The sequence below is a fragment of the Anabrus simplex genome, chromosome 4, assembly GCF_040414725.1.
Source record: "Anabrus simplex isolate iqAnaSimp1 chromosome 4, ASM4041472v1, whole genome shotgun sequence".
Lineage (NCBI taxonomy): Eukaryota > Metazoa > Arthropoda > Insecta > Orthoptera > Tettigoniidae > Anabrus > Anabrus simplex.
Window position 1 is genome coordinate 368,112,404 of NC_090268.1, and position 288,358 is coordinate 368,400,761.

The following is a 288,358-nucleotide window of genomic DNA, read 5'->3' on the forward strand; positions in this document are numbered from 1 at the left end:
TTTCTCTACCTGTTAATATCTTAGAGTGTACTAATTGATTGTAAAATGTGCTTTTTATGGTTTATAATATATATATTCATCAACTAAACATACATGGATTTTACGTGGTGTCAGTAGTTAAATAAGCCCAGTCTCCGAGACCGGTCTTACTCTAAGTGTTTTTTAGAGAGGTCGTTCGAGTAGAGAGTTAACCTTAAAATGGTTAATTCACATAGCACGGGGGCTGGATGTTTGTACTGTCCTCAGCATCCCAGCAACTCGCACACCACACCTAACACTACCATCCATTATAATAACATGCAGTTTCCCATACAAGGCAGATGCTGCCCACCGTCATTAGAGGGTCTGCCTTACAAGGGCCGCACCAGGCTAGCAATACCCACACAAAATTAAATTAAAATCCTATACTAGCACAGAAGTCCAGTAAATGCTTCCCACTCCTGTTAACTTTCATATCTTTTCCACATTTACCCATTATCTTGTCACATCTTTCTTCAGTTCTATTTCAAACTCTCATATTGAAATTGCCTATTAGCACTATCCTATTCTTCCTGTCACTCCGTGCTTCATAAGACTTGTCAAATTCATCCTCACGTGCATCCTCACACGGTGAATACACTGAAGCAATTCTCGTTCTAATTCCTCCAACGGCTAAATCTACTCATATAATTAGCTTATTTAATTGCCAAACAGGAAGTATGTTGCATGCGATAGTATTCCTGATGAACAGTCCTACCCCACTCTCTTAGCTCTTAAACCACGCATATTCCAGACTATTCTAGTACTAAGTTGTTGGATGAGGGTAGACTATATAAACCATACCCATACACTCTTAACTAATTTTAGTTCATTGTTTACTCAAGTTCCATGCAGCCAGTTACTGCACTACAGCATTCAGTTGGTGCAGAACATTTTGTTTTGTTGAAGTTTTAAAACTGTGTAGTACCAGATTCGCTCATCCACTGACAAACAAGTAAGCAAGCAAGAGGACTGACATCTGCCATGTTTACATCCTGAATTCTTTGTGAAAGAAAAAGAGAAGAACAAGATGCTAGGTAGGTAGCATTTTAAGACAGAAAAATGAGGCATTACTCAGCAAAACACTACATAGCAATTATTTCCAATGTAGTGTGAAGACTGAGCAATACAATTTTGAAAGGAAACAAGAATATAATCAGTCTACTAGGTCATGAATTTTTAATCTACTTTTCATGTGATATCGTAGAACAAAACAAAATCTCATTTCTTACAGATTGTTGTTTGGTCATTCCAGTGAGCTTTGCTTTATTTTGACTATCTGTGAACAGTATCAAATATATGAGTGGTGTCTGTTCAAAAGATGCATTACAGCAGTTGAATACTATCAAATGACATGAACAATCCAGACCAGAAAGATGTAATTCCTTAAAAGTTGTACCATACCCAATCATGGGTACGTTCCAAGTGCCTTTTTTATATGCTTCTTGCATTTTCCCAGAACCCTCTTATGAAGGAAATAGCACCTTTTGAACAGACACTCCTCATATGCACAAATACAAGCATTGTTATTAAAAACATGAGTAGGTAATGTATACTTATCAACTTTTATTGGAATGTTCACAATAGTTTGACATGTCAAAAACAATGTCTTCATAAAATAAATTCCTTTACAGAAATTTCTGTCTTAAATATGCTATTTTAAGCATCAAAATGCTCCACTCTCACAACTTCAAACCACTCTCTGGCCAGGGCTTCATTTCATGCCAAATGTAATCATTCTCGACCCAGTGCTAATATTGATCGACCAACAAAAAACAGTCTTAAACTGAGGTTTGGTCTGGACTGCAAATATTAAATAATGGCACATACTGATACTAGTTATAAATATAGAACAAATGTAAGGGGAATATTCTAATCTGTGAGTCAACACCATCCTACTAGTTAAAGAAAATTTCTGATAAGGGGGGCCTGAAAAATTTCACACTGTGACCATAATACGTTGCATGGACTATAACTATACACAAAATGAAAGGGAAGAAAACACACAATTCTTTTCAGCTTAGAAAATATGAACAACTGACTCAAAAGGGGAAGTTTTCAGGTTTAATATCACATCAAAAACCAGATTTTCAACGGGTTTCATTATCTCCTTAAAAAAAGTGAAGCAAACATTCTTTGTTTTAATTAAGAAAAGTATAAATATTTCAGAACTTCACTTATGATACCAATCCTTTGCGAGAGCTACCAGTGAAATAATTTGGATAGATTCATCAACTAAACTCATGTTACAATGCCCCTCCTCTAAATCCTTAACAATAATTTCATCAAATCTGGGATATGAAAGGAAGAGTTGGAATAATTCATAGTAAACAGTATAGTGGTATTTTAAATTCTTGGAAACATCAGGACAGGGAGATGGCAATGTTGTTTATGACTGTTAAGTTCTTTCTTTTGAAGAACAATAACTGTTAGAGGGATCAGTTCATTTGGGAAGACACATTTTTGTTTTGGAACTGTTAGTCATTGGACTTGTATGGAGACCTGAGAAAGCCATTCTGATGGGCTTTTAAAAAATTAGAAATCATGGAAAAGAACTTCATTCAAGATGCTAAGTAACTAAAGAGTATGATTTTTCATTTTATATATATATATATATATATATATATTAGCAATTTTGCTTCATTGCTATAAGGTAGCCTTACAGATTATATCTGTCTCAGTTTTAAAATCCAGTCTCAGACAACGTAGAATTTCAATATTACCATTAAATTTTTGAAACAAACAAAAATATGAAATAAACATAGATGAAATAAATTTTCCATAGATGAAATACACAAAGAAAAACTAAGTACTGGATGCAGTTTGAATGTAAGATACACCATCTTCACAAACTGGTCTGGGTCATCTTTAAAAGTTAATACATATATTATAAATTTCAACACGTAAAGAACCATAACATAAAATTCACAGGAAGGGCAACTGTATTAAGGAAGTTAAGGGAAAAATAGAAAGGAGGTACTATTTAACCACAGATCGAGATGTACATAAAAACTGCACGTACAGATATTTTTCTTCCAGACTTATTTTGGACTGATCTTGCACTGGTTAGTTATATCTCCTTTCTACTATAGTTCAAGGATTTGTAAATAATGTCCACGTTATAAATATCAAAGATGTCAGTGGATGATAGATATTTCATACAAAGTTCTAAAATACTTAAGAGGCAAGGTATGGATGCTTGTTACATTACTTGAGCTTTGTAAATTCTTATTTCCATTTGCTGAAACACAATATTTATGAAAGAACAGGATAAGAAAAACTTAAAATTAGAACATCTTCCATCCACAGGAACATAATTTAATATATAAAAATATAATATTCAATATGGTTCATGGGTTTATCGTAACTCACATAAAACATCATAAAAATGTCTAAGCCATTCACTGTTAAAAAAAACCATCAGTCTTCAACAATGAATATAACTCGACAGTACAAACAGCCATGCTTCACAGCACCATTCACTCCCAACATGCAACATATGTTGTATGGTACAATCCATACCTTGTACTTACAATTCATTTCACACTAGAACATCACATTAAGTTAAGTATAACAAATCAACACTACATGGCAGAAGATTTTAGCTTCTTTGATGCTTGTCTTCCAACTACATCCACACAATGAGTCCAGTGAATAAACTCTTACTAGTTTTACTTCACTCTTAGTTTTAAACACTTAACACATCTAAAGGTTGCACCTTCACTTTCAATGAAATTTCCGTGAATCTCTAAGCTGCCAAGTCATGGTCCCAAGATTCACTTTGTTTTGCATTTTTGGAAAGCAAATACTAAGTATATAGCTGAAAAATAAAATAAAAAGCGTGATAAGTGAAACCAGAAACATTTATTAATTTGGGAGGTAAATTTGGAATACAAACAGGAATATCAGAATTGAACACACTAGGATATAGAAGACAGCATCACAACCAACATTAACTGTATGTTAGGATATATTCATGGCATAGTTGTCCCCGAAAATCACGTAAAAATACTTAGTTCTTCAAACTGAAATATTCTCCAAATGATAGCACATACTGACGTAAAATTGACTATTCATACAGAGTTTCATGGGAAGTCAAATCTTAATTAAGAACTAGTATTAGGTTTAATGGTCCACCCAATCAATACATTGCAGGGGTGGACCATTAAACCTAATACTAGCTCTAAATTGAGTTGTATCAATACGGATCTATATGATGAAGTCTGTAAATTGCAACAAGTCAAATCTTACAGAATTTTATTAATAATAATCATATAGTCTCAGCTACTGTGTGCAAGTATTTTAATTTGATGCCATCTGGCTGCTTGCTTGTCAATTTTGCCATTCTGTTTTACTCTAGGCTTACTAGATGGAAGAGTGAACAGAATTTCTCTTGGGCGTCTATGGCCGAGACTTAATTTTGTCAGGTAAACACCAAATGGATCACAAGAGATTTTACACGCCAACATTGTACAACTGAGCGCTGAAATGACTTTTTTCCATCCTTCAAAAATCTGACTATCTCTGCCGGACCTGAATCATATCTGTGGGGCCAACCATAGATTCATACCTATTGTAATGGAAAGAATTAATACCAACTTATTTATTAAATGAATCAATAATATGAAAAACTCATCATCAGATGACTGAAAATAAGTACTGGTCTCTTAAACCACTTTACAGTAATTAACACCTACTTCTGATGAAGAAATTAGTTAATATATAACAATAGTATGTCCGAGTAAAATACTGTAATTAAAAATTTAATCTTGGGATCCAGAGGCAGACATCCTACCACTGATCCGCAGATGGAGTTACTGAATTCCATTAGCATGAGTGCTTTCTTTTTGTTAGAGATCATATTCATTCCTTCAGTAAGATGCAAAGAGGAAGGTTACTTTCAAAGTCTGACAAAATAGGATTTCATGATTTTCTGCAGAACTGATTGACTGACTGACAAACTGTGGCAGGTAGGCCTATAGGCCAATGAGGCTCTTAATCTGCCAAGATGACTGCTGTCCAGCCAGATTCTTCTTCTTGAGCGTTTGTCCCACCTGGTGGCAGGGTCCGCTGTGTGGATTCGTTGTCTCCATTTAATTCGGTCACGGGACATGTCAGGATGTAGTCTTACAGCTTTCAGGTCATTGTGCACTGTATCGATTCGTCGCTGTCTTGGTCGTCCCTTGGGCCTCTTTCCAGCGACTTCCAATGTATAAGCTGACTTTGCCAGTGTATTGTCTTCTGCACGGAACACATGTCCAAACCAGCGCAGACGGTTTTCCTGCATTTTCTTCTGGATCGGTGCAACGCCAAAGCGTTTCCTAATATTGTCATTTGAAATATGTTCCAGTCTAGTGATGCCAGCTGTCCACCTAAGCATCTTTGTCTCCATGACGCTTAGTCGACGTTCTACCTCCTTCGTAGCTGGCCAACACTCAGTGCTGTAGAGAGCGACGGAACGGTAACAGTCCGGTAGATCTTAGATTTCAGATGGTCCTTCATGCGGCGGTCGCAGGTGACTCCCGTTGTCATTCGCCACTTCAGACAGGCTGCGTGTATCTTTGTGTTGACCTCATCAGCAAGTCTGCCATTGTCAGAGAGTGTGGAGCCAAGATATTTAAATTTTTCTACTTGTGGTAAATCTTCACCATCCATGTGGATAGTTCCAACTTCTCGAGGATCTAATGTCATGTACTCTGCCTTTTTTTTTTTGTTGAGGCGCAGGCCATATTGCGCTAGTCTGTTGTTCCATTCTTCTGTTTGGCGCTGGAGATCAGACTTATTCTTAGCAGCCAACATGACATCATCAGCATAGAGAAGTGTCCATGGTACTGGCTTGTGCAGGTCTGATGTAACAGTGTCCATCACAAGAATGAACAGCAGTGGTGATAAGGCAGAGCCTTGATGTATTCCTACAGTGATGCAGAAATCATTGGACACTCCTGAGGCAGCTTGAACATAACTCCTTGGTTCTACATAGAGCATCTGTACCCACTTAACAAGGTGCTCTGGAATACTATGTTCTCGTAGCGCTAACCAGATTAGGTCATGTGGCACCCGATCAAAGGCTTTCTCAAGATCCAGAAAAGCGAGATGAAGAGGCTTATGTTTTTCATGGTGTCTCAACTAACAGCCGTGCAGCATGGATTGGATCTGTTGTGCCACAATTTTTCACGAATCTAGCTTGGTTCATTGTAAGTTTGGCTATCTGGCAAATCCTTTTGTCGAGAATAAATTAGAAGATCTTCATCGCGTGGCTCAGAAGTCTGATCGGGCAGTAATTAGAACAAACGGCAGGACTTCCCTTCTTCTTGAAGATTGGTACGGTAATGCTCCGTCGCCAATCTGATGGTATTTGACCTTCTTTGATGATCTAATTGAAAAGCTGTTAGCCATATTGCCGCATCCCACCGTTCAGAGCACCAGAACTATGCCGGAAGATCATCGGAGCCGGTGATACTTTCCCTGGTTTCATCTCCTTCAGAACAGCCTGAACTTTCGTGATGTCAATTTCCTTCACTGGGCCTTCAATAGCGGAGGTGGTTGGGATTGGTGGATGGGGAAATTCTTCGGTTGAAAGTTTCTCAAAATAGCTCTGCCAGAGTTCTCACGTTTTCTTCCAGTCGAGCAGCAGGTCACCTTTTTCGTCATTGATGCCATAAAAATGATGGATGTCATCCGTTTTGCGGTGCCTCGATTTGAGTAGCCGATAAATGTGTCGCTCACCTTCGCGCACGTCAAGTTTTGCACATAGGTCTGCATATCGGTTAGCTTTTGTTACAGCAATGACCTCCTTCGCCTCACTATGGGCTGTTTCGTAGGCATTCCAACGAGATGGTGTTTTATCTGAAAGAAACTCATGGTACAGCTGTTTCTTCTTCCGCACTGCATCTTTAACATCGTCATTCCAAAGCCATGTGTCTTTGTCAATCCTACATCGTCCTGGTTTAGTTGTTCCAAGAATAGAGCGTGCGGCTTCATGAACGGCGTCTTTCAGTTTAGTCCAGCTCTCTTCAACCATGGTGATTGGTGGCACTGTTATTTTTGTAACAATGTCGGCCTCCTTCTTGTAGCGCCACCATTTGATTCTTTTGGGCCCATTTCTGGGTAAGTATTCGGCTCTTGGCAACTTCATCCGTAGCTTACAGATGACAGGTCGGTGTTGCATTGCGACGGTTTTGTAAGGAACGACTTTTGTATCTAGAACATCTTTGAAATTCCGTCGTCTCACAAGGATGTAATCAATCTGAGTTGCATTGGAGCCACTGTAGTGCGTGATTAGATGAGTATCACGCTTTTTGAACCAGGTGTTCGTGATGATTAGATCATGAGTTTCTGCATAATCAAGAATTTGTTGGCCGTCGCTGTTCTTCTCTTCATATCCATGCCCACCATGGGCAGTGTAGTCTTCTTTCCTCTGTCCAACGAGTACATTCAGATCACCGGCAATGATACGGTAGTCTTCTGGTGGCACTTCAGCAGTCTTCTCATCAAGAAGTTCCCAGAAGGCATCTTTTGTTTCCGCGTCTAGGCCGGTTTGTGGAGCGTAGGCACTGAAAAAAAAAATGGATCTTCCTTCAATCCGCGACATACATGATTTTCATCAATTGATCATCGTAGCGTTGCACCTCAGAGACAGAACCATCAAATTTTGCAGATATAACAATGCCAACACCGTTAGTTGTTCTTCGGGTTCCGTTGTATATGAGTTTGTATCCACACTCAATGTCGCGTGACTTTTCTCCACTCCATCTTGTCTCCTGCACCGCGCAGATGTTTATATGCCTTCTTTCAAGTGCTGTGGCCAGTTCACTGCTACGACCAGACATAGTCCCGACGTTCAGTGATGCTATACAGAGTGCTGGGGCTTGCTTGTTTAGGTGTCGCGCCCGTGCGACGGTAACCCTTGCATACTTTTCGTGCTGGCTGGGCCCTGCCAACACACGTCGCTTTTAGTGGCGGACGCCCTAGCCGTGGCTCCGATTCCATGAGACAACATTTCCATAAAGATGTGACGGTATGTTTTTACGGCCGGCTTGTCGCCAAGCATTTTAGAGCTGCTGCCAGCAGGTAGTTAGGCTGCTCCTGACCTGGAGAAGAGACGCTTTTTGTAGCCACTCCTCTGGAGAACAAATGCTACGTTCCTCTCTGCATTAACTCCCAGAAAGATAAAGTGCCTCACCTGCCAACTACATCATACCGATGGTCTCCATCTCCGCCGAAGTTGCCATTAAGGACTTTGACACACTTCCATCACTGATGAAAGTTATTTCTAGTGTGGCCCGAAGACCACGAAAATACAACCAGGAGTTTGAGTCCTGGAGGCAGCTCTTCCACTCTCTCCGCTGTTGGGAATCTGAAACTCCTCTTCCATCTTTGAGACCGTTGGCCAGGTTTCACCTAGTAATCCTAGGCAGGGGCCCTTACAGGGTACTACCATCCGGAGCCAGATGGACCTAGGTTTTTTAACGAGGTGTTACTCCTCCCCCTCCTCCTTCCCCATCACTTGTGAGATGGGGCTCCGGACTTGGGACCGGCAATGGTGGAGCCAGATTGAGATTCCATTAAGCCCCTGACTATCATCAAAGGCTGCACGAAGGCTGGCTTTCTTGGAGTGAGGGTTTCAAACAGAGATTTGGTTCATTCTTAACTATAATCAAATTTGTATGGAATTTAATGTTGTATGGACTTCTTTTAACTGTCACTGAACACAGTTTATATATGAATTAAATTATCCCTCCAAATCTTTCTTTTTTTTAAGGTACTGCCTAGGGGCATGAGAATGATTTAACTTGTTCTGATAATCAAGACAACAGCGAGTCCAAGAAAGGGTCGAGAAATCAGTTTCTAGGAATATGTTTCTGTAGATGTTCTCATATCTTGCAGATACTGGAGACTGAATACACAGTAAACAATGGGACTGGTATAGACATCTCCATACGTGATGACCACAGATAATGATAGCAAACTAGAGCCAGATCTGCTGTGTCATCAGGTCCTAGAAGCTATTTGCTTGGTTCAGAAGACAAAATTTACAAACATTTGAATCATGTTGAAAAATAAGCTGTAGATATGTGTTCAATCAAGAAATAATGTGTAGTAGACCTATTTATAATTTTAATTTTTGAGAGTTTATGTACAGCAAATAATTTGCTGGGCATTTTATTTTTATGATTGCTGTAATGTACCTTGAGTTCGTGAAATGTTTTTTATTTTTTTACATTTGATACTGTGGTATCATGTTTGAAAACCTTCTCCTTTTACATTTTTGTCGTGGCCTATTGGCTGTTGAAACCTGTGCCCTATTATATTTATTTCCCATCTTGTCTTCTACAAATTACTTTTCTAAGTCATTCGAAGTCACATTTTAATTTATATCTTCCTCACCCCGAGCGCCAGCTCCTACATTTTGATTCTTAAAGCATGCACAGTCCCTGCTGTGTGCTGTTATCTTCTACTAAGGGTCGCACTACGAGATTCTGCCTCCGACCAATCAGAGCTCTCAGCCATTTTTTGCTCTGGCTTCTCCTTCTAGCGGGCATGTTACGATATTATGGTTTTGCTGCTTGACGGTGATGGATCGAAGTCGTGCTTGGTGTCCTCTACGGGACCGGATTTCAGCTTACACCATGGACACTGGTTAATTCATCTGTGTGCGAGGGTTCTTTAATGTCCTCAGATAACTCCCACTTCAACTTTCTAGAAAACGTCCCCAAACTGTAAGGAAATATGTATTTTTTTTTAAAGTTGTAATGTGTCGAAACCGGTCCCAATAAACAAGTTGTGACTTCTTTTTAGTTCAACTTACAACGAAGTATTGAAAGGTGGATCCTTCTAATATTGTACATCATCTTAAATATGTATTTGTCGGATAATAAAATTAACTAATCTCATTTTGCTCCTATTGAAGATACAAATATTTGTATTGAAAAGGTGGACACAATAATTTTAATCTTGAAAGAGTTTACTTAATAAAATTAACGTGAGTATTGTGTACCAACGCTAATGTGTCTCTGCAAGCTTCGTGGAATCTGTAAGTTCATGTTTTTAATTAAGAATGGTCTTCAGTAACTGCATTGGTAAGTTAGGAAATATCTGCTACTACGGACTTTTGGTGTGTTAAAGGTCTCCTAAAATGTTCCATTGTCTTGCCTCGGCTTTTTATTGGTTGAATCTTTTACCATATTCGGGTTTCTTTTGTAAAACTAAGTTATATATATCTATATTAAATGTACTGTATGTGTACCAAACCTTATCATGTTACATTTACTTAGGATGAAACAATTATTATTATTATTATTATTTATTATTATTATGTTGGGGTGATAAACTGTAATTTCCTTGGTGGTTCCTATGAAATTATCCCTATGGAGGGTTTTTAGGACCACATGAGTTTTCACCAAGGTGTCAGAAATTTGTTTCGATTCTCCTTTTTTAAAAATTCTACCTTTGTTCTTTCCTTATTCTATTTATTACTTGAACTTGTGTTTTTGCCCTCTGCTAACGACCATTGTTATGTTTAGTTCTGATTGGTCATTGCCTATGTTCACGGCGTGTGTTTGCTGCCATGATGATTTGGGTTGCGTTGGTGATAATGATTGTTTTGGGTTTTTGACCAAGTATGGTTGTAGTTCAATTATGCTCTGACGGTTATGCCCTTGCTCTTGTGGAATTTTGGGCATGTTATTCGACCTTTTATGTTAACTTATGATATTTTCTTCACTCTTTGAGTTGGATTTATCTGTCGTCGTGACAGTACATATTTCATTTAATGCTGATGTGTGGAATTGGTATTCAATTCCCTTGGAGAGAACTCTGTGGATCATGCTGTCCTTATGCTGCGTAACTAAAGTATAATTAAAAAAGAATAAGTGAAGAAATCTTTCCATTCCAAATCGAATTAAGAAAACACTAGGCTAATCTAATATCGCTAAGATTGTTTGGTTACTGGAAGCATAAGATTATTTAATTATTTGTTATTTTCTTCTTAAGTTGGCCGGCCACAGCAGGGTAATTTTAAACTTTCTGCTTTATCAGTTGATTTAATTAAAATAGACTATTTATTTACCTATTTAGGAGGGCATTTTCTTTGTTAGTTTTCAATTTAATCTTGTTTTCCTGAAATAAAAGGTCTTCATTGTTTTTCCTCAAGGTAATAAGTTTTCTTCTTTTAATCTAAGTACTCTGATATCATGTACAGTTTTTTAGGTAGAGTATCCATGGTTTGTCACACATCTCCATGTGTTAAAGGTAAGTCCTTGGTTTGTTATTTCTCTTATGATGTTTGAAAGGTGCTTTGTTCCGCACTTCCCAATTTATGTTGTGTTAGAACTGGCTTATTAGCAGTAACGGCTGGTTCAAATTGTCCTACAGTTAGCGCTGTTATCTGTGTTGATTGCGCTACCTGGTCAATTAGTGGTAGCTAGAGCTTGGTTAATTTTTTGGAGTACCGTCTGCTTGTAACTACCCGTAGGTCTGTTGCTTCCCTCTTTGCTTTATTGTTCACTGTACGGTATCAGAGTGTTAAAGGGTTGAAAGAAGAACATAATAGTCAAAAGGCGTTAGATATTACTGTAAAAGAAGTGCATTTATCTTATCTAATCCTTTCATTAATTATTTTGTGTAATATTCATCATGACGAATCCCGTCCTCCACCCTCATAATCTCCACAAGTCATAATTGCAGTACGAATTGACCATCCGCGGCTTTGAACCTGCGGGCACTGTTTCTGAGTGTGCTGCGTTACTTTCTACTCACCTTCAGGTTCCAATTAATTTATCCCATCTTGAGTCCTCCAACATTGGAGAGTCATTGAATTCAATTAATAGTGCTTTATCAGAAATTAATATAATAAAACATGAGTTCACTGATCAAACTCCAACAAAAGCTCAAATCCATCGCCACAAAGCTAGAGTGTACCACCTTTCTAGGCGTATCCAAGATATCTTATCTTTGAAACTGGATGCTGAATTTATTAGTGAGAGTACTAGACTATTTAACTCTTTCTTCAAGCATGTCTGCTGATCTAAACCCAATTGTTGCCGGTAGAGAATTGGAGAATATGTCAATTGGCGAGAGGGGAAACTACTCGAGTTCTAGGCCTAATGATAATCCGAACCATGCGAGCAATCAAAACTCATGTTGTTTAACTACTCTTGTGGTTGAAAGTTTGTTATCCCGGTTGAGTAATGCTCCTTCACATAACTCCTTGAAAGAGCTTTTCCAGGGACAAAAGAAGTTTTCAATTAACTCCATCGAAGAAAGCATTCAATTCTTATGATTCCTAACAGAAATGACCGAAACTGGCAGCGTGTATTCTGTGGACGACTTAGGTATCTTCAGGGCCCTGTTTCCTCATTGTGAGGGAATCCTAAAAAGAGAGATTTCAGAAGTGATCTTGAAAAACTTATCGATAAATGACTGTCACGAACTTGTCCTATCCAAATTTATTCCTTCTCTTGCTCTCCTAAAGCAATAGGACTCAGGTCCTGCATGAAAACCTGCTTGCCTATGTCTTGGACCTCAGAATTTTCTGAAGGGTGTTTAAAATTTCAGTACCTGAGGAGGAGATGGTTGCAAGGATTTTAAAAGGGGTTTCCCCTTTGTACAGGTCTTACTTATCATTGACAAGGTGCCCTACTAATTTCGAGGAACTAGAAACTCCTTGTTCTTTTGCGGAAGACATAAAACAGGGCGACGCATCCAGACCAATCTAGCATCCTCCCCCTTCTAGTCATGTGTGTACCGTTCCCTCTCTGCAATCTAAAAATTTAAACATTAAAAAATGTTTCAATAGGGAACGTGAATGATCCGGGGTTTTAATTAAAAGTGTGCTAAACTGATTCAAAATTTCATGCAGAATTCAGGAATGTGGTCAGAAGTTAGAAATAATAACTCCAAATACGATAAAAATCCAAATTAAAGTACGAAAATGTCACGTGACGCAAGTACGCGATCTCACTGGTCTGACGTCATCGTACAGGTTGGCCGTATTAGCAGACGAAATAACACATAGTATACTGTGAGAAACACGATACACTTCACGTATTTCTACTTTATGCTAGTGTCTGGTATAGTAAAAATCGATGTCTATGCATTGTATAATAATGTAAGTGTTATAATTTGGACTTCAAAAGAATCTTGCGCAGACAGTGAGGCAGAAAATTTATAAATGGTGTATAATTCCGATGTGCACTAATACATCGCATACCACCGCGAAAATATATATTAATGTGGTAAAGAGTTGTAAAACACAGAAGAAATGGATTTTGGCAAGCCAGAGAAAAGTCGGTGATATATCGGAAAAGTATATTCATTCCTGTGAAGGTCATTTTAATGAAAGGTGAATTTGTTTGAACCTACAATCACATTTCCATGAGTGCTGCTCCAATGGTACAAGTTTAAAGTTAAATATATGATGCTTTAATTAAATGCATCTATTACATCTTAGAATCTGGAAGTAATAAAAAGTGCATACGTTAATGCTGATTATTAAAGTATTCTCCAAACCTAACCCAAGTTTTGGGTGATCCATATCAAAATACTCGTAATAAATCAAAGGGTTTATGATCCAAATTGACGGCTTTAATTATACACGTTTATCTTGGCATGCGACAGTTATTATTTTATTTCTTTATTGAAGAGCTTACATTTGTAAACAAATTTAGGCTACAGCTAAATACGTTATACCGAGCTCGATAGCTGCAGTCACTTAAGTGCAGCCAGTATCCAGTAATCGGGAGATAGTGGGTTCGAACCCCACTGTCAGCAGCCCTGAGGATGGTTTCCGTGGTTTCCCATTTTCACACCACGCAAATGCTGGGGCTGTACCTTAATTAAGGCCACGGCCGCTTACTTCCGACTCCGACAAAACGCTGGTTAATAGAGCAAATGCCTGAAATGCCTTACATCTGTTCTGTTCCTGTCCCTTTCCTCTCCCTTTGTCGCCATAAGACTTATCTGTATCCGTGCGACGTAAAGCAACTTGTAAAATAAACTCTATAATATAACAAAAGGTAGCTGTGTACATCCTGAAAGAAAACGTGAAATTAACAAATGCATATCTCTACAAAACCAATTCTTGTCCGCTGGGGTGGTCTCAGTCTTATACGCTAACAATGCTCAGTGATAATTATAATAATATTAATTAAATAAATAACACAACTGCATAATTGCACACTGCAGTGAAAATACATTACTGGTACTACACATAGTAGTGATGTTGGTGTTTAAAATATTGTCCAAATTTAGCCTAAGTTTTAGGTTATACATGCCAAATCAATAAACCAAAGGGTAAAATTCACAGCACCCGAAGACATTCCTATACTGAGTGAATAAAATTTCACCAAGACAGTGTTCTTGCTTGATATGCTCAGCTTATGGAAAACTAAATGCAATTCATGTTATTGGCTTTACGTCCCACTAACTATTTTTACGCTTTTCGGAGATGCCAAGGTGCCGGAATGTAGTCCGCAGGATTATCGACAGGAGGCTGAAATATTTCAGGGCCTTCAAATACCACCGAACTGAGCCAGGATCGAACTTGCCAAGTTGGGGTCAGAAGGCCAGCGCCTCAACCGTCTGAGCCACTCAGCCCAGCTTGTGAAAAACTGGATGAAGTCAAAATCTTTATCATATTTAAGTTTTTCTCCCAAAGGGTCACTCATTAGCAAAAGACTTTAAAAGTTTGTAGGCCTAGATGTAATATTTGCTAAGTTTATTTACTCAACAGAGGATGCAGCACAGTCTACATGCTATGCAGCACTGTTCCTCATCCAGAATTAATGTGACTGTATATTTTTTAATAATAATAATAATAATAATAATAATAATAATAATAATAATAATAATAATAATAATAATTCTATTTGCTTTATGTCCCACTAACTACTCTTTTACGGTTTTCAGAGACGCCGAGGTGCCGGAATTTAGTCCCGCAGGAGTTCTTTTATGTGCCAGTAAATCTACCGACATGAGGCTGACGTATTTGAGCACCTTCAAATACCGCCGGACTGAGCCAGGATCGAACCTGCCAAGTTGGGGTCAGAAGGCCAGCGCCTCAACCGTCTGAGCCACTCAGCCCGGCAATTTATATTTTTTAGATCTGACCTTGTGCTCAGGACATATTTTGCATTTTACTATGCATTTTCCACTTCATCGCTTCACTTGAACATAACCTAAAGCACGGTCACCATAATTTTATCTGCCATCACTCTAACGTGAATATAGGCTGGTGTATTGTTCAATATATGTGTAGAAAAATGAACTAGACATTTAATGTTTCTTTTTCATGGGTCTCGGAAGTGGGAGGCCAGTTGCCCCAACCATAAATCTATATTTTTCAGGAATGATAGGTTATAGAACTATAATACTGCAATGCTAGCTATATTTTTATGTTAGTGCTGAAGTCCGATTTGTTACTTAAGTAATGGTGAAAGCCTGAAAATGTAATGTTATTCTCTAATATGGGAATCAATCTAGAAGTAAATGGCAAAGGTGATTTAAGTGATTTCTCTCCATGTTCATTGTTGTCCCAATACCATGAGTTACAGTACATTGCACGTACATACAAGATGTAATTTACCAATCTGCTTTTGATCCACGTATTTCTACAACCACAAAACAGTCACCATTTTTCAAGAATGATGGCATTTACACCTGGTAGCTTGTCTGACTAAGCTTTTTTTGAACCCTTCTTATGTCATTTTGAAGTTATTCACAATCACGAATAATAAACATTCGGCTTTTAGTAACAGCTGATGCACAATGGCTGGTAGAGCTGGATGCGGTACTGGATTGTGATGTCACAGCCAGCCGCTTACGTCAGAGGACGTTTTACTCACCTTGCGGAAAGAGACTTTTAAATATTTTATTTCTGGTAGAGAACAAGGCAACTTACCACAATATAATATGTTTACATACTATTTCATTGGTGTACTTTTCAAAAATGAATATTTTGAAAATTACGCATGTTCCCTATTGTGGTTCAAGGGAGCATCTGAGAAATACTTGCCCCTCTGTAAAATGCAATTCTTACGTTTGTTGCTACCTCTGGGCTCTAGACACCACCTTATGAACTGCAAAGAAAGTGAATCTCATAAAGCTATTTCCCCCGATGATTTCAATAATATGCCCATTACAGTGTAATAACGAGTTGGTATTATTTGAAGAAATGTGTTGGTAAACCGCTTTTGTGTTTATTTTGACCTCACTAGGTGAACTTTCATTTCGGTGAGCAATTAATTTTGTTTTCTGTGTATTATTTGATTATTCATGTTGCGTGTGAAGTTCATTTGGTGAACATAACTATTATTGATGCCCTAAAGTCTAGCAATATCGTGTAATTTTATCTGTCTTGGCGTTAATGTATGGGTTCTTAAACTGGATATTATCTGAAGTTCTGGCATTATGATTCAGTAGTGTACTTGATCAATTACAATTTGATCATCTTCTGTTAGTAATATTTTCTTTTGTGTTGGAACTGGTGGTAAACATAGTGAGGAACTTAACCTAAACTTATGATATGTCCAATTTGTATCGTTTAAGAATGAAGGTGATGTGGTATTGATGTGTACGGCAAAGCTTGACTGACTGCCACTGTTTACTATCTGAAACCTTAAGGTATTTTATTAATTTGATAATCTCTTGGGGGTTGTGTTCCCTGTTTTTGCCTCTTTGATCTGGGTTTGTGGGTTTAAAATTATCAACCTTTGACCTAACCGGTACTATTTCATGCCAGTAACCGTTTCTTCAAAATGGTGACAACCTGATAGATAGGTGTTATTTAATGTAGTTATGAATTTATGTAGGCTGTGTATTTTGGTAAGTTGTTATGTTTTGAAAATCTTGAAATCTGGTAGGCTATTCTGGCATATAAATCTTGTTAATTCTGGTAATATCAATGACCAGGTTGCTTTGATACCCTACTTATTAAGGTTGAAATATTTTTCCTACTGTAGTTAGGGTGCTATTCTTTTAGTGCTTATTGCTTCTGTTCTGAGACCTACGAGTGGGGATGTAATTCGATCACTGTAGTGTGACTGCATGTCTGTGCTGGTGGTGGAATAGTGTGTGCGTTCCTGCATGAATGGTTTGCCATTTTTGACCTGTTCTCATCACTAGTGTGAGGGTGTGTAAGTTGCTGTGCAGTCGTTAAAGTTGCTTTCTCTGTGCCATCTTCATTGGGTAATATTGGTTATTGAGGAGTGCTATAGATTGGTGTTGGAAAGGGATACCTACTTGCCTCGTGCATAGACCTTGTGTCTTTACTGTGTGTCATCATCTACTATTAATTGTGTAGACTTCTCAGTTTTCAATTAGTCTTCATGCCCTCCTTTGATTTTATATGTCACCTTCATGTTGTTTATACTGCCTTGTAAAGGCCTATTACTAGTCTCACCTACTTCACAAGTTCTTTGTGGTGGAATTAAATCAGCCTAATCTATCCTATTTTACTTATTTACTTAGGGTGAAACAAAAATTATTATTATTATTATTATTGGAGCCTCTGTGGCTCAGACGGCAGCGCGTCGGCCTCTCACCGCTGGATACCGTGATTCAAATCCCGGTCATTCCATGTGAGATTCGTGCTGGACAAAGCGGAGGCGTGACAGGTTTTTCTCCGGGTACTCCGGTTTTCCCTGTCATCTTTCATTCCAGCAACACTCTCCATTCTCATTTCGTAGCATCTATCATTCATTAATATATCACTTTGGGAGTGGCGACCCCATCGTAATAACAGCCTATATATGATTCATTCATTACATCCCTGACCCGGTCAAAGACTGGAAAACAGGTTGTAGGTTTTCATTTTCATTATTATTATTATTATTATTATTATTATTATGTTGGGTTGATAAGCTGTAATTTCCTTGGTGGTTTCTATGAAATTACCCCTATGGAAAGTTTTTAGGACCATGTAAGTTTTCACCTTTTTTTTCTCCTTTTTTAAAATTATATTTTTGTTCTTTCCTTATTCTATTTATTACTTGTAACCTGTGATTTTTGCCCCTTTATAACGACCATTGTTATGTTTCGTTCTGATTGGCCTACGTTCATGGCGTGTGTTCGTTGCCATGACGATTTGGGTTGTGTTGACGGTGGTGATTGTTTTGGGCTGTTGACCAAGTTTGGTTGTAATTCAGTTATGCTTTGATGATTATGCCCTTGCTCTTGTGGAATTTTGGGATGCATGTTATTCAACCTTTTATGTTAATTTATGACGTTTTCTTCACTCTTTGAATTGGGTTTATCTGTCATTGTGATAGTACATATTTTATTTATTGCTGACATGTGGATTTGGTATCTGATTCCCTCCGTGGATAATGCTGTCCTTACGCTGTGTAACTTAATTATTTATTATTTTCTTCTTAAGGTGGCCAGCTACAGTTAGGGTAATTTAAAACCTTCTGCTTTATCAGTTGATTTAATTTAAATAGACTATTTATTTACCTTATTTAGGAGGACGTTTTCTTTGTTAACACTAGAACTGCGGGTCATTTGTAACCCAGCTGTTAGTTCTTTCTTCCCTATCTTCTTCGTGTCTCTACCTGGAGTGCTAGATTTTTATGACTTTTCATAAATAAGGTTCTTTAATAACCACACGTAAGTTCAGTTTTCGGGGGGGGACCCTTGTTTAAAAAATCCAGATTTACCTACAACAGCGGCTGGGTCAGATTTGACCCGTCATGTGTTAACATCTGTTCTTCCATTTAGCTCCTTATAATTTTAGTCCATTTGTCACCAGGATTCTCCAAGCATATATACTGTGCCCAAGCTGGCAACATCGCATTGGCTGTGGAGGAAGGGAGAGGAACAAAACCGTTTAGTTACATCTGAACAATCGTGCAGTAAGGACACTACTTACACTTTGTTGTGCAATAGGTTGTTAGTTTTGCAGTATCTGTGTGTAAATAGTGTGTGAATAGTTGACAATGGCCGCACGTCAACGACTTAATACTGAAAAAAAAATTATGGATGCCATGTATGTCGTTTCCGATGAGGATTCTGAAGGTGAACCCTTGGAATTTTTCGTCTGATGAAGGATCACAGCTCGTAACTTCAGATTTGTCATCAGAAGATGATGTCATGCCATTTGAAGCTGTAGCAAATCCTGATAGAGTGGGTATGCATTTCTAAACTTTATTTCATAATTTCTGGACTGTAATTTATGTTCTTTGCAAATTTGAGGCCTAAAACTATTTAGTTTACAGTTTCATCACTATGATATTTAGGTTCGGGTTATTAGGATTATATAGCTCGGTGCATTTTTACTTGCTGTAAATAATATTTTCGGATGGAAAAACTAAGATGAACTTTATCTTTGTATCTAATCAGGTCTTGCAATGCCAGGGACTTCTCGCGATCGTCAAAGGGGGCGTGGCCACGAGCACTGTTCAGTTCCTTCATTGGGAGAAAAGGCCATCCCTAACGGTAAAGGAACTGTACAATTTGACGACAAGAGAGTGGATGCGCCATCAATGAAACGAGGCAGGTTTTGTGTTGAGAGCCTGATTCAGCTTCCAGCAGGTACAGAAATTGTATCTCCAGATGGCACGACCTGGGAGGTTGGGGCAATTGGTGATGTTACAGCTGGTAGATGTGGAGCTCAAGATGTGTTCAGAGATCACGCTGGACCTACTGCACATGCTAAACGTAATGTGAATGAGACTTGCCTAAGTGCTTGGCGACTTATGATCAATGACAAGATTTTGAAACATACTGTGACATGTACTGAGACAGAAGCACATCGTGTACTGATGTCAGATGATTGGTGTCTAAAGATGGAGGAGATGGAAGCCTTTCTTGCTATACTGTACATTCGCGGTGCCATAGGAAAAAAGGCTTAGAACTCGACTCTCTGAGGTCAGAGAAGTGGTGCAATCCTATTGTAAAATCAAAAATGGCTCGTGATAGATTCAGATAAATAATGCATTTCTTGAGATTTGACGTTAAATTTACAAGGTCAGAAAGACTAAAAGAAGATAAATTTGCATTGGTATCAGAAATCTGGTCCACCCTCATTGCAAATACCCAATGTAGCTATATACCTAGAGCATATATAACTGTTGACGAGCAGCTCTTCCCTTCTAAATGCAGCTGTAAATTCACGCAGTTTATGGCTTTGAAACCAGATAAATATGGGCAGAAGAACTGGATGGCGGTAGACAAATACTCCAAATATGTCGTGAGCGCTTTCCTGTATCTCGGAAAAGATGATGCTAGGCCAAATAACAAGCACCTTGGTGATTCTGTAGTAAAGAAGTTGATGGAACCTTATATGAAGAAGGGAAGAAACATCACATGTGACAATTTCTTCACCCCCTTATCTTTCTACGAAACACTGAAATCAAATGCAACAAGTCTTGTCGGTACCTTGAACAAGGCTCGCAGGGAAGTACCAGATGTGTGAAAAAGGGCAAAACACAATTTGTACAGCACAGTGCTGCTGAAAAAACATGATACGTCTTTGACAATCTATCAGGGAAAGAGCAATAAAATGTTCTCGTTCTGAGCACTATGCACCCTAATGTGAAAATAGAGCCTGGTAACAAAAAGAAGCCAAAAACAGTAACATTTTACAACGGCACAAAATATGGGTAGATGTGGTCGATCAAATGGCTTGCAAATACTCAATTAAGGCACCAGTTCATATGTTCTACAACTTGCTGGATTTGGCAGGAATAACTGCGCGGGTAGTGTACAACGCACTGAACGAAAAGAAACTGAAACGCAGGGTCTTCATTCTACAGCTGGGTGAAGAGCTCACTGAGAAATATGCAGCAACTAGGATTGCAAATGCCAGCACCATTATTTCAGGTGAGATTGCTGAGAGACAGGAAAAGTGCACGTGTCGTCAGGTAAAGTCCATTTGCAATGGAAACAAATCATTTGTGAAGTGCCATTCCTGCAAAAAGACTCAGCAAGTGTACAGCCAAGGAGTATTATGTGTGCTCAACGTGTACCGTATGAAATGCCATTCCTGCAAAGAAACTATTTGCAGCATACTGTACATCATTAACATTCGTCAGTCAGTTGCACAATTGTCTAAATGTTCCTTATTTGTATTCTTAATATTCTAAATTTCAAATACATTATCTAGCACATGTACCGGTATATTCTTTAGTTACCAAATCCCCATCCATTCATTAATAATCAAAAAAAAAAGAGAGGTGGGTCATAAGTGACCCAGCCGCGGTTCTAGGGGGTATACAGATCGCCGTGGTTCTGATGTCAAAGTTTTCAATTTAATCTTGTTTTCCTGAAATAGAAGGTCCTTATTATTTTTCCTCAAGGTAATATGTTTTCTTCTTCTTTTAATCAAAGTACTCTGATACCATGTACAGTTTTTTGAGTAGAGTATTCACAGTTTAGTTGTGACACCTCTCTACTTGTTAAAAGGTAAGTCCTTGGTTTGTTATTTCTCTTATGGTGCTTGAAAGTTGTTTGGTTCCACGCTTCCCAATTTATGTTTGTTAGATCTGGCTTATTAGCAGTAATGGCTGGTTCAAATTGTATACTGCAGTTAGCTTTTATCTGTGTTGATTGCGCTACCTGGTCACATATATTATAATTCTCAGAATTTGTGCCAATTTTCCTTTCATATTATCTTTTATGATTTTTATTGCTATAATATACAGTAGTGGGCTTCACAACACAGTCCAGTATTAATATACATTTAAACTCTGTGGTTGTACAATTCACTTTATATACATTTCAACATCGAATTTAGTTGTTACAATGATGCAAAACATTTGGTGATTTTTTGTCTAAAATGCTCTCATCGTTAATTTCTGTTTTTTTTTTTTTTTTTTTGCCTATTCAATCTGAAGTTAAGCAAACCCAAAGCAGAGAGGGACGACCAGTGAACATCATGCTAGGAAACCATCAACTAGAAAGTGTGGAAAACTTTACATACCTCAGCAGTGTAATATCTCGAGATACACCAGCCACAAAAGAGGTGGCAAACAGAGTGCAGAAGAGCTCTCATTTTTACCAGCAAGTACGAACACTCCTCTGGGATCTCAAGTACCGACAAAATCAAAGCTGGTGATGTTCAATCAGTACTTCATACCAATCTTAACCTATCGTATTAAAAGCTGCACCCTCACTAAGAAAGACTCACAAAAGTTGCAGGCATCTGAGATGAAATTCCTTAGGTCCACAATTAAAAAAACATAAATGGACAAGTTAAGGAATCAAGGGTTATGAATTTCATGTTGTTGGTCCATATTGAACTGAGATGACATATAAATTATAAACAGAAAAGTTTTCCACCTATTCAATACATAGTTATATTTACAATGCATGTATTTACATTACATGGGACTAAATTCAACCCTACTCGTAGTCATCATCAGCCATATTTAAACAACACAATATTAGACAAAATGCTTAGTAACATGTTTTAGGATTTACATAAAATGAACTTCATTGTAAAGCCCGTATTGTCGTAAGTATACTTTGAAGGTTGAGTCAAATGTTCCACCTTTACAATACCAAGATTCTTTATTATTTACAAATAATTTTTAAAAATATAACGGGACATGTTTCGTCTAACTTGTAGACATCATCAGCCGCAAGAGTCTTTAAGAGAAAGCACTAGGACAAAGCAACACATTAAAATAATTCGGGTAACCGAATACGTCAATTAAAATGGTGAAAAGTGTTCAGGATTGTTCAGAGCACAACACTTAAAAATATATTGTTGGCATTAAAATTAAAATTGTCCATATGGGATGATTCAGTAAAACTTGGCATTAAAATCATTCTTTTTGAAGGTGCTGTGTTGACATACAATATTCTGTTGTGTCGGTGAAGGTTTGAGAATGTGGTGCACAATGTTAAATCCAGTAGCATAAAAACGATGTATAAGGAATCCAGTGAGCGGATGTTAAGGTCGTCTTATGTGCATGATGTTGACATTTCTTGCTGAGAAGTTAGGTGGAAAATTTGAACATGATAACGTGTGTGGAATGTGCAGTAAAGGGCCCTAGAATGAGAATGATAGCTATTTTTAGTGTTAAAAATAGGCAAGTTTTTGTATCTTGTGATATAAAGCAATAAATAAAAAATATAAAGAGTGCGGCACATCTGATTACTTACGTTCTCGCCTGTTCGAGAGTGACTAGTTCAACGTGGACGATTGTGGCTGACTGGGGGCGAACTATGGAGGTCAACCTTCAAAGTATATGTTTTAGGATTTCGTCTAATATTGTGTATTGTTTAAATATGGCTGATGATGACACCGAGTAGGGTTGAAACCAGTCCCATGCAATGTAAATACATGCATTGTAAATATAACTATGTATTGAATAGGTGGAAAACTTTTCTATTTATAATTTATATGGTAACGAATGATGTGGTTGGAAAGGAAGCTGGGATTGAGACATCATTGTTAGATTGGGTCAGCATGTCCTGATTAAAGTGGATGTAATGAAGATAGAGTCAACAAGTACAGCATATGTTAACTTGGAGAGACATGTGGCAGGAAAACGGGTAGTGGGTAGACCAAGAACCCACTGGAAGGACATCGTAAAGATGGACATTGCAGATCGGGGAAGGACACTAGAGGACGTCATAAAAAAACAGAATGTATCTCAAAAAGACAGAATGGAAGAGGCTCGCCAACAGTAAGCGGGAAACTGGAACTGTAAAATGATGATGATGAACATATCCTACCAACTTATGTTATGACTAGGGCCTGGATATTTTAAAAATGCATATGTGCATATGTAAATGCATATTTTGAACGTTAGTGCATATACAGGTACATTTTTCTCTTATGTGTGATCGATTATTTAAGATTTCTGAATGAAATGAAAAATCTAATGAATTTTATATGTTGTACATCCCTTGGCAACATGAGAAGCCTTTCCCTCATCAAGGAAAGGGCTTTCAGTGTCGCAATACAAGCAGGTAGACGGATTATGACCCATTTCACAACAGCTTTTTCCTTCTTTCTGACATTCCCTTCTCCTTACAGTAATCTACCAAGGTTTGCTTAAACAAGTGCGTTCATCTGTTTACTTGCTGGTCTATTGCAGTGTTTTACCCCATTAAAATGTAAAAATGCCTGAAGATAAGAGCTCTAGGTTTTTTAAAAATTAAACAGTGGATATCATGCAATAGTGACTATACAAGTGACGGTGATGTAATATACTGTCAAGTGTGCAACAAGAGTCTAAAATGTGATAAAAAATTTCAAATTAAACAGCATTTGAAAACAACTTCACATCTCAGATCAAAAGAGCAGAGTAAGAATACGCAACAGCTACTTTTAACCGATGTGGAAACACTGTGTGAAGTTAGTACATTTTCTGCTGATATTTGTAAAACTTTTGTATGCAGCAACATTCCACTGTATAAACTGAATAATCCACATCTACGCTCCTTTCTCGAAAAGTAATGTGGTCATCAAAGGATGCCAGATGAATCTACCCTTAGGAAGAACTATTTACTTTCACTGCACGCTTCTGTCGTTGATTCGATACGAACTGACATAGGAAGGAACTGTGTCTGGATATCGGTAGATGAAACAACCGAATCGTGTGGTCGATACATTGCGAACTTCATAGTGGGTAAATTATGTCCGGAAGAACCCGGCAAACCTCATTTACTTTCATGCAAAGTGTTAGGAAAAACCAACCATGCTACAATAGCAAGATTTGTTAACGATTCCTTGCGATTTCTGTTGCCTAGTAAATCGGAGAGCGATTGTTACAAAATGCGCCTTTTAGTCACAGATGCAGCTTTGTATATGTTGAAAGCTGGTCACTCTCTTCGAGTATTTTTTCTAAATCTCATCCATGTCACATGTTTGGCCCATGTATTGCATCGTATTGCAGAAAAGATACGTACCCTCTTTCCATCTGTCAAGAAAGTAATTTCAAGTGGGAAAAGACTGTTCCTAAAAGCACCGGCTTGTGTACAGTTGTACAAACCTCATTTGCCTCAGGTTTCTCTTCCGCCGGAACCTGTCCTCACAAGATGGAGAACTTGGTTATCCGCAATATCGTTCTACCAGGTTTTATTTGCTAGTGGCTTTTAAGTCGCATCGACAAAGGTAGGTCTTATGGTGACGATGGGATTGGAAAGGCCTAGGAGTAGGAAGGCTGTGGCCTTAATTAAGGTACAGCCTGGTGTGAAAATGGGAAACCACGTAAAACCATCTTCAGGGCTGCCGACAGTGGGATTCGAACCCACTATCTCCCTGATGCAAGCTCACAGCCACGTGCCCTTACCGCACCGCCAAATTTGACCGGGCGTTTTACCAGGAGAATTTTAACCAAGTGAAAGTTGTAGTTAAAAGTATTGATGATAGTCATACTGCGTGTGTTCGTGAAGCAAAGTGTGCATTTGAATCGGAAAATGTATATAAAGATTTCAGTTTCATCCATATGCATTATTCGTCACTTTCAACGGTGATTAAAGGCCTAGAAACTTGTGGTGCACTCCTACACGAATCCCTTCAAAACACCATATGCTCATTAAATTGTGTCTCTGGTGAAACTGGAGGAAAGGTTACATTCGTCACTTTCAACGGTGATTAAAGGCCTAGAAACTCGTGGTGCACTCCTACACGAATCCCTTCAAAACACCATATGCTCATTAAATTGTGTCCCTGGTGAAACTGGAGGAAAGGTTACAAGGAAACTCAGTGCGGTATTGGACTCAAACCCAGGACTGAAGAAGATTCAATCCATAAGCAACTATATAAGTGGAATCAGCAAGTCTTTGCCAGAAGAATGTTCGAAGCAGTCAGTGCCAGTGTACAAGTATTGCCCAGTTACGTCCGTCAAAGTAGAACAATCATTTCCAGCGTATAAATTAATTCTCTCCGACAACCGAAAGTCATTGACCCCAGAAAACATTGCAAAAATTAAGATAACCTACTGCCATACATCATTTTGCAAGGAATGAAACATGTTTGTCAGTTGAACACTGAGTTAAAATTAAATAATACGTTTGGTAAGTGTATTTTTTTTTATTTTTAGTCCATATTTTCAACATTTTTAGGGCATATGTGCAATGCATATTTTTGGAGTTTTTAATGCATATGAATCCGAGCCCTAGTTATGACCAAATTGGGGAGTTTGTGAAATCCAATAATAATACAATTAATCATTGCTAAGCTTAGCTGAAATTCAACAGACAGTCACTTTTGTTCAGAATCATCTACAGGCAAAGTAATCAAGGGTTATAGTACTACAACATACACAGCAATACATAAATATATAAAAAAATATATAAAAGGACTTACATGCTGCCTCCCAGTCAGATTTAGAGAGGGTTCCAACTTTTCTGTGTCCAGTTTTTTGTTGCATGTACTGTTGTACATGCTCATAATCATCTGGTAACTGACCCAATAAAGGAGCTTCATGAAAAGGAGGATAGGTCTGAAAATAAATTACAACATTATAAAAATAAATAATAAACTTTGCTTCTCTAATTCAGCAAACCAAGGTGATGGAAAGTGTAGCTAGCTTTCTGTACATATTTTCATGAGAATTATTGTAAATAATTTAGTCACAAACGTAAGGTATTTTACCTTGTTTAATTATATCATTACTCAACAAAAAAAGTAATTCAATAACATAGAAAAGCCACGAAAGCACAATAAACAAACAAATACACGAAATGATGAACTGTTGTTTATTCAAACTGAGTCAAATCAAACTACAATGTTTCAGTTATCACTGTCTTCACACTGTTTACATCCTGAGCACCTGAAACAGAGAACAGCTGGTTGGTGTGTGCTCCTCGCACAATGGTACAAGACAGTACACATAACGTGTTTTGGTGTAATGATTTTTCCTCCTGGGATACAAGGTACATTTTTCTATGGTACTTCGGAAGGCAAACCTACTTTCGGAGACGCCGAGGTGCCGGAATTTTGTCCCACAGGAGTTCTTTTACATACCAGTAAATCTACCGACATGAGGGTGATGTGTTTGAGCACTTTCAAATACCACCAGACTGAGCCAGGTTCAAACCTGTCAAGTTGGGGTTAGAAGGCCAGCACCTCAATAGTCTGAGCCACTTGGCCTGGCCGATTTTAGAGACTCTTCAACCCATCCAAGCAGTCTACAGCACCCTTCTTTCTCTTACTGTATCATATCTCATTGGACAATGTCAGCTGTCATCAGGGTGATGTGATTCTTGTTCCCAGCATGTCAGAGAAGAGTGGGGAGTACCGAGTCAAGACTATTCTTGTAGAGCCAGATCTAGAAATGGATTGAACAAATGGTTCACAACAGCATGTTCACTGTGGTTCTGAATGCAGAGTCCTTGCACCTGTTGTGTCCTCCGATAAATCTCCACTCTCATTGTGCAGTAGACATGTGCATCCACCAAGGGATATATTTTGATGCCGTACTTTGTTGGCTTATTGGGCATATAACATCAAAAGGAACATCTTCCCCTGAAAGACTCCAGCATTTCATCAACAGTTACATGCTCATGAGGTGTCCAGTAGGCCTAACATTTCACAATTCTTCAAATAATGTCCATACTGGAGTTAAATTGTCTTCTTTTCTTCTTTGTTGCCTCGTGTTTATGTCATCAAAGAGCAGAGCATGTACAATCATACAGAAGCATTAGTTGTTGTTGTTGTTGTTGTTTGAGTCATCAGTCCATAGACTGGTTTGATGCAGCTCTCCATTCCACCATATCCTGTGCTAACCTTTTCATTTCTACGTAACTATTGCATCCTACATCTGCTCTAATCTGCCTGTCATATTCATACCTTGGTCTACCCCTACCGTTCTTACCAACTACACTTCCTTCAAAAACCAACTGAACAAGTCCTGGGTGTCTTAAAAATTTATCCAAATCGGAGACATGAACAAATGGATAGTTTTGGGCCTACGTCTTTAGATTCAAATGAAAGCTCACCATACCCTATAATTGCAGCAAACCTAATAGAGCCAATATTTCTTCATAATCCGTATAGATGCTGGCAGCTAGCTGTGAACTTCCCCATCACACTCCACACTACTTCAGTGTACAACACTTGTGACTCTAAGAAGTACTGACATCATTAATGACCGATTGAATACACTCGTCACAGTGCAAGGCAGTGAGTTGCTGAAGTTATCAGCAATATTGTTATGAAACAAATAATACTACTAGCTTGAGGAGAGGGTGCTGTTTTGAATGGTATCATTATTTCTTTTGTAATCAACTTTGAATAATGCTTAAATATAAAAATATAAAAACACAAAGTTAAATCAGAAAATCGTGTATTGCAAATTGCAATAAGCAAGGATTGTATATCAGGAAACTGAGTCAATAATAGACACAATGTGGAAAAGGAGGGTTGCATTTTTCTGCCACATATCAAGACTACCAGAAACCAGGGTACTGAAACATCTTTTCAACTACTTTTAGAAAAGTAAAACCAAGAATAATTGGTTCAACGAAGTCCAAGATGATTAACAGACTGACAAGAGAAGAGGATCCTGAGAAACAGACTTAAACTAAAAACTTTTACACACAAACAGTACACCATAACTGACAAAGAAAGGGCAGCCAGGTCGGAAAGAATGAAGAAGTTCTGGGAGCAGAGGAAGAAACATAAAGCCAAATTTGTAGCTAATACTCTTAAGACATAAATGTGTATGGATTGATTAAAGTGCTCCAATGTGGGCAATAAAACAAAAATAAATAAATAAAAAGCAAGGATTGTTTTTTTGACCACAAAAAGTTTGTCATATAGGAAAATCCATGAAATCGTCTGAATTATTTCTTTTGCATGACACATTTTTAAATTGGTGTTCAGTTTAATCGGATATTTGCCATCCAAATATCTCTAACCGAGGCTGTTCACGCCTGCACAAGACACAGTATTTTCATAGCCTTTCATTAATCTGTATCGGTTTTATTAAAATATTGAATAAGATAATTTGCTTCCTCCTGTGCAAACGTATACACGTTACTCACTAGTTTCCTACTTTGTCCATGTAGCACTCTAACTCTGAGTTTAGAGAAAACACCAGCCATTTCATTAGCATTAGGTTAAACAACTAAATTAAACATGTAATCTCGCCTGTATCTGAAAACTTACTGTTGTGCGCGTCAATGTTCTTAGACAGACACGCATTCAGCATGGCCCCTGCACTCCCACTCAAATGACCAAGTACACAGCTAGCTGCCGGTATCTGTACTATGAATTCTCTTTCAAGTGTGACTGCTATATGTATTTCTGAGATTTGTATAATGCGAAATTTGTTTTGTGGTGTCTTCAGGGATAAATGAATGCTATGCTTCCACTGCCAAATTTGTATTTCATCCTTGTCCTCTGGCACCTGGTAGATGTCTCATGAGATTTTAATGCCTAGTTTTATATGTTGTGTTTCTGCAGTGTAGATCCCGCATGTAACTCTATCTTTCCCTGTGTATATGGGGTCTATTTCTCACTACTTGGTGAGAATTCATAACTTTAGGTTTCGCTTCAATTCCTTAAAACTCACTTTCACTATTTTATTAAATTTATTCAATGTTATCTACTTCATCATCACTGCAACAGTCAATTATATCACCTGAATCCTTGCCTGTTTCTTTCTTCCTGTTCATCTCGTTTTTCACTTCATCTATCCGTAACAACACTTTCTGGGCAGTCTCGCCATCAATAATTCAATATATTCACGTACAGTTAATATATTTACAGTATTCAACAATGCCACAAATAGTAACGTAATACGGTGCAAGCTGAGGGAAAATCTTGCCGAACTGCAAAGATGAAAACGATTCACTGCAAAAGAGAACAACGAACCTTCACCAACAAGCAGCAGCTGCAGACTGATGCAGAAAGCAGTGAACTTCGAATACCTAGAAGGACAGACACGAGCGCATAACCACTGTGCAGTGTGACATGATGACAGTAAAGAATGAGGGATTAGCTCACCATGCCCCCAGTGCCAACCCGCAAAACACAGCATGCCACTTCTACATTCAGAGTTTCAACTGTGGTAGTCCACCTTATTGCAACTCCCTCTCCTTCCAGTCAAATATGCTACAAATCATTAATGCAGGGTTATTCAGCTAAGATGTTCATTTCAAATAACTCGTGAAATGGGCTGATAATCAAATTTGAAGTACTTTCGCACGGTATCAATATCTGCTGAGATACCAGTACTTAGTTATTTTAAATGGAACTAAATTATTTCCTACCCTTAGCCTTAAAATTGGGGCTGATAATCAAATTTGTAGTACTTTTCCAGAGTATCGATATCTGCTGAGATACCAATACTAACTTGGTTTAAATGGAACTACATTATTTTCTACACTCAGCCTTAAAATGATATATATTACACATTCAAATTCAGTACTGTGATTTTGAAAATTGAACAAATAGTTCTCGAGAAAATGAAACGTATTCAAATGAGCTTCATTTGCCAGCCATGAGCCGCCGTGTCTGATTGAATCACAAACCAGACGACCAAAAAGCATGTTACACAATGAACTGTTGATATTCAGAGTACTTTCACCTTCTTCTGACGGTTATGTATTTGCTTTACTGTGTCCAAATACAAAGTCATTCCCGTACAGGCCATGAAGGCCCTTGGAGGGGTGGAAGGTAAAGGCTTCCACTATCCACAACCTCGGCATGGGATGGGGTGGAGTGGTTAGCTATATGCCTGGCCGCCTTTGCCCCCAGGAATTAACCTGGTACTCATTTTTGGTGTAGGCTGAGTGAACCTGAGGGCCATGTGCACCTCCGGCAGTGGAAATCTTGTTTCTTAAATTTTACGACTTCCTGACGGGTAAACGAACCCACGTTCTTCTGGGTGAACCGAGCATGCCTTTACCGCCTCGGCCCGGCAGCCCCTGCCCATAAGTACACTATGACAAATTGTATGATTTAACACCATTGGACTGTTGTAGATAAAAGTAAAAATGGTTATGCAACGGCTTCTAAGGGAAAACATGACTACCCAGATGTGACATAAAACCAGACAAGATCAAGCGAGCTTGCCATATGGTACAGGCCAAGTAGCTCTTAGCCTGCATTTAGGAGAATGAGGTTTTGAACCCCACCAATGGCAGCCCTGAAGATGGCTTTCTGCGCTTTTCAACTTTTACACCAGGCAAATGCTGGAGGTGTATCTTAATTAATGTGATGGCCGCATCCTTCCAAGTTCTACCCCTTTCCAATCTCATCACTGCCGAAAATCTGAGTAAGTGAGATGTTAAAACAATAGCAAAACACCCCATACAGGGTAGGGCATTCTGCCGTAAAACTCCACATGACACTGATCGCACCTGTGTCCCTCCCAAGGTGTGAGAAAAGTGGCAGAGAAAGAAGTAGAAACATGATTAAAGAACCAAAAAAGGCCTATTATGGGGGGATGGCAGTTAACATTATATTGAATGTTTGAAGAGGTGGTGGAAGTGATTATAGTTTAAAGAGGAAGTATAACTTAGCAACCAAACCAAATAGGAAAGCGTTAATCACTTTGAGAAATGCACAAAAGAAAGAATGGCTACGAAGGGCGTGAAAATTAAAGGACTCGCAAACTTAACACTGTTGTGGTTGGAAAAGAATAAGAGTGGACAGAAAAGGAAGCCCACTGCATATCTGTTTTTCCTTTATCCATTTCCTATGAGGATATTATAATGATGGGCTAACTGCAGAAACGATGCCTAGTTTTAAGCCTTACACAATATCAATCTAAACAACGTCTAAGTTAAGCATGATATTCCACTGCATAAACAATGTTCAGTCGGTGTTCAACTAGATGTCATTTTGGCTTCTATACTGGTTCAAAAATGGAAACAGAAGTATCTTCCATGCAACTCTTTGCTTGTCACAACCAATGAAATTCTTCGGTGCATGCGCCAGATGTTAGTCAGCTGTCATCTTCCTACACATTACACAAATATGGCTAAACATGAGCACGACTGGCTCACAGATAAGAATATTGCTTTTGGTGGTAATGAAATATTATATTATCAAGAGTACGGCGACATGCCACCGTATAAGACATTTGATTATAGTGTTCTTATGGCGAATGAAATCTAATTAGCACTGACGAAGGGAAGATGAAATTATAGTACTGTGTAACTGAATGAGTAGTATGGGCCATATAGATGTAGCTTAAATTCTGGAGATCGTAGGTTCGAAACACACCATCAGCAGCCCTGCAGATTGCTTTCTGTAGTTTACCAATTTTTACACCAGGTAAATACTGGGGCTGTTATTATGGTGACAGCTCTTTTCTCCCAGTCTTTGTCTTTTCCTATCTTACAGTTGCCGAAATCTTTTTTGAATTAGTGTAATGAATATCCGAGAAAAAAAAAAAACCCACATCCTACTTTGTAGTGTCACTATAATGTGTGCTTACTTAGCAATAATTATAAGACACACCGAACGAGTTGGCTGTGTGATTAGGGGTGCGTAGCTGTGAGCTTGCATTTGGAAGATACTGGGTTTGAACCCTGCTGTCGGCAGTCCTGAAGATGGTTTTGCGTGGTTTCCCATTTCCACACCAGGCAAATGCTGGGGCTGTACTTTAATTAAGGCCATGGCTGCTTCCTTCCTACTCCTACACTTTCCTATAGCATTGTTGCCATATGACATGTGTCAGTGCGACGTAAAGCAACTTGAAAAAAAAAAAAAAAAAAAAAATTAAAATCCCTCCAGGTTGATGTATGTGACTGCCCTCTAGTGATTGGGACAAGTTATTATGATATGTAGTCGATGTGACCTATTGCAGTATTCCATGGAAATTTTTCCAAGAAAAGTACAACATATTGGTATATCGGTTGCTAAGAATTGTAGTCAAGAATGGTAGAACACACAGAACACATTGCGTTTTGATAAGTAGGATTTTAAACTACACTGAAAAAAAAGTACACCCAACAGCACTTTGTATCTATGAGGGCTGGGGCAGAATTCATTGCAACCATTTTCTTTCTTGCAGATACCAGCCCGGTTGGAAAATGCAACATATACAGATGAAAGGACGAGGTGGGAACTAATGTGTGGATACTGAAGAAAATGTGAACCTTGTGCCTCAAATATTTATTACAGTAATGTACAGAACAATACTGGTTTCAAGGTGTAAATTAATTACAGCCCTGCACACCTCCTACATTACAGCATATATACAGCTGATATGACAAAACTGGGTCTTAAGGCCCTCAAAGTAGTCCCCGCAATGTTCTCCACATGCAGCCAGTGATGCGGGAGGCACTGAGTAACATCTGAGCTCACTGCTCTGCCATATGGAACGAAGTGGCACATAGTGACACCCGCGATGTCATATGCGATGTTTACCATCAATATAATGGGGGAAGGATTCTTACGGAACTTCTGCTGCCTTGGTGATATGGCACATCACCACCCCGCGGACTGACATCTTGAGTTCCGGTTCGTATACCTGGCCCAAAATTCATCGATGGTGATTATTCATAACAGAAAGTGGTTGTCATCCTGTTGTCAAAGTGCTAGGTGATCAGAGCATGTTGCATATCACATCCACCATTGAACTTCTGTCAGTGCATGCAGTACGCACCGCGATACGATTCTGTGCAGTTGCAGCTCTGTCTGCAATATCCCGTGGATGGCGCATTTCTTTACTTATTCTATTCCTTTCTCTATAATACTTCTACAGTTCAACATTGACATTTTTATGTCATCCCTACTTGACTTCCAGATCCTTGTACCCTTAATACCGCTCCCTAGACCACCCCGTTTCCTTGAACGTACCTCCCTATAACCCTCCTAAACAAACTGCGTAACTTATACATACCATTCCGGTTTAAGTGAAGGCCAGCTGAGTGCAGATCCCTGTTGCCTATCCACACATTAGAATCTAGAAATCTCACTCCCAGTTTCCCACATACCCACTCCTAGTCACATTTAACTTCCCAATCACCTTCCAGTCAGTATCCCTCCTACACAGCATTCCACTGATAAGAATCTTGCTTCCTTAAATTTCACCTGCGCTGCATTTACCAGATCCCACACATCCCCAACTATGCTGGTACATATACCTGCTTGTCTTACATTATTGATACCAACGTGAAATACTACCACCTTCTTTTCCTTCTCTTCTACTTTCCTCAACATCTGCTTCAACCTAATTCCTGGATAACATTCTACACTGGATCCCCTTCCTCCATACACTTTCCCCACAACCAAACCCACCTCAATAACCACACTTATTTAAAAAATTCACCCCTATTTGCACTACTTAATTTCTGAACAACATTCAACAGTTTTGCATTAGTGCTTAATAAATCCCACTGGAGGTTAGTCTGACTTAAATGTCAGGAATGTGGGTTAGGATATTCTTAGCTGTAGAAAATTCTCTGAATTTATGCAGCTTCTTGCCCCTTCAGACGTTTTCGTAGGATATCATTAAAAATATCGTACAATATACACTTCAGTTCAATTCATACATTACTCAATCAAATCGATAACATACATTTAGGGCCGAATTCATAATCAGCACTTATACGTAAGTGGAACCCTGAAGTAATAAGGGATCACTTATAATAAGTATTCACTTATGAGTTTACATTTCATAGACAGCACTTAAAAAGCACACTTATTGATACAGTATCACTGGAGATGTGGCAATGCTGTATATTATGCCCATGCTTCCTGGATCGTACAGTTCTGGCTACCGAATAGTGGAATGATGTATTGTGCTTTGTTTATCGGAGGACATCGCACGGCCGTGCGTGTAATATTTGAGGTTAAAGGATCGTCTATATTGTATTTGGTTATCAGAATGGATAACAAAACAGCGAGCTGAGATGACACCTGCAAGAACTTGCGCATAATATAGAACAAGCAGACCGACGCAATTTCTCATCAGAATATGAATGACGTGGGAAAAACTTGTTGTGGACAATGCAAACTACAAAAATGCCTAATTTTCTTCTTAACATGTTTATAGTTATCCAGGTACTCGAACCTATACAAATATTCATCAAAATGTAGAATATCTACATTTACAACGCTTTTGACGATTTGACAAGTATATTCGTAGCCATTATGTTGTAATAGGCCTAATTACTTCTCCAATAAAATGCAAATAGTATGTTTTGATGTGTGATGCGATAATTTCAGAAACTTTTGATATAATCCGGCAAACGATTCGTTGACTAACCTGATATAATTAGCACAGATCAACCTTAAAATCAATAGTGGTAGTGCAACACGTTCATTTTTCTTCTAACTCAGTACAGTTCTTTACTATTCCGTAGGCCTACAGTCTTGATAACTTATCAACTTGTAACACGTTTCCAATTAATTAAGCGAAATACCGGTAATGATGACGGTGATGATAATAACAATAATAATAATAATAACAATAACCTGAAATTAAGAGGTGGCATAAAATCTCAAAACAATATCTTCATTAATGATGAGATAGTGAGTCCTCTAGAGGTTATGTTCATTCTCTCAATCAAGGGAACAAGAATATTAAAAGCTCTCACTTTACTAAAACGAAACCTTCATTAAATTGTTGGTCACATAACATTTCGACAGGATTTTCCATCTCTACTGTGTGCACGGAAAGCATTCTGTGAATGAAATGCAACATATTCAGCAAAATCATAATCCTCCATCTTACTGCAACATAAGTGAGACACTTAAGTGTGTGGGGGAGGTCCACTTATAGCAATAAGTGGGACACTTAAGTAGGTAATATGAAATGAAACCTGGCTTATAAGGGGCACTTATATATAAGTGCTGTCTATGAATTCGGCCCTTAATCCCAAATACACAGCAACAATGACAGCAGCAACATTAATAATAGTAAAATAATAACAATAGTAATAATAACAAAAGAACAAATTATGAATAAAGTTCCATGAAAGCTGTTCACGTGAACTTAAATTATACAACGGAAAATTAAAAGAAAACTAGCCACTCAATTAGACGCTCATTAGGCAACCCCTAAATAGTGTTAAAAAATCAATTCAAATTACGATAGTATAATAATAACAACAATGAAAATGGTAGCTTAATATATAGACCAAGCAAAAAATAAATTTCCATGCCAGAATAAAATAAATAATAAAATGTAAAACCTGTTTGAACAAGAGTTGAAGTGAAAGTGACATAACAGAAAATTACCAGTACAGTGGAGGTGATTACCGTTTTAAGAGGAAGTACAACTAGGCAACCATCCTCTATATAACACTAATCAGAGAGAAAATAGAGAGGGGATCCAACACTTTGAAAAATGAAGGTATCGGCCACAGAAAGGCAAGGGCCATGAAGGGCGTGAAAATGAAAGACTCCCTAGCCCTCGCAAACCTAATAGCGTTGGGGTCAGAAAAGAACAAGAGTTGAAGAAGGAAGGTCGGATAGGATAGATAAATAGTGAGGAGCCTGGCACAAGTAAGTGGAAGCAATGCCAGGACTTGGCTAAGGGCACTGTGGTCACCAACTCACACTCCAAAGTTCAGAGCCCAAAAGACCCCTGTTAGTCTCACGACAGGCAGGGGATACCGTGGGTGTTATTCTACCGCCCCCACCCACACGGGGATTACCGTGTATAATAGGCAGCCTTTTAGATGCTCATTAAGAACCCTTGCATACATTACAAAAAAAATTATAAAACGAGGATGATAATAATATTAAAAATAATAACAATGATTGTGCTGGCAGCAGCAACAACAATAACAGGAGCACTAAAAATAAAGCACCTAAATAGTAAAAACACAGTGAGTCAATAACCTAACAAGGGAGGCGGCAAAAGGTCAACAGACTAGATAACTAGCTTGACTTGAGCCAAGGACAGAGTAACGGTTTATCAGCGCACTGAAGTCTATGCTTGGAAGGAGAGATAATCAATCAATCAATCAATCAATCAATCAATCAATCAATCAATCAATCAATCAATCAATCAATCAATCAATACTGATCTGCATTTAGGGCAGTCGCCCAGGTGGCAGATTTCCTATCTGTTGCTTTCCTAGCCTTTTTCGAAATGATTTCAAAGAAATTGGAAATTTATTGAACATCTCCCTTGGTAAGTTATTCCAATCCCTAACTCCCCTTCCTATAAATGAATATTAGCCCCAGTTTGTCCTCCTGAATTCCAACTTTATCTTCATATTGTGATCTTTCCTACTTTTATAGACGCCATTCAAACCTATTCGTCTACTAATGTCATTCCACGCCATCTCTCCGCTGACAGCTCGGAACATACCACTTAGTCGAGCAGCTCTTCTTCTTTCTCTCAATTCTTCCCAACCCAAACATTGCAACATTTTTGTAACGCTACTCTTTTGTCGGAAATCACCCAGAACAAATCGAGCTGCTTTTCTTTGGATTTTTTCCAGTTCTTGAATCAGGTAATCCTGGTGAGGGTCCCATACACTGGAACCATACTCTAGTTGGGGTCTTACCAGAGACTTATACGCACTCTCCTTTACATCCTTACTACAACCCCTAAACACCCTCATAACCATGTGCAGAGATCGGTACCCTTTATTTACAATCCCATTTATGTGATTACCCCAGTGAAGATCTTTCCTTATATTAACACCTAGATACTTACAATGATCCCCAAAAGGAACTTTCACCCCATCAACGCAGTAATTAAAACTGAGAGGACTTTTCCTATTTGTAAAACTCACAACCTGACTTTTAGCCCCGTTTATCAACATACCATTGCCTGCTGTCCATCTCACAATATTTTCGAGGTCACGTTGCAGTTGCTCACAATCTTGTAACTTATTTATCACTCTATAGAGAATAACATCATCCGCAAAAAGCCTTACCTCCGATTCCACTCCTTTACTCATATCATTTATATATATAAGAAAACATAAAGGTCCGATAACACTGCCCTGAGGAACTCCCCTCTCAACTATTAAAGGGTCAGACAAAGCTTCACCTACTCTAACTCTCTGAGATCTATTTTCTAGAAATATAGCAACCCATTCAGTCACTCTTTTGTCTAGTCCAATTGCACTCATTTTTGCCAGTAGTCTCCCATGATCCACCCTATCAAATGCTTTAGACATGTCAATCGTGATACAGTCCATTTGACCTCCAGAATCCAAGATATCTGCTATATCTTGCTGCAATCCTACAAGTTGAGCTTCAGTGGAATAACCTTTCCTAAAACCGAATTGCCTTCTATCGAACCAGTTATTAATTTCACAAACATGTCTAATATAATCAGAAAGAATGCCTTCCCAAAGCTTACATACAATGCATGTCAAACTTACTGGCCTGTAATTTTCAGCTTTATGTCTATCACCCTTTCCTTTATACACAGGGGCTACTATAGCAACTCTCCATTCATCTGGTATAGCTCCTTCGGCCAAACAATAATCAAATAAGTACTTCAGATATGGTACTATATCCCAACCCATTGTCTTTAGTATATCCCCAGAAATCTGATCAATTCCAGCAGCTTTTCTAGTTTTCAACTTTTGTATCTTATTGTAAATGTCATTGTTATCATACGTAAATTTTATTACTTCTTTGGCCTTAGTCTCTTCCTCTATCTCGACATTATCCTTGTAACCAACAATCTTTACATACTGCTGACTGAATACTTCTGCCTTTTGAAGATCCTCACATACACACTCCCCTTGTTCATTAATTATTCCTGGAATGTCCTTCTTGGAACCTGTTTCTGCCTTAAAATACCTGTACATACCCTTCCATTTTTTCACTAAAATTTGTATGACTGCCAATTATGCTTGCCATCATGTTATCCTTAGCTGCCTTCTTTGCTAGATTCAATTTTCTAGTAAGTTCCTTCAATTTCTCCTTACTTCCACAGCCATTTCTAACTCTATTTCTTTCCAGTCTGCACCTCCTTCTTAGTCTCTTTATTTCTCTATTATAATAAGGTGGGTCTTTACCATTCCTTACCACCCTTAAAGGTACAAACCTGTTTTCGCATTCCTCAACAATTTCTTTAAACCCATCCCAGAGTCTGTTTACATTTTTATTTACCGTTTTCCACCGATCATAGTTACTTTTTAGAAACTGCCTCATACCTGCTTTATCAGCCATATGGTACTGCCTAACAGTCCTACTTTTAAGACCTTCCTTTCTATCACATTTATTTTTAACTACCACAAAAACAGCTTCATGATCACTAATACCATCTATTACTTCAGTTTCCCTATAGAGCTCATCTGGTTTTATCAGCACCACATCCAAAATATTTTTCCCTCTGGTTGGTTCCATCACTTTCTGAATCAGCTGTCCTTCCCATATTAACTTATTTGCCATTTGTTGGTCATGCTTCCTGTCGTTCGCATTTCCTTCCCAATTGACATCTGGCAAATTCAGATCTCCCGCTACAATCACATTTCTTTCCATGTCGTTTCCCACATAGCTGACTATCCTATCAAATAATTCCGAATCCGCATCAGTGCTACCCTTTCCCGATCTGTACACTCCAAATATATCAAGTTGCCTATTATCTTTAGAAATGAGCCTTACACCTAGAATTTCATGTGTCTCATCTTTAACTTTTTCGTAGCTTACAAATTCTTCTTTCACCAGAATGAAAACTCCCCCTCCCACCTTTCCTATCCTATCTCTACGATACACACTCCAGTGCCGTGAGAAAATTTCTGCATCCATTATATCATTTCTCAGCCATGATTCAACTCCTATTACAATATCTGGTAAATATATATCTATTAAATTACTTAATTCTATTCCTTTCTTTACAATACTTCTACAGTTCAACACTAACAATTTTATGTCATCCCTACTTGATTTCCAGTTCCCTCTTCCCTTATCACCGCTCCCTAGGCCATCCCGTTTCCCTGAATGTACCTCCCTATTACCCTTCCAAACAAATTTCCTAACTTATACGTACCACTGCGGTTTAAATGAAGGCCATCCGAGCGCAGATCCCTTTCTCCTACCCACCCATTAGGATCTAGAAATTTCACTCCCAGTTTCCCACATACCCACTCCATAGTCTCATTTAAATCCCCAATCACCCTCCAGTCAGTATCCCTCCTACACAGTATTCCACTAATAACAATCTCCGCTTTCTTAAACTTCACCCGTGCTGCATTTACCAGATCCCACACATCTCCAACTATGTTGGTACTTATATCAGCTTGCCTTACGTTGTTGGTACCAACGTGAAACACTACCACCTTCTCCTTTCCCTCCTCCCTCTCTTCTACTTTCCTCAACATCTGCCTCAACCTAATTCCTGGATAACATTCTACCCTGGTTCCCTTTCCTCCACACACTTTCCCCACGTGTCTAACGATGGAATCCCCCATGACCAGAGCCTCAACCCTACCCACCTCATTTGATCCCCTCCCCTCCTGGTCAGCCCTATCTTTCCTGATAGCTGCAGAAGCTACTTCCTCCTCCCTTTTCTCCTTCCCATGACCCCCTTCCACCTGTCTTTTCCTATCCTCTACTCTACATTTCCCTTTCCTACCTTTTCCCTTCCTCCTACTTCCACGCATCTCAGCAACAGTTCCCTGTCCCTCATCTTCCCTCTGTTCTACCTTGAGTGACTCGTACCGATTTCGCACAGACACCTGTCCTGAATTCTGATCCTGAATAGAGCCCTTGGCCTGCAATCTCCTTCCCCTTAGAACATTAGACCACCTGTCTTCTACAACTCCTCCCTTTCCTTCCCCTCCCTCTTGTACACCTACTGTAACCTGTACATTGTTTGAGGGAGTCCTATCTTCCTTCCTGTCTTCTGTGAGAATCCTAATTATCTCCCTCAAACTTTCCAACTCCTCCCTCATACCCCTCAATGCCTCACCACACCCACAATAAGTACACTCGCGCTCCTTAGCCATTCTTTACGGGGGGAAAATTTTAAATTAAAAAAATAAAATAACTTATTTGCAAAAAAATAAATGAACGGAGGGATATATTGTCTGGGATAGTACACAACAATAAGGTAAAGAGGAATTCATTAAGATAAGTTCCTGATTTCAAGTATTTAAACAGAAATAAATATAAATGTTTAAATTTCTAAATATTTGAGTGTGATTTTGATAGAATCTGATGATGTTCTTTTAAGAATGAAACATGTCATTCTATTTTAATTTATTTCTTTTTAGGTATGATACTGTTACAATATGTTTTCTTTTTTGTACGTACAGTAAAACCTTGATGCATCATTTCTCAAGAGGAGGGGGAAAATGACGATGGATGCGGGAAAACAATAAATGTGCGTGACATAAAATAGGGGGAAAGCAAAATAATAAAATGGGGGCCGAAGGGGTAGTATGTGGTCCTGTGGGTTCACTTCTTGCTGGTGGAAGTGTACTAATAAAGCACAGGAAATGCCATTTATTCCTACCAAGTCCGATACATGCATGTCCACGACGTGGCCCCTGGGCAACAGGTACACTGCGTGTACACAGCTAAGTCACGTAAGGGTGAAAAAGCGAGTTCCCGACACTTCAAAATGGGGACCCACCAGCTAAGGGAGACAACCCCGAAAGAAAACATCGGCCCTCCAGGATTGCTGCGGGTTAGCGTTGGGCTGACAACCCAATCTGTAAAAAAAACTCTCGTTATGAAATCTGAAGAAGAAATAGCCGGCCTGACCTTTTTACGACGACCTCGAAACGTGTAAAGGACTTGAGAATTGGTTCGTGGAATGTTTTAACTCTTTACCAAGCTGGAAAGTTGCTCAATCAGCTGGATGAGTATCAACTAGATATTACTGCTATTCAAGAAGCGAGATGGATTGGTGAAGGAGTGATACAGAGAAAAAAAATCACATGGTGTTCTACTGGTTATATTGTCAATACGCAGTTAAAACATTTTATCATGGATTTTCGGGCAAAATCACAGATTGTTCAGACCTAGAATTAGAGGGAAGTAGTTCATTTACAGTCTTATCTGTGCACATGCTCCAACTGAAGAGAAGGATAGGTTAGAGATCCTGTCCCAAATGACACGGCTTGGACGATGTCACAGAGGTTAGAAATTCAACATGGCGGGCCTCGGACGATGTCACAACGGGCTAAGCGATGCTGTCAACTCAAGAATTAGTTTCAAGATCAGACTAGTCTGGCTTGGTTAGGTCTGGCTTGTAACAAGACAACAGGGCAGGGGGCAACAAAGTGGTCAACAGGCCTCTTGCATCCCACACACATCCCAAGGTACGACACGATTAATAACCCTGTGACTAATTAAAATGTACTCGGCGCATGCCGTGGCTATTTTAAACTGTGCGATTTTCTCATTTTCTACGAAGCTGGCAGCCCTAGCCAGCCAATAGCAACAAAGAAAATGGTGGCAAATTTTTGCGTTTTACAGTGCCTCCATTTTAATTCTTGTAAATAAGAGTACTTCTAGGGGCCAGTTAGTGGGTTGAGGGGAAGTGTTGGTGCCAGGAGGCTTGTAGTGAGGTTGCGCGTGAATAACTTGCGCACAGCACTCCAGCCCTACGAGATTCTTGTTCAAGACTAGCAACTCGTAATTGCTCATACATTCTCGCGTAACAGGTTGCCGCTATTGTATGCTCCAGAGTATTCAGCTGTCTCTTTAAATTCAAAAATCTTTTGCGTATATTTTTCTTACGTATGATCGATCCATGTGGGAAAATTGTGGCCGAGGACAGATATTTTTTGATGATTGATGCAATAAAATGATAGATGCGGGGAAATTACCACGGGTTTATATGGAACATTTCTGGGACGGAATGAATTGAACGATGGATACGGGAAAACTACAATTCCAGTTTAAAATTTATTATTGAAAATTAGTTTTGGTAGAGTGAAGAGCCTAACAGTTAAAAATTATTTAGGAGCTGTAAAATGTTTCATTTATAGCCTGTTTCTTTAGAAAGGGCCTAATGACCTTAATCTTGCCAGACGAAATAAATCTATTCTTTTAGATCACATGGTCTGAGGTCTACGCCATCCTCAACCAGGATACTTGAACAAGGGTCAATGCCATGCTGAAGAACTTCTTCTGTCACTCTGGTGTTCTGAGAGTGCTGTACAGCAACCAGGGCAGGCTCTTTGAGTGAGTCGACATTGATGAAGAAAGTTCTGCTAGACCCAAATGACACCTCTTCAGCCACAATCAGACAGCATGGTAAAGTGGTTCGTGAAGATGATCAAGGAGCATCCAAGGAAGGTTATGTTGGCACATCAGAGGGACTGGGATGAGAGGATGCCCTTCTTCCTGATGCCCTACAGTGGATCCACTCACAAGACAACAGGCATTACACCCGCCAACATGGTCTTCAAACGACAGCTTCTTCTGTCATGGTACTCAAATGTTCAGGACAGCTTCATAGCAACAACAATCGTCAACAGACTACACATGGGAGCTGATGGTGCTGTTTGAAGACATTAAAAGTTAACTAGCAACCAAATGCAAGTCCGGTATGATCTGCAGACAAACTTGACAGGATTCCAGAAAGGTGACCGAGTGGGGCAAAATTGGCCTGTATCAACAAAGGCAAAGTTGCTGAAGCTCCAGTCACCACAGGATGGTTTCTACAGTGTTATCACCAAGATTAATGATGTAGACTACAAGATTCAGCTGCCTCTCCAAGGGAAAACGATAGTCATCCTTCAATACTTATAAAGTCACAAAGTGTTTTCTTTGAACAAGTTTTAGGAAACATGATGCATGATTTAAATCTGATCCAAGAGTTTTATATTTTTATTTTGGGATGTACAAAGAAAGGTTTAGCCTGATAAGAGGCATGGTTTATACTGCATTTGTTTATAAAATAAAAATGCAAAATGAAAATGATTACTCACTTCCAGCGCTTGCATTTTTCCAAGAAGAGACCTCCCCTCCTCTTTCTGGCGGTCAAAGAATTCTTGAAAACGTTCACATGCTACAAGTTGGAGTCCAAACTTCTCAGCTAACCTATAATGAAGAAAATAAATTCTATTAAAAGGTAAGAAATCAAAAATTAAATTTTTCATGAGGAAAGTATCTTTTCTTTTTCACTGACTGAGAACATCAGTATTAAAGGATACAGGCTACTGAATCTAAAAATCATGTTTTGCTTCAGTGTGCTGGTCAGTTAGGCACGCACATTCAATGATACTGTCTTCCTGGTACATTGTCGCTTGAAATATGAACTTGCAGACGAACTGAATGAAGTACAAGCCAGTGTCTAAGAAATGTGTAGGTTTGTTACTCATCATTTTTGTTTATTTGATTATTCTCCCTCAAACTCTAGAGACTGCCGAAGATGACAGAGAATACTGATTACGGTCTCCATGACAGTAGGAAAAATAAATAAATATACAACTGATATCAGATACAGAAGTATACAGCTAATGTATAACAACAGAATGAATACTGCTGACAAGTCAATTGATGGAATAGAGGTAATATAGTAGGATGATTAGCTTTCTGTTACATGATGTAACAGCCATTAGGAGGAAGTTTCTAACAGAAGGAGCTGGAATACAATGGAACCTTGATTCTCCGTTTTTGGAGGGACCACGGAAAAAAAACGTACAACACAGGAAAACGGAAAATCCGGGAACGAATGAACCGTCAACAATTTGGCTAAACGTCACAAAAATGAAATATGTATACTTATAATCTTACAAATGCCCCTAAACCAAACCAGACTACAGACCCAATGGGCCTTCCGCCTATCAAGCGACCGCCCTCGGTCCGAAGGCCTGCAGATTACGGGATGACGCATGGTCAGCGTGACAAATCCTCTCGGCCATTATTCCTGGCTCTCTAGACTGGGGTGGCCATACATCACCATTAAAGAGCTCCTCAATTAAAGGTAATCGTAGAATGAATGAACCTGGAACCAGCCCTCATATCCAGGTAAAAATGCCTGACCTGGCCAGTAATCGAACCCGGGCCCTCCGGGTAGGCAGGCAAATTAGACCGCAGGGCTGGCTTGAAACGTTAATTACCGGTACGCGACTTTAAAAGTCTAGAAATTTTACATTCAGTTTTACTGGGGAAACTTCGTCAGTTTCCTCTAAAAACGTCATATTCCTTTGAAAACTTCTTTCAGTTCAGCAACTTTGATCAGCCAAACTTTTCAAAAAATCTAATACCCATAACGCCAAGCAACAATCGAGCACAAGTAGATTTTCATTCTCTAATCTAATCCACTTCTTTAAAAATCTTCCATTGTAATTTGGTCACCGGTATACTGTTCGTAGTCAGTTTATGGAAATCTTGTATCGCGTAAATTAGGCCTACGTCGACTTTTAAAGGTTATGTTGAACTTGAGAATATGGTTTCCAAAGTATCAATCCTCTATTTCTCGAATGCATTTTATATATTTTTGCCCGTCACTAATCACAATCAAATTGGAAAGAGAAAAAAATATCATTAACATTCCGAAATTACGACTATTCGCGACCTTGAGCTCAGTTGGAAAGCGGACTCGCTGTACAAGTCGGTACAGTATGAGTGCGAAATGATACGTTTTTAAATGTAACGTGCGCAAATCAAACGACTGTGGCTTTTATAAAATTTTAACACAAAAACGTGAAATTCCCAGTCTCAATACTACGACGAAAACAATAATAGGCAATCCCAAAACCTCCCATGGCTTTATGTACGGTATGTAAGGTGCAACATCTGTTCTGGTCTCGATAACATAATCGTCTACGATAATATTAAAACACTAACTTTATGTTACTTAAGAAGGAGTAGTTTCGATTCCTGCCTGAAAGCCCAGTGACTATATAGTGCCCTGAGGGAAATGCCGAAAACCTGTTCGGTGATACACTTGAAAAAAGTAAAAAAAAATAAACATCTAACCCTGGACATAATGTAGACGTTTTGCTAGTACGAACATTTGACAAAACTCGTTCCGTCTTCAAACAGAGCTGTCCAATCGTCGTGGACACTCTCTGCTTTATGATTTCCGAGGATTCTCTAAACAATACTACCCGAATGCGATGCTAAGATGATCCCTTATGAAAGTTCACCGCCGATCGCTTTTCCAGTACAGTACTTCCTCAAATTACCGCACTGATAGGATGTCAACACTAAGATCCGTAAGTATGATGTAGCCGTCCTTTCGTAAGATACAGTTTCTTGAAAAAAGTGTGATCGAGTATTTAACGTTGATCGGACTGAAATTTCTGGGCGGTTGATCCGGAAAATCGTTTCTTCGAGGAACGGATAATGTGGGATTTTCACAGCGTGATTTAATTAGGAGGCTCACGGGACCATGTAATTTGAACAAATAACATGGGAAAACGTAGTTTCCAGGAACGTATAATCGAGGTTCTACAGTAACTAGAATTTTAAAAATAAGAAAGGCTTATTGTGTAAATTTAAAATATTTTATTTAGATGACAAGTCTTGTATTTTAATTATATTTTATTTAAGAGTAATCTATTTAATACTTTATGTAGATGATAATTCTTGTATTTTTATTACAACTTATTTAGAGCATATTGTTAGGTTAGTTAACAAGTACACAAATTATTTGGTGGAATGTTTGGTCATTGATGCAGAAAATAAGTGAGATTCTCAGAACATGTATGACATTTTATTAATATAGATTAAATAGCTTTTTTAGTATTGGCAAGGCAGACATAGATATTTACCAGTGATTTTCAATGGTGTTATTACTCAGACATGAGTTATGCAACTGAGGACGGAAACAGAATTTTTAAGAGCAAACTAGGAATTGTACTTTGGATTCCGATCGTAATGTCTGATAAAACAATATTTCTCTCGGTAATAGGAAACAGTCTTGTTTGTAAATGCTGCATTTTTTGTTCTGGACTTCCATTGTCTGTTCCCTCTATTTACCCATCTGAAGGTTGTATCTATAATGGTGGCAGACACTGAGCCAGTTGTATGGCTATGATATTGATTCTTCTGTGCAATCCACTATCAGAAACACTATGTATCTCCTTGTGAGCCAGACAGTTTTACCCTAAGCTATCGTGGAATGCACCACATTATGCCTATTGTTTCTCACGGTATTGTGGAACGAACAGGCCCCCAAGGATGTGAGCAAGTGTTTCAATCTCACTGCCACAGTGGCAGTTGTCCTGAGACCTGCCTGGTACAGGTCTTCCTGAACATACATTTGCTGTCACTTTCAGTGCTTCCTTCCATTTGCTGCTACTAAGCGCTTCTTCTGATCGATGAACCCAGCTGTCACTGGGAATGAACTGTTTGAACAGCATCACATCTCTTTTCCTTTCGGAGGATAGTTTCCATTTTTATATTCACAATCTGGTTCATTTGATTGACTTTGTTTTGAACTTCCATAGGTATTCCTTCCTATATATGTCCAATGGACTTGGGACTACGCAAGTATTCAATCCCATCAATTATAGAATATTAATTGTTGCTTTATTTTGGGGGTTGGTGATTAATGTGTATGTAGACAGTGATCATTCATACATGAAAGTGTCTGAATATTAAAATAAATAAAGGTTAGACAAATATTCTGTGGTACACACTTTATGAATTTGTTCCTTCGTCACAGAATGAAGCTGAGGTGCTAAACTCACAAGAACATGAGATATTGACAAAGACAAGAGAAGAAACCGACTCCCACTCATGGTCATACACAATATAAACAAAACAGAAATATACTAACTTGATGAGTGTTGGGAAATGAACAAGAAATTCTGGACAGTCAACAACTCCCTCCAAATGAAAATTGTACTTTGCTCCAAACAAGGGAGGTGGTGACTGCATCTCTCCTACGAAATCCACCCCATAGAGATCATTTCCAAATGACTTTTTGCCAGCTTTCTGTAGACGACTCCTGAAAAATAAGTAATAAAGCCAATTTACACATTTGCAATTAAGAAACAAGGGGATTAATATATTTGTTATCAGCCCATCACTGCCCCTGCCACACAAAATAAATAAATAAATAAATAAATAAATAAATAAATAAATAAATAAATAAATAAATAAATAAATAAATAAATAAATAAATAAATAAATAAATAAATAAATAAATAAAATGGAAAGGAGGAGTCAAATTACTTCAAAAATAAGGTGGTCAAAATACACAAAATGAAATATTGTGGAAGGCAAAATGAGATGATGATGAATGGCTGGTTAAAGAGTCTCAGTGGAGATACTAATGCTAAGTAGGTGAGTCTGTTAAATGCTGGGAAATGATTAAGTTGGCAGTCTTACTTACAGTACTTATGCAATCAGCAAATCCTACCTCTTAGCGCACAGGTTTTCAACTGTTGTGCCATGTCGCAACTTTGGAGTTTTCCATATTAACAATGGAGAAAACACCTGTGTCAACTTACAAAGAAAATTGAAAAGAAAAAGTTTTTTTTGACTTTGTGAAAATGCCATATATTTGTATTTTCCCTCTTTAATTTTCTGTTCTTTCATCGGCTGCTCTCAAGGAACTGTCTGTGTATGGATCACGCGTGAGCTTCCCTCAGAAACCTGTGCAGACCTTCGGCAGTGTTTGGGTGGGCTTGGGCGATCCACTCCACCCCATCCCTGATGAATCGGCTAGCTGCTAGCGTACATAATGAACTGCATGGCAGCTTGATCTGTGACAGAGTGAAATCTTAGAGTGTGTAATACAACACATAAATTTTCAACTACTATACTTAACCCTAGAACCGGCAATGGTAAATCCTGTGGTGGCAGCCACATTTGGAAGCTTTTACTTGTTTAAATAAAATAAAAAAATAACCCCAAGATACAAAATAAGAAGTTTTATATATCTATGTAAAGCTAATACACCGGGGATTGTCATAGTGACAGAAAATTGCATTTCAGTACTTAGGTAGTGTTCTGCCTTCAGACATCAAGAGATTAGCAACAGAATACAGAAAGCTTCCACATTCTATTATGCTGTATGTCAAATATTTCAGGATGGAACATTTCTGTTAATATCCAAGATCAGCCTGTACGAAATATATCTGGTACCTATATTGCCATGGAAGCAGGAACACTTACTGGATCACCAAAGAATTCTTTTCAGGCAACAGAAATGTAGAAATGAAATTCCTCAGTTCTTGTACAGAAAATAAAAATGGTTAAAATAAGGAATGTAGATATCGGACAACAGCTTAGACTGGAAAGAAGCTTGCTGGAGAGCCTCAAAGTGAAGAGATTGTAATGGTATGCTGACATGAAAAGAATGGATCCTCATAGGACTCACTGAGCATATAAATCAGAGATGTAAACTGGCATCAAAAACATCTATGGATGGAAAAGAAAAACTGGAGGAGGCTCGTACACAACTGTACCCGGCTTGCTGGAGCAAAGAAACGATGATGATGATGATGATGATGTGGACAACTTCATGGTTGAAAATGAAACAGATTGGGCTCATTGTGTTGGTGTGCACCGATGATGGCCGTTCAATATCGGGTCGTTACAGTGGCCTACAAGCACTCATCCATGGCAAAGCTCCTAAAGCAGTTTGAACACACTGTATTATCCATAGAGAAGTACATGCTTCACAGCATTTGAGTGTTGATTGCCTTATTACATGGAGCATGCAAAGTGTCTGGAAAGAACTATGAACTAGTACTGTGGATGGAGAGAATATTGTGGGATTACCAAGCAGAATTTAGGAAAAACCACTCGAGACTGGACCAAATATTGACAGTGCGACACATATTGGAGAATCTCATGTTTGGGGTGTTCTGTATTGACTGTGTACTAAACGAAATTATACAACTAAAAGGTACATGTTTCGGCCCCTATGGGCCTTAATAATGCAAGGTGAAAACAAGCACATGATATACACTAGAGTCTCATTAATCCGAACTAATTGGGACCGGAGTCTGTTCGGATTACGAAATTTTCAGATTAACTGGAACATATTTTCTAATAATAATATTGTTGTATTTATGTCAGCTAACTACTTTTACGGTTTCTGGAGACGCCTAGGTGCCGGGATTTTCTTCCGCAGGAGATCTTTTAATTGCCAGTAAATCTACATACACGAGGCTGACTGATTTGAGCACCTTCAAATACCACAGGATCGAACCTGCCAAGTTGGGGTCAGAAAGCCAGCGCCTCAACCGTCTGAGGAAAATAGTTTCTAGAATACTGTACAGTACATACTGTAATTTGAAATGTCCATTCTTTAGTAGTTACATTAAAACACTGTATAAAATTACAGTAGGGTAGTTAAGAACCTGTAGAGGAGAAAGCGACAATGAAAATGACATTAGCGAGTGGATGGAAGCTGACCGTCATCAATTACAAACAGACCAAGAAATTGTAGCTATGGTGGAGAAAGAATCTGGAGTTGATGACGAACAGAGTGACAACGAAGAAGATCACAATGAACAACTAGTGTCACATTCAGATGCCGCGGCAGCCTTAGAACATGCCGTACGCTATGTTGAGCAACACTCCGCTGATACGCCCACTGGCGTAATGTTTATGAGACGCTGGTTTAACACTGCATCTTCGAGTAGGTTCCAATCACTGCGGCAAAAGAAACTATCAGACTTTGTAAAGATAAACGACCAGTGATTGATTGTTTATGATGTGCAATTATGTTCACATTAAGATATTCTAGTAAAATATAACTAATAAAATGCAAGTAAATCTCCATTCTATAATATGTTCTTTCATTTATTTATTTATTTACATTTTATGGCCTTCATTGGACCACTCTAGCCAACTTTATACACAGAATTTTTTAGTTTCCTGTCAGCCCAGTACTTCTTTATTCTCTCTGATCTTATCCTCCTTTCTTCATCGGAAATCACCCTTCCTATTGTCTGTCTGCTGATTCTGATTTTCAGTCTGGTTTGTTTGTCTGTGAGTTTCTTGATTTTGTCAGTTTTGTTTCTGAGGTCTTCCACTGTAATTTGTAGTTCATCCATATCTTCCTTGATTTCTGTAATCCACTTAATGTTGCACTTACTATTCCATAATTGTTCTTTCATTTCAATAAGGAGAATTTTTTAAAAAAAATTGAATATTTCAGTTCGGATTAACCAAATTTTTGGATTAACGGGACTCTAGTGTATATATATATATATATATATATATATGAAAAAAAGAGTTTTGTCTGTACATTGCCCAGAATTTTAAAAAGATGGTATTTCTGTATCAGTCATATCCACAGTAACAAGGAAATGCACTTTTTAATTTTCCGTGATTTCTGTCTGCCTGTATGCATGTACACGCATTACGAGAAAATGGCTGAAGAGAATTTAATGAAAATCAGTACGCAAAGTCGGGGAATAAGCCACTACAATCTAGGCCATAAATAATTTTATTAATAATAATAATGCTATTTGCTTTACGTCCCACTAACTACTTTTTCGGTCTTCGGAGACGCCGAGGTGCCGGAATTTAGTCCTGCAGGAGTTCTTTTACGTGCCAGTAAATCTACCGACACGAGACTGACGTATTTGAGCACCTTCAAATACCACCGGACTGAGCCAGGATCGAACCTGCCAAGTTGGGGTCAGAAGGCCAGCGCCTCAACCGTCTGAGCCACTCAGCCCGGCAATAATTTTATTCACGCTGAGTGAAATGGTATGCTATATCTTGATGAGGAGCATATAAACATACCTTTCACATCACAAATTTTCACTACTACGAGTATGATCACATTTCTCCTAGCCCTGAAAATTATATTTGTCATCCCTTGTGAAAGAAACGTGATTTACAACTCGGGTAAGAGCCATCGCCACAGTTGCGCGATTACGGAAAAAAGTGAGCCTATTTGAGCTTGTATTTCGCATTCCATTAAAAGATAAAAATTTATGTTGTGTTGAGTGGTACTGTGAAGTTTTGTCACATGATACGGCAATCTATATCTGGATTAGGAAGATAATTGCGTGAAATTGACTAGCGTGGTGCATATTACTCTTGAGATGGATATGGAAAAAGTCGTGAAATTCCTTACTAATGAAGACAAAATTAAAATCTTTCAGAAAGTGGACTGGCATCCGCATCTTTAAGTGAGCAGAGGTTGTGAATGTTGAACTCGCACCTTTGAGTTTCCACTCGATAATTCGACCATTCAACTATAGGTCGAAGTTTTCAAAATGGCGGTCAAAGTCAATCCTTCCTCCCAGTCGCACATGGACGAGTGTAACCTCCACTTTGACCGTCATTTTGAAAACACGAGAGAACAAATATGAAAACCTTTTCTGCTGGGGCTTATAAAATAACAAGTGCACTGAAAGGTTTGGAAAACACCAAACAACAAATATGAAAACATATGCATGGGGGCCAATGAAAATATCCAAATATTATTGCAGATCACATTCTTTCTAAAACAAATGTTAGTAGAAACCTTTTATTTAAGAGCAGTGGGTTATTAAGCATTATTTGCTGGTCGCACTCTCAGGTTGTCAATTGAAAAACTTATCATTTCCAGAACCTTACAGTATATTGAAATGCTACAAAACCAAAATATCAAAATTTTATTAACGAAGCCTGTCCTAAGCAAAATTAACGAAAAATTATGTATAGAATGATCATTCAGATCGATGTAACCAATAACTTCCCATCCCAAGATGCATTTTATCATTTTACTTAATTAAATATAATCAATAACTCATTTCCATTGTGATATGTACTCGTATATGAGCCTAATAGCATGATCAATGCAGATAATATGATCAAAGATGATTATTACTTACCAGAAGAACAAGCATTAATTAATTTCCAAACTTATTTTCACTATTTTACTTTCTTTTCATCTAGGTAATTATTATTTTCGCAATTAAATGATTTTAAGTTTTTTTTTTTTTTTTTTTTTTTTTTTGCAATTTGCTTTACATTGCACCGACACAGATAGGTCTTATGGCAACGATGGGATAGGAATTGCCTAGGAGTGGGAAGGAAGCGGCCATGGCCTTAATTAAGGTACAGCCCCAGCATTTGCCTGGTGTGAAAATGGGAAACGACAGAAAACCATCTTCAGGGCTGCCGACAGTGGGATTCGAACCCACTATCTCACGGATGCAAGCTCACAGCTGCGCGCCCCTAACTGAACGGCCAACTCGCCCAGTTAATTAAGGTTTATATGATGTGTTATTTGAAGTTTTCCATTATAATGAAGGTCAACTTAGATTTTAAGCCGTTGAATTATTGATTTTCTTGCAATTTCATGATACGTCAGATGGATCATAATTTATAAGTTTCATTTCCGTATTGATTGTAGCTACAACATAAGATTTATTTTGAAGCCTCCACCTTATCAATACATTTGTTTACATACTATCATTCACAGTACCGGTTTCGACTCTTCAAGGGTGAATGATAGTATGTAAACAAATGTATTGATAAGGTGGAGGCTTCAGAATAAATCTTATGTTGTTGTTACGTCAGATGGAGACGTCCATCAATACTGATGACAGATCTGTATAGCAAATGAGTGTTGTCTGGATCCCACGTTAAAAATATTTATGAAGATAGAAAGGATGAACCCTGAGATCTGGTCGGGATTTCTTTACGTCACCTATCCTGGATGCGGGAAGGGCGTATAAAAGAAAAATTGGCTCCCAAATGTGGGGCATAAAGAAAAATTGACACCCGAAGTTGGAGCAAAAAACAACGTACAGGCAAGAAGAAATATAAAGATCATTTGAAACGAACTGTAGAGCAAAAGATAATGTGGAAATAGAGATAATTTGGATCCCAATGTGGGAGCAGAAAGCAACCTTAAGGCAGAAAATAACATGGATAACAGATGTTAGATATGCATAAGAAGAGAAAGATTTGTTATAACAACAGTAGGTACACAAACACTGCAAAACTTTAGATGAATATGGTAGAATAAAGTATAAGTTTTATTAGCCTATAATAAAATGGTGGAAATTGTAATATAAAAATTTTGTAATGATCATATTGAAATGAGTTAAATCTTGATAAAATAATTAGGACAAGGATTGTTATAAGATCCCGAATGGTAGATGTCGTTCAGTAAGGATGATTCCGGACTGAACTCAATTATATAAGAAATACAAGCTTTAAATAATATTTAGTATATAAGATATACATAGATATAGGTATAAGTTATTAAAGTAAAAATAGGAATTAATAAAGGATTATAAACAATAATAATAGTAATAATAATAATAATAATAATAATAATAATTTTGTATGGCTATTTCTAGCCGAGTGCAGCCCTTGTAAGGCAGACCCCCCGATGAGGGTGGGCGGCATCTGTCATGTGTAGGTAAGTGCGTGTTATTGTGGTGGAGGATAGTGTTATGTTGGCTGTGAGAGTTGTAGGGATATTAGGGACAGCACAAACACCCAGCCCCAGAGCCAATGGAATTAACCAATGAAGGTTAAAATCCCCGACCTGGCCGGGAATCGAACCCAGGAACCACAGGACCAAAGGCCAGCATGCTAACAATTTAGCCATGGAGCCGGACATTATACACAATCTATATATATAAAATAAGAGTTTTGTCTGCACATTGCTCAGAATTTGAAAAGAATGGTATTTCTGTATCGGTCATGTCCACAGTAACACGAAAATGCATTTTTTACTTTTCCGTAATTTCTGTCTGTCTGTCTGTCTGTCTGTATGTATGTATGTACACACATCACGAGAAAACGGCTGAAGAGAATTTTATGAAAATCGGAATGTAGAGTCGGGTGATGAACCGCCACAATCTAGGCTATAAATTATTTTAATCATGCTGAGTGAAATGGTAGTTTAGGGGAAGGCCTGAAATTTAATTCTCAAATATTTATTTTATTAGTGGTCATATCTTCATGAAAATTGGTATGTAAAGTCGGGGAATAGGTCGCTATAATCTAGGCTATCAATAATGTTATTCGCACTGAGTGAAATGGTAGTTTAGGGGAAGGCCTGAAATGTAATCTATATATGAAATATGTGTTTTGCCTGTACATTGCTCAGAATTTGAAATGAATGGTATTTCTGTATCTGTCATGTCCACAGTAACAAGGAAATGCATTTTTTACTTTTCCGTAATTTCTGTCTGTACGTATGATTGTACACGCATCAATAGAAAACGGCTGAAGAGAATTTAATGAAAATCGGTATGTAATGGCGAGTGATGAACCACTGCAATCTAGGCTACGAATTATTTTATTCAGGCTGAGTGAAGTGGTAGTTTAGGGGAAGGTCTGAAATGTAATTCTCAAATAAGTTATTTATGTTATTAGTGGTCGTATCGATAAATACTACATAACTAACCTAACTTCAGTTATGTCGTAAGTTAGTAGTAGTTATGTAAGAAGTTATTAAATTTCCAATCACTTATGTCTTATACATTGTTACCGTACAGCATATAATCGGAGATATTCATGAATTTGGATTTTTGTTACCAGTCCATATCAGCGCCGAGTCACGAGAAAATGGATAAACAGAATTTAGTGAAAATCGGTATGTAAAGTCTGAGAATAAGGAACTACAGTCTACGATATAAATAATTTTGTAAGACACCCTAATATCACAGAGTCGAAAGAAAACTAATGTGAAGGCCTGCAATATAGAAAGCTCATAAACTTTATGAACAATAACTCTACAATGACCATTGTTTGTTGTGATGTGCCTTTTGTCTTCTGTTTCCTCTCATCCCCGATAGGTAGGATTACTGCAGCGTACCGAGGTTTTTTTAAATTTGCTTGACGTCGCACTGACACAGGTAGGTCTTATGGCGACGATGGGATAGGAAATGAATAGTGGTGTGAAGGAAGCGGCCTTGACTTTAAGGTACAGCTGGGTGTGACTGGTGTGAAAATGGGAAAACCACGGAATACCATCTTTTTTTTTTTTTTTTTGCTTAACGTCGCACCGACACAGATATGTCTTATGGTGACGATGGGATAGGAAAGGTCTAGGAAGTGGAAGGAAGCGGCCGTGACTTTAATTAAAGTACAGTCCCGGCATTTGCCTGGTGTGAAAATGGGAAACCACGGAAAACCATCGTCAGGGCTGCCGACAGTGGGGCTCGAACCCACCATCTCCCGAATACCATTGCCCTAGGAGTGGGAAGGAAGCGGCCATGGCCTTAATTAAGGTACAGCCCCAGCATTTGCCTGGTGTGAAAATGGGAAACGACAGGAAACCATCTTCAGGGCTGCCGACAGTGGGATTCGAACCCACTATCTCACGGATGCAAGCTCACAGCTGCGCGCCCCTAACCACACGGCCAACTCGCTTGGTCGTACCGACTGTAACAGCCTGCCTGTATATTGGTGGGAAGTAGCTGGGGTGTAAGATAACTTTCTTCTTTAGCATGCCATTCCTCTGGTTCATACATTTTATGATATATCTGGTACGTAACACACTGGTTCATCATAGTATTCGAGCTATACAATCCCTACTCTGAGCCATTGACTGGAATGGGTAGTGTGCATATTTAACGGAATAATGACAGAGGAGTGTTCACGGCAGTCTGCGACCTGGTTATTCCAGCTCTGGAACTTTGGACTCTTAGATCGGGACCGTAGTACTGTTCGTTGAAAGTGAGAAAGTGTGCGGTTTTTCATTTGATCGGGTATTTTATATGATAACATTGCTTTCAATCGCTACATTCCTACTGATGTTCTTGTAATGACCTATGTTGAATTCAGTTAGCAAAACCACCAAGTCAGTCTTTCTGAGAATCCCGTAGCGAAGCACGGGTACATCAGCTAGTTAGAGATAGTTACAAACCTAGAGATGGCGAATTTAAGTCAAATGAGGGTACAATTTGAAGAATATCAGAAGAATCAAGAAGAGAAACAACAAAAATAGGACGAAGCGATAAAGAACAACCAAGAAGAAATAGAAAAGACAAGGGAAGAACAAAGGGGAATACTGGAAATCCTGAAGGAGATGATAAAGAAACAGGTTGAAAAAAAACAAGAAATGATAAGGAAACAGGCTGAAAAACAACAGAAAATAATCAAAGAAATGAGAAAAGAAAGGTGAGAGGATCAGCAAAAACAAGAAAAAAATGATGGAAGAAAATAAAGAATTCCAGCAGAAGCAGGAAGAAATGATGAGAAATAAGGAAGAAAGGCAAAAAGAGACCGTGAGAACTGAAGTAGGGGAAATTAGGTCAGAAATCACAGAGAACAGATATAATAAATCTACGAAGTGAGACGACAGAAATATTGGAGAATAAGAATAAAGAAATTTATGAAGAAGTTAATAAAGTTAGTGAAGAATTATCACAAAATAGGAATTCTATACAGAGGCTGAAGAAAGAACAGATTAAGAAACTAACAGAGAATATGGAAGCATTGAAGATAAATTTTCAGTAGAAATAGGAAGAATGCCAAGAAAAAATAAAGGAAATAAATGAAGGAGTAGAAATCACAAAAAGATCAATGCAAGTAAATTTTATCGTAGTTCGAGACAAAATTCGTGATAAATTAGATATTATGAAAGAAGATATGGAAATAAAGATGAGGCCAATGAGAGAATCGATAAAACAGAAGAGGGCCTGCAACAAATACAGAAGGAAATTCAGGAGATAAGAAACGAAAATCAGGCAATAAATCAGTCATATCAAACTACAATGAAAGACAGAGGATAATAGAAATGCAAGTAAACGAAAGAGGGACAACACCTACAGATACAACTGAATCAAATCAGAACAACAACGAAGTGATGATGGGAAATGCTAACGGAAATCCCACGATAATAAACACACCAGTGTCCAAAAGTTCAGCGTAAGTTACGACTAAGCAGGGCAAGAGGAAACAGACTGTAAAGCACGACATATGCACTTACCAACCTTACGTGTTCGCTCCGTACAGGAAAGGAGTGTTCATTGCTCTGACTACTAGCGGCGTAACTGCAAGGTAAACACAGCCAGTGCCTGTGCCCCATATTCCTTTGGTCGTGTTTGCTCTGTTGTAGTGTGCGGAGTGTAGCCTCATGGTGAACGTGACAATATAATGCACAACAATGCCATTTGGACCCCGTTTTACAGTGTAGAATACTCAGCCGCCTGGAAGCAGGCCAGATACAGACTGAAGTCACCATAACCTTGAATGTGCCACAAGTGTCATTTCCAGGCTTTGGAGACGATTTCGAGACATGGATGATGTTAGTCATAGGCCAGTATCAGGTTGACCAAGGGTAACCACCCCACAGCAGGACCGATATTAGGCCTTAACCGCCCGACAAAATCGAAGCGCATCTGCAAGACAATTGTTGGCGTAGCTTGCAGCCGTCTCAGGGGTTGCCGTTTCCCGGCAAACTGTGTACCAGAGACTCAGAACAACAGGGCTGTTTGTCCGACGTCCAGCGGTGTGCGTCCCGCTCACTCCAGCACAGAGACTGTGTAGCCGTCAACATCAAAACTGGACCACGAATGAATGGAGGCATGTGCTGTTCACGGATGAATCCCGCTTCAGTTTGCAGGACGATTCTTGTCGCACATTAATCAGGAGAGAACCGGGTAGCCGATACAACCACAGGGACATCGTGGAACGGGACCAGTATGGTGGTGGTGGTGGCATCATGGTGTGGGGCGGCATCATGCTGAATGGCCGTACGGACCTGCACATCTTCATAGGTGGTCCGAGGAACACTGTTAACGCTCGGAGATGCAGGGATGAGGTACTGAGACCACATGCTCGACTCTTCAGAGGTGCTATTATTTATAAGTTTCATATTCCGTATTGATTGGATTCAATGTAGTAGACAAGAAAAATGTTCCACCGATCAATACATTTATTGTGAATGAATTATTGCACTAGTACTGGTTTCAGCCTATTATTATCATTATTATTATTATTATTATTATTAAAGCGTCTTTATTGTGGCGAAGTTAGGGCTCCCGGCCCTTTCTTACACTTAACCACTTCATGTATATACAATGTAATTTTTACATAAAATTTAAACATATGAAATTTTTACAACCTAAAGTATAACTAAAGCAACTAAAGTGGCACTAACTAAACTAAGGTGAGTAAAGTATAACTAAATTATATACAGGAACACATAGCAATAAACAACCATATTCACTCTCATTCATGCATCCCATTCACACTCAAGAAAGACTGGAAGTGCTTAAAAGATGACGCTGGCAAAGGATTTTAAATTTTGTCTTAGATTTAGCTTCTCTGATGTCATTGGCCATCATCAGCTAGCACACAAATTTGCAGTCATTAGACAAAATTACAAAGATGTTACGTTAGAGCATCCAGATGTCTAATGAAAAATGGAAGTAAAATATATTGCAGTATGTTGCGACATATCGGTACAAAACCTCCACAGCAACAACAATAACAACCATATAACGTGCATAGACGAGAGAGGTGTCACCACCAACTGCTCTAAAATTAAACCCTATCTTGCTGTATATATAAATCTTATCTGACTAGATCAACAGTTGAATTGCACAGTACTCAATTTTCAAATTTTAATGACAAGAGTTCTTATAACATACCAATACAAAGTATATCAGCCATAGAACATTCTCAATATTCACCTAATACAACTTAATCAACACAAGAACTACAAGAGGATTGAAGAATGAATGCAACACAACATGAACTCAAATTTTAATAGTCTGTCTGTTAGGTCATCAGCCCAGAGGCTGGTTGGATCCTCAAATAGCACCACCAAAGGTTATGCGGTTATGAGGAAACCGAAAAAACCAATGGCAGCACCAAAATGAGGCGTACTAGGCAAGACGAGGAGTGAGGTAGTTTGCCATTGCTTTCCTCACTGGGTCAGAAAGTGCTATTGCAGCACGACTGACCCTATGAGAAACACCTTTCATAACACTCAGATGCACTAGTCGTGCTCTGAATGGCATTACTCAGCACCACCCATACCCCAGCAGCTTCCATACTGTCACAGCCATGGATGAGACTGGGACTTCGGTGAAAGCTACACTTTACTCTGGCCTGTGCCAAGAGATGGCAAAAGTACTGTATCCATCAAGAAAGGGCAGCAGACAAATTTTAATAGACGTTTTTAAAATATACCATGTTTTAATGTGTTTAATGTGCTATATTTTTTAGTGTCTTATGATGTGGCATATATATTTTAATGTGTTTATGTACTCATGTCCATGCTCAATCAATAGGTTTTAGTTTATTATAACCATCACCACTTTTAATCAGAAATATTTTAACGCAAGATACTGCAATATATTTTACTTCCATTTTTCATTAGAGGATGCTCTAATGTAACATCTTTGTAATTTTGTCTAATGGCTGCAAATTTGTGTGCTAGCTGATGATGGCCAAGATAGGCCGAAACTGGTACTAGTGCAATAATTCATTCACAATAAATGTATTGATCGGTGGAACATTTTTCTTGTCTATTACACCTTCAGAGGTGCGGTTGGTCTAGACTTCCTCTTAATGGATGATTATGCCTGAACGCACTGCTCTGGTGGATGAATTTCTGGCTGGGGAAGACATTCATCGCATGGAGTGGCTAGTGAGGTCTGCAGACCTAAATCCTATAGAACATGCCTGGATGCAAACTGCATCCTGTCAGCCTCCACCAAGGACCCTCCAAGACCTTCGCATTGCCCTTTCGGAGGGATGGGATTAACTGCCAAAAGAGTTCTTGGACCATCTGACAGAGAGCATGCCACATTGCTGCGAAGCATGTGTGGCTGTTACGGGTAACCGTACACCCTATTAACGGCATATTTTGTTGTGGAAGACATTGCCAAGTTTTGTTAGTTGTTGTCAAAGGTGTACCTTAGCTATCAGAACCTTTATGACACTGTTTTTTGGACAAGTTGTGTGACATATGGTGTGTGAATCAGCTTCCGTTTGTTCAGCAATCGGTCTGACATTCCTATCAGGCGGTATGGCCTTGTTTAGTGATTATGCTTAAGTTTTGGACACTAGTGTATTATCAAAACATATGACGACAGACCAAAACATTTTGATAACACAGCAAGCATATCACCAAAACGATTTTTGAGAGAAATGAAAGAATATTTTAAAGAGAATAGGATTCCAGAGGATAAAAATTTACGAGTAGCAGGAAAACACTTGGACTTGAATCCTAATTTATGGTACCAAGCTTTCAAATATAGTTCTCATGATTACGATGAATTCAAAATGGCTTTCCTAAGAAGATTTTGGAATTTTGAATCATGGGAAGTAGGATCAGATGAATTAATGGAAGATATAACAGTTCCTAAAAAGAAACAACAATTTAATTTACCTATAATCATAAAACCAAACCAAACTCCATGGCGCAACAGCCCCGAAAGACCATGTCCTACCACGCGACCGCTGCTCCGCTTGAAGGCTTACAGATTACGAGGTGTTGTGTGATCAGCACGACAGATCCCCTCGGCCATTATTCTTGGCTTTCTAGACCGGGGCCGCTATCTTACCGTCACATAGCTCCTCAATTATAATCACGTAGGCTGAGTGGACCTTGTGACCAACCCTCAGATGCAGGTAAAAATCCCTGACCTGGCAGGCAATCGAACCCGGGGCCTCTGGGTAAGAGGCAGAGATGGTACCCCTACACTAGGGGGACGGCTAACTACAATCATAGTTAACGTAAATGGAATGAAAACACATTGCTTAGTAGATTCCTGGGCAAGCATCAGTGTTATATCCCAAACACTATTTCACGAGATTGAAAGAAAGATTAAGTTACCAACGATACCAGTATAAAGAATTAAAATAAGAGAAATCACACTGGATAAGTCGGTGGAACGTAAAATACAGACTTATTTAAGAATTGGAATCTGAAATATAAATTTTGAACACTCATTCATGGTGATGAATAAAATCAAGTACAATATTATACTAGGTATTCATTTCATGATAATCAAAGGAATGTATTACAGAACTATTTAAAATAATTATATCTGAATCCACCTTGTCAATACACAGACTAGTCAATACGAATCAAACAACCATATTGACCTATCATGGTTAAGTTTATCAACAAACACAGTGATGACAATCGACATGGAAAGACAAGAGATCCGATTTCCTACAAGTCAAAGTAAAGGCAAGGAAATAACGGAAAAAAATTAGCATAAAGGGAAACATAGATAATAATGAGCACATGAGAATACAAGGCCAAGCAATCAACAATAACGTGGAAGGATGCTTAGGTCAAAATAACATTCAGAAGGATACTGATATTATGGGACGAGAAATGTTATATAATAATGAGAATAACATGAGCACTGAAGAAGAATGTTCAGGTATATGGAAAAATATCACAGAAACCAAGATTTTGTCAATAGAAAAAACACATTTTTTTGAAATTTTTAAGCAGTATTCAATAATTTTTAAAAATAAACCAGGACAAATTCCGAATTTTAAATACAAGTTGTTGGTAAATGACTGGATTCCATTTAGAGGAGAGCTATAAGATATCCCGGAAAAATACTTTCAAGTACAAGAGCTTATCCAGGAAATGCTAGAATGATGGTATAATAATTAAAATGGCCACACCATATCTTAATCCGTTGGTGGTAGTAAGGAAAAGAAACGGAAGTCTGAGGATATTAATAATAAAATGTAAGAAATTTATTTAAACTTCAACCTATTCAATACAGTGCAAGATGTTAACGTATTAGTTAAACATCATTAAAATAGTTGAGACATGTTTCGCCCCTTATGTGGGGCATCATCAGTCATATCAATACATCAAAGTTCTACCAGACGTCTGGTTGGAAAATTTAAAAACATGTTGCATAAGTGAATAAATTTAAAAACTTTACAATATCTTATTATTAACAAAATATCAAATTGATTAAAAATATGTTGCACTGGTGAACACGGTTGTGAATTTTCACTTCAACATTGACTGTCGTATGTGTAATAAACGACAATAGTGATAGTCTAAAATCTTATGTGATGTCGAAGTTCGAAGACAAGTTTAAAATTTAAATACAAATATTGAGAATGAATGCAGAATACAAAACAATTATAAAATGCTATACACGTATTTTACATGTGAAAGGATGTGGAAAAGCATTCCAGATTTGTGCTAATTGCACTTAAATTTTATCTTGTGATATTACGTTCATGATGTGGTAAGTTTGTATATGGTTTTTGACCAGCTTATGTGAAACACGTTGCTTACGTCGTAATTCAACCTGGATGTCTAAGTTGCGTAATTATATTATAGACCCAAACAAGTTAGTTCACTGAAGTATCTTGAATGGAATTCATACCAAAGACACATCGCATACAAATTACAGAATGTGCTAGACAAAAAGCAAAAAACCATAAACCACAAGTTAACATGTCTAATAAAAGAGAAAGCTAAATCTTTAAACCAAAACAAAAACAGAAACTCCCACCTCCTCATGGAACAACACTCCAACCATGATCAACTTATCGAACACTACATTTTCAGACAATGAAATACATTTGTTCAACCAAGGCCTAAAATATAATTGGCCTAATCCACATAAAGTTGAGGACATAAATACCACAATAGCGGAAGTCGAATCAAACTCCCGTTGACAGACAGAACGACGTAATATGCGAGATAAAAAAGAAATTACCCACTCTTGTAAAGGAGGTGTCCAATATCAATAACTTCACCTCATTAAAACAAACCCAAGAATTAAGAAAAAAGGTAGACACCAATAATGTTATAGTAACGAAAGCCGACAAAGGCAATACCGTAGTCATAATGAATAAACATGACTACATCCAAAAAACAGAAGACTTCTTTTCCGACAAATCTTACTCAATAATCTCTAAAGATCCTACTTCAAAAACTCAACATAGTCTAAAAACACTCCTAAAAACTCACCTTTCATATTTAACGAACACGAATATCAAAAACTCATCAACATGAATCCCCAATTACCCACCATCAGATCGTTGCCAAAAATACACAAAAATGATGTCCAATTCGACCCATCGTAAATAGTCGAAATAGTCCGACATACAAAACTTTGAAATTCCTCCAGAAATTTCTTAAGAAACACTTTACATTCCACAGCAAACACCCTATAAAAACTCAATAGAACTATGCAAAACCTTAAATAAATTGAATTTACAACCTAACCATATAATAAGTTCTTTTGACATTACCAACATGTACTAGAACATTCCCGCTAAGGAAACTATAGAAATCATACGAAATAATCTTTCCAAACACAGCACTTTAAGTCTATTAGAAATAGAGGAGTGCTTAAAATTGCTAAACTTCATCCTCCATAATAATTATTTCACTAACAACAAGATATACAGACAGGAAGGTCTAGCCATGGGAGATGCCATCTTGGGAATAGTCGCCGAAATTTACATGGATAATCTCGAAATTAGTAAAATAACAAAAAGCATTAATGGATTGTGTCTTTGGCTACGCTATGTCAATTAGCAATAATGGACAAAAGTTGCAACAGTAGTGAAAACATACTAACCTACTTAGATAACCTAGACAACTGCATTAAGTTCACCAAAGAGGACGTGGACAATAGTCGAATCAATTTTCTCGACATTACAATTACTAGGACCCCTAACAATTTTGATTTTCAAATTCACCTAAAACCTGCATTCACCCCTACAACTATAAAACAAAATTCTCTTCACCCATGGTCACACAAACAAGCCTCATTTTACAGTTTGGTGTACAGAGCGCTAAAAATTCTGATGTCGACGGCTAACATGAAAAAAGAAATAGCTAGTTTCAATGGATAAAATCCCTCAATCATACATAAAATAATCAATTAAGTGAAGTTGAAATTGACCACGAACCTCTCCCCAATAAAAAAAAAAAAAAAAAAAAAATCAAAGTATGCAACCTTCACCTACATCAATCCCATCATACATCAAATTGCTACCCTTCTAAGGAAACATGACATTAAGATAGCCTTTAAGACCCAAAATTCAAATAAAAAATTATTCTTCAACCACAAGAAGATAAATTCGAATAACAATAAATATTCGGGTTTCCGCATTTACAGACTTAAATGTGCTGAGTGCAACAGTTTGTACATTGGTCAAACCGGAAGAAGTTTCACAACTAGATATGCTGCACATTTTAATGTCCATAAACACAACAAACACTCAGCAATGAGCATCCATATGAAGGACACAGGACACAGTTTCATTACAATCGAACAAGACCTTCAAATTTTAAAAAGAATAGATAAAGGCAGACTTATGACCGAGCTAAAAAATGTGTACATTTTCTTGGACCAAAAATACAACAGTAATAAAAAATTATATGATCCAATAGATAACTGAAGCCCTTTATATGAACAATTAATAATTTCGTAATCTATAATCTTCATTTCCGTATTGATGAACTAACCATTAGAAATAGGAAAGGATTTCCACCTATCAATACTTGTTTATTGCACTTATTATGCTACAGGACCGGTTTCGACCCTTTACATAAGGTCATCCTCAGCTGAACCATGCATACATATCTATGTGGTACTATCTTAATCATAGCTTCATCACATAGATATGTATGCATGGTTCAGCTGAGGATGACCTTATGTAAAGCGTCGAAACCGGTCTCGTAGCATAATAAGTGCAATAAACAAGTACTGATAGGTGGAAGTCCTTTCCTATTTCCAATTAATAATTTTGTTTAATAAGTTAAGTCTGAAAGACAAAAGACTTATTGATGCCCTCAACACACCCTCTTCAAGCACCCCCACTAAGCCGTTCAACTTATCACGCCCCTGTTCTCCCTCCAATACACACGCCTCCTCCCCAAGCGCCAATCACAAGCCCGCAGCCTCGCTTTCTCAAGTCCACTCCCCTCCATCAAGACGTCACGCGTACAACACAAGGAGTAAGACGTTAATGACAGCCAGTGCTTCAAAAACCTCTTAGCAATAAGTTAACAGCCCAATAACACTAAAGGTAAGCTTTAACTCCATATTCTCTAACACATTTCAGTCTTCGTTTTCCCCCCGTCATTTCAGTCAACTAATAACGGACTTATCCTTCTTTTCAGATTTTCACATACGTAAGATAGCTCAACATTTTGAATGTCACCCATTCAACTAATAATACCGACATCCCATACTCTGGCAACTGAAACACACCGTTAAAACTGCAAAATATTAGTAAAATGGAAAGACATTAACTGCCCTCATTCAAGCCATTATTTCAACTGTTTCAACTTAGGCTCAATTTGAATCAAATATCAACTGTTCTTTACATGCACTAGGCACTCCATCTCATAGAGAGTGTTCAACAGAGTTGAACAGCTTATGGATACTTCAGTGAACTAACTTGTTTGGGTCTAAAACATACTTACGCAACTTAAGACATCCAGGTTGAATTATGACGTAACCAACGTGTTCCACATGAGCTGGCAAAAAACCATATGCAAACTTTCCACATCTTTATGCTAATTCCATTAGACACATCATGAGCGTAATATTAAGATCAAATTTAAGTGAAATTAGCACAAATTTGGAATGCTTTTCCACATCTTTTCACATGTAAAATACGTGTACAGCATTGTATAATTGTTTTGTATTCTGCATTCATTCTCAATATTTGTATATAAGTTTTAAACTGTCTTCGAACTTCGACATCACATAAGATTTTAGACTATCACTATTGTCATTTATTACACATATGACAGCCAATGTTTAAGTGAAAATTCACAACAGTGTTCACCAGTGCAACATATTTTTAATCAATTTGATATTTTGTTAATAAGATATTGCAAAATTTTTAAATGTATTCGCTCATGCAACATGTTTTAATGTTTTCCAAACAGATGTCTGGTAGAACTTTGAGGTACTGATATGACTGATGATGCCCCACATAAGGGGCGAAACATGTCTCAACTATTTTAATGATGTTTAACTAATACGTTAACATCTTGCACTGTATTGAATAGGTTGAAGTTTAAATAAATTTCTTACATTTTATTATTAAGATTCTTTCAATATGGAAGAAATTATTTTCATTACTTGTAATTGTAAAATCTGAGGATATGTTAACACATTCACGCCCGTATCCGAGTTATTGCATATAGTGCGTGAGCATGCTGTGGACAGTATCCGAGTTAGCCCGGATAAGCGCAACCTTGAATTGCAGCCGTTCCTACGCAGCTGGGATCTATTTTGGCCACAAATATGTGTGAGAGAGATGAAGGTAATACCCTTATGAATGTTTCTACTCAACAGAAACCACATGGCCACTGCGATTTTCCCTCCCAATGCACTTTTTTTGTTTTGTTTCTGAAGGTAGCCTGGCGCTGGCCCAGCTGGCTGCGTAGTTGGTTTCTGATTGCACAAGCATGTGTATAGTCGCGTTCTGAAGTGCAACCATGGTGTGTAGGGACAATGTAAGTGTTGACGAAATTGCCGACATCCTTTTCAATGAAGACTCAGGCGATGAACTGATTCCTGAACTAAGTGAAATTGAAAGTGACAGTGACGACAGTGAAGACTATTCTCCCGGACACGTGACAGAAAACATAGTACCGGTATCTGAATGTTCGCCTTTATATCGCCCCCCTGTGATCCCATTTACTGCTAAACCAGGTATAAATACTGAAACAGAAAACACTAACGAGATGTCATTTGTAAATCTATTTCTCACAGCTGAATTTCTCGAATACCTATGTGAGCAAACAAATCTGTATGCGAGTCATGTAATCAGTGCTGCGCCGCGCCCCTTCTCTAAACACTCTCTTGCTCAAACGTGGAGTCTGGTGACTGTTTCAGAAATGAGACAGTTCCTGGGTTTGATGCTCACTACCGGGATTATTAGTAAACCATGTCTCAGAATGTACTGGACAGAAGATCCAATTTTCTCCACTCCTATTTTCTCAAAGACAATGTCACAAAATCGCTTCGAAAGTATCCTCTCATTTCTCCACTTTAGTGACAGCAGCGAATACGAGCACAGCACTGACAGATTGTATAAAATCAGACCTATTTTACAGAAACTTTCAGACAGATTTACAGAGCTTTATACCCCCACACAGAAAATTGCTCTGGACGAAGGAATGCTAGCCTGGAGAGGGTGCCTAAGATTCCGCATATATAACCCCGGTAAAATAATAAAATATGGCATTTTAGTGAGGATGGTTTGCGAGTCTAACACGGGGTACATCTGTAAACTCATGATATATGATGCAAGTGGTGCGAATTTACAAAGCACATTTTTCAGCTGCTTGAAAATTATCTTGGCCAGGGGTATACAGTCTATATGGACAATTATTACAATAGCGCTGGACTCGCGAAACAATTACGGGAACAGAACACTGCCGTATGTGGAACAACACGGTCAAATAGGGGTGTACCAAAAGATCTAAAGGAACACCAGGCAATTCTCAAACGGGGGGAAATGACTTTCAGGAGGGACGAGGATGTATTGCTTGTTTCTTGGAGAGACAAAAAGGTTATTACTATGGTGACTACCGTCCATTCAGCAGAAATGGTCGAAACAAAGAAATATGGAAAAATACAAATGAAACCAGAGTCTGTGACCGACTATAATCAACACATGCATGGTGTTGATACTGCAGACCAGTACTTGGCGCTCTATCCTTTCATGAGGAAAACTATAAAGTGGCCAAAAAAAGGTGTTTTTTTATTTACTGTACTGCTCACTTTTTAACGCATTTCGGCTCTTCCAGAACTCAAATCCTCAAAAATCAAAAACATTTCTGAATTTCATGCAGACAGTAGTTAGGAACTTGCTCCAGGAAAAAAACTGAACCCGACAAGTACAGTCACCTCTCTCCGACAACTCAGCTCCATCTACTTCATCAGCTCCAAGTCAACGTCCCGCGATTTTGCCTCCAAAAAGGGCACCGGCCAAGGATCCACCATTTAGGTTAGATGGGAAGAGAAAAGAGCATATTCTCTTCAAGTTTCCACCATCAAATAAAGTAAAGTTCCCTTCAAGAAGGTGCAAAGTGTGCTTCAAAAATAAAATTATTAGTGAAACACGCTATTTTTGTGGAAAGTGTGGTGTTCCCATTCACCCAGGAAAGTGTGACATTAGCTACCACAGCCTACAGAGATACTAGAGGACTTCATTAAGGTATGTGGAAAATTTTGTTTCCATATCTTGTTTAGTTTAGAACTTATTGTGAAAAGAATTCGTTGTTGTTTGCTCTGCCACTAACAGCTGAAATAGCTGGGCCAGCTCTTTAAATAGCCAGCTCAGATGATGGGCGTAAATGTGTTGAAGTGCTAAGCAAATGAATGAAAATCTAATTCCAGAATATGACCAAGTGCCAAGGATAAGACATAATAAAGAAATTTAGAAACATGCAATATTTTACAAGTATGGACTTTACATCGTCATTTCATCACATTCTTCTTGAAGAAAAGTCAAGGCCACTAACTGGATTTATGTTTGATAACCAAACATACACATACTGCAGGCTACCGTTTGGTCTTAAGAATAGATGCGCAGTACTGATAAGAGCTTTAGATAGAAATTTAACATCTAAAGTGAAAGAATTTGTAACGTGGTATGTTGCCGATTTGGTATCTGCAACAGAGGCATTCGAGGAACACTGTGAAAAATTAGTGAAGTTGCTAGAAAATTTAAAGAATACAGGTTTCAAGATAAACTAAGCAAAATCAAAATTCTGCCATGCACAAATACTATTTGTAGGGCATGTCATTGACCGTGAAGGGATATGACCTAATCCTGTAAAGATCAAAGCAATATGTGATTTCCCTCGCCCAATCGAAATCAAACAAATAAGGCAATTTTTAGGAATGACACATTTCTTTGCAGATCATTGCTGTGAATATGCTGAAACAGCAGCATCGTTACAAGAATTGTTGAAAGTAAATAATAGATGGAAATGGAACCATTCCATTTCTGGAAATGAAAAAGTTGATGCTCAATAGCATAAAATTGGGCTACCCAGATTATGAAAAAGAATTCATTATACAGTCAGACGCATCCAGCATAGGAATAGGTGCTTGGCTACATCAGGATGATAAGGATAATCCTAAAAGACGTGTATACTTAGCATTTACAAGTTGCCCACTCATTGGTTGAATGGTCAGCATACTGGCCTTCGGTTCAGAGGGTCCCGGGTTTGATTTCTGGCCGGGTCAGGGATTTTAACCTTCAATGGTTAATTCCAATGGCCCGGGGACTGGGTGTTTGTGTGCCGTCCCCAACATCCCTGCAACTCACACACCACACATAACACTATCCTCCACCACAATAACACGCAGTTACCTACACATGGCAGATGACGCCCACCCTCATCGAAAAGTCTGCCTTACTAGGACTGCACTTGGCTAGAATAACCACACAAAATTATTTACAAGTCGAAAGCTGAGGAGTCACGGATGACATTACAAGATGACAGAACAATAACGTTTGGTAACAGTTTACACCTTACAGCAATGGAGAAAAATAGTATATGGATATCCCATACACATAAGGACGGATCATAAAGCATTAATATTAGGATTAAAAGCTGCTATGACTAGTGAAAGAATCACAAGATGGATGTTGTCTACACAGCAATATCAGATAAAAATAGAGCACTGTAGTGGAAGAGTTAATGTGTTGGCAGATGCGTTAAGTAGAAATCCAACAGGAAGGGAAGAGATAATACAACATATAGTATTAATACAAAAAGATAAGGAATTACTAGAGCGATTACGAGACATAAGCATATTACAGAGGTCGGATGATAATCTAGCTCTAATAATAGGGAAATCAGAGGAAAACATCCCTGGCAATGTCAGAGGAACAGACTTAACACGGGCATATTCATTAAGGAATGGGATACTGACAAATAACGTAGATAAGAACAAAAATAAGACACGCATTGCGGTACCAGAAGAATTGAATAGAGAAATTATATGGCATACCCACAGGATAACTGGACATGGTGGCATTGATAAGGTCACACTTACAATACTGGAAAGGTTCACTTGGAAAGGATTAAGGAAGATGGTACAGAATATCATTGGGACATGTGACATTTGTCAAAGAACTAAGCACAACACATTTCTAACTAAATATCCACCTATTGCTATACTGCCAAACCACACCAAGGGAAATATATGCCGTAGATATTTTCGGTTAATTACCAACCGCAAAGAAAGGGCGAAAATATATCGTACTAATAATGGACATATTTTCCAAGTACATATCACTGCAACCAATCCAGAAAGCTAACTCAAAACAAGTCCTACAATGCATAATAAAGAACATGTTGCCAAAAATGGGTAAACCAAATAAAATTCTGACAGACTGAGGTACACAATTTACATCAACGGAATTTCAAGAAGCTATAAAAGAACAGGGTATTAAACATATATTATGTTCAGTCAGACACCCATCTTCTAATCTGGTGGAGAGATCAATGAAAGAAATATAAACATTTTATGGGATATATTGTGAAAATTGTCATTGGAAATGGATAAATGTCATTCAAATAATTGAAGAAAGTATAAACTCCACAATCCACAGCACAAATACCCAGTGTCGTACATAATAATAAATATCTGAGCAGACCATGGGATACAATCTTGGGAGAATCAGATGAGGAAAGACTAGATGCAGTAGAGTTAAATAAAATGGTCAGAGAGAGGATGGAAAAAAAGCCCAGAAGAATGAAAAGAATGGAACATAAAAAATTTCATCCACCACTGAAAGAGAATGACCTAGTAATGATACAGTCCGCAAGTTCCAACGTATCCGCTAAAATATTTTCCAAATTTGTACATTTTTATGACGGGCCTTATATTATACAAAGAGTATTCAGGAATAATGCTTATGAAATCGAGAACACGAACGGAACATACAGAAGTATCCATAATGCGGTAAACCTGAAATTGTATTATAAAGAGGATCAAGACCAGATACAAAATAACATACTAGAGATATGTGAAGAAACAGAGGAAAGTAATTCTGATCTTGAATATGAGATTGATAATAATAGTGAATCATGTTAAGCAAATGTAAACAAAGGCACGTGGTAACGTAAACATCATGATTCAGACACAAAGAATCAGAAGGTTAAGTACTTACATAATTTCATTCGCATCCGGCATTGTGCCAATGAAATATCCTCCAGGTTTCAAACACTCGCTGGCGTTCTGCAGCATACATTCTGCCTGAGGCAAACTCTCAAAGCAGTAGTGGAATGCAAACTGGCAACTCACTAGTTCCAATTGAATAGAAGGATCCTTATAACGCTCTCTTAAGCGTACCTATGAACAACATGGAAAATCTGATCAGATTTCAACTATTTTCATCAACAAAATAGGTTGAAAAATCTTACCTTCATACAAAAACACTTATTGGCACCAATCCTGCATGTGAATACACAAAATGGGGGCATTTTGATGTTTTAGAATGTCTTTTCTTTAAAATTCATTTTATTTATGTTTTTCTAATAGTAACACAGAAATAAGATCACTTCACTGAGTCAAACCTAACTGGATTATGACAACTGTTCATATCTGTAGGGGAAATTTTAATATTCACGAAAATTGAAAACATAGTAACTATTTTATATCCTTCCCATGAAGTGGAATATCAACTTTATTTTCCACAGCTTTTCCCTTAAGATTTCCTTCCAGCCACTTTACTTACATTTATTTTTTGTACAACAAAATATAGTTTAGGATACAAATACAAGATGGCCGTAAATATGCAAAACTCAATATCCTGATATTCTGTACAAAGCAAGACTACCTCTCCAACTTACTGAAACTTCGGAATTTTGTACGCACCTGGCTGTACTCTTACCTTTAAGAAGCTCTGATAGGTTTTAAGGGATGATTTATCTTGAAACAGTATCTCCCAAGGAATTTCACGAAATGGAGTATCAAGGAATAGGGTATTGCTGACAATGTAAATGGCTACCTTCTGAAATATGCTTTATTACTAGCAGAGGAGGTAGTTTTATATTGGACAGAGCCATGCTGGTAAAAATGGCATCATGTTTACTTTGGCAACTTTTTCAACTCTGCAAAACGGAAATTATTACTAACGCACAACACCTATACAGTTGTACCACAATGAGGGCAAATAGAAAAAGTTGGCCTAATCAGTTTAGGAAACCTGCACAGTTGAACTCAAGAGGGGAGAATGTAGGAAAATGCAAAATGAGGATGTAACACAACACAACAGTATGGCAAGATAAACGCACTGTTCTTAGGCTGTTAACAAACTCAGATTCTGTGAAAGATGGTACAGTGAAATGAAAAACTGGTCAAGGCAATGCAGAAATAGAAACTGTGTGTCCTTGTGTTGTAATAAATTACACGGAACATATGAGTGCACGTACAACAGTGACCAGAAAAGAGAATACAACGGAGTTGGGCAACTGCCTAAAAAATAGTGGAAATTTATTTTTTATCTTATGATCAATGTGTGCGCCATGAAACTTGAACAGTTTCGTTACTTATGAGTAACCGACCAGCTCTCACACTTCACGGAAACAAACAGCTGAACTTCTGATGCAATTTGGTGCTACAGCTCAATGGAAACTTCACGTCATGCAAATATACGGGCAGGAAACCGCTTTCTAATTTAATAAATGTAGGTTTTCATGGCTCACTGTACTGAAATTAAATACATCTGATAACTGGATTAAAGCCACTCATATTTTATTTTACAAGACTAACAAAGCGTAGCTTTCCGCCAAATTACTTGACTGTTCTGAAGGAACAATGGAAATATTGTAAAATAATTACTGATAAAAACAGTAATCATTGCAAATGCATTCAGAAGTATATTGGTTAAGCACAGGAATTGAAACATCGGCCCTGAGGTGTACTGGTATAGTGTGCCTGCCTCTTACCCGGAGGCCCCAGGTTCATTTTGCAGCCAGTACAGGGATTTTTACCTGTATCTGAGAGGTGGTTCGAGGTCCACTCAGCCTACATGATTATAATTGAGGAGCTATCTGACGGTGAGATTGCGGCCCCGATCTACAAAGTCAAGAATAACAGCCGAGAGGATTCGTTAAGCAAACCACACGACACCTCGTGATCTGCAGGCCTTCGGGCTGAACAGTGGTCGCTTGGTAGGCCACAACCCTTCGGAGCTATTGCACCATGGAGTTTAGTCTTACAAAAATTAAAACTAGAACTATGAGTTGTTAAATGCAAAAATGAAGAGACTGACTGTTCATACGTGGAGGAAAAATTCTGCTCTATTTTGGGCTATGTATTTATTCTGGTCCAAGTTGTAGTAATTATTGCTTTTATTTAGCAGCAGTAAGTTAATACTGAAACTACTGAATGGGTACTGAAAATATGAAGATAGTGTTGGAATTCAAGAGGACAGATTGGGGCAAATATTCATTTATAGGACGATGAGTAAGGGATTGGAATAAATTATTAACGGGAAATGTTCGACAAATTTACAACTTCTTTGAAAATATTTAAGAAGAAGGTAGGTAAACAATTATAAATAAATGTAAACATTAGGTAAACAATTGATAGGGAATCTGCTACCTAGGCAACCATCCTAAATGCAGATCATTGATGACTGACTGACTTCACACTGGCTGTTTTAAAGCGACCAGATAAGAGTGTATTTTTAAATGAAACATTTCAGCACGATTGTATTAAACAGTACTTGTATTCTCTGGATCTACATGTTGCTGAAAAAAGTTTTAAAACACCAATAAGCGTAAAAGAATTCTAAAAATCTTCAAGTGTGTGAAGTTGGTCATCTTGCAGTTACTGTACTGTAAGCATATATAAGCACAAGCATATACTGTACATTTATGAACAGCTTTCTTAATTAGAATGACAGCTTTGGTGTCATAATTCATTATCAGTATAGTAGCATTACAAGTAACGGGCTTTAATAGCTCAGTATAATAGTATGATGTGGCAATAGCACAAATTAAGCCAGACTAGAAAGCACTGTACATGGCTTACAGAAGCACTGCCCAGTGCGGTCTGACTTATGGTGTCACGCATCGCTTCAGTGAATAACAAAGCTTTGAAGAGAACTTAATGGTCCACTTATTCAATACACATTATGTTACAACATATCATTTATTCGGTACTAGTTTCGACGCTGGTGTGCGTCATCTTCAGTCGATCCTGGAAACGGGCAATCATACAAAAATTACATGTACACCATATAAAATACACGTTACATAGCACTATGACAATACTCTTAAAATGAAAAGTTCCTAAATAAATTGACAATAATGGCGAAGTTTATCTTCATATTTCAACAAGTAAGATCTTGAGAGTCGAATGTAACACATTGTGAACTGAACATCTTCCAAGTTGGGATCTTGGGAGTCCTGGGTTGACTTTTAGTCACAACTTGATATTGGATAAAAGTAAATTGTTCTATAAGAACTTGTTATGCTTTGTTCTGAATATAAGTAATGATTCTGTGAAAGATAAAAACAATCTTAAAAACACAGCTGTGAACAGTTGCGTGTGTCTATTTCCACTGGCTTAATGTTGTAACATTTCTGTGAGGTCCTTAACCCATACGCACCCACCGCCTTTTGCTCTGACATTGCTAGGAATCCGCCAACTTTTTAGCATGCAACCTGGGTGTTGCACGCTTTCGGTTAAAACAGTATGGTGGGTGATCGACTGTGCGTATTATCATGGGACCCGTTTTATATTATTGAGAAATTCCATGCTATTGCTCATAACACAAAAAACAGAACAATACAGAAATATAACACATAAAAAATCCCTTTGAAATCTTAAATTTTTCATTAACTTATCTCACCTCGGAAGTTCTTTAGTGTGTGTTATGGCCTTAATTATACGACGCGAGCCCTACATTTGCCTGATTTTGAAATAAGGAAATAACAGAAAACCAATACAACATGAGCCTAACATTTGCCTGATTTGGAAATAAGGAACTAATAGGAAACAAATCATGAGTAAGTGAATGATGAGATTCGAACCTATATCCCAAATACGAACTTACAGCCGCATGTCTCACTCAGTGTATTATTATTATTATTATTATTATTAAGATTCAGTCTGAGGATCAGTGGTAAAGTGTTCATATCCAGGTACCAAGATCGTAAGTTCAAATCCGGTAGTCGCAATCGGATCATGAGGGGCGGGAGAAAATTCATTCGGCATTCCATGTCGTACAATATTACTACGCGAAAGATCTCTGGTGAAATATTTCATGTTCATTCATGCACAGGATCACTAACAACTTCTTCCTCACTAACACTGCTGAAATCAGAGCCTAAAACATCCAATATGCTTTGAATTTCGCTATTACTGAGCATTTTGCGCGAGCAAGCAACTTCCTTCTCAGCCATTTCGTCAACAACAGAATACAGATTTCTCGATCGATATTTTAATCAATTCTCTTTGCCAAAGAAGCATACCAGAGCACTCTGGTGACATTTTGAGACACCAAGAACAGATTTCAATTAGAAATGTTTCCGGAAAAAGCCAACAGATGTCACAAATGTCTCCAATATGCGACCTTGCATCCCGGGGTACCAGTCCGCTTGTGGAGTCCTAGCCCAGCCGCTCGAGCGCGCATGAGTCCGCTTGCGCGTGCATAGGGGTTAAGATGTTAAACGAACAACATTTCCAGGTTCAATGCGGGACCTGTTGTATAAAGAACTTAGAAAAACATGTTTAGGGAGTGGATTGCTGAAGGAAAAAAAAATGTGTTGTGTTTATTAATCTAAGAGACTTACCTCGGACCACTGTTGAATGATCTGATGTATGGAAGGAACCGAGCGTTGTGGCTAGCTTGAGTCAAGGACATGCCGTGAGCCGAGGAAGATGGGGAGAGGGATGAGGGGCTGAGGGAAGGGATTGAGGGGCAACTGAGTAAGGGGAATCTGGAGGGCGTTGTGGGGGAAGTGCATAACGAGATAAAGTGTTGTGGGTGATGTGAAAAACTGAGCTATTATTTGGAACATTAATTTAAAAAAAAAAATCGAACAGTATTTTGGTTTTTCAGAAATATCGTTCATATTTAAATTTGAATCAAAATATTGGTCCAAATGTATGTAACAATATTCAGCAGCGTCAAGGAACGGACCCTTACTTACAAGACTCCATTATCTCAATATCCCGATCTATACCAGAAAAAGTGTGTTTAAGATCATCGATATGTTAGCCCACAGCAGAAAATCTGTTGTACCTTATAGCGTTAACATGGAAACGCCTAAACAGAAAAAGGGGAAATGTACTCATTCCGCGGAGAAGAAAATGATATACAATGTCGTGCAGTTTTGTAAGCAAGAGAAAAAAGAGAACAAAGTAATTATACCTCTTCAAAAAGCAATTTTAAGGGCGGCACATATGGTTGGTAAGTCCGAAAAAAACGTAAGAAATATTTTGAAAGACATTGAAAAGGCAGAGGAAACTGGCGAAAAGGTTACAACACCACGAAAAATACGGTCTGAAAGAAAAGTGATTTCTATAGATGACTGATAAATGTCCTATTCGTAGAAAATTCCTAGAGTATTATGAACAAAAGAAAGAAATTCCAACACTGCGGAAACAGCTTGTATTTGCAAAACATGAAATACAGTTTAAGGGCTGAAAGGAAACTTTCCGAAAAATTGTAAAAGAAATGGGTTTTTATTTCCGGAAGTGTAAAAATAAACGAACTATCCTCGCAGAAAGGTCAGACATTGTTGCTAGACATGCAGACTACTTACCAGTTATAGGAAATAACGCGAAGGGTCCAAAGAAACCAGCAGTGTACACGGATGAAACGTGGGTTCATAAACACTACACTGTAAATAAATGTTGGCAACGTGAAGATGTCGCAGGGGTTATGACGAATCACAGTCAAGGACAACGAGCTATTGTTGTCCATGCGGGAGGGAAAATGGGTTTCATGGAGGGAGCAGATTTAATTTATGACTCAAAATCCAAATCACAAGATTACCATGATGAAATGAATAGCTGCAATTATCAGAAATGGGTAGAAGATAAATGTATTCAAAATATTCCACCCGAGAGCATAGTTGTTAACGATAACGCGTCCTATCATGCTGTGCAAGTCAATAAAGCCCCCACTAATGCATCTCGTAAGGCTGAAATGGTAGACTGGCTTACTCAGCATAACATATATTGTGATCCCACTTGGAGATGAGATGAACTTTTGAAACTTGTAACACATAATAAGCCAAAACCGGCATATAGAGTGGATACAATGTTAGAACAAAAGGGGTTTACTGTCTTAAGGCTCCCTCCATACCAATGTGAACTTCATCCGATTGAACTTATTTGGAATTTGTTAAAACAAAAGATTGCTGCTAAAAATGTCTCTGCTATTAGATTAAAAACCCTAAAGGAACTGACCAACACTTCTTTACATGAAATCTCTTAACAGGAGTGGGCAAAAGCTTGCGAAAAACTACGAACAATTGAGGAAAGTTATTGGTACAGGGATGGGTTAATGGAGGAAGCCATATAAAATGTCATCATAAATGTTGGCCTTGACAGTGACGATAGTGATGATGAAAATACAAATGAAAATGAGTGTCGTGACAACACTGAACAAAGTGATAAGGATACTGATACTGAAAGTGAACCTGGTACGGACAATAGTGAGAATAGTGAGACCGACACAGCTGATGAAGAACCTGGTATCTATCCTTTGTGTGCAGGACCTTCATCGTCTAGTACAATTTTTGATGTAACTTCAAGCAGATTAGTGGTACTGTTCTCATTGTATGACTGTACGGGAGTTCCCCCTCTTGCCCCTCTCTCGTCTGATTACTTGCAATGCGGCAGCCTTACCGTGGCGAGCTGACGTAATGTTTACACAACAGCCCCACTCCATCTCTAGCGGTAACAATTCCCTGGTGGAGTAGTAATGATTCTGTGAAAGATAAAACAATCTTAAAAACACAACTGTGAACAGTTGCGTGTGTTTATTTCCACTGGCTTAATGTTGTAACATGTCTGTGAGGTCCTTAAGATCAGGACGAATAGAATAAGAAGTGTGATGACTCATCGAGTTCAGGCGTGCCCCACCAGGCAGCGCTAGAGTGTGGTAGCTCCACAAAACAATCAGCTAGTCTTAGGAATGGTGACACAGGAAACGTATTACTCCCTAACTGATAAGTATATACACTGTCTTTTATTAAAAAAATGAGAGATTACAATTAAAATACCATGGCAGAGAACAATGGAAAAATATCATACACGGAAATAAGAGCTACGACCTTCATCACATGTTGCGAAAAGCACGTTACTCGAGTGTACATACACATAAATAACACACAACTCCCAGCATATTAAAACAAATACCCATGAACTATTTAAAGGTAATACTCTACTTACCAACTCAGTTTGTCGGTTACTGGACTTTCGAAAGCTTGCGTGAAGATTTGGCGGATGTTTGAGATTGTAAATCTCGCTGGATTTCTTTCATTCTGAAGAAAAATCGGCACTTCAGATAATGATAAACAAGTCTGGGGATTATATCCATAACATGCTGAAGACAACAGCCAGCTCCTGAAGGATCAACTTAAATTTTGTCTATAGAATTGATACAATCAAAAAACATTTCGCCCCACATCGATTTTGAGTTCAGTTTTTCACTGGCCTGGAAAAGAATGTCACACATACTTTTCGAAGGGCGTGTTAAAAACACTTCATTATTGCTTGAACCGTAGTCTTTTATTTCGGAGAGAACTGAAAATGTACTTTGTTTATTATCACGTAGAGAATGGGCACAGGGCGAACACTTAATAAATTTAGAAGTGTGTTTAACAACATACCCAGCCAAATAGTACACTAAACACTTCTCAATCGAAGAGTTTCGAACTGTGCTATTAAATTCAGGTACAGAGCTTTCCCAGTCTTCAATATTTACTGCATCTTGGACCACAATTTTTTGTTTAATGGAAGTTTCCACTGATTGTTTCACTGTCTCATTATGCATTTCCACATTCCGGGCTAACATACGCATCTGATTAACATACGAGGTCAAGATTATCTCCCGTTTAGGTTCACAATTTCTTCCTACATTTAAAGCCTACTTTATAGGGACGTGAACACATTGAAGTATATGTAAATGAAGGAAATCTATTGTCGATGGATGATTATCTGAACTGAAAGAACGCATAATTCCGAAGTGCCGTTCCAAGGGATCCTGGGTGAGCTTTTCTGTTAACACATACTTCCGAAAGCCATTCACATATTTCCAAAGTACACTGTAGGGTTACCATAAGTGATTCCAAGGTTCTGTTGGAGGCAAAGGTGTTGTTAGTAGATCAGACAATTTGAAGAAAATTAACAAGAGCTGTATGAGAAAGTGAACCTCTACGAAGAGTCTGAGAAGGGATGAATGCATTTAGTGCATCAGCAACAATATTTATATCACTGGTAAATGTTTCAGTGTCTTCACTACCTTGTAATCCTGCCAGTCCCATTTCTCGATAAAATTTCATACCTTTGGCAACACTGTCACTAAAAAGTTGGAAGGCAAGCCTAGCATTCATTCTCTGGAACTATGATGGGTCTAAGTGAGCAACTGTCAGCTTGGGGCAGACTCTAAGCCCAGCATATCCTGATAGATCTTCTTTGAACAGTTCCCTATAGAAATTAAAATTAATGATTTTGTCGTTATAGTGAAGTTCTACTTTGTCATGAAAGTGGTTTCTTATGCATTTCAATGCATGCACGAAGTCGGAGAAGGCCCAGATCATTCTCTTAACATCTGCAGGATTAATGATGTGAGGTTGTAGAGAACTTGTCTTGCCACTGATTCCTAACGATTTCCAGGCCCTTTTATTCTTCTGACTACCATCACAAGTAAATCCAACCACACTCGCCCCAGCCTCTTCTAACAGCAAAATCAACTGTATTAGAATTTTTGCAAGAATGTCTCCTGGAGTAGCATTTCTGCATGCATAAACAGCAACTGGTTGCACCCAATTATGCATAAAAGGTACGAACATGGACACTAGTGCGTGACTTGCAAGCAAGTTCTTCAAGAGGTCTGGCGTGTGTTCACCTAAATCAACTAATCCATCTAATTTATGGGAAAAACTATTGAACTGGATTTCTTCACTTAGCTTAACTTTGTCAAAAATAACACCATAACGTGAATTATCATGTTCATCCTTAAGAAAATCTGAAATAGCATTTATGCTATGCATATATTAACTCCATAAGGGCACTTAAGCCCTTTACAAAGTTGTCTCAAGTAACTTTCTGAGGGCAGAGGCAAGAGGTCATGTCACCGACAATGACTGAATCCTTTCGGTGATTTTATTCTCAACAATAAACTCTCTAAAATGAATTCATTGCTGTACCTCATTCCATTAGAAGATTTCACCTGGCATTTCTTAAGCATGGTATCGATTACCATCCTGCTAAGGTGTTTGTTATCTCTATAATTAAATTCCTGTGTATTTCTAACCAGCTTCTCCAGTAAATTAATTCTCGATTCTGCAGTCTGGACTGGATATCTAGCTCGAATTAAATTTCGATTAGCATTTTTTAGGCGCCTTTTGAGCGATAATATTGTCTTTTCGACAACAGAAAGCACACTAGAAGAACCCAAATTTTGATCAACATTAGAGTGACCTTTTAATTCTCCATTCGCTGCTACACTCCCGTCTTCAGTCTTCTTTCTTCTTCTCCTAGTGGTGTCTACATTCTACTTCCTGTTGGGAGTTTCACGGGACTTAATCTCACTTGAAAGGTATTTCGGCAAATTGGGGAAAATACGAGGCACTGATCCTAGATGTAATTTCCATCTCACAAGAGGCATAACCACTTTTTCACCATTCACTATAAAATTATCTGATTTTACTATCAAATCACCAGAGAAATGAACTTGACAAATTCTACTATTATGCGTTAACACAGTATCCTTTCGTGGAATAGCTCTGGCCCATTTTTTCAAATTTATTTCTATCCTTCCATGGTGAAAAGAATCTTATATCATTAACAACTCTACCATAGACTGACTTACAGCCCGGTACAAAACAGTACATTTTGTTGAACTATTAATTTAATCAGGCCACATAACACACGTGCTTTAAGTGCACAACACACAATTAACTGAGTTTAGGAACTGAAAGCAAAGAAAATTCAACTTATTGACTTGAAATATCTTGCACAATAACATCTACCCAAACTTTCCTACACATGGTTTCCCGGTCTACTGAAGCACGTGTTGGACACCATCGCGTGCAGTGTTAAACTACCATGCTAGAACGGCTGAGTCATCATACTTCTTATTCTATTCGTCATGTTAAGATGTTAAACGAACATTTCCCAGTTCAATGCAGGACCTGTAGTATAAAGAAAAAAGAACTTAGAGAAATGTGTTTAGGGAGTGGATTGCTGAAGTAGAAGAAATGTGTCAAGCGTCTCCTATCTACGGCATCAGTAAGCTTATCTGTTTCTGTGTAGATCTTGATTTGGTTTATTAAATAACCGTAGACTACAGATGAAAAATACAATTTTCTGCCCTTAATTTGGTTAATTTTTTTTTACCTTGTACATTATAGAATCGTAAGAAAACAATAGTTTACACTAACCTTTGTACAATCAGCTGTGATGAACTCTGCAGTAAATACAGGAGCAAATCCTCTTTCATATCGACTTCGATTCAGGAGATCATGGTATCGATTTTGACACTGTTCCATGGAAGTAGCAGCCAGATCTGCACAGATGAGGTGGTTTATATTACCTCTCCGCCATTTGAGGAGATCTCCTCCTTTACCGCAACCAATGTCCAGCACACGTATGGTATTTGCTCTACTTTGCTTTATCTTAGTTAAATATTCATCTGGAAAATAAACAACAACATATAATCTTCGTAGCCTCCCACATTCAGTCACAGTATATGAATTAATCATAAAGCCAACACTTAATCAGCCAGTCAATACTAAAATAAATAGTATACTGGCTGATTAACAGATAGTTTAATTTAAGAAAGGAAAAATAATGCTGGAAGGTACACAACTGGAAACAGTAGACCAATATAAATATCTTGGGTGCATCATTTCAAGTGATAACAGAATACAGCATGAGATTAACAACCGCATTCAAAAATCAGCTCAGTTTTACCATCAAGTTCGGAACCTCCTCTGGAACGAACAAGTTCCCTTAAGATCAAAGCAGATTCTATTCCAATCATACTTCACCCCCATAATAGCATATGGCCTAGAAACCTGCACAACAACCCAACAAGTGGACAGCAAACTACAAGCCGCAGAAATTAAGTTCCTACGAACTACGGTACAGAAGACAAAAAGGGACAGGGTAAGGAATGAAAGAATAAGGGAGCAAGCTGGTGTGTACCCATCCCTGAATGAAAAAGTGACAAGGGCCCGTTTGAAATGGTTTGGCCATGTCAAACGAATGGACGATGGAAGGACAGCAAAACAATGGCTACACACAGTCGAGGCCGGAAAACGACCGGTAGGAAGACCTAGGAAGAGGTGGCTGGACCAAGTGAAAGAGGACATAGGAACAAGAGGAATCAGCTGGGATGTCGTCTTGAGAGAAGAGTGGTACATGGACAGACAGAAGTGGAGAGTGCTCGTAAACCACACCCGGGCAACTGGAGTGGAAAACTGATGATGATGATGATAAGTGGTGACTATGCCTTATTATAACTTTCTTCCTTCTGTAGCGTACATATTAAGAAAAAATCAATTTTCATTAAGCATTCAAAAGCATGAACAAATTTTCACCTTTATAATGTTGGCCGGCAAGGCAGAAGAAGTGGTGGTATACAATTTCTGGATTCAGTTCCAAATATCTCTGCAGTGTTCATGTCGAGTGAGGGCACATGGCGCTACTGATCATGATTCATCCACCGGATAGGGACGTTAAGCCTTGAGCGAACCCCTTTTGTGCTATTCGATCAGGAGTGGGCGATGTGCTGGCATCAGGTTTCACCCTCTCCCTTCCTACTATCATATGTCGCATCGTTAATTTCATCTCAAACTTTTCAGACGAAGTTGACATCAGGAAGGACATCCAGTTGTAAAAACTCGCTATGGAGATTCATCTCACTTCATACGTGACCACGTATAGAAATGGGACAAGAATTAGACATACATACAACATACAATCTAGCAATTCATTTATTGGAGAATTAACCTCAATTTCATGAATAACTATGGAATGATTGCTTTCAGGTATGGATTACTTGCTTCAATCGTATCTACAATATCCTAGTTTTGCATTTCTCTTCATTTCCTAATTCTAAAACAATGCCTTTAGTTATTCATCCTCTAGAAAATTAAATTATTTCCATGAATGAGTATAGAATGATTGCTTTCAGGTGCAGATTTCTTGCTTCAATCCTAAAATTTTACATTCCTTTTTGTTTCTTTTTAATTCTGAAACAATGCCTTTATTCTGCATTATTTTGATTCTGTTTGTGCCAACCTGTAGACACTTCGTTTCAAATGTACACTGCAGCAATTGGAAAGTCTGCCCTGAATCTTTGGTTTAACATCGTACAAACACGCTGAAAGTTTTCAGCTAAGCAAGGAGGGGAAAGGGCTAGGGTTGAGAAGGTACCAGCCATGGCCTTAATTAAGGTACAGCCCTAGCATTTATGTGGTGTAAAAATAGGAAACTGTGGAAAACCATCTTCTGGGCTGCACTCTGAATCATTCACCTCAACTTCATCGTTAGGGGGAAATTATAATTACAGGGTATAGAAAATTCTGCTTATCGGTAAATTACTCGGTAGTGGGACATAACATGTAATAAACTTCATGGTTGGTCCGTATTGAAAATTGTATATAAATTTGAAACAATTAAGTTTATTGAAGTTGTCAATCCATTCAATACAATACATTAGCGAGTATGTTTTTAACTTAAGCATGACTCGTAAATTGCGACATGTTTCGCCCTTGTTGTGGGCATCGTCAGCCTATCTCTCAGCCTCAAAATCAATTGACATCGGGATCCTGATACATTCATACATACATTCATAACATAACCACGTGGACGACACGTTTGTTATTTGATATAGATGTTGATTCCCATAGGGAATCTGAAATATTTGTCCTGAATGAGCAAATTTATAATACCAATATAAATGGTCCGTTATTGGACATTATAAATTTTCCAGCTAGCTCATTCTTGGTTGCCAGCGTTTCGCCCTCGTGTGCTAGGGTGGGCTCATCAGTTGGTACCTAGCACACCTACCAATACGCTGGCTAGTGCATACCGTGGAGGCCACTGCGTAGGCTAACTGGAGCCACCGGCAGTGCCAATGCACTAAGAGACTTTGTCTCATCACTAAAAATTGATGCCTGCTTGGCCATCAGATGATATAGATGTTGAATCCCATAGGGAATCTGAAATATTTGTCCTGAATGAGCAAATGGGAATCAACATCTATATCATCTGATGGCCAAGCAGGCATCAATTTTTAGTGATGAGACAAAGTCTCTTAGTGCATTGGCACTGCCGGTGGCTCCAGTTAGCCTACGCAGTGGCCTCCACGGTATGCACTAGCCAGCGTATTGGTAGGTGTGCTAGGTACCAACTGATGAGCCCACCCTAGCACACGAGGGCGAAACGCTGGCAACCAAGAATGAGCTAGCTGGAAAATTTATAATGTCCAATAACGGACCATTTATATTGGTATTACGTTTGTTATTATCGATAACGAAATAAACAATAGTGATAAACTTAGAATTCCTCAATACTCTTGACAATCATATAAAATTTACAAAAGAAGACGAGAGTAGCAGTTCATTGAACTTCTTAGACATAACTACAACACGCTCAAATACAAGGGTTGGGGCAAAAGTCATGGCAACTATTTTTTTCTTGAAGATACCAGTCCAGTTGAAAAATGTTACATATTAAGACGAAAGTACAAGGTGTTAACTACATGTGTGGACAATGAATAGCACTGAAATATCGTAACACACTAATTTATTACGGTAGTATACAGGGCAATATGGCCTTCCCGGTGCAAAACACAGTACACATAAACTTGACATGACAAACCTGGGCCTAAAGACCCTCAAAGTAGTCCCCTGCTACTGACTCCACACGCTGCCAACGATGTGGGAGGTGCTGAATACCATCTGCCTCAGCATTCGCCGCACCATGTGTGAATCGGGTCATCTGTTGGCGCACAGCATTAGCAATGTCCTCTCGTGTTGCAAACTGCCTACCACGTAGTGGTTCCGTAATCTTTCGAATGAGATCAAAGTCACAGGCCAAAATGTCGGGAGAGTACAGTGGGTGCTCCAATTCTTCCCATCCCCAACGTCGCAGTAGCTGCCCTACACACATTGCTTTATGTGGTTTTGCATTGTCGTGCAGGATTATTGCACCGTCCACAAGATCTGGACGTTTCACCCGAACGCCACGTCGTACCTGTCGCACCAGGATGTCCCTATAGTACTGTGCGGTCACTGTTCTGCCATGTGGAACAAAGTGGCAAACAATGACACCTCTGATGTCATACGGACGGTCCCGAATGTTGCTCATCACTGGTTGACACACGTCCTTGCTGAAACTTTCCTACCCACCGTGCTACTGTATGGTACGGTAGGGCATTATTCCCAAGGGCTTCCACTAATTCACGGTGACATTCAATCGCATTTCTCCCTTGTAGAACGGCTATTTTGATGTAAGCGCGCTGCTAAACACGGGTTACTTCCATCTCGCACGACACTCACCAACTGACTGATTTCACAGCCCTTGCGGCGCTACTACCAGCTATTACAGAGCCATCTGCTGTTTTGCATACACACTATGCCTGCAGAACTTCCACACGACACATATATGTTTGTGATCCGTTCACATATCTACAAGAAAAAAATAGTTGCCATGACTTTTGCACCAATCCTCGTAATAGTTTCAGTTTTCAAATCTACAGAAAACTTACTAATTCCCCCATGACAATTAAAAATGATTTGCTGCACCTGACATAAAAAAAACAGGCCGCATACTACAACTTAGATTTATAATGTCCAATAACGGACCATTATATTGGTATTACAACTTAGCCTATCGAGCATTCAAGATTCCCCTGTCACCAGAAAGCCAAAAGAATAAATTAGAATACTTTAGAAATTTGACCAAATTTAATGGTTACAACACTGTATTGATTAACAAGATCATTAATAAAGTAAAAGCTTGATAAACCAGATAAGTCTAATTACGTATCTTTCACATACAATAATTCACGCACCCACCATGTTTCTAACCCCCTTAAAAAACAAAATATTACAATAACATACAAAACTCAGAACAATAATTACAGTAAATTTTTTAATCACAGCACTAAAGCAAAACAACGACCCTTTCACAAGCTCAGGAATTTACAGACCATCATGTGGACAATGTTTTTGTTTGTATATTGGTCAAACAGGCTGTAGCTTCTACACTAGATACCAGGAGCATTATATTGCAAGTAAACATAATAAATTTTCTGCAATGAGCATCCATATGAGAGATGAAGGCCATCAGTTTACAACCATAAATCAAGATCTTACAATCCTCAAGAAATTAAACAAAGGAAGGTTAATTAATGAATATGAGAATATTTACATTTTTCTAGATCAGCACTTTAATAAAGACTGTAATTTAAACAACTTTTCAGATACCAAGAATTCCACTTACGAAACTTTACCTAAATTACTGCAATTATTAAATATAAAGGGTTGCACGGTCAAGAATATCTTTAAACTTCCCCCTTCAAATCTATATATTTAAAATAAGAGTTCTGTCTGTACACTGCTCAGAATTTGAAAAGAATGGTATTTCTGCATCGGTCATGTCCACAGTAACAAGGAAATGCACTTTTTACTTTTCGGTAATTTCTGTCTGTCTGTATGTATGTATGTATGTACACGCATCACGAGAAAACGACTGAAGTGAATTTAATGAAAATTGGTATGTAAAGTCGGATGATGAACCGCTACAATCTAGGCTATAAATTATTTTATTCACGCTGAGTGAAATGGTAGTTTAGGGGAAGGCCTGGAGTTTAATTCTCAAATATTTACGTTCTTAGTGGTTGTATCTTAATGAACATTGGTATGCAAAGTCAGGGAATAAGTCGCTATAATCTAGGCCATCAATAATTTTATTCACGCTGAGTGAAATGGTAGTTTAGGGGAAGGCCTAAAATGTAATTCTCAAATATTTGTTGTTAGTGTCCTATCGATAAATACTACATAATTAACATTTTAGTTATGTAGTAAGTTAGTAGTAGTTCCGTAGAAAGTTATTACATTTACGATCAATTATGTCTTATACATTGTTACCGTATCGCCTATAATCACAGAGATATTCATGAATTTGGATTTTTGTTACTAAGTCCATATCAGCGCTGAGTCACGAGAAAATGGGTAAACAGAATTTAATGAAAATCGGTGTGTAAAGTGTGAGAATAAGGAACTACAGTCTACGATAAATAATTTTATAAGACGCCCTAATATCACAAAGCCGAAAGAAAACTAATGTGAAGGCCTACAGTATAGAAAGCTCATAAAATTAATCAACAATAATATTACATTGACCATTGTTTGTTGTGATGTGTTTTGTGTCTTCTTTTTCCACTCATCTCCGATAGATAGGATTACTGCTGCGTACCGAGTATTTTTTAAAAAATTTGCTTTACGTCGGACCGACACAGGTAGGTTTTATGGCGACGATGGGATAGGAAAGGGCTGGGGGTGTGAAGTAAGGGGCCTTTGCCTTAATTAATGTACATCCCCAGCACTTACCTTATGGGAAACCACCGAATACCAACTTCAGGGCTGCTGGCAGTGGGGTTCGAATCCACTATTTCCCGGATGCAAGCTCACAGCTGTGCGGATCTAACCACACGGCCAACTCGCCCGGTCGTACCGAGTGTAACAGCCTGCCTGAATACTGGCGGGAAGTAGCTGGGTGGTTAGATAACTTTCTTCTTTAGCATGCCATTCCTCTGGTTCATAAATTTTTTGATACTACTGGTACGTAACACACTGGTTCATCATAGCATTCGAGCTATTCAGTCCCTACTCTGAGGCACTGATTGGAACGAGCAGTGTGCAAATTTAACGGAATAATGGCAGAGGAGTGTTCCCGGCAGTCTGCGACATGGTCATTCCAGCTCTGGAACTTTGTACTGTTAGACTGGCACTGTAGTACTATTCGTTGAAAGTTAGAAAGTGTGCGGTTTTTCATTTGATCGAGTATTTTATATCATAACATTGCTCTCAATCGCTACATTCCTACTGACGTTTTTGTAATGACCTATGTTAAATTCAGTTAGGAAAACCACAAAGTCAATCTTTCTGACAATTCCGTAGCGAAGCACAGGTACATCAGATAGTGCTCCTATAGATTCCAATACCCTAACTTCCTGTGGTTGCCCCACACTAACATGCCCCCACTGATCAACCAGACACGTGAACACTTCGCCCACCCCTCCTACCACCTAAGACATCACACCGCTACAACACACGAAGTACGAGAGCAGTAACTGTCAGTCGAGCTGGCAACAAGAATGACACCATCTTGCCATATACAACAGAAGGAGGTAACCAAAAAGCTCCATAACTTAGCTCTTTAAGCGATTAATAACACCATCTCTTCTATAAAACATTTTCAATTTTGTTACAGACATTCTAACAACTTCATTTCCTCAGTGGATATCATTCTTCCGTCTAAAAAGTTGGTATTTCGTGAGCTTCCCATTTCAACCAACATCAAGACAGTGCCCGACACCACACTTCCAACACTTTGGAACTATCGTTGATCTACCTATCCTTATTATTCGTTAATTCTCTAAACCATTACAGCGTGCAAATTAGGTCGCCAGTCAACAATAGACCGTTTTTTAAAATAGCTTGAACCAAGGGTCTGGCTACAGTATAACTCACAGCTGTTTCAATTCCACAATCTGTTGATGTGCCTTTGGAAAGAAGACTTCAACTTAGAAAAATACGACTACGATTATAGAAACGTCAAGATGTTTTATAACATCCTTTGAGTATGATTAATAGATATTATCAGACACCAAACATTGTAATTAGCATACAATCATAGAGTGTATCGGTGTAAGATGATAATGATGCCTATTTGCTCTTGTTGCTTCACTATGTCAAGAGAGTGCTGCACTGATCAGTCCAATACTTCCATGAGTCAGTGTCTCGAGCGGCAAGTGCTCAAATCAGCTGTGACGGGCACTTTTCGCCTTTATGAGCCTAAAATCGGTGGTGGGTATTAAAATTTACGCTGTAAAATATTTGCAGATGTATTTCAAAACAATCATAGTAATTTCTATACCCCTGTACCAGTTGTAACTATGTGTGTATCATGTACTGTATATCTTGAAGTGTATGTGTGTCAAGTTACTACCTGCTTGCTGTCATATCAGATCACATATTTCAACTGGCATCTCACCCCGATCCCTGGGAAAGAGGCCACATTTTCCTCGGGGTAAGATGGACACTCATAATAACTTAACATATATATATTTATTTTGTAGACAATGCCTATAAATGATGTAAGAACACAAACAGAGGTCAGTGGAGTGAAAAAAGTCTCCATTGAGCAATGGAACATATTGAACCTTGTGGCATGAACTGGTTCCGAGCTTCTCAAGAGTATGACATTCAACATCGGACCTTGAAAAGACGGACAGAGAAAAAAGAATGACAAAAAACGAGGAATGAGACCTCAAAGTAAGACATTTAAACATATCATTTAATTGAGTTTCAAACCATAAATAAGTAGGCAAATAAATAAAAATACATAATAAAATAAAAAGTCAGAATTTATGATAATAGTAATCAATTACAATTACGATAAAACAGTATTACTTTTAGTAATAAATATTGGTGTTTTGTTTCGTAGGTTGCCTTGGAGCAAAAAATGAGAAACAAATTGTACTCTACATTAAGAGACTACAGGCTTCCGGATTTTCTGCTACTGGAGAAGGTTTGCAAAAATTAGCATTTCAATTTGCCGAAGCGAATAATATGCTTCACTTCAACAAGAATGCTTGCACGGCAGGTTGGGATTGGTTGCAGTCATTTTTAGACGTTTTCCTGATCTTGTGAAGAGAAATCCTCAAGGTTTTTCCATCGAAAGGGCAATGAGATCCAACAGAGAAGACACTGGAAACTATTTCAAGTTGTTAGAGGATGTTCTCTTGTAGAATAATGGCTCTCAACAGCCTGCTGGGGAATTGCAACCAGTACAAGTGTTGCAGTGAAACCACGAACCTCGTTTGAAAAGATTGCACCGATAGAAATTTTGGAACCACTAGAAAAAGGAAGTAAGAAAACTGCATCTGTGTTGACAAATCAGGAAGACCTAAAATGTTTGAAAGAAGCACAACACAGAAGGACCAGCACGAAAAAAACCCTCCTACCAGCAAACAAGAGAGAAAAGGAAAATCGAGTGCTGAAGTCAATGACTGTGTTGTGTGCAAAATAAACTATTACGGAAGAAACGAACCACATTCACTGCAAGAAATGGCTTCATGAAACATGCACAGATGAAAGAGATATATGTAACGACTGTGCTGAAAAACGGTAAACATCAACCGTAGAAGGTTGGTAATTAAAATGTATTATGGTTATTTTGTATTATTTGACAATAAATTACATACTAGAATTGGTAACATTCATATATTTGTATCAAATTTATTTTGCCATCTTAACCCCAGTCTTTAAGGTGAGATGCCTAGTACGCTAACCTGTAAAAACTATCATACTGTAGCATACAGATACTATGCTTTTAACATGTACAGTGGTTTTCAGTTTGAAAAAACCTTGCCAAACATGTGTGATAAACCTCGTTTTGAAAATCTCAATTTCCCATCCTAATTTCATGTAGAATCAAAAAGTATGGCATCTTATCCCGATGTACTCTAATCATCATCAATGTTTCTTATAACATCCTTTGAGTATGATTAATAGATGTTATCAGACATCAAACATTGTAATTAGCATCCAGACAATCATAATCATCATCAATGTCCCACTCCAGTCACCTGGATATGGTTAAAAAGCCTCCTTCACTCCTTTCTGTCCTTCCACTTTTCCTGCTCCATTACTTCTGCCACATCCAATCCAGCTTCTCTAATGTCTTTCCAAATCTGATCCATCCACCTTCTTCTCGGTCTTCGAACTAGTCTCTTTCCCTTAACTGCTCTTTCCAATTCCCTTCTTGCTACCTGTTCCTTTCCCATTCTTTCTAGATGTCTGAACCATCTCAGTCTTGCTATCTGTATCTTCTGTACTAACGGTTCTATATTTAGCTCTTCTCTGATTTTAATATTTTGAATTTTATCTCTTCTTGTCTTTTTAACCAATGTTCTTAAAAATGTCATTTCTACTGCTTGGATTTTACTATCTTGTCTCTTATTAGTAACCAGCGTTTCTAGTCTGTATGTTACAACTGGTATGAAATACTGTTTATATAATGTTAATTTCACTCTCTTGGGTACTTTGTCATCCCATAAAAGTTCTCTGACTTGATGATAAAATGTTGTATCTTTACTTAGTCTGCTATTAACTTCAGGGTTGATTTCATTACTTCCATTAATAATGCTACTCAGATATGTAAATTGTTCTACATTCTCTAACTGTTCTCCATCTATGTTCAGTTGGCTTCTCTTTTTCTCTTTTCCACAGTGCATAACTACAGTTTTCTTTTTACTGATTACCATTCCAAATTCCTTCAGATTTTCATTACAAATGTCCAGTCTCCTTTGTACTTCCTTTTCTTCCTTTCCCCATATCACCACATCATCTGCAAATACCAAAGGATTCACTTCACTACTGATACTCTGTTTTACACGTTTTATGATTTCATCCATCAATATAATAAACAATAATGGTGACAGTACACTTCCTTGCTTGAGACCTTTATATGTATAAAATTTTTCAGAGTCATGCACCAACAAATGAAAAAGATATTAAGGATACATTTTATGAAGATTTATCAGAATTATGGAATTGAGTGCCGCACCATGATGTTAAGATAATATTGGGTGACTTCAATGCAAAAATAAGAAAAGAGAATTTCCACTATTGGTGCAGAAAGCCTGCATAATGAAAGTAATGAAAATGCAGTGTGGCAGATAAATTTTGCTGTATCAGCTAACATGATCATCAGCAGTACTATTTTTCCTCACAAACTGATACATAAAGAAACTTGGTATTCCTATGATGCCCAAACAGCAAATCAGATCAACCACTTTCTTATAGATATGCTATATATTGGGACCTTTCCCACCGTCACCCATGACTCATGGGACCATGTGACAACAAACCAACCCTTTCGGGTCACGAACACATGGGACCATGCTCCACGGAAGTCGATAGTCAAGGGATCTTTTTGGTCTGTGCCGATTTCTCCTCATTGGGATTGTATACTTAATCCACTCACATGAAGAGTTATCGACCATTCGACGCAGCTAGATCAAAGCTACTCTCCCGTTCCTGAGGTCTGAACACGGACTCCTCAGGGCCGAAGAACGTTCGCGGCAAATAGAGGCTATCAACATAAACTACCTTAAAGGCCTACAATGAATGGAAGAGGATTTTTGGATGCTCGTTTTTCGGCAAAGAATAAGCACAAATAAGTTTTCCAAATTTACTAAGGCGCTCGTTGAAATATACACATACACTATGACATCCTTGGTAAATTAATATACATTGACAAGTTGAATACAAATATTTAGCAACGGTAAAATCCGTGCAACCATCCATCAGTTAAACTTCATCCACATTCCATAAGAATCTTTATGCGGATGACCACAGTTCCTAAGGATATTTCAAATGCAAGAATACTTCCATCCGAACTAACAAGCTGATGGACACCTGATTTGACATACACAGAAAAATATACATCCCCGAGGGATGACCAATCTCGTTGACATACTACGTTCATACCATCGGTTTTGTCTGTCTATCTCCCGTTGGATATCAAAACTGTTGAGTGTTACACAAACAAAATATAACACAGATTACCTATTTACAGTTACAATTCGAACCATTTTCCTCCAAATATCAGTATTCCCTGGGACCGAATCCCATATCATGAAGTTAAAAGTTACTTACACTAATTCAACTACCCCGGAGTGGTCATTTTATCTTATATCTACCGCCACCAAATATCTATACGTGAATAAAAAGTATACTGGAGAAATAAACATATGTTTACGTAAACCATGGAAAAGACAATAATATTGCGCGTCTCCAACAATTGGAAGACAAATGAAATAAAAATCACACGAACACAGGCTCGACAACGAACCCGTCACTTCCAACAACTACCAGTGAAATTTCACGAAGTCTAAACTCGCCCAGAACAGTACATAACATAAAACAAGATCACACTCTGAAAAGGAACACACATTATATAACAACACGAAGTATAAATGGCTGTATTTCATCTCGTAGCGCCCGTTACTTGAGCGAGCTATCGGTCCCTTCTGTGCTCTATTGAGGTTCGAACCTGAGACTCTGGTCGTCTCCATCAAGGGTCCTGTAATCAAGCCCTAATTAGTCTAATCATGTAGAGGACAGTCATAAATTCCTACATTGCCTTTAGATCATGGCTGGTGGATCGTGTGAGGTAATTACGTAAATATTCCGTCTTTATTCTCACAGAAGACTGCACCGTCTTAAAAAGAAACACTTCTCGGCCAAGCGACTACCCTCATCTGCCCTCTCACAAGGACCTTCCCATTCTGGGGCCATAAATCACTCATTGTGAATGTTCCCTTCGCACAGCGGCGAGAGAGCATTTAACGCACTCAATATCAGCAGTAACCGACTCAACAAAATCATACAATTGAGCTAATGCAGGGTACACCTGCTCGAACCAGCTCATATTATCATTATGTCCAAGAATCATTTCTCAAATTAAGCCGCTATCTTATACCAAAAATCCCGTCAACTCTCCAAGAGTCTGGGGTTCAACCATACATTTCTTCCGTCGTACGTTTTTTTACCACAGTTACGTCAGCCTTTAACCCAAAGAACAATGTCCCCTAATCTCTCCCCATTGAGGCGAGATTGTGTACCTGTCATGTACTACCCTATTGCTCGAGATATATCGGTATCAAATCACCGATCAAAATACTTTAAGAAAGTAATAATAATAATAATAATAATAATAATAATAATAATCCACTCATCTGTTGCTTAAAATGTATCAGTATAAAAACACTGATCAAGTTACATTAAGAAAATAATAATAATAATAATAATAATAATAATAATAATAATAATAATAATAATAATAATAATAATAATAATAATAATTGTAATAATAATAATACTCTGACATGATCAAACTCAACTAGAAAAATCTCTACTTTATTAGCCTAGCTAATGTGTAGGGTGGGCCAGGTTTGAACCTCCGCACATATCTTCTCGAACGTCTTCAGTTACAGCCAAACTTATACACTAGCATGCAAAAACAAACTACTGTCTCTACTTTTATGAATTTAGTGCTGTCACTATCCCACATCAACTTCTGTATAGGCACATGTTAATGATACTGACACCTACTAATCCCTGCTCGTATTATGCAGTCACGCAGATGAAATTATGACATTAACCTGGCCAAATTTCTATTCATTTTCCCCCTCAAATCTTTCTCAGCACTCATGACAAAAAAATATATAATATAGCATGCGCATGCAGCTTCTAAAAGGGGTCCCAAACTCTATACATCCTTCCTGGTTCACTTCCTTCCCATATCTACTTACAAAAAACAAATTAAACAAGGGTCATCCGACCACTCCAGGTAATTAACCTATCAATTACCTCATCATTAACCCTATCTTTACAGTAACTCTATTTACAAGGGGAAATACTAACATTGGAAGAAAAGAGCTCAATACTCAACAGTTTCTGATGTTTTTCTGGCCCCCGCCCGAAGTTTTCAGGGGCCTGCCATCGGTGCTCACTCCATGTCGCTGGCTCGTGCAGTCCTTGGTTCTAGGAGTGTGATGACTTTGCTGGAGTAATCCATCTTACTGGTAAACAAATCACTGCAATTATATTTACACAATCTTGCACACTTGTTGGTCACTCGACACCATCCAACTTCCCCTCTATCGTTCTAGACCGATGCTAGTTACGTGATGCAAATTATATGGATATCTCAGCTAGTCTATTTCGTTAAATCAGGCGAACTGTAAATTCACGGTTTCCTCCTTCCCAAGTCTATCGCCTCCTACGTCCGTGACTTATATCAACCGTCCTTTTCTTACTTTCTTGTCTCGATGAAATCAGATCCTGTACTTATCATTCCCCTTTACTTGGTGTTATAATCTGTTCCGGAAATCCTGCTCTCAATGTTACATGGATTTAAACTGATAGTATTTCTTCACACGACCTGATTTTCTTTTGAAACAAAGTTTACCAAATCCCAAAGTTAGACTGCTCGAAAATGAGCCCCCTTACTGCTATAGTCATCAACCTCGCGATGAGCGTTCTCCGTCTAGAGTTCGTTCCCCCACGACGTACTCAACCTTTCGCAGTCACTACCTACGACATACTAACAAATATTCAGAGTTTACTTCGCGATCGGATGTCGCACAAATACCTTTGTCATATAGTTACATTTCCTATTATCACTGCACACTGGAAAACACTTTTAAAACTTCACTCCCGTTTCTTTGTGTCAGTTATTCAGACAAAGAAGAGGTAGACCTTGCTCGCGGACCGCACGTAGTTCCACCTTCTGAAGCTCGTTCTCGACTACTCCTCCCCCGAGAAACTGCAACAACTTATAGCCAAACCGGGAATAGGGGTGGCTAGCGTGTCCTTCCCCCACTCTGATTGTGGCCTTTCCTGGATAAACCAGCCTGTCGAAATTAGCAATACGCTAGACTGTGTGACTTGGTTATGCACAAGTACGCTATGATATGCGGAGTTGAATATGTTCGGCGGATCTGCCGTAATTAATTTATCGGCTCGGAGGGGAAATAGGGAATCCCCGAAGGCATCTGGTTTTTCACTAGGCGTCAGTACGCGACCAGAGTTATATAAGTTGTTTACCAACGCCTTTCGCTTGGAGAGTATTTTCTACCAGAACTCTTGACTTTATAATTCCACCAAAATTCAGCACACTCCTCTAACAGGTGCAGTTTTGTTAATCAAGCCTTATTTACGCCGAAAACACATTAAATTTGGCCCGATCGCTCTGGCATCGCTGTACGCTGGCATATGTTTTCCAATATGGAGTCGCTAAATAGTGTTCTTCTCCTGCTTCTTCTATGACGTGTGCCTGGTTCGGGGATTCCTTAAGCCACCCAGTGGGCGGGTGAAGGCGCCTCTCTGGCGGGCTTCGTATTGCACAACTTGATGATATCCCCAGCATCCACACAAAGAAAGCTTGCTGCCAGCTTCCTTACCAAGCATATCACTTGAAATAAATACTAATTGTGCCGGTACGGTCACAATATATATATCATATAACTTGAAAACAATATTCTCTCATCCATGGGTGAATAATACAAGTATTGAGCTCGAATTATTATTATCATCTTACAATTATTATTACTTGTATGTATAGCTATGAAGTGTAACATCCATTTAGTATCAGTATTATTATTACATTACGTATATACGATATGATCGCGTTGTTCGTGAGGTTATGTCACGAAACAAGTGCTGCACATAAATATTAATATGAGTTCAGTTAATGTAAATACCTGTAAATTAATATTAATTTATTCTTACCTGTATATATAACTTGTAATCAATAATTGTGAAACACACTGTAACTTCCAGAATGGTAATAGGCACTAGAACGATGGAGAATATTCTGTACATTATAATCTATGTATTAGGCACTCTAGAATACTCAAGAAGATACTTTTTTGTAATGTATATTTCTGGAAGCCTGGCCATATATGAGACGATCTTGATGGTGACAAGGGAGTTATTGGTTGACGAGTGATTGGTAAGAGAGTTACTGGTTATGACGAGTTGTTGTTTAGTAGAGTTATGGAGTAGCAAGGTTATTGACGTCCGAAACGGGGGAGGAGCTTACGGTCAGCTGTTTCCAATATGGCGGCGAGATAGTGACGGGAAGTAAACATGACAGTGATCGGGTGTGCGTCTGTAGGATTTATTAAGTATTCAAAATGTCTTTGGTGTCGTATACGCAACTGTTGAGAGTTGTCGGACATTTCACGCGTCCATTGGTGGAAGGGGAAGAAATATTCGAGCGTAATTACTTGATATGTGTAGGTAAAAAGTTTGAAACCGAAGATGAAACTGGTGTTGTAGCGTTGTGTTTACAATCATCCCACATCGATTCAAAACCGCACAAATTTAATGTCGTCTTGAACAAGGGGGTGAAAATGTGAAGTGCAACTGTATATGTAAAGCGGGTTTGTCAGAGAAATGTTACCGTTGACACGCTAATTCACCTTAACAGTTAAGCTACTGTAATTTTCCACTATTAGAGGTTATGGAGTAATTTCTTGTTGATTTGGTCCATGCCAAAGCCTTAGCCAGGTGACGGGGGAGTTACCTGTTTTGTAAACTGTAATCTTGGGGAAGAAAGAAAATAATAATTCTACTAAGTAAATGTTGTAAAGCAAATAAATCCTAGGCTTTATACAGGCTTGTGTTGGAAGAGCCCACATCATAATCTCAATATTCTTCCATTATTACCATCAGCACAAAATTTAGAACTTGGAATCGACAATAATAAGTATAAAAATTATAACTACCTACAGAATATGCAGACCAAAGTTGGAAAATTATAATTTAAGAATACTATAACCTCTACAGTCACAGCTGTTTGGGGTTGAAGAATACTTGGTTTGTCCAATTCTACCAAATAATTAGGTTATGGCTTCTAATTTGAGATGACCGGGCGAGTTGGCCGTGCGGTTAGGATCGTGAAGCTGTGAGCTCGCATCCGGGAGATAGTGGGTTCGAACCCCAGTGGTTTTCCGTGGTTTCCCATTTTCACACCAGGCAAATGCTGGGGCTGTACCTTAATTAAGGCCACGGCCGCTTCCTTCCCATTCCTAGACCTTTCCTTTCCCATCGTCGCCATAAGACCTATCTGTGTCGGTGTGACGTAAAACAAATAGCAAGAAAAGTTAATTTATGATGGAAAAATACTACATATTTTCTTTCATTGTTAGAAGTATTTTATAGGCATTTTTAATGCAGCGCTTAATTACTACCAGTTAAAGATATTACTCACATGTAGATAGTTAATTTACTGTCTGCTGTTACACATATGAAGAAGTTTACAAAGAGCGGATTACATTCTATGTGCGGCACAGGAGTATTAGGCTACAAGTTTATTAGTATTTTTGATGTAGCTAAATCTTTGTGAATACAAATTAGAGACAATAACTATCAATGAGTACAATGAACAGTACCGGTACCTACGCTGTGGAAAGAAGTCGTCTTCACGAGAATGCAGACTGCACACTGTCATGTATCGCGTAACGCGTTTTCCAATTAACAGCGCGGAAGCCCATCTTTCTCTCTGAACTTTTTGTACAGGAAAGTAGTGAAGAGATTTCGCATCCGTTTTATACGATTTGCAACCGTATACAGAGCAGTACCTCCTCAAATTTGACAATTTTCTTTCTGTTTCCATCACGACGTCAATGCTTCGCCATGTAAATAAATCTCACCAGTCACTATGTTGCAGCTTCAATATTCTACCGCGTGGCTGCGCCATCCAACTTTTCTGACGTCAATACTTGTGACCACGTGTTGTGATATGCTTTTAAGCAGTCAACTGTTTCAACCAAAGAGAATGGGTTTCTTTTTTTTTTTTTTTGCTAGGGGCTTTACGTCGCACCGACACAGATAGGTCTTATGGCGACGATGGGATAGGAAAGGCCTAGGAATTGGAAGGAAGCGGCCGTGGCCTTAATTAAGGTACAGCCCCAGCATTTGCCTGGTGTGAAAATGGGAAACCACGGAAAACCATCTTCAGGGCTGCCGATAGTGGGATTCGAACCTACTATCTCCCGGATGCAAGCTCACAGCCGCGCGCCTCTACGCGCACAGCCAACTCGCCCGGTTGAGAGAGAGAATGGGTTTCAACTGTGTGTTAAGGTTGCAATCTCCATGTGCAGCGATTGGCATTTTTTTAAATGGCGGCTTTGCGATGTGAGTGTTTTGTTTATGGCAGCAGCGTTTAAGGTTGTATGTGTGTTAATTTGTAAATAGATGTGAATAAAATAATTGTATCCACTAACAGCATCTCGTGTGCGTCTTTCTGGATATGTTAAGGTAGTAAACAGTATTAAACATCTGAAAAATAAAGCTTTGGGTAATGGTAACATCCCAGCTGAACTAATTAAATCTGGAGGAGAAGTACTATACAAATATATATTCCAACTTATCCTAAGGATTTGTCAGGAAGAAGTTATGCCTGTAGAGTGGAAAGAATCTCTCATAGTGCCGCTACATAAAAAAGGAGACAAAGAAAATATTCAAAATTACCGTGTTAGTACATCTTATAAAATTTTATCTTTTTTTCTACTAAATCGCCTGAAACCATATGCAGAGGACATCATTAGTGATTACCAAAATGGATTTCGCAGCAATAGATCCAAGACTGATCTATTCACTATTTGTTAAGCATATGACTCATTAAATAGAGACAGTCTGTGGAATGTCATGACAGAATTTGCCTTCCCTTTTAAACTCATTAACCCGTGTAGACTATGTATGGATGGCCATACAAGTAGAATTCTCCTGAACGAGAAAAGATCTGACCCTTTCCAAAACAGAACCGGTTTAAGACAAAGCAATGCTTTATCACCTCTTCTTTTCAATATGGCTCTTGAAAAAGTTGTTAGATCACTGAAATTAGTTCTGGCGAGAATACATCTCGGACAGTATCATCAAGTGCTTGCGTACACAGATGATATTGTACTCATAGGGAGAAATGAGATTGAAATATGAAAATTGTTCATTGAACTTGAGGAGAAAGCGTTAAAATTAGGCCTCAGAATTAACGACCAAAAGACTCGGTATGTGATACTTTTAAACGAGTTGAGCTTTTCAAGTTCCTAGGAGTTATGATTAGTGAACAGAATCAAAGAGAAGTGGAAATCAAAGTTTGAATACAGAATGCTAACAAGGTGTGCTACTCTTAACAGCTTCCATTGGGATTAAAATTTTTGATGAGAAATACAAAACTGAAAATATACAAAACTATCATCAGGCCAGTTCTAACTCATGGTTCAGAATCATGAAGTTTAAAAAAATCAGTTGCAGGTTTTTGAAAATGAAGTTCACAGGAAAATTTTTGGACCGTACTTTGATTCTATATCTCAAACCTGGAAATAAGAGATCAAATAAAGAAATACACTCACTATCAGAGCAAGCACCAATAATCAACTCTAGAAAACTTCAATGGGCTGGTAATCTTCTAAAGATGGAAAATGATAGGATAGTCTTATGAATCTTTAAAGAACTAACACGAAAAAGACCAGTGGGAAGACCACGTAGCTCCTGGAAAAACAAAATCTTCAAGCTATGTAGACGTCTGATTGTGAACAACTGGCAAGAACTCAAATAAAACAGAGTTCAGTGGAGGCAATTTGTGAGATCAGCGCAAGATCTTCATGTCCCATAGAAGCCTGCTGAGTGAGTATGAAATAAAGTATGAATGGAACTTGAAGGTGTATTTTTATCACAAGATAAATAGTCCTTATTACACTAGATGGTATTAATTTCATGGCAAAATATTAACAGATAATTCAATGTTAAACAGAAAGAAAAATGTGAATCGTCATATGCTATTGGATGTTAGAATAATAGTTAATACACTGTGTCAAATGAGTATTGAATATGATAATGATAATAATAATAATAATAATAATAATAATAATAATAATAATAATAATAATGTTATTTGTTTTACGTCCCACTAGCGACTTTTTAAGGTCTTCGGAGACGCCGAGGTGCTGGAATTTAGTCCCGCAGGAGTTCTTTTACGTGCCAGTAAATCTACCGACACAGGGCTGTCGTATTTGAGCACCTTCAAATACTACCGGACTGAGCCAGGATCGAACCTGCCAAGTTGGGGTTAGAAGGCCAGCGCCTTAACCGTCTGAGCCACTCAGCCTGGCAGTATTGAATATGAAAAATACCCCTATCAACATGATTCTGTTATGGAAATGCTCAGTTTTATTTATTATTTGAACTAGTCTTCAGGTTCTATTCACAATAAAAGGTGACATTTAGGGTATAACAGTCTGCATTGTAAAATGATTACTCATACTTACTAATGAGCATACTCTTGACCCAATTATTGAAATTACGAAGGTAGATTATCCGACTTTTCATACGTTCCTCTAATCCTTTCTCTTCAAGCGTATTGTAATGTGCTGCAACAACAGAGCCATGTCCCTGTGCCTCATCATCACGTGATTTTGTCGACAAATCTGAAGGGGCAAGTGTGCTGTTTGAGCCATCTCCAGTTCCTGGCTAAAACAAGACAGAAAATTCCAGATAAATGTTTATTCAAAATATTTTTATAATTGAATAGTTTCAAGAGGATCACCAAAATCAGAAAACTACGAGCTGAAATCAAAATGTTTATTCAATGACATTTAATGCTGTTGACTCACAGAAATATGAGACAATAATTTATTCATGTACTTAAGATTCTATCCATGCAGTATTAATCCCGATTCCTGAAATTGCTAACCAGGCCTCTGCTCACAAATGAATGAGCAACTGGCCAAAAGAATCAAGCAGTTAGAATTTAGCATAAGAGCACATTGGCTGCCATAGATTTGAAGAATCTTAAAATTTGGTCAGAAGTATCCTTTATGTGTAAAACCAGCCTTTGCATCCATGATATTCTTCTTCTTGGGGTGCTTATCTATTCTGGATGTTGGCAACCAGCATTAACACATCCTTTATTTGTAACTGATCTGAAAAGTCACTCCGAACTGGTGAGGATAATTTAACATATGAATTTCTTAATTTAAGTCCCTCTCAACATGTAAACAGAACTGTATGGACCCTTGTCCATTTAGTTCTGTAATGTGCTCTGCATGTATGGCTGTATCCCCTCCCCTTCTTGGTATGGCTGAGCGGATGCGGATGGCCTTGGTGAGTGTTGCGGGTAGCCACGTTGGTAGTTTTTGCCTGATCTTTCTACGAGACAGACGTGCCATGTAGTCTTCTGTATTTTTTTCCGGGGTTTATCCCGGTTTCCACCCTCTTTTGGGGAATTTGGTTATGATGTATTTATTTTACTGTTATTAACCTACCTGGTATGTAAATTTAATCCTTTTATGGTTTGATCTGCATTCCCCTCCAACCTCCCATCCTATTCCGGTATTCCGGTTAGTATATATCATATTCTAAGATGTGTTCTTTTCTTAATTTCATTACTGGCCCTTTTCTAAAACTCCTTTTCCTTCTGGTTTGTGGATTTAACATTTTACAAAGATCAGTAATTTTCTGTACGCCTTTCCGTTTAGGAGGCTTTCAAATTTGTACCTTACCATTGTAACTCTGCATCCTTTACTGCGCAGGTTTTAATTCTGCTTATGTCAGATACCACTCGTATTATATCATGCTTTATGGGAAATCTCGCCCAATTTCTTAGATTGAATTATTTCACCTTCACTTTAAACACTGAAAGGGGTTTCATGTATTTTACCCATCAGTCGGGTAAGCTAACCGTGAAAATGACTATAATTTAATGTAAAGAAGTACCGGTATGTAAAGAGAAAAATGAAACAACCTTTATTGCAGTGATTTGTCACATGTTTTATGTTTTTTTTGGAGTCCCCTTGGTGACTACTGTTTGATTTTTTTTTTTTTTTTTTAAAGAAGTTTGGACTGATTGAATTTGGTGGTGTGACATGTAGGTCTCGATTTCATGTGAGATCTACCCTGCATATTCTGGTTTGATATTTAATTACCTGTTACTATTTTCATCCTAGTTTTGTTCCGGATTATCTACGATAATCTGTTATAAACTTTACCTTCTACGTATGAAAATATTGATTTAGGGAGTGTGCTCTACTCCCTGTGAACTTTGGCCTGGTGATTTTAAGGTGATACCATTGATATTGGATATCACCTCTCCGGTTGACCTTTTGTGTCAAGTCTTTGATTCTGCTGATTTTCAGATAATACGTAGTTTAGTAATTTGGAGTCTTCACTCCATTACATGACCTTGTGCTTAGGTGTCAATGGCTATATGATCAGTCCTAGTTTAATCATCGGATTTCTTTAATTAGTTTAGGGAATTCTGCCCTCTCTTCCTGGTACGGATTTCAGCTCCTGTGATACTTTAAGGTATTTACTCCGTACTAAGGTTCTGGTTTCATTTCTCTCCTTATTTCCCTGTTAATTTTACCTATTACTTGTTGCTTTCCTAATCTAATATTTTTCAAAAAGACAACACAGATCATTTAACCTTGTAACCTTCATATTCTTTTATTAAATTTTATGCTCCTAATACTGTGTTATCCTTTGAGACAACGTTGGTAATTATACTCTGAATTTGGTAAGTTGGTACTGATATAAAGGTCACGTTGCAAGATCCGCTCCTAGCTCGCTCTCCACTCATTTACCCATTGAGGTAAGTTGTTTTTGCATGTTAATTTTATACTGCCGTTTAAATTACCATGTGCTTGACGACACCACTGTGGAAATTATGTTGTGGGTGTAAGTGTATGGTGTGTCATTCTTAACCTGACCTGAAACTAGTACTGGGTACCTTATTTTTACTTACCTAGCCATCGTGATATCCTAATTTTAATTTTCTGGGGCTAGTGTGTTTGTGTTGTATTTTTAATTGAGTGATCCATATGTCACGGTGTTTTTAAGTTAACTTGCAACTCGGCACATCACAGGATTATGTAGTATTTATTATAACTCGCCCTTGTATAACAGTACGTCACAGTGCTCCTGTGGAGTGACTCTGTAAGATTGGGGGCTTGAATGATTCCTGTGCTCTGAGGCCCTTACTTCTACTTGAGTTATGTTTGTCACCCAGTTGGTCGTTGTGCCTTTATTTCATTATACTTATTGGGTGCCGGTCGTTACTACGCTACTGTGTCTTTACTTAATTGTGTCCCCTATGTGCTGCGGATTACTGCCATTATTTGATGTATTTATAAATCCCCATGTATAAATGTGTGCCACTTAGCACACAGGTATGTATTATTACTCCCCCAGTACAAGCACAGCATCAAAGTTTTGAATTTGATCCCATATTTTAAATAATAATCGACCGTCACTGTTTATCATTAACCTAACCTACCATAACTGTATCTTAACCAACCGTCACAAACTTCTACTGAACCAAGTTGTTATTGTTGTTGTTCTTCTTCTTCCTGGTCCTCTCCTTCTATCTTCCCCTGGAGAATCAATTAGAATTTACTTTTAAAAGAATCTCTTTCTGCTTTCCTATTCTTTCCAGAACAGTGTCATTGCTGATGTGGTCTGTCCAAGAAATCCAGAGAACCCAATGATACAACTAAATTTCACAGACTTCCAGTTTTTGACCTGATGTTTGCATCAAGGTCCATGACTTAACTGCATACAACAGTAATGGGTAGAGGTAACATCGCAACAGTCTTATTTTTACATTGCAGTGATAGATTGCAACACCGAAATAGCTTCAACATCTTCAGCCTTTCCTTTTCGGCACTCAATCTCTGATGACGGATCTCAATCTTTGTTATTTGATGTGCAGGGTATACACATTTTTGCACCCATTTTATTGGGTGATTTATTAATAAGGCCCGGAATTTTTAAACATGCAAAATACATATTTTGAATGTTCGTGCATATACAGATATATTTTTCTCATATGGGTTATGTAATATTTTTGAACAAAATGAAAAATCTTATCAACTCAATAAGTTGCACATCCTTTGGCAACAAGAGAAGTCTTCCCTGATCAAGGAAAGTGCTTTCAATGTCGTAATACAAGCTGGTAGACAGATAATGACTCTTTTCAACCAGCTATTTCCTTCTTTCTGACAGTCCTTTCTGCTTACAGTAGCCTCATTAGGTTCGCTTAAACATATGCGTTCATCTGTTAACTTGCTCTTCGTCTACTGCAGTGTTTTATCAGATAAAACTGTAAAAATGCCTAAAGATACGAACTCAAGGTCTTTTTTAATTAACCAGCAGATATCCGGCAATAGTGACTATACAAGTGGTGGTGATGTAGTGTACTGTCAAGTGTGCGACAAGAGTGTAAAACAGTTAAATTGAAATAATAAATATGGTAGTTCAACCTATTCAATACAAGTAAATAAGAGATGTAGAGATTACATTCTTATTTAATTAAAAGTTGAAATGGTACCGATTTCGACCCCAGTCTGGGTCATCATCAGCCGATTATAACTCGAAAAACAATGCATAAGTAAGATAAAAGTTAACGGTCAAGTCCACACAATATCAGTTGAAGAGGCGATATAAAAATGATGGGGGTAGGCACTGTAAATCTTTAAGAGTGTAAAATGAGATTTACAAAATTCAAATTGTAAAGCATTCGGAAACAACTTCACATCTCGCATCAAAGCAACAGAGTAAGATTACGCAACAACTATCACATCTACGCTCGTTTGTTGAAAAGTATTGTGCAAGTCAAACGATACCAGATGAATCTACCCTTAGGAGGAACTATTTACTTTCACTGCACGCTTCTGTAGTGGATTCGATATGGTGTCTCGATATCGGTAAATTGTTAACAATTTCCTGAGACTTCTGTGGCCTAGTGAATCGGAGAGTGATTGTTATAAAGTGCGCTTTGTCACAGATGCAGCTGCGTGTATGTTGAAAGCTGGTCAGTCTCTACGAGTATTTTTTTTCCAAATCTCATCCATACCTGTAGCACATGTTTGGCCCATGGATTGCATCGTATAGCACAAGAGATACGTATCCTCTTTCCATCTGTCAACAAAGTAATTTCAAGTGGCAAAAAATCTGTTCCTAAAAGATACCAGCTCGTGTACAGGTTTTTTCTTTTACAATTAGCTTTACGTCGCACCGACACAGATAGGTCTTATGGCGACGATGGGATAGGAAAGGGCTAGGAGTGGGAAGGAACCAGACGTGGCCTTAATTAAGGTACAGCCCTGCATTTGCCTGGTGTGAAAATGGGAAGCCAGCTTCAGTGGATCTCCCGGATGCAAGCTTAAAGCTCGTGTACAGTTGCACAAAACTCATCTGCTTCAGGTTTCTATTCCACCGGAACCTGTCAAAAGATGGGGAGGTTATCTGCAGTATCGTCCTACCAGGAGAACTTTAGTCAAGTGAAAGATGTAGTTATTAATGTTATTTACTTTACGTCCCACTATCTACTTTTACGGTTTTCAGAGATGACGAGGTGCAGGAATTTATTCCCGCAGCAGTTTTTACGAGCCAGTATCTACCAACATGTGACTGACATATTTGAGCACCTTCAAATGCTATCGGACTGGGCCAGGATTGAACCTGCCAAATTGGGGCCAGAAGGCCAGCGCCTCAAAAGTCTGAGCCACTCAGCCCTGCGAAAGATGTGGTTAAAAGTAGTGATGACAGTCATTCTGCATGTGTTCATGAAGCAAAGTGTGCATTTGAATCTGAAACTGTATATAAAGTTATCAGATTCATCCATGTGCAGTATTTGTCACTTTCGAAGGCGATTAAGGGACTAGAAACTCGCGGTGCACCCCTACACGAATCCTTTCAGTTAATTCAAAACACCATTAGTTCTTTAAGTGGTGTCCCTGGTGCAACTGGAAAAAAAGTTAAAAGGAAACTCAGTGCTGTGTTGGACTCAAACCCAGGACTGAAGAAGATTCAATCCATAAGCAACTACATAAGTGGAATCAGGCAGTCTTTGCCAGAAAAATATTCCGAGCGGCAGTGCCAGTGTGCAAGTATTTCCCAGTTACGTCCGTCGATGGAGAACAATCATTTTCAGTGTATAAATTAATTCTGTCCGACAAAGGAAAGTCATTGATGTCTGAAAACATTGAAAAACTGTTGATAACCTACTGCCATGCATCATTTTGCAAGGAATTAAACAATTTAACAGCGAGTTAAAATTAAATAATGTATTTGGTAAATATATTTTGTTTTATTTTTACCGTCTTACTAATAAAAAGTTGTTTAACTCTTGTATTGTTATACAGTGAATCTCTTCCTGCAGTTCACTGGCGTATTTCGCACGTTCACCGCCTTTATGATCGCTTCTGCTGGTTATCTACGAGCAAAACTTTCCGGAAAGTCGCACAGTGGCACGGCATATCGAAAAGGCGGTGGCAACACTAAGTGAGACAGCTGGAAATTGACTTATATTGATATCAACACCAAAAAAAGAAATGGAAAAGCTTAAGAAAATATCAGAAGCTCCTAACTGGGGTAGTACGGAAAACGTAAGCAACTGTAATTGAATCGGCGAGTTGAAAAGGGTACACATTCCAAAATCCTTACTTTTCAGGAGAAGGGAAAACTGTTTTGTAGTTTAGAAGAAAGGTTTGATCAAAAAAGTATGCTTCACCAGAGCAACAAAACTAGGTTTTGGGTATCGAACTCCTCCTCTGTCCTAATGCATAATCAGTTCCATTTAGCGGTGTCGATGCTCTAGGCAGTGAGATGTTGCTGACACAAATGTCACACTCCATCCTCTCTTCAACAACACGAACCTAGTACCCGCAAATTAGGATTTGATTTCCTGTTTCTAGTTTGGTTGGAATATTATCGTCTGGATATCTGAGGTGGTCCAAAATGTCTAAACATGAAGACGTTTTGTGATTGTCCGTCACAATTCTTATCACAAGGAATCCACTATCCTCCACGGCTTCAATCACCTTCTGGAAAAAATCCGCAGCCTGTTTCCAGTCATTCGACCGGGTCAGGGATGGATGGAATGAATGAAGCCTCCATCTAGCAGCGAGGATAGGAACTGTGTCGGCTGCCGAAGCCTGTCGCACCCCTCCGGGGCAATGATTAATGAATGACAGATGAAATGAAATGATATTCGAGAGTGTTGCTGGAATGAAATATGACAGGGAAAACCGGAGTATCCGCTTTGTCCAGCACAAATCTCACATGGAGTGACCGGGATTTGAACCACAGAACCCAGCGGCGAGAAGCCGGCGTGCTGCCGCCTGAGCCGCGGAGGCCCCATCACCTTCTGAAATAAGGTGTAAAGGCACAGATGCGAGAGTAATCTGAGGATATCCAATTACTTGCTTTATTAGGCCCTTGCCTAGATAAAGCCGACAGCCGCGTTTCTCTTAATGCCCTTCTAGACGGCATTTCAAGGAGTCGTACTTTTTCTGGCTGCGAACAACCTTGCCGAGATTGGCAAAACGGTACACAACAGTTGAATATTTCGGGGAAAGGATCTGAAATTTCAGTTCTACGAAAAATATACCTTGCACGAACGGAAAGAAACAAGTACCGTACTAACACCTTAAAATCACTTTTGAAATATCTATAAGCATAACATGATTAATTCATTTCACAGTTATATACAGAATATATATTGTACGAACGGAAGTGACCAGATACGTTTACTCATTGTACGAAATAACTCAGGTTTTCACACACTTTCATGCACCAATAACACAGTGCTACACCCACACTGACAGCGAAGATTCTGCGTCTACTGTTGCACTCTTACGGCGAGTTGGAGAAATATTGGTAGTCGTGCCTTCCTGTGTTAAACTAGTGGCATAGAGCAGGCAGTATAAGAGGATCGAGACGGCAGTGGTCCTGGACTGTATAAGCCACTGCCTGCTCGATCTGTATCCGATGGCTGCTTATACTGCCTGCTCATTCCATATTCAAACGTGTAACACGACTTACAAACAATCTGCCGCTAGATCGCAGCACCAGACGTACCCAGTTATCGCGTGAATACAGCTAGATAAGCATACAAGCAAAATTTAAAATCTGAAAGGAACAGAAAAATTAAAGAATTGTACGCATAAAGTGGTGCTCTAGGGAGTGCTAGCTTCAGGACTTTTCGAGAAAGAGATTTCGACGAACAAGAAAACCTGGAAACTTTGTCTATATGGTACTTCCCTATATGACCAGGCAGAGGTTTCACGAATTTGGCCACCACAGTTTCTGACACAAGTTCCTGGTGCTTACTGTTACTGAAACCCTTTAAAATCTTGCATTGACACAAAGAGGGTAGAACATAGTTTTTTATAGTCTGGAGCAGACGTGCAGATTTCTTGCAGTACGGTAGAGCCGCCTCAACAAATTTCTGTAGCCCCATAATTAGGCCAATAAATCGTTGCTGGGGATAGCGCAGTCCTCCTCTATCCGACTGTCTGATTAAGTTCATCAACGGGGAAACGTTACTCAAGCACGTGCTGCATTGTTTTTTCTTCGATTACACGCACTAAATAACCACACACTAATGAATGCATGGGAAGCAGTTTCCAAAGTGACACACACCGACTCAGGGGACTCACGAACATCTTTCAGCAAATTAAGTACATACTCAGCGGGCATCACTGGTTCTGTTTCGTCAAGTCCGGGAGAGGATACTGAGGCAGAAAAGTTTGTATTTTGCTTATGGATAACGTTAGCAACATCGGTGGACATTAAAATACCGGATTTCAGAATTCTCTTTATAGAATTCTGAGTAGCCCGGGAGTCAGTCATGTCATCGCACCCTCCTCCCATTCTTATAGAACTAAACATGGCTTCAACTGGATCTCCTGAAAAAGCCCGTGTCATGGAATGAAATACCACGGCATTCTGGTTTCCCTTTCTTTGATTTGCAGAATACGCAGCAGTACACCATTTTCACTGTAAACAAATACAGTACTACCCTATTTCCCGCTATTTCATTCCGACAGTTCAGGAGCCGGTTGGTGCTGCCACCTTCGGTGGGTATTTGTAAACGGAGTGTTTCATTTAGTGCCATGTTAAAATGTTGTAATGAGCAGGCAGTATAAGCAGCCATCGGATGCAGATCGAGCAGGCAGTGGTATAAGCAATTCAGTGAATAACTATAACAGATGTATACACAGGAGGCTTATACACGGTTTATTAGTAACGAATTTCGCGTAAACGGTGTATAAACCTTGTATAAAAGCTATACACCGTTTATTAGTAAGTCGGTTAGTGTATACTTTTGTGCATATTTTCAACATTTTTAGTACATATGTGCATGCATAGTTTTGGAGTTTTCAGTGCATATGAATCTGGGCCCTATTTATTAAACATCAGCTGTGCAGGATGATTATCTTTATTCTTGGAAACAATCATATTGTCTAATTTCCTGAGTAATAGACTACATGTTCACTGATTGTACAATGTAGTATTGTATCTGTAAAACTCTTTGCTAAATAAATAAATAAATAAATAAATACCCCATCCCACTGAGGATGGTTGCTCAGCTGTAGGCCTACTTCCTCTTAAAACAATAATCACCACTACCTCATTTCACCAATATCCATTATATCAGTTCCAAGCCTCAGAATTTCCTGGAAGGCATTTTGCATTTTTCCTGATCAAACACAGTCTTCATGTACATATCTTAATTCCTTTCCACTAAGTGGTGAAAATGTCTAATATAAAGTATAGGGTTTTCACATGCTGACAATCTGGGAGGCCCTATAATCTTCCCCTATTGGATCTTGGCGTCTAAAACCAAGCTCGGTAGTTGTTTCTTCATTATCTTTACTGTAGTGGTTTCCCCTTGCCTTCTGCATTTTCTTACTGTTCATCTGATTCATCTGCTCCCTTTAGGAACAATTTCTCCCTCTAACACAGTACTAGATCTATAGTGCTTCCTCCCATTTCTGCTATGTACATTAAATTACCTCTTCCATCTCCTGGTCACCACTGGTTCAAAATATACAGTTCTTTAGTCCCACATAGATCCAGTAATTTTTCACCACAATTATTATAACCTTTATCTTGACTTGTTCCTTAAAAAAAAAAAAAAAAAAAAAAAAAAAGAGAAGGTTTTTGGTCTATAAGCCTCGCATGGAAGTCTCCAATTGGTACAATACCTCTGTCCACATGCATATTCCTTCATCTATTTATTTCTATTGCTAATTCAGTGAAAAACCTATGTTTGTAAATGATGAGCCCTGAGAGGGATGTAGACAAAATGAAAGCATAAGTTTATATCTCCCTTCTGGTCCCCTGTGGGTGGGGGCGGTAGAATAACACCCACGGTATCCTCTGCCTGTCGTAAGAGGCGACTAAAAGGGGCCTCAGGGGCTCTGAACTTTGGAGCGTGGGTTGGCGACAACGGGGCCCTCAGCTGAGTCCTGGCATTGCTTCCACTTACTTGTGCCAGGCTCCTCACCTTCATCTATCCTATCCGACCTCCCTTGGTCAACTCTTGTTCTTTTCCGACCCCGACGCTATTAGGTTTGCGAGGGCTAGGGAATCTTTCATTTTCATGCCCTTCGTGGCCCTTGTCTTCCTTTGGCCGATATCTTCATTTTTCGAAGTGCCGGATCCCTTCCATTTTTCCCCTCTGATTAGTGTTATATAGAGGATGGTTGCCCAGTTGTACTTCCTCTTAAAACAATAATCACCACCACCTCTCCCTTCTGGTTCGTTTTTGACCCAAATGATTTCTATTTCTGTCCCGAGTTCAAATTTATCCCCTACCCAGTCTAGCCATAAATACTGTTACAAACTTTTGACACACACTGTACAACTGGTTCGGCAGGTACCGGTAAATCATGTTGCAAAAAATTGTTAGTAATTTGTTGCAGGTAAATCCCCCCCTCTCACAAGCTCTCTCTGCACTTGCCCGTGCCACTGACCTAAGGCTATCTGATACCGCTACATACCAGACCCGTATTCCTCATGCACTTGATCAGAATACTCCACAACCTTTTTTTTTCTATTATGATTCTTAGCTCTTCTTTTACACACACTCTTATCTCTTCCATTTCACTGTTCTGATCATGTATTAGCTCTCTTGTTTGATCAGCTTGACAAGCCTCTCTGACTATTTCCTTGACCTTTTCCAGTTCTTCCCAGCCAAGTGTTCCAGTGGGTCCTACACCACCCATCACAAGCAGTACTCCCACTACTGCTGCTGCCATCAGAGTTTCCTGCAGCCCAGTTTGTTGCAGGTGAATCCCCCCCTCACACGTTCTCTCTGCACTTGCCCGTGCCATCGACCTAACGCTATCTGATCCCGGCTACATACCAGACCCGTATTCCTCATGTAGTGCTCACACTACACTTGTAATAATGATAATAATAATAATAATAATAATAATAATAATAATAATAATAATAATAATAATAATAATAATAATTATTATTATTATATCTCTCCTTACCCAAATATCATTAATTCCTAACATATCCATAGTGTGGAGGCATTTAGATTTGACATCGGTTAGGCTGCCTGTGGATCAATATCATCGTTCTGTTTAAATCTACAAGATGGGAGAGTAAAATTGATCTCCATTGGGCAATCTATGGCTGAGCTTTTAGTAATTAATTAATTTCATTGGTTTAACGCCAAATGTGTCACCAAATATCTTTAACATGCCAACATGTACAACTGGAGTGTTGTATGGGCATTTTTCTGTCCTTCAAAAATTTGACTATCACTGCTGAGTTTCAACCTGCAATCTTGGAATCTGGAGGCCGACACTCTACCACTGATCCACCGAGAAGCTAAGAAAAGTGATGAATAGTACGGAATAATGAATATTCAAGACTTCTGAAAATATTCAGAATGTAACTCTCTTATTTTGTTAATATTATTATACAGTTAGGTGTCAAGTTTAAAGGGTCTGTCCGACACCGTGCTTAGCCAGTTCAAGTCCTGTTTGTCAAAAAAAATTCCACCTTTAGAATGTTGGTTGGCTGGGTTGGAGAGATGGGGTATACAATTTCTAATCACTAGATTGCGTGCCAAAAGCCTGGATTCTATTCCAAACCTCTCCGTAGTGTTCAAGTGGAGCGAGGGCATGTGACGCTGTTGATTAGTTCATCGGATGGGGACTCCTTGGTGCTATTTGAAAGGAATAGGCTATGTGCTGGCACTGGTTTGGACTCTTTCCTTTCCTACCATCATGTCATTCATTTAATCTCATTAACTCCTCTGATAAGGTTGATGTCAAGAAGGGCATCCTGTCATAAAAACTTGCTACGAAGATTCAGCTCGCTTCATATCTAACCCTGTACGAATCGGAACAAGGGTTGGATACACACATTGTACTTTTCTGGTTATCAATAAATATTTATATGATAACCAACCACAAAAATACATGTGTTCTTATAACTTTTTTGTAATTTATATATGACTATAATGACCCAAAAATAACCTGCACCTCTTAATATGAGCTGCTGCTTCTGTCCTCTGACCATGGTTGTCGTTTCACAGGCTTGACGTCATCCTCGGGTACCCTCCAGCCCTTGATTTTCTGTTTAAAGGTATTTCTGTCCAGTACATCTTGTTCCGATACCCTATGCAGGCTTAAATCTTCAGCCACGTCTTTCTGTCACATACGTTTGCCTTTGAGCTTCCAAACTTGTGTCATTATTCTCTTTGTCAGCTTGCTGTCATTCATGTGGAACACGTGACCAAAGAAAGTCAGTCTTCTTTTCGCGACGGCATCTATTATCTTTTTCACCTTGTTAAGCAGGTCATCATTCTTTCCGAGGTTCCATGTTCCTTGTGTGCTGATGGATTCTAAGTAAGATCATTCCCTCTTATCCCTCGTTCTAATTTTTTGACTTCTCAATTCTCAATCTGTGTTTCTGATGTGTATAGGAAACACCAGGTCTTAATGATCTGATAGTGCCATAATATGGCTCCACATTATAGTGCTTTCTTGCTGTAGGTCACAAGGGTCATCATATAAGCTGATTTCATTTTAGTTAGTCTCTCAGAAAATTTTAAACGCTGATGTTTGATCACTTTCCACGGCATCCATAAAGATGAAAGGGAACACTGAAAATTTCGTTCATACAGTTTCATTGCTATTATTAAAAGTGACAAGTTTCAAACAGTATGAGAGGAGCTGATTTTATCAGTTGCTATGAAATGTGTAGTATCATGATGGATAAATAAATTAACATGGTTTCTCTCTCAAATGAGAAAGTTAAAAGGAAAATCAATAAAATGTCTACAAAAGTCAAAGAATATAGCTTAAAGAGTGAAAGAGATCATTAATTTATTATTTCAGCTTTACAAAAGTATGAAAAATAAAATAAAAAACTATTAGCTTTCATTCATAATATTATGTCCTGAGTTATCTTGTGCAGACATTCTGATTTGATGCCATTTAAGCTGCTTGTGTGTCAATTTCTTTTTACAATTTGCTTTACGTTACACCAACAAAGATAGGTCTTAAGGTGATGATTGGATATTTCACTTTGGGATCCACAGGTTGACACTACCACTGATCTACAGATGATATGAACAAGGAATAAGTTTTCAATTACAAACAACATAGAGTTAATGTCATAATTATTCATACACCTGTGCTGACGAACGAGGTGTAGCATTGAGTCAGCTGCTATGTGATATTTCTTGGGGCTAGTGTAATAGAATTTATGGTATTACAAAACAATACATTTCTTTATTTTTATACATCTAAGATTTGAACAAAATGTGTATACAGTCTCTAGTATTAAAGATATAATATCTATAAACACAAACAGCTATTGTGTCATAAGTATTCATACAGACATGAAAGCATTCTGTAAATAGGGTTGTAAGCTCAGTTCCCATACAGCAAAAACTCCTCCGACAAGCAGTTGTTCAGTCCAAGGTCGACTGCAGCTGTGTTTGTATATGTGACAGTAAAGTAGTGTCAGTATGAGTCCCAAGGGAAAAGAAAACAATTAAGCAGAGCACAAACTTGTTATTAAACTTCACAATCAGTGTAAATCTTTACGGGAGATCTCAGTGCTTGTCGGGAGACCCCGATCGACGATGCAATCTATAATAGATCAGTATTGTGTGACTAACTCAGTGCAAAACATGCCAAAAAGCGGACATCCAGACTGACTGCCAGAGACAAGCCGTAAAGTGGTGAATCTGATTAAGAAAGATCCAAAATTAAGTTGCACAAAGATACAGTGGTCGAGTTGCTTGCAAGAAGTTTTATGTTTCTGAAGTGAATCGGAAGAAATGCCTTGCTTTCACCAAACAATACGTCGACGCACCACCTGTCTTTTGAAATAAAGTTATTTTCTCCGATGAAAGTAAATTTAATGTATTTGGGTCACATGGATGACAAATAGTATAGCGGAAAAAGAATACTGAGCTAGCACACACCTGTGTCCCACTGTGAAACACGGAGGTGGAAATGTGCTGGTTTGGGGATGCAAGAGTGCTGCTGGAGTAGGGAAGCTTCATATTATAGACAAATCGGGCTACCAGTACTGAACAAATGAACCTCCCCTCAAGTTAGCAGACCCTAGTTTTTTGAGAGTGCACCTATACATCTTTTATTAACTGCTGATATTTTTTGGCAAGTATTATTACCTGAGAAGGTACAAATCATGCCTAATGTGTTTGCCCGTAAAACTAAGCTGGATTGGATTCTCACTGGGCGTCTTCCTAAGAATGCTGTGACTATTAAACCCCAATGTCATTTCATTTCCGCTCAGGATCAATATAATCTGGAAAGATTTTGGAAATTGGAAGAATGTTCTTCAGATTGCCTCAACTCTGAGCAGGAGCAAGTTTTTGAACAACTTTATAAACAAACTACTTTTCGTAATTGTGATGGTACATTCATGGTCCAACTTCCTCATGTCTCCAATCCCCCTCTCTTAATTAATACTAAGCCCCGTGCTCTTAAGGCGCTGATAGCTACTGAATTGAAATTTAAGAATGATCCCTGTCTTAAACTTCAATATACTCAATTCATGGAGGAGTATGAAGCTTTAGACCATATGGAAGTAGTAAAGAAAATTGAAGACACTAGCTTTACAGATTTTGTCTATCTTAATCATCATCCCGTTTGAAAGAGTGAAAACGAAAAATCTAAGAAGATTCGAGTAGTATTCAACGGTTCAGCCCTGGATGATCAAGGAATTTCTTTAAATGATATTTTCTTGACTGGTCCTTCTATTCAAGTTGATTTACCTATTATCTTCTGATTGATCCTCAACGTGACCTGCAAAGGATTCTTTGGCGCGATGATCCTAAGAAACTACTAAAAGTCTTCAGGTTAAAAACTCTAACATGTGGATTGAAACCTTCCGCTTTTCTGGCGATCAGAACTCTTCACCATCTTGCTAAATTGGATGGTCATCTCTTTCCTCCTGAGGTAAGTCAGGCTCTAACTACATCCTTTTATGTGGACGATTTTTTGTTCTCTTTTTCTTCAGTCTCAGAGGCTACCCAGGTTGCTAAGGGTTGGGTTCAATTACTTGAAGGTGGTGGATTCGTCTTACACAAGTGGTGTTCCAATCACAACCAATTTCTAAATGCCTTTAAGGATAGAGATCTGATTAATGATTGCATATAATTGTTTAAGGAAGAAACTACCATCAAGGCTCTTGGTATATATTGGAGTCCTAAGCAGGACACATTTACTTATAAATTGACACTCTCCGCAGTCGCCTACCACTAAACGTCAAATCCTTTCAGAAATTGCAAAAATCTTTGACCCTTTGCAATATTTAGCTCCTATTATTGTCCTGACTGAACTTTTCATACAGGAGTTGTGGACATTGAAAACTACTTGGGATGAAATTGTGCCCTCTAGTTTTCTTCAAAAATGGATTAAATATAGAGACAGCCTTCTTGAAGTTTCTACTATTTTCATACCTAGAGTTCTCTTTAATCATCTCCTGCTGATATTCTGGAACTTCATTTGTTTTCTGATAGTTCCGAAAAGCCATACGGGTGCTGCGCTTACCTTGTCTCAAGAAACGAACTCCCCCCCCCCCAATCTTGTGTCTTCGAAATCCAAGGTGGCTCCTTTAAAAGTTGTATCGTTACCTCAGTTAGAACTCTGTGCCACCCTACTCGCTGTAGAATTGTCCGATAAATTACTTCAAAATTTAAAGGTCCATATTTCTCAAACTTTTTTCTGGACTGACTCTGCCATCGTCTTGTCTTGGCTCGCTAAGCCTTCATATCATTGGCAATCTTTTGTGCCTCACAGAGTTGCTAAAATTCAGGAACGAACTTCAGTGGACTCCTGGCGTTACGTTCCTACTCGCGAGAACCCTGCCGATGTGATTTTGAGAGGCTGTAGTCCTAAGTGTTTAGCTAACCTTGCTTTATATTGGCACAGTCCTCCTTGGCTTATTCAATCTACTTCACAATGGCCTAGCTATCCTAATTTAGAGTCTATTGAGCAAATTGAAGTTCGCAGAACTTCAATTTCTGCGCATGTTGTCATTACAACTTATCCATTACTTCAAAGATTTTCCACTTTCCACAAACTCGTAGGAGTCATGGCTTATGTTCTCAGATGGAAATTTTTTGTACTAGATCAACCTCTAAGGTCTCGAGAATTTCTAACTGCCTTGGAATTAAGGGCAGCCACTAATAAAATCTTGTTTTTAGTGCAACAAGAAACAATTCTGGAGGAGTTTCGATTACTCAGTAAAGGTATTCCCTTGAAAAAAAGAGTAGTAAACTTTTGTCGTTGTCCCCTTACCTTGATCACGATAATCTCTTACGAGTGGGTGGTCGGTTGTCTTCTATTTTATCAGAGGATAAGGAGCATCCCATCATCTTACCTTCTAAACACCACGTTACCAAACTGATTATCAGACAATTTCATTATCAGCCTTTGCATGCTGGTGCTCGCACTTTGTTATATCTTATTCGTGAACATTATTGGATCATTAACGGGATTCACGAGGTTAATTCTGTGATACGTAAATGTGTAAGATGTTTTTGTGCCAATCCCATGCCTTCATCTCAGCTTATGAGCGATCTACCCTCATTCAGATCTCAATCCTGTCGCCCTTTTGAGTTCAGCGGTGTTGGTTATGCTGGTCCATTTTCCTATAAAACTAATCCTCTTTGCCTCTAAGACTTTAGGTACGGCTTATGTTGTTCTGTTCATTTGCATGGTTAGTGGAGCTATTCACCTTGAACTTGTTACCAGAGCTTCTACTTCCTATTTTTTAGCTGCCTTCTCTCGATTCTCTTCTCGTAGAGGGGTGCCCTCAGAAGTTTTCTCTGACAATGCTAAAACATTTTGTGGAGCTTCGGAAGAATTAAAGGAGCTATTGCTTCTTCCTCAGCTCAGCAGGAAATTCAAAATTTTGACTATCTAAAAGGATTTAAGTGGAATTTTATCCCCCCATATGGGCCCCACCATGGAGACCGATGGGAATCTTGTGTCAAACTTCTTAAACATTTTAAAGAGAACTTTGAATTCATCTTTCCTTTCTTATTAAGAAGTTAATTCACTCCTTGTTTTGATTGAAGGTGTAATAAATTCTAGGCCACTTACCCCTTTATCTCAAGATCCTCAAGATCTTCTCCTCTTTACTCCTTCACATTTTTTGATAGAGCAATCCATGGCCTCATCTCCTCCGGAGACTTGATTTATCTTTGCCAATTTTATGGAAGAAGGTAGAGGCTGCTCGTGATAGATTCTGGCAGTGTTGGCGCCTGGAATACCTGGGGCAGCTTCAGGTAAGGAGTAAATGGAAATTTGAACAACCCAACATCAAAGAAGGCGACTTGGTTCTTCTGCGGGATCCGAGTCCTGCTTTAGTTTGGCCATTGGGTAGAGTTGTTCAAATTTTTCCTGGGCAGGATAAGAGGATTCAGGTGGTAAAGATCCGCACTAGTAATGGATTTTTTGTTAGATCCATTACGTCAGTATGCCCTCTCCCTATTGATATTTCTTGATTAATTTGTAAATTTTGTTACTGTAAGCCCCGAAAGAATATTTTTTCTTTTTTTCTTTCCGCCCTTCCCCCAGTATGGTTCATGCGTTCATGAACGTATGATTCGTTGGTAATTTTCGCTATTTTCGGTACCTCTCCTATTTGTTTGAATTTATGTTATATGTTGTTCTTACCTTAATTATTTCGGTTTGGTTACTGTTCACTGATTTATTAATAAGTTCCCTTCGACGTGCAATCATGTCACAGGTCATACGAACACTGCTTGCCTATTTTCTTTCTCTTCGTTGCTGCCTTACGTCATTTTTTCTTGCTTGCTGATTAGTTGCATCACCTTGACATGACTGTTTGCGTTACCGGCAACGTCCTTTCTAATTGGTACCGAGAATGTAGTCTTCCACGCTTTTCTATTTTTTCATTGGTCATTTCTGTTATTTGCCTTTAGTCTTTGTTATATTAATTAATTCATTGGACATTTTTAATATCCTTTCTGGACTCCCTTTCCCTCACTATTTTGTATTTTTTGTTAAGATTTTCATGTACTGGTTTGTAATTATTTCTGTTAGTCTTACAGCACTATATTGCCTCCTATCTGGAACCTTTTACAGCGCTATTTAAGGATCAAGTCTACAGGAATGCTTTCTTCACTCTCCGGGTCTTACCGGAATCACCGCCAGTACTCAACGGCAGCTCCTATGCTGCACTTTCATCCTGACAAGATACTTGTCCGCATGCATTGAGAATAGCGGCTTCTTGTCAACATGTACTTCACGACATTCTGCTCAAGGTCAATCACCTCGCCTTTTGCTCATGTGTTGAGCACTACAGCATGACTAGTCATTCAGCGTAGCTGCATTCGTTGTTGGCTTGGCTGACCTTTGTATATTTACTTCAGACATGAAATGAACGCCAGCCTAGGCTTTGGTTTTCTTCGTAGCGAGATACGCGCTAATCTACTGAGTTTCTATTGACTATTTTAACCAGTCGTGTCTAATACTTGGAAAGGACACATTTTATTTATATATCGGCTGGTTCGTCTGTGAAGGTTATTAATTGCAGCTCACTACCGGATAATGAAGTTGCTGGACTAAGGTCTTTTTCAATTTTCTTCAAACTTTTTACTCCCTGGCGGAGAACTGAGTGCTGTAAGATCCAACTTAAGAATTTCCGATCCAAATTGTAACTTTACTGTGTAAACCTTTTGTTATCAAAATTTTGTATATTCAACTTTGTTATACCTTTGATAACTTTAATATTTATCTAATTATTCATGTTATTTAGCTTCAATTATTGGTCTGGTTTTGACCAGCCTTCAGATTAATGTGATCACTCAGATATTCTGAATTTCTCGGGTGTCGTAAGACAACAGACTTACTTATATGAACATTTTTATATGCACAGCCGGTGGCTACCTTTTGCTCAAGGCCATGCGCTTAATATAATATTCAATCATTAATTATTGTCAAAGTCCCTCTAGTATTTATTGTTATCTTTACATTATTAATATAATAAATGTTGTAACTGCTGATTCCTTATTTCTTACTTCCCGAGAAACTTGGAAACCCACTCCGGTCATTCCTTGTTTTCTCCACCCCTACTGCATACTAAACATGCTCCATTAAACACACAAAAGCACAATTTTCAGTCAAACCATTAGAGTTGTAAAAAAAAAAAAAAAGCATCCAAAGATATTTACAGAAAGTTTAATTTTACTAAATCTTGCATGAAGGTTCCCCCTTTTTTCATAGGACTGAAAATTAATCCACTACTTTGTCTTTAACTGGAACGTGCATACACTAAAATACAGAAATTCTTTTCCCTAGGAAACTGCAAGGATAAGGAAGAAAATTAATATGGCTTTATTTTATAGAAAAATGACTAAGTACACATGGTGTGCTCTACACTGTAATAGAATTAACAGTTCAGGCAGCATATTCACTTTTAAGGTTCCTAGACGCACAATAGTTTTCAAGTTATTCTATGATTTTTTAAAAACTTTATACCCTGACCAAATGGTGACAGCTGGGTGAGGATCAACTTGACATTAAGGCACCAGAAAAGTAGTTGACAAATTCACCCCCTAATGGCTGGCTAAAGTAGGGTGAAGAATTTTAAAGGTAACATGAGGGAAGGGTCAGAAGACTGTTCTGGTCATACTGTAGTCATAATAAATAATAGTTAATGTTTTTCAGTTGTGGATGAAAAAGTAAAGTGATGCTAAATTACCAAACAGCATTAAATCTAGTATCTAGTAAGAAAGTAGGCCTGTTCACAGTACTTCGAGTGACTGTTGAGGAAATTTCTCTTGTGATGGAAATGATAGCCTTATCACCGGTCCAAGGATTGATAAAGATATTGATTTCTGCAAAGCTGTACGGGTGGTGGCACAAAAATCCTCACAGTGCAGGCAGGAGTGATGGTGATCTAGGGCAGGATTTCATGAATGACACCTATTTGGTGATCATCAACTAGACTATTAGGCTGTGGCTACATTTAAAGCAGTTGATAAAATGTTGGGATAATTTTCTATTTCAGTTGCCTCCTGATATGTGAGGAGAGTACTGGAAGGCGGTAATCACAAATTTAATTACGGTACCTGGTAAAATGTAAGTAAAACTACTGTAGAATTCTGTCTTGTTAACAAGAAGTGGTAATATGGATTTTTTTCTTGTGTAATTGTGTACAACTGGCTGAAGTGGTAATATGGATTTTTTGCTTGTGTAATTGTGTAGAACTGGTGAGCTATTTCTGCAGACCAATAATGATAGTTATGGTATATATAATGTGGCCGTTTGTCCTGTTTTTGGCAGGACAGTCCCGATTTTTGACCCAATGTCCCAGCCGCTCCCAAAACGTCTAACAGGACAGCCAAATGGCATGCTTTTGCGAAATTGTCCCAATTCGTCATAAAGAACAATGAAGTGAAAGAAATAACATGATTTTTGTCAAAGACTTGGCTCAATGCAAAATACTGCAACAACAAATCCCTAGATACAAATGGTAATTCCACATCCCACTCCTTGGAGTCATAGGCTGTTTCCCAAATGGTCAATGCGTCAAGCTAAATAACATATATGCTCTAATTTACAGTTCCACCTCTCCTGCATTAATGTATTCCTTTTACTGTTTGGAACGTGGGTTTTCATGCTTCTACCAGGCGAGTTGGCCGTGCGGTCAGGGGTGCACGGCTGTGAGCTTGCACCCAGGAGGTAGTGGGTTCGAATCCCACTGCTGGCAGCCCTGAAGATGGTTTTCTGTGGTTTCTCATTTTTACACCAGACAAATGCTGGGGCTATACCTTAATTAAAGCCACGGCCGCTTCCTTCCAACGCCTAGGCCTTTCCTATCCCCTCGTCGCCATAAGACCTATCTGTGTCGGTGCGACGTAAAGCCACTAGTAATTTTCATGCTTCTCACAGAGTTTTAGTTTTGCAAGTTATTACTACCGTAGCGTACATAAGAGATAGAGCCTGAGTTCAGCGACATATTTCTCAGTTAGAATTTTGCGTTATGAACTTCTGAAAAGTTGTATGCTTTTAAAATGAGTTAAACTCAGAGGAAGTGTATATTTAACATCAGACAGCAGACATTTTTCCATTCCTAACAACAAAAAGGCTCTTTTTTTAATATGACTGACATTTTATCTGTTATTTTGTCTTTAATCAGACTTTGCATGTGCCAAAATACAGAAATTCTTACCCTGGAAAAATGCTGGGATGTATCACTTAATTCTGAAAAAGATAAAAATTTTAAAGAGCAAAATCACAAGCTGAGTGACGCAAGTGTTTCATCAAGCAAAACTGTAAGTAGTTTCTTTAAGAACTTAAAAGTCTAGCAGGAAAGATCTTAAAATTGCAGCAGCTGAAGGTGTGTAGGTATATGATATGGTTTAAAAAAAAAATCATTTTCAATTCAACGACAGTTCTACTAAAATATTACAGACCAAGTGAGCAGCTGTGTCGTTTGGGTCATGTAGCTGTCAGCTTGCATTCAGGAAATAGTGGGTTCGAACTCCACTGTAGATAGAACTCATATGATGGACATACTGACAGAAGAGCTGAAAAATTATGTTCATAGATTCATCTAATCACAGTACTGAAAGCCGTTCCCAGTTGTCATTAGAATGTTTCTTCCTTATGAAGGCGTATTAGTAAAAATTTTGGAATTTAAATCCCAACTTGACACCTGATTTAATTGTCAAGTATCTGGTGGATGTAACTGAAATGCACATGCTCTAAAACAAAGTAGTTACAGTACCAACTGCAATTCTGATGGAGCATATTGAAGGAGTGAATAATATTTTTCACAAGTTGCAGAACTGTTTTGGGTCGAAAAATATTTGGCAATGGTTGTGCAGCACACATTGTCCACAATTCTATTCAAACTGCTTCGGATCACTTGCCAATAGATATTGAAGCAATGAGCTTAAAGAACGTTGTAAAGCAGCTGAGTTAGAATAACAAGCAGTTGTTAGGTTATAGCAAAACAAGATGGCTAGCAATGATACCAGCAGCTGCAAGAATTTTGAAAATCTTTCTAGCCTGAAGCAGTATTTTCAGTCTCAGATGAAATGTACAAATATTATAAAGATGTTGTTTGAAGATTCTAGGGCTGAACTCTGGCTCAACTCCATTCACTGCTAGGCAGCTAAATTTAGTATTGTGATAACAAAGATTGAGGGAGAGAACACATCAGTGATTGGTGTTCGTGATTTAAAAACAAACCTTAAATCCAAGAATAATAGCATGTTTGTGCCAACTCTCTCAGCTGAAAGACATTGTCGACAACAAAAAAATGAAATGGAGTATGGCTTTTAGTGCAAGGAGTGTCCGAGGAGAAGTTCGGCTCGCCAGATGCAGGTCTTTAATCTGACGCCCGGAGGCGATCTGCGCGTCATGATAAGGATGAAATGATGATGAAGACGACACATACACCCAGCCCCTGAGCCAGCAAAATTAACCACGTATGGTTAAAATTCCCGACCCTGCCGGGAATCGAAAGTCGACAACAAAGGAGATTACCACAGGAATTCTTGATTTTTGTGACAGCTGTATTCAGTATCTTAATGAATGTGTGCATCCTTTTCAGAACATGGCATATCAAGAATGGGCTTCACTTTACAGCAGTTCTGAGTGTCTGATTTGCAGAAATCTATGGACGTCATATCAGGCAGGGTTTTTTGATCCCAAATATGACACAGAACTCTGTGACTGATTTCTTTGTGCACAGAGTTACAAAGATGAACAGAAAGTGATTGAGTGGAGTAACAATGATGTAGCCAATGAACAGCACTGTGTAGAGAGGGTCTGTTGTTTCAAAAGTAAAGTTACACAGATGAACAGAAAGTGACTGGGTGGAATAACAATGTTGTACCCAGTGAACTGCATTGAGTACAGATATTCTGCCATTTCAAAAGTAAAAGTATTGAACATTCCCACCTTGCAGGAATTGTGCAGTATGTCCTTTTGTTTACCGGGTACGAATGCCGCATTGAACGAGTATTTTCACACGTGACCAACATTTGGACATTGGAAAAACTCACATTGTCAGTTCAAACTCTTAAGGCGATGCTTGTGATGAAAGTAAAATTTAATGCCATGTATAGATTTTTGCAAGTTTTTGGGCACTCACCCAGACATTTGGAAGAGAACTGTTTAATCCAAAATGTATCAAGGATCAACAACAGATATTATTGACCTTCACTAAACAAAAGTTGAGATATTGATATTCCTATGAGTGAAAAAGAAAGGAATGGATTATCTGTCATATAATTCATTTAATTAATAACACTGGTCTACAGTGATTTTGCTACAGAACTAAAACAAGTGTACCAACCCTAATATGAGTGTACTGATGTACATATCTGATGTCAGTTTTTTTTTTTTCTATGAAGTAACAACTTTATACTGTAGAGAGTAATAAATAAGTTACAATATTTAGGGGCCTATGACCTAGCTGTTAGGCCCCTTTAAACAGCAATCATCATCATCATCATCATCATCATCATCATCACCATCACCAGTTACAATACTGTGAGCGACTGCAAAAGGATCTTGATAATGTTGTGAGATGGACTGCAGATGGCAAACAAAGTGAAAAGCCAGGATCAGAGTTTCACAAAGAGGAAAAGTCCTTCCAGTTTTACTTACTCCATTGATGGGGTGAAAGTCCTCATGGGGATCGCTAAGTACCTAGGTGTTAACCTAAGGGAAGATCTTCATGGGGGTTATCACATAAACATGTTACAGGTTACAGATCTCTTCATATGGTTATAGAGGATTTAGTCGTCGTAGTAAGGATGTAAATAAAAATAGATTTTTGTGAGAGAAATGGGTTAATGGTAAGCAATATATGGCTCAGAAAGAAGAACAGCCAATAAATAACTAGAAATGGATTGGGATGAAGGAGAACAAAAGCAATGATCGATTTGATTTTAGCTGAGAGAGAGAGAGAGAAATGCTGACAATTGGAAGATGCAACAGCTATGAAGATTTCAAAGGATATCATAAAATTGTAGTAGCTAAACTGAGACTTGGTAAAATAGTAAAATTAAGAGAGACAAGAGAAAGAAAAATAAAGGCATGGACATTAAAGGAAAAGAGAGAACAAGAGAAGTTCCAAGAAGAATTGAAAAATTAATTCCTAAAGGAGAGGTTGGCAGTGTTGAAGAGGAATGGACTAAGTTCAAACAAGGAATAGTGAAATGTGCAGAAGATGAATGCAGTAGAGTATCAGGGAAAAAGAAGGAAAAGGAGACACCCTGGTGGAATAAAAAGTAAGGGATGCAGCGAAAGAAAAACAAAAAGCATGGAGGAGCTGGATAGGAGGCAAATGGAACGTAGGCAAAAGTATCATGAAGCAAAGAAAGCATGTCGGAATATTGTACAGGAAGAGAAACAGAAGTGCTGGGAAAACTTCACAGAAACCTTGCAAGAGGACGTTAAATGCAGTAAGAAAGTGTTGTATGGGTTGGTTAAAAGCAAAGCAAACAGGAGAGAAGACAAAATTTGTAACGACAGATACAAAACAAATTTTGACACAGAGAGAGGATACTCTCCAGTGATGGGAGGAGTATTTGCTAAATTATTTAATATCAAATTCAAAGAACTGAAGGAAGAGGGGGATCATAAAGAAGAAATGGTAGAAGAAAACCAAATGCAGATACAGGGACATTATTTTATCTATTGGAGAGATTCTCACTCGCCCGGTTACCTGTGTTGCGAGCCTGTCTCCCGCCGAGCATTTTGCGGTTATGCGCTTCTCGGAGCCACTACCTCCCCTCCTATGCAGTCTGCTGAGAACTTTATCAGCATAAGGTTCAGTTTAGTCAAGTGTTCATGTGTTTGGTGCTCAGTGTGTTTTTCCAATACCATTTTCATTATGTGAGCACGTGATTATACATCGTCGTCGGCCATTACTCGTATCCAAGTATACTTTTCCACTTGCAATTCATGTATAGTCCGTTTTGTGTAAATGATATTGATGACTCATCAGGCCAATTCTTGCATAGAACATGCGATCACACTTGGCACACCTGAGAGAAGGGGGTGGACGTGGTTGAGTTTGTCTGAGTTTTCTTCTAAGACGAGCCTCTGTTTGCAGTCTTCGATGCTCAATTTCAAACTGCAATACAGCAGTGGATGTGATCGCGCGCCAGCAAGGGCGATCTTCAGCAAGTGTGTGCCAATTACTGGGGGTCAATGTTTGTGCTTTACAAGGTTTTTTTGAGCTGATCCTTGTAGCGTTTCAGAGGCGCACCACATGGCCTCTTGTCAGAACTGAGTTCACTGTATAGTATCTGTTGGGGTAGCCTATTTTCATCCATGCGTTGGACATGACCAATCCATCTAAGCTGCTGACCTATGATGGAAGCTTCTATACTGTTCACCTGTGCACTTTCATGTACTACAACATTGGAGACATAATCCTCCCATTTGATATTCATAATGATCCTAAGCTTCTGCTGGTGAAAACGTTCCAATTTCTTGATGTCACAGCAGTATACAGTAGAGTCCATGTTTTACATCCATACAATAAAGTGGAGACAAGGACAGCTAGGTACACCAGCAGTTTAGTCTTTAGGTCTTTATTAGAAATGACTTGCAGGATAGACGCCCAAAAGCAAAATGAGCAGCTCGTATTCTATTTTCTACATCCATCTCCGAGGTACAACGAGACAAGAGAATACTCCCAAGGTAGGGAAAGAAGTCTACTTGTTTCAGAGATGTATCTGAGATGGTAATGTTGAAGTCTGGCAAACTAGTTCCTGGAGCAGGTTGTGCTAAAACCTAAGTTTTCTGAATGTTGATAGACAGGCCAAAATGCTCGTAAGAAGTCTTAAAGCAATCAACTGACAATTGGAAGTCCTCCGGAGAATGAGCTGGAGTAACATTGTCATCTGCAAATTGCAGTTCAGTAACCCAGGTGAGATGGGTAAATCTTTTAGAGCAGGGTCTTAACTGATTAAAAATCCCTCCATCAAGTCTGTAACTAATTTCTACACCTCCATTGTTGCCAGATGTCTCATCAAGCCTAGCTGTCAGATACAAGGCCAACAGTGTGATTATACATAATACCTTCATAAAGTACAGGAAATCTTATGCAAAAACACAATGCAAATTATTAGCGCCAATACAATACGAAATATAGCTAAAATGTTCAAACAGACAGGTTCAGTAAATACAAAGAAGGAGATGTTCTTACAGAAGATAAATTAGATGAGATTGGGGAAAGACTAGAGTACACCCTGCAGAAAAGTCTTAGGGATTTGGCGCAAGGAGGAGTTCCGCTAATAAAGCAATAAAATTACTTAAATTAAAGCCACACAGGATTCTGACAGTACAAGAGTTAAGGGAATATGACCCCAATAAGAAGCTAGACTTGTAATTGGATTATAGAGAAAGTTAATTCTGGAGAAATTGATCCAATATTAATTTTCTTTTCTGATGAAGCGTGGTATCATCTGCATGGGCACATGTTCTCAAAATAATAGGTATTATGGTCAGGAGAAACCAGATTTTGTACTCGAAACACCTTTCTACGGTGAAAAAAATTGGAGTCTGGTGTGCAATTAATAGACAAAGAATTATCGAGCCAATTTTTTTTTGGAGGGCATAATAAACAGTGAGCATTATGTGAACGAGATCCTTGATGAATTTCTTGACAAAATGACTTATGGAGAGCGCTTGTCAGCTTATTTTCAACAAGATTTCGTCATGGCTCACTGAATAAATAACAGCAAATTTCCACGTTTTTGATACTAATATTTGCTTTAAGGAAATCAATTAATCATTTACAGTACATGTTTCGTTCCATTTGGAACATCCTCAGCTATATTACAATGCTTAGGTGAAATTACCAAGTACATTATCTTCTTAAAAAGAACTTAATGAGTACCTTGTTTTGTTTAAAATCTATGCAAATTTAAAAAAATTAAAATAATTAAAATCAATGTGGATGGTTGAATGGGGCAGTGAAATGGGAAGGAAAAATGGATTTACTTAGTTTAACCTATATTAACACTATATCTATTCCTTTGAACAGATGTTAAAAATGTTTTTGTTCCCAGCACTTTTTCCACTATGATGTATGATTTTTAGTTGTCTACTGTACCGTTACACTATTCCATAATTGAAATTTCAATCAAGTCAGAGTAAACGCAATTATCCATGATGAAATTAAATAGAATGAATGAGTTCACAATGTCACAGAAGCCCAGATTGACACTAATGGCAAAATATGTATAATCATAATAGCAATGTAAAAGACAAAGACATGGGAGTTGGACTGTTTTAAAAAAGAAAGGACCCAACATTGTAGAGAATATCAAAATGGCTAATTATCACAACGAGAAGACGTAATGCAAGTAGAGAGTAAATTGAATCTAGTAAAAGTAATCAAGAAAGAAGAAAATTGAACATAAAAAGATTATCAGATACAATTATACGTTGTTCCACATTGAAACTCAGCCGACTGGAGATGCCAAGAACATAGATTCTACTAAGAAATCGAGGAACTAGGAAAACGCAACATCAATAGCGAATGTTTAACAGTCATAAATTTAATAATACCGCAAACATATTGGAGATCTGATATATAAAATAGAGACCAATAACTATTATATTACAAGGCTTCGAATGAACAAATATGTCTCAACTGATTGCATTTATCTTTTATATTCGTATAGTTGAGCAAGGAGAAATGACGTGCCTTTAGGAAGATGGAAGACTGACTGCTTGGGATAAATTGAGCTGAACGAGCGACGAATAACACCGCAGACAATGACTGCAGAGCCCACGTTGCTTTACAGAGAATGAAGAAAGCATGAACCATCCCAAAGCTATGAAGAAAGAGATAGGTTTCAATATTTAAACGTTTCATTTGGTAGATTCTATTTAGCTAGACCATATATAATTGAAATGTAGTAATGGTACCGTGTAGATCATCGAAACAACCCATATCAAGTTAGATTCTCGGGAGTGATTTCAATATAAGTGGATGAGAAAGGAGTTAGGCAGTCCTCTATCTAAATAAGCAAATCCCAGATAAAATTCATTCTTCACAACGGACTTGAAATCCAAGTAATATAATGTCATAGCTGATTGTCAGTTCTTTTTGAGAAGTATACCTTATGAAATTATAGAGATTCCGAGTGCTAGCTCGACATGTTTATGCAGATAATATAGATAGATATTATGAGTCGATGATACACCACAATAGAAGGGTCAGGGGAAAAAAGCAGGAGAGTCAATATTTGTACAACTTGAGAAAAAGCAACTTTTGTGCTTGACTTCCCTAGTTCTCTCCCCTAATAGCGAAACTTTGAGTGGTAATTTCTCCTGACTCGCCTACATTTTTTCCATTTCCGACCTCTCAATAGATGCGCATGATCACCCTGAAGCGGACTGTAACAATATCTCAATTTCTATGAAAAAGTGACTTACCTGGTTTTTTCCCCCGACCCTTCAATAGTAAAGAAGGTTACTGAAATGAGGAAATGTCAGCTGATATATGGAATGGCGTTATGATTTAGCAAGATGTGAAGCTTATGGAGAAACACGAGAGTTAAAATACTTATGCATAAGAGTGAAGTATAAGGTTAATAATGGAAAATAGTAAAAAGAGATATGAATTGAATTAAGTAATAAAGGAAATATGAAGATGATAAATGAAAGAAATATGACAGTAGTTAGAGATATGTGCTACATCGTAATGTAAACTAGAAATACTTGTATGGAATAAAATAATGTTGCATATGGTCAAGAATCCATGTAGAAGCATGAAGTGTAGAGTATCATGACCTTGTTAGAACACAATGTTAGAATGTAGTCACCGCAAAATATCCTCATGTGAACAAATAGGTGATATACTTGGAAATGTTAACTAGGATTTTCTTCTATTTAAGCGGCACTCTATGAAAATGAGCATGACATATGAATGGATGAAAACCATAACGGTGTGACATAAAAAAAAAAGTGCAAGATGTGAATCCTGTAGGATGTATCCTTTCACCAGCAAAGAGATACAAGTGATAGCGGTAATATTCTGCGCTCTAGTGATAGGTGGTATAATTACTTTGTACGAGTGTTAAGATGTTTAAATGCCTTTTTCTCTGAATGATCAAAATGCTACTTTAGTATTATGGTTTTCATCCCTTCATATATAGGTAGGTTATCTTAATGGATCATTTATTACCATCTATATTAAAGTAGGAATGAATTAATATCATACAGTACTTCAAATAAAATGTTCCCTAATGTGGTAATTGATTTATGTAAGGTTGCATAACCATGTTGTCATATTCGCTTAAGGTTGTAGATGTCATTCTAGTTTTGATGGCACCGAGCTTGATAGCTGCAGTCGCTTAAGTGCGGCCAGTATCCAGTATTCGGGAGATAGTAGGTTCGAACCCCACTGTCGGCAGCCCTGAAAATGGTTTTCCGTGGTTTCCCATTTTCACACCAGGCAAATGCTGGGGCTGTACCTTAATTAAGGCCACGGCCGCTTCCTTCCCACTCCTAGCCCTTCCCTGTCCCATCGTCACCATAAGACCTATCTGTGTCGGTGTGACGTAAAGCAACTAGAAAAAAAAAGTTTTGATGGCTGATGGTTGCTTATATATGCTGAAAAATGATTTCAAGATATGAATCTGAATGAAATAATAGTCACAGTTAATTTAGAGCAAGATTTTGCTAAGAAAGAGAAAACTTATCCCTTTGACCCAATGCTTATGATGGTGAAAAGGAAGCAGATTATGAAATAATCCAATAATCTTAACATGAGAATGAATTTTAACGAGCAATATTTTACTCAAATTTTTCACATGGACAGCTTGCAATTTTATAATTTCTATTCAGCAAAGATTGTAAATATTTTGAATATGTTATAGCACATCTCAATGTCAATGTGATAAGTCGAAATACAGGACGTGAGTGATAGGCAGGAATTTCAAACCGTTTGACTTTAATTAATTAATTGAATATAAATGTAATTTAATTATTCCAAATTTTCTCTTCCAAGTTTTTCATTTCTTTTAATAATAAATCATAGTTTTTAAAAATTTATTTTACGCCCACATTGGAGCACTGAAATCAATCTATACACAGCAAGTCTTATGAATATTGGTTACAAATTTGGATGATGTTTCTTCTTTTGTTCCCAGAAATGTTTCATTCTCTCTGACCTGGCTGCCCGTTCTTTGCCAGTTATGTTGTACTGTTTGCATGTATAGGTCTTCAGTTTAAGTCTCACGTCGTTATTTCTCAGGATCCTCTTCTCTGTTTTCAATTAGTTGAATTGTCAAGCCTAATTCATTTAAATCTTCTTGGACTTCTTTGAACCAGTGATTTTTAGTTTTACTTTTCCAAAAGTAGTTGAATAAATGTTTCAGTATCCTAGTCTCTGGTAGTTGTGATATGTAACAGAAAAAAGCAACTCTTCCTTTCCGCATTGTATCTATTATAGACTCAGTCTCCCGGTATACAACTTCATTAGGTAGTAATCGCCATTGTCCATCTGCAGTACTTGGTGTTCTTTGTTTAGAATTGTTCTAATGATTCGTCTATTTTCTGTAATTTATCTATAGTTGATTTCGTATTCAAACTGAATAAGGTTTCACTAGCATAGGTTGCTTCAGGCTTAATAACGGAGTTGTAGTGTTTAAATTTTGTATTTATCGAGAGAGATTTCATTTTGTAGGTTGGCCAAATAATGTGTTGTGCTTGTTTTAATTCGGTAATTCTATTTTCAACTGATATTTCCTCTTTTAAGTTCGAAGTTATAATCTCTCGAAGATATTAAAATTTATTAACCACCTTGATTTGTTTGTTATTAGTCAGTGTGACAGGTGATGTTTCCACTTTGAAGGACGGTATCATTTCTGTCTTTTGAAAGGAGATTTGTAATCCAATTTTGCTGCTATTTGTTCTAATTCTTCAATTTGGAGTTTAGCCTCTTCCACATTACTTGCAAGTAGTGCAAGGTCACATGCAAATGCTAGACAATTGAGTTTGATACTTTTGCCAATCTTGATGTTTGGCTGACATTTCTTAGACCATTCTTGCATGACTTTCCCCAATAGTTCAGACAACTCTCCTCAGAATTTAACTTTAGCTCTAGTGTTCTTGAGGGTAACAGCAACAAGATTAATGAGTTTCTGGTTTAACCCAAATTCTTTAAGGATTTTAAGTAATGACTCATGATGAATACTGTCATATGCTTTCTTGAAGTAAACAAAAGTGATAACTAGCTTTTTGTTTGTCATTCTTTGATGGTTCATAATCCACTTAAGAATAATGATTTGGTCAGGACAACTTCTTCCAGGTCAAAATCCCCCCTGATACTCTCCAAATTCTTGGTCTAGCTGTTCTTGAATTCTCATGAGGATAATTCTAGACAGGATCTTATATGTGATATCAAGTAGAGAGATCCCTCGGTAATTATTTGGATGCAGTCTATCCCCCTTCTTATGCATTGGATGAATTATAGCTGTATTCCATTCTGCAGGCAGTTTTTCAGAGTTCCATATGTCTATGATGTGTTTGTGTAGGTTTTGAAGTGTTTGGTTATTTGCATTCTTCCACAGCTCTGCAACCACTTGATTTTCTCCTGCAGCTTTATAATTCTAGAGCCAATTAATTGCTTGAAGTACCTCATGGAAATCTGGTGGAATAACCTTGTCTAAGCGTGTTTTATTTTTTGGATCAGGTGAAAATTGTAGGTATTCTTTTGGGTCTTCAGAATTTAGTAATTCTTTGAAGTGATCAGCTAGAATTTTGGCATTCTCCTGATTACTGTGTGCTAGTTGTTCTTGTTTATTTCTCATCATGAGTGTAGGTGGAGTATACCCTGATTGATATTGTTTAAATGTCCTGTAATAGTCTTGTGTCTTATGTTGTTTGAATGATTCCTCTATGTTAGCTAGGTTATCTTTTTGATGGTCTCTTTTGATTCTTTTAAGTTCTTTGGCCGTTTGTCTTCTAGCAATAGTTGGTTCATCTCGACATTGTGCCGTTTTCTTTTGTTGGTCATTTAGCCATGCTTTGTGTCTTTTCTGTATTGCAATATCACATTCCTCATTCCACCAGGCTTGTTTCTTTCTCCTTTTCATAGGAGCAATTTCTTCAGTAATATTTTTTAGTTTATCAATAATCGTTTCCAGTTTGTCGCTTAGAGGTATTTTGGATCTCTCTGTATACACAGCATTATTTATTAAGTAGATGGGGTCATATTTCCTCCTTCTAGTGAATTTAGATGGTTTGTGATGTTTTCTTGCGGTTAACTTGATTTTAATCTTTGAAATATAATGATCAGAATCGATGTCCACCCCACAAAGGACTTTGACATTATAAACTTCTCTATGGTATTTTTTATCCATTGCTACGGGGTCTATCTGAAACTCACCCAGTTTAACATTCGGGCATTTCCAGGTCATTAATGTGTGTGGTTTTCTCTTAAATCTTGTGGTTTCAAGAATAAGCCCATGGTCTGTGCAAAGCTCAATTAATCTTTGACCATTTCTATGTGTCAATTTGTGTGCTGGCCATTTACCTACCACTGTGTGATATTTTCTCTCTTGTCCAATTTTTGCGTTGAAGTCTCCAAGCATAATTTTAACATGGTAGTCAGGGATATTTGATATCAGTTGGTCAAGCTCCTCCCAAAACATTTCAGTTTCCTCTTTATTTGTCCTGTTTTTTTCATTTGTTGGGGCATGGACATTAATCAGTGTATATATTTAGTTCTCTACTCTAATCATTAAGGTTGCAGTTCTTGAGGAATTCGATGAGAAGTCCTCCACTGAATCTAATATGCTAATATGAACCAGGAATCTCATTCCAAATTGGGGAACATTTTTCATTTCTCTCTTTCCTGGAGGTCAATGATTAGACAATAAATCATAGTATTTAAGATATTTGTGCTGTTTTATTTATAGCTAGTTGTAATGATAGAAGGTATTAAATAGAACTAAGGTATTGACATATTTGATTACTCACATGCGCTATGAATACGTCGGATAGATATGTCCATTGATTTTAAATGATGAGGAAGTAATATAAGACTCCGCATATCAACTCTTTCTCTGATCTCACGTAAAAAAAAATATATAAAAGGTTATCACATACCCTGAGAAGCTGGCTGGGACTCTTCACCCCCAAGAAAGGCAAACTACTAATAGAAAGTTTTTGAAAATAATTTTTCTTTGTCACTGTTCTATTTTTTACAAGGATGTTCTCTTTATTAGCTCTTCCCAAGGCGAATGTTGTTTATTTTAATTTTATAAAAGTGTCCCTTGAATTCAGATAATGCAGGATCCCTGAAGCTGATTGCTGTCATACTATTATTAAAAGAGCTTTCCCGAAATCTTGTTGTTGACGACAAATCTACTGTGTCCTTAGAGGAGCGACGGCTGATACAGCCTTCTGTCTTGTGAAGTAATTACTGCATCACCCGTCGCTCCTCCAAGGACACAGTAGATTTGTCGTCAACAACAAGATTTCGGGAAAGCTCTTTTAATAATAGTATGACAGCAATCAGCTTCAGGGATCCTGTATTAACTGAATTCAAGAGACACTTTAATAAAATTAAAATAAACATCATTCACCTTGGATAGAGCTAATGAAGAGAACATCCTTGTAAAAAAATAGAACAGTAACAAAGAAAAATTAATTTTTGAAAACCTTTTATTAGTAGACAATTAAGAATTGTACATCATAGTGGAAAAAGTGCCGGTAACAAAAACATTTTTTTAAACATCTGTTCAAATGAATAAATATAATTTTAATATAGGTTAAAATAAGTAAATCCATTTTCCTTCCCATTTCACCACCCCACCCAACCATCCACATTGATTTTAATTATTTTAATTCACATAAATTTTAAGCAAAACAAGGTACTCATTAAGATGGTTTTAAGAAGATAATATACTTTGTAATTTCACCTAAGCGTTGTAATATAGCTGAGGATGATCCAAATGGAACAAAACATGTACTGTAAATGATTAATTGATATGCTTAAAGCAAATATAAGTATCAAAACAGTGGAAATTTACTGTTATTGATTCAAAGTAAGTAAGATTTGATACAGGAAATGAAGCTGATTTCTTGCAATGGCTCACACTGCCGAAGCATCCATGACAAAACTGAGTCGCATTTTCGGTACCATGACAGAATTGAGTCGCATTTTCAGTACGAGGATTATAAGTAGGAACCTGTGGCAGCCGTGAAACCCAGACTTATAAACATGCGACTTTTAATCTATGGGGAACTCTTAAAAATAGGGTGTATGCGAGAAACCCTCACACTCTACAGGAGCTTAGAGACTATATAAGAACTGAAATAGTCAGTGCTGAGGAACTTGTCAAAGTGAATGACAATTTCATAAGGAGGTGCCAATAATGTGCAGCAGTGAATGGCGAACATTTTCAGCACCAGCTGTGAACTGGGTAAGTATAAATTTCTATACTCACTGACTCTGTGCCGGGCAAATGCTGCGCGCTGGCCGCATTACAGCAAAGTGCTTAGCGAGAGACAGGCTCACAACACAGGCAGCTGGGCGAATGAGAATCTCCCCAACAGATAAAATAATGTCCCTGTATAACAACGTTGGAAATAGAAGGAGCTATAAAGAGGCTGAAAAGTGGCAAAGCATCAGATGTGGATGAGGTGGCTACAGAGATGATAAAAGGTAGCGGGACCAGCAGGGTTACATTGGATATACAGATTATTTTGAGTGATATGGAAGAAAGAAGTACAAGAACACTGAAGGGTCTTATAATCCCAGTATTCAAGAAGGATGATAAGAAAGAATGTAGCAACTATAGGAGAATGACCCTCATTTTACATGTAGCAAAGATCTTGGAGAGGATATTAGAGGGAGGACTGAGGATGAAAGGAGAAAAGGAAATGGAGGAAGAACAATATGGATTTAGAAGAGAGAACAATTTTTGAACAAATTTTTGCATTAGGGAACGTGGAGAAAAGATTTAACTTCAAGAAGAATTTAATGATTATATTTATAGATAATGTGAAGGCATATGACAGTGTACCGTGGCAACTGGTCCGGGCTGCACTGATAAAAAAATGAGTTAAGCAAAGCAAAAGTACTAATGATCAAAGCCATGTATGAAAAATGTTTAAGTAGTGTGAAGACTAAGATAGGACAAACAAACTGGTTAAATGTACAAATAGGACTTCGACAAGGAAGGGTCTACTCTTCATCACAGCCATGGATAAAATGGGAAGCAAAGAGACAAAGGCGGTACACTTTGCAAATGGCATAATAATATGGGGAGCAGTGGCGTATGCTATCAAGACTAGGGCTACCACTAGACTTAGGTTACCCCTTTTCAACAGTTTAGTGAACGTTAAGCCTTAAGCATTTTAAGCTGCAGCCGATAGCCAATGGAGAAGTCTGCTGTGTTGTCAAGGCTGCTTCACAACCTATTGCCCTGCCCTCTGCCACTGCCAATAATCAACACCTGATCAGTCAAGATGGTAGCCTAAGGTTTAGAAAATTGAAGTCCGGCTTTGTGGCTAAATGGATAGAACGCTTGTCTTTGGTCCGATGGCCCCGATTCAATTTTCAGCAACCCCGTCATACTGTTAATTCTCCTGGCTTGGGACGTCTTCGTCATTCATTTTATCTTCATTAGGTCACCACTAAGCCTATACAGATGCCATGCACCATTATTATTATTATTATTATTATTATTATTATTATCATCATCATCATCATTAAATAAAAATGTTGAATTTTACAGCGGTCATAACCATCGTTCACTAATTAATTGGCTTCCTCAGGAGATCAGTGGTGGTGTCCAACCCATGATCATGGGTTCGATTCCAACCAACAAAAGAGAACACTAAACCTGAAAGATTGCATTTCATTTTAGCAGATCTACCCATATAAAAATAAAACTATATTACTCCTATAACAGCAGCCCTGCAGTGTCTTCCTACAAAGACGTACAAGTAAACGGGAGTGAAATATCAGCACTCTGTTATCCATATAATTACGTCAGAAGGATGAGGTGAGGAAGTATATACGGTGAGTAACGCATGGTTGATAGTTAGCAGTGGCGATCTGACGGACCGAAGCCTAGCACACCTATCCTCCCCGGTCCCCGAGCCTATCAGGCATACAGCAGCAAGCCGCGTGCGGTGAGTCGAGGGGAGAGGGACGAGAGTCTGGGCTGCAGTATCAGTCTCCGAAGCCTTGTTCTCAGAAATACGTGCGGTGTTTTTTCTCATCGCTTTCAAGGTTTGTAAATGGAACAATGTGTCAGATGCTTACATTATAATTTGCTTCAGATTTCCACTGTTTACATTTGAGGTTTGGGCTTCACTGATAGCCTTGGTAGCCCTCAGTACACGCCACTGATGGGGAGAAGATGACATGGAAGTACAATAACAAGTTACCATATGGAATCGAGAGATAGAAGAATATGGAATGAAAATAAGTGTGGGGATGAGTAAGACAGCAGTAATGATAGGAAGTAATAGAGAAGGAACAGGGAATATTGAAGTAAATGGAAGACAATTAGAAGTTTTGAAAAGCTTCAAATATTTGAGGAGTATACTTGCAGAAGATGGGAAAATAAACTAAGAAATTGGAAAGAGAATCCAACAAACCAATGGGTTTTACCAATGTGTGAGAGAATTGTGTGGAACTGGGATGTCCCAGAGAAATGCAAGAAAATTCTGAACTCAACGTATTACACACCAATTTTTTTCTAGTGGCTTTACTTCGCACCGACACAAATAGGTCTTATGGCGATGATGGGACAGGAAAGTCTAGAGTTGGAAGGAAGCAGCCGTGGCCTTAATTAAGGTACAGCCCCAGCATTTGCCTGGTGTGAAAATGGGAAACCACGGAAAACCATCTTCAGGGCTGCCGACAGTGGGATTCAAACCCACTATCTCCCGGATGCAAGCTCACAGCCGCGCGCGCCTAACCACATGGCCAACTTGCCCGGTACACACAAATTTTGACATACACGGTGGGCACATGAACAACAACCAAACGTGATTAAAGCAGAAACCAAGCAGCTGAGATGAAATTCCTTAGAGGAATAATTGGGAAGACACGAAGGGATAAAATCAGAAACATAGAAATCAGAGAGAGATTTGGATTCCCTAAATTGCAAGATAAGACAGAGACCAGTAAGCTGAAATGGTATGGACATATGATGAAAATGGAAGAGGACTAAGTTCCAAAGTGAATTTTTATGGCACCAATGACACCTGAAAATCCACTTTCCCTGAAATGCTGCTCAACATTTATTTTCTAATCTTCTGTAGGCCAAGTGATCCACTTGTGGAGATAAGCTGTTAATGAAGACAGTCAATTGTTTGACAATTCTATGCAGAGAGCTCAAAGAAATGTCAAACCGAACTGCAACATCCCGGAAACTTGCAGTCTGATGCCCAATAAACCACCGGAAAATTTGAACCTAAATTGCAAAAGCAACACTTAATGATTATTATAATTATTATTACTGTCATTATTATTATTATTATTGCAGCTGCAGACAAACCTGACTCAGTGCAGAAAGTTTTCCATATTGGCCAGACTGATGTTTGTACTGGACACTTCCTTCATACCGTTCTGCAATATTTTCCATTATCTCCCTACTGCCGCGAAAATGATCCTTGAACGTTTCATTGTCATAGCGAGGTACTGTTTCTTCTACAGGCAGAAAGCGAGAGAGAAAGAGAATTTTGGTTATTAAATTATGAGTTACTCGTACATGTAGTGAAAATAAATATCATTTAAACATAATTGCAAACAAGTAAAAAACTTATAATCATCTGCCTAAATAATCTTCATTTTTCGCTTTTGGGATATTGTAATATATCCCCAGATCATCTTCACTGGAGTCCGAGTTCATAAGATCATCATCAGAATCGACTTCAAAATCGTCATGTATCATTCTCGTTTTTATCTTGTGCCTCTTACTTTATTAGTGAGTAGTCAAATATGACTTTTTAACTCTACAACTTTAACTTTTACTGTATAATTGTATAACAACGCTGTACTTCTATTTAAATCTACATGTAACATGCCGTCTGCTCGCGCCGGATGATACCTATCAGCTGTTCATGCTTCATCAAGCGACAGCTATGGACCACAATGCACAGCTCACACTTATTTTGGTGAACTGCGCATGTCACTGATGAACAGTTCTTGTTCTGGAGCACGAACTGCTTTGCCAGTCCGCAAACTGGTTCATGAACAGTCCACAGTCTGTTGGAACAACCTACTCCCAGTCCGCGTTTGAAGTTTGTTAGAATGCTCTTTCCTTACTGCGCATGCATCAGACAGTTTGCAAACTGTTCCCGTTCTTGTTGGAACAAACCTATTATAGTTGGAAAACTAACTGCTGACAAAACAACCAATGCTCATTGATTGCTTCAAAAGTTTTGGAAGCTGCCAATAACAAAACAATAACTTGCTCTGTGGATACATTTCTTTGTAAGTATTGTTTTCATTAAAATTATTGTTGAAATTTTCTTTAAAAAGCTGAGGCAGGCCTAATTATCAACATTCAGAAGGCAGTGGTTCTTTGGGGAGCCCTTTTCAATTTCATTTGAAGTTTTCAGGAATTATGTCATACTCGTATTATGGAAATGTAAGTGTAGCATATAGTGTTTTTATTAATATTTTGTTTTTATATTTATTTATTTAATGGTTAATTTTCTTATTCACTCAGGCATTCTGTGGGAGTACAGTGACCGCAACAATAGAGTATTACTTATGGTGACAGATGTTGCTCCCTACATGAAAAACACAGGAAGGAATCTAAGGGTATTTTACCCAAATATTATTCATGTAACCTATCTGGCACAAGAAGTACATCGAGTGGCAGAAGAAATTCGATCAGAATTCCCCAATGTAGACCAGCTCATCAGCCTGACTCAAAAGGTCTAATTTATAGCCCCATGCCGCATCAACAGCTACGGAGAGCGTACGGCGATGTTCCTCTATTACTACAACCAGACCTCACCAGATGAGGGATCTGCTGCTGTCAGCAGCTTTCTTTTATGTCAATCATTTCACTGACATTAAAAGAGTAAAGTAGCCACAGTTAAATAAATTAAAAAAAACCATTGTTGAAAATGTGTATACTAGTTTATTTATGCTTCCGTGCATCTAAATCTGCTAATAAAATACCGACTCATTTTAGATATTAAACTATTTTGTACATTCCAAACTGACATTTATTCCTTTATTCAAGCTTCTCATGTGTTTTAATATTTAATGGGTTCCTGGCAATATTTTTTTTGAAGTAATATGATTTCATAAATTCATTAAAATTTTTTAGTTGAGCATAAAACTGTTCACGAAGTGTGGTTAGCATGTGAATATACACTGTGAACGGTTATGTCACTTTATTTTAAGCTAGCTTTCACCATATGATGATCAATTTGTGCTTTAAAATCAGGTTAAATTTCCCAGACAATACAGAATTTTTTACAAAGCCCATTTAAAAAAAATTGTGGGCGACTGACAGCTTTGATTCAGAATCTGCCAACTGTGTCTTGCAAGCACTAAGACTTCACAGAAGAGAGAGTGCAAGATGAATTAGTTTTCATATAGGCTAATTCTGAGAAGCTGTCTCAGACTGTGGAGAAGATAGAAGGAAGCCACCTACCTCTGCACATCTCACTGCAGTATGTGGAACAAATGCAACAACACCTCAAAACAGCTCCTGGATCTGCATGAAAAATAGATAAGGTGTTGGAAAACTACAAATCATATTAAGTTTTACTCCAAATAAGAAATGTACTAGAATGTATCACGATATAAGTATGCTAAAAAAAAAAAAAAAAAAAAAAAAAAAAAAAACCACCCAACCACCCCGCTTTCATATTTTCCTGAATTTTTGCTCATACAAATACTATCTCAGTCATTAGACTCAGTTAAGGAATGGGTAATGGTGAACTCATCTCTGAAGTGGTCTTAATAAAGACAGCTCCAGCATTTGCCTGGTGTGAAATAGGATATCACAGAAAACCAACTTCAGAGCTTTACTCTTCGCTCTTCAATACAGATGAATGTATGGACATTCCAACATCACCTCAAACTGCAAACGATTGTTAGGTCAGCTAGTCATTCTATTCACATTCTCCTACTGCAGTACTGATTCACATTCTCCTAATGCAGTACTGTATAAGTAGTAAAATCAAGAGTGAGTAACCATAGCAAGTTTGTCTACCGAATGTTAGACTGTCCTTTGCAGTCATACCTGCCAACTCGTTTCCTACTATGCTCGTGCAGTTTGGTAGTAATAAGAAGTAATTGCAACATTGCTAGTACTTCATAAATATATGCGTGTTGTGGGAAATATGAACTGACTGAACTGATCTTAAAAAAAAAAAAAACCAGTGTATTTGTATTCACAGATTGTAGACTTTTCATGATGGTACCAAACTCTGAAATACAGGGTATTTCTAAATTCCCATTACAGACTTTGAGAACTTGCAGTGGGGACCAAGACGGTTAAGTTTATCATAGGAAACTGTGTCTGGAAACGTACCACCTTCCCGCTACCCGCAAAAAACCACCACAGCACATTTTCACAGCTCCTGCATTTTCGGCGCTCTGTCAGACTTCTGCTCCTTGTCGTCTGGGTCCAACTACAGGCTGGGCTTGATGTGACAACCACAGACACCAACACAGACATGGACGGTACCTACGTATTATGTTCTCGTACACACAATCATCAATACCTGGTCCTCCAACATCCGCCGCAGCCATAACCTGCGCCAGAAGATCTTCCTGAGATTCCACAGGGGTCTTGTAAATCAAGTTTTCATATGACCCCACAGGTAGTAGTCTAGCGGTGTCAAGTTGGGTGAACATGCAGGCCACGCAATCAGGCATATCCACTATTGCCCAAATCTTTGGTGCAGATGAACTACTGTTCGTACAGCTCACTGCTATGTACAAAGTAAAGAATTACTGCTGTACAGTAGTATGAACGAAAATCACAAGTACAACAGCAGGTACAACACGTCTCCATGCGGATCACACATCAACTGAATGGTATGGAATGTCAACAAACCTGTAGTGGTATGGGGCATCACGTGATCGTTCAATGACGTACATACTCTAGTCAGTGGTGCCAAAAATGCGGGAGATTTGAACGTGTGCTGTAGTGGTTTTTTACAGGTAGCAGAATATGGTACGTTTCCAGACACAAGTTCGTATGCTAAACTTAACCGTCTTGGTCCCCACTGCAAGCCCTCGAAGTCAGTAATGGGAATATAGAAACATTCTGTATACATGTCACATGGCTTCAGCAACAAAATCTTTACACTACTGTATCATCACTGATGGTAATAAAGAAACATCCCCAAAATTTTCATCAACCTCATAGATATCCACAAATACGTCTCACACACCTGTACACTAACAAATTTCTTTCCTGAACATTTTCCAATTATCAGGAGTCGACACTTACATGGATTGCATACAATTTCCAGAATATTCGTTTAATGTCAACCTAGTCAATACTTACAATACCACATTTTGTGGTTACATAATTATAAAAAATAGACAGATCGTGAACATGTTTCGCCCTTCCTAATGGGCATCATCAGCACAATGGATAACCTTAAAACAAATAATTACAATTAAGACTGTTTACAACTATTAGTCATATAAAATTGGAATGAGATGATGTGATATTAAAAGTTATTTTCGATATCATGATAAAAAAGTTTGATGTCAATATTACAAAAACGAGTTAAAACAATTGTAGTACAATCTTACAATACTGTCTAAAAAATATTTGTTAATATTGGTGAGAAGTTTGTCAATCGTCATTCGTCTGGAATTGAAATGGATCCTTTTCTTTCAACTTTTGGTGAAAGTCAATATTATAATCGTGTTCACCAGCAAGTAGAATTTGCAGAATAGAATATATAAAAAACATATGTCCTATGGTTGAAAATTAGGTCAGGAATGATCATTTGGTGTTTCTTCTTGAGTTAAATTGGTTAAAACAGTCTTAATTGTAATTATTTGTTTTAAGGTTATCCATTGTGCTGATGATGCCCATTAGGAAGGGCGAAACATGTTCACGATCTATTTTTTATAATTATTTAACCACAAAATGTGGTATTGTAAGTATTGACTAGGTTGACATTAAACGAATATTCTGGAAATTGTATGCATTCACTGTCGTCAATACGGACCAAAAAATGAGGTTAATGACCTGTAACTTACACTGATTACGTCCAGTTTTACGGCCAGATGGCCTTCCTGACACCAATCCTATGTGGATGGATGTATCACTATTGTGTGTTTCTCTGGAGGATAGTAGTATGATGTGTTGTAGGCAGAATGATGAAGATGTGTGTTATATGGTCAGAGACACCAAGCTCCCAATCATGAGGAATTAACCAAATGCAGTTAAGATTGGGAATCAAAACGAGGCCACTCTGGACCGAAGGCCAGTATGTTGAACATTCAGCAACGGAGCCAGACTCCCAGAGATTAATGTCTCCAATATGTAGAGACGTCCCTATTTATGCAGATCAGAAACATGGTGTAGTTTTAACTGTATTTCCAGCTGGTAGAAATTTCAATGGAAAGACTTAAGGTCTTGATGAAACAAGAACCTAAACCTTCATGTAATTGTTGGCATCAAGTCATGTAAGTGTATCACAAATGACTGTGTGGTTCTAAACCAGGTTTCATATCATGGACAATATTTGTATGCTGAAAAGGTATTAACAGCTCATCAATCATAATATGCAACACCTGATAACTACAGTACTGGCAGCTCTAGGTATCTGATATTAAGAGGTTAAACTCTCCATTCAAAGAGCAGGCTACCAATAAAGCTAGTTCCAAAAGAACTGTCTGCCATGCTGGCTGTACACCATGACTATTACGCACATTCAAGGCCTGACTGAACTCTTGTAACAGCACTGTTAAGTTACAGCAGAGGAAGACCTAGAAGCTTCTGTAAGTAGGAACTGATGAATAAGAGGTTGCTGTTTATTTTCAGTCAAAACGGAACCAAGGAATGTACAAATGTTAAACACAGACAAGATAACACTTTGCAAGAATGTACGATATGAGTGAATTTTTTGCAATAGCAATATTATGCAAAATGCTTGTAAAGGCTTGTACTTATGTATTTGATTTTTCATGACCTGTAAACCACTTTTTTAATGTGTTCTTAAATGTGATAAAATGTAGCATTAATAGTAAAATGTGATATAAGTGATAAACTGATGATTTTTCAAATAAAATCTCATTTATGTATTTTTATTCTTATCCTCCATTATTTTTAGTAAATCTAGTGCTAATTTTAACATTCTGTCCAAGTAAAACTTTCAGTGATTTTGAGGCAAAGAAATCTTTCAAGTGCTTTTTGATCAAGTTGAAATTATCAAATTAATTTCCACTTAACAGAGTTTTTAGAGACTGAAACAACAGAGGAAGTCAAGTTCCCCACTGAACTGGTAAGACACACTAATCCTTCAAATGTCTGCTGGAGATCACACAGATAATACCATGTCTTGCTTTGAGAAACACAACATACATTTGCAAGTTCTATTTTCCTTGAATACTGTGGTGTTATATCCCCAACTGGCTGCAGTGTACATTTGAATTCATTACCTGACTGTGCAATAATAGCCCAAATAGAAGAATGCTTTTGAAATTGCACTAGACAGGGCATAGGCCTATAACTTTCAGGAAAACCAATACATTCATTGGTAAATTTTGAGGAAAAACTCCCCACCATAAATCATTACTTTGAAAATGAATCGCACACATTTTATCTTTTATGACTTGCATTGTTTTGTGTTAATTACCAACCAGCCCGCTCCCCATAATATATTTACTGTTAAAACTAAATATAATACCATAAATTGTGCAACATTCTCCATACCACTTGCATCAATATCCACTACCATTGGCTGAAGTTTATGCTGTTAGGGTCAGAAAAGAACAAGATTTGACCACAGGAGGTGGGATAGAAAAGATGCGAGGAGTCTGACGCAAGTAAGTGGAAGCAATGTTAAACTCAACTAGGGGAACCATGTTCGCCAACCCATGCTCCCAAGTTGAAAGCCCTTGGTCCATCTTTTAATCGCCTCTTATAGCAAAGGCAATGCAGAGAGCTCACAGATGAAAATTTCCTTACACTGCTCTGTTTCCCAATCAATTCTGTTGTTCAAGAGTGAAAGCTTGGTGGATTCAGGGTATCTTATTCATAAGCTACTGGTAATAGATGTGAATGTAAACATAAGTGGGAGGATACTCACACTGAAGAAATAAAGGTTAGGTTATGAATAAACTCAATGAATGAAGCTGTGCATATGACTTCAGTAGTGGGAGTCATAAGAGTCTAACAGAATAGCTAGGAGAATAATGGATGTGGCTATGGAGGGTGAGGGAAGAATAGAGGTAGACCTAGAAGATAAAGTTAGGCTCAGATTTTAATGATTTCAAGGTAAGCCATAGCGGTAGCCTTAGCAAAGTATGCATGTGCTAATCAAGAACTTGGATAACGACAAAAAACAGAGGAAAGTGAAATCCACGCATTTGATAAATTCCTAAGAAGTATACTAGCAAAGACAAGAATTTAACACAGATGTCACTGCCAACTATGGCAGCCTGCCTGGTGGCCTGATCATTAAGGCATCAAGTCTTTAGGGTCTGACACTGTGGTTAGCTGGTTTGAGTCCTATTGGCAGAAGAAATTTTCACCATGAGAATGCTGGCTGGCAGGGCAGGAGAGGTGGGTATACAATTTCCAATCACTAGATTGTGTGCCAAAAGCCTAGATTCAATTCCAAATCTCTACGTGGTATTCAGATGGAGTATTTATTTATTGTATGATGGCTTTTGGTGATGGAAGTGTCCAAGGACATGTTTGGCTTGCCTAGTGCAGCCCTGGTAAGACAGACCCTCCAAAAAGGGTGGGCAGTATCTAGTGTGTATGGGAACTGTGTGTTTTTGTAGTGGAGGATAGTGGTTGCATGTTGTGTACGAGTTGCAATAATGTTGGGGTCAGTGCAAGCACCCAGTCCCCGAGCAAAAGGAAATAACTATTTAAGGTTAAAATCTCAGACCTGTCCGGGAATCAAATACAGGGTCCTTTGAGCTGAAGGCGAATACACTGATCATTCGGACAAGGAGCTGGACTTCAGAGGGAGTGGGGGCATATGATGCTGTTGATGGTGATTCGTTCGTAGGATAGGGACATTAAAGTCTTGAGCATACCCACTGGTGTTATTTGACAGGAGTAGGCTATGTGCCGACACGGGGTTTCACCCTCTCCCTGACTCCATCACACACACACACACACACACACACACACACACACACAGAGAGAGAGAGAGAGAGAGAGAGAGAGAGAGAGAGAGAGAGAGAGAGAGAGAATCTAAATCCTTATTGCACATAATACATTTCATATTAGAGCCTTTACTGTCCAAGTATCAACTTGTGAAAATTTAAATTTATAATTCCACCTTTACAATAGGCCTACTGTAATTGTCTTTATTGAAAAGACTATATCAGACTGTATTTGTGATACATGTTTTGTCCTCTTATGGCACATCCTCAGTCACACATACAAGCATTGAAAATAAGGTGAGGACACATTAAAATAAGTAAAAGAAAATTCTTTAAATCTTGTGACACGGCGTGTTGGCGTCTTGTCAATCTTGAATCTAAAAATGGTGCAGCATGAACATGATATGAATCATGAAGTCCAGTTAAAACACAGATTTAAATGTTGCTATATGCATAGAATTGCCCAATTATAAAACAACATGAGTGGCTATGCGAATAAAATTATGTGTACATTGCACATAACATAGTGTGATGATAATGCCACATTAAAATAGCTTCATTGATTATTATTATTATTATTATTTATTTATTTTCCACTAACTGTAGGTACAATTTAGGGATGGTGAATGGAGAAAGGGCATAGCACCACATACACAAAAGTGCCTTCATCACCACTTAAAATTACAATATTCAAATATACAATTACATTCTACATAGTGTGCTTATATACAGTTACCATACTTGCATAGACATACTGTATTTACATAATACTCACAAGACCTGTTCAATATTCAAGTAAAAAACACACACACACACACACACTCTCTCTCTCTCTCTCTCTCTAGAATCCCCACATATACTTTGGCTGGGCCGACTCACTCACACCCACATACAGTCTCACTCACTCGGGATCCCATAAACTTTTATCCGTCCTCCCACTCATACCGAACATTCGCACAATAGAAAAATTATGTTATGTACAGAAGGTTTCGTTATATATATATATCCATTTTACCTCTTTACAAAATTTTTCTGCAGGTAATAATGTGTGGTGGGAGTTCATTCCACAGCCTAGCAGAACGATTAAAGAAGCCACTCTGATAATGCTGTTCTTGCAAACGGGGGGGAAAAGGGACACACCTCGGCCTCTTTGAGCGGAATGATAATTCAGCTCCAAGTGGTTGAAAGGGTTTATATGAACGATGCCTGCGAGGGATTTTCTCAGGAAAGCAATATCTATTTGTTTACAAAGGGTTGTTATGGGAGGCAGTGACCTGGCTGTATTTAAATGACCGCGTTGAGTAATTAGTCGTTCTGCTCAGCGTTGAGCTCCCTCTAGTTTCATCATGTTCTCTACTGTAGTAGGGTGCCAGGAAGGAAGCCCGTACAACAGTATTGGCCGTACTAATGACAAATAGGCTGCCTGAACTGCTTTCTTCCTGGCTCCCAGTAGAGATCTATGGATGAATCCCAGGACTCTGTATGCTTTGCACCTTATTTCCGCAACAGGCTTGTTCCATTTTAAATTGCTGCAACCGTGAATGCCAAGCAATTTTATTGAGGTGCAAGGCATCAGGTTTTTACCACACAGTGAAATTTGGTGTTGTGACTGTGATCTTGCTCTAGTTAAGAGGATATATTTACATTTCCCTACATTTATAGACATTCTATTTATTTTGCACCACAGAACCACAGTATCCAGATCTGACTGTAACTTATTTACGTCGATCTCACTGCGAATGGCTGTGTAAGTGATGGTGTCATCAGCGTACTGTGCCATAGAAGATGATACACAACCTGGCAGATCCAGCGTAAATATCGTGTACAAAAGCGGCCCTACCACACTACCTTGAATCACACCTGAGGTGATTGGATGAAGGTGGAGTTATGTTGGTGATGCAAGTTGAACTTGATTGTGTGTTGACAATATGGGCCTAAAAAGGAAAAAAAAAAAAAAAATATATATATATATATATATATATATATGAGTGAACTAAGTAAAAAATTCAAATGAAATGTAAACTGAGTGAATATTGTGGAGCAGGTGGAGAGTGTCTTGTGACTGATGGTAGGCAAGAGGGCCTACCATTACAATAAAAAATTCCCTAACCCAGAACTCACATAAAAAAGACGTTTGGTGGCTTCCCTGCAGCGTTTCTAGGGTAACGTTAAGAGCTATGTAATTTATTACAATCTTTCTCGCCCGGGGGAGTCTCTGCAAACACCTTGAGACTCTGGCAAAAAAAGAAAAGGGTGATATGCGATTATAACAACTCAGCAAGAGAGTTCTCTTAGCCTCTGTCACCTCAATTCTCCAACTTCCTACTTACACGTGGTGCCCCTGTTAAGCCGAGCAACTCAGTGGAAGGTTGGGTAACCAACCCCAGCGGGAAACAATCGGTGAGCAGACAGGTTTTGGAGGTCAGAGGAAGGCAACGAGAAACCACCACTGAAATCGTTCCAAGAAGTTCATGGCAATGGACCTCTGTATAAAAGACTCCGGAGGTAAAACTTCCCCTCAATCGGATCTCCGGGAGCGGAATACATCGAGGTTTTCTAATAGAGATGAAGGAAGGATTAGTAAAAGCCCTAGAAAAAGTAAACAGATTTTGAGGACAGGTACATGGAATGTACAAACTTGACATACTAGGCATGAGTGAAGTGAGATGGGGAGGTAGTGGAAAACTGGATAGTGGAAGATATACACTATATTACTCAGGTGCTGAGCGTAGTGGACAACATGGAGTAGGAATACTAATTAAGAAAGATATAAAGCCAAAAGTGTTGAGGATAGAATATGTAAATGAGAGAATAATTATGCTAAGATTGAAAGGCGATCAGAAAGATTTAGTAATAATTCAAGTTTATATGCCCACCAGTTAACACCCAGAAGAGGAGGTAGAGGAATGTTATGACCAAATAGAAGAGATTAGTGGAAGAGAAATTAAGAATGCATGTGTGATGATAATGGGAGATTGGAATGCCATTCTTGGAGAAGGACGTGAAGACAAAATCGTTGGGAAATATGGACTCGGGAGTCAGAAATGAAAGATACCAAATAGACTATATTATGATACAACAAAGATATAGGAATGGCTTAAAAAATGCAAAATGTTATCCAAGAGCAGACATATGTTCTGATCACAACCTAGTTGTTGCAAAACTGTGCATTAAATTAAAAAGAGTTAGGATAAGTAAGAGCAATGAAGTGATATGCCTTGAAACTTTGAAAGAAAACAAAAATGTTGTAGAGTTAGAAGAGAGGCTTGTTGAAAGATTACAAACTGAGAATGAGGTCAACTGTGTAAATGAAAAATGGGAGAAGTTTAGAAACAATCTTAAAGAGACAGCAAAAGTTCTGGGAACAAAACGGAGGAGGAAAACAAGAAAAGAATGGGTAACTGAAGAAATGTTGGACAAAATGGAAGGAGAAAATGGAAAAATGTAAACACTCAAGAAGGAAGAAAGATGTACAGAAAATTAAATAATGAATTAAGATGGGAGACCGAACATGCTAAAGAAAAGTGGATCAGAGAAACCTGCAGCAAAATAGAATGGTTGGAAAGTGAAGGTAAATATGACATGATGTACAAAGAAGCTATGGAATTAACATTCAAGGATAAAAGGAATGGAAAGTGGAATGACTGAGATTAAAACATTGGATGGACAGTTAGTGAGCTTGAAAAAGTCAAGGAACAATAATGGAAAGAGTACATAGAATGGTTATATGATTGGAACAGCAGACCGGACAAGAGTAGTATAAATTTGGAGAAGGAAAATGAAATAAATGAAGATCAGATTGGGTTTAGTATATTAGAAGAGGAAATAGAGGCAACTACTGGGGAAATGAAGAATGGTAAAGCAGTTGGTGTAGATGAAATACCAGTTGAACTACTCAAAGTAAGCAGTTGGTGTAGATGAAATACCAGTTGAACTACTCAAAGTACTGCAGGGGAAAGGAAAAGATATATTTGTAAAACTTTGTGAAGAAATATACTTAAAAGGGAAATGGCCAAAAGATTTTCTGGAAAATATAATACCAATAGGAAAAAGGAAAAATAGTAAGAAATGTGAAGAACACAGGGCACTAAGTTTAATTTCTCATGCAGCTAAAATACTATTAAGAGCAATAAACAGAAGGATTTAGGCATGGAATAGGCACAAGGGATGCCATTGGTTTGTTGAAAGTCATAGGAGAAAGGTACATATAGAAGAATAGAAAAGTATACACAGTCTTTGTAGACTTAGAGAAGGCATTTGACTAAGTGAGGTGGGATAAGCTCTTGGAGATACTTAAAAAACATGGAGTGGAATGGAGAGAGAGAAGACTGATCAAGGAATTATATTACAACCAAACAGCAAGAGTGAGAATAAGAGGAGAATTAACAGAAGAAATCAGACTGGGAAAAGGTGTTAGGCAGGGTTGCTGCTTATCACCAACTTTGTTTAATATTTACTTGGAGGAAATTATTTGTGAATGCTTGGATGGTAAAAGAGGTGTCAACGTTGGAGGTAAGAGAACTGAATGTATAAGATTTGCTGATGATATGGCAATAATAGCTGAAAATATGAAGGACCTCTGCAAAATGGTGAGAGAATTAAACAAAAAGTGTGAAGAGTATGCAATGAGCATAAACAAAAAGAAAACCAAATTCATGATACTTGGAGGTAAAGGTGAAAAAGCAACAATCAAGATAGGGGAAGAAATTATTAAACAGGTGAATAAGTATAAGTATCTTGGAAGTATTGTGACTGAAGACCTTCACTCTACAACAGACATCAAAGCTCGAATTGCCTTCGCCAAGGAAAGCTTCAACAAGAAGAAAAAACTACTTTGTGGCCCGCTAGAGAAAGATCTGAGGAAGAGACTAGCAAGGTGTTACGTATGGAGTATAGCTCTGTATGGCGCTGAAACATGGACATTAAGGAAGGGAGAACAGAGAAGAATAGAGGCATTTCAGATGTGTGTGGATTTGGCAAAGAATTGAAGGAGGTAAAGTGGGAAGATAAAATATCAAATGAGGAAGTTCTGAAGAGAGCGAGAGAAGTGAGGAGGACCGTAATCCAAAATAGGAAGACAAATTGGATAGGGCATAATCTAAGACACAACACTTTACTACGAGTAGCAATTGAAGGGATGGTAAAAGGAAAACGAGGAAGGGGAAGGAGACGATACCAGTTATTAGACAGCATTAGAAAAAGAAAGGAAGATTATGGAGAAGCAAAGAAAAGGGCACAAGATCGAGAGATATGGAGGTCACAGCCATGACTGGACCTGCCGGATGGCAGAACAACCTGTGATGATGATGATGATGATGACGACTCGCAACGTGTACACTATCTAACCTGGAATTCTGTATAAATGTAGAATTCAGTAGCGAAGCACGGGTACATCAGCTAGTAGCATATAAGACTGTCGCTCAGGTAGTAGATTCCCTATAAGCTGTTTACCTAGTCTTCCCGTAAAAAAGAAATCAGAAACTATTCCATTCCCGAATTCTTCCTCCTATGAATGGATATTTACCCTGATTAGTTCTTCACATTATCTTCCATCCTTATCTTCATAAAGTTAAACATTAGAATGAAATGCATTATCAATAAATGGAAACATGTGGAACTAAACGAGGTCACACAGCTAGTTGCAAATAGAGAATCGTGGAATGCTCAAAGGCAATAAGCCCATAAGGAAGATGTGTGTGTATATACGTATATAGAAGAGCATGGAGAGAGTTAAGAACAACGGCAGGGAACAAAAATAAGTGTTTAAATGTAAATTAGAAAGATGAAGAGAACCTGTGTAGGCCTACCTTCTATTACGGAGTGAGCGACTTGACTACGAGAATACTTTCCAAAACGCTGCCTTACATGACAGGTGTAAGACTGGCATAAGAAAATGTAATCTCAAGATTTTAATCCTAATTAGGTATTGATTTTGAAGCTCATAGATTAAAATCACGAAAGCTTGACATAAATCGTTGTCCATAACTCTTAAGACTCCCCTTATTAGGCTTTCTGGTGATAATCAGCAGATGCAAGCACAGGAAAATAAGACAATTGAAATGAGCTTCATACATCTATCAATAGACAGCACCTCACTCGAAAGCGGGTAGTCGCTGAAAATCAGTCGAGCCAATCCTGTATATCGGTGTCTAGCTCCGGGTAGCTACCCAGCGCTTGCGCGGAGGTGGTTGCATGCAAGCCAAAGTACCAGCTGATGTACACCCCCAAGTAGTTTACCTCACGCGCAGCTGCCAGCCCGTTTACCAGCAGATGGTCAAACCGGCCCTTAAAGGAAAGGACTAACGGTAAATGGGAAAATAATCCACAGCAACCCACAGAAGCAAACTCTGAGAAGGAATTAAACAGAATGTTGACTGCTCTGTAGGATACACTGAAACATTACAAACTTAAAATCAATAGTAAGAAAACCAAAATTTTATTTGTGAGCAACGATGGTAGGGAAGTTAAATAATACAAACATAAGACTAGGAACCTCCTCTATGAACCATGTGACCTTGCCGCAGTGGGGAGGCTTGCGTGTCCCAACGACGCAGATAGCCGAGCCGCAGGTGCAACCATATCGGATGGGTATCTGTTGAGAGACCAGACTAACGAATGGTTCATCGAAAGGGGGGTAGCAGCCTTTCGGAAGTTGCAAGGGCGGCAGTCTGGATGATCGACTGATATGGCTTTGTAATAATACTCAACATGGCTTAGCTGTGTTGATATTGCTACACAGCTGAAAGCAACGGGAAACTACAGTCGTAACTAACTCCCGAGGACATGCAGCTCTCTCTGTATGAATGATGTACTGATGATGGCTTCCTCCCGGGTAAAATATTCCGGAGGTAAACTAGCCCCCCATTCGGATCTCCGGGTGGGGACTACACGAGAGGGGGCGATCATCAGGAAGATGGACACTGACATTCTGAGAGTCGGAGCGTGGAATGTTAGAAGTTTGAATCGTTGTGGTAGGTTAGAGAATCTGAAAATGGAGATGGATAGACTAAAGTTAGATGTAGTTGGTATAAGTGAAGTACGTTGGCAAGAAGAACAGGATATTTGGTCAGGTGACTACCGAATTATCAACATGAAATCAAACAAGGGAAAGGCAGGAGTTGGTTTAATAATGAATAAAAATAGGGCAGCGGGTAAGCTACTACAACCAGCATAGTGAAAGAATTATTGTTGTCAAGATAGACACCAAACCAATGCCAACCACAATAGTTCAGGTCTATATGCCTACTAGTTCAGCGGATGACGAGGAAATCGAAAGAATATATGAAGAGATAGAATATTTAATACAATATGTAAAAGGTGACAAGAATCTAATTGTGATGGGAGACTGGAATGCAGTGGTAGGCCGGAGGAGGAGGTAATACAGTAGGAGAATTCAGATTGGGACAAAGGAACGAAAGAGGAACTCGGCTGGTTGAATTCTGCACTGATCATAATTTAGTCCTTGCCAATACCTGGTTCAAACACCACAAACGACGGCTGTATACGTGGACAAGACCTCGAGACACTGGGAGGTATCAAATTGACTTCTTTATGATTAGGCAGAGATTCAGAAACAAGGTGTTGGATTGCAAAACTTTCCCAGGAGCAGACGTGGACTCTGACCACAACTTGGTCATGAAATGCCATCTGAAGTTGAAAAAATTGAAGAAAGGAAAGAACACAAAAAGATGGGATCTAGACAAGTTGAAAGAAAAGAGTGTGAGGGATTGTTTCAAGGAACATGTGGCACAAGAGCTAAATGAAAAGGCTGAAGGAAACACAATAGAGGAAGAGTGGATGGTCATGAAAAATGAAGTCAGTAGGGCTGCTGAAGAGATGTTAGGAAGGAAGAAAAGATCAACTAAGAATCAGTCGATAACTCAGGAGATACTAGACCTGATTGATGAACAACGAAAATACAAGAATGCTAGAAATGAAGAGGGCAGAAAAGAATACAGGCGATTAAAGAATGAAGTGGATAGAAAGTGCAAGGTAGCTAAGGAAGAATGGCTGAAGGAGACGTGCAAGGATGTCGAGGGTTGTATGGTCCTGGGAAAGGTAGATGCTGCATACAGGAAAATCACGGAAACCTTTGGAGAAAGGAAATCTAGGCTAAGAATATTAAGAGCTCAGATGAAAAGCCACTTCTAGGGAAAGACAACAAAGCAGAAAGATGACAAGAACATATCCAACAATTGTATTAAGGTAAAGATGTAGATAATTTGGTTCTGGAACAAGAGGCTGTTGATGCTGATGAAATGGGAGACCCAATTTTGAGGTCAGAGGTTGAGAGCTGTGAGAGACCTAAATAGGAACAAGGCACCTGGAATTGATGATATTCCTTCTGAATTACCGACTGCCTTAGGAGAAAGCAGCATGGCAAGGTTATTCCATTTAGCGTGTAAGGTATATGAGGCAGGAGAAGTCCCATCCGATTTTCGGCAGAATGTTGTTATACCTATTCCCAAGAAAGCCGGTGCTGACCGGTGTGAAAACTACCGCACCATTAGTTTAGTATCTCATGCCTGCAAAATTTTAACACGTATTATTTACAGAAGAATGGAAAAACAAGTTGAAGCTGAGTTGGGAGAAGATCAATTTGGCTTCAGAAGAAATGTAGGAACACGTGAAGCAATGCTGACTTTACGTCTGATCTTAGAGGATTGAATCAAGAAGGACAAGCCCACGTACATGGCATTCGTAGATCTAGAAAAAGGCATTTGATAATGTTGATTGGACCAAGCTATTTACGATTCTGAAGGTGATTGGGATCAGATACCGAGAACGAAGATTTTTCTACAATCTGTATAAAAATCAATCTGCAGTGATGAATCGAGGGCTTTGAAAAAGAAGCAGCAATCCAGAAAGGAGTGAGGCAAGGCTGCAGTTTGTCCCCCCTCCTCTTCAATGTTTATATAGAACAGGCAGTAAAGGAAATCAAAGAGGAATTTGGAAAGGGAATCACAATCCAAGGAGAGAAAATCAAAACCTTGAGATTTGCCGATGATGTTATTTTATCTGAGACTGCAAAGGACCTCGAGAAGCTGCTGAATGGTCTGGACGAAGTCTTGGGTAAGGAGTACAAGATGAAAATAAATAAGTCCAAAACAAAAGTAATGGAGTGCAGTCGAACGAAGGCAGGTGATGCAGGAAATATTAGATTTGGAAATGAAGTCATAAAGGAAGTAGATGAATATTGTTACTTGGGGAGTAAAATAACTAATGATGGCAGAAGTAATGACGACATAAGATGCAGACTAGCATAAGCAAGGAAGAGCTTTCTTAAGAAAAGAAATTTGCTCACTTCAAACATTGATATAGGAATTAGAAAGATGTTTTTGAAGACTTTCGTGTGGAGCGTGGCATTGTATGGAAGTGAAACATGTTCGATAACTAGCTCAGAAAGAAAAAGAATAGAAGCTTTTGAAATGTGGTGTTACAGAAGAATGCTGAAGGTGAGATGGATAGATCGAATCACGAATGAAGAGATACTGAATCGAATTGGTGAGAGGAAATCGATTTGGCTAAATTTACTTTACATAAAAACAATATATATACAATTCTCCACCTTATCAATACGAATTTATTTTACATTACAAATATTCAAGACTAGTTTCGACCCCTATGGGGTCATCCTCAGTTGACATGTATTGTAAATTGTTCATAAAAACATCACGTATAGTGGTAAAAGTTAGACTAGTTTAGGCTGATCATTAATGTTTGGTATGTCTAGTACATGACTAGTGTGCATTGTTCATAAAGACATATATTACCTTACTGCTACTACTGTCCAACTTTAAGTTATATAGTATGGAACACAGATATGTTTGTGTAACACAACAGTGACAAGTTCAAATATTTACAGAATTGGCTGTTGATTAGTCACATGATATTACAGAACACAGGCTTGAACATTTTTGATTTAAGTGTCAGTGCAACATCTTGCTTTTATACATACTAGAAGCTAAATTCATTTTGAAAAGTCATTACATTCTGATTGGAACTTAGTGTGAGGTTAAAGTTGAATAAAAATATATGCTAATGTGGACATTAAAATATTGTTAAAATGGGCATATAATCAAAAACAGTGGTATGTATGCCACACATGTCTAGTATAAAAACTCATTACATTGATTCTGTTAGTGTGCAGTACAGCATATACACTGATTTGGCATAAATGGATTTGTATATATATTGTTCCAACAAAATGGATCCATAAAAATATAAGATGTATAGGTAATTAGTATTGATCCACTGCAAATTAGGTAATGCTGTTGTTTATCTGAAGATCTGTTGGCAGCTACAGATATTAAAGTTATTAAAAATGTTAATGGAACATGTTTTCTTCCGTAGACGCGATGTTTAAGATGGGTGGCATTAGTCAAATATGATGAAAGTTATGCGTCTTGGTGCACGTTGGTTGGTTCTGGAAGCTTGTATGTAATGAGAAACCAAGGTGGAGTGTGTAAAGTGCTGGAGCCGTGCGTTCTTAGTAGCTGCCTGTTGGGATCTGATGCGCGGCTCCAGCACTTTACACACTCCACCTTGGTTTCTCATTACATACAAGCTTCCAGAACCAACCAACGTGCACCAAGACGCATAACTTTCATCATATTTGACTAATGCCACCCATCTTAAACATCGCGTCTACGGAAGAAAACATGTTCCATTAACATTTTTAATAACTTTAATATCTGTAGCTGCCAACAGATCTTCAGATAAACAACAGCATTACCTAATTTGCAGTGGATCAATACTAATTACCTATACATCTTATATTTTTATGGATCCATTTTGTTGGAACAATATATATACAAATCCATTTATGCCAAATCAGTGTATATGCTGTACTGCACACTAACAGAATCAATGTAATGAGTTTTTATACTAGACATGTGTGGCATACATACCACTGTTTTTGATTATATGCCCATTTTAACAATATTTTAATGTCCACATTAGCATATATTTTTATTCAACTTTAACCTCACACTAAGTTCCAATCAGAATGTAATGACTTTTCAAAATGAATTTAGCTTCTAGTATGTATAAAAGCAAGATGTTGCACTGACACTTAAATCAAAAATGTTCAAGCCTGTGTTCTGTAATATCATGTGACTAATCAACAGCCAATTCTGTAAATATTTGAACTTGTCACTGTTGTGTTACACAAACATATCTGTGTTCCATACTATATAACTTAAAGTTGGACAGTAGTAGCAGTAAGGTAATATATGTCTTTATGAACAATGCACACTAGTCATGTACTAGACATACCAAACATTAATGATCAGCCTAAACTAGTCTAACTTTTACCACTATACGTGATGTTTTTATGAACAATTTACAATACATGTCAACTGAGGATGACCCCATAGGGGTCGAAACTAGTCTTGAATATTTGTAATGTAAAATAAATTCGTATTGATAAGGTGGAGAATTGTATATATATTGTTTTTATGTAAAGTAATATCCATCAATACGGAAATGAAACTTATAAACAATAGTTGGCTAAATTTGACAAGCAGAAGAGATAGAATGATAGGACACATCTTAAGACACCCAGGACTTGTGCAGTTGGTTTTTGAAGGAAGTGTAGGTGGTAAGAACAGTAGGGGTAGACCAAGGTTTGAATATGACAAGCAGATTAGAGCAGATGTAGGATGCAGTAGTTACGTAGATATGAAAAGGTTAGCACAGGATAGGGTGGCATGGAGAGCTGCATCAAACCAGTCTATGGACTGATGACTCAAACAACAACAAGACTAGGAAATTCCAAAACAGAATAAGTGCAATATTTCTGTTACTTAGGAAGCATTACAACTGAAGACAACAGATAGGCTACATCAAGGAAATCAAAACGATAGCTCTTGTTAAACAGGCCTTTCAAAATAAAATGATTGATGCTTGTTGTTTAAAGGGGCCTAACATCTAGGTCATTGGCCCTCAAAATAAAATAAGACTTTTAAGAAATGCCCATATCTATATACTAGCAAGATACCCGTGCTTTGCTACGGTATTATACAGAAATTTATCATTGAATGCTTATTGTTTTAGGTATATAATCCACCAAAATTCGCGACCTGACTCGTTTTCTAATAGATTACGTCAAATTTCCTCCCATTTTTCAATCTTTCTTTCCAGCAATCGATTTCGTACTTCTCGGGCTAGGTCCAGGTATTCCACCCGGTCATTTACGTCCCTAAATCTTTGCCATGTTTTCCTATAAAAATTTGTAATATGGATCAAATCCTTCAGGAGATCCGACGTGGTGTCATCTTGGGTACCTTGGCGGTACTGAACCCGCGGCCGGACTGCATTCTTAGTCATTACCCGTCCAGCACCCGCTTCCAGCGCGGTCCGCACATTTGACAACGGTCCAGAACATTATTATTATTATTATTAGATGTTCTGGACCACACAGAAAGATGCAAGACCGCTACTTGGCGGTAAATTACATCTGCTGTCGTTGTCATTGTTGACAATGTGACCAGCACCATTGTCGCGCACAGGCAAGTGTGCGGGATTTCTGGCGATACGAATGACATACTTTCGTGCATTATTGACCTTATTAGAGAAGTGAACAATTTGACGGTCAATCTCATTCCTATCGTTTATTTCAAATGTGTTAAAATTTTTATTTATGTGACAAGAGAATCTACTGTAATCTAAGAACGTTCTCCGAAGGAAAAGATGGCTGTTGAAAACGAACCCAAGAAAGATTAAAAATGATAGGTTTATGATCAGAATAAGTACATCGAAAATCTACAGCCTGTTTCCAATCATTCGACAGGGTCAGGAATGGATTGAATAAAGCCCCGTCTAGCGGCCACAATAGGAATTGTGCCGGCTGCCGAAGCATTCCTCTGGGGCAATGATTGATGAAATGAAATATTGGAACGTGTTGCTGGAATGAATGAGGACAGGGAAAACCGGAGTATCCGGAGAAAAACCTGTTCCGCCTCCGTTTTGTCCAACATGAATGTCAATGGAGTGACCGGGATTTGAACCACGGAACCCAGCTGTGAGAGGCCGGCGCACTGCCGCCTGAGCAACGGAGGCTCCTTATAACTACATTATGAACAGTAAAATCAATTGGTCTCGCCTCCTTTTACACCCCACCGCCGTTAAGTTTATTTACACACACACACCCCCCCCACCAAAAAAATTAAAAGAAGGCGTGTTTCTTTATGTTTAAAGGAGATTCCAAACACCAATGTTCACGTCTATTACATTCAGTTTTGAGATATAAGTATCCCCATAAAAATAATTCACATTTTTTCACTTCCTTTCAATCCCCCCCCAAGTGAATTTTCCGGCAAAAAATACTTGTTTCATTAATAGTAAATGATCTTCTAAATACCAATTATCACGACTCTAACTTCTTCAGTTTTTGATTTATGTATCCTCATGAAAGGAATTCACCTCCTTTTCACTCCCGCCCCCCAAGATGGTTTCCCCCCGAAAACGCGTCTTTCTTTGTTTTTAACGGAGATCCAAATACCAATTTTCATGTCTGTAACAACTTTAGTTTCTATTAGATGTCTGTATTCTCATACAATCAACTCAATTTTTCAATTCTTTCACCCCCCCATTGGATTTTCCGAGAATACGAGTTTCTTTACTTTTAAAGCAGATTCCAAATATCAAATTTCACGTCTGTAACATCTTCATTTTTGAGATATCAGTAGCCTAATTAAAAGAATTCAACACCATTTTCAGTCACTTTTACCCCCCCCCCCCACTCCACCCAAGTGGTATTTCCGAGAACTAAAAATACACGTTTCTTTATTTTTAATAGAGATAAAAAATACCATTTTTCACTTCTGTAACATGTTAAGTTTTTGGGATATACTGTAGAAATTCTCATTTTAAAATTTCACCCCTTTTTAGTTCCCCTTAAGTGGAGTTTCCAAAAACAAATCACCTATGTTTCTTTACATTTACAGGAGATTCCAAATACCCACTTTTTACATCTGTAACATTTTACGTTTCTCAGATATTCTGTAGATATAGTCTTTCAAAAAATTCACCCCAATTTGTCACTCCTGTTTAACTGCCATTAATTGGATTTTCCAAAAACAAAAAAATACGTGTTTCTTTATTCTTAAAGGAGATCCATTATACACATTTTCAGTTCTGTAGTATCTTCAGTTTCTGTGGATGTACGTATCCTCATTAAAGGCATACACCCCTCCTATTGGGATTTACAGAAAACAAAAAAATATGTCTTCCTTCATTTTTAAAGGAGATTCTAAATACCAATTTTTACATCTGTAAACTTTTAAAGTTTTAAGATGTAGACACACTCATTTAAAAAATTCAGCCCCCTTTTCATCCCCCATTATTTGGATTTTCCAAAAACGAAAAAATACCTTTCTTTATTTTTAAAGTAGATCCCAAACACCAATTTTCAGGTCTGTAATATCTTCAGGTTCTAAATGTAAGTAGCCTCATTAAAGGCATTCAACCAATTTTTCACCCTTTTCCACCCTTCCTATTGGGATTTTCCGAAAACAAAAAAAATGTGTGTTTCTTTATTTTTAAAGAAGATTCTAAATACCTATTTTTACATCTATCAACTTTAAAAGTTTTGAGATATAGATACACTCATTTTAAAAATTCACCCCCTTTTTAACCCCCCATTAATTGTATTTTCTAAAAACAAAAAAATATGTGTTTCTTTATTTTTAAAGGAGATTCCAAACACCAATTTTAAGGTCTGTAATATTTTCAGTTTCTGAGATATAGGCTAAGTATCCTAATTAAAGGCATTCAACCCCCTTTCCACCCCTTTTCATCCCTCCTATAGGGATTTTCCGAAAACAAAAAATACATGTTCCTTTATTTTTAATGAAGATTCTAAATACCAATTTTTACATCTGTAAAATTTTAAAGTTTTGAGATATAGATGCACTAATTTAAAAAATTCAACCCCCCCCCCTTTTGACCCTCCCATTAATTGGATTTTCCAAAAATAAAAAATACGTGTTTATTTTTATAAGAGATCGAAAGTACCAATTTTCAGATCTGTAATATCTTCAGTTTCTGAGATATAAGTACCGGTATCCTGATTAAAGGCATTCAACCACTTTTTCACCCTTTTCCACCCCTCCTATTGGGATTTTCTGAAAACAAAAAAATACATGTTTCCTTATTTTTAAAGAAGATTCTAAATACCAATTTTTACATCTGTAAAATTTTAAAGTTTTGAGATATAGATACACTCATTTTAAAATTTCACCCCCCTTTTCACCCCCTTAGTGACGGAATATCCAAAAATCCTCTCTTAGCGAGCACCTACATCTTAATATGAATATATCCCCAAAATTTCATTTCTTTATGTGCAGTAGTTTTGGCTCGGCGATGATGAATCAGTCAGTCAGTCAGTCAGTCAGTCAGTCAGTCAGGACAAGTTATTTTATATATATATATATATATATAGATATAAGCCTCCCACAAGGCCAACCCCTCGCCCACGTCGTGGGAGGTGGGCAACGGCATGAAGTAGGGGATTGCCTGTAGGGGTGATGTACAGTGGGGACTGTGTGTGCCCCATGACCGCTACGGTAGCTGTGAAGGCCCTACAGGAATCCTGAAAAGTGATGGCTAACAGGGCTCTGGTGAAGACCTCAACGGCGGAGAAGGGGTCCTTTGGTACGGCGAAGCTGGCCGATGAGGCAACCCTTTTTCTTGGGGATAAATAAAGAAGAAATCACTGCCTTGTGGTAAAGAGGGATCTTTAAAGGCTAAGGGAGATAACTCCTACAGAAAAATCCTGCGGTCTAGCGCAGACAGGAGGCAGCCCCTCCACTGGACTTAGGGTGCTGTGGGCTAATAACTCGCACACCTGAATTAAACTTATTACAGAAACCAGACGAAATTTATACCGGCCGGATTTTATGGAGACGGCTTTTGCAATGAAATACAGAACACGAATGTTGAAACTATGTATGAAACTGGCGGACTGAGAGAAATAATGGCAGAAATGAAAAAGTATAAACTGGAGATACTTGGGTTGAGTGAAACAAGATGGACAGGCTACGGAGAGGTGAGGACAGAAGAGGGGGGTGCCTTCATTTACTCTGGAAGAGAAGAAAATGATCAGCATTCAAGTGGAGTAGGTGTCTTACTCACAAAGAAAGCAAAAAATAGCATACTGGAATGGACTCCTGTATCACACAGGATAATTACTGTACGAATAAGAACCAAAGTTAGAACTGTGACCATAGTACAGCGCTATGCGCCAAGAGAGGCAGCAGAAGAGGAAGAAAAGGAAGAGTTTAAGTTTAGGCTGACAACACTGGCAGGGATAAAGAAGAAGGACATTGTGGTGTTAATGGGAGATCTAAATGCAAAAATCGGTAATGAAAATGAAGGAAGAGAAATCATCATGGGTAGACATGGAATAGGAGAAGAAAATAATAATGGCCAGAGATTCATAGATCTATGCAGTAATTTTGGATTGGTTATAGGTGGATCATTGTTTCCACATAAGAACTGCCACAAGATCTCATGGGTGTCACCTGATCTCCGCACAGAAAACCAAATTGATCACTTGGTGATAAGTAAAAGATGGAGACATTCACTCTTAGATGTGAGGAATAAACGTGGAGCAGATGTAGGCAGCGACCATCACCTTATGATTGCTGATGTTAGATTGAAGGTGGCAGCACCAGTAAAACAGGCAGCAGTACGAATGAAACGTTTCAACTCCGAGAAATTTGGGAAACCTGAAGTGCAAAATGAATTTAAGGTACATTTGAAGAACAGGTTTGAAGCCCTTGCCGAACAACCGGATGAAGATGTAAATACCAAATGGAACACAGTCAAGGAACTCTTTCATGACATGTGAAGAGATAGTGGGCTACAGAGAGCCAGGGAGGAAAGAATGGATGTTGGATGAGAGTGCAAGGCACTTGTCAACTCCAGTAGAACAAGAAACCAGAAAGCAGCAGCAATGGAAAAATACAGGGAGGCCAACAAGGAGGTTAAGAAGAAAGTGAGGAGAGATAAACAAGTGTTTACAGACCAACTGGCAACACAAGCAGAAGAAGCAGCAAGAGTCGGCAACAGCAAAGAAGTATATGCCATTACGAGAAAGCTTTCGAGGAGGAACTTTTCAGGGCAGAAACCAGTCAGAGATGCGAACGGAGTAGCCTTGACATCTGAGACACAGCAATTGGAAAGATGGAGACATCACTTCATGGAAGTACTCAATAATCTTGGTGAGGAATCGAGAACTGAAGAAGTTGAAACCATTTTGGAGGATCCAGACATCTCGGTAGAACCACCAACACGACAAGAGATTGCACAAGCAGTGAAACAAATGAAGAGTGGCAAAGCACCTGGTGAAGATAACATTATCCCAGAAGCCCTAAAGGTAGATCCAGGTTTAACAGCGGAAATCATGGAGCCACTTCTAACACTAATATGGAACGAAGAACACCTTCCTGAGGAGTGGAAGAAGGGTTTCCTCATCAAAAATACCGAAGAAGGGCACGTTGCTCTCATATGGGGGAAAAGTGATGTCAAGAGTCATACTGAACAGAATAAGCACAGCCGTTGACAGGAGACTACGTCAAGAACAGGCAGGTTTCAGAGAAGGTCGGTCTACTGTGGATCAGATTAACACACTTAGGCTAATCATTGAACAATTTGCTGAGTATCAGACATCTCTGTACCGGTATATACTTTTCATTGATTTTGAAAAGGCCTTTGACTCTATCAACCAGAAGAAAATGTGGAAGGCTATGGAAAAGTTTGGAATTCCACAAAAGATAGTCCGTCTTACACAGGCAATGTATGATGGATATACTTGTCACGTAGAACATAAAAGGAAGCTGTCTGAACCTTTTGCTGTAAAATCTGGAGTAAGACAAGGATGTCTACTGTCGCCAATCTTGTTTATCATGACACTGGATTGTATGCTGAGAGAGGCAACGAATAGAAAGTGTGGCATTCAGTGGGGATTAAATAACCGATTGGAAGAACTGGATTATGCGGATGATCTCTGTCTTCTTGCAGAATGTTTTCGGGACATGGAAATCAAACTGAATGACTTAAAAATAGAAGCTAAAGAAGTAGGCTTAAAGACTAAAGAAATGCGCATAAACCATCGTAACAATTGCAGCTTGACTCTAGATGGAATGGATGTAGAAAGGGTCGAGGAATTTTGCTACTTAGGAAGCATGGTAAACCAGGATGGAGGTGCTTTTAGAGATGTGGTGAGTCGTATAAATAAAGCCAAAGGAGCTTTTGCACAGTTACGACCAATATGGAGATTCCCTCACATTCGTACAAAAACAAAGCTCCTATTCAACTCAAATGTTAAATCTGTGTTACTGTATGGAAGTGAGACCTGGAAAGTGACCAAAGACATTACCACAAGGTTACAGACTTTTATAAATCGGTGTTTGAGGTACATTATGAGAATATGGTGGCCAAAAACTATCTCAAACAAAGACCTTTGGGAGGCCACAAGTCAAAGTCCCGTACAGGAACAGATAATGAGAAGAAAATGGAAATGGATTGGGCACACCCTGAGAAGACCACAAGAGAGTATCACAAGGCAGGCATTGAGTGGGAATCCACAAGGCAGTCGCAGGCAAGGCAGACCGAGGATTACCTGGAAGAGAACCATAGATAAGGAGATTGCTGGAGTTAACAAGACATGGAGGGAGGTGAAAGCATTGGCGGCAGATAGAACAAGCTGGAGAAATTTCGTCGAGGCCCTATGTTCCACATGGAATTAAAGGAAATAAGTCAGTATAGATATAAAATAAGAGTTTTGTCTGTACATTGCTCAGAATTTAAGGGAGGCTGGGACTAAGTTTTTGGCGGAAAAAGTAAAAATTATCGATTTTTCAATTTGTGCATATTATTGTATGCCGGACTCCTGTGGATCATTTGGCGGTGGTATTTTTCGGGTTCTGCCATATTTAAAGTACTAGCATGACATTTGAATGTCTGGCTGAGTCCCCATCCACTAGCTTTTACTTACGAAAATTTTTTTTTCTTCATATATACATTTTCAGGTATTTAAAATGTTCCAGCTGAACCAATTTGGTTTCAAATTCCATAAGAATTTCATGGGTTGTTAACACCTGTATTGTCTTGATATTAACAGAAGGATTTTTTTATAATGTTGATACTTTAAAAGATAATAGCCTTCAAAGGGGGTATTTTTTAGCATAATTTGAGAAAAACATAAACACACAAAACACATTTTTTCCTCACATTCATGGACTACATATGCAGACTTTCTCTCTGTTAAAATTCTTTCCATACCTTGAAGTGCCTGTACACCAGTTTTCAATGTGATATTTGAAGTAACTGTTCAGCTGGAGCATTTTTTATGCTTACCGATTTTTAAAAATTTTAAATTGTAAGTGTTAATTTCTCAGAAAGTTCTGTTGTTATTTTCCTGAAAATTGGTAAATGGCCTTATTTCACCATTAAGAGACCACAAACCAAATTTCATTCAATTCTATCAATAATTACTATTTTTTTTATAAATTCAGTCCTAACTTCCCTTAAAAAGAATGATATTTCTGTATTGGTCATGTCCACAGCAACAAGGAAATGTACTTTTTACTTTTCCGTAATTCCTGTCTGTATGTACGTATGGAAAATGGCTGAAGAGAATTTAATGAAAATCGGTACGTAAAGTCAGGGAATGAGCCACTACAATCTATATATATAAACAAACAAACAAACAAACAAACAAACAAACAAGACTTTCGTCTGTACATCGATCAGAATTTAAAAAGAATGTTATTTCTGAATCAATTGTGTCCACAGTAAACAAGAAATGCACTTTTTAATTTTCCGTAATTTCTGTCTGTAGGTACGTACATACGCACATCACGAGAAAACAGCAGAAGAGAAAGTCACTACAATCTAAGACATAAATAATTTTATTCAAGCTGAGTGAAATGGCACAGTTTAGGGGAAGGCCTAAAATGTAGTTCTCAAATATTTATGTTATTAGTGGCCCTATCGATAAATACTACATAACTAAAGTTATACAGAATTAAATTTCCAATCATTTCTGTTTTACGCATTTTTACCATACCAGCTATGATAACAGAGATATTCATGAATTTGTATTTTTGTTACTAAGTACATATCAATGTCGAGCCACGTGAAAATGGGTAAATAGAATTTAATGAAAATCGGTATACAGAGTCGGGGAATAAGAAACTACAGTCTACACTATAGGCTAAACAATTTTATTCACCCTGAACAAAATGGTAGTTTAGGGGAAGGCACCTAAAATTTAATTTTTAAATTCCTACATTATTGATCCTATCAAAAAGCACTACATAACAAAAGTTATAGACAATACAATTTCCGATCATTTATGTTTTATTCACTTTTACCGCACCGACTATGATAAGAGTAGTATTTCAGAGTTGGAAGAAAACTAAATGTGAAGGTCATCAACAGTTCATAAAACTGATCAACAATAACATTACAATGACCATCGTTTGTTGTGATATTCTTTGTCTCATATGCTGCCACTCATCTCCAATAGATGGGATTACTGCTGCGTACTGAGTATAACAGCCTGCCTGAACATAGGAGGGAAACAGCTGGGGAGTTAGATAACTTTCTTCTTTAGCATGCCATTCCTCTGGTTCATACATTTTCTGATACTGCTGGTATGTAGCACATTGGTTTATCATAGTATTCAGTTATTCGATCCCTAGTCTGAGGCGCTGATTGGAATGAGCAGCGTCCACACTTAACAGAATAATAGCAGAGGAGTGTCCATGGCTCAAGGCTGTCTGCAGCCTGGTCATTCCAGCTCTGGTACGTTGGATTGTAAGATCGGCAGCATAGTACTACCAATATAAATGGTCCGTTATTGGACATTATAAATTTTCCAGCTAACTCATTCCCGGTTGCCAGTGTTTCGCCCCAGTGTGCTAAGTTGGGCTCATCAGTTGGTACTTAGCACACCCACCAAGATGCATGGCTAGTGTATACCGTGGAGGCCATTGCGTAGGCTACTGCTGCAGCATACCCACCAAGACGCATGGCTAGTGCACACCGTGGAGGCCATTGCGTAGGCTACTTGGAGCTACCTCACATGTTTTTATAATCGCAGGCAATGCACACCCATGGCACCACTCATATAGTAGTACTAATCACAGGCAACGCCCAAACCTGCGGTTTCCCTCGAAATGCAGATGCATGTCCACAACGAGATGCTGAAACATCCCAGTGAGGATAGCCTCTTTTTTTTTCTCCTTGGGGTGTTCCAACTGAAACCGGACAGAGGGAACCTCCGTCATAGTGGCAGATACTATACATGGGTACTGTAAATCCACAGTGATCCCCCCACAGATCCATGGTATTCCTCACATAGTGGTACTAATTGCAAAAAAAGTTGACTCATGGTGTTCCTCGTGTGATGGAACTAACCACAGGTAATCTCATGATTCAACATCCCTTGGTTGCTCCTTTTACTTGCCTCTTAGGACATGCGGGGGATACCGTGGGTGTATTCTTCGTATGCATCCTCCACCAAGAGGGGTTATATCATTTTTCTTCATTTTTCATATGAAAAATATGTACACGTGATATATGATAAGAAATAATGTTTACTATCGACTTCGTAATACTCATTATTTCAAGTGAAAATAATATTGTGAGAGATTACAAGCTTATTTCTCTCTTCTCTCAAGCCTTCTAATCTATCCCCTAATGTCTCAAACAAATTGCAAAATGTATTTCTATGGCTCCAATTACTCTTACCCTTAATTCAACTGTCCAGTTTAATGAAATTCCACCCAACCGTTTTTCCGCGACACTGTAACAGACAAAAATTAAAATGCACGAAACCCCAACCATTATTTGCCCCACCCAATAAAAAAAAAGAGGTACAGTTTAATATTAAAAATGTACTGTCATAAAGGTACTATTATATGTAAGAAACTTCATATTCAATCTGTATTGACACTGTTTTAGGAGAGTATGAGGGAAATCACACACCATTCAATACAATACTAAAATGAAATGACTATAAATGGCAAAATTTCTTGTTTATTTACCAGTTTCGACTTTCTCTCAACAACATGAAATGTTGTAATTTAGTCATTTCATTTTAGTTTTGTATTGAATGGCGGACGATTTCCTCTCCTTACTCTCGTAGAAAGGTACTGTTCCGAAAGTCACCAAATTTATCTAATTCCCGTGCATTGCTGACAGATGGTAAGGAAGAACTCCAAGACAAGAAATAATATATTAACTTTACTTAATCATAACCACAGCACCACTGACGATTATATTTAATATTTATAAAATACAGGTTCTTTGCAAATGAGACAGCAGATGGTGGTGATTTCATATTGGTTTACGTTTCTTATACTGTGTTCCAGAATTAGAAGTTTTGCTTCTATCTCCAGCATTTAGAAACGCTTTGATTTTTAGTTAGCAGTCCTTTTCGCAAGATCACAGTTCAATTAAGTCAACAATTACAATAAATGTTTCATATAGGCCTACTATAACAATTTTCCCTTTTTACGTTGCACCGACACAGATAGGTCTTATGGCGACGATGGGACAGGAAAGGCCTAGGAGTTGGAAGGAAGCAGCCATGGCCTTAATTAAGGTACAGCCCTAGCATGTGTGAAAACGGGATACCATGGAAAACCATCTTCAGGACTGCCGACAGTTTGATTCGAACCCACTATCTCCCGGATGCAAGCTCACAGCCGCGCACCCCGAACCGCACAGCCAACTTGCCCGGTATTATAACAATTAAGTAGCTGCCAAGGAGAAGAAACAAAGTAACTTAATCTTCTGTCATTTTATAAGAGAGCTAATTATAACAATGACTAAGTCAGTGATGATTTGACTGGCCCATGAAAGATCTTGTTTAGTACAGAAGAAATAAAAGAGCTGTTCCAGTACAGTACGCAAACCTTTTCTTTATACCTGAGCTCCTAGTGCTGAATCAGTAGACCTCGGTTATCTTCGAGATTCGTATTGGCAACCTTTGAAACACAAACTATGAATCGCTCATGTATTGCTGTGAGATACCTGGTGTACACTTTAAGTACTAGTACTGTTGTTGTTCACACAGCAAAGCCGAACTATAGAAATCATGCTAGGAACAAGTTTCGCATTGAGAAATGTTATATAATGTAGCTTACGTACGACACAGTTGTTGGCTTACGATAATAAAAGTTTAGTAAATTCATATTGATCGATTATATTATCGATTCAATTCAGATTTCATTTCCATTCAGTTGGCAGTATAACCGGAACTGGGAGAGCTTCCTCCTTACTCCTCACCCTCATAAAACTTGGTATCAAGAAAAGGTTCAGGTAGGTACTATAGGCTACTTGAGTTCAAGTATGTATAATGACGTAGTGGGAGTTCTTTGTTCTTTTAGTAGAGTGAACAGAATACAAAATACGTTTTTTCTCAATGACTCTTAACCAGGTGTGGGGAAAGATTCACAGTGAAACTCCTGTAACAAGATTTCCAAATTTGCTGCAGATTCTCTCATTTTGTGCTATTCTACCAGTAAACACACCATGAAGTCTGTCAAAAGAGACTCAAAATGGACTAGACTACAGAAAATTTTCACCGGAGACAAGGGATGACTTATTAAGGATTTCTATAAATGGATTCACTGACCTTGATTTCAAACGTACATGTATTTTCAGATTATTTCAGATAATATTTTAGCATGCCATTAATTTTTACATATCGTCACTTAAACAATAGTGCATTTCTGACAATGCTTTTCCTACCCACCATTTTCCTTAAGACTAGTCATGCCCCAAGCCACATATGGATATGCAGTTGATCACAATTTTCGTTATGTCCATTTTCCTATTCTGATGTGTAAAGGAAAATTATCCTTAAATACATTAGACTGTAGGAGTGTATAAATACGATATGCAAACATACATTCCTACAGTATGACACAATTAAGGTTAATTTTCTTTTACTTGTTACCGGGTATAGTGCGCGTTGGTATCATCCAAATATCACTATAAAATTTGTCACAAATGGAACATAATAATTGCTTTTACACATATCAAGTGAAAAATCTGCAGCAAATTAAGAAATATTTGATTTTTGGAGAATATTATGTATACGTACTTTACCACTTTACAAGTAGGCCTACATTTGGTGTTGCGCTCACAGTGACACACGTATGTCTTTTGTCTTACACTTTCAACAATTTCGTGTGTGATATCTGTGCTCACTGAAGTTCTTTACTTTCGTTTCATTGCTTCACTTGTCAATGACATCATTTCATGAATTGTATCGCGATATGCAATATTTAATAGGCGACAAAATGGTATAGCCAATGTACATAAGAAAAAATCAGTGGACTAGTGATTTATTCGTCCAGGGATCGAGCTACTTTCGTTCGAACAGAAATAAAAATATTTATTGGTCCAGGGATCATGCTATTTTTCTGTTGACCTCCATTTTGCTGTTTGAACTGGCCGCTCTAGTCATATGGACAAAGATAATGAGAATCTACAGACATAGCACTCCCATTCCACGGTGCTAGCCCTGGACCTGAAGAAAGTAACAAAAGACGGCACCAGCAGCAGAGTACGACATAAACCAGTCCTGTCTACAAGCCTTAAGTATGTTTTCATATTTCTCAAATAACGACGGTATTTCTTAATTTGCCGCAGATTTTTCACTTGATATTTGTAAAAGCAATTATTATGTTCCATTTGTGACAAATTTTATAGTGATATTTGGGTGATACCAATGCGCATCGTACCCCTTGTTACCATAGTAAAATGAACACAATGAAAATTGTTCTGATGGACTGTACATTACTCATACGCGGCTGGGAGGCATGACCAGATAGACGGGCAATAATGTATAGGAAGAGCGTTGTCAGATACGCAGTATCGCTTCTTAAGCAACGATATATTATTTGTTTTCATATTTTTCTTGTGTGGAAGGGAAAATATCTTGGAACTTTGATTATATTTGTGAGGAATAAACTTAGCAGTGACCAAAGTATTCAGAGCAGCTATGGCCTTCTGACTTCAAATTTAATGCCCTGATAATGACCATTCTTGAATATTCAGTTTACGTATGTATTCAATCCCTTATATCTGAATGCAAAGCCATCTCGTTAACGAACAAACTTACAAGTAGCCTACAGTACTGTAGAAAACTTTAAAGCCCAATAGAAGATTACCTAGGCCTAGTCTTTTTATAATATATTAATATTATAACATATGTGGTTAAACACTACCAGAAAATTTAACACTTCATAACATAAAAGTGGACTAATAGAAACAGTAACACAGGATGCTAAAGAATACCTGGAGTTTCACAGTGCTTGCAGACAAATTGAAAACACAATAGTAATATAATTATTATAATACATTTAAAATATGTGACTTCCCAAGAAATAAAGACTAGTGTATCATTATTCCTTCAAGCACTGTCATTATCAGCATACAAGCTCAGTCAGACTGGAAGACACATTGCACAATTCCAATCATTCATTTATTCTATTTTAACAATCTTTAAGACTCATGAAATCCTGCGCATGGCATTAAACCAGCATTATTTAATGTAAGGAGCTTTACAAACATACATAGGCTACAGGGACTGGACAATCTCAGACTAGTCTACGTAATTTATGAGCATAAAAAGCAGACTGTGGTTATGTGGTGTCTAAACCAGTGTGATATGTTACCTAATTAAATACGGATAGGACTATTGGGGGGGGGGAGTGGTCGACCAATGTTGGATACTCTCCAGTTATAGGTCATCCGAAACCTCTCAAGTGTTATGTGAATTCCGCGCAAGGATGAAAAGCAGTAACATGAATACAAATGTAAACCAGATTTTACAAATCTCGAATTTCACAAAAACAGGGCTGCTTAACGAAACTTACCACAGTTTGACGGCCTGAACTTGATCCTGCTGTACCAGAAATGCTACTCTCTTTCGAACCTCCACGCTGTTCACACGTTACACTGTTCATACTACCGCCGCTGTTTTCCATTTTATTTCAGTGCAGTAGTACAGAAAAAGAACCAGAGAACACTTCTGAATGTTACATTCTTCAATTCATCAGCGACGAATATATAGTGATAAAAACAACTGCAGCACTTCTCTTCTCTAGAATGAATGTTTGTTGCATTCCCGCTAATATTAGTCTTTATTGTTCACTCTGGACTATTTGCACGCACAAAACTTACTGACAATATATATAATCATATAGATACATAATAAATTAAAAAAAAATACCAACAAGCCCTTCAAAACTGTCACTGATGTTTAACTACGGTCGATTCTTTCAATACCGGTCTTTGCAAACCATTATTACAAAGAATACTTAATATGGAAGGACGCAAACTCTTTAAACTCTCAGGGATATTTCGCCGAGATGTTGTTCCACAATACTATTTTGAGAGTCACCAATATAAAAGAATTCCCGTGCACTGCGGAGAGATGGTAAGGAAGAATTCCAAGACAAAGATCGTTCGTTAATCTTTAATTTAAACATATTTGTAATTACTACAATTTAGTTTAGGGAATCCGTAAAAACCGTAACGTACAAAATAAGAATTTCAATCACTCTACGAGTTGCCGTTGACCGCCAAGCAGATGGCACTGCCAACACCTGAGGCCCTAGAGCGACGAGCGGTGGCATGTAGAACTTCAAGAACAAAGACGTCTTATAACCTGATATACGATACAGGACTTCAACAACGAAATATGTGAAAACAAAAAACAAAAAAAAAACAAGCCTTCAATCCAACGAACAATTTAACAAAAAAAAAAAAAAGAGAGACAAAAACACTGATTGAATATAGCAAAGAGTTAATTCACTAAAGTCAGTACCGGTACTCATTCGAATGTTCCTTATCATCCTTACTGTTATTACTATTGCCAGTTACGTAAGAAATGGATACGGGATATGAATGAAACTTTAATTGCAGCTAATGGCCATATAAATACATATTTTTTATTTAGAAGAATAGAACAAAATATGCATTTAATTCACTCCGAACAAAACTTCATATTTTGCTACAAAACTTTGCACGATATCTATCACAATCTTTGAGGCATAGTTTGCATTGACACTTTGGAGATGGCTTGTAAAAATCGATTCTCGTACACATTTTGTGGTGAAATCCGTGGACAGCAAACCGTGTAATTATATGCCTCAGCTCGTAGTTGGCGTTCGTCCATTCTTTCCATATCATGACATTTGTACAGTAAAAATCTGACCATATTAGGGATTTGTTTTGTTTAAGGTTGCACAAGAGGTTCTCAGTCTCCTTGGTAGATGACAGTTCCAACTCATGGCGTAGTTCTTCTATGTAAAAACTTTCTCTCTTTGGCTCGCAGTTTAAACGAAACGGTGTACTGTATATTTCGAGATGCATAGCACCTTTTTTTTCAGATATGAAGCCTTACAATTTTGTTAAACAAAACTTTGTCAGTGATTCATGTCTCTGTCTACAGGAAATGGCATTGTATCTTTCAACTCAGTCACTACTGATCTGTATTCAGGGCAGTCGCCCAGGTGGCAGATTCCCTATCTGTTGTTTCCCTAGCCTTTTCTTAAATGATTGCAAAGAAATAGGTAATTTACTGAACATCTCCCTTGGTAAGTTATTCCAATCCCTAACTCCCCTTCCTATAAATGAATATTTGCCCCAATTCGTCCTGAATTGAGGACCGTTTTTTCAAAACTCGCTCATTGCAAAAATGGGGTGAATTGAGTTATATACGGGACATGAATGTTAGGTCACTTGTCTTTCATGTCCTTAAACTGGTTTTAGCAAACGTTGTTCATCTCTAAGGATAATAGGAAACTTGATGTCTTTGGAGTGTACAGACCGGGAAAGGGTAGCGCTGACGCTGATTCAGAATTATTTGATAAGATAATCAGCTATGTTGGAAATGTTATGGAAAGGAATGTGATAGTAGCAGGTGATCTCAATTTACCAAATGTCAATTGGGAAGATAATGCGAACGACAGGAAGCATGAACAACAAATGGCAAATAAGTTAATATGGGAAGGGCAGCTGATTGAGAAAGTGATGGAACCAACTAGAGGGAAGAATATTTTGGATGCGATGCTGATAAAACAAGATGAGCTCTATAGAGAAACCGAAGTAATAGATGGTATTAGTGATCACGGAGCTGTTTGTGTCGTAGTTAAAAAATAATGTGAAAGAAAGGAAGGTATTAAAATTAGGAATAGTAGGCAGTACCATATGGCTGATAAAACAGGCATGAGGGAGTTTTTAAAAAGCAACTATGATCGCTGGAAAATGGTAAATAAGAATATAAACAGACTCTGGGATGAGTTTAAAGCAATTGTTGAGGAATGTGAAAATAGGTTTGTACCTTTAAAGGGGGTTGTTGTTGTTGTTTGAGTCATCAGTCCATTGACTGGGTTGATGCAGCGCTCAATGTCATCCTATCCTGTACTAACCTTTTCATTTTTAAATGTGGTAAAGAATGGTAAAGATCCACTATATTATAACAAAGCAGTAAAGAGACTAAGAAGGAGGTGCAGGTTGGAACGAAAAAGAGTTAGAAATGGTTATGGAAGTAAGGAGAAATTGAAGGTACTTATCAGGAAATTGAATCTAGCAAAGAAGTCAGCTAAGGATAACATGATGGCAAGCATAATTGGTAGACATACAAATTTTAGTGAAAAAATGGAAGGGTATGTATTGTAACGGTTCAAATCCCGTTACAAGGTGATATCTGTGTTTTTATTATTATTATTATTATTTCATCTGTGATATTATTATTATTATTATTAATAATATTATTATGTCCGTACTATTATTATTTTATATGTGAGATTACTATTATTGTGTTATAATTATTATTCAGTTCAATTCTGCAATGCTTGTCGCTTGCGTGATTGAAGTTAAATGTATGTATATTTACATGTGTGTAGATTTAACACTAAAGACATGCACAGTAAGAGTTGCTGTATATCAGATATGGATATGACATTGCTACATTGTGCAATACTGCTGGCGATACTGCCAAGTCATTGCTACGTCATCGCTACGTCATTGTGCTTATTTAGCGGTGAGCTCACGTTCTTGGAGTTACCTACTGGGTGTTGCGGGCGATTTCGCCACTATAGGGTGTAACATTTGTCGCGAGGTGAGAGTAGATCATAGTTATTTCTGGAGATTACGTAGGTGTGTCTATCAGTCTATATAAGTTGGCTGCATATTGTAGCGTCAGTCTTTAGTTGAACGGAAGCTGAACAGTAAATAAGTCATAGGGATGCAGAGGCCTCAGTCGGTCAGTCAACGAGAGTCAACGAGAGTCAACGAGAGTGAATGAGATGGAGAAGACTCAGTAAGCCATTAGTCATTGGTCATTGAGAGAGTGAGGCCACAGTTGGTCGGTCACTTAGTTGAAGATACGGACGGAAAGGCTTACCATGGAGTCATAGAAGGATACACTTGCAATGAAGTCATACAGTACAGACTTACCAAGAAGTCATATGATATGGAGAAGAAGCAGTCACATGGATCCATCACCAAATTAGGCGTGTAACATTACGTCGTAATTACACTCTAAGTATTGAAGGTACAGTCAAGTGAAAAGTGAGGGATATATTTCGTGTAAAATTGTTAAACGTCCGGTCAAGAAGAATTCAAATTCATGCCTTGTTTCCTTCAGTTGTAATGTCATAACTTCATATTCTTCTCTGTTTTATCGCAACAAGACTTACTATTTTTCTATACAATTTAAAGAATATATTTTGTTCTGTCAAATGAATTCATAGTATTATTTCAATGACAGAATTAAATAACCTCAAATTTAATGGGCAACCCAACGCCAATCTCCTTTTCCTAGAACTTATGTGGTATGTTGTCAAAAGTAAGCTTATTACCCCACACCCTAGGGATAGTCAAGATTCTCATTCTGTTATTGCTGCACTGAGTGGTAGCTGGCGCCCTTCAAATAACGTATGTGTAAGTAAGCAGGTAAGAAGTAAGTGTGAGTACAAGGTCCGACGATTGTGTATTTTATTTGATGAATATTAATTTTCATAATTTTTAATTGAAATTCAGATTTAAATATTTGCAAAGTCATTAAACGAGTTAGGAACATATTGCATTTTGGCCCTGCAACGTGGTGCACGAATAAAGTCAGAAATTGTTCTGAATGACAGCATATCATAGGTTCATTTTAGGAAGAGTATGCACATTTAAGCCAACGGAATTATTTTTTTATTTATTTTTATTTATTTATTGATAAATAGGGTTCCAGAGAGCAAGAGCTCTGTCAAGAGGAACAATACATAGATAATCACAACAATGGCGGATTAACGCATAAGGTCTAAAAGTGAAAGAGTAATAATAGTGGTTTTACATATACTTTAAGTATCACAATTTATCTAATGGATAGGATTATATTAAGTGGATTATCATCAGAGTAACAATACATGAGGAACAACTTTTTGACTTTTAAGATTTGGAAATAAAAATATCAGAGAAATAACTGTTACACATTTATAGTGCCTAACAGGTACTTCTTAAGCTTATTACGAAATGGCACAGTTTTAGAGATGATTGCTATGTTGTCAGGAATGCTGTTATATTCAGATATTAGTAAGTGTTGCACTCCCTTAGTGCCAAACCTTGTTGTATAATTTTGATGAACATGTAATTTATTTTTTTGCCTTGTCTTATATGAATGGATGTCAGTGACTTTAGGAAATTCAGAGTTGGTGAACATTTTGTTATGCAAGACTTTATGAATAAGAAGTGATGCGTTTAATGAGATTAATTTCTTAAGAGGTAATATATTTGTTTCAGAGTACATTTTATTTCGAGAATATAGTTGATGAAATCCATACATAAATCTAATAACCCTGTTTTGTAAGACCTCCAAAGTATTTAAGTTATTTTGGGTTGCTTTGCCCCAAATGAAACACAAGTAAGAAAGTCGAGATTGTATCATTGTGAAATAAATTAGACGAAGAGTGTCAATTGTTAGTAGGTACTTAATCTTGCCAATGATACCAACCAAGACAGAGATTTTATTTTTTACGTTTAATATATGAGGTGTCCAGGAGAGGGCACTATCAATTATTAGTCCAAGATATTTAACTTCTTTAACCCATTTCAACTTTGTAGTGCCAAATAATATATTTGTAGTTGCATTTAGGTCATTTTGTGATTTATCGAACATCATACAGACAGTTTTTGAGTAATTGGCTGTTAGAAGATTTTTTCTCAGCCATTCATCTAAGATATAACAGTCATGCTGGATATCTGCAACTATTTCATCTTCAGAATTTGATGAATAGAACAGTGAAGTATCATCTGCCAAAAGTGATATTTTACCCTTAAAAGAACACAGGGCTATATATATAAGAAACAAAATTGGACCCAAGATGGAACCTTGTGGTACACCAAAGCAGATCTTTTGTAGCTCACTTTTATTCATGCCAATCTGAACATATTGTTGTCGATTTGATAAGAAATCCTTAAACCAGAGCAGCGAGGGACCTCTCACACCTGCCTTTTCCAGTTTGTATATCATAAGTTCATGGCTAACAGTATCAAAAGCCTTTTTTAAATCAATAAACAGCCCAGCAGTCTTGTAACCTTTATCAATATAATTTTGAAGCTCAATTATAATGTCCATTAAGGCAGGATTCACCCCAGCCTTTTCTCTGAAGCCATATTGAAATCTGGAAAAATAATTGCATTTTTCGAGGTAACTAATAAGCCTAACTTTGACAACAGTTTCTAAGATTTTAGATAATTCAGGTGGTATTGAGATGGGTCGGTAGTTTCCAGGGTCGGATCTATCATTCTGTTTGTGTATAGGAACCACTCTAGAGATCTTTAATGAATCAGGGACAATGCCTTTTGCCAAAGAGCAGTTGATAAATTCAGATATTGGACCAGAGAGTGCTCGATTACAGATTTTGAGAAGTTTACTGGAAATACCATCACTAGCAACTGAGCGAGCATATTTGAGAGAATTGATTATTGTAGACACTTCTTCTGGAGAACATGGTTCTAGGAAAAGGGAATTAGGATGATTATTGATTGTAGCAGTATGTTCAGGATGTGGAACAATATTTGAAGATAGTGTTGCAGGGACTGAGATAAAATTATTATTCAGGGCATTACAAATGTCACTTTTGTCTTCAAAACATTCATTCCCTAGCTTGATACGTGTAATATTGATTGTTGACTTTGAAGGTTTACCAAGAACTTCGTTTATGAGTTGCCAGGTGTGTTTAGTGTTGTGTAGATTGTTTTTAAATTGATTATCATAGTACGACTTCTTGAGAGTCCTTTTCAGGGTTGTAACTCTATTGCAGTAACTTTTATATTCTTCTTTAATTATACTGTTGTGTGGGTGTTTTCTCAATTTACTGTAGAGAAGTGCTTTATGCCTGCAGAGTGATGCAAGTTCTGGTGTGCACCATGCATTCAGAATGGTGTTTGCATTTTGATGATGAAATTTTCTAACTGTCGATGCATAGTCAAGACCACTTTGAATGTATCTGGTTAAAGCAGCATATGAAGCATTTATGTCCCCACCATCTACCCACTGGAATTGGTGTTGCTCAAAATATGATCTAGCCCTTTCATAATCTATATGTTTATATGAGTGTCGTTTCGGCTCACTGGGAGTAGGCCTATAATTAGATGTTTTTGAAATATCTAAACTAAAGAGCAAGAGATTATGGTCACTCATATAATCAATTATGTTATCTACAGACCAGATATTAAGTTGTATGCTGCATAAAAAGTGGTCGATTAGTGAATTGTTCGAACTCAGTCTGGTAGGGTATATTGTGTTACAGTTTTTAAGGCCATAGCTCTGCATGAACGATTTATATTCATTAGTTCATACTGCATTTGAGAGTAAATTTATGTTAAAGTCACCAACAACCATTATATTTCTATGTTTTATTTTGTTGAGTATTATTTCTATGTCATCACATACCTGTGTCCAGTTTGAAGTGAATGGATTGTAAACAGCTATAATAATATAACTACACCCTGACTTAGAAATCTCCAGAACCAAAATATTATGATGCTTTTGGACATTATAGATGATATTACATTGCCACAATTTGTTTTTAGCGTAAATTGATACTCCCCCACCCTTAAGTGATTTTTCAGAAGGAATTCTAAAGGAATGAAATGCTTCATAACCTGGGATATTGTAAAAGTTAGACTCATCACCGTTTACAGACAACCATGTTTCGACAACAACTATAAAATCGATATTCTGAATTAACTCTATGCGATCAGCAATCATCTCTAACTTAGCATTTACCGGTAAATGTCAGGAGTGTAATTTTGTTATATATATTTGTATTTTGGGGGTATGTCAAGGGATTTGAAGAGGGAAATTAATTTGAGATCACGTGCTATTACTAGCGAACTAAAGATGGACAAGGAAGACATTAGCAAGTCACGTGATGACGAGGTTGCTGCTTCTAAGGATATCCAAAATGAGGTTGAGAATAGGGAGCTGATGAACACGATGGAAGGTTCTGAAGCGAGTCAGGAAAGTGCAGAAATTGAGAAGCACACTGAAACTCAAAAGGAAGTCGCGGGGGGAATGAACCTATATTTTATAAATTTGATGATGGCCAGATTTACCGAGATCAGTAACGAAAAAAAAACTGAGTGAAAATAATAAGAAAGAGATAAGTAGTAAAATGGAACAAATAATTAGTAGTAACGAAAATAGTAAGGAAGAGATGAAAGAATTAATTACCGTAGTACTACTAATGAAAATTGTAATAAACAGATTAACTCTATAAGTAGTAAAATCGAAGATTTGATTGATAGTAACAGTGCAATCATTAGTAATATAGATTCTAAGATATTAGAGGTAACAGAGCAAAGATGTAAGTTAGTAAGTAAGTCAAATAAAGGGTGTGTTGAAATTGAAGGTGAAATGAAGTTGGATCGGAGAAATCTTCATATTCATACCGATCAAGTCAATGAAATATGTACAGAGGACAGTAACAATATCGTACTGTTAAGTAATGAAATTTCTAGTAACTGGGAAGAAATTCATGAGGTAGTCGAGAAAAGATTGGACAGGATTTGCAATGCAGTTGGGGAAGATACGGGGGAACAGGTTAGTAGAATTGAACAAATTGAAAACAAACTTGTAGAGGTCACTGAACTACGGAACGAACAGGAAACGCTATCACAGCAGGTGAGAGAGAGGGAGAGAGGAAGAATTGCAGGAAGAAATGAGAATAGTGGAAGAGAATCATGGGAGAGGAGCGGAAGAAGAAATTTTGTGTTGCCAGGGAGTGATACGGCAGGAAATTAGAGGTGAGACAGCGGTAGAGGTGATAGTGGCGAGTGGTTTGTTCAGTAGGTATCGTGATTTAACTAGGTTTTCTGGAAAACAGTTCAGTCCTATGGAATAGGTAAAACTAGTGGAGGAAATATTTGCAAGTAAGTTGAGGAATAATGCTATTGAATGGGAATACGTACTGAAAATCTTGTCGAATGTTTTATTGGTGGAAGTAAAATGAAGAGTGGAAATGCTAAGGAATCTAAGTGCCAAAAGTGAAATGTTTCAAGAAGCAAGAAAACTGCACATCTTTGTGAGAAATGAATATTTATTTGTAATTAACACAAATTAACTCCTTACATGATTATAAACATGTTGACAAAGGTTTGTTTAATTATCTCCAAACATGAAATAGTTATGTGGCCTTTTGTGCAGAAAGATCTAAGTACGCAAAATTTTGTCACAGCAAATAGATCTAAGTGCCACGAGACAACATTGACTTTATTGAGCTAACAGCTGTTGAAAAAAGTCCTTGTTCTTTTCATCCTCGTAATAAATACATACATACATACATACATACATACATACATACATACATACATACATACATACATACATACATACATACATACATACATACATACATACATACATACACACATACATACATACATACATACATACATACATACATACATAATACACACATACATACATACATACATACATTATCTTTATAGACGGTTATGCCTTTCAGCGTTCAGTCTGCAAGCCTCTGTGAATTTACTAAACGTCGCCACAATCCTCGATTTGCAACTAGTGTTGTGGCCTCATTTAGTTCTATACCTCTTATCATTAATCATTAGAAACCGAGTCAAACCATCGTTATCTTGGTCTACCTCTACTTCTCTTACCCTCCATAGCAGAGTCCATTATTCTCCTAGGTAACCTAATCTCCTCCATTCGCCTCACATGACCCCACCACCGAAGCCAGTTTATGCGTACAGCTTCATCCATCGAGTTCATTCCTAAATTAGTCTTTATCTCCTCACTCCGAGTACCCTCCTACCATTGTCCCCACCTGTTTGTACCAGCAATCATTCTTGCTACTTACATGTCTGTTATTTCTAACTTATGAATAAGATATCCTGAGTCCACCCAGCTTTCGCTCCCCTAAAGCAAAGTTGATCTGAAAACAGACCGATGTAAAGATAGTTTCTTCTGGGTGCTCACTTCCTTCTTACAGAATACTGTTGATCGCAACTGCGAGCTAACTGCATTAGCTTTACGACACCTTGATTCAATCTCACTTACTATATTACCATCCTGGGAGAACACATAACCTAAATACTTGAAATTATCGACCTGTTCTAGCTTTGTATCACCCATCTGGCATTCAATTCTGTTGAATTTCTTACCTACTGACATCAATTTAGTCTTCGAGAGGCTAATTTTCATACCATACTCATTGCACCTATTTTCAAGTTCCAAGATATTAGACTGTAGACTTTCGGCACAATCTGCCATTAAGACCAAATCGTCAGCATAGGCCAGACTGCTTACTACATTTCCACCTAACTGAATCCCTCCCTGCCATTTTATACCTTTCAGCAGATGATCCATGTAAACTACGAACAGCAAAGGTGAAAGATTACAGCTTTGTTTAACCCCTGTAAGTAAACTGAACCAAGAACTCATTCTACCATCAATTCTCACTGAAGCCCAATTGTCAACATAAATGCCTTTGATTGCTTTTAATAATCTGCCTTAAATTCCATAGTACCCCAGTTTGGCGAACATCTTTTCCCTCGGTACCCTATCATAAGCTTTCTCTAGATCTACAAAACATAAACGCAACTGCCTATTCATCTCGTAGCATTTTTGAATTACCTGGCGCATACTAAAAATCTGACCCTGACAGCCTCTCTGTGGTGTGAAACCACACTGGTTTTCATCCAGCTTCCTCTCAACGACTGATCGCACCCTCCTGTCCAAGATGTCAGTGAATACTTTGCCTGGTATACTAAACAATGAGATACCTCGACAGTTGTTGCAATCTTCCTGTTCCCTTGCTTATGGATAGGTGCAATTACTGCTTTTGCCCAATCTGAAGGTACCTTACCAACACTCCATGCTAATTTTACTACTCTATGAAGCCATTTCATCCCTGCCTTCCCACTATACTTCACCATTTCAGGTCTAATTTCGTCTATTCCTGCTGCCTTATGACAATGGAGTTTATTTACCATCCTTTTCACTACCTCAAGCATAATTTCACCAACATCATTTTCCTCCTCCCCAATTGCTTGGCTGTTCACAACACCACCAAGATGATTTCCTTTTACATTGAAAAGATGTTCAAAATATTCCCTCCACCTCTCCAGTGATTCCCTGCGATCTATTATGAGTTCACCTGAATTAATCAAAACACTGCTCATTTCCTTTTTCTCTCCCTTCCTAAGATTCTTTATTACTGTCCAGAAAGGTTTCCCTGCTGCTTGACCTAGCCTTTCTAAGTTGTTACCAAAATCTTCCCATGACTTCTTTTTGGTTTCAACAACTATTTGTTTCGCTCTGTTTGTTTCATCCACGTACAACTCCCTGTCTGCCTCGGCCCTTGTTTGGAGCCATTTTTGATAAGCCTTCTTTTTACGTTTACAAGCTGCTCTCACTTCATCATTCCACCAAGATGTTCGCCTTTTCCCATCTTTACACACAGTTGTTCCTAGGCATTCCCTTGCTGTTTCTACTACAGCATCCCTGTATATCACCCATTTACTTTCTATATCCTGAACCTGCTTACTGTCTACTGTTCGAAACTTCTCACTAATCATATCCATGTACTTGCGTCTAATTCCTGGAGATTTTCTACCCTTATTCGTTTGCAGACAGATTTCACTTTCTCTATCCTAGGCCTAGAGATACTTAGTTCACTACAGATCAGATAGTGATCTCTATCTTCGAAAAATCCGCGGAAAACTCGTACGTTCCTAACAGATTTCCTGAATTCGAAGTCTGTTAAGAAATAGTCTATTAAGGATCTGGTACCCCTAGCCTCCCATGTGTAGCGATGAATAGCCTTATGCTTGAAGAATGTATTCGTAACAGCTAAACCCATACTAGCACAGAAGTCCAGCAAACGCTTCCCATTCCCATTAGCTTCCATATCTTTCCCACATTTACCAATCACCCTTTCGTATCCTTCAGTTCTATTCCCAACTCTCGCATTGAAATCACCCATTAGCACTATTCTATCCTTGCTGTTGACCCTGACTACGATGTCACTCAATACTTCATAAAACTTGTCAACTTCATCCTCATTCGCACCCTCACATGGTGAATGCACGGACACAATTCTAGTCCTAATTCCTCCAACTGACAAATCTACCCACATCATTCGCTCATTTACGTGCCTAACAGAAACTATGTTCCGTGCAATGGTATTCCTGATAAAGAGCCCTACCCCAGACTCTGCCCTTCCCTTTCTAACACCCGTCAAGTACACTTTATATTCTCCTATCTCTTTGTCGTTATCTTCCCTTACCCGAATATCACTTACTCCTAGCACATCCAGATGCATCCTCTTTGCTGACTCAGCCAGTTCTACTTTCTTTCTTCCATAAGCCCCATTAATATTGATGGCTCCCCATCGAATTCCATTTCGTTCGCCAAGTTGTTTCCAAGGAGTCCCTCGCCTGTCAAATGGGAATGGGACTCCGTTACTCCCATAGGTCCGAGGCTTGCTCAAAATGTTCTGAGCTCGGTAGATTCATGAAGCAGGATGTTGCCCTACTTGCACATAGTACAAGTGAGGATCTCTCCTCTAACGTGTTATGGACCACCGGTGGATTGTATAGTCCTAGCCGCCTGAGCACAAGTAGGGCCAGGACTCAGAATATGTCCGAGATGCCCACTCCCATTCCATAGTAACTGGTATCCCGACTCTCAGGACCACTTACTAGGCCACTCAGCCGTTGCCCATGGTTCACGAACTAGGACGTGACTACAGTAACCCACTAACATGAACCATACGTAATCAATAATGGTGGAAAAATATTTTTTTTTTTTTGGTGCCAACAGAACTGTAGCTGGAAGTTTTTCCAATTCCACAGCTGCAGTGTCTTTCATTGTCTTGCCTTTCTTCAGTACATGAAAATTCTCCCAGTCACAGAGATCGGAAAAGGTTGTTTTTCAGAACACAATACCAGGCTGTTGGCTGCTTATTTTCAGCAAAGGAACCTGATTTTTTTTGTATCAATGCACTCAGAAGTTTTTCTCAAAGTGGAAGAAACTGTCATACGTGTTCAACACTCGGAAAAATTTTGTAGGCCTAGCTTGCTTGATCACATTTTCAAGGTCTTCCATTACTTGCATTTTGGCTGCCTTGCTGCGTTTCTCTATAAGAGCGAAATCGCGATCGACAACTGAAAAACTGTACCCAGACAATAGAAATTTGTGTTCTACTGACTTGAAAATACCGTTGTACTACGTACATGTACAAGAATATTAACATTCGACAAGATTCGTTTTTCCGTTTGGAAGTAAACCAGAGTTTAGAGCCTGCAAAATACAAGAAGCCCTCGCATTCCCTCCTCTACCTCCGTGCCCCATTGTGCCACAAGCACATTATGCCATCATTCGTATCGGTAATGTGAATGTTAAAGTCATAGCAAGAGAGTTGACGCAAATAAGACATGTTAATGTGCGTCAAGTTAGGCAATAGGAAAACTTTTTCTAAATCCACAACAATGGTGCAATGTTGGCTGCGAGGTAATATGCTGGATATTGTGTCATTTTTCAATACGGAAGAGGCGTTCTCAGCTTTTCTGTGGTAAAACTCGAGCGCGAGCTCAGTTAGCGGCAGACGGCTGTGGCACATAGTTCCACTAGCAGAGCAGGCCTGTCTGAACATAGGACTAGCGCATTCTGTTAGGGAATGTAGTAACTCAAAGGAGCAAATGTGGCACATAAATTCCTTAACACAGCACCGGCACAGAGACATAGATTGGTTAGTAGTGAAAACCCGAAAGTTAAAAAATGGCACCTAGATCCTTTAGCATTTCCACTCCTCAAATATGGTTTCGAGTGTACTGGGATATGTCTAATTTGGGAGAATTTAAAGAGAAGTTCATTGACAGGCTTTGGGAGGAATGTGTGCGAGGGCGCGAGAGAGAATGCATGATGTGTAGGGAAAGTAGTATAGTAGAGAGAGAGAGAGAGAGGGGGGGGGAATATTAGCCAAGTATCAAAGGAGAGGTAGTAATCCTGATGAGCAGAGGATTAAGAGTTATGTCGATGGTAATAGGGGTCAGAGGAGTAACCAGAGAGAATCAGAAGATGGGAGGCGTATGGATTTGGGATATCAGACAGATTATGACAGGCTGAGTATGAATGTTATTCAGGAGTGGTTATCGTGCCAGAGTATTCCAAACGCACAGGGAATCGGATAAGTTAAGTGGACAGGCTGAAGGTAGAAGTTGAACAGGTATGTAGTATAAGTCGTTATGTAGTGAAAGTAGATTTAAGACTTTAGTGTGATTGTGACCTAAGTAATGTTAAGTGAGATGTTTAAGTAATGACGTAGTCATAGTTAATAGAGTAATTAATGCTAGTAGTAAGTTAGATGTGAGAAGTGATTTGTTAAGTGATGTAAGTACTTAAAATACTGAGAATATACTGTAAGTAGTGAGGTAGTAACTCCGATGATAGAAATTAAGATATTAAGAAGGAAAGTTAAGGTAATGTTAGATATTATAACAGCTGTTGGGTAAGTCACAGTGAGTAAATAAAATGATAGTGGTACCAATCACGATTGAATATAATTGTAAGTTTCAGCCATGCCTTGTTGTACCAAAGCTTGTGTATTCAGTTATTTTAGGAGCTAACTTGGTTGCAAATCATGGAAGTAGAGTAGACTTTGATTTAGGTAGTGTGTGTTTGTTCTGGTATATAACTAGCAAAGAAGTAGGTGTTGATTATGATGGTCTGAGGTAAGTGTGTTGTTGACGTGTGTTCTATTAAAGATATGGGAGGTAAGTGAAGGTGTTCGTAGTGAGAGAATATATTTTGTTGGGTGTCACGTGTCTATACGAACAGGATCTGAGGGATAGTCGATATGAGGCAGTGGCGTGGGGTAATTTGAGTGAATTACAGGAGTAATTGTGTTCGTTGTTAGGTAAGCATCGACATGTATTTAGTGATAAGCAAGGTAGAACACGTATATGAACAAATTTGTTGTACATGACCATTTATAATTTGTGGGAGGTAAGTACCCCATTCAACTTAAATATGCTAGTGACGTCGAAGAACGGATTACGAAATAATTGAACCATCTTGTAGCCACAGAATTGATTCTTTAATTTTTGGTGCCAAGAAGGATGTGATTTATTGAGATATGTAAGTTAATAAGGGCAAAATTGATTCAGTTTGAGTAACAGAGTGCTACTCAGAGTTCCACTTTCATCATCTGCAGAGGCGGGAGATCTGTCTAAATTCTTTCTTTTGTATCATGGGTATTTCACTATTGTGAACCGTATCGGGGAGTGTGCACATTCTGTAAAAATTCAGGAAGGGAATATTGTAGGTGTTTATAGTATTATACGTATATGCAAAGAAGTACTTCACGTGCGATTTGTTGAGATAAAAATATGATTAATTTTTGTGGGAGACTAGCAAAATAAAACTAACACTTGCGATTTGCGTGTGAACCAAGTGTCGTATTTGTGTATTGGAAGAATAAGTGCTGCATTGTCATGTATTGTATGACAAAGCGGAGAACGAGACATTGGACAGTTAGTTGCGATGACAATATGCGAGAAAAGTTCTCATATAAGTGATTTTTCATAAAGTGTTTTGATATGTTAAAAAAAGCAGAATGTTGTATATTCATTTAAAAATTATTTGCGTATGTCAAATGAAGTGCTATACTCTTGTGAATTGCATGAGAGGGAGAGAATGGGACACTGGACAGTTATCTACGATGACAATCTGCGAGAAAAATTCTCATATATGTGATATGTCATAAAATGTATGGATGTTGAAAAAACTATTATTGTTGTATACTCATTTACAGTGTTTATATGAGTCAAGGGTCAAGGTCAGTGTATTATATATATTATGTTGTTCATAAATCAATCGATTCTTTGTTCTTCGATTTATTTATGAGGGAGGCGAATTGTAACGGATCAAATCCCGTTACAAAGTGGTATCTGTATTTTATTATTATTATTTTTTCTGTGATTTTATTATTATTATTATTATTATTATTATTATTATTATTATTATTATTATTATTATTATGTCCGTACTATTATTATTTTATCTGTGAGATTACTATTATTGTGTTATAATTATTATTCAATTCAATTCTGCAATGCTTGTCGCTTGCGTGATTGTAGTTAAATGTATGCATATATACGTGTGTGTAGATTAACACTAAAGACATGTACAGTAAGAGTTGCTGTATATCAGATGTGGATATGACATTGCTACGTTGTGCAATACTGCTGGCGATACTGCCAAGTCATTGCTACGTCATCGCTACGTCATTGTGCTTATTTAGCGGTGAGCTCACGTTCTTGGAGTTACCTACTGGGTGCTGCGGGCGATTTCCCCATAGCGTATAACATTTGTCGCGAGGTGGGAGTAGATCATAGTTATTTCTGGAGATTACGTAGGTGTGTCAACCAGTATATATAAGGTGGTTGCATATTGTAGCGTCAGTCATTAGTTAAACGGAAGCTGAACAGTAAATAAGTCATAGGGATGCAGAGGCTTCAGTCGGTCAGTCAACGAGAGTCAACGAGAGTGATTGAGATGGAGAAGACTCAGTGAGCCATTAGTCATTGGTTATTGAGAGAGTGAGGCCACAGTTGGTCGGTCACTTAGTTGAAGATACGGACGGAAAGGCTTACCATGGAGTCATAGAAGGATACACTTGCAATGAAGTCATACAGTACAGACTTCAGGGGCGTATTCTCCTTGAATGCAAGGCATTCATTGCATGCGTTATGATAACACAAAGAACTGTCTGATTTACGATTTTAGGTTGTCTCAGGTCAAATATTAACGATTTAATCTCTCAGAAGTTCAAACTGTACTAGTTCCGTTGCTTGATTACGTGTGATGCTGGTGTAGTCTCGCCGTCTACTCCACTCTCGGAAGAAAGAGACAGCAAATGGAGGAGTTAACGACGTAAGGCATTCAATCTTAAAATTGCATTCAGTGGCAGATGTAGTTCTGAAACCCTCCGAACGATGTCGCTGCAATTGAAACTTGGTCAGAATTTGTCACCCCATACCCGTGCTACCCTCTGCCATCTGTTAGCAACTTGGAAAAAGTCGACATGTTTACAGCGAACGGGACACCAAGATTATCCCCTAGCGAGAACCCAACGTGACGAAACTGACCAATGCCACTGGGGTGACTTATCACCAGTGCTTGAGTTGTGGCTAACTAGTGAGTTAATTTATTGTGTGTTTTGTTGATTAGTGAGTTAATTCTGTGTGTGCTGTTCCTGTGCTATTCGTCGTTTTCGGAGTTTTATTATATTTTGCGCACATGTGGTATTAACGATGGATGAGTCTAAAACGGATATAATTGTAAATCAGTTTGAAAAGCCATTTACTGGCCGTTCGTTTGATGAAAAGATGCAAATAGTTAAAGCCGCGAGACCTCTACCTTCCCTGGAAAATTTCTTCTTCTTCTTCTTCTTAATCTGATTACCCTCCAGTGTTGGCTTTTCCCTCGGACTCAGCGAGGGATCCCTCCTCTACCGTCTCAAGTGCAGTGTCCTGGAGCTTCAGACTCTGGGTCGGGGGATACAACTGGGGAGGATGACCAGTACCTCGCCCAGGCTGCCTCACCTGCTATGCTGAACAGGGGCCTTGCGGGGGATGGGAAGATTGGAAGGGATAGACAAGGAAGAGGGAAGGAAGCGGCCGTGGCCTGAAGTTAGGTACCATCCCGGCATTTGCCTGGAGGAGAAGTGGGAAACCACGGAAAACCACTTCGAGGATGGCTGAGGTGGGAATCGAACCCACCTCTACTCAGTTGACCTCCCGAGGCTGAGTGGACCCCGTTCCAGCCCTCGTACCACTTTTCAAATTTCGTGGCAGAGCCGGGAAGCGAACCCGGGCATCCGGGGGTGGCAGCTAATTACATTAACTACTAAACCACAGAGGCGGACCCTCATAAATTTAAAAAGAGAAAACAAGAATTGTGTACGCACGTTCAATCCAGAAACTTACAGTAAAACTGTTTGGCTCGAGTTCACCTACATGTAATTAGGGTGAGTAGAATTGAAATTTACTTAATATATTGTGTTAACTGCATGGTTACTAGTTGCATGCCTCAGTGGAAATTCCAGGATACGCCACTGACAGACTTACTAAGAAGTCATATGATATGGAGAAGAAGCAGTCACATGGATAAAAAACCAAATTAGGCGTATAACATTAAGTCATAATTACACTCAAAGTGTTGAAAGTACAGTCAAGTGAACCAGCAAGGGATACATTTCGTGTAAAATTGTTAAATGTCCGGTCAAGAAGAATTCAAATTCATGCCTAGTTTCTTTCAGTTGCAATGTCATAACTTCATATTCTTATCTGTTTTAACGCAACAAGACTTACTCTTTTTCTATACAATTTAAAGAATATATTTTGTTCTATCAAATGATTTCATAGTATTATTTCAATTTCAATGACATGGTTCATGTTTGTGGGTTACTGTAGTCACGTCCTAGTTCGTGAACCATGGGCAACGGCTGAGTGGCCTAGTAAGTGGTCCTGAGAGTCGGGATACCAGTTACTATGGAATGGGAGTGGGCATCTCGGACATATTCTGAGTCCTGGCCCTACTTGTGCTCAGGCGGCTAGGACTATACAATCTACCGGTGGTCCATAACACGTTAGAGGAGAGATCCTCACTTGTACTATGTGCAAGTAGGGCAGCATCCTGCTTCATGAATCTACCGAGCTCAGAACATTTTAAGCAAGCCTCGGACCTATGGGAGTAACGGAGTCCCATTCGCATTTGACAGGCGAGGGACTCCTTGGAAACATCTTGGCGAACGAAATGGAATTCGATGGGGAGCTATCAATATTAATGGGGCTTATGGAAGAAAGAAAGTACAACTGGCTGAGTCAGCAAAGAGGATGCATCTAGATGTGCTAGGAGTAAGTGATATTCGGGTAATGGAAGATAACGACAAAGAGATAGGAGAATATAAAGTGTACTTGACGGGTGTTAGAAAGGGAAGGGCAGAGTCTGGGGTAGGGCTCTTTATCAGGAATACCATTGCACGGAACATAGTTTCTGTTAGGCACGTAAATGAGCGAATGATGTGGGTAGATTTGTCAGTTGGAGGAATTAGGACTAGAATTGTGTCCGTGCATTCACCATGTGAGGGTGCGAATGAGGATGAAGTTGACAAGTTTTATGAAGCATTGAGTGACATCGTAGTCAGGGTCAACAGCAAGGATAGAATAGTGCTAATGGGTGATTTCAATGCGAGAGTTGGGAATAGAACTGAAGGATACGAAAGGGTGATTGGTAAATGTGGGGAAGATATGGAAGCTAATGGGAATGGGAAGCGTTTGCTGGACTTCTGTGCTAGTATGGGTTTAGCTGTTACGAATACATTCTTCAAGCATAAGGCTATTCACCGCTACACATGGGAGGCTAGAGGTACCAGATCCATAATATACTATATCTTAACAGACTTTGAATTCAGGAAATCTGTTAGGAATGTACGAGGTTTTCGCGGATTTTTCAATGATACAGATCTGTAGTGAACTAAGTATCTCTAGGCCTAGGGTAGAGAAAGTGAAATCTGTCTGCAAACGAATAAGGGTAGAAAAGCTCCAGGATGAGGAAATTAGACGGAAGTACATGGATATGATTAGTGAGAAGTTTCGAACAGTAGACAGTAAGCAGGTTCAGGATATAGAAAGTGAATGGGTGGTATACAGGGATGCTGTAGTAGAAACAGCAAGGGAATACCTAGGAACAACTGTGTGTAAAGATGGGAAAAGGCGAACATCTTGGTGGAATGATGAAGTGAGAGCAGCCTGTAAACGTAAAAAGAAGGCTTATCAGAAATGGCTCCAAACAAGGGCCGAGGCAGACAGAGATTCGTACGTAGATGAAAGAAACAGAGCGAAACGAATAATTGTTGAATCCAAAAAGAAGTCATGGGAAGATTTTGGTAACAACCTGGAAAGGCTAGGTCAAGCAGCAGGGAAACCTTTCTGGACAGTAATAAAGAATCTTAGGAAGGGAGGGAAAAACGAAATGAACAGTGTTTTGAGTAATTCAGGTGAACTCATAATAGATTCAGGGAATCACTGGAGAGGTGGACGGAATATTTTGAACATCTTCTCAATGTAAAAGGTGGTGTTACGAACAGCCAAGCTCATGGGGAGGAGGAAAATGATGTTGGTGAATTTATGCTTGTGGAAGTGGAAAGGATGGTAAATAAACTCCATTGTCATAAAGCAGCAGGAATAGATGAAATTAGACCTGATATGGTGAAGTATAGTGGGAAGGCAGGGATGAAATGGCTCCATAGAGTAGTAAAATTAGCATGAAGTGTTGGTAAGGTACCTTCAGATTGGGCAAAAGCAGTAATTGCACCTATCTATAAGCAAGGCAACAGGAAGGATTGCAATAACTATCGAGGTATCTCATTGATTAGTATACCAGGCAAAGTGTTCACTGGCATCTTGGAAAGGAGGGTGCGATCAGTCGTTGAGAGGAAGCTGGATGAAAACCAGTGTGGTTTCAGACCACAGAGAGGCTGTCAGGATCAGATTTTCAGTATGCGCCAGGTAATTGAAAAATGCTACGAGAGGAATAGGCAGTTGTATTTATGTTTCGTAGATCTAGAGAAAGCTTATGACAGGGTACCGAGGGAAAAGATGTTCGCCATACTGGGGGACTATGGAATTAAAGGCAGATTATTAAAAGCAATCAAAGGCATTTATGATGACAATTGGGCTTCAGTGAGAATTAATGGCAGAATGAGTTCTTGGTTCACGGTACTTACAGGGGTTAGACAAAGCTGTAATCTTTCACCTTTGCTGTTTGTAGTTTACATGGATCATCTGCTGAAAGGTATAAAATGGCAGGGAGGGATTCAATTAGGTGGAAATGTAGTAAGCAGTCTGGCCTATGCTGACGACTTGGTCTTAATGGCAAATTGTGCCGAAAGCCTACAGTCTAATATCGTGGAACTTGAAAATAGGTGCAATGAGTATGGTATGAAAATTAGCCTCTCGAAGACTAAATTGATGTCAGTAGGTAAGAAATTCAACAGAATTGAATGTCAGATTGGTGATACAAAGCTAGAACAGGTCGATAATTTCAAGTATTTAGGTTGTGTGTTCTCCCAGGATGGTAATATAGTAAGTGAGATTGAATCAAGGTGTCGTAAAGCTAATGCACTGAGCTCGCAGCTGCGATCGACTGTATTCTGTAAGAAGGAAGTCAGCTCCCAGACGAAACTATCTTTACATCGGTCTGTTTTCAGATCAACTTTGCTTTACGGGAGCGAAAGCTGGGTGGACTCAGGATATCTTATTCATAAGTTAGAAGTAACAGACATGAAATTAGCAAGAATGACTGCTGGTACAAACAGGTGGGAACAATGGCAGGAGGGTACTCGGAATGAGGAGGTAAAGGCTAATTTAGGAATGAACTCGATGGATGAAGCTGTACGCATAAACCGGCTTCGGTGGTGGGGTCATGTGAGGCGAATGGAGGAGGATAGGTTACCTAGGAGAATAATGGACTCTACTATGGAGGGTAAGAGAAGTAGAGGGAGACCAAGACGACGGTGGTTAGACTCGGTTTCTAACGATTTAAAGATAAGAGGTATAGAACTAAATGAGGCCACAACACTAGTTGCAAATCGAGGATTGTGGCGACGTTTAGTAAATTCACAGAGGCTTGCAGACTGAACGCTGAAAGGCATAACAGTGTGTAATGATAATGTATGTATGTATGTATGTATGTATGTATGTATGTATGTATGTATGTATGTATTTCAATGACAGAATTAGATAACTTCAAGTTTAATGGGAAAACCGAACGCCAATCTCTTTTTCCCAGAACTTATATGGTATGTTGTCAAAAGTAAGCTTATTACCCCACATCCTAGAGACAGTCAAGATTCTATTATTGCTGCACTGAGTGGTAGCTGGCGCCCTTCAAATAACGTATGTGTAAATAAGCAGTAAGTGGTAAGTGTGAGTACAAGGTCCGACGATTGTGTATTTTATTTAATGAATATTAATTTTCATAATTTTCAATTTAAATTCAGATTTAAATATTTTCAAAGTCAGTAAACCAGTTAGGAACTTATTACGGTATAGGCACTTTAAGGCAGAAACAGGTTCCAAGGAGGGCATTCCAGGAATTATTAATGAACAAGGGAGTGTGTTTGCGAGGATCTTCAAAAGGCAGACGTATTCAGTCAGCAGTATTTAAAGATTGTTGGTTACAAGGATATTGTGCAGATAGGGGAGGCGAGTAATATACTAATGAAGTATTAAAATTTACCTATGATTACAATGACATTTACAGTAAGATATAAACATTGAAAACTAGAAAAGAAGCTGGAATTGATAAGATTTCTGGGGATATACTAAAGGTAATGGGTTGGGATATGGTACCATATCTGAAATACTTATTTGATTATTATTTGATTGAAGGAGAGTTGCCATAGTAGCCCCTGTATATAATGGAAAGGGTGATAGACATACAGATGAAAATTACAGGCTAGTCAGTTTGACATGCATTGCATGTACGCTTTGGGAAAGCATACTTTCTGATTAAGTTAGACATGTTTGCGGAATTAATAACTGGTTTGACAGAAGTCAGTTTGGGTTAAGGAAAGGTTATTCCACTGAAGCTCATCTTGTAGGATTCCAGCAAGATATAGCAGATATCCTGGATTCAGGAGGCCAAATGGACTGCATTGCGATTGACCTATCTAAGGCAATTCGATAAGGTTGATCATGGAAGACGACTGGCAAAATGAGTGCTATTGACTAGATAAAAGAGTGACTGAATGGGTGGCTATATTTCTAGAAAATAGAATTCAGAGAATTAGAGTAGGCGAAGCTTTATCTGACCGTGTAATAATTAAGAGGGGAATTCCGCAAGGCAGTACTATTGGACCTTTATATTTTTATATATATATAAATGATATGTGTAAAGAAGTGGAATCAGAGATAAGGCTGTTTGCAGATGATGTTATTCTGTAAAGAGTAATAAATAAGTTACAAGATTGTGAGCGGCTGCAGCGTGACCTCGATAGTGTAGTGAGTTGGACGGTGGGCAATGGTATGATGATAAACGGGTTTAAAAGTCAGGTTATGAATTTCACAAATAGGAAAAGTCCTCTCAATTTTAATTACTGCCTTGATCGGGTGAAAGTTCCTTTTGGGGATCATTGTAAGTACCTAGGTGTTAATATAAGAAAAGACCTTCATTGATATAATCACATAAATATGATTGTAAATAAAGGGTACAGATCTCTGCACATGGTTAAGGGGGTATTTAGGGGTTGTAGTAAGGAAGTAAAGGAGAGGGTGTATGAATCTCTGGCAAGACCCCAACTAGAGTATGGGTCCAGCACATGGGACTCTCACCAGTATTACATGATTCAAGAACTGGACAAAATCCAAGGAAAAGCTGCTCGATTTGTTCTGGGTGATTTCCGACAAAAGCGTAGCGTTACAAAGATGTTGCAAAGATTTGGCTGGGAAGACTTGGGAGAAAGGAGACGAGCTGCACGACTAAGTGGTATTTCCGAGCTGTCAGTGGAGAGATGGCGTGGGAGGACGTAAGTAGACGAATGAATTTGAGTGGTGTCTTCAAAAGTAGGAAAGATCACGATATGAAGATAAAGTTGGAATTCAAGAGGACAAATTGGGGCAAATATTCGTTTATAGGAAGGGGAGTTAGGGATTGGAATAATTTACCAAGGGAGATGTTCAATAATTTTTCCAATTTCTTTGCGATCATTTAAGAAAAGACTAGGAATACAACAGATAGGGAATCTACCACCTGGGCGACTGCCGTAAATTCAGATCAGCAGTAATTGATTGATTGATAAGATACATGTCCTGAGCCCCTGAGGCAGCCTTCTAGTTAAGACCTATACGAATACAGTATAGCAGTCTTCTTGCACAGTAGCCGTTGTCTCATTTCTCGAATGTTAAGTTGATCAAACTAATAGGTCATAACTTACAAGTTGTGAGCCCCTGAGGCAGCTCTGCAGAGGTAGGCCTATAAGAACAATGTATCGCCATTAGCTCCTAGTCCATCTCTTTAAATTTAGTCTCATATAACCAATGTATAGCGAAGATCTTGCTTCGGGGTCCCTAGCACTAGGAAGTGGTACGCGGCCGCCATCTTGCGCAATCAGCCTTAGGCCGTCACCTTAATTCCTATGTCACCCCTGTGCCAGGTTTCTCCATGATAGCCTATGTATAGCCGCGATCTTGCTCTGTCCCACGTTCTAGGAGTTAGCCTGTGTATAGCCGCCATTTTGCGCAGTATCCTCTAAGCTGGCTTTCTCAATATAAGCCTGTGCATAGCCGCATATTGGGCGAGCAGCCCTAGGCCGTCTCATAAAAGCTATGTATAGTCGCCATCTTGTGCAATTAGATAGAAGCCATATTGCGCAAGCCTCCCTAGGCCGTCTCCTAAGAGCCTATGTATAGCCGCCATCTTGTGCAATGAGATAGCCGCCATCTTGCGCAAGCGCCCTTAAGCCGCCTCATAAGGAGCTGTGTATAGCCGCCATCTTGTGCAGTTGCCGTCGGGAATGGCATCCGGCCGTAAAACTGAGGATAGGCTCCTCCATGCGGCTAGGTGTGCTCTATTATGCTAATCTCCATTGCCCTACTACTCAAGATGGCGTCGGGAGGACATCCGGCCGTAAAACTGTGGTTAGACTCCTCCAAGATAGCGGCTCTGAGGTTGGGCTTGCTGTCTTTCGCGTAAAAGGTAAGGTTAAGCCCCTCCAAGTGAGCGCCTGTGAGGTTAAGCTCACTCTCGTAGGCGTCAGGAAGGGCATCTGGCCATGAAACTGAGGTTAGGCCCCTCCATGAGTTTAGGCTTGCTCTCATAGGCGTTGGGAAGGGCAACTAGCTCTTAAAGTGTAGTTAGACCCCTCACGACGGCGACTGTAAGGTTAGGCTTACTCTCTTATGCAATAATCAGCAAACGCGCATTGCCCTTCTACTCAACTAGGGGTCAATGACCTCAGCTGGCAATTTATATTGCCCCTCTACTAGGAATTCCCACGCTGCTGAGTCAGCAGTCACGTGATCCGCTCCGCGGTCTCTGATTGGCCTGCCTTGGGACGCACACAGCTCCACTAATGAGCTATATGGGCCAAGTTGCTATTTGCCCTGCCCGGTGCAAGAAATAACCGGCTTTTTGACTGAGGCAACTGAGGCTCGCACATTACAAGACCTTTTCAACTCCTCTCTCCTCAACCCATCAAAACTCCCCCGACCCCACCACGCTACCGCCTTCTCAGCTGTGTAATACGAGGTGTTGACCCCTCAATTACGGAAGAAACAATAATCTCCGAACTTCACGCGGAAGGCATCCCCGTCAAGAAGGCATTCAGAATCAAGAACTTCACGGGTCCCACCTATATGGTGAGAATTCTCCTGCCATCGCCCGTAGATGTCGACCGTATTTTGGCCAGCGGGGTCTCTATACATAGGCACCACCATAAAGTGGAACCATCTCGTGCCCCACCACCACAAGCCATCCGGTGTGAGCGCTGTCTCATCTACAATAATCATACCACCATTCAGTGTATCGCCAAGACTCCTAAATGTGGACATTGCAATCAAGATGACTTTACACCCCGGTGACCCAACACGCATCAACCCCCGCAATGCCATACCTGTGGAGGTACTCACCCAATGTATTCTCGCCGTTGCCGTCGCCGCCCTGCACCACCTCGAAATCAACCAGAACTCATAGCCCCTATCAGAACCATTGATCCACCTACGTCACCTAGCTGTTCCCTTTTCCAAATACCTACAGTAGAGGATCTAATTCGTTTTGTCACCATTTCATTACTAAATATCCATCCCTACAACCGTCCCTTTGTCCTCACTCACTTACAAGCCGCAGCAAACCAAACATTTAATCTTCATTTTCTTACCACCCACTCCGGCCTAAATTTGCACTTCCACTTTACTCCGTTAGAAACCCTTGTCTGAACACATCCCCAGCCCCCTGAGCTCCTGCACCCACATCCTAGCATCGCATACTCCCCAATATTTTTAATCACTGAATACACTTACATCCTGTTAAATGTCGTCTTGTGAGTGCATCACGAAATTAATATTACTCTTCACATATTGGCCCCTCTATCTTCAGAGGAGATCATCATGGCGAAGGAATCAACGGAAAATTTCTAATCAGCACTGTGTTAAAACTTTGGAACTTCATACACGACTGTAAAGATAAAACTCATTATTTTATGTTAATATCTCAAGTACTGTCAAACTGTAAACCGTATTTAAATATCAATGTACAAAAAACAAAAATATATATGCCTTCCCCCTCAAAAAAAAGAAAAGAAAAATTATATGCCCTGCCCCACAACAAAAAACCCTTCCTTTACCCGCCTTTCTTTCCTATTATATTAATCCTTGCACACATCCCCGATAATTAAATACCATCCGCACACACCTCCTAACTCCATACATCAAACTACCCTCCTCCCCATACCATCACTCCTTCTCCAACCTGCCGAAACTCCTGGCCAGAGTGAAGGAGTTACCTTCAGGGTGGCCCGCCCCTCCCCTTCAGGGAGGGGAATGAAAACTAGAAATAGATAGATAGGTGACCAGTGCTGAATGCCGGACCAAAGCCTGTACACAAGGCAAGGACGGCCAGCCAGTGAAACGCTGACCTCAGCTGGCAATGTACATTGCCCCTCTACTAGGAATTCCCCACGCTGCTGTGTCAGCAGTCACGTGACCATGTGGTTTTGAAAATTATTATTGCATATATCAAGTTCTGCAGCGCATTTGTGCTTACATTGAAAAAATGAAATGGCGTATGGCTTTTAGTGCCTGGAGTGTCCGAGGACAAGTTCGGCTCGCCAGTGCACGTCTTTTGATTTGACTCCCGTAGGTGACCTGCGCGTCGTGATGAGGATGAAATAATGATGATGAAGACAACACATACACCCTGCTCCCGTGCCAGCGAAATTAACCAATTATGGTTAAAATTCCTGACCCTGCCGGGAATCGAACCCGTGACCCCTGTGACCAAAGGCTAGCACGCTAACCATTTAGCCGTGGTGCCGGACTGTGATTACATTGAGAGGTCACGACGAGATCAGCAATTCTGAAAATCCTGGGGTCTCCTTAGAACTAGTTTATTGCGCGACAAGTATAGTTTATACAGTAGAATCAAGTGTTTAAATGGATCTCCAAAACTATTCAAAATAAACTATTGCAGTGTATACGTTTACATGAAACAATAATGGAGGAAATGAAGGAAGAAGATATCGTTGCAGTAACGGCAGACGAAACAACTGATACCTCTCAACATTCACGGTTGGTAGTTTGTTTTCCGTTACAAGAATAACGGCGAGATATTTGGAAGGTTTTGGGGATTTGTTAAACTGGAGGGTCAGAGTGCAGATGCAATTTCTGAATGCATTTTATATTGACTACATTTTTTATCAGTCCTGGAGGAAATGGGTTTGGATAAGAAAACAACTAATATAATAAAAGCGACTATCACAAATATGTTTATGAAAGTTAAATTCAGGGGTGAACTATCAGATTCCTTCGAATTAAGAACGGGAGTACGGCAGAGGGATGGCATCTCACCGTTGTTGTTCAACTGTGCGCTTGGGAAAGTTGTCAGAGAATGAACACAAATATAGAATGGAATTAGACTGGGTTGCAAAATCAATTCTATCTATCTATAATTGTTTTCATTCCCCACCCTGAAGGGATGGGGCGGGCCACCTAGTGGGTTACGCCCTCTCTCCAGCCAAGCAAAAAATCAATTGTATTATTTCAGCAGATGATATGGCCTTGTTTGCTGAAACAATGAAGGAAGCACGGGAGTAAATTCTTGAACTAGAGAAACAAGCAGCTAAAATAGGTCTTCACATCTCCTTCGAAGAACACAAAATTATGACAAATAGCAAACACCCACATAAATACTTCAAAGTCCAAGAACAAACGATTGAAATAGTAAAAGAATTCAATTATCTCGGAGAATGGATTAGTTGGAATGCTGTGGAGTGCAAAGCAATGGAATCCAGGAAGAATAAACTTGAACTGGCCTTCCAACTAACAAAATATACATACGGTACAACAAGAAATCCCTTTCGTAGGGATCCAAAATTGAACATTATAAAACAGTGATTAAACCAGAGGCACTATACGCAGCATCCCTGCATTTACCTGGAGGAGAAGTGGGAAACCACGGAAAACCACTTGCAGGATGGCTGAGGTGAGAATCGAACCCACCTCTATCCAGTTGACCTCCCGAGGCTGAGTGGACCCCGTTTCAGCCCTAGTACTACTTTTTGTTTTCAAATTTCGTGGCAGAGCCGGGAATCGAATCCGGGCCTCCGGGGGTGGTAGCTAATCACACTAAGGGCCGTTTTCCCCAAATGAGTTTAAACTAGGTTTGTTTTAATCTGGTTTAAGCCTGAGTTTAAACTAACATTCATTTTCCCCACTTTGGTTTAAACTTTGTATCAAGCTTAAACTTGGTTCAAATTTAAACCTTCTATGTTGTAGGTTTAAACTGCTGTTTATATTCAACTTTCTTGACGTTTTATTAACGTATCTGTGATTTTCCTAGTAGAAGGAATAAATTTGACTACCAGTACTGCAGTAGTTACATAGAAAACGTACTAAAATTAGAACGCAGTATTTGCAGTAGAAAAATGGAAGACTTTATTGAAGTCTGGTTAAATAGGAAATAATTTTGATGTACAAGTGAGGTTAAGAAGGCGCATTCCAACAAAAGTTTACAATTTTGGAAAATCGGATGTAACGGAGTGTTTTGGTGGATTTATAAGTCATAAGCGAGCTGCAAGGATTGTCTTGTATCAAAGAAGGATTCATTTAAAATGTCAACTGCACGAAATAATGCTATTTCTCTAGAATCAACGATTCTGGTTGCTTTAAGCAGGCAATTTTTCTCATTAACATCGGGGACCACAGGCCTTAAATTGCAGTCTCTTTATAATATTATATAAAATACTGTTGGTGATATGAATACTGTAATGTGAAGCATAGATATATTACTATATAAATGTTGTAATCCATCCACTGGTTCCTGTCTGGTTTAATGGCTGCGAACGTTAAAGCAGCAGGTTAGCATCGTCCGTAACCGTGAATAGGCGGTTCGAATCCAGTTGGTCGAAATTATTCTGATCATCAGAATGCTGGCCGGCACGTTAGGAGAGGTGGTGGTTCAGAAATGTGTTTCATGCTTGCTAGTAAACTAGTAATAAATTATAGTTAAGAATGTTTTGTAATACTATTGCCAGCACACCAGCAATAGAAATATTAGTGCTATAGGGAGAAGAGTGCTATGCATACAGTACGACGTACCGCGAACTAGGTTATGTTATAAACGAATATAGAATCAAATAATACATTCTCAGTGGTCTGTCTGCTGGATCCGAGGTCTGTGAGATTGATCCCGGCCGAGGGCGATGGATTTTGATAAGAGATAGATCCCGAGCATGCATGGAATTTGTTTCCTTGAAATTCACATAAATTTTGATTTTTCTGAGGAAAGGAATATTGCTAAAAGACCAGCATTTTAATATTTCAACGCTCCCGTGTTTTCCGTAAGACAATATAGACATCAAAAAACACGTATTAGGCCCACGGTACTTGTTTATGGTAAAGCATGTTAGAGAAAAATAAGAAATAAAAGTGCGTTCCAAGAAACCTTAGACAACAATGGGTAAAATTATACGACACAACACTTCGCACAAATGTAAATAATTTATTTATCAGTAAAGCTAATATCCGCCGAATTTCTCCTTTATTCACTATGTACCAAAGAGAATAAGTACGATAGCATTAATTCGCCACAAACAACTGATATTATGCACCCGCCCCTACCTAACTGGCACCGGCATGAGATCTACAGGGTCGCTGACAGGTCAAGAAGAAAAAAATAAATAGGCGCTGAACTAAAGTAAGCTTAGAGGCGTACAAGGGAGGAGAAGCGGGGCATATAACTAAAAATCAGAACACATTCGAATTAAAATATTTAACTCACAAACCGGTTTATTGAACGTTAATGATAATGGAAAATGATGCATTAAATAACACTAATGAATTACATTAAAATTTACAAATGCTTGTTGTAGGTTGTTTGTGGACCTCAGTCCGTTATACGTGATAGAAACGAGTACGTTATCGCGAAGCGATGTATCGTGACATATAGCGAATGGAAATTTTATCATAACACTGAGGCTATATTATCGCTAACACATAAAACTAACATGCGTCCGACCACACGTCTGAGCAATCCCTATTCTAATAAAGACCTAGATTTCCCAATGAAATGACAAAAAAAATGAAATTACACACATATGATACAACACCTGGGATCGAACCGACCCTCGCTATTCTATGCATCGTCGAGCTGATGGACAGAACCACCACTGACCTTATGTACAACCACACATGACATAAAAACACATACATGGTACATGATATGCAAGAAAAATACGTAAAAGGCACTTGATCTTCCTTCTGACACTGTAGGCCTCCAATGCCTACATTGAGCATCGAACTGACAACCTCTTGCGATGAAGGCAGGGTCCTGTAATCCCTATCTAATTATACTCGTACAATTAACAACGATTCATTGGCAAACATTACCATTATCGGCCGGGTCGCTTGCTAATTATTACGCTGCTCTGGTGTGTTAGGTAAATCACATTATTTCGCCGTTGAAAGAAACCAAGTTCATTTCCACAGCCAAGTCCCTCCTTCCTCGCTTACGGGACATTCAAACAAAAAAAAAAAGAAACACACTGGGCCAAGGCCGGACGGCGGTTGACCACCCTTAAGGTCAACACCCACATAACCTTCCCTTTCCAAAGGGAACCGTAACATTTCACTCGGAAGTACATCTCCAATATCCTGCGGCCTTACCAGACTCGCGCAAATCACTTTGAATTAAACACATATCTACCCAGCAGTATCATATCATTTTTTTACAACATGACTCCCGTATCATAATGGTAATCTTTGCCTGATTGTTGTTGTTATTATTATTATTATTATTATTATTATTATTGCCGTCCTACATAGCTTACCCGCTACCTTACTTATGCATGGTCATCGTGCGAAATCTATTCAGCAACTACAACACACTTAAGCACTCGCGCAGCAATTAACATCTGATTACTGACTGCTAATTAATCGATGGTCGGCACATGGCTACATTACCATCACACGGCAACACATGCATTAATTAATTAATTTTCACACGAATCGATGTTTAATACACTTATTATTATCACTTCCTGGTATATTTAATCACAGAATCAATTTAAACTTATCACTCCCTATCTAAGTATTTCAAAGGGTGGAGTTGTTGTTGTGGCTGTCAGTCCGGCCAGTGAATCTCGCAGCTGCGTGCCTTACGTACTATTGCACTTACCGTTTCACATACCATACACTTATCAAATTAATGAATACTCTAATAACTACTCTCACTGCACTCCCATAAACTAATTATTACTGGTCTTCTGACGCTCGTAAACAAACAGAATCTCCCAAGAAAGAAATAAATGAATGAATCTCTATCCTATGCAAAGCTAAAGTATTATATTCCCTTAATTATTTACACTCGATTACTCAGACCTGTAGTCGGTTTCCTAAGCTAAGACTTAATTACTACGCGCCCATTCCGGCGCTCTATTTCAACAGAACTACATCTTTAAATCTCTTATAGCGTCAGTTTACAATAAATATTCCCATCCCTTCTATGCATGCCAGATATTAGAACTTTGTACTCATCTCTATCACATGATGATGCCTTCGTCAACTCGGGAAGTCCATTCTGAGTTTACTCCTCCTCCATGGGCACCACGGTGATGACTTCCATTACCATTCCATCTTGAAGTTGATGAGCCATTGTTTGATGATGTTGGAGCCGCTAACACTTAATCCTGTACAGACACAACGTCACTGTTTAAGTCACACTCCGGTTAACAGCGTTCAATGTGAACGTCCGGTCACGATCTCCTATGCGACTACGTAAGATTATTATATTATAGTAATCATAATAATATGACTTTTCACGTCACGGTTTTCCAAAAAGTTAACACTGGCGTCACAGAGATCAAACTAAACACTGTTTATGCAAAATTGTATTATTTCACTTAAAATAGGAATTAATTTCACTTGAACAAAGACCTAACGAGGGCTTAACGGAGCATAGCTTCGCCGTCGATAAGCCGCAAACCCGGACTGACTCTTGTCCCTTCCTGCAGTAGTTTTTACTAGGGAGCGATACCCCTTCCACTAATTTGCGTAGCGCCTATTCCCGGCGTACTCGAGGTAAAATAGTACGGGTGATCGGTGACCAATATCTAGTTGGTGCGATTGAGACATAACCACTCAATTATCCTTCGGTGAATCTCTTTAAATTAATTAAAATATGTTCTGCTTCCCCTACCACACGGGGTGAAGTCCCTCCGTCGAGGACGTGTCGTGAGAATAACCAGATGGCCTCAGTACTTTTCCACGCAGAAACAACACAGTATTCTTTCTTCGGCTGAAAGTTATCACGGAAGAGGACATTAAACACTCTAAATAAATGTCCCAATGACATTTATCCCTTTTAAATCGGGAGATGAGCCCCTAATTCGAGTTTTATTAATTTCTATCTCGTAGGTAATTAAGTTGGCCAGTCCGATTCCAAGATGGCTCCTATATTCCGTTTCGAAAAAGTTAGTTTCCCCTCATTCTGTGAGTCTTGAGGAGGGATGTCTTCTCTCGAGTGATGTCACAGGGAATCCCCATTCATAACCCCTCCCGGGTCTAAGTTAACTTGGCTTCATCAGCGGGCCCCCGCTACACAAAGGATAATACTGCGCAATAAGTCGCAGACAAAGAAATCTTGTAGAATAATTTTAAAAGACACAATTTATCTATCTTAATGGTATGAATATTAATTAGTTTCGGTATGACCTCTATTAATGATATGAGTATTAATCATTTTCAGCATTCTTTCCCTTTAATAGCATTGCGTGCGTAATTACGGAGATCGATATCAACCCAAGGTCCTTGGATCATGCCCCTGTCGGGTTCAATTAATACAAAAATGGCGGTCATTGAATTACTTGGTTCTGATTGGCCCATTCCAATCGACCATGCCTTCGACTATTCTTTCAGTGCAGCCAACGCTAGCGCAGACTTTGACATCATTAGTTTAAACGGGCGAGCTGTCGTTTAAACTAAACGAGTGTCAGAAATTGGTGGAGAAAATGGACGGACGTTTAAGCTAGGTACTAAAGTTAAACGGGTTTAATTTATACCAGGTTTAACTAGATTTGGAGAAAATGGCCCTAACAACTACATCACAGAGGCGGACAATCACGCCTCGTGAACATATGTTTATATGCAGTCCATCCGAATAATTTTCGCTGTATTCATTTTCCTATGCCAATGTCTGAAGGAAAATGGACCTTACCGTACCGTATTGTAGGGTGTTATTTGTATGGCGAATTTGCGCACTCATACAGTATAATGTAGGCCTATTCAGGGTTCATTTTCGTTTATACGTTAGCACAGGAAACGACAATTATTCTGATGGACTGCATATAAATATGTGGCTGAGAGACGTGGCCAGTCGTAAGGAATATAATTGGTAGGAAGAGCATTCTGACTTACGAGGTTTTAAAACAGTAGTAACAATTTATTGATGAACAACACAGGCGTTTAGCCCCAATACATGTTCACAATAGAGTCTTACCTAAGCCACCCTACAACTAAATAAATAGCTGAATAAATAAACAAATAATATAATAATAATAATAATAATAATAATAATAATAATAATATAATAAAGGAATAATAATATTAATAATCAACTGGCCAACGGTAGATTCCCTCGAACCGTTTGCCTTACTTGCAATATTTCTCATATGTGATCCCGGGGCAAGACTACACCTTCCACCAACTGTCCTTTCTTACTCAGCACATTCCCACACCGCCATTGTTTTTCTGTTTGACCTACTCTGCTTTGTGCTCAGGCCAACCATGCCTATGTTTACCTTCAGCATTTTCATCAGCTTTATCGTTCCCTGACCTACTCCAAAATAAACTACCACAGCAACATTACACAAATACATACCAAACCAGCCAAAATAACAACAATATTCCGTCATTACATTCCAATCCACCATACCACAACTTTCACAAAACCTCGATAATATTGCTTCATTTCATTTCATTCCGTCTTAACACTCCATAATAACATTGAAATTTCGGCAATCATATACCAACACCTCTCCAACAACATATTTCTTCGTCCCTTCTGCACAAACAAACCAAAATTTACAAAATGATAATAAATCATCTCTCTCCAACTCTAAAAATTCGATACTCATACCAGACACAATACCACCTCCCAACTCCTACGAATTCAGCCGTAAATAAACCATCTCAATACCAAACCATACATCACCTCATAACCACATTTCCAACACCTCATTTCTATATATACCACTTCTACTTCTCCGACAATTACACTCACACAATCTATGTAACAGACATATCACATATCATAACTTATTCAATTTACCATACACTCATACTCCTCCTATTACCCATCATAATTACCTACCGAAAACTCCATCTTCCACCAAACCAAAATTTACAAATAGCCATATTACATTACTACAACTTCATACTTTTCCAACACCACATTTCAACATCTACAAATACCACCCACTCGTATACCATCATCACATTCAATACAACTTACTCATGAGTACTCCACCACTTCTCCATACCTTTCCAACACCACATTTCAACCATTTACCACCTCTACTTCCAACACCACATTTCAGCCCTAGCACACACTCGTCCTCACAACATTTAATAACTTACTTACTCGCTATATTACAAACAAACCTAAATTTACAAAATGATAATAAACTCACCTCTCTCCAGCTCCAAAAATTAAATAGTCATGCCAAACACCAATACAATAAAACCACCTCCCAACTCCCACGCAATCATCCGTAAATAAACCATCTCAATACACATAATAGCAATAAACTCACCTGTTTCCAGCTCCAAAAATTAAATAGCCATCAACACCACATTTCAACCCTATAACATAGCATAACTTAAATACTAAGCCTTCAATACTTCCAACACTACACTTCACCCTCTTATACCACCATTTCTCCCACACCACATTTAAACTCTGTAACATATCATAATTTGCTCAATTTGCCATACACTCATATTCATCCTATTACCCATCATAATTACCTCCTGAAAACTCCATCTTCCACCGAACCAAAATTTACAAATAGCCAAATTACAACACTTATCCAACACCACATTTAGCATCACTCCTCCAGCTCCAAATAACAACAAACTGCCATCCACCATATTATACCACCACTTCTCCAACACCATCTTTCAACCCTTTAACATATCATAACTTGTATACCACTTCTCCATCACAACATTTCAGCCTCCACGCCCTTAATTACTTACTTACTCACTATATTATTGTTTTTTACTACTTTTAACCTAGCTCTCATCATATTGTCCGTATATCTTCTATCTCTCCCTATGCTCAAACTCAAATTCTGTGCGAGGTACTCATAGGTTAACTTTGGACTTACTTTTATACCCTGATCTTGTCTAACTACACCACTACACCCAGCTCTCTCGGCTTCTTGTTGCTCATTCTCCTTTCCCTCATTACCCCTTTGTTCTTCAGCCTCTCTCCTGCATTGTCCGTCCACTGCTCTTTCCTTACCGTTGTTCGTACTTCCACTTAGCACCTCGCTCTGTCTCTCTTGACACTTTTCAGAACTACTTCCTATAATTACACTTACACTGTTACTTCTTGTATTTTGCCTATTCTCTCCACTACTCGCTGCACTGCTCCCTTCTTCTTCAGCCCGCTTTGCCTTCATCTCTAAGTCCATACTAATACTGATATCACTCCTCACTTTCCTACCTTTCGTTGCACTACTCACTTTTTCTTCGTCTTCTTTTATCCTCCTGTCTAAGTCAATCAGTCCATTTACAGTCCAAATTTTCTTCCAATTTCTGCCTGCTACCACTAGCTCTTGCCCTTTAATAGTCGCTCTCAAACCTTGATTTATTGCACGAATCTTATGTTTTCTAAGTATTTTCTCGTTCCTAATCGTCTCCCATCCAACGTCTCTCTTGATCCATATTTTCTCTCTCTGCATGTTACTCGCACTTCTTACCACAGCATCAGCCATCAACGTAGAAAACAGTTCTAGTTTGATAGGCCTTTTGCCCCTAATTTTTCCCACCCTCTGCACATCATCTATATCTACTTCACTAAAATTAAGTTTCAACTTCCCCTGTATTAAATCCACAACTTTGTAAGTTGTCAGTACTTTGTCTTCTCTCAACTCTTCAGGCACACCATAGATAAATAAGCACTTCTTTCTTCGATGTAAAGTATTTGCTTCCACTTCTATTTTCAGCTTCAAGTTTTCCTTTTCTATTCGTCCTATTTCTTCCCTTAATGCTGCCACTTCTCCGGTGTTATGTCTCACTTGTACTGTTATGCCTTCCGTTTTCTCTCTTAACCATACCTCCATTCTTTCAAATTCCCTGGTTTGTTCCTTAATCATATTTTTAATTTGCTCAAAAGGGCCAACTTCTTCCACCACCTCTTTTACAGCTCTTTTGAATGCGTCCATATTTTCCCTTTCTTCCTTTCTACTAGGGGTCGGGCCTGGGTTCAATTCGACCCCCCCAATACATAGCAAAATTAAAATCACCGCCGCTGATAGCAATAATTCACCTTTTCTCTCCAAATCAATATAACACCTTCCTAATTTCATTTCTTCTTTCTTCATTCTTCCCTGCCATCCTCCTACCGTCGCCCTGTACTGCTCTATACTAATCATTGTCGGCACACTTCTCCACAACCTTCCAGCTCTCGGCACTTTCACCCACACCTCCCACTCCCGGGACCCTCCGCTCAACGCGACCTCACTCGTCCGTGGCTTAGGCAAGACTGCCACGAGGTTTTAAAAGAAACCATCGATATCACGTCCTTCATTTCATCCCATTAACTCCTCTGATGAGGTTGAGGTCAGAAAGTGCATCCGATCGTAAAATTCTCGCTACGAAGATTCATCTCACTTCATACCCGACCTGTAGAGGATGGTTGCCCAGTTGTACTTCCTCTTAAAACAATAAACTTCACCACTCGTACTCAACGCCATTCAGCAACGGGACAAGAGCTGGACGTACATACATCCTGCATCCAAAGACAGATATCAAGATCCTGAGAACAAAATATGGTACAATTGACAAAGTCCCTTACTTTAAATACATCTGAAAATTTATCGAACCGACAGGCCTTGAAAAGATCTCACAACAAACTCGTCTCCAAAAAATTAAAAGAGCATTAGGGTTAGTCCAAAACATCTACAACAGAAAATCGATGTCAAGACTTACAAAAATTCGACATTAACACAGTCATAAAACCAACAGCTCTTTACGCAAGTGAAACCTTGGCACTCAACAGAAAGCAACAACTTGAAGAAATAAAAAAAGAAGAGAGGAAGATGTTTTAATTTACTTCTTTATTTTCAGTGACAATGGATATCATGGGATCCAGAGGTTGCATAAACTCACCAGATCTGTTTTGCTACGTGTGCGGCTGTGTAACAAACAAATACAATATGTGCCATGTGGTGGACTTGCACTAATCTTAGCTAAAGCCATATTGATTAGTACTCCATGTAGCAATCAGTGCTCTAGTGAAACTTCTGTCTGCGAGTTGTTTTCCTTGATACACTCTTAAACATATGTAAATGGTGGAGGTATATCTCAAGAACAGTGGGTGAAAGAGTCAAATGGTTTGCATATTTTGAATCAACATGTTTCAGTTGTCTTAGAACGCGTGTTGGATATCAAGATATCTACTGGAAGTCATTTTTTGTTGATCAATGTCATTAGATTGAAAACAAATAGAAAAACAATTAATTGTACCTCATTACAGCAAGCGCTGATAATGCTCTCCCTCAGCTTGCTGCGTGTTGATGTTACGTTTCACTCTCTACAATTCAGCCTCATGAATCTTCAAAATTTCGATCCGAAGTGAAATTCTCAGTTCTTCTTTGGTGCGGAGTTACTTCTACAGCATGCAGTCTATCTTTCAAACCATCCCACAACTACGTACCTAGAAGTCGCAAGGCGTTAGGTCGCCAGAGTCAGCTGGCCGAAAACTCCCACAATCAATCAATCAATCAATCAATCAATCAATCAATCAATCAATCAATCAATCAATCAATCAATCAATCAATCAATCAATCAATCAATCAATCAATCAATCAATCAATCAATCAATCAATCAATCAATCAATCAATCAATCAATCAATCAATCAATCAATCAATACCGATCTGCATTTAGGGCAGTCGCCCAGGTGGCAGATTCCCTATCTGTTGTTTTCCTAGCCTTTTCTTAAATGATTGCAAAGACATTGGAACTTTATCGAATTTCTCCAATTCCTAACTCCCCTTCCTATAAACGTATATTTGCCCCAATTTGTCCTCTGGAATTCCAACTTCATCTCATATTGTGATATTTCCTACTTTTAAAGACAGCACACAAACTTATTCGTCTACTGACGTCATTCCACGCCATCTCTCCACTGACAGCTCGGAACATGCCACTTAGTCGAGCAGCTCGTCTCCTTTCCCCCAAGTCTTCCCAGCCCAAACTTTGCAACGTTTTCCTAACGCTACTCTTTTGTCGGAAATCACCCAGAACAAATCGAGCTGCTTTTCTTTGGATTTTGTCCAATTCTTGAATCAAGTAATCCTGGTGAGGGTCCCATACACTGGAACCATGCTCTAGTTGGGGTCTTACTAGAGACATATATGCCCTCTCCTGTACATGCTTACTACAACCCCTAAATACCCTCTTAACCATGTGCAGAGGTCTGTACCCTTTATGTACAATCATATTTATGTGATTACCCCAACGAAGGTCTTTCCTTATATTAAACACCTAGATACTTACAATGATCCCCAAAAGGACCTTTCACCCCATCAACGCAGTAATTAAAACTGAGAGGACTTTTCCTTTTTTGTGAATCTTACAACCTAACCTTTAACACCGTTTATCATCATACCATTACCTACTGTCCATCTCACAACATTAATTATTTTAATACACTAATTATTCTATCCCCGAAAATATCATGTACTACAGTGAAACGGAACTTGTACATAGCGGAAACCTGGTATTGATGGAAATATTCCATGGCCTAATGCTAGTAACACGAAAAATATGTACAAACGTACCTATACTTAGCGAAACCTTCCCAGCGCGGAAACGGGAACAGTTTCTCAGTACACAGCGGAAATAGACCATTTTATCTGTGTAATTTTTCATTCATAATGAGAGCTGAACTGATTACAAGTTTTAAAAATCATAATAATGTTATTGCTTATACGTCGCACTAACCATATATTTTTAAGTTTTTCGGACACGCTGAGGTGTCGGAATTTTGGCCCGCGTATTTAATCACCTTCATATACCACCATGATCGAACCTGCCAACTTTGAGCCAGAAGGCCAGCGCTCTACTGTCAGAGTTACTCAGCCAGGCATTTAAAAATTAATCTTTAAGGAAAGAAATGATGTTGATAATGCTACATATTATGTCCACAAATCAATTCTATTTTTTTTCAATTTCTTTTACGTTGCACCGACACAGATAAGTCTTATGGTGATGATGGGACAGGAAAGGCCTACGTGTGGGAAGGAAGCGGTCATGCCTGGTGTGAAAATGGGATAAAACGGATAACCATCTTCAGGGCTGCCGACAGTGGGGCTCGAACCCACTATCTCCTGGGTGCAAGCTCACAGCCGCGCGTCCCTAACCGCACCGCCAACTCGCCGGGTATTCTTGCATATTTAATACATTGTAATTGTTATGAGAAACTTAACTTCCTTGAGAACATGAAAAGCAGTGAAAACGAAATTTATTGTAGTTTCTTCTGTGTAAAGTAGACAGTGTTAAAGCAGACATCGTCTATTGTTTATTGTAAGAGGTCCACCGTGCAGTAAGTTACGAGGAAACCTCAGGCTACCAGTACACAATATGCGATTGCAATGCACCTTACATCACGTTTACCTGTTCTCAACGGAAACCTGTGGGGGAAAAGAAACGTAGTACCATGAGATGTCCGCCTCTGTGGTGTAGTGGTTAGTGTGATTAGTTGACACCCCCGGAGGCCCGGGTTCGATTCCCGGCTCTGCCACGAAATTTGAAAAGTGGTACGAGGGATGGAACGGGGTCCACTCAGCCTCGGGAGGTCAACTGAGTAGAGGTGGGTTCGATTCTCACCTCAGCCATCCTAGAAATGGTTTTCCGTAGTTTCCCACTTCTCCTCCTAACTTAAGGCCACGGCCGCTTCCTTCCCTCTTCCTTGTCTGTCCCTTCCAATCTTCCTATCCCCCCGCAAGGCCCCTATTCAGCATAGCACTTGAGGCCGCCTGGACGAGGTACTGGTCATACTCCCCAGTTGTATCCCCCGACCCAATGTCTCACGCTCCAGGACACTGCCCTTGAGGCGGTAGAGGTGGGATCCCTGGCTGAGCCCGACGGAAAAACCAACCCTGGAGGGCAAGCAGATTAAGAAAGAAAGTACTATGAGATTCCGTTGGGTACAGGTTTCACTGTACATTCATCGAGTTATAAGTGGTATGTGCTGTAGTCCTGTCATGCTGGAGATATCCGAGCGACTTTTCCCGTTCAGTCAGTTGAGGAAAGAACTCGTTCAGACTTAATTATATTTGTCGGACAGAATGAATGGAATCATTAATAATAATTGGCCCTACAATTCTAATGCTAATGCCGCGCCAACCCCTTATTTTAAATCTATGAAGTTGGGTTCCATGAATTATTTAGATTCTGACATGACCAATGTTAATCCTTTGCGAATTTATACCTCCATGCAAATAAAACCACGCCTCATCAGAAAAGAGCAGTAACTCAGGAGTGATCCTGCCCCGCGGTGTAGGGGGCAACGCGTCCGGCTGTCACCCGACAGCCCCGCGTGCGATTCTCGTCCGGGTCAGGGGCTTTTAATTGTAAATTATTAATATCCCTGGCCTTGGGACTGGGCGTTTTTGTCGTCCTTAACGTTCATTTCCTCACATTCACATGGTGCAAGTAGTGGCAAAAGATCATCAGAAGTCGACGCCACGAACAATATAATTTCCAAAAAAAATCAGCAGTGGCGTATGCTTGAGTCAAGACGTGGGCCACTACTAGACTTTACCCCTTTCTGATAGTTGGTTTTGTGAACGTCAAGCCTGAAGTATTTTGAGCTGCAGCCAATAGCCAACGCAGTAGCCTGTTGTGTGGTCAAGGCCGTTTTACAAGCTACTGCACTGGTCTCTGCTAGTGCCAATACTCAAATTAAAGTCCGGTTTTGTGGCTAAATTGATAGAATACTTGCCTTTGGTCCGATGGCCCCGGTTCAATTCTCAGAATCAACCCCTCGCGCCCCCAATTCCAATGGCTTGGAGACCGGGTGCTTATGACGTCTTCGCCAGTCATTTCCTCCTCGTTAGGTCATTACCAAGCCTATACAGATGCCATGCACCATTATTATTATTATTATTATTATTATTATTATTATTATTATTATTATTATTATTATTATTATTATTATTATTATTATCTTACTATATATAAAAATGAGCCTCCGTGGCTCAGACGGCAGCGCGTCGGCCTCTCACCGCTGGATACCGTGGTTCAAATCCCGGTCACTCCATGTGAGATTTGTGCTGGACAAAGCGGAGGCGGGACAGGTTTTTCTCCGGGTACTCCGGTTTTCCCTGTCATCTTTCATTTCAGCAACAATCTCCATTCTCATTTCATAGCATCTATCAGTCATTAATATATCACTTTGGGCGTGGCGACCCAATCGTACTAACAGCCTATATATGCTTCATTCATACATCCCTGACCCGGTCACTGACTGGAAAACAGGTTGTAGGTTTTCATATATATAAAAATGGATGTATGTATGTAAATGACACATCTCCTCCTAAACCACTCTAGCAATTTCATTCAAATTTTGAACACTTATTATTTGCTATTCGGAGACGAGCACTGTGAGGGTAAGCCACATCTAGCCCCCTTAGGAGTGGGGGTTAGGGGGAGTCAGGTAAAAGCATAATCGAAAATAGTGTTGAATCCGTAGTTTCTTGGGTCGCTGAGGTGAATAGTGGCACTCCCGATTTTTTAAAAGTCAAATATCTGCTCCCATTTGGGTGGGGGGCGAGGGGGGACTGATGATGGATGTTTGTGTGTAAATGACACATCTCCTCCTAAACCACTGGAGCAATTTCAATCAGATTTTGAACGCATATTATTTGCTATCTGAAGACGAGCACTGGGGGGGTAAGCCACCACTAGCCCTCTTAGGGGTGGGGGGTTAGGGGGTTCAGGTAAAAGCATAATCGAAAATAGTGTTGAATCCGTAGTTTCTTGGGTCGCTGAGGTGAATAGTGGCACTCCCGATTTTTTAAAAGTCAAATTTCTGCTCCCATTTGGGTGGGGGGCGAGGGGGGATGATGATGGATGTTTGTGGTAAATGACACATCTCCTCCTAAACCACTGGAGCAATTTCAATCAAATTTTGAACACATATTATTTGCTATCTGAAGACGAGCACTGTGGGGGTAAGCCACCACTAGCCCTCTTAGGGGTGGGGGGTTAGGGAGTTCAGGTAAAAGCATAATCGAAAATAGTGTTGAATCCGTAGTTTCTTGGGTCGCTGAGGTGAATAGTGGCACTCCCGATTTTTTAAAAGTCAAATTTCTGCTCCCATTTGGGTGGGGGCGAGGGGCGACTGATATATAAAATTAAACGAAAATAGTGTCGAACACACAGTTTTCGGGGTCGTCGAGGTGAATTGTACACTCCGGATTTTTAGTATCAGGAGACAAACCACGTAGGAGTAAGACAGCCCAAGAAACCTTAGGGGCGGGGGAGGGAGGTATGGACAAGGGGGTCAGATATACAAATTAACGAAAATAGTGTCGAATCCATACTTTTCGGGGTCGCTGAGATGAATAGTGACACTCCGGGTTTTTTAACGTCCAAGTTCAGCCCCCTTTGGGGCTGGGGGGGGGGTGTGATTTATAAAAATAAATGAAAATGGATGTATGTATGTATGTGTGTAAATTACACATCTCCACCTAAACCACTGGAGCAATTTCAATGAAATTTTGAACACTTATTATTTGCTATTCGGAGACGAGCACTGTGAGGGTAAGCCACCTCTAGCCCCCTTAGGAGTGGGGGAGTTAGGGGGTCAGGTAAAAAAATAATCGGAAATAGTGTCGAATCCGTAGTTTTTGGGGTTGCTGAGGTGAATAGTGACACTCCTGATTTAAAAAAAGTCAAATTTCTGCTCCCGTTTGGGTGGGGGCTGAGGTGGACTGACGATGGATGTATGTGTGTAAATGACACATCTCCTCTTAAACCACTGGAGCAATTTCAATCAAATTTTGAACACATATTATTTGCTATTTGAAGACGAGCACTGTGGGGGTAAGCCACCACTATCCCCCTAAGGGGTAGGGGGTTAGGGGGTTCAGGTAAAAACATAATCGAAAATAGTGTTGAATCCGTAGTTTCTTGGGTCGCTGAGGTGAATAGTGGCACACCCGATTTTTTAAAAGTCAAATTTCTGCTCCTATTTGGGTGGAGGGCGAGGGGGGGGACTGATAACGGATGTATGTGTGTAAATGACCCATCTCCTCCTAAACCACTGGAGCAATTTCAATCAAATTTTAAAACTTATTCTTTGCTATCTGGAGACGAGCACTGTGGGGGTAAGCCACCTCTAGCCCCCTTAGGGGTAAAAAAAAATCGAAAATAGTATCGAAACCATAGTTTTGGGGGTCGCCGAGGTGAATAGTGACACTCCCAATTTTTTAAAAGTCAAATTTCTGCTCCCATTTGGGTGGGGGCGAGGGGGGACTGATATATAAAATTAAACGAAAATAGTGTTGAATACATAGTTCTAGGGGGTCGTCGAGGTGAATTGTACACTCCGGATTTTTAGTATCATGAGACAAACCACGTGGGAGTAAGACAGCCCAGGAAACCTTAGGGGCGTAGAGGAGGCAAGGGGGTCAGATATACAAATTAACGAAAATAGTGTCGAATCCATACTTTTCGGGGTCGCTGAGATGAATAGTGACACTCCGGGTTTTTTAGAGTCCAAGTTCAGCCCCCTTTGGGGGGATGAGGGGGTGTGATATGTAAAAATAAATGAAAATGTATGTATGTATGTATGTATGTATGTATGTATGTATGTATGTATGTATGTATGTATGTATGTATGTATGTATGTATGTATGTATGTATGTATGTATGTATGTAAATTACACATCTCCTACTAAACCACTGGAACAATTTCAATCAAATTTTGAACACTTATTATTTGCTATCCGGAGACGAGCACTGTGGGGGTAAGCCACCTCTAGCCCCCCTTAGGAGTTGGGGTTAGGGGGTCAGGTAAAAAAATAATCGAAAATAGTGTCGAATCCGTAGTTTTTGGGGTTGCTGAGGTGAATAGTGACACTCCCGATTTTTTAAAAGTCAAATTTCTGCTCCCATTTGGGTGGGGGGCGAGGGAGGGACTGATGATGGATGTATGGGTGTAAATGACACACCTCCTCCTAAACCACTGGAGCAATTTCAATCAAATTTTGAAACTTATTCTTTGCTATGTGGAGACGAGCACTGTGGGGGTAAGCCACCTCTAGCCCCCTTAGGAGTTGGGGTTAGGGGGGTCAGGTAAAAAAAAAATCGAAAATAGTGTCGAATCCGTAGTTTTTGGGGTTGCTGAGGTGAATAGTGACACTCCCGATTTTTTAAAAGTCAAATTTCTGCTCCCATTTGGGTGGGTGCGAGGGAGGGACTGATGATGGATGTATGGGTGTAAATGACACACCTCCTCCTAAACCACTGGAGCAATTTCAATCAAATTTTGAAACTGATTCTTTGCTATGTGGAGACGAGCACTGTGGGGGTAAGCCACCTCTAGCACCCTTAGGGGTGGGGGTTAGGGGGTCAGGTAGAAAATAATCGAAAATAGTGTCGAATCCATAAATTTTGGGGTCGCTGAGGTGAATAGTGACACTCCCGATTGTTAAAAAGTCGAATTTCTGCTCCCATTTGGGTGGGGGGCGAGCGGGGCTGATATATAAAATTAAACAAAAATAGTGTCGAATACATAGTTTTCGGGGTCGTTGAGGTGAATTGTACACTCCGGATTTGTAGTATCAGGAGACAAACCACCTGGGGATAAGACAGCCCAGGAAACCTTAGGGGAGGGGGACAAGGGAGTCAGATATACAAATTAATGAAAATAGTGTCGAATCCATACTTTTCGGGGTCGCTGAGATGAATAGTGACACTCCCGATTTTTAAAAGTCGAATTTCTGCTCCCGTATGGGTGGCGGCGAGGGGGGAGTGATATATAAAAATAAACGAATATAGTGTCGAATACATAGTTTTCGGGGTCGCCGAGGTGAATTGTACACTTCGGATTTTTAGTATCAGGAGATAAACCACGTGGGGGTAAGACAGCGCTGGAACGCTTAGGGGCGGGGGTTTGAGAGGGGTCAGATATTCAAATTAACGAAAATAGTGTCGAATCCATACTTTTCGGGGTAGCTGGGATGAATAGTGAAACTTCTGATATTTAGTATCAGGTTACAAACTACGTGGGGGTAATACGTCCCAAGAAACCTTAGGGGCAGGGAGGCAAGGGGGTTCAGATACAAAAATCATCAATAGTAGTGTTGAATCCATACTTTTCGTGGCCGCTCTGATGAATAGCCACACTCCGAAATTTTTTTAAGTCCAAGTTCAGCCCCCTACGTGATAGGGGGCGATGGGAGAGTGATATATGAAAATAATCGAGAAGAGTGTCGAATACATAGTTGTCGGGGTCGCTGAGATGATTAGTGAGACTCCGGATATTTTATAAGTTCATCCCCATTTGGGGTGGGGGCGAGGGGGGAGTGATATATAAAATTAATCAAAAATAGTGTCGAATATATAGTTTTCGGGGTCGCCGAGGTGAATTGTACGCTTCGGATTATTAGTATCAGGAGACAAACCACGTGGGGGTAACACACCCCAGGAAACATTAGGGGGGGGGGGGGTGGGGGCGTGGTGCTGAGATATACAAATCATCGAATGTAGTGTCGAATGCATGTTTTTGGGGTCGCTAAGACGAATAGTGACACTCCGGGATTTTTTAAACTCAGCCCCCTTCGCGGCGGGTGATATATAAAAATAAACGAAAATAATGTTGAATCCATAGTTGTCGGGGTCGCTGAGATGAATGGTGAGACCCCGGATATTTTACAAGTCCAAGTTCATCCCCCTTTCTGTTGGGGGTGAGGGGATTCAAATTTAAAAATAATCGAAAATAGTGTCGAAGCCATAGTTTTCGGGGTCGCTGAGATGAATAGTAACACTCCCGATATTTTAAAACTCCTTTTTAGGGGGGAGGGGGAGTGAGATATAATAATAATCGAATATACTGCCTAATACATTTCCGGGTCGCTAAGATGAATAGTAACATTCCGGATTTTTAAAGTCCAGCTTCAGCCCCCTTTGGCATAGAGGTTGAGAAAGGGTGAAAAAATAAATTGTCAAAATGGCCCCCCCTTTGGCATAGAAGGTGAGAAAGGGTGAAAAAAATTTGTCAAGAATGCCCAAAGTAATAGACGTGTGTATGTTCCAGTATGACTTTCAAGTATGACTTACTACCTGAAAAACATACTGTGGGAGTAAGACGCCCCTAGAACCACTTCGGAAGCGGGTGAAATATACAGAGTGAAGCGTAATTCGCGCACTCGGGCGTCGCAGCGCGACTCCTCACATGCCAGCAATAAAAAAATATCTCTTACAAAATTTCGTCTTGCGAGTATATCCGGCAGAAAAACGACGTTGAAGAGTAACAATCTGGCAACACTGTAACCACATGTAGGGTAACTACCTCTGTCAGCAGAAGTTAGTCGTCCTGTACAGTTGGTGCAGTGGATAGAGTTTTGGGTTAGCATGCAGGAGGTCGAGTGGTCGATCCTGGGTTGAAGCGTGTGATTTTTATTTCGTAAATGTAGTCCAGGTGGTATGGTATCTGGCATCTTAATCGTCAACAGCGATTGCAGCGTGTCCTCTAGAAACCATTTGCACTTACATACTACGATCCTAGAAATGGACGAACAATCGTTTTCATTGGTCAGCTTTGAAAGGCGCCCTTTCCACGTCGTGGGCGTGAATTTATTCGCACCACTTGTGTAACCTGTTTGTTTCAGCTGTCTATTTCTTATTAGTCTAACCAGGTATTTGTTGTTTCATCATCATCATCATCATCATCATCATCATCTGTTTACCCTCCAGGTTCGGCTTTTCCCTCGGACTCAGCGAGGAATCCCACCTCTACCGCCTCAAGGGCAGTGTCCTGGAGCTTCAGACTCTTGGTCGGGGGATACAACTGGGGAGTATGACCAGTACCTCGTCCAGGCGGCCTCACCTGCTATGGTGAACAGGGGCCTTGGGGGGGGGGGGGGAATGGGAAGATTGGAAGGGATAGACAAGGAAGAGGGAAGGAAGCGGCCGTGGCCTTAAGTTAGGTCCCATCCCGGCATTCCCCTGGAGGTGAAGTGGGAAACCACGGAAAACCACTTCGAGGATGGCTGAGATGGGAATCGAACCCACCTCTACTCAGTTGACCTCCCGAGGCTGAGTGGACCCCGTTCCAGCCCTCGTCCCACTTTTCAAATTTCGTGGCAGAGCCGGGAATCGAACTCGGCCCTCCGGGGGGGGGGGCAGCTAATCACGCAAACAGATGGAAATTAGCAAAAAAAATTGCTCCTCAACCCAGGATGGAACCATCGACCTCCTGCATGCCAACCAAAAACTCTATTCACTGCACCAACTGTACGGCACGATAAGAGCATGCTGACAGCGGTAGTTACCCTACATATGCTTTCAGTGTTGCCAGATTGCTACTCTTCAACGTCCGTTTTCTACCGGATATACTCGCAAGACGAAATTTTGTAAGAGACATTTTTTTATTGCTGGCATGTGAGGAGTCACGCTGCGACGCCCGAGTGCGCGAATTACGCTTCACCCTGTATAATCTGTATTAATAAATAGAAGTCAGTTTGACGCGATCTACATATACTGTACTATACATATATAATCATCATCATCTGTTTACCCTCCATGTTCGGTTTTTTCCTCGGACTTAGCGAGGGATCCCACCTCTACCGCCTCAAGGGCAGTGTCCTGGAGCTTCAGACTCTTGGTCGGGGGATACAACTGGGGAGTATGACCAGTACCTCGCCCAGGCGGCCTCACCTGCTATGCTGAACAGGGGCCTTGTGGAGGGATGGGACGATTGGAAGGGATAGGCAAGGAAGAGGGAAGGAAGCGGCCGTGGCCTTAAGTTAGGTACCATCCCGGCATTTGCCTGGAGGAGAAGTGGGAAACCACGGAAAACCACTTCCAGGATGGCTGAGGTGGGAATCGAACCCACCTCTACTCAGTTGACCTCCCGAGGCTGAGTGGACCCCGTTCCAGCCCTCGTACCACTTTTCAAATTTCGTGGCAGAGCCGGGAATCGAACCCGGGCCTCCGAGGGTGGCAGCTAATCACGCTAACCACTACACCACGTAGGCGGACCTATACATATATAAATTAAGGCATAAAAATGAAAACAGACGTGAATTAATGAGACCATTCTAGGCATCCTAGAAACTTAAAACTTGGTACCAGATAACCTGATGATTTCAGGATCGCTAGAAAAATCTAAAATTCTCAAAATTCTCTGAGAGGGACACGTTTGGAGTTTCAAATGTGCATAAGAACACTGTCGGTGATATTTATCCTGAACGATAACCTGTAGGTTTCATGGGCTTAAAAGTTTTCTGTAAGTCTTAATTTTTAACCCCCTCCCCATATCAAGATGGCAGCACAATCTCCCAGACGAGTTAGAAAATATAAATTTGGCAAAATTATAGCTTTTAGCCTGCAACCGATGGAAAATTTACGAGGTGTTTAAAAATATATTTTTACCCCCCAAAAATATCGAAATATGGAGGCAATTTTAATGACGGTGCAGACCTTCTTTTCGAGATATTTGGTAGCTAAACGGTAAGTCACATCACAAAACGGATGGCACAATCTCTGTTCAATTTGGAGTGATTTACAACTTTGGTCCTATGACTTTTTTTCGTATCTCTATCCCTTACGTTAAATTTGGCTCTATTTCTGGATTTACCTAAATTTTGCACTTTGTACATATAGGAAAGATGGGATCATCAAATTCTACACGAATATTGGCCCACCCAGCCAAATAAATTCTATGTTTGAAGCTGTCGCATAAGTATCTGAAAAGTAATTCACTGTGTGAAATCCTTACACAAATTTCACCCTATTCAACGTTTCTAAAATAGAAATAGATGAGATACGAGGAAATATCATAGGGCCAGCCATTTAGATAGCTAAATGAGGCCAGAGTCGTCTTTTTATACAATCCGTTTTTGAATATGAATGCACCGTTTAGCAGCAGTTATTCTGTAAATGAAGGTGAACATGCATATACTTCCGTATGCCGATCTACATTTATTCATTTAAGTCGTGTAGCGATCTAGAAATGGGTGTGTCTTACATTGTAATTAATACTTTACAAATCAATAGTAACTCTGAGGAGGAGGGCGTCTGCTGTTGTAATCAGTACTCCCCACATCGACTTGAACTAGCAATAGGAATGGGGTAGTTCTCCAACGCCTGTGCACCATTGTAATGCATAATTCCCTTCTTGATTTGACTAGCAGAAGGCAAGGGAGCGTGCATTTAAAAAAACTCTTTTACCTGATTCTCTTTATCATTAGGTATAGGTGCGTCCGATTATAAACAAATTTACCCATCAAAATGTGACTGACGTTACGCATAGTGAATTGCGGCAGACAAGTCGACCTGTCGCTATCATCACAACTCTGCAACTCGCACTTCACATTGGAAACAACGTCTGCGGACCTCCCTATACTTTTTCTCGGATAACGCCAAGAGACATGCAATTACATTTTTTTTATTCACTTCATGTACAGCAATTTACTTCGATATCCGTATACATTGTAGAATACCGTAGCGAAGCACGGGTACATTTGCTAGTTATTAAATAAAAATGTTGAATTTTACAGCGTTACCAGCGTTCGTACCCATCGTTCCGTACCGTAGGTGAAATGACGATGAAGACGACGCATACACCCAGTCCTCGTGCCAACAAAATTAACCATTTTCGACCCTGCCCGGAATCGAATCCGGGACCCCTGTGACCAAAGGCCAGCCCGCTAACCATTTAGACCTGGATCCGGACGTTTATAAAGTATCCTGTAGACAGAATTTACTATGGCTTATATCGTCTTCTTCTTCTGTAATATTCTGTATAGCTGAATAAATGTGTGTCGCATTAGGCTACGACCAGACAGAAAGTGTTAAAGTGGTGCGATACGTTTTAGCATCAGGCGTTTAGTGGGAAGGACATTAGCTAGAAAGCGATTAGAGGATACGTTGTAGCGTCATGAAACGATAAGCTACAGTGGCCAGACAGAAAATGTGTGTGGAAACTTGCACGGTGCCACAATTTACCATGGCACAATCAAAGAGAGTACGTGAATCGTTCATGATTAATGAGAAAGTATGTGATAATAATAATAATAATAATAATAATAATAATAATAATAATAATAATAATAATAATAATAATAATAATGTGTCCGCCTCTGTGGTGTAGTGGTTAGCGTGATTAGCTGCCACCCCCGGAGGCCCGGGTTCGATTCCCGGCTCTGCCACGAAAATTTGAAAAGTGGTATGAGGGCTGGAACGGGGTCCACTCAGCCTCGGGAGGTCAACTGAGTAGAGGTGGGTTCGATTCCCACCTCAGCCATCCTGGAAGTGGTTTTCCGTGGTTTCCCACTTCTCCTCCAGGCGAATGCCGGGATGGTACCTAACATAAGGCCACGGCCGCTTCCTTCCTTCTTCCTTATCTATCCCTTCCAATCTTCCCATCCCTCCACAAGGCCCCTGTTCAGCATAGCAGGTGAGGCCGCCTGGGCGAGGTACTGGTCATTCTCCCCGGTTGTATCCCCGACCAAGAGTCTGAAGCTCCAGGACACTGCCCTTGAGGCGGTAGAGGTGGGATCCCTCGCTGTGTCCGAGGGAAAAGCCGACCCTGGAGGGTAAACAGATGATGATGATGATGATGATAATAATAATAATAATAATAATAATAATAACAGTAATTGTGTGGCCTCAGCTACCGTGTGTATACATTTCTATTTGACGCCTTCTTGCTGTCTGCTCGTCAATTTCGACATTCTATTTTACTCTAGGCCCACTAGGTGGCAGACAGAGTAAACTGAATCTCTCTTGGGCGTCTATGGCTGAGTTTTAATGATTGTTATCGGGTAAACACCAAATGTGTCACCAGAGTTCTTTTACATGCCAACATCGTACGAAAGGGAGCGTAGAATGGACTTTCTTCCGTCCTTCAAAAATCCGACTACCTCTGCCGGGTTTGAACCCGCTAACTTCGGATCCGGAGACCGACACTCTACCACCGATCCGCAGAGGTAACTATGATGATGATGATGATGATGATGATGATGATGATGATGAGACATAGAGACACAGGCCCCAGGGGCTCTTAACTTGGTAGCGAGAGTTAGCGATGATGGGGTCCTTAGCTGAGTCCTGTCGTTACTTCCACTTCTGCCAGGTTTCCCACTTGCGTCTATCCTATACGACCTCCCTTGGTCAACTCTTGTTCTTTTCCGACCACGAAGGTGTTAGGTATCGAGGCCTAGGGAGTCTTTCCTTGATCTATAAGATTCATTTTTCGAAGTATGGGATCCCTTCCACATTTTCCATCTGATGAATAGTAATAGAATATGGTTTCCTAGTTGTAATTCCCCTTAAAGCAAATCACCACCAACGCCGCCTGATGAGACACAAAGACTATGTAGGGAATATCATTACTTATTCTGAACATTGTGACTACCGCGACAAAGTCTATTGATATTGTATTGTGCGATCCTCAGTCGAGTTGCCTGTTATTCCCTGTGCCGTGTCTGGGCGAGTGGATGATGCTATAGCTGCCTAGCCCATACAGCTCGCCCAGTGATGTGATCTCAGCTAGTCTGCGATAAGCTACCGTACAGCAAAAAGCGTCATTGCTTCTTATACACCAGTAATTAATCAGCTTAGTACGTTTCAAGGCTTCTTAATCAAGAGCTGAACAGAATTTTAAAGCAAAAATTTGTCGGGAGAGTGAGAAAATAATTCCAAAAATAATTTCCTGGAGCTCGAATGCCAACGTATTACAGAATTAAGACAATTGTGGATAAATTCAAAACCGTGGGTTCCATGCTAATATAAACGAGTTAAGGGGGGAGACCCAGCTTAACAAGGGAAAATAGAAGGTTAATATTCATTCTATTGTTAAATATGCTACAATTGTTGTTGACAATTCCTGCACATATTCCGGTGTTGGCGTGCTTCCTGGCAACCGGAAGCAACTTCAATAATGTCAGAATTTTAATAATTTTAATATTTTAAAATAAAATGTTCAAAATTTCGCGCCTCTTTAGCAAGATATCACTGTGTCCCTTATAAATTCCAAGTTTATAAGAAGTTTCGTACTTTTCCTTTTTTAAAGTGTGTATCAAACCTCCAGCTACAAAATGAACCTCAATCATTAACATAAACTGTAATTCGGATTTTTTGTTGGGTTTTTATTCCGATCACCAGAAAATATGTTATATAAAATCTAATTTCAATTCCATTGATCTGAATGAGGTACAGATTGTAGGTAGTACAACACTATGGGAGGAAACTCTGAAAAATTCCTAATTATCCGTGAAACAGTAAGGGAGTTATGAAAAACCGTTAAAAAGCCGGGAAATTTTGAACATTTTATTTTGAAATGTTGTAATTAGAATTTTGACATTATTGAAGTTGCTTCTGATTCCTCTGAGGTATGCCAATACTGGGTTATGTGCAGCATTTGTCATCTACGTTTGTAGCATATATAACAATCGAATGAATATTGGCCTATTTTCCCTGTGTTAAGCTAGGTCTCCCCCCTTAAACAATGACTGTCTTAATTGACAAAAAAATTCAGGAAAGGCTTGAGTGATCCCCCCAAAAATAGTTAAGTGAAGTGGCTCAACAAAGCGAGGTTTCATATTTAACTGCACAGCGGAGGGCTAGAAAACTGAAATTTCTTTCAAAGCCACAGGAGTGCAAAATCTAAGCCCAAGAGATCTGGCCGCAAGAAAACTTCATTGCAGTTGGTTTCTTCAGTCTGTCAATAGTGGTAAATTAGATCCTGAATTACAGTGGTACATACTGAGGGCTACCAAAGCTCTCGGTGAAGCCCAGACTTCAAATGAGAACGATGGAAATCTAAAGCACATTATAACGCAAGCATCTGACACACTGTTCCATTTATAAAACTTGAAAGCAATCAGCGAAAACGTCCCTCGCATTTTTAAGTGTAAGGCATCGGAGAGTGATATTGTCGTCCAAGCGCTGCTTCTCTCTCCCCTACACTCACCTCGCTCGGCTTGCTGCTGGATGTCCGGTAGGTGTGCGGACCGGGAGGATACGTGTGTTAGGCTTCGCTCCGCCAGATCACCACTGCTGACGAACAACCATGCGTTACTCATCATATATACGTCCTCACCTCATACTTCTCACTTGATTACATAGATAACTCCAGTTTACTTCTACGTTCTTGTAGGAAGACACTGCAGGGCTGCTGGTATAGAAGCGATATAATTTGATTTTGTATAGGTAGATATGCTAAAGTCCGCCTATGTGGTGTAGTGGTTAGTGTGAGTAGCTGCCACCCCCAGTGGTCCGGGTTCGATTCCCGGCTCTGCTACGAAATTTGAAAAGTGGTACGAGGGCTGGAACGGGGTGCATTCAGCCTCGGGAGATCAATTGAGTAGAGGTGGGTTCAATTCACACCTCAGCCATCCTGGAAGTGGTTTTCCGTGGTTTCCCACTTCTCCTCCAGGCAAATGCCGGGATGGTACCTAACTAAAGGTACCTAACTAAAGGCCACGGCCGATTCCTTCCCTCTACCTTGTCTATCCACTCCAATCATCCCATCCCCCACCAAGGCCCCTGCTCAGCATTGCAGGTGAGGCCGCCTGGGTGAGGGACTGGTCATTCTCCCCAGTTGTATCCGCCGACCCAATGTCTCACGCTCCAGGACACTGCCCTTGAGGCGGTAGAAGTGGGATCCCTCGCTGAGTCCGAAGGTAAAGCCAACCCTGGAGGGTAAGCGGATTAAGAAAAAGAAGAAGATATGCTAAAATGAAATACTATCTTTCAGGTTTAGTGTTCTCTTTTGTTGGTTGGAATACAACCCATGATTATGGGTCGGACACCACCATGATTTCTCCAGGAAGCTAATAAACCAGTGAACGATGGGTACGAACGCTGGTAATGCTGTAAAATTCAACATTTTTATTTAATAACTAGCAAATGTACCCGTGCTTCGCTACGGTATTCTACAATGTATACGGATATCGAAGTAAATTGCTGTACATGAAGTGAATAAAAAAAAAAAAGTAATTGCATGTCTCGTGGCGTTATCCGAGAAAAAGCATAGGGAGGTCCGCAGACGTTGTTTCCAATGTGAAGTCCGAGTTGCAGAGTTGTGATGATAGCGACAGGTCGACTTGTCTGCCGCAATTCGCTATGCGTAACGTCAGTCACATTTTGATGGGTAAATTTGTTTATAATCGGGCGCACCTATACCTAATGATAAAGAGAATCAGGTAGAAGAGTTTTTTTAAATGCACGCTCCCTTGCCTTCTGCTAGTCAAATCAAGAAGGGAATTATGCATTACAATGGTACACAGGCGTTGGAGAACTACCCCATTCCTATTGCTAGTTAAAGTCGATGTGGGGAGTACTGATTACAACAGCAGACGCCCTCCTGCTGAGAGTCACTATTGATTTGTAAAGCATTAATTACAATGTAAGACACACCCCTTTCTAGATCGCTACACGACTTAAATGAATAAATGTAGATCGACATACGGAAGTATATGCATGTTCACCTTCATTTACAGAATAACTGCTGCTAAACGGTGCATTCATATTCAAAAACGGACTGTATAAAAAGACGACTCTGGCCTCATTTAGCTATCTAAATGGCTGGCCCTATGATATTTCCTCGTATCTCATCTATTTCTATTTTAGAAACGTTGAATAGGGTGAAATTTATGTAAGGATTTCACACAGTGAATTACTTTTCAGATACTTATGCGACAGCTTCAAACATAGAATTTGGCTGGGTGGGCCAATATTCGTGTAGAATTTGATGATCCCATCTTTCCTATATGTACAAAGTGCAAAATTTAGGTAAATCCAGAAATAGAGCCAAATTTAACGTAAGGGATAGAGATACGAAAAAAAGTCATAGGACCAAAGTTATAAATCACTCCAAATTGAACAGAGATTGTGCCATCCGTTTTGTGGTGTGACTTACCGTTTAGCTACCAAATATCTCGAAAAGAAGGTCTGCACCGTCATTAAAATTGCCTCCATATTTCAATATTTTTGGAGGGTAAAAAAATATTTTTTTAAACACCTCGTAAATTTTCCATCGGTTGCAGGCTAAAAGGTATAATTTTGCCAAATTTATATTTTCTAACTCGTCTGGGAGATTGTGCTGCCATCTTGATATGGGGAGGGGGTAAAAAATTAAGACTTTCAGGAAACTTTTAAGCCCATGAAACCTACAGGTTATCGTTCAGGATAAATATCACCGACAGTGTTCTTATGCACATTTGAAACTCCTAACGTGTCCCTCTCAGAGAATTTTGAGAATTTTAGATTTTTCTAGGGATCCTGAAATCATCAGGTTATCTGGTACCAAGTTTTAAGTTTCTAGGATGCCTAGAATGGTCTCATTAATTCACGTCTGTTTTCATTTTTATGCCTTAATTTATATATGTATAGTACAGTATATATAGATCGCGCCAAACTGACTTCTATTTATTAATATAGATTATACAGGGTGAAGCGTAATTCGCGCACTCGGGCGTCGCAGCGCGACTCCTCACATGCCAGCAATAAAAAAATGTCTCTTACAAAATTTCGTCTTGCGAGTATATCCGGTAGAAAACGGACGTTGAAGAGTAGCAATCTGGCAACACTGTAAGTATATGTAGGGTAACTACCTATGGGAGTCAAATAAAAACGTGTACTCGGCGCGCGTAACATGTCTTCGGACACTCTCGGCCCTTAAAGCCATACGCCAATTCAATTTAATTGTTCATTTAAATGAAGATTTAATTATGAGATACACATGTGTTCCTTATAATCGTGATGCAGCTACAATACATTAAGCACCGTATTCATAACATCATATCTCGAAACATGAAGGAATGAAACCAATATCCAGATATTTCAAAGGCCCAGTTCTGTGTAGAATACACAATAAATGACCGTCAAAGATGGGTACAGCAACTATACAATAATACATTTGATATCGTACATTCCTGACGAGAGCTCATTCAATAGAATAACGAAAGGTGAGACTAGGTCCGAATGAGGATACTCCCGTGTCATTCTATTTTGTGAGACTCGGAGGAATTTAATCACGGGTGCAGTACTAAAACAGAAAAGCGTGAAAGAGAATTCTCAGGGGTAACTGGAAAACAGGAAACCAAAGAAGTGGCGCATCACAGCCAGTCTCGGATCAAATTCAACCAAGCAGAGCGCGTCCTATGCCCACTAATGTAATTACTGTCCCCAGCATACGAACAAGTGGAGTGCGTTCCATGGACTAATGGAGCACTCTCGGGTGGGCTTCGCTCTTTGTGTTCCCCCAAAATTAATGCCATCAGATGTTCAAACAGTGATGACAAGCACAAATCTCTTGTAGACGTATGGAGTTCGTGTAATACGGTATTAGCAGTTCTGTTAGGGATGATATTTGAAGCCGTTGTTTAAGTTATTTGAGCACGTTTTCCAGAAGCATTCTGCGGTGAACTTTTTTTTTTTTTTTTGTTATTTGCTTTACGTCGCACTGACACAGATAGGTCTTATGGAGACTATGGGGCAGGAAAGGGCTAGGAGTGGGAAGGAAGCGGCCGTGGCCTTAATTAAGGTACAGCCCCAGCATTTGCCTGGTGTGGAAATGGGAAACCACGCAAAATCATCTTCAGGGCTGCCGACAGTGGGGTTCGAACCCACGATCTCCCGAATACTGGATTCTGGCCGCACTTAAGCGACTGCAGCTATCGAGCTCGGTCTGTGATGAACTGAAGAGGAGACTGACGACTGACTTATTGAGGTGCACTACCATGAACGTCTCGCTGAGTAGCTCAGGTGAGTGAGTGCTGGTGTACTGAGATCAAACTGGCGAGTTCGATCCCAGCTCAGTCCGATAGCATTTGAAGGTGCTAAAATACATGAACCTCGAGTATTTGGATCTTCTGGCACATGGGACAACATTACTGCACCTTTGAGTCTTCGAAAACTGTATAAGTAGTTTGTGGGTCATAAATCCGATAACATTGCTAACATAATCAAGTACATATCCTTCCACATCCCATGTCTTTCGAACTCTGCTGATGACCAAATTCTCTTGTAGTAGTGTTTATAATGCATTATTTAAGGGCTGATGATATTGTAATCACTGAATTTTTAGAGTGTCAATTAAAACCCGTTATTTCCCTGGATTGTCATATACCCTAGTAAGATTATCAAATTACTGAGAGTCGAAGCTGGGACCAAACGATCACAAAACACAGTCCATACAATGTACATTAGTCATTGTGCACTATATTATTGAAGCAGATGACGGAATAAATTAAACTAAATAATTAGTACCGTATGCGACATTTCATTAAGGCACATCTTGCTAATATTGAAATATTATCATAAGGTTAAACACAGTGACTCCTTGGCTCAGGCGGCAGCGCCCCAGTCTTTCAGCGCTGGGTTCTTTGGTTAAAATTCCGGCCTCTCCATGTGAGATTTGAACTGGACAAAGCGGAGGTGGGACAGGTTTTTCTCTGGATACTCCGGTTTTCCCCGTCAACTTTCATTCCAGGAACACTCTCCAATATCATATCATTTCATCTGTCGATCATTAATCGTTGCTTCAGAGGAGTGTGACAGGCTTCGGCAGCAGGAACCATTCCTATCCTCACCGGGCGAGTTGGCCGTGTGGTTAGGAGCGCGCAGCTATGAGCTCGCATCCGGGAGATAGTGGGTTCGAATCCCACTGTCGGCAGCCCTGAAGATGGTTTTCCATGGTTTCCCATTTTCATACCAGGCAAATGCTGGGACTGTACCTTAATTAAGGCCACGGCCGCTTCCTTCCCATTCCTATGCCTTTTCCGTGCCATAGTCGCCATAAGATATATCTGTGTCGGTGCGACGTAAAGCAAAATAGCAAAAAAAAAAAAAAAAAAAAAATTCCTATCCTCGTCACTAGGTGGGGGCTTCATTAATATCATTCACGACCCGGTCGAATGACTGGAAACAGGTTATGGCTTTTCATTTTCAGTTAAGCACAGTGTCAGAATACGGAAATACTGTATGTATAGATCATCATTGTAAAGCAGTTCACAGTGACTATGTAAGCTACCACGGTTCACTTCATACCGTTTTGTACAAGCATTGCAATATACACATATTTTCCAATATTGTCATTTGGAAAATTGTATGTAACCTTCGAGATTTAAAGTAAGTCAGTCCTAAATTTCCCCATACGTTTGTGAAGAAAATATTGTTTTCAGAAGTGATTTGTATCCTTTAAAAACCATGATACTCCAGTCAACCATAGTTTACATTCATCTTAACAATCAGAATTGCTTTCAGAGTAGAGCGGGTTGTGGCCTGCCCGGGGTGAATAATCCTGCTGTATGGATTACAATGCGAATGGGCTTATAACATAAGGCACTAATAAGAGGGAAAAGAATGGAAGGGGTCCAACACTTCCAAAAGCCAGTCTATCGGTCAAGAAAGACGAGGGCCACGAAGGGCGTGAAAATGAAAGACTCCGCCTCGGAAACGTAATACCTTCGGGGTTGGAAGAGAACAAGACTTGACCAAGTGAGGTCGGATAGGATAGATGAAAGTGAGGAGCCTGGAGGAAATAAGTGGAAGCAATGGCAGGACTCAACTGAGGGCACCATTGTCATCATTCCATTTTCCAAAGTTAAGAGCCCCTGGGATTTTAGTCACCTCTTACGACAGGCAGGGGATACCACGTACATTATTCTACCGCCCCACCCACAGCCGGAAATGGTACCGGGCGTTGTGATTGTTTTAAGATACAAATCCTTATGGACATTAGCCACTACTGATCAGGAATATAACGTGAGGACCATCGAAATGGGGTGAAAATTGCGAACGATCAGTCTAAGGGTGAGGAAAACGAAAACGAATCATGAGAGGGTGTTGGAAGACTAGGCCTCGAATGTTATAATATCACCGAGCCCGATGAAACTTTATGAACAATAAAATTACCCTGGCGCACTATTTTTTTTTTTTTTTTTTTTTTTTTTTTGTGAAGGTGCTACCACTCTTCTTCGTTAGATGAGATTACTACTGCAATTCTTCTTTTTATACAAACATGAACTCGTCAACGACATCTAGCAAATAAATACTATTTTGAGAGCTGTGAATAATAAATGTGACATAGCACATACTATGAAATGTTGACAGCGCTTAGCACCTTCTACAAATTACGGCTTCTTTCTTATTTCTCATTGTGGTAATTTTAATTTCATCATCAGTCCATTATTATTTGTTCCTTTCACTTAATTCTTAAAAATACATCCAGATGCAATTTCTTGAATAACTTACTGTATACAAATTTCGCATTTAGCATCTTTCTTCTGATAAGTACTCAATTCTTTTTAAAAAAATACGTTGTCCTTTCTAAAATATAGATATGTGGAGGATGTGATGTTTCCGATTAACAGTGACGTTCATTGACCATTATTCGGACCATGACTACATTGGTGGGAAACCAGTGACAAGACCATTCGGGTACCACGCCCTCTATTGTAAGTATGTATACCGAGCACAATAGCTGCAGTCGCTCCAGTGCGGCCAGTATCCAGTATTCGGGAGATAGTGGGTTCGAACCCCACTGTCCGCAGCCCTGAAGAGGGTTTACCATGGTTTCCCATTTTTTTTGCTAGGGGCTTTACGTCGCACCGACACAGATAGGTCTTATGGCGACGATGGGATAGGAAAGGCCTAGGAGTTGGAAGGAAGCGGCCGTGGCCTTAATTAAGGTACAGCCCCAGCATTTGCCTGGTGTGAAAATGGGAAACCACGGAAAACCATCTTCAGGGCTGCCGATAGTGGGATTCGAACCTACTATCTCCCGGATGCAAGCTCACAGCCGCGCGCCTCTACGCGCACGGCTTTTCCCATTTTCACACCAGGCAAATATTGGGGCTGTACCTTGATGTACCTTGATAAGTCCTCGGCGGCTCCTTCTCACTCCTAGCCCTCTCCCGTTCCATCGTCGCCATAAGACCTATCTGTGTCGGTGCGACGTAAAGCAAATTGTAAATTGTAAAAAAAGAAACATATGTATAGACACTTAAAAAGAGTGAGCGCATATATTGCATCTTCCATGCATTTAATATTTTATCGGACTTAATTTAATTATTATACAAATATGATCAACCTTCCATGTAGATAAAACCCTATGGATAACCGCAAAAACCATTTTATCTCTAGGTTCGATTGTTTCTGAGAAAAGTGTACCTGCGGGGAGCTTCAAATACTCACCACTGATCTGCATTTAGGGCAGCCACCCAGGTGGCAGATTCCCTATCTGTTGTTTACCTAGTCTTTTCTATAATGTCAAAGAGTTTAGAAATTTATCGATCATCTCCCTTGGTAAATTGTTCCAGTCCCTAACTCTTATTCCTATAAATTAATATTTGCCCCAATTTGTCCTCTTGAATTCCAACTTTATCTTCATATTGTGATCCTTCCTACTTTTAAAAATGTCACTCTAACTCATTCGTCTACCAATGCCATTCCACGCCATCTCCCCACTGGCAGCTTGTTTCCTTTCTCCCACGTATTGCAGGCCCAAGCTTTGCAACATTTTGTAACGCTACTCTTTTGTCGGAAATCACCCAGAACAAATCAACCTGCTTTTACTTGGATTTTTTCCAGGTCTCGAATCAAGTAATGCTGGCGAGGGTCCCATACACTGGAACCATACTCTAATTGGGGTCTTACCAAATACTTATATGCCCTCTCCTTTACTTCCTTACGACATTTCCTAAATGCCCTCATAACCATGTGCAGAGATCTGAACCCTTTATTTACAATCCCATTTATGTGATTACTCCAATGATGATCTCTCCTTATATTAACACCCAGATACTTACAGTGATCCCCTTAAGGAACTTTCACCCCAGCATCACAATAATTTATTTATTTGATTTATTGTTCAAGAGGCATTTATGCCCACTTACAGAACATTTCCATTTCTTATTTCTAATGTTATAAATAATTTACAATAACAATTAAAATATGAAACCTAATGCTCTACTTATGGACTATGGAGAGTTGTAAGTGTGTGTTTCAACTTATTAGTTTACTTTCTCTTAAAATATACATTGTTAATCTAAATTAATCTAAGAACTAAATAATTCATAGTACACAAGTGTGCTACTCTATTTAATTTATGTCTTCTCTTTGTGTGAGTTCCCCTCTGACTGATCTTAACATGACACTCTCCTCGTGTAATATGTCCACGTTTAGCATTTTATCACTTGACTGACATATTCTGCTTAATGGTGAATTAATGTGATGATTTGTGTTTGATCTTTTAATAAAGAGGTTTAAATTATTTCTATTACTTCCAAACGGTGCATACAGGTTTATTTGGTGGAGTAACTATCGTTTATTTGCTTTACGTTTGAGAATTCTATGTAGGTATTTTTTACTCGTTAATGTTCTCCTAGTATGAAACTTATCTATCCCAAAATTTGTTATTAAGTCACTATATGCAACATATTTTGCTCTAGCTTTAGACATACAGATATACAGATATCTTAGAAATGTAGCGTGAGCATTTTCTATTTCTTTTATACGTTTAATACATGATAGATTCCATACTATAGATGCATATTCTATTACTGTTCTAACTAGTATATTGTATATCTTTGTTATGGATTTGATATTTTGGAATTTGTTTGCGTTTCTCATTAGAAATCCTAGGTTCCTTTAAGCCTTATTTACGGAGTTATTTATGTGTATATTGAGCTGAAGTTTACTATCAAATATTACTTCTAAATCCTTCTTTTCTTCAACTTGTTTTAGGCTGATACTGTTCATTTCATAAGAATGGATTTTGGTTTTCTTTTTCTAGTAAAGATTATTGATCCACATTTCTTAACATTGAATTCAAAAGGAATTGTGTTTTCCTCATTCAACCATTGCTTTGAGGTCTTGTTGTAATTTTTCGTTATCCTTGTTTGAAGTAATCTGTCTGTAAATGTTCATATCATCGGCATATAACTGAAATTTAGAATTCTTCAATACAGAACCAATATCATTAAAAACAGAATGAACAACTGTGGACCTAATTTTGAACTTTAGTTTATGCCTGTAGTTACCCTGTACATGGATAAAGCTACACCTTTGAAACTAACAAATTGAAATCTATTTCTGAAGCAGGAGTCAAAGAATTCGACCAGTTCAGGGCTAAAACCAAAACTGTGAAGCTGTGAAGCTTGTTTACAAGTTTTTGATGATCAATCTTATCGAATACTTTTGTCATGTCCGTGTATATGGCATCCAATTGTTCTCCTTGATCTAAAATAGATGACACATAATTTATAAAGTTTACTAAATTTGAACTTGTTGATCTCTCTTTCATAAAGCCATGTTATCGCTCTATGATGACTTCCTCAACATGTCGATAGATATTGCAGTAAAGTATATCCTCAAAAACTTTGCATAAGACTGATAGTATTTATATTGGTCTATAATTACGTATGTTTTCAATATTACCATCTTTGTGAATTGGACACACTCTTGCTATCCTCCACAAATCAAGAAATATTTTTTGTTGCTGAGATTTGTTAATAATTATACAAAGTGGCTATTGAAGAGCGTCTCCGTATCCTTTCACTACACATTGGGGTATATTATCTGGACCAGCACTCCTTTTAGATTGTAATCTTTTTATAGCACATTTAACATCTTCAACGAATACCACCGAAATGTTTAGCATGTCAAGTTCCTTAATTAAAACCGATAGGACTTCTCGTATTAGTGAAACTCAAAGTATGACTTTTAACCCCGTTTATCATCATACTATTGCCTGCTGTCCATCTCACAATATTGTTGAGGTCTTGTTGCACTTGATCACAATCTTATCCGACTTAGACTATACCATGCACTATTTCCTTTTCTTTGCGAGAGTGTATGTATTTATGTACTCATGCTTCTTATAAATACAAATAATTTAATATTGTTTAATTGCAGCTGTCTATATTTTCCTAGCTTGTGCTATAACAGAGCTCATTCCTTTTGACTGACGCCACAACTTTCCTTTAAGACAAAACCTTGAGATACATGGCCCAGCTGACATTAAGCGGACGTCCTAAGGGAGCTTCTCTGTATGGTGGATAAATGGAACACAACTTATCTTTGTTTGTGAATGGAGCTACTAACGGCTACCAACATCCAGGGTTTTATCTGTTTTCTTGTCATTCGTCTTCACTACTCCTGCCTTCTTCGTTCAGGGAAATCAATGAACGATACAGGTGACTCCGTGCGATTTTAATACACCATGAAAGAACGGAGGAATTCCAAAGTAAAGAACACAGTTGCATTATACTGTATCATTTGCTTGCGATTCTTACCAAGACCGTACGCAGAATTTAGTCAACGGGGAAGGGGTGTGTCATTTTTTACGGTTGATACCAAGAGTCTGTGCTTCCTTTGATTGTACTTAGCAGCATGTGTATAAACGAATTATATGCTTATTTTTAAATATCTGTAAACCAGATAGCTTATTTATGTTCAGTAAACATCTATAAGAACTCGTGTTCATAATTTCAGCACTCAAAGACACGAGTATTTGGAATGCCGGAGATAATAATAATAATAGTAATGAAAATGAAAAATGAAATGTCGTATGGCTTTTAGTGCCGGGATATCCCAGGACGGGTTCGGCTCGCCAGGTGAAGGTCTTTCTATTTGACTGCCGTAGGCGACCTGCGCGTCGTGATGAGGATGAAATGATGATGAAGACAACACATACACCCAGCCCCCATGCCATTGGAATTAACCAATTAAGGTTAAAATCCCCGACCCGGCCAGGAATCGAACCTGGGACCCTCTGAACCGAAGGCCAGTACGTTGACCGTTCAGCCAACGAGTCTGACATAATAATAATAATAATAATAATAATAATAATAATAATAATAATAATAATAATAATAATAATAATGCACTGGCGGAGAAAATAATTCAAACACATTGAAATAAGGAATGTAGAATATGGAAATTTTGGCAATATATTTATCGAGGTAGCATATTTAATTGATTAAAGGTACAAGATTACAGATTAATATCCACGCGAGAAAAAACCATCGCAAATGCGCCATGCTGGTCCATAAATAACCGATGTAATCTCCTGATTGTTGAATGCAGGCATGCAAACGTGAATGCATTGTGTCGTACAGCTGCCAGATGTCAGCTTGTGGGATGGAGTTCCAAGTTTGTTGCACTTGGTCGGTCTATACAGGGACAGATAATGCCGGTTTTGGATGACTCTGGAGTTGTCGTCCAATGGTGTCCCGTGCGTGCTCGACTGGGGACAGATCGGGGATCGAGCAGGCCAAGGCAACAAGTCGACACTCTGTAGAGCACGTTGGGTTACAACAGCGGCAGGGGGACGTGCATTATCCTGTTGGAGAACACCCCCGGGAATGCTGAATGACAGCACAACAGGTCGAATCACCAGACGGACGTATACATCTGCAGTCAGGGTGCTCCTGCTGTCATAACAAATTGCTCCCCAGGCCAGAACTCCCGATATAGGTTCAGTCTGTCGACGCCGCAGACAGGTGGAATGCGGGTGCTCACCTGGCCTCCTTCTAATCAACACACGGCCATCACTGGTACCAAGGCAGAACCGCCTTTCATCGGAAACCACAACGGACCTCCACTCCATCCTTCAAGGAGCTCTCGTTCGACAGCATTGAAGTCGCAGACGGCGGTGGTGTGGGGTAAGTGGAATGCACGCCACAGGGCGTCTGGTTCCCGGCTGTCCTTCAGGTAACCGATTTCGAATAGTTCGTTGCGTCACTGTGGTGCCAACTGCCATTCGAATTGCTGCTGCAGACACAGTCCGCTGCGCCACAGCTATACGCTGAATACGACGATCCTCCCTCTCGGTGGCGCCACGGGGACGTCCGGAGCCCGGTCTTCTTGCGAGCGTACCTTCTCGTGACCACTACTGCCAGCACGCACGCACAGTGGAGACATTCATGCCAAGTCGTTCTGCAATAGCGCGTAAGGAATATCCACCTTCACGTAGCCCTATTATACGACCTCGTTCAACCGCAGTGAGCTGTTGATACTGGCTTCTCCTTCGTCGTAAAGGCATTCCTAACCCACTCACTGTCACTCCGTCCAATCTCACAGGTAACTAACGCTCTCGCACAGTACAGCCCGTATTTAAAGCAAATCTGATGTGCAACGTCATGGGGCCGCTACTAGCACAACGCTAATGCGATTTACGGGAAATTTAGATCAACATCATCTTTCAGATATATAAACACGCCTACCAACGTTCATTGATCTAGCAAAACCCCTTCTTGGTGTTTGGGTACAGTTTTACGCCAGTGTAATAATAATAATAATAATAATAATAATAATAATAATAATAATAATAATCATAATAATAATAATAATAATAATAATAATAATAATAATAATAATAATAATACTCTGAGGTGATCGGAATTAGATACCGAGAAAGAAGAATTATCTACAGTCCGTACAAAAATCAGTCTGCAGTGATAGAAATCGAAGGCTATGGAAAAGAATCAGCAATCCAGAAAGGAGTGAGAGAAATCTGCTTAATGTCCCCTGTCCTTTACAATGTTTACATAGAACAGCTGACAAAGGAAATCAAAGAATCAAGAATCACAATCCAAGGAGAGGAAATAAAAACTCCGAGATTTGCCGATGATATTATCTGAGACTGCAGAAGATCAGGAGAAATTGATCAATGGTGTGGACACAGTCTGAGAAGGAGTACGATGTGAAAATAAATACATCCAAAACAATGGAGTGCAGTTCGAACGACGTCAGGTGATGCAGGAAATATTAGATTAGGAAATGAAACCTTAAAGGAGGCAGATTAATATTGTTACTTGGGTAGCAGAATAAGTAAGATGGCGGATGTAAGGAGGACATAAAATGCAGACTAGCACAAGCAAGGAAGTCTTTTCTTAAGAAAAGAAATTTGCCGACTTCGAATATTGAAAGAGGACTTACAGTACGAATATGTTTTCAAGACTATTGCCTGGAGTGTGGCATTGTACTCAAGGGAGATGTGGATGAGAGCTAGCTCAAAAGGAAGAGAATAGAAGCTTTTGAAGTGTAGTGTTACAGAAGAATGCCGAAGGTGAGGTGGGTAGAACGAATTACGAATTAAGAGATGCTGAGTCCAATTGGTGAGAAGAGAACAAGTAGTAGCAATTTGATAGGAAGAAGAGATAGAATGATATGACACATCTTAAGGCACCCAGGACGTGTTTAGTTTGTTTTATAGGGAAGTGTATGCTGTGAAAACGGCAGGGGTACACCAAGGTATGATTACGACGAGCAGATTAGAGTAGATATAAGATGTAATAGTTATTTAGGAATGAAAATGTTAGCAGAGAACGGGGTGACGTGGAGAGATGCATCAAACCAGGCTGTGGACTGTTGACCATATCAACAACAATGCTATTATTATTTCTAATCGGAGAAGTTTGAATGTGCGGAACTGACACATTGATTATATTTATTTCTTTTAGTATTGTATATTGTTCTATATTTCACTTCTGTTCGTCAGAGGTAAACTATCACAAATGACATTTCACTAACTTTAAAGGAGAACGGAAAGAAGCTGCTGACTCGCATATTTTTCTACCTTTAAGGCAGGTCAAATGGACAGTTCTGACCTAGGTAAAAGCTATTATAAGAGCCAATACGATAACGAGTGCGGTGGATGGCGTAAGGTTGAACTGCTCTATGATAATTTACCGTTGCTTGTCTCTGGGTTCCCCTTGCACACACGATAGTATCACCTGGCTCATTTTCATTCATTCGAAATATGCTAAAACAGGGAGTATAATTTAAGACTTCGTAGCGAAGTACCGAGGCATAGGAGCGCAGAGAAGCGGCCACAGCGAGCGCAGTGCTCGCAATGAAGAGCGCAGGTAATTGTCTCAAAGAAGTAGCATTATTACGTCTATAGAAACTAAACGGAACTAAACTCACTAGCTATACACGTGATCGGGATAACTAACTAACTAACTAACTAACTAACTAACTAACTAACTAACTAACTAACTAACTAACTAACTAACTAACTAACTAACTAACTAACTAACTAACTAACTAACTAACTAACTAACTAACTAACTAACTAACTAACTAACTAACTAACTAACTAACTAACTAACTAACTAACTAACTAACTAACTAACTAACTAACTAACTAACTAACTAACTAACTAACTAACTAACTAACTAACTAACTAACTAACTAACTAACTAACTAACTAACTAACTAACTAACTAACTAACTAACTAACTAACTAACTAACTAACTAACTAACTAACTAACTAACTAACTAACTAACTAACTAACTAACTAACTAACTAACTAACTAACTAACTAACTAACTAACTAACTAACTAACTAACTAACTAACTAACTAACTAACTAACTAACTAACTAACTAACTAACTAACTAACTAACTAACTAACTAACTAACTAACTAACTAACTAACTAACTAACTAACTAACTAACTAACTAACTAACTAACTAACTAACTAACTAACTAACTAACTAACTAACTAACTAACTAACTAACTAACTAACTAACTAACTAACTAACTAACTAACTAACTAACACAATAAACTGGTAAATGAAACTTAACTCACCACTGAATGAGTCCGGTAAAATCGTAAATCTAGTATTTTTAACTGATATTATTATTATTATTATTATTATTATTATTATTATTATTATTATTATTATTATTATTATTATTATTATTATTATTATTATTATTATTATTATTATTATACTGGGGGACTATGGGGGACTATGGAATTAAAGGTAGGTTATTAAAATCAATCAAAGGCATTTATGTTGACAATTGGGCTTCAGTGAGAATTGATGGTAGAATGAGTTCTTGGTTCTGGGTACTTACAGGGGTTAGACAAGGCTGTAATATTTCACCTTTGCTGTTTGTAGTTTACATGGATCATCTGCTGAAAGGTATAAAATGGCAGGGAGGGATTCAGTTAGGTTGAAATGTAGTAAGCAATCTGGCCTATGCTGACGACTTGGTCTTAACGGCAGACTGTGCCGAAAGCGTGCAGTCTAATATCTTGGAACTTGAAAATAGGTGCAATGAGTATGGTATGAAAATTAGCCTCTCGAAGACTAAATTGGTGTCAGTAGGTAAGAAATTCAACAGAATTCAATGTCATATTGGTGATACAAAGCTAGAACAGGTCGATAATTTCAAGTATTTAGGTTGTATGTTCTCCCAGGATGGTAATATAGTAAGTGAGATTGAATCAAGGTGTCGTAAAGCTAATGCAGTGAGCTCGCAGTTGCGATCAGCAGTATTCTGTAAGAAGAAAGTCAGCTCCCAGACGAAACTATCTTTACATCGGTATGTTTTCAGACCAACTTTGCTTTACGGGAGCGAAAGCTCGGTGGGCTCAGGATATCTTAATCATAAGTTAGAAGTAACAGACATGAAAGTAGCAAGAATGATTGCTGGTACAAACAGGTGGGAACAATGGCAGGAGGGTACTCGGAATGAGGAGATAATGGCTAATTTAGGAATGAACTCGATGGATGAAGCTGTACTCATAAACCGGCTTCGGTGGAGGGGTCATGTGAGGCGAATGGAGGAGGATAGGTTACCTAGGAGAATAATGGACTCTACTATGGAGGGTAAGAGAAGTAGAGGGAGACCAAGACGACGATGGTTAGACTCTGTCTCTAACGATTTAAGGATAAGAGGTATAGAACTAAATGAGGCCACAACACTAGTTGCAAATCGAGGATTGTGGCGACGTTTAATAAATTCTCAGAGGCTTGCAGACTGAACGCTGAAAGGCATAACAGTCTATAATGATAATGTACGTATGTATGTATGTATGTATATATGTATGTATGTATGTATGTATGTATGTATGTATGTATGTATGTATGTATGTATGTATGTATGTATGTATGTATGTATGTATGTATGTATGTATGTATGTATGTATGTATGTATTATTACTTACATTACGTGCTGACGAATGTGAAAAACCAGTCTCTTGAGCTACTCTCCGAAGCGACTTACGTGGACTGACTTAAAGTCTTGCCTGTGTATCTTTTAACCTTTCCTGTGTGAGAACTGTTCTCCTGCCTTGTGTGTTCTTATTAGTTACGGAACCAGTACTACTACACGAGTTGGTGCACGTAACGTTTTGATGGTTCTATAGATCAGGGACTGTCTGGGGAATTTTCGAAGGCACCTTTTAACTGGTTTCTTCTTCTTGTGCAAATAACACTCGGCCAAAAATGTGCTGTGGTGAACCTAACCATCGCAATAATAACCTCACAACACACCTTGAAAGCAGTAGCGACGCTATGAAGCTCCCCCCACCCCCTCGCCGCAATAATTGAAAACGGGCCCCTCCTTCCCATAAGGAAAGTTACAAGATTATTTCGTAGTACAACGTTGTATAATAGTACAATGAACATCAACGATGATAATAATAATAATAATAATAATAATAATAATAATAATAATAATAATAATAATAATAATAATAATAATAATAATAATAATAATAATAATAATAATAATAATAATAATATGTTACCCAATTTAGTTTTCAAATCCGAAGAAATTAAAATAATACATTTATGTGACACACACACACCCTCCCCCTATCTCTCAAGTAACGCATATTCTAATTATAGTAACCAAAACACTCTGATAGTCACAATATTTCGAAATAATCTCGCTCCTGTGTATGTATGTATGTATGTATGTATGTATGTATGTATGTTCAGTCCTCAGCCATAAGGCTGGTTGGATCCTCAATAGCTCCGCCATCATCTGTCATAGATGGCCTGGGCATCACTGAAGAGGCATACTAGGGAAAGGAGTAAGGTAGTTTCCCGTTGCTTTTCTCACCGAGCCAGAAGTGCTATTACATATCAGTCTACCAAGTCCACTGAAATGCATGCACCAACCGATCCTATGAGCAACATTTTCACACCATTCATACCAGGGACTGGCTGCATAAGGAATGGCATTACTAGCAGCGCTCATACATCAGTCACTTTCATATTGTCAAAGCCAAGGATACGACAGAGGCAGATCTATGAAAGTAACAAAATTGCTCTAGCCTATACCAGAAGACATAGTACACTGTAAACACTAGGTCCTGCCAGCAAAGGCATATCTCGCTCCTAGGACCAAATAGTTTATTACTATTTACAACTCAACCGTCCATCGTAGGCCTACGTAGCTACACTGAGAGTCATAAACAGGCTGGAAACTTCAGTATTTAGTGTTAATAAGGAGGTATGTTTGTTATCGCATCTTCGCTGACTACTGGGTTCTCAGATCTGGCTAATTACTTCAAAAGCCTTGTTGATTGTTGGGAGTGGCAGCAAGGGATGGTTATTATTAGAACACGTTGGGAAACCCACGTTCTTTCAGAAATAACCACCGTACTCCTTCTGACAAAGGAAACTCTGCGCTACGACGGCCTAAGTTTGGAATAACCCTCTGTAATACAAATAACACTGTGTTATATGCCGTACCTTTATCAATATGTAAAACCACTCTTCAACTGCTAAATTAAGAAATAGCCATGGGCTCCTCACAAGCCATGGATCCCCCCCGCCCCGCGGGGTCTGCGGGGCTTGTATCGCCGCCACTGCTTAAAAATCCAGTAGTTACTAGCAAACTGCTGCGTCAGTTGCTCAGACTTATCACTCCAAGCTCTGCACAAGCCATATGAGGTTCACCTGGGGATTCCCGCGCCTGTGAGCAGAAGTGGGAAGACTTAAATTATACTCCCTGTACAATAGTGTAACCATACGAAGACATGAACGAAACAAGTTACATACGATAAAAACCTCCTCTCCCCCTTAGCGTAGCCACTGGTCCTTACACAGTGCTTCAATATTACTTCAAATATATATACATATACACTGACTGACAGAGCAAATGCAACACCAAGAAGAAGTGGTCAGAACTTTATGCCAATTGCAGGGTAGACTGACGTCACTGAGGTATGCTCATGATGTGAAATGCGCCGCTGTGCTGCGCACGTAGCGAACGATAAATGGGACACGGCGTTGGCGAATGGCCCACTTCGTACCGTGATTTCTCAGCCGACAGTCATTGTAGAACGTGTTGTCGTGTGCCACAGGACACGTGTATAGCTAAGAATGCCAGGCCGCCGTCAACGGAGGCATTTCCAGCAGACAGACGACTTTACGAGGGGTATGGTGATCGGGCTGAGAAGGGCAGGTTGGTCGCTTCGTCAAATCGCAGCCGATACCCATAGGGATGTGTCCACGGTGCAGCGCCTGTGGCGAAGATGGTTGGCGCAGGGACATGTGGCACGTGCGAGGGGTCCAGGCGCAGCCCGAGTGACGTCAGCACGCGAGGATCGGCGCACCCGCCGCCAAGCTGTGGCAGCCCCGCACGCCACGTCAACCGCCATTCTTCAGCATGTGCAAGACACCCTGGCTGTTCCAATATCGACCAGAACAATTTTCCGTCGATTGGTTGAAGGAGGCCTGCACTCCCGGCGTCCGCTCAGAAGACTACCATTGACTCCACAGCATAGACGTGCACGCCTGGCATGGTGCCGGGCTAGAGCGACTTGGATGAGGGAATGGCGGAACGTCGTGTTCTCCGATGAGTCACGCTTCTGTTCTGTCAGTGATAGTCACCGCAGACGAGTGTGGCGTCGGCGTGGAGAAAGGTCAAATCCGGCAGTAACTGTGGAGCGCCCTACCGCTAGACAACGCGGCATCATGGTTTGGGGCGCTATTGCGTATGATTCCACGTCACCTCTAGTGCGTATTCAAGGCACGTTAAATGTCCACCGCTACGTGCAGCATGTGCTGCGGCCGGTGGCACTCCCGTACCTTCAGGGGCTGCCCAATCCTCTGTTTCAGCAGGATAATGCCCGCCCACACACTGCTCGCATCTCCCAACAGGCTCTACGAGGTGTACAGATGCTTCCGTGGCCAGCGTACTCTCCGGATCTCTCACCAATCGAACACGTGTGGGATCTCATTGGACGCCGTTTGCAAACTCTGCCCCAGCCTCGTATGGACGACCAACTGTGGCAAATGGTTGACAGAGAATGGAGAACCATCCCTCAGGACACCATCCGCACTCTTATTGACTCTGTACCTCGACGTGTTTCTGCGTGCATCGCCGCTCGCGGTGGTCCTACATCCTACTGAGTCGATGCCGTGCGCATTGTGTAACCTGCATATCGGTTTGAAATAAACATCAATTATTCTTCCGTGCCGTCTGTGTTTTTTCCCCAACTTTCATCCCTTTCGAACCACTCCTTCTTGGTGTTGCATTTGCTCTGTCAGTCAGTGTATTTTTGCTAGTTGCTTACGTCGCACCGACACAGATAGGTCTTATGGCGACGATGGGACAAGGAAGTGCTAGGAGTGTGAAGGAAGCGGCCGTGGCCTTAATTAAGGTACATAAGTGTGGCCAGTATCCAGTAATCGGGAGATCGTGGGTTCGAACCCCACTGTCGACAGCCCTGAAGATGGTTTTCCGTGGTTTCCCATTTTCACACCAGGCAAATGCTGGGGCTGTACCTTAAATAAGGCCACGGCCGCTTCCTTCCCACTCCTAGGCCTTTCCTATCCCATCGTCGCCATAAGACATATCTGTGTCGGTGCGACGTAAATCAAATAGCAAAAATAAAAAATAAAAATTAAGGTACAGCCCCAGCATTTGCCTGGTGTGAAAATGGGAAACCACGGAAAACCATTTCCAGGGCTGTCGAAAGTGGGGTTCGAACCTACTATCTCCCGAATACTGGATACTGGCTGCAGTTAAGCGACTGCAGCTATCGAGCTCGGTACTTCAAATATTTGATCGCTATGTGGATCAGTGGTTGGGTGTTACCCTCCGGAACCTAATATTGCGGGTTCAGACCCGAGTTAATCGGACTTTTGAAAGGAAGGAATACAGTCATTCGGTCCTTCATTGGTTTAAGATGCCAGTATACCAAATATATATCGTGACGCATTTGGTGTTTTCCTGACAATATTAATTACTGTAAATAACTCAAACCATGGATCTCCCAACAGAGTTCCAGTCTCTCTACCGTCTAGTGGAGTAAAAAGGAACGTCAAAATCGACACGCCTAAATGGTATCAAATAAAATGATTGCAATTTTGTAGCGTGGCAATATACGTAGCTGAGACATGGACACTGAGGAAAGAGGAAGAAAGAAGACTGGAAGCATTTGAGGTGTGGATTTGGAGGAGGATGTGGGTGATAAAGTGGGCAGAGAGAGAGTGAGAAATGAGGAGGTGCTGAGAAGAGTGGGAGAAGAGAGAGAAATATTAAAGGTAATCAGGAAGAAGAAACACAATTGGCTTGGGCATTGGCTGAGAAGATAATGTTTATTGAAGGGTGTTTTGGAAGGAACGGTGAATGGAAGAACGAGAAGAGGATGCAGAAGATACCAGATGGTTGATAGTATAAGGTTAGAGGCCAATTATGAGAAAACGAATAAGGTAGTGACAGAATTGCGTGGTATTATTATTATTATTAATTATTATTATTATTATTATTATTATTATTATTATTATTATTATTATTATTATTATTATTATTATTATTATTATTATTATTATTATTATTATTATTGTACCGGGAGGTACACCTCAACCCCGCACATTTAAAAGAAGCGCTTAAACCTAAAGGAACGCTATCTATCAGACGAATTTTGAAACAGCTAATGCATAAAGTTGGGACATTGTTCAGAAGATGTCACTACTGAGTAACTGAGTGATATGTTATTTCGAAGTTTCCTAAATTGACTGGATTTATTTGTTTTGGTTTTGGTGTACACCCAGAAGTTCGAACTTTTCTCCATTGATGTCTCTATAAAAAAACTGAGGTCATGCACTCTGGTGCAAGGTGGAAGAACAAGTGTGTTAAAGTAGTTTTGTGTTTATAGGTTTTCTCAACTAAATTGACTTTCATTTATTTTGGCACTTCCAGGTTTACAACACTTCCTTATCATCCCTAAAGCTTTTGAGTCTGGCCAATAGCAAATTTTCTGTAATTATTTTTCAGCCAATCACAGGCTTTTTGTAGGTTTTTGGTCCAACCAATAAAAATGAGAGGGTGTGTCCGGATTTAGTCTAGAGCCTTCTCGAATCCTCCTCTCGAGTATATAAGCTGCGGCTTTTCCATGTTACCTTGTCTTATTGATCGTCGAATTTATGAGTGTGTGTGTTAAGACAGGAGGCGGGACGTCTCATTCTTCGGCAGGCAGAATATCAGCCCAGGTAATGGCCACCAGTTTTATATCTCTGTGGCTATCTCCGCAAACTTACCCGAGGGGATGTTTCTAATTTCTAACTACAGTATGTAACCACCCGTTTCCTACAAATTTAAACTACTTCTTGCTAATGTAAAACTTCATTAAGGCTTAAACTGTAATTCGGGGATAGAGAGTGCGTTACCCTCTCGAATTCCCCTTCAATTTATCTTGAGGTGACTACGATTTTGTAACCGTTTTTCTCCTGTATATCACCAAGTGACTTGTTCTTCTAGTCACCTCAGTAGCGTGGGATTAGCCTCTGCATCATCGGGCCACAAGCCCAAGTAGGGTTTTAACACTTGGTTTTCAAGGAGCGCGAGTGTACGCCTAAATACATTTTGAGTCAGGGCCAGTAATATTAACCTGTTCTTCTTTTTCACGAAGGCCCAGTAGTATGGGTACCAGATACCCCTGTGTTATTTAAATTGTAGTTTGTAGGTTGTGCCTAGAGAGGCCAGAAATTGTAAGATTTTGTGTAATGTTGCCTTGAGTAGGTTGTAAGAATTGGGAGCTTAGTCTTCTTGGTAAAATTTGGAGAGCATGTAAGCTCTTTTTGATATTTGTGTAAAATTGAGTGGGACCTTTGGAAGGCCGTATTTGTAACCTTTGGAGCAATTGCTCTTGAACTGTGTCTTGGGAGATATCTCTCCCGATCTAACCAAACGCAACCCTTGTGAGGTGTATACTTGTAAATTGGAGCTTGAAGCTCAAAACTTGTAATTTCCAACCCTTGGGTTTTAAATCTTGTTTGCTTTTTGCACCTGACATTTTGTACCTTCACATAGTGAAGAATTTTGTTAAGTTTGAGATCTGAAAAGAAATATAATCTTTATTTTTAAGGTTTTAAATTAATCTTTGATACCGTAGATAGACCCATTCAAAGTATTATTATTATTATTATTATTATTATTATTATTATTATTATTATTATTATTATTATTATTATTATTATTATTATTATTATTATTATTATTCTTTTATAGAAGCCTCAGTGGCTCAGGCGGCTGCGTGCCGGCCCCTCACCGCTGGATACCGAGGTTCAAATCCTGGTCATTCGCTGTGAGATTTGTGCTGGACAAAGCGGACGCAGGACAGGTTTTTCTCCGGATACTCCGGTTTTCCCTGTCATCTTTCATTCCAGCAACACTCTCCGTTAAAATCTCATTTCATCTGTTAGTCATTTATCATTGCTCCAGAGGACAGGCTTCGGTACCCGGCACGTTTCCTATCCTCGCCGCTAGATCGGCCTTCACTCATTCCATTCCTGACCCGATCGAATGACTGGAAACAGGCTGTGGATTTTCATTTCATTATTATTTTACAATTTTTCTTTACGTCGCACCGACACAGGCAGGTCTTATGGCGACGATGGAATAGGGAAAGGCTACGAGTGGAACGGAAGAGGCCATGGCTTTAATTAAGGTACAGCCCCAGCATTTGGCTTGTATGAACATAGGAAACCACGGAAAACTATCTTCATGGCAGCCGACAGTGGGGTTCGAACCCATTAACTCCCGAATGCAAGCTGACAGCTGTGTAACTCAAACCCCGCAGGCTCGATCGTTAGTAGAACTCTGTACTTGTGCTTGTGAGACTCGTGTTTTTCTTGGTACCGTCAATGATTGAGATTTTAATGCGCACAGTAACAATTATCCATCATGGACAAGTACTCCTTTGTTCAGCGCGTTTCTTTGGTTAAAAGCATCTTTAAAAAAATGGTGTCAAATTTCCTCATGGGAAAATCAAATGACCATAAATATGTCTTACTAGCATTTGTACCCGTTCTTCGCACGGAAATTTGCAATATACTACATGTTTCCTTGAACCTCCGTGGTTAAGGCGGCATTGCGCCGTTCTCTCACCGCTGGCTCCGTGGTTCAAATGCTGGTCTCTCCATGTGAGATATGTACCGGACAAAGCGGAGGCGGGACAGGCTTTTCTTCGGGTACTTCGAATTTCCCTGTCGTGTTTCATTCCAGCAACGCTCTCCAATATCATTTCATTTCATCTGTCAGCCATTAATCATTCCCCATAGGAGTGCGACAGGCTTCGGCAACCGTCACAATTCCTATCCTCGCTCCTAGAAGGGGGCTTCATTCATTCCATTCCAATGTCTGGAAATAGGTTATGGATTTTCATTACATATTTTCTTCATGATTTTATGCGAAGATACGTGCCTCTATTGACACGTTTAATACGGCAAGTTAAACTGATGTTCTTCGAAGGCACCTGACGGCAGTAACGTGAAGTTCGATAAAGCTGAACAAAAAGTCGTTGTCGTTATTATTTATTTATTTATTTATTTATTTATTTATTTAGATAAGAAATCTGCTCTACGTTCAACCGCTTTTGAGTTATGTCCCCTGGCACTTAGATTGATTCCGTTAATGTTAGCTCCCTTATTAATCCTCTTATCAAAAACGTGTACATGAGAAAAATGTTTTAGGTATTGATTTCCATTAAGGTTGGTCACGTATATTTTGTCGGAGGGTTGGATTACTGTTTGGAATCTTTCTGTAAACCCCCAGTCCGTTAAAGGATTTAGAAATAATATTGACCATAAAAAAATCAAGGATAAGTGAAGTTTGGTTGACATATATATCCCGTAGCTTCTCAGAATTCAAGCAGATAAACAAGAAAGCTAAAAGGAATGTGGATGGTCATTATTGCACTTGAAACGGATAACTATAAGAAAATTTCATGAAAATAATCAATGTACAGAGACACGGTTCTTATGATTTTATTTATTGCATATAGATATATCTCTCGGTAATGGCCAATGGTTGCTAATTTCAGATAACCGCCAATCATAGGACATAGCCTGCACGGTTGCTAGGTAACATTGTTTGGCCATCCATCCATACTTTACATCACAGGCTCCACGGTTGCTACGTAACATTGTCTGGCCATCTATCTTTACTTCACATCACATCCTGCACGGTTGCTAGGTAACATGGGCTGGCCACCCATCCATATTTTACATTACAGCCTGCACGGTTGCTAGGTAACATTGTCTGGCCATTCATCCATACTTTAAATCACAGCCTTCACGGTTGCTAGGTAACGTTGTCTGGCCTTCTATACTTTACATCATTGCCTGCACGGTTGCTAGGTAACATTATCTGGCCATCTATCCATACTTTATATCACTGCCTGCACGGTTGCTAGGTAACACTGTCTGGCCATCTATCCATGCTTCACATCACAGCCTGCACGGTTGCTAGGTAACATTGTCTCGCCATCCATCCATACTTCACATCACAGCCTGCACGGTTGCTAGGTAACATTGTCTCGCCATCCATCCATACTTTACATCACAGCTTGCACGGTTGCTAGGTTACATTATCTGGCCACCCACCCATACTTTACATCACAGCCTGCACGGTTGCTAGGTTACATTATCTGGCCATCCATATTTTACATCACAGCCTGCTCGGTTGCTAGGTTACATTATCTGGCCATTCATATTTTACATCACAGCCTGCTCGGTTGCTAGGTTACATTATCTGGCCACCCATCCATACTTCACATCACAGCCTGCACGGTTGCTAGGTAACATTCTCTGGCCATTCATCCATACTTTACATCACAGCCTGCACAGTTGCTAGGTTACATTATCTGGCCATCCATATTTTACAGTACAGCCTGCACGGTTGCTAGGTTACACTTTAGTGACACATTTTATTACATAACACTCTTTTGTTACACACATTTTTTGATATTGGCTTTACGTCGCACCGACACAGTAGGTCTTATGGCGACGATGGGGCAGGAAAGGGCTAGGGGTGGGAAGCAAGCGGCCGTGGCCTTAATTAAGGTACGGCCCCAGCATTTGCCTGGTGTGTACACACATTTTTGGATGACCTCCAGACATATTTATATCGAAAGAAATTTTGTGATGGGTGTGTGCGCTTGTATTGCAAATGTTCCACACCATGAAAATCATATATCCGCGTTCTATTTGAAGAGTTGCGGACATTTTGATCCATATTGAGCATAAAATTACACTATTAAGAGAGGTTCTTAAGTGACAAAAAACTTGAGATATGAGAATCAGACTTTAGATTAGCCCTCGTGCACCATCTAGCCATTTAATACAGGAATGTGGTATCTCGCCCACCCAATTGCGTAGCAGACTTAACATTCTGAATTTTTTCCCTATAAAGTTTCAGTAGCGCACAAGCTAAACGTTGCAGATCCACTCATGTAACTTCTGCTGGTCGGCGCTGCAATCCGTGCGTGGTGAAGATTTAGATCCTGCACTTTTGATCATGTGTCATGAAGGTTGCTGCATCCACAGTGGGTGAACATTCAACGCTGGGATGTTGAAAATCCGCACGCGTTGCACTACGCAGCTCTTCATGACGCGAAAGTAGGAAAGGAGAGATTACGTCTACTTTTAGCAAGACGGTGTTACTGCCCGCACTGCACGTAATTCTATGGCTGCTCGGTGACTGCGTTGTTAGTAGCAGATTATGGGCAGCTCGTTCTTCAGAACTTTACGTTTTCTTGTGCATATAAATGATACGGGAAGGAACTGGAATCACAGATAAGGCTTTTAGCAGATCACGTCATACAGCACTGACTAGTAAATGAATTTCAGGACTATGAGCGACTGCAAAATGATCTTAGCACTCTTATGAGATGGACTGAAATGTATTCTCAGTTTCTACTGTGTTGATGGGGGCGAAAGTACCTCATGGAGATCGCTATAAGTGCTTAGTTGTTAATATAAGGATATATATTACGTCGCACCGACACAGAGAAGTTTTTTGTTAGTTGCTTTACGTCGCACCGACACAGATAGGTTTTATGGCGACGATGGGAGAGGAAAGGGCTGGGAGTGGGAAGGAAGCGTCCGTGGCCTTAATTAAGGTACAGCCACAGAATTTGCTTGGTGTGAAAATGGGAAACCACGGAAAACCATCTTCAGGGCTGCCGACAGTGGGGTTCGAACCCACTATCTTCCGAATACCAGAGAGGTTTTATGGCAACGATTGGGATAGGAAAATGCTGGGAGTAGGAAGGAAGCAACCGTGGCCTAAATTAAGGTACAGTCCCAGCATTCTCCTGGTGTAAAAAACTGAAACAATGGAAAGCCATTTTCAGGGCTGTCGACAGTGGGGTTCAAACCCACGATCACCCGAAGTCAAGCTAATAGGTACGTTACCCAAACCTCACAGCCACTCGCTCGGTGGAAAGATCTTGATCGGAGAAATCGCATTAACGAGTTTGTAAGTAGAGATTACTGATCTCTTCATGGTTATGATGGTTTTTAATGGTTGTAATGAGGACATAAAGGAGAGAGCGTATAAGTCTCTTGTAAGGTCTCCAATTAAAGAATGGTTCCAGAATATGTGACCCATACCAGAATTACTTGATACGAAAACTGGATAAGATGAAAAGGAAAGTAGCACGCTTTGCTCTTGGTGATTTCTGACAATGGAGTAGTGTTACTAAAATGCTACGCAGTTTGTGCTGGCATGATTTGTGAGTAAAGGGACGAGATGCTTGACTAAGTGGCATGTTCCGAGCTGTCAGTGGAAAGACGGCGTAGAATGACATTAAACCCTAAACTCCAAGGCATTACAGCCTTTGAAGGACCTTCGCCTACCAAGCGACCGCTGCTCAGCCCGAAGGCCTGCAGATTACGAGGTGTGGTGTGGTCAGCATAACGAATCCTCTCGGCCGTTATTCTTGGCTTTCTAGACCGGTGCCGCTATCTCACCGTCAGATAGCTCCTCAATTCTAATCACGTAGGCTGAGTGGACCTCGAACCAGCCCTCAGGTCCAGGTAAAATCCCTGATCTGGCCGGGAATCGAACCTGGGGCCTCCGGGTAAGAGGAAGACACGCTACCCCTACACCACGGGGCCGGCGTGGAATGAAATTAGTAGACGAATAATCTTGAGTAGAATTTCGAAAAAGGGCCTATATGTTAGGCCCCTTTGAAAAACAAGCAAGCAAGGAAGCTGTTATGGATAAGAAAGATCACAACATGAAGATAAAATTGGAAATGAAGAGGACGAATTGGTGCAAATATTCATTTACAGGAAGGAGAATTAGGGACTTGAATATTTTACGAAGGAAAATGTTCGAAAATTTTCCAAGCTCTTCGAAATCATTTAACAAAGGACTAGGTAAACAAGTGATAGGCAATTTGCCACCTTGGTGACAAACTTAAATGCAGATCAATGATGATTGCTTGATTGATTAACAGTATGTGTGACTTTTGATGATGATGATGATGATGATGCTTATTGTTTAAAGGGCCTAATATAAGTCATCGGCCCCGTGTGTCTTTTATTTATGGGGAAATTTGAAATAGAAAGTTTATCGAAACAATCGGTGTACTGCTGAGTCACTGGGAAACGAAATTAGGAGAATGTTAAGTGAAATAAAGAAGAATAACGACGCGTGTCATAGAATTTCCTTCGAAGTTGCCAGGTCAGCATAAACGAAAATGGGAATCTGATATTGAGGCTGCTTTCTAATTCTAGTTGAAGAGAACAGAGGCCATCTCCAGCGGGAAGTGTTCTGAGGGAATACAGTCTGTCCTTACCGCCAGTTCGCTATGTGGGCCTAGCTTGAGTTTGCCGTAAACTCTTGTTTGATTTATCACTGTACAATATCATACGCTCATTCTCTTTTTTTGAGCGACTGTACATTCATTTCCAAGAACCGTTAGTGCTTCTTAGTAGGCATGAAGTGCAGTATTTAGATCGCATACTATCATGCTGCCGATACTAATATCATAATCTACAATATATGGATATCTTCCCCCACTGGAAAATTAGCCAAAATGTCAACATAGCGAATCTGCTGCTCTGAAGTTGAGGTACGTATCTTACTATTTATGTTCTACTGGAATTCCTATAGTTTGCCAGAGGGTGTGGGTGGGGGGTGATGTACAATTTTATGGAGCTTTGCGATGTAGTAGTCCATTAACGTTCAGCATATGAACAAGAACATTATTCATCCAGCGTGCAATATCGGTTATCTCATCAGCTGCCTTTTACGATCCACCTTCAACATTTCTGATTGCTACAACAACTTTGATCGCTGCTTTCCAGTCAGCACCCATCACACTTCTTTCGAGTTCCTGCTCCATTAATACGTCTCTGCGGAAGTAGGAAATCATTCCTTACTTTAAAATACTCCAAGGAAGATGTACAATACTTATATCACGATCATTGAGGTCTGTATTATTTGCACGTGGTCGACGTTTACCTCGAGTTACGGTTTGACTTCCATCCTTGTCTGCTTCTTCAATATGGCCAGCAATGTTAGCACTGTCTTCTCACTTCTATCTGAAGCCTTAGTACTCCTTTTCACGGAGACCTTTCTTTTTTCTTATTTACAGAATTTTAAAACATGATATATGACCTTTCTGATCAGCGAACGGATGATTTCTTGCAATTTCTTTGAAGGAATTTTTATTTTACAGTTCTTTTAATCATCACAAAAGTAACTCAAATAACAACTACTGAACACTGACAGCATTACACAACCACAATTGTATTCCTCAGATAATTCACTAGTGTCGTGATTGTCCGCTTGCACTGAGGTAAAGGGCCCCCCACACTAGGCAACCAAATATGTCAACAGTAAACCGCAAACACGTCCGTGGGGAGGTTAACTAGTATAGAGGCTTGTTTATCAGTCCAAACCAAGGGCACTTTGCAGTTTGTTGTTTGCTGGTCTGTACAGTCAACGTGCCAAAGAAGGGGGCGCCTCCACCACCGCTGCTTGCGAGGTCGGCGCGTGTGGAACGGTACTTAACCTTTAAGAATTGTCATCAGGTGGCACATTCCTGCTGTCAACGTTACCTTCTTCGTTTGTCCAACAGCTAAATACCGTGGAGTTACGTTTAATTTCTCTCCTGGCGGGCTGAGTGGCTCAGACGGTTGAGTCGCTGGCCTTCTGACCCCAACTTGACATGTTCGATTATGGCTCAGCCCGGTGGTAATTGAAGGTGCTCATATACGCCAGCCTCGTGTCGGTAGATTTACTGGCGCGTACAAGAACTCATGTGGGACTAAATTCCGGTACCTCGGCGTCTCCGAAAATGGTCAAAGTAGTTAGTGGGACGTAAAGCAAATAATATCATCATTAATTTCTATTCTGGGCTGACTGACACCCTAAAGGTTGTATATTGCTTATATAAGCAACTCTTCACCATCACCGGCAACCCGTCGAAGGTTACTTTGTTTATTCTGAGGTAGATTTTGAGGTCATAACAGTTTAAAAGGATAAGGTAGGTGAATATCTTCCTTTCTAACAGCCAATTCTTATCCCAATCTCTTCCTTTTTGAAACAGCGAGCGTGAAAACATGAGGATTAGGCCTATGTTCTTGTCCTTCGTTAAAAAGAGAGCCATCATTCGTCACCCTCGCAGAGGTCGCGTTGATATGAACGTTCTGAAATATACTGATTGCCTGTTTGGTTGACTGGTGTTCAGGGTGGTTTGCAGTTTGTTTCTTTGTTGCTATGCGTTTGGTTGCCTAGTTAGGAGGGCCTTTAACAGATAACGTCACTCTGTTTAGAGAGAGTAATTTCGTTCGCCGTCTGCCTCTGTGGTGTAGTGGTTAGCGTGATTAGCTGCCACCCCCGGAGGTCCGGGTTCGATTCCCGGCTCTGCCACGAAAATTTGAAAAGTGGTACGAGTGGTCCACTCAGCCTCGGGAGGTCAACTGAGTAGAGGTGGGTTCGATTCCCACCTCAGCCATCCTGGAAGTGGTTTTCCGTGGTTTCCCACTTCTCCTCCAGGCGAATGCCGGGATGGTACCTAACTTAAGGCCACGGCCGCTTCCTTCCCTCTTCCTTGCCTATCCCTTCCACGCTTCCCATCCCTCCACAAGGCCCCTGTTCAGCATAGCAGGTGAGGCCGCCTGGCGAGGTACTGGTCATTCTCCCCAGTTGTATCCCCCGACCAAGAGTCTGAAGCTCCAGGACACTGCCCTTGAGGCGATAGAGGTGGGATCCCTCGCTGAGTCCGAGGGTAAAACTGAACCTGGAGGGTAAAGAGATGATGATGATGATCAATATTAGGAAATACCAATGTAAGTTTTCAGTATAAGAATAGATAGATAGATAATGCCTTTATTGGTGGCGAATTTAGAGCTCAAGGCCCTCTCTTACACCTAACCACTAGGTGAGTATACATTTACATAACTTATAATTTCAATTACAAAAAATCAGAAACGTTTACGGCTGGGAAAAGTAGCGTCAGTGGCCTGATTAAGGTAAATGCCCCATAATTGTCTGGGTTGATAATTGGAACCCAGAGAACGCCATCATCAGGGCTGGCGGTAGAGGAGCTCTAAATATAGACGAGGTTTGATTTATATAATTCTGTATCAAAACACTCCGTGATCTGAAGTTTGATTATAATAATAGTTATTATTAATATTATTATTGTCATCACTACTTCCGAGGGACGGAGCCTCCGTGGCTCAGGCAGCAGCGCGCCGGTCTCTCACTGCTGGGTTGCGTGGTTCGAATCCTGGTCACTCCATGTGAGATTTTTGCTGGACAAAGCGGAGGCGGGACAGGTTTTTCTCCGGGTACTCCGGTTTTCCCTGTCATATTTCATTCCAGCAACACTCTCCAATATTATTTCATTTCATTAGTCATTCATTAATCATTACCCTAGAGCAGTGCGACAGGCTTCGGCAGCCGGCACGATTCCTATCCTCGCCGCTAGATGGGGCTTCATTCATTCCATTCCTGACCCTATCGAATGACTGGAAACAGGCTGTGGATTTTCACTGCATTTGAGAGATATTCCTGTGTCAATAACTGGTTGCAGTAGCATAACAACGAAATATAGTTAAAACACGAATTACATAAGAATAAGAAATGAACAAAATTACATAAAATCAAAAGAGGATTATTACTAGAAACGTTGTCAAATTAAGCCATTTCTGATAAAGAAAAAATGTAATTAAGAAATAAATACAACACATTAAAACTAGAAACAAAATTAAATTACAATTAAATATTACTTACAAGTAGAATAACATAATTGTTCACTCTCTCACGAATGGTCAGCGTAATTGCCTTCATTTTAGAGGACTCCGGGATCGATTCCCTATTAGGCAGAGGATTTTAGCCACTTTTGATTAATCCGTCTAGTGGGGACTGAGCGGTTGTAATTCATAATACATATCTTAATCTAGATAACTGTCTGGCTCCATGGCTAAATGGTTGGCTGTTGGCCTTTGGTCTAGGGGATCCCGGGTTCGACTCCCGGCCGGGTCGGGGATTTTAACCTTCATAGGTTAATTCCGATGATTCGTGTGTGCCGTCGTCCATAAGTATAATTCGTTGTAGGTAGAACCCCACCCTCACAGAAGTGCAGGTTGCCTACAATTTGTCAACTCGAAAGACCTGTAGCAGGCCTCTTCGGAGGCCACACGTCATTATTATTATTATTATTATTATTATTCATCATCATCATCTGTTTACCCTCCAGGTTCGGCTTTTCCCTCGGACTCGGCGAGGGATCCCACCTCTACCGCCTCAAGGGCAGTGTCCTGGAGCTTCAGACTCTTGGTCGGGGGATCCAACTGGGGAGTATGACCAGTACCTCGCCCAGGCGGCCTCACCTGCTATGCTGAACAGGGGCCTTGTATGGGGATGGGAAGATTGGAAGGGATAGGCAAGGATGAGGTAAGGAAGCGGCCGTGGCCTTAAGTTAGGTACCATCCCGGCATTCGCCTGGAGGTGAAGTGGGAAACCACGGAAAACCACTTCGAGGATGGCTGAGGTGGGAATCGAACCCACCTCTACTCAGTTGACCTCCCGAGGCTGAGTGGACCCCGTTCCAGCCCTCGTACCACTTTTCAAATTTCGTGGCAGAGCCGGGAATCGAACCCGGACCTCCGGGGGTGGCAGCTAATCACGCTAACCACTACACCACAGAGGCGGCTTTTATTATTATTATTATTATTATTATTATTATTATTATTATTATTATTATTATTATTATTATTATTTAGATAACTGACACTATCATTCATCACAAAAACACGCAGTAGTGAACACTATACATCCCCTTCACATAGAGTTCATGACAGAATGGGTTTGCGATCATAAAACTTGGCTTAATTCACATTAGTGTCGACCCAAGGTAACAGGGGAAAAGGACAGGAAAGAAAGAAAGAAAGTGTAACATAATCGGAAACAATCGCATAGAATTTCGTAGGAAATTAAGGGAAAAATCTCTTTCCTGCAGCGCAATGTAATTACAACGCAGTCACTCAAAAATTCTTCCAAATCCTGACAAAATGTTATAGAAAAAACGTTTTGCTCTGGATAAAGCTCGTGAGGTCTTCTCTGTGCTGTCCGCCGAGTCTGTACAAAGTGTAACTGAATGTGTATTGCAAACTCCTAGGTTTTGCAGTGCGGTGAGAGTGGGTAAAGTTTTGATTAGCGCTGTGTCCAGAGACATGTTCCTCCAGAGTCGGTAACCGGGAGTGACAAGAGGAGGAAACGTGCCGGACACACATCGTCTTTGGTGATGTGAACAATTTTCTTCTCCCCGTGAGAGCAGTGGCAGACTTAACCTTATGATCTAATGCCCCAGGGACGCTGTGTGGGAATGGAAAAGTAGTTTGAGGGAGAGATAGGATGAAGTGGGGCACAATTAAGTTCCAGTTTAGTTTCGTTATAACTGTGAAACTTCATGTATTGTGCTTAAGAGGTGAAAACGTTTTAAATAATAATAATAATAATAATAATAATAATAATAATAATAATAATAATAATAATAATAATAATAATGATAATAATAATAATAACGCGGGAAGATATCGAACGAGTTTAAAAGAAGAATAGTGGCTGGAAGGAATCCGGACTGGCATAATTAACAACTTTTTGTACAATAAGTTCGAATGTATGCAGACAAAATTAGCAGTTCTTTACTCAAGCCATTGGACACCCTGTCCGGCTCAATGGTAAGCGTGCTGGCCTTTGGTCACAGGGGTCCTGGGCTCGATTCCCGGTAGGGTCGGGAATTTTAACAATAATTGGTTAATTTCGCTGACACGGGGGCTGGGTGTTTGTGTCGTCTTCATCATCATTTCATCCTCATCACGACGCAAAGGTCACCTACGGATATCAAATAAAAAAGGACCTCCATCTGGCGAGCCGAACTTGTCCTCGGACACTCCCTGCACTAAAAGCCATACGCCATTTCATTTCATTTCATTAGACACCCTGAGCCAGTCCATCATTCTTGACTACTATCTCCTCCCCAGACCAATAACCATCCTGCCAACAATGTACGATTTAATGGCATCCATATACACAGTGAATATCCAACGTCAACTGGATAAATAAATAAATAAATAAATAAATAAATAAATAAATAAATAAATAAATAAATAAATAAATAAATAAATACAATCTTCCGGAGGAACAAAGGGGATTGTCCATGCTTACAGATGCGGAGGTCGTCTGTCAGGCGTCAATTCGAAGGACCTGCACCAGGTCTGTCCGGTGGTTACACACCATTAAAATTATTAACGGGATTGTAAAGAAAGTTAGAGATCTCACCATAAGGTTAGGAGGATATATATATAGGTTACTGTAAGGATGGAAGGGAGAGAGTGTATAAGTTGTAGGTAAAGCCCCAGTTAGAGTGTGGTTTCATTGTATGGGACCCTTTCCAAGATTACTTGATTCGAGATGAGGAAGAGATCCAAAGGAAAGCAGTAGAATTTGTTGCGGGCGATTTCCGAAAAAATAAAAGTGTTAAACACTTTGGGCTGGAAGGAGCAGGGAGAAAGGAGACGAGCTGCTCGGCTAAGTGGTATGTTCCGAGCTGTCAGTGGAGAGATGGCGTGGAATGACATTAGTAGACGAATATGTTTGACTGGCAAATATGCTAACTGGATTAAAGCAATTTATGTATATTTAACAAACCGAGATTTCCGCAAAATGACATTGGCCTTCATTAGGGCATGTGAAGGTCTACCTCCGACAGTGAGTAAATAAATTCTTCGAAGGAATCTGGAAGTCACGACCATACTATCCATGACCCCTGCACGAACTGGACTCAGGGATCGTCGCACTGTGGTATGGTAGTTGGGAGGGAAGTTACTGATTTACCGCCCTGTGTCGGCAGTTTCTTGAGTGCGTCGCGCTGTGCCCTGGGGGTGTTATGTATGTATTTCTGAAGTACAGGTCTCCATAATAACTTGAACCCGTCTTCCCTGTTGATGTGTTTTGGGAGACGCTCTATCTCTATGGATTCCCTTACAAGTCGAGCATATTTATTTCTTTAATTTAACACAATGAGCCAAGAAAATCTACGTTCATTATGTCTGAGAGGTGTTTTTGTAAGTAGGAAAAATCACAATATGAAAATAATGTCGGAATTAAAGAGGACAAGTTGGGTCAAATATTCGTTTATGGGAAGATGAACACAGGATGGGAATAATCACCAAGGGAGATGTTCGATAAATTACCAAATTCTTTGACATTATTTACGAAAATACCAGGTAAGCCTGCCTGCTATCATTTCTTGATGGATACAATACTTTTGCATCCAGCTCTTGGCACAGGCCAGAGCAAAGTGTAGCTTCCACTGAAGTCCCAGTCTCATCCATGGCTGTGACAATATGGAAGCTGCTGGGGTATGGGTGGTGCTGATTATTGACATTCAGAGCACAACCAGTGTGTCTGAGTGTCCTGAAAGGTGTTGCTCATAGGGTTAGTTGTGCTACAATAGCACTGTCTGGCCCAGTGAGGAAAGCAATGGCAAACTACCTCACTCCTCATTTTGCCTAGTACGCCTCACTTGGGCTCTGCCATTGGTTTTTGTGGTTTCCCTATAACTGCATAGCCTTTGGTGATGCTATTTGAGGATCCAACCAGCCTCTGGGCTGATGACCTGACAGACAGACAGACCAGGTAAGCAATTTGATAGGAAATCTAACATTTCGGCGATAGCCCTGAATGTGGATCAGATGTGACGGTTTGATACTGATGATGTTTGTTGTTTAAGGGAATCTAACATCTACGTCATAAGCCCGATTGATACTAAAATACATGAGAATTATACAAGTTCGCATTTGCGAACAGCGGTATTCTGTAAGAAAGAAGTCAGCTACCGGATGAAACTATCTTCACGCTGGTTTGTTTCCAGACAGACTTCGTTGTAAGGTAGTGAAAGCTAGGTTGACTCAGGTTATCTTATTCATAAGTTAAACGAAACAGAGATGAATATAGCGAGAATTATTTCTGTTACAAGCAGGTGGGAACAATACCGGGAAGGTGCTGGGAATGAGGAGACAGAGGTTAAGTTAGTACCGAAGTAAGGACTACTGTATTTTAGCGAGCACGTCTGTTGAGGCAGGGGTTCTAGCTACATCTTCTCTGTAATGGGAATATCGCTTAGTGCAGCTATCTCAAAAGTCATCACTTATATTGACGCACGGTCTCCTTTCTAGAAGCTTTTAGTGTATTGTACGGGCCTTAATGGACTCCAACTTTGTACTCAGTGGATTATGAGGTGGTAATGTTACGCTCCAAGCGGACTTCCTTCATTCATTGCGAGGTGGAAGACGATGAGAGTGTTCAGAACTGGAGGCTCTTGGCGGCATCCGTCTCGAGGCAGCGAGCGGTAAGGATTTAGTATCCACTTTCTTGCACATTTTTAATTAGGAAATCAAAAGACAACGGTATCGCTGATGATAAAGCACATATTTAAGTGATTGGCGTGATGTAACTGTTGTGGAAGCTGACCTGAGAGAGAGAGAGCAGTCAATCCTTACATTCTATACCTCGGCATAGAAACCAGTCCGCTGAATATTTAGCTAACAATAAGCAAGTAAAGCGTGCTGCGGCGGGCCAAGCGTAGGAACGACTCGAGGATATCACCCACCGACGTGCGCCATCCCCTCACATTCCCTCACTCCATATGAACACTGCGGAGAGACTTTTGGCACGCACTTTAGTTATTAGAAATTGTGTACCACCACCTTTCCTCCCTTGCCGGCCAACATTCTGATGATGACCCTTTTTTAAGACCAAAGGGACTCGAAAAGGCTAATCACGGTATCAGACCATATAGACTTGAAACCTTAACGATCATGGCCACCAGGCATGTACAGTCGTACAAAAACTTTCTTTCTTTCTTTCTTTCTTTCTTTCTTTCTTTCTTTCTTTCCTTCTTAATCCGTTTACCGTCCAGGGTTGGTTTTTCCCTCGGACTCAGCTAGGGATCTCACCTCTACCGCCTCAAGGGCATTGTTCTGGAGCGTGAGACTTTGGGTTAGGGTATATAACTGGGAAGGAGGACCATTTCTTCGCCCTCATCTGCTATGCTGAACAGGGGCCTTGTGGTGGGATTGGAATATTGGAAGAATATTTGGAAAGAATAGGCATGGAAGAGGGAAGGGAGCTGAGGTGGGAATCGAACCCTTCTCTACTCAGTTGACCTCCCGAGGCTGAGTGGACCCCGTTCCAGCCCTCGTACCACTTTTCGCAGCAGAGCTGGGAGTCGAACCCGGGCCTCCGGGGGTGGCAGCTAAACACGCTAACCACTACACCGAGGCGGACCATACAAAAAAGTACAGGTGAAAATATAATAATATTACGCGATGTAGAAGCAAGACGTAATGCATGGTAAGGATGACGCTTATGCCTAGAAAAATATTTTCTGCATGAAGTCTAGCGATTGTGAATACGATTTGACAGGTTGAACGACCTTAAATTTGTATTAAACGAAGGAGGAGGCCAATTTGAGCACCTACTTCATTAATTAATCGGTTCTCTACGGATGTTCATCCACAATCCCATCGCGTCTCCGGTTTAATAGCTAGTTCCGCTGCAGATATCCCTTGTATTTAACATGCAAGCAATGTAGAGTAGGTTGAATCTTACATGTGATCATAATATTACTGTTGGTTTTCGTTACTGCGGCTCACATGCTATTGAAATAAATGCATAAAATCGTTCTACCAGCACCAGATTTGAACCTCCGAACACAGTCAGTTAACTATCATGGCCATGGAGAAGTCTATTGCAGTTATCTCCTACCAGAGTTCCTTTTACACGTGCAGCACGGTTCTATGCAATCATTCACTACTACTTCCTCATTGTTGATTTGTCTGCAAATATACGAATATTTCAAGCCGCATATCTGTACAACTTATTGTCGGATAAAAGGGGATATATTTTTACGTTAAACCGAGGTTGCATAAGTGCGAAGAAATAGGAGCTGCTGATTCACCCGGTATATTCTCAGGAAGAAGACGGAGATTCCATGGATGCAGACACTGTCTTACAAAATATTTTCACAGAATGATTTAAGAGATGTTTTACGTTCTTAAAATAATGAATATAATTCACTGGTAATAAAAAAACAGAGCATCATTAAGGAAACACTGAGGAAACCTGAAATGGATCGATGTTTCCTGTCATGAATTCAAATATTTCTTCTTCATAATTCATTTCATTCACACTTTCCACGAACGTTCCAATTATACACTCATAGCACTGGTAACTTGTTTTCCTGCTCTTGGACGGTGAACATGGCAGGTTTTCCTTTTATTCCTTTCAAACCTGTCCTCAGTGTCTCATGGGATAAATCTATTTTGGTGAGCATTGCAATGGATTCTCGTATATGCAGCAGGTTTACCGAGGTCCCTCGGACTCCACATCATTATCTGGCGGTTAAGGAACATGACCGATTATTGAACTCTTTTTTCTGTTCCGTAGGACTGCATGGGGTATCCAAGGCTACAAACGATATTTTCAGGAGTTCATGGAAAAAACAACTATACAAGGAGCCAAGTATATTGTGTTCCCAGGACAACATCCAGCCGAGAGGTAAGAAAGTTATTTAAACCAGAGCTTGCTGTTTATTGTAACACAAATTTTGCTGTAGTTTTCGTTCGCGAACAGTTAACGAAAGCAAACCTGATAATGAGTTCACTTTACCAATGAAGAATGTAATCACTTTTAAATCAGTTCCTCGTTAGTTAACAACCGTATTGCTTGGAATAACGGTCACTCCATGTGAGATTTGTGCTGGACAAAGTGGAAGCGAGACGGGTACTCTGGTTTTCCCTGACATCCTCCATTCCAGAAACACTCTCCTATATCATTTCATTCCATCTGTCAGTCATTAATCATTGCTCCAGAGGGGCGCGACAAGCTTCGGCAGCCGGCACAATTCCTATCATCGCTGCTAGATGGGGGCTTCATTCATTCCATTCCTGACCCGTCTAATGACTGGAAACAGGTTGAGAATTTTTATGGCGCCTCCGGAAATTGTAAAAGTAGTCAGTGGGACGTAAAACTAATAACATTGTTATGAGGATTTTCATAACGGTAGTGGAGGGTCTGTAGATAGTGACATTTATTTTCGGGATGATAGTTACAATTTACAATGGCAGGATAAGTAGATCAAAGGCAAGCATGTGTTCGGATATAGTAATCGAAAGCAGAACCTGCATTACAAGAAATGTGTTTCTTCTTCTTCTTAATCTGTTTACCCTCCAGGGTCGGTTTTCCCCTCGGACTCAGCGAGGGATCCCACCTCTACCGCCTCAAGGGTAGTATCCTGGAGCTTCAGATTCTGGGTCGTGGGATACAACTGGGGAGGATGACTAGTCCTCGCCCAGGAGGTCTCACCTGCTATGCTGAACAGGGGCCTGGTGGGGGTATGGAAGATTAGAAGGCATAGATAAGGAAGAGGAAAGGAAGCGGCCGTGGCTTTGAGTTAGGTACCATCCCGGCATTTGCCTGGAGGAGAAGTGGGAAACCACAGAAAACCCCTTCCAGGATGGCTGAGGTAGGAATCGACCCCGTTCAAGCCCTCGTACCACTTTTCAAATTTTGTGGCAGAGCGGGAAATCGAACCCGGGCCTCCCGGGGTGGCAGCTAATTACACTAACCACTACACCACAGAGGCGGACAGAAACGAGTTTATGAAATTAAAACATCTGTGTACAATTGCGAGCTCCCACTGAAAACTCTCTGACGTGTCCTCAAGCGTTATGTGTTACTACGGTGAAGAAGAATGACATGTATACATATGTTCATGAACCAGCTGCAGTCCACTGAGGACTCCATAGGTAGACCACGTCACCTACTACGAGGTACACAGTCGTGCAGGGAAATCACGTGATGAAGTCTTAACCTTAGAAAATCGCAGGAAAGCAACCTATTTCTGCCAGATCTTCGGAAATGACATACAGTCTGATATAAGTGATCATAGTAAGCAAGATATGACGGAAACCTGAACGTGGGTGGAGAAGATTATCTTGGGAGTGAAACATCCAATAATGGTTTGACATCCAAGATACTGCAATATGATACGGGGAAAAATAAGGGCAAAATACCCCATGATGATCAGCAAAAAGTTCTGTGAAGAGACGGCAACAGAAGATGAACTGATTTATAATATCAGTCACATTTTGTTATTTATGTGGACAATGCTTGCAGTATAATTATTCCTCTACTTCTTTACTACTCTGTTTGCTTGTTATCAGTGAGGATACTGCAACTGTCCTGAGGTATTTATGAATTCTATAATTTTTTGTATCTGACACTGACTTCAGAATCACAGGGTTTATTGCACGTATATTGACTTTCCCTTGTTCAAACGGTTAATGATCCATTCTTAATTTAACTTTGCCACGTTTAATATTTGTGTTTTTCTACAGGAATATATTTAACTTGTTCGTACATATTTGAATCAGAAATATGTTTCATGTCTTTTTCGCAAACAGTTATATCGAAATAACAGAAGAGAATTTAATGATGTAGTTTGAGAACTTGGAACTGGTAATTATATACATACTGTACCCGATGCATTTACTGGACGTATTAAAAATGGCGCCTACGGAAGGTAGAGGCCAGCCTAGGCAAAGAAATGTGTAATAGGGTATCGATATTGATATATGCTAGAAGGCCATGACTAACTTAAACCTACCACTATGAAGGCGGTGTACAATGGTGTAGAATCGATAGAATTGTTTTTTAAAAAATAAGAAGGATCAAACAGATTATTATAAAAACTGACTTAAAAATTGACGTGGTAAGGACAAGATATCCCGAACATCGTTCTCAAAAATAAGCAAGATTTGCAATATCTAACGTGAAATTTTAAGCTGAGAGGACGGAAATAGTGAACGAAACGAAGAGATAAACGTTGAAATACCGTAAAGTGGGAATAAAATCCAGAAGCTTTGAAATGTCCGTCCAAATACTTAGACGCAAAGTCATTTGGAAACAAGAAGTTGATTGAGACGTGAGAACTCGAGGTTGAGCTATATATTTAGTGGAAATAATAGCAAGGACAGCCTAAATAAAGAAGCAATCACTATAATATATATATATTACGCAGAACCATGATGAATTCATATTTTCCAGAATCGACGCATATTGTCTACTGTGTTCCTGAACAGATGATGGCTTGCTAAATCGGCATAGACCAACCTGGAGGGAGATGTCATCCTGGCTGTTAAAACCACCCGACCCGTGTGGAGGAGGTCACTCTACCTGAGATACCAGTGGTGGAGATCCTGCCCAATTCCCAATCCAAGGCCTACGACCAGACGAGCTAAGTAATAGTATTAAGTAGTATAATTTCTTATGTAGAGTATTACCAGTATATGCAATAGATCTGAATAGCCTAAGCGTGAGATAATTAAGTGTGCTGTGAATATAAGTAAGTGCAGTGTGAAATATTTAAGACGATATCTCGTGACAGAATGGTAACGTGTTTACTACATTATTTTATCGAAGGATGAAGGAATACGATTTAAAAATGTGACATAGTGTAACAGCTGTTTTCAAAGAATCCCGGTTAGTTAGAAAGATCCATGAGTGATATAATACCAGTCAAACCCAGTTACGTCACAGAGGGATGCATGTTTGAATTGGTTAAGTTAAATTACCATACTCTTTGCTGTGTGAATATATTGAAAGAATAGACACTGAATTTGGGGTTATATGTTGGATTGTATGACAAAATGCGGTTTGAGGAACGAATTCTGCGCTATTGAAGAGATACTTATCGTTGTGTTTAATTAATATTGGAGGTTAAACGCGGTAATTATAGATGTTAAATGAATTAAATATGGGTTGAATTGAAGGTTAATAATGAGATAATGGAAGTGTATATGGTATTTTAAATGATATATTGCGCAGATTAACAGGGAGTAAAACGTATATGATTTATATAATGTGCGATGTAGGAGCACATGTAAAGCGACTACGGAATATAAGTATGCCCCAGGAAGGAACTATAGCAAGGTATGGACAATAAAATTACGCATATTTTAATGAAGTGTGAAAGTGGTTTGACAATAATAACAACCGGTGATGGGTAAATGAATACATGATTGTATCATATTCGGAATGAATGGTAATTGCGTGGAAGATCAAACTTGTATGCAACTAGTATGATAATGTAGTGTTGAAATATCTTTGTGTAGGCATTTGCACATCTATATATGAAAAATGCTTATTGGCTATGTGTATATTGAACTGGAATACGTTACATAAGAAATTATCTAGCTAGAGTAGGGAAATTATTTGAGATTCTCGCAAGATATCATCGATGTTTTGTTAATCTGAAATATTATTAGAGCGAATATTTAGTTAGGAGCCGTAATTTAAGTGGCAATCGGACCGAGAAACTTAGTGCGTCATTCAATATTTCATTTTTTTCACTGTAGTCTGCACCAACGAACTCAGATAATTTTCAATGTAACTTAGGTCACTGATATTTGTACTCAGGACACTTTATTCAAATTCAGTTCATTTCCGCGATAACTTGAACAATGTAATGGTTGTATTTTTAATGAGGGTGTATAATTAACACCGTGAGTGATGGAATAACTTATTGGTATACCGAATTTTGACCGTGGTCTGAAGACTTTGATGTAATATATACTTAAGTGACCAGATGTAAATTTTAATAGGAAGATGAAACAAAGCAACAATTCATTTCAGGAATACGCGACCCAGTATGTTAAGATATGTAAACTTAGTTTAGGAGTAAGGCAGCGCTGACCTAGAATATTTGATTCAGTAATTAAAATATTTATTTATTAGGTTGATAATTGGAAGATTATGAGCAATATTTGACATTAACCATTTCTTTCGCGAATCATGATAGTTTAATAAATGTGTTTCTTGATTAATTTTTATATAATGGAATGAGTTTTCATTTATAATGGTAGTCAGTAGTTGTACTTAGTGAGTAAGGTTCTCGTTATGCGGATATGTTTTTTTTGAAAGGTAGACTGAAGTTTACGTTCACAAAATCTACTACTGAGCGTTGAATTACGTAATTCTGAACCGCGTATGATACCGTTACTTTCTCTTTGAACACACGTTAAACCAAAACATAGAAAAATTAACCATTTTTCTGGAGGCATGAATACCCTGAGATATATAACTGACTAGTTGGGAAATACTGTGGTTACCCTGACCCGTAGGGTGCAATACATACATACATACATACATACATTCATACATACATACATACATACATACATACATACATACATACATACATACATACATACATACACACATACACACATACATACATACATACATACATACATACATACATACATACATACATACGTACATACATACATACATACATACATACATACATACATACATACATACATACATACATACATACATACACAGAAAGTTATATGTGCGGAAACCACCCGTAGACTATAAAGGAAACAGCAGTTACCCCAAACTATCCACTCTTACTTCGTTTCTTGGTGCGGTAATGACATTCATTTTGGGAGACTCATTCTCGTTACGTATTTTGAGTGAAAATCTTCTTCTTTATTGGAAGCTACCTTATTACGCTAAGATTTATTGTTTTACTATATTTCCAGGGAGTGGCTATGATAAAATCAATGTGTGGTGTGCGGGAATATTTATGATTCACCGTCTTAAGAGCAATAAGCGTATGACCGCACCTCACGCGTAATTATTCGGATTAAATGTTCAAGTTGCCGAAAGGCTGGGCCACCTCGTCCTGCACAACAACAAATAATTGTGATATAGTCAGTGTTATGATTTTGTTGAAGTTGAGCTGCAATGAAACTGATAATTAAATTCAATAGGTCGTGTGTGGACGTGAAGCGCCCGTATTGAAGTGTTAAATGACAATTCTTAGGAAGGTGTATAGCAAGATATAAACAAGAGCTTGCTATAAACATAATTATAAGGCGGCGACGTGGAATGGAACTGTGGTAACGTCACACTTATTAGAAAGGACATTATACGGACCTATTTCCTATCGTAGAAATTCATCTCGAGTTACATAAGTGGTTAGCTACTAATTCAATGATAGACAAATACCAGAGGTCAGAAAAACTTTTCGTAAATTACACAGTGTCCCATTTTTGTGTTTTATGCCTCTGAATTCCCTAACGCCAACCCAGGACCATTGGCGACCCGGGATACGCACCCCAGCACAAACGCTCCAGTGTTCCAGCAGACGTCCCATTCATCAGGATATCGTGGGGCATCTTCGTAGCGATTCAAGTACACGTCATCAAACTTAATATGGAACCAAAGACCTGCAGCCCGCTTAGCCACCGTTATGGATTACAGTATTTCATATAAGGTTTCTTTCTCTCTATACACAGGCATACCAAACGGAACATAGCGAAAATTGTTCTGATGGACTGCATGTCCTTACGGGACTGGGAGGCGTGACCAAGCTTAAGGAAAATTGGACAGGAATAGCGTTGTGACATACGATTTATTGCTTCTTAGGCATCGATATGTCAATATGGTATAAGGGGTTACCAGATCATTTTATTTTCTGTGTCCACTTTACAGGTTGTTTGCTTGAAATTTTAAATCGAATAGTGCGATAAACATTTTATGCTTCAGATTTTTTCTGTATATTAGAAATAATGTCAATTCTACTATTACTGGCATTTTCAGAAAGGTAGTAAAATCCCTATGTTCGGAGAGCGTTGGCAATCGTCTCACGATTAGTGATATATCGTTTAATGTTCTGTAGTTCACTCACATGATACTTTCCCAGCATATTAGGAAGAGTTTTGTGTCCATCGCAGCCATGCCTGAAATGGTTTGTATTGGACGAGTGTCCTGGAAGAGAATGGACTGGTGCAACTGGTACATACAGTGCCATGTACATTTACTGATCTAAATTATTTAGTAAATCATACAAATATTGTATATAATTTATTTTGAGCGTCGGTGTAGGAATCATATTGTATGAATGTGAGGGTCGCTCATTTTCAGGAGCAATTCCATATTTATGTTGTTAGAATTGTGATAAATAAGTATGAGGAGCTTTCTTGCAAATACCCCTCAAGTCATTTTACACACATGTTTGTTTTTGTGTCAAAAATTCTTGTTAGAATGACGTGTTCGTGCTCCAGAACAAAACCGCGCAAAAAGATATTAGGCCATGCCAAATTTACATTTGAAAACGCGCGAGCATGTCTTTCTAACAAGAATGTTTAATACAAAATCCAAAGTGTATAACAATTAGTTAGGTGGTGTTTGCAAGAAAGCACGCCACACACTTATTCACTTATTTATTATATTCGAGTTTATGTATTATAATTAAGATTCAATCATGTTCCTATGAGGGTCATATACAATTGTTTAATATCTTGTTACAGGATATTTTGGGTGATAATTGTTGGTCTGGCCATCGTTAGCAGTACAAGCCTAATTATTTCGAGCTACCAGAGATTCCGCGCTAATCCTACTGTTGTGACCTTGGAGAAGAATTTTCGTCAGTGGTTTACTCCATTTCCTGCAGTCACGATGTGTTACCAGGATCGTGTTAACAAGACTAGGGCTCAATCGTACATAAAAAAGTGAGTTCTCACTGTTCACTGCAAGTCAACTGCACTCCATTGCTTTGAAACCAAACCAAAGGCAATCAAAGTCATTTATGTTGACGGTGAGAATTGGTGGTAGAATGAGTTCTTGGTTCAAGGCAGTTACAGGAGTCAGACAAGGTTGTAAGTTTTCATGATTGAGCTCGATAGCTGCAGTTGCTTAAGTGCGGCCATTATCCAGTATTCGGGAGATAGTAGGTTCGAACCCCACTGTCGGCAGCCCTGAAAATGGTTTTCCGTGGTTTCCCATTTTCACACCAGGCAAATGCTGGGGCTGTACCTTAATTAAGGCCACGGCCGCTTCCTTCCCACTCCTAGCCCTTTCCTGTCCCATCGTCGCCATAAGACCTATCTGTGTCGGTGCGACGTAAAACAACTAGCAAAAAATGTTTTCACGATTGTAGTTCATAGCTTACATGGATTATTTCTATATTAAAAACGTTTACTAGAACAGGCTTGTTCAGTCCGTCCGGCCGTTCTACTGGACTGATTTGCTTCATTCGTATTCTATTCTCTCCGGAATTACCTGCCGGTGAATCATCACGGATTTTTATGCAGTTACAGGTTAGATTGCAAACTAATTTGGTTAGTAGGAAGTGTCGGCCACCCGCTTTTCCAATGTGTAGCAAGAGTAACATTAATTCTAGGGGTTCTGATGGCTGTACCCCTAATGTTTATGCAATCCCCATAGCATAAGCGTAGTGAAGGTAGACTATATTTGCTACTCGCTTCAGTAAGTTTGCATTCTAACCTATCAATGCATAAAAATCCGGGCTCTGATCATCAGTCATTGATGTCCGCCTACGTAGCGTAACGGTTGGCACTATTAGCTGCCGTTCTCGGTGGCCTGGATTCGATTCGATTCCCGGTACTGCCAGAAATTTAAGAAAGGCTGGCATGTGGTTGAAATGGCACATGCAGGTCACCTCCATTGTGGGTGTGCCTGAAAAGAGCTGCACCACCTCAGGATGAGGGCACGAGTTTATTTACTTACTATTAGTCACTGATAGGTCTCTAAGTTTAGTTAACTTTGAGTAATCCTAAAATCAAATCATTAAATGACCACTCCAATAACTGAAGGTGGTGTAATGGTTAGTGTGATTAGCTGCCACGCCCGGGTTCGATTCCCTGCTTTGCCACGAAATTTGAAAAGTGGTACGAGGGCTAGAACGGGCTCCACTCAGCCTCGGGAGGTCAACTGAGTAGAGGTGGGTTCGATTCCCATCTCAGCCATCCTGGAAGTGATTTCCTTGGTTTCCCACTTCTTCTCCAGGCAAATGCCGGGATGGTACCTAACTAAAGGCCACGGCCGCTTCCTTTCCTCTTCCTTGTCTATCCCTTCCAATCATTCCATCCCCCCGCAAGGCCCCTGTTCAGCATAGCAGGTGAGGCCGCCTGGGCGAGGTACTGGTCATCCTCCCCAGTTTTATCCCGACCCAGAGTCTGAAGCTCCAGGACACTGCCCTTAAGGCGGTAGAGGTGGGATCCCTCGCTGAGTCCGAGGTAAAAACCGATCCTGGAAGGTAAACAGATAAATAATACGAAGAGGAATAAAAAGAAGGAGGAGGCTTACCCTGCAATACATTCCGTACTTAGCAGGTTGCTGAGCTACTAACACCTTCTTTAATATTGTGATACATGTGATTTTCATCCTTAGTAAATATGACCGCATGCAACCATATTAACCGGGCGAGTTAGCCGTGCGGTCAGGGGCACGCGACTGTGAGCTTCCATCCAGGAGATAGTGGGTTCGAACCCCACTGTCGGCACCCCTGAAGATGGTTTTCCGTGATTCCCCATTTTCACACCAGGCAAATGCGGGGGCTGTACCTTAATTAAGGCCATGGCCACTTCCTTCCAACTCCTAGGCCTTTCCTATCCCATCGTCGCCATAAGACCTATCTTTGTCGGTGCGACGTAAAGCAACTAGCAACCATATTGGATTACCACCTGCCAAACCTGATAGTATACACCTCCTCTGATACTCTGTTACTGCTTGGTACTCTTTGATTCTTTGATCTTCTCCAACTTCTAAATAGACTCAACAGATGGCAGAACGTTCCTAATAACTTACATGCTGCTAAGATAAAACAGTGGACGTACGCACAGACGGAAGTTATCAAGTCGACTGGCCATGACCATTAATGAAGCGCAGGGACAAACTCCTGAAAAAGTGGATGTCTAGTTACCCGAACCGGTATTCACTCACGGCCAATTCTATGTTGCACTGTCTCGGGCGAGATCGTTTAAAAATATAAGATCCAAATACACACGAATGCTCGAAGCACAGTGAATATTGCAGGGAACGAAGTGTTATAAACTACATTATGAATTAATCAGTTATTATGTACCGGAATTCAATGTTCACAAAACTGTTGAAACGGGCGGACAAAACAATATGACTATGGCAGGCATATCAAGACGACTGAAACGACCTACTTATCCCGAATGCTATGGAGTGATAAGAGTCCACTAGTAATAGATAATTATTATTTTCTGAAGGGGTGGGAGGCATTCAGTTAGACAGAAATGTAGTTAGCAGTTTGACCTAGGCCATGGCGCTCAAAGCTTGTGGCGAGTATGTTATCCACACGAGTGTTTCTAAGACAAATTACGCCAACTGGGAGGAAACCAAAGATAAATTTTTATCAGGTAAGAAATACGAGACAGGAGCAAGTGGACGATTTCGGCTCATTACTTAGGATGTATATCCTCCAGGATGGGAGTGTCTACTCGTAATATTGAAAGATGTGTTCTGACACTTCTTAGAGGGAGGCCAGTTTACTGCCTGCCTGGGCGGGGAGTAGGGAGTATGGTTGCCATGGAAACGAGGGCGGACCCGCTGCGGTTGCCATGGAAACAAGCCTGCTGGTCGGCTCATGTTGATTGGAGTTGCTAAACCTCTCGCTTCTGAGTTACGAACAACAGGACACAGCGGTCTGAAGGGTCTAACAAGTGAGCCGGAAGCGAAGGGAAGAAGAAAGGAATGCAGAAACATAGAAACACCGTAAAAAAGGCACATAAAATACTTTTCCTTCCAGTCCTGTCTGTCGAAACGCTTCTTTTATATTATGGGTACAGTTAATGAAATAGAATCGAGGTGTAGTAAAGCTATGCAGTGAGCTAGCAGTCACGACCAACGGTATTTTGTAAGAAGAGAATTCTTGGACTGTCTCTGCTGTATGAGAGTGAATACTAGGTGGACTCGGAATCTTATTCAGAAGTTGGAATTAGCAGACAAATAGCGAGAATGACTGCTGTTATACACGTTATGAATGATGGCAGGAGAGTTTTCTCACTAACGAGATGAAAGCTAAGTTAGGAACAAACTCGATGGTTAAAGCTGTGCACATGAACCAGCTTCGGTGGTGTGGTCATGTGAGGAGGGGAATAGGTTACTATAGAGAATACTAGAAGACGAAAGACGGAGACTAAGACGACTTACTTGCTAATTATTTAAGGATAAGAGGTATGAATGTAAATATCTGGCTCCTTGACGGGATGTTTAGAAAAGTAGCCTTCTGTTGAGAAGGTCTGAGGTTCGATTCCAGGTCATATCAGTGACTCTAACCGCATTTAGTTAATTGCTCTGGCTTGGAGCTGGGTTTTTGTGTCCGTCCATCGGATGGAGACGTTAAGTCTGAGGAGACCCGTTGATGATACTCGACAGCAGTAAACTATGAGCCGGCACTGAGTTTCACCCTCTTCCTTCCTACTATAGTAATATTTCACGTCATTCATTTCATCTCATTAACATCTGTGATGAGGTTGACGTCAGGAAGGGCATCCAGTTGTAAAAACTCGCTTCGAAGATAGATCTTACTTCACACCCAAACCCGTAGAGAAACGTACCTTAGTTTTGAGACGCTCTCGATAAGACTTTTGACGCTCAGAATTGGTGATTTTGGACCATTTGGAATTCTAAAAAGCCGCTCTATCCTTTCGAATATGTTTTAGATAGTTTTGAAGCATTTTGTTGTCCATATTGAACCTTTAACCTTTGTGTCACGGGGGTTCAATATGTCACTAAATTTTGCTAAATGGAGAAACTTTTTGCATTGCTCGTTGGCTGATCAGCGTACTGCCCTTCGGTTCAGATGGTCTCGGGTTCGATTCCCGGCCGGTAGGAGATTTTAATCTCTTCTGATTATTTCTTCTGACTCCGGGATTAGGTATTTGTGTCTGTCCCAAAATTTTCTTCTTTGTATTCAGACAACACACCAACCACCACAGAAACACTCAATAGTGATTACATCCTTCCATACCGTGTTGGCGTCAGAAAGGACATCTGGCCGTGAAACAGGGAAAAATCCATATTTGCTACGCCGTTCACACCCGCAACCCCATATGCGTGAGAAAAGCGGCAGAAGTAGAAGAGAAAGCTTTTACACTACAATTTTTCTCCGGTGTTCACTATTCCATAATTTTTCTGTAGTATACTTATAGAAATTACTGATACGAATCGAATAACACTTCACATGTCAAGCTACCACGCCGGAGTCTAAGACTAGTCTAACTGTTAGCCACGCGGCACGGAGATTTTAGTACCGTACCTTAAAATGGTGGCACTTATTGCATCACCGATGATGTCATACCAACGTTGGTACTCTTATTTTTTTTTCGAAACGTTGGTCCTTACTGTTTACAATGAGATAATGAACTTTGTCATCGCATGTGTTATCTAATAGTTATTAAGTCTTTAAAAATTGTGAATAACTTCGTGGATTCAGGTTTGTGCAAAGTTTCTTTAAAACTGGTTTGTCTGAAGCATTTTGAATTCTAGCAAATGTTTGCTTTTAATAAAGGACGAATCTGGAGTGGGCGAACCCCTTTGAAAGGACGCGCAGATGTGATTTATAAGTCTCCACACAGAGCTTTCAAAAGATAGCCTCATAAAAAGAGAACACCACTATCTGGTTGTGAAGCCCAATCGTCTTAAATACGCAGAGCTTCGTCCTATATATTTGTTTCTTATAATATGACTCTTTCCTCATAATTACGCTCTCCTTCAAATGCCTGCATGTGTAACATGCTATATTTTACATTTGAAAAGTATAATAGATTATTTAACTAGTGAAATAGAGTAATTTTTGTTCCTGTTTCACAGGCGATGGGGTAATGTGACAGAGAGCATGGAACAGTACTACTTACGCTTTATTGACCTGGTGGCTAACATTAACTATGACAGACTTCGGGAGTTTTCCAACTTCTCACACGATACCTCTCTATCAGACATAGACATGGAAGATTTAGTTGATAAGGTAAGTGGTATATTTTAACAATTATATACATGCATGCCAAAATAGAGCAGTTTATTTGCTCTAAATTAATCTACAGAATATCATATCAGTAGAATAAAAGAAAGTGACTGGACATATGTAGGAAGTTTTATTTCTGAGAACATTGAACCTTTTACAATGTACCACCTTCGAACCAATTCCTGTGGACAGTGTCACACTTCTGTCGGAGTCTGTACCACTTTTTTAAACAGCCCTGTAGTATAATTTTGAGCACATTCCGCACTGTGCTCCACTTTCGCATTCATCTCTTCGGCCGTCACGAATCTCCACCTCTTGAGCAGGGATTTGACTTGAAAATGGGTAGTAATCAACTGGAACAAGATCTGCAGAATATTTATCAGGAAGGGCAAATATGTTATGGAGCGACCAGTTTCATGGGACGTTGTCGTGATAAATAATGCAGTTTATCCTTAACACAAACGAGTTCTACTGTACGTCGCATTGCATCACGAAGACGCCGATGAATGACAAAATACGTCTTCTGTGACAATTCGACCTTCAGGAGATTAAAAAAATTAAATGTACCAGTCTCTCGAATCGAAAAAAAACTAGCACAATACTGTTATGTGACGCCTGGAACCATAGGCTATACTCCTCACAAGCAAGGCAGAGAAGTTACCTACACAGCCAGACGGCGCGAACCAAAGTAGGTTACTTTATGACTCTAGTGGTACTGTATTTCTGATAATTGTAACGAGAAGTTACAGGTAACAAACGCAATGAAAGTAAACCACGTGAGTATACCCAAATTGTCCCGTTAACACATTAAATTAAAACACGACAGCAGTTACAAGTGCAATTAAACAAACTAAGAGCTCAGCGAATCAACGGTCCCGAAGTGCAACAAGAACATTGAATATTTGGAGCTCTGAAAATCAACTTTGTAACGAGACCCATCGCAACAACATCAGTTCAAGTCCCAAAATAGTGAAAACTTCAAACACCCCCCAAAATCCAGACAAAGAATGTGGAAACAATGCAGTTGAGGGGCCCAAAACACAAATAAAATTCAGCCAAACAGGTCAAGAAAATTTTCAGAATTCAAAAAAACGGAGAGAAAAGATAACCGACCACAATTACAAGTGAAAAAAGCATGTGGAAAATAGCACAGGGACCATAGAAATTAAATAAAATTACTTACATTAAGTAAATGTGGAAGCTTCTGAAAGGTAAAACAAACGCGTGCAAGGTTAATTGAAAACCCAAAGGCGGGATAGCGAGGATTTCCGTACCCATATCCAAATTAAAAGCAACAATTAAATAACAAAATCTACAAAGTATGCTTGCCATCGAATGTAAATAAACACACTTTTCTTAGGATTACCAAATACAAATTTATTTAAAAGAAAAACGTTTCAAAATCAAATTGAATAACTCTAAATTATCATTAGTTTTTGGAGAAGTGTACGTTTGAAATAGAATGATTAAAATATTTAAATTAACTCAATACCAGTATTCATCTTTTTATAGTACTAAGAAATTATTAAGGAAATGAAGTTATTCCCTCTCTACAAATTTGAATAACTTGTAAAATATGTTCTTTTTCAAGGAGCTTAGGTTCCAAAAGACAATTAATTAGTTAAATTATTATTAGGATAATCGTAAATCAAGTTGCCTGGTGGTACCAAAATCTTAGTTAAATAAATTGAATTAATTAAATTAATTTAGGTCCACTTCTGTGGTGCAGTGGTTAGTGTGATTAGCTGCCACCCGCGGAGTCCCGGGTTCGATTCCCGGCTCTGCCACGAAATTTGAAAAGTGGCATGAGGGCTGGAATGGGGTCTACTCAGCCTCGGGAGGTCAACTGAGTAGAGGTGGGCTTCGATTCCCACCTCAGCCATCCTGGAAGTGGTTTTCAGTGGTTTCCCATTTCTCCTCCAGGCAAATGCCGGAATGGTACCTAACTCAAGGCCACAGCCGCTTCCTTCCCACTTCCTTGTCTATCCCTTCTAATCTTCCCATCCCCCCGCAAGGCCCTTTTCAGCATAGCAAGTGAGGCCGCCTGGGCGAGGTACTGGTCATCCTCCGCAGTTGTATCCCCAACCCAGAGTCTGAAGCTCCAGGACACTGCCCTTGAGGCAGTAGAGGTGGGATCCCTCGCAGAGTCCGAGGGAAAAACCGACCCTGGAGGGTAAACAGATAAGAACGAAGAATAATTTATAATCTATAGTCTCAATGTCTTAAAACTGAATAATTAGTTTTCAAGAATATATAATATTTTAAAACTCACAAGTAATGTTCAATAGTCTAAGGAAGAGATGATTTTAAGAATTCAACAAATATTTATGACGATCGAATATGGAGAAATCAAGACATTAAATCAATTTAAAGTATTAGAAAGATAATGTGACTAGGAAATCAGTCATAAACTTCAATTCACGTTAGTTTTAAATAATTGGGGTTATTAAGTCAATAATTCCCAGATTATGTTGATTTCAACTCACGATGGAAACTTCCAATAACACATGGAATGCAATTCCAAATAAAATCACGAAGAATAAATCAATTTCTTAAACGCCAGCTTAAATGAACGTCCTTTCAGATCAACATCTCATAAGATAATCCATTAATAATCAGCACACATATCTGATTCGTCATTAACATTCAGCTGTTACTCATGATCTGAGAAACGTCAAAACAAATCACGCCCACAAACAAAAGAAAACAATACCCACAACTAAAGAATTGATACTCACTTTAAGACATTAACACTCAAGATTTTACATAGCTGCGATATTATAATCACGGGAATAGAACCAGCTTTTGGGTGGTTAGGCCGTGCACATTTGCAGAGTTTCGCCCAGACGTGCCATTTGGGCTCATCAGCAAATATAGCTGCGATATATTGATAAGTAAACGTTTCAGATGGTTATATAAAAATATAGATAATAATAATACTTGGAACACGAGTTACTTAAATTTCTGCTTTTCCCATTAGTCGACATGATTAACGCTCCGAATGTAGTCTGGTAATCCTATAAATCATATTAATAAATAAAAGTAGAGACTAGAAGATAAAAGAATATCATACCTGATTGAATTAATTTTCTCACGCGTGAGGTATATATACCTTAAACTAGAGGGACTCTGGGCCAGGTTGAGTAAAGCACCAGGAAATAAGTTGAACAATAGGAAGCCTTAAATGTGTTGACCTACGAGGCAAAAAAGAAAATAATAGAATTCAAGAGAACGTCCCCCAAGAAAATAATAAAGGGTAGGAAGTTAAATTCAAACCAACAAAATACGAGTAAACTAAAAGAGTGGGGGGGATTAAATCATCAAGAACATCAACTAATAACAGACAAATACTACGAGTATAGGTCAATACATCGCTAATAATAGAAACTAGGGCCTAAAATATATTGGCGAGGGTGAGCGCCATCTTGAAAACATATCACTCACAAGATCCAAAAATGTAATAAAAACCAAACAAAACGATTCAGAGCAAAAATAAATTAATTCTTCCCTAGTACTTTCTCAACCTGGAACGTAGCCTAATCCTAAACTAGATTAAAATGGTCCATAACATATGGACTGGTTAGGATAATCTGAAAGATCAGTCACCCTAATATCCAACGTGAGTTTCGTATTATTAAATTAGATTTTGCCATTCATCAGAGTCGAAAGGAAACCATAACATAACATGTTACATTTGTTAGAAGAGCACATTTAGCATTTATTCCTTTTCTTCCTCTTCCGTAAGACCCAAAAGGAAGTTACTTTATTCAGAACAGAGGACATATTTTTTCTTCGCATTCTTAAGAAAGAAGACAAGTGAAGTTCAATTCATTATAACGAACCAAACACTTGAGTAGAGTTTCTCCACTATTGCTAGTAGTTCACCAACTCACCAACAGAAAGCGTGTGCTGTATATAAACACGACTTGACATTAGAAAGACAGACGGGTATCTAAACGATACTCATGTTAAATTACCTTAAGCGAGAGTAAGACTCCCGTATGTGGCCCAACGGTGTAGGAGGCAACGTGCCCGCCCGTCACCTGGCGGCCCCTGGTTCGATTCCTTAGCTTGGGGACTGGGAGTATTGTGTCGTCCTTAACGTTCCTTACCTCACACTCAACACTTTACACTTCTGCAATTACAATTACACGCAGGTTCATAACATATGGTGCAAGTAGTCGCAAAGATCTTTAGAGGTAGATGCTACGAACAAATAGCATATTATATATATTAAAAAAGACTCCCGTAAAATTAAACATAGGAGAACTGTGAAGTAAGAAATATGACACACATTTCCACGGCGTTAGGGTAATTACCGAATATAAATTGGTCTTATCGCTACAATAATGCATATAAAATTTCGTCACTTTCTATTACCTATTCCTCTCCTGAACCTGCACACCTGCGAATGATAAGGCAAGACTGAGTGATTACGCCCGGAAAGTTGTTGCCAGTTATGGAATCTATTCTAATAATGTTATTTGTTTAACACATCTTGACCGAGCGAGTTGGCCGTGCGGTTAGGGGCGCGCGGCTGTGAGCTTGCGTCCGGAAGATAGTGGGTTCGAACCCCACTGTCGGCATCCCTGAAAATGGTTTTCAGTGGTTTCCCATTTTCACACCAGGCAAATGCTGGGGCTGTACCTTAATTAAGGCCGCGGCCGTTTCCTTCCCAATCTTAGGCCTTTTCTGTCCCATCGTCTCCATAAAACCTATCTGTGTCGGTGCGACGTAAAAAAAAACCACATCTTGAACTGTTATAGATGTCAAGAAACGCCGGAGTGCTTGGACTTTTCTGCATAACGAAGTTACTTAACGAGCCGAGAAATCTCTCTTATCTAATCACCATATCAAGGTTCGATGTCACAACTCCCTGGTCAGGGAGGGGGCGACACAATCAATCAATCAATCAATCAATCAATCAATCAATCAATCAATCAATCAATCAATCAATCAATCAATCAATCAATCAATCAATCAATCAATCAATCAATCAATCAATCAATCAATCAATCAATCAATCAATCAATCAATCAATCAATCAATCAATCAATCAATCAATCAATCAATCAATCAATCAATCAATCAATCAATCAATCAATCAATCAATCAATCAATCAATCAATCAATCAATCAATCAATCAATCAATCAATCAATCAATCAATCAATCAATCAATCAATCAATCAATCAATCAATCAATCAATCAATCAATCAATCAACTTAAGGGTGGTGAATGAAAACTTGTAAAAAATGTCAAAACTTTAAGGATGTAATGCAAGACTGTACACTATACACAATCCGTCGGTGGTCGTATCTGAAGACATTTTCAGCTTAACATGTTGTATAAGTCCAGGTTCTGTTTTGTAGGGGTCCGAAAGAACAACATTATCTCACTTATATCATACAATGATAACAACTATATCATTAAAAACTACAGTAAGCAAGCTGATCTTATTTGAATGTGTGCAAGTCAGAATTTCTAATACATAATAACTTATGCTTAACACATGTTGTTTACGTAATCTATTGCATCCATAATAATAGTGGTGGTTATTGTTTTAAGAGGAAGCCATCCTCTCTTAACACTGATCAGTGTTAAAGAGTGTGTGAGATCCAGCCTCTCGAAATATGAATGTGTCTGCAAAGGAAAGGAAAGAGTCACGAATGGTGCTAAAGTAAAAGACTCCCCAGGCCACACAAACCTAATAACATCTGGGTCAGAAGAGAACAAGTGTTGACCAAGGGAAATCGAATAGGAAAGATGAAAGTAAGCAGCCTGGCACAAATAAGTGGTAGCAATGTCATGCTCATCTTGGAATCCCGTGACCACCAATTCGTACCCCAAAACTGGTACCCATCTTAAGGCCACGGACGCTTCCTTCCCTCTTCCTTGTCTATCCCTTCCAAACTTCCCATCCCCTTGCAAGGCCCCTGTTCAGCAGAGCAGGTGAGGACGCCTGGGCGAGGTACTGGTCATTCTTCCCAGTTGTATCCCTCGACCCAAAGTCTGAAGCTCCAGGACACTGCCCTTGAGGCGGTAAAGTTGGGATCCCTCGCTGAGTTCGAGGGAAAAACCGACCCTGGAGGGTAAACAAAATAAGTAAGTAATTAATGGTTTTTGGAAACGCCGATGTGCTAGAATGTTGTCACGGAGGATTCTTTTGCGTGCCAGTAAATTTACCAACATGAGGCTTTGAGCAACGACACTGAGCTGGAATCAAACCCGCCAACTTTGCTACAGGCCTATTATTTTATACCTCCAGTTTCAAATCAGTATTATAAATAATTGGATTAATTTTAAGTTTTACGGCTACCCGGCGTGTGGATTTTGTTTTTAATCGACTAACCAACGAATTATAACGTGTTGATCACCGAAAAAACCCGCGAGTTATTGTGTTACTCTCAGTCAATTGACGGGGACTAGATTAACATCCAGGGCAGTCCGATACACGGCTAGATATTCTATGATAGTATCCTTCGTTAATATGACGAAATAACGGGGAAAATGCAGCACATGTGTCCTTTTGCTGTTTCAAAATCAGAGTTATTTTCCCGTGTGAGTACAAAAATATTGAAGTTTTCAGACTCATCAGTAATAATGATAATAAGAATAATCGTAGGGCCTCAGCTACAGTGCGCAGAGATTTTAATTTGACGCCATCTGGCTGTCTGCTTGTCAATGTCGATTATGTAACTGCCAAGCACGAAGAGATAAGCAACAATCGGCAGAACAGATAAGAACAGAACCCCAGTCGACGTTCCGTTCTACTCTAGGCCCACTAGATGGCAGACAGAGTAAACCGAATCTCTCTTGAGCGTCTGTGGCTGAGATTTAATGAATTTTGTCGGGTAGACACCAAATGTTTCACCAGAGATCTTTTACATGCCGATATCGTACGACATGGAGTACCGAATGGACTTTTTCCGCCCTTAAAAGATCCGACTACCTCTTTCGGGTTTGAACCCGCTATCTTGAAATCCGCAGAACGATACTCTACCACTGATCCACGGTGGCAGCTTACTCATCCGTAAACCCAGAAAATTATGAGTAAAATTACATAAATGACATAAATTGCCACTAGAGATCCTGTTTTGTGTTTCAATGAAAAGAAGCACGGTATCAATTGTCAACTGAATGTTCTGGATAATGAAGATAAACGAAAATTTTGAATAAAACTGGACTTAAAATTGTTCCATTAGAGCATGGCCTATAAACTCGCAAATTTACTATTCTTGGCCTCAAGATACTGACCTCGAAAGCCTGGGTATTTATATTTAACAGAATTGTGTTTCTTTTTACAGGTAAACCTGATTCCCCGGTACAGATCGAGATCATTTCTTCCAACAATGAGTGTGGATCTGTCACCTATCATGACAGAGTACGGCCTTTGCTATTCTTGGGGATCTACAGCTACTCAGTACCTAATGCGGTAAGTATAGCGCTCGTAAGTCATCCATTGCACCCTAATGCGCTACAATTGCTTAGAACTAAGCAGCTGAACATACCTGGCAGTGGTGGTATTTATTTATTTCTTCCAGATCTTACAGTGATTAAACCATTCGATCATTAAGGAGAACACATTAACACTCCAACCCAAGCAATATAGAAAATTATGAGCTACAAAACTAACAAAACAATACAAAACAAAATTAATTTCCAGAACAGATAGCCATGTTGACACGGTATGCAATAAAGCTACGGCAAAATAAAACAAAATTTAGCTCCTATTCGGAGAACAATAGCCTAATACAAAAAATAAAAACATACTTCATCTATTATGTGGCCCCTTACAGATATGTAAGGCGCCACCCCTGCATATGCCAGATTCAAATAATCACTGAAATGATAAGTAACTAAACTGTAAATCACTAAATCTACTTTGTGGCCTCTCACATGGGCGGGAAACCAGCCTGCATGCAAGACGCCACCCCTACATCTACACTAATTCTCTTCTAAATCTGACCGGCCGTGTCATCCCGCCCTGGTGAGGAATAAGCCACCCTCCCTGGGACGACACGCCCGGTCTTGTCTCGTGGAACCCAGTCTGTGACCCCACACACCCTTTCAGCTGACAATGTTGAATTCCTCACACTCCCATTATGCGACAGGCCACATAGAAATTTACACACAATCCATAGAAAGTTTACAGAATTCTGGAATCTATTCTTGAAGCATCTTACATTTTTTGGGAAAAGGCTCTTAGACAGCGGCAGGTAATGAATTCCAATCATCAGTTCTCCGATTTATGAACGAATATTTATCATAGTTAGTTTTCTGTGATATACCTTGTACTTTATGCGGATGATCTGTTCTACTTGTGTTGCAGGACTTTTCTAGTCAACTATTCATCTCCCCCCGAGTTGGCTTATTCGAGAAGGCATTATTCATCGCACATAATCGTGTTCGTTTCCTTCTAGTCCCCAGCGATTCTATACGGCTGTTCCATATTCCAGGACTGGCCTAATGAGTGATATATAGCCCTGTGTCTTTCCCTGGGATCTGCTGCCCTTTAGAACGATCATCGCAAAGTGTAACGACTTGTACGCTTTAGAAATTATTCTTCCTACGTGAGTGTCCCATTTTAGATCTCTCTTTAAGTAGAATCCTATGTAGAGCGTCCTAACAAATCAGACTAGCATTACAAAGTCCTTAAATCCAAGAAGGCCGTGCCATGCCACCTACTAAAATTTTAAGAAAACCCACGTAGGGCACTCTGAGGTCCATGATGCCTATAATCAGTTAACATGAGGAAAATACATACCCAAGATTCTTATTATTATTACGAGACAGAATCAAATGAATCTTATGCGGACCTCTGAGTTCGTGCCACTTTGCGTGCATCTATGAGCTGTCAGTGTGTACCATCACCCTTCAGCATGAGTTGGGCGTTGTTGTGCGAAGCTCATGTTGACAGTGAACAAATGTAGCGGCGATTATGAACCCATGAAAACACGATCATCGTGCTATGATACAATTTTTGACGGCAGAAATCTCTCAGCCATGTGAAATTCATTATCATACCAATGCAGTGTATGGTGCATGCGTTGCGAAAGTGGCGATAGTGAAGAAACGTTAGAAAGTTCTTGACCATCCACCCTACAGACCTTACCTATAACTTAATGACCTCCATTTGTTCGAGGCTCTCAATACATTTTTGAAGAACGAACATTTCTACAATGATGACGAAATCAAGATTTTTGTGCTGGAATGGTCCTTTATTTTTTTTAACATTTTCACACGACATTTGACGCTTGGTGAAGCGGTGGGATGCGTGTCAGAATGCAGACGGTGACTTGGCCTTTTAAGATGGTACTGCACTGTTATACCGACTGGGCAAAATAAAACTGTCCCTGAAAATATTTACAGTAGGACTGACGCGAGATTGTCCCTTGTTAATGAACCTCACAGAAGATGCTGGTAATGTTCTCATCTGAAGAAATGAAACACTGAGGATCCAAAAGTCCTGACTCCACTTCACTCAGAAGCTAGAGGCAGAACTAAACACGCATTTCGTCGCAATTCGCTCCAGACTTCCCTTCACTTGAGCATTTTTTTTCTGGTGTTCGAACGCTCTTCGGATAGTTACGATTTTTATTCGCTACACAGCACGTTTCATGCCATCCGCCCCCCCCCCCCTAGGTTTTGCATTGGACACTTAGCTGCACGTTTTGCCAAACTCTTTCAGTCTTAAACTTTTGTTCAAACAATTCCGCATACGTTTTTCCACGAATCGTGCTTCGCATAACACTCGATAATGAGCACGCCTTCTTTTATCATGAGCATCGTTTTGTGTTGCATTCACCTGGTCACTAAACACGTCTGCTCCCTTCACTCACTCACACGTAATGACACAGCGACGTACTCGGGAGGTGCCCATGACCAGACATATGACAGCAACCGATTGGTGCATCGAAATCACGGTTTCCAGCATTTCCTGCGATGCGCAGTTCTGCTGTTCATTAACAAGGGTCACTTCCGCGTCAGTCTTATAAATATTCACCAGGCCAGTTTTATTTTTTCGATCCGGTACCTTAAATATTGCTGTTTCTGTTTGTACTTATTTTGTATTGCGTGTATAAATGAGCCGCGGTGAATTTCACTTGATCGCGCCTCATATTATTATTATTATTATTATTATTATTATTATTATTATTATTATTATTATTATTATTATTATTTCTTCGATTTTGGCAATCTAAGGACCATGGAAAGTAACCCTGTGCATTCATCTTAATCCTTCTTTTCTTGACTTCCAATAGTTGTTCATCCTTTCACTTCGCTGTTTCCTCCTCTCTTGTGTCCAGATGTTATTATTACTTTCCCTCTTTTCCTTCTCCTGGAAACCCTTGAACTTTTGTATCAATCTTCTGAAAGTTGTTCTGTCTTGTATTACCTCGTCTGTTATTACAATCTCTGTCATATATTTCTTTATTCCTTGGATCCACTCTTTGCCATTCTTGCTCTACATGGTTAAACACTCGTTTTGTCAATCTACTGTTATCCATCCTCATTATGTGACCAAAAAAATTAATTTTCCTCTTTCTGATCGTGTCTAACAGCCCTTAATTTTCTTCATCCTTGTATAGGTCTTTATTCCTCCTATGTTTAAACTCTCCTTCCTTCATTTTCAATGGTCCCCAAATTTTCCTCAATATTTTCCTTTCTTTTCTCTATTTCTGTTTCACCAATTTTCATAAAGAACATGCATTCTGTGGCATACAAACTCTCTGGTTTGATACATGTGTTGTAGTGTTTGATTTCAGTTTTCCGTGAGAGATTCTTCTTATTTTAGGTAGGCCTACCTTTAGTGAGTTGGTATGCTAGTTCCAATTTTCTTGCTCTTGATCTATTTGCGTCCTTACCGAGTCCACTAAACTGAATTATTTGACCTAGGTATTTCAATTTATTAACGTTGTTGATTTTCCCGTACTCTATTTTTAGCGCAGGGACTGCGGTAAAGGCGTTCTTGGTTCGCCCGGAAGGACGTGGGTTCGAATCCCCGTCAGGAAGTCGTAAAATTTAAGAAACGAGATTTCCACTTCCGGAGGCCCATATGGCCCTGAAGTTCACTCAGCCTACACCAAAAATGAGTACCAGGTTAATTCCTGGGGGCAAAGGCGGCCGGGCGTAGAGCTACCCACTGTACATCATCACGTGCCGCGGTTAACAATGGTGGAAGCCTTTACCTTCCACTCCTCCAAAGGCCTTCATGGCCTGTACGGAAGTGACTTTGTCATTGACTTTGTCATTGACTTTGTCTATTTTTAACGCTGTGGGTGA

At 39.3% G+C, this 288,358-nt stretch overlaps 1 protein-coding gene across 1 annotated transcript; it reads right to left on the reverse strand.

The window, feature by feature from the left end:
• Window positions 1-3,320: 3,320 nt before the first annotated feature.
• On the reverse strand, window positions 3,321-173,664 carry Rnmt (RNA guanine-7 methyltransferase). Its single transcript, XM_067146565.2, has 8 exons — window positions 173,222-173,664; window positions 101,966-102,167; window positions 82,266-82,516; window positions 71,804-71,985; window positions 47,541-47,711; window positions 43,738-43,849; window positions 26,279-26,414; window positions 3,321-3,838 (listed from the first exon to the last, which is right to left on the reverse strand). The coding sequence occupies exons 1-8, from the start codon at window positions 173,330-173,332 to the stop codon at window positions 3,795-3,797; spliced, it is 1,209 nt and encodes a 402-aa protein (XP_067002666.1). The 5' UTR covers window positions 173,333-173,664; the 3' UTR covers window positions 3,321-3,794.
• Between the last annotated feature and the right edge of the window lie 114,694 nt (window positions 173,665-288,358).

What these genes read in the sequence shown, in the direction of transcription:
- Rnmt (XM_067146565.2), bottom strand. Translation starts at nt 173,332, where the DNA reads ATGGAAAACAGCGGCGGTAGTATGAACAGTGTAACGTGTGAACAGCGT. An exon ending in CATTTCCCAACACTCATCAA is followed by an intron (nt 43,850 to 47,540) that starts GTTAGTATATTT and finishes TCTTCATTATAG; the next exon opens with GTTAGCTGAGAAGTTTGGAC. An exon ending in ATCTGACTGGGAGGCAGCAT is followed by an intron (nt 3,839 to 26,278) that starts GTAAGTCCTTTT and finishes TTTATTTTTCAG; the next exon opens with CTATATACTTAGTATTTGCT.